The sequence below is a fragment of the Sorex fumeus genome, unplaced genomic scaffold (assembly GCF_029834395.1).
Source record: "Sorex fumeus unplaced genomic scaffold, SorFum_2.1 ptg000061l, whole genome shotgun sequence".
NCBI lineage: Eukaryota > Metazoa > Chordata > Mammalia > Eulipotyphla > Soricidae > Sorex > Sorex fumeus.
Genome location: NW_026606118.1, coordinates 35,788,652 through 36,077,009, shown reverse-complemented (window position 1 = coordinate 36,077,009; position 288,358 = coordinate 35,788,652). Strand labels below are relative to the sequence as shown.

At 38.5% G+C, this 288,358-nt stretch overlaps 2 protein-coding genes and 1 pseudogene across 6 annotated transcripts; 2 read left to right on the top strand and 1 right to left on the bottom strand.

Moving 5' to 3' along the window:
• The first annotated feature begins 45,162 nt into the window (after positions 1–45,162).
• Positions 45,163–46,004, top strand: LOC130034554 (40S ribosomal protein S3a-like; annotated as a pseudogene).
• Positions 46,005–71,033: 25,029 nt separating this feature from the next.
• L3MBTL3 (L3MBTL histone methyl-lysine binding protein 3) lies at positions 71,034–199,318 on the top strand. 5 transcript variants are annotated; one of them, XM_056126160.1, is made up of 22 exons: positions 71,078–71,136; positions 75,266–75,335; positions 96,801–96,917; positions 104,102–104,213; positions 106,053–106,212; positions 107,971–108,097; positions 109,958–110,042; positions 112,498–112,589; positions 114,502–114,606; positions 119,708–119,843; positions 122,299–122,390; positions 125,131–125,282; positions 134,182–134,258; positions 146,173–146,258; positions 147,625–147,735; positions 161,182–161,296; positions 161,527–161,629; positions 168,024–168,173; positions 180,784–180,863; positions 190,194–190,363; positions 190,561–190,623; positions 197,505–199,318. In XM_056126160.1, exons 3-22 carry the CDS (start codon positions 96,816–96,818, stop codon positions 197,646–197,648), a joined length of 2,262 nt encoding a protein of 753 aa, XP_055982135.1. In that variant the 5' UTR covers positions 71,078–71,136; positions 75,266–75,335; positions 96,801–96,815; the 3' UTR covers positions 197,649–199,318. The 5 variants fall into 5 exon arrangements, with proteins under 5 accessions (XP_055982137.1, XP_055982135.1, XP_055982136.1 ...); XM_056126161.1 differs by lacking the exon at positions 71,078–71,136 and adding an exon at positions 71,607–71,767; XM_056126159.1 differs by lacking the exon at positions 71,078–71,136 and adding an exon at positions 71,945–72,078.
• A 2,989-nt stretch (positions 199,319–202,307) lies between these two features.
• On the bottom strand, positions 202,308–253,623 carry SAMD3 (sterile alpha motif domain containing 3). The gene is made up of 10 exons (XM_056126322.1): positions 253,524–253,623; positions 252,660–252,851; positions 249,152–249,263; positions 225,030–225,215; positions 224,673–224,757; positions 220,479–220,646; positions 205,666–205,866; positions 203,246–203,417; positions 202,669–202,751; positions 202,308–202,571 (listed from the first exon to the last, which is right to left on the bottom strand). Exons 1-10 carry the CDS (start codon positions 253,621–253,623, stop codon positions 202,308–202,310), a joined length of 1,563 nt encoding a protein of 520 aa, XP_055982297.1.
• Between the last annotated feature and the right edge of the window lie 34,735 nt (positions 253,624–288,358).

The following is a 288,358-nucleotide window of genomic DNA, read 5'->3' as shown; positions in this document are numbered from 1 at the left end:
AGGCCCCTAGAATACTCAAATCAATAAAGAGAAAATGTAATACTAGCTACCTAGAATTTTAGTAAAGGAAGGAGCATTGGTATTATAATTTAATGATTTTAATAACAATACTACTATTGCTTAATTGTTTTAATGTTTAATAACATTAAATAGTTTAAGTTCCAGGTGAATGAAAAACTCTGTGAATTAATAATGTTGAAGGTTGTACTACAATGTGAATGCAATTAATATCATTGATCTGAATATTTACTACAGTAAATTCTTCTATGTAAATGTCTCTACTACATATAATATTTAATATATTTTTATTTATTTTCCATTTATATCTAAAATTATACATTTAAAAATTGTTTTTGCCTTTTGGGTCACACTCAGAGCTTGCTCCTGACTTTGTGCACAAAGATCACCCTAAGTGGGGCTCAAGAGATCATGTAGTGTGTGAGGGTTTTAACTTGGGGCTTCTGTATTCAAAGAAAATGCCCTAGCCTCATATATAAAAATTTAGGAAATATAATTATTCTCTCTGTACCTGCTTAATTTTATTATAAACTTAAAAATGCTCTATAAAATAAAGCCCATTTATAAAAAATATAATTAATTTAACCTTTTTTTGGTACAAAAGAAGGTAAATGAGGACCACAAAAGGTAAAATTATTTACACAAAGAAATGTTCTAAAACCTTTAATAGGAAAAAAGAATAAAGGAAACATATTTATGTAGCTACATAGTAGTCAAGGCCATACAAGATTGTTTCAAGAAGATAATGTCAGGTCCCTGATATGAATGGGAAAGATAATGAAATTAATCCATGTCTTTCTATTAATTTGAGTTCACTTTTAGGTATATCTCTCTTTTAAATATAGAGCTGGGGAAAAATTGATGTACAAAAGTGATACTCATTTAATGTATTTAATTTGATGAACTTGATTATAAGCATACACCATGGTAAAGGTAATAAATATATCAATTACCTGCAAAAATCCCCTCCCCTGTGTGTGTGTGTGTGTGTGTGTGTGTGTGTGTGTGTGTGTGGTGGTGGGGGTGAGGGATGAGGGGTGAGTGTTCAAAACAAAATATCTAACTGTCAAACAAAGTTGTTTTGTTTGGGTCTTTGGACCACATTCAGTGATGTTTGGGGGTTACTTGCTCTATTGCTCAGGGGTTGGGGTCTATGAAGTGCAAGGGATCGAACAGGTTAGCTATATACAAGGCATGTGTTTTAACCCCTATATTATCTCACATTTAATATTTACATTTTACATAAGCAGTACAATATTGGCAAGTATAGTTCCGGTGTGTTAAAGCATGTCAGTAGAACATATTCGCCTTTTATGGCTGAATCTTTAAACACCATAATACCAACTATCATTTGCTCCTTCCCCAAACTCTTGACTACTTTCTACTTTTGTGTTTCTATGAATTTGACTACTGCAGATACTTTGCATAAGTGGAATCACACATTTGTCCTCTGTAACTGGCTTGTTTCACTTGATATAATAATAGAATGGCTAGTAAAAAAAAAACACACAAATATAGCAAGTATTGGTGAGAGATTGTGGAGAAATTAGAATTATTCAACTGGCATAGGGACAGTATAATGTAATGTGCGCTGCAGCTATGGAAATATTATAGGTATTACTCAAGAAATTAAGTATAAATACAATATATAAATACAATATAAAATTTTATAATATATAAAAAACCTGAAAAACATCATGTTAGGTGAATCAGGTGTGACTGTATTAGTTCTCTGTGCAATCAATATGAAATCTTGACAGCACTGGACATGACAGTAGTCCAAGATCTACTGTCTGTATAAGCAGATCCTACTGGTTCTCAGCAAAAAAAAAAAAAAGAAAAGAAAAAATAGCACTATCCCTCCACGCTTCTTTTAAATCAATTCTGGATTTTTTCCTACCATTTTAGATGATCAACTCAACTTATTATAGGTAGTTAAGCAAAATATGCAGTGTAATATGATTTTTAAACTTTATTTAAAGTTTAGAAGTTGTCCCCAGCTCTAGCTTGGGTCTCTCAGTCAGAGTGACTTCCAATTTCCTGTCTTATTTCTTTTTCTTTCCTCGTAAGTCATTGGCCAGGAGTAAAGAAAGGCAAAAGTAAGGAGCCAGGAAGATCTAAGTGTACTGGTAGTGATGCAGTCTGCTCATAGTTTCTTGGTCTGGGTCAGGGGTAGTACTTACAGGGAATACTTGGGGAGTAAGCCCTAAGTACTCCCAGGAGTGGCCCAAATCAAACTAAACCAAAACAAAAAAGGTAATATCTATTACCTTTACCAATGTTAGTTCTTAATTCTGAGTCCATTCAGGTTGCTGTAACAAAGTATCACAGAATGAGTAATTTTTTTTAAAATTTATTTATTTATTTATTTTTTAATAGTGAGGCACCATGAGGTACAGTTGTAGACTTACACATTTTTGTGCTTGGGTTTCGATTATACAATGATCAAACACCCATCCCTCCACCAGTGCGCATTTCCCACCACCTCGGATCCCAGCATCCCCTCCTCCCCCAGCCCCTATCCCACCCTGCCTCTGTGGCAGGGCATTTCCCTCTCTCAGAATGAGTAATTCTTAAGTCTCAGAAAGGATTACCTACAATTTTGGAGTCTTAGGAAGTCCAAGATCAGTGTTCAACTCCATTACTAGATTTCAATTTCTTATAGCACATCCAGAATGGGAAAAAGGAAAGGAGTCTCTTTTATAAGGGAACTATCCCCTTCCTGAGGGTTCTACCACATAATCTAAGTACCTCCCCCAAATTCATATCTCCTAATACTATCATATTTGGCATTACGATTTGATAATTCTTTGATGGGTTAGTTTTCTGAATTTCTTGATTATTCTGCTAACTGAGATTTTCTCTATAGTCACCAGATGCAGGCAATCTCTCAAATTATGCAAACTGCATATAGTTTATCCCTTAGTCCCAAAACGTCACCCCAGATCTCTTCTAGGGAGTGCTATTAAGCCTGATTCACATAAATTTCACTCATCAAGAGCCATTGGTGAATCCCTGTTCACCATTGCTGTAAAAGCAACTGTTTCTTCTCTCAGTTACTCTGGGTTCTGTAGGTGAACATCTTCACTGGTTTTCACAGTCCTCAACTTCAGAAAGCATAGGTCAATTCTGTTTCTGGTATGGTTTAAGGCCAGGAAGCAATCACAAGTCGCACCTCTTGCCTTCAAAGTGTTATTGTGGACAATTTAAAGTATTCAACAATATGCCCTAAAGAAATTCTCTTCTTTCAGCATCAGTAAGCATGCCTCTAAAGAAAACAAATTTCAACTCTTTGAGGAGTGACTTATAGTGTTTCTTTAAAATACCAGAAATTTTGATTTAAAAAAAGACATGTGGCAAGGATGTGGTTAAAACAAAGAGAACTCTTGGAGTCAGAGATAGTTCAGCAGGTAGGACAGTGCCTTGCATGCAGCCAACTTAGGAACAATCACTGGCACCCCATATGGTCCCCTGAATAGTGTTCCTATATGCACAGTCAGTAGTAAGACCTAAGTACCCCCAGGAGTGACCCAAATGAAACCAAAACAAAAAAAATAAGGCGTCTCATTCACTATTGGTAGGAGTGGTTCAACTTCTGGGGAAACAGTAGGGAGATTTCTTTTTAAAAGGAAGATTGTAGCTCCCATACGACATAGCAATTTCTCTGCTTGGTATCTTCGCTCCAACTGTAAAATCATTAAAATATAAGCACACATATGTTCATTGCAGTGCTTATCACAAGGGTCAGGACATGGAACCAATTCAAATCTCTAACAATAAGTGAATGAATAAAGAAGTGTGGTATATATACACAATGGAATAGTATGCAACTACTCAGAAATCTTGTAGATCACTGCTGCCTGCTTGGAACTGGAGGGTATTATATTAAGCAAATTACATAAGGAGAAGGACAAACGATGGATGTTCTCACTTATCTGTGGTTATATAGATTAACAAGACATGAGAGTTGAAGGTATCAAATAAAGACAAACCCTTGGCCTTGAATGATACCTATGGGGACATAAGGAAGAAGGGGAGTGAGGGAGCAGTTGAGGAGGTACTGGAGGAAAGATAAGAACATTGGTTAAAGGTTTAGACATTTCAATGGTATAGAGGTGAGGTTATTTTTACATCAAAACCATAAGGCTCTTTAAACTTTGTAAGCATATGACCTAAGCTATAAAATTTAATTTTTAAAAAATGTGCTTGTAAAACTCCAAGAAAAAATAGACTTGTAGAGTAAAGTTGCAGGCTATAAAATCAATACCCAAAAGTCCATGGTTTTCCTATACGCAAACAATGAGAGAGAAGAAAGTGTCATGAAAAAAATTCCATTCACAATTGTGCCCCAGAAAATCAAGTACCTAGGAATCAGCTTAACTAAGGAAGTAAAGGACCTGTACAAAGAAAACTACAAATGCTACTTCAGGAAATAAAAGAGGACACGAGAAAACGAAAAGATATCCCCTGCCCATGGATTGGGAGAATTAACATAGTCAAAATGGCAATACTTCAAAAAGCATTGTACAAATTAAATGCGAACCCTATAAGTATACCCATGAAATTCTTCGAAGAAATGAAGCAAACACTCCTGAAATTCATATGGAACAATAAGCCCCCACGAATAGGAAAAGCAATTCTTGGGGAAAAGAAAATAGAAGGAATCAAACCCCCTAACTTCAAACTCTACTACAAAGCAGTAATAATTAAAACAGCATAGTACTGGAACAAAGGCAGAGCTGCAGACCAATGGAACAGGGTTGAATATACTGACATCTCCCCTCAAACATATGATCATCTAATCTTTGATAAAGGAACAAGAAATGTGAAGTGGAGTAAGGAAAACCTCTTTAACAAATTGTGCTGGTAAAACTGGACGGCTACATGCAAAAAATTGGGCTCAGATCTCTATCTAACATCATATACAAAAGTAAGATCAAAATGGATTAAAGACCTCAACTTCAGACTGGAATCCATAGGGTGCATTGAAAACAAAGTTGGCAAAACCCTCCATGACATTGAAGCTAATGGTATCTTCAAAGATGTCACGCCACTGGCCGAGCAAGTGAAAACAGAGATTGACAAACGGGACTATCTAAAACTAAGAAGTTTTTGCACCTCAAAAGAAATAAACACCAAAATACAAAGACAGTCTACAGAATGGGAAAGGATGTTCCCCCAGTACACATCTGACAAGGGGTTGATGTCAAGGATATATAAAGCACTGGTTGAACTCCACAAGAAGAAAACATCCAACCCCATCAAAAAATGGGGCGATGAAATGAACAGAAACTTTCTCAAAGAAGAAATCCGAATGGCAAATTGGCACATGAGAAAATGCTCTACATCATTAATAATCAGGGAGATGCAGATCAAAACCAAAATGAGATATCATCTCACACCACAGACACTGGCCCACATACAAAAGAACAAAAGCAAAAGGTGTTGGCATGGATGTGGCGAGAAAGGGACCCTCCTTCACTGCTGGTGGGAATGCTGACTGGCTCAGCCCTTTTGGAAAACAGTATGGATGATTCTCAAAAATTAGAAATTGAGCTCGCATTTGACCCAGCAATACCACTCCTGGCAATATATCCCATAGAGGCAAAAAAAGGTATAGTTGAAGTTACATCTGCACTTGTTTGTTCATTGCAGCACTCTTTACAATACCCAGAATCTGGAAAAAACCTGAGTGCCTGAGAACACATGACTGGTTAAAGAAACTTTGGTACATCTACACAATGGAGTACTATGTAGCTGTTAGGAAAGATGAAGTCATGAAATTTACACACAAGTGGTACTACATGGAAAGTATCATGCTAAGCGAAATGATTCAGAAAGAGAGGGATAGACATAGAAAGATTGCATTCATCTGGGGAACATAGAGTAACAACATAGGAGACTAACACCCAAGAATAGCCGAGATTAGTAACAGGAGGTTTACTCCATGGCTTGGAGGCCAGCCACACATGCTAGGGGAAAAGGCAGCTTAGATAGAGAAGGGAGCACCAAATAAAGGGTGTTGGGAGGATCCTCCCTGGATAGGAGATGCATACTGAAAGTAGACTATAGACCGAACATGATTGCCACCCATTCCCTCTTTTGCAAACCATAGCACCCAAAAGGAGAGAGAGAACAAAAGGGAATGCCCTGTCACAGAGGCAGGGTGGGATTGTTGGTGGGGTTGGGGGTGGGAGGGATACTAGGATCCGTGTGGTGGAAAATGGGCACTGATGGAGGGATGGGTATTTGATCATTGTATAATTGAAACCCAAGCACAAAAATTTATAAGTCTACAACTGTACCTCATGGTGTTTCACTAATAAAAATTTTTAAAAAATTTTCTTGTAAAGACCTGAATGTGGTCCATTATTGTTACTGTCTCCCAAAGACCCAAATTCAGGTTTCCCAAAGAGGAATCGAAAGAGCTATGCTTAGAGTACCACGCTTCACTCAAGTGAGAGAAGGAGTCCGGAGTTCCAACCTCTATTGACAATCGAAGTTCAGGGACACTGCGTCATTTGCCAAGGCATCAAAAGTCAGACGAGCTGGACACATAATATGATTTGAAGACGATTGCTGGACTAGAGTTGTTACTGCCTGGATTCCACGGGATGTCAAAAGATCATGTGATCAACCACCTACAGATGGTCTGACTTCTTTGTCAAGACCCTGAATGAACGGTTTGAGGGTCTTCGTGTTCCTGGAGCGAGCAGACGCCATTGGGCTACACAAGCACGCAGCAGGATGAATGGAGACGTTACTGGCACCTGCTCAAGCAAATTGATGTGTAACGGGATCACAAGTGATACAAGTAATACAAGCACTTGCAAAGAAGGACGGATGTGTGGGTGGGAGGGAACGTTGGACCATGGTGCAGTGACCAGGGCATTGATTGTGGGTTTGGAGATGGAATGTTGTATGCCTTAAACTTTATTGGTAATAGCCTTGTGAATCACGGTTCCCAGATAAAATTTTTTAAATAATAAATACAATTTAAGAGAATTTGGCAACCACTAGTTTGGTTTTGGTCTTTGTTACCTCACCAAAACTTACACTAAATAAACCAATAACATTAATAACCACAATACTATTAGCACCAGTTCAAGAAGTTAAATATTTGTACAAATTTGTAAAAAATATCTAAATGACAATATTTTACTTCTTGAACTGGTGCTAATAGTATTGCGGTTATGTATTAGGGAATGTATTTTAAAGTATATTACTACTATTGCCTACCTCCCCTCTCTTCCCATAGTTTTCCTAATTTAGTAAATGTCTGACAATTTTAAAAAGTAATAGGAGAATACTAATTATCTTGTTGCAAAAGAACAAAACGCAGAAACTTCTTTCTCTATAGCTTGACAAGTCATTCAAGAACTCTCTCCACTCTATGAGTAAGAACAAATGTTTTATTAGTAAATAGAAACATAAAACATAATTAAATCTTGCTTAACTGGAACAGTTTTGAATGAACCATTCTGCTAAATTGAATTTTCAGGTTAAGCAGCAACCCTTTTTCTGTTTCAGTATTTGTCATTAAGTATCTTCTTTTAAATTTCTAGCTGCCTTAAATTCTTTTTGTAACCAAGATATATACAAATGAAATAAAATTAAAATATTCCATTTTTGACTTTAATATAGATTATAGAAATAATATAATATTTGAGAAATTTTAAAACTACGAGATTATTCTTGTGAATCTGGCCTTATTCCTATTTCTGGTCTGTAGATATCCACAATGCATTGCATAGCAGCACAGTATGAAAGGGGAAACCTTGAAGTCTAGATGCTGCTTTTTTTTTTTATGTAGGAGTACTGCTATTTATTCAGCCACTGATTAGCTTATTGATTTGGGCATGAACTCCACCTTACTTTTTTTCCATCACTGTCACTGTCCTCCTGTTGTTCTTCGATTTGCTCGAGTGGGCCCAGTAACATCTCCATTGTGATACTTGTTGTTACTGTGTTTGCCATATCAAATACGTCACAGGTAGCTCGCTGGGCTTTGCCGTGCATGTGAGATACTCTCGGTAGCTTGCTGGGCTCTCGAGAGGGGTGGAGGAATCGAACCTGGCTCTGCTAGGCCAGACGCGTGCAAGTCAAATGCCATACCGATGTGCTATCATAATTTTATTTTTTTCTTCTTATATTTATTTATTGAATCACTGTGGGAAAAGTTAACAAAGTTTTCAGGTTTAAGTCTTGGTCATACAATGATCAAACACCTTTCCCTTCACCAGTATTTATTTCACTGGAGAACACAGAGAAGTCAATCAGAAATAGGTACCTGAGTCCTATACTCTAGGAAGACAACTGGCTTTGTAGACTGACACAGTAGTACATAAATATAATCATTTGTTCATTGTTTATTTTTCTTACCCTATTTCATGCAACTAGGCATTTTGTCAGGGAGGTGGAGTGATAGTCAGCTACAAGCCCCACCTGGGGATGATGCCAGTCATGGGTTTATAGCTTAGGTACAACTTATTGCACAAGTGCGTATAGTCGGGAAAAACTACACTGACAAGAATAAGCCTGGTTAGAGAAATACATAGAGTTAGAATTAAGTTGATTTAGAGAACTATAATCTTTGTTGCATATAGCACATGGACACTAAGATCCCATTGATCATTGTCTCTAAGTTCAAAAAACTTAAGATCCATGGTTGATTTAATTGACCACTGCATTCTCTAGCTTGGCACCTGAAAGAAAAAGAAAAAAGTCAAAACATATAAATCTTCATTAAATTCTGCTCTTACATGGTATTGATTATAAAACACAGATTTTCTAGTTTTAATTGCCCTAAAATGTTGGAAAGAGGTTCTACCTCAGAAGACTGTGAGAATTTAATATAAAAACAAATGGTCAATAAATAAAAAACTCCAAGATACACTGTAATCAGAATGACAAAAGTCAGAAATAAAAAGGAATATTGAAACCAGCATAATCAAAGGAACTTACATAGAAAGAAGCTTCCAGAAGATTTAAAACAGCTCTATCAAATGAGCCCCCACAGGCCAAAAGAGAATGGTGGAAAACAATGGGAAACAAAACAAAACAATAACCCTCAATAAAATGAACACCTCACTGAGAATATTTTATCCAGTTATATGATTTTAATAATAATTTCTATTGTAGTGCAATAGCTTTTAGATTTGATATAATTCCACTTGTTTATCTTTGCTCTCATTTACACTGTCAATGGCAGTGAGTCATTGAAAATACCTCTAGATTCAATGTCACAGGAGGTTCTGTCTATAATTTCATCAATATAGTTTATGGATTTAGATCTGATCTCCGTATCTCCCACTCACTGACTTTTATGTGGACTTTTGCAAATAGACTTTTGGACATAGTGTGAGATAAAGATCTGAGTTTATTTCTTTACTTGTGATTGACCAGTTTCCACAATATCATTTGTTGAAGAGGCTTTTCTTGTGCCACTTGATGCTTCTAGCCCCTTTATCAAAGATAAGCTGACTCTATACCTGAGGACATGACTCTGGACTCTCAATTCAGTAAAGGACAAGAAAAACTGCATAAACATACAGAACTTCTTTAAAATGATGGCGATAGATTCCTTTGTCTCAGTAGTTTCACTCAACATCAATGTCCTGAACTAACCAAACAAAATACACAGAGTGGCAAGATGGATCAGAAAACTGAAGCCAACTTTCTGCTACCTACAAGGGACATATCTGAATAAGGTGACACAAGCTCAAAGGCAAAGAATATAAAACAATCTTACAAGTAAAAATTCCCTTAAAAAAGAACAGGTAGTCAGCGAGAAAGGGACCCTCATCTACTGCTGGTGGGAATGCCGACTGGTTCAGGCCTTTTGGAAAACAGTATGGATGATTCTCCAAAAATTAGAAATTGAGCTCGCATTTGACCCAGCAATACCACTCCTGGCAATATATCCCAGAGAGGCAAAATAGTATAGTTGAAGTGACATCTGCACTTGTTTGTTCATTGCAGCACTCTTTACAATAGCCAGAATCTGGAAAAAACCTGAGTGCCCGAGAACAGATGACTGGTTAAAGAAACTTTGGTACATCTACACAATGGAGTACTATGTAACTATTAGGAAAGATGAAGTCATGAAATTTATATACAAGTGATTCTACATGGAAAGTATCATGCTAAGCAAAATGATTCAGAAAGAGAGGGACAGACATAGAAAGATTGCATTCATCTGGGGAACATAAAGTAACAAAATAGGAGACTAACACTCAAGAATAGCTGAGATAAGTACCAGGAGGTTCACTCCATGGCTTGGAGGCCAGCTGCACATGCTAGGGGAAAACGCAGCTCAGATAGAGAAGGGAGCACCAAATAAAGGGTGTTGGGAGTATCCTCCCAGGATGGGAGATGCATGCTGAAAGTAGACTATAGACCAAACATGATTGCCACTCAATGCCTCTTTTGAAAACCACAGCACCCAAAATGAGAGAGAGAACAAAAGGGAATGCCCTGCCTCAGAGGCAGGGTGGGATGAGGGAGGAATGAGGGGTGGGAGGGATACTGGGATCCGTGGTGGTGGAAAATGGGCACTGGTGGAGGGATGGGTACTCGAACACTGTATAATTGAAACCCAAGCACAAAATTTTGTAAGTCTACAACTGTACCTCATGGTGTTTCACTAATAAAAATTTTTTAATTAAATAAATAATAAAATTGTGGGGAAAAAAAGAACAGGTAGTCATACCTATATCAGACAACATATACTTTAAATTTAAAATAACTTCCAAGAAAAGGACTATATATACCACTATTCATTGCAACAGTCAGTACATTATCTAAGATTTGGCACTAACCTAAATGTCCAACAACATATCTGTGGATCATGAAGATGTGATATATATATATATATATATATATATATATATACACACACACAATGAAATACTATGCAGCTATAAGGAATGATGAAATCACAAAATTTACTGTAAGGTGGATGCAACTGAAATATATAATGTTAAATGAAATAATCCAGAAAAAAAAGGACAAACACAGGATGGTATCAGTTATATGTGACATTTATAGTTACTAGATGAGAAAATGCAGTGGTTTAGGTGGGGTGGGCAGATGCTTAGATCACCCTTCTCCCCAGAGTATAGGGAGGAGAAGGAAAGAAATAGAGTGAAGGGGAAAGGAAGAAGAATAGAGGAGAAACAACAGGGCCAAAGGCCAAGGAAACCCAGGTACATTGTGTTGGTGTTAAGTAATGATAGAGTATATAAACCACAGAATCAACAACACTGAAACTGTGAGATCCGAACTTTATTTTTTTTTATTTTAATGAATGAATCATAGTGAGATAGAATTACAGACTTACAGACTTTCATGATTGTGTTTCAGTCAAATAATGTTCAAGTACCCATCCCTCCACCAGTGCTCATTCCCCAACCCCAATGTTCCCAGTGTCCCTTCTCCCACCCCCACCCCTTCTCACCTCCTGCCTCTGTGGCAGGCACAATCACTTTTACTCTCTCTGTCCTTTTGGGTGTTATGGTTTACAATACAGGTAACAAGTAGCCATCTTGTTTGGTCCATAGTCTACTTTCAAGGTGCATCTACTATCCTGAGCGATCCCTCCAACCATCATTTATTTAGTGCTCCTCTCTCTATCCCAGCTACCTTTTCACCTAGCGCATAAGATTGGCTATCAAGCCATGGGGCAGTCTCCCTGACCCTTATTTTGATTGTCCTTAGGTGTTAGTCTCCTACTATGTTACTTTATATTCCACAAATGAGTGTAGTCCTTTTATATATCTGTCCCAGGAGACTTTAGCACTCCTCTATCATTGCAGTATAGATCAACCTAGAAAAACTCAACAAGAAACACTAGTCTTGAAGGAAGAAATGAAAGGGGGGGCCTAAAAAATAAAAATAAGGCCCTTCATTCCCCAAAGGTTGAGTACACATCGTTCTACAGTGCACACTCTCCAGGACAGGCCACATGCTGCATCACGGAACTTCTCTTCATACAATCAAGAAGCTTGTATGAAATCCTAGAAACTCTCTTCTTAGACCACGATGCTTTGAAGAGGGAAATTAATTACAATCAGAGTCAGGAAGAAGCACAAACACTTGGAAATTGAGCATAAATAAATAAATGCACATTTTTCTGAATTACAACAACACACGGAAAACCAAAACATGGATATACCTATTAAAATAAATCAAGGAAGACATAGAATAAGAAAGCAACATGTGGCTAAAGACAACAGAGAGGAGATTTAACCTACAGAACTGAGCTTACCTGAGCAAGGGATGGCTGGAACACTGGTGGAGTGGAATAGGCACACCAGTGGTTGGCGTGGTATTATCCCCAACTCTCAAAAATGGAAAAACAACTATTATTAATAGTATCATGACACATTCGTCACTGTCACAGTCCTCCTGTTGTTCATCGATTTGCTTGAGTGGGCCCAGTAATGTCTCCATTGTGAGACTTGTTACTGTGTTTGGCATATCAAATACCTCACGGGTAGTTTGCCAGACTTTTTCCATGTGGGAGAGATACTCTTGGTAGCCTCCCGGGCTCTACGAGAGGGGCGAAGGAAATCGATCCCGGGTCGACCGGGTCAGCCACTTGCAAGGCAAATGCCCTACCCTCTGAGCTATTGCTCCAGCCTGACATATCAGTAAAAAAAATAATGAATTCCATATTGGTGAATAACAGCTGCAGAATAGCTGCAAAAGAAGAAAGAGGAGAAAGCGTTATTTCAGTATTGCTCTGCATTATAAATTTAACCACTAAAATTATTTTTGATATACAACTAAAGAGGACTGGAGCAATAGCACAGCGATAGGGTTTTTGTCTTGAGCGCTGCCGACCAGGGCAACCCGAGCTCGATTCCTCCGCCCCTCCTGGAGAGCTCGGCAAACTTCTTGTATCTCACCCGCAGGACAAAGCCTGGCAAGCTCCCCGTGTCGTTTTTGGTATGCCAAACACAGTAACAACTAGTCTCACAATGGAGACGTTACTGGGCCCACTCGAGCAACTCCGTGAACAATGGGAGGACAGTGCTATAGTGCTACATACAACTAAAGAATGCAATTTGTGCAATTTATTTATTTATTTATTTTGATTTAGGGGCATACCTGGCAGTGCTCAAGATTTATTCCTGCCTCTGGACTTAAGGATCACTTCTGATGTCTCCAGAGACCATATAGGTGCCAGGGATCTAACCCAGGTCAGCTGCAAGACAAGTACCCTACCCTCAGTGCTACCATTCAAGTCCTGCAGTTTCTTTTGAATTTGAAAGAGAAGAAAGAAAAAAAGCAAGTGGTCTTTATGCAGAGCAGGTAAAGTTCCTCCCCGTGCCTCTGTACTTTTCCTTTGAAATTTTGAAGTGCTTGCTTTGTCTGTAGCAACTTCAAAGGCTTCACATTTAAAATCAGCTCTAATTTCTAAGAGCTTGAACTTGTTTATGTTTTCCTGATGTCTCCTAGAAACCAGGATTACTGCAGGCTAGGTGCAGAGGTGGACACAATATCAGAGATGACCATTTCCATGTGGGAATGGTTAGAGTCAGAAGTCTGCACGGTGCCTAACATTGGATCTCTACCTAGAAGCCATATTCTTTTCTGCTGGTGACTAAATCTTGAGAATCACAGGTATGAAGTAAACTAAACTCCGGTCAACTGTTAAAAGCAGAGGCAAATGTTTATCATTCATTCAACAATCGATAGCACAGCGGGTAGGGCGTCTGCCTTGCAGCCAACATGGCCGACCCGAGTTCGATTCCTCCGCCCCTCTCGGAGAGCCCGGCAAGCTACCGAGAATATTCGATATGCCAGACACAGTAACAACAAAGTCTCCAATGGAGACGTTACTGGGCCCGCTCGAGCAAATCGACGATCAACGGGAGGGCCTTTACTTTACTTTACTTTACTTTACTTTCCCATTACTCTTCAAATGATAAGAACAAAGCCAGTGAACGAAACATACAATTTTTTGCCCTTGTGTGCTCTAGTGAGAAACCAAAGCATGCTACATATAATGACTTAAAAGCATGCATTCTTTTGACATTTTTAGATTTCTAGCCATGGGGTCCACTTTATAGTCTCTGGCATCTCACAACCACAGTTGGCCAGGCAGCAATTGCAGGGTCATTCCTATGTGAACTTACTTATATTTGTTCATAGCTACAAACATGACTGAATTATGTGCATTTTTTATCCTGTACAAGTGGAGTTAAAAAAATTATCTAAAATGTCTTCAACAACGGTATCCTTAGATTCCTGAGAAATAAATATTATTGTGTGGATAGTGAGTCTCAGAGTAACAAAATATGATTTTGATTCTAATAAAAATAATATCATTTGAAAAATGGACATGATGGGGTTTTTTTGCTTTATAGATCATAAAAAGATACTAAAGGCCTATGAAGCTGTATTACATTTAATTAGTGAAATACTCTATAGAAAAACACTGCATTGAATACGAGTTGTGGAAAATATCAGAATATTAAGTTCTGGATTTAAAGTGTTAGATATAAATCATTGGATTTATTTTTCCTAAGGTTTGCTTTCGTGGGAAGATTATATAGTGTTTTTAAGCCAGGTCTAAATAAGTCTTAAGAAATAGGTTTTTTTTAATAAATATAAAAATTTTAAGTGATAAGAAAGATGTGAGTTTTATTTTTCAAAGTTCCTCTCTCTTGATGTGCACATAAAATAATGGCCCACGATTCAGCTGATAACATCTGGTAGCTGCAGAAATTCAGAGACTATATAATGCCAGTGCTAAGTGCCATAGAAAAAAATAAGGCAGATAAGGGGAGAGAAAGTAATGGTTAATTATGCTATTTGTGGGATATGGTTCAAGGAAGGCCTGAATACTACAGAGCCAAATTCTGGAAGAAGTGAGAGAGTAAATCAGGCAATTACCCAGGGAGAGCTCTTCCAAAAGGAAGGAACTACAAAAACTACAAAAACCCTCTGGAAAGAGCATGTATGAACAATCTGAGGAACTAAACAGAGTCAGTTGGAGCTAGAGCCAGGGACACTGAGGAACTGTGAATTCAGATAGGTAGTTATGGGTCTTATGGGTCCATTAAAGTCCTTGCGAATCACAGCAACGACCTTGGCTTTCAAGCCCAGTAAAGTGGAAAATCAGTGAGGACTTGATTTATTGCCTATGGAAGGACCTTACCCAGTAGTACTCTCAGTGCTGTGCTCCCAGCATTTCTGTGGTATGAGGGATAAAGTATGGGCCTCCCACTTTGCAAAATATGCTCAGTCCTTGAGTTATCTCACTTCTCACTGGTGGGATTTTTAACATTAACATTGAATGTTGCATAGAGAATAAATAGAAGACAAACTAAAGACTATTACAATAATCCCCGGGAGATATAATGAAAACTTATAATAAATATAATTTTAGTGATAGAGATAGTGATTTTATGTTAAGCACATTTAGGAAATTAAATCATAGGATTTGCTAGTGGTTATGTATGGGGATATGAGAGTGAAAAAAAAATCAGGGGTAGCTAAAGTTTTGGGACCTGTAGGCCTCATTCATGGTAGTAACCTTATGAAGTAGGTAAGAGTGAAGGGGGTTTAGAATCTGTGGAGGGCGCTGGGAGGATATTAATAGATTAAAAATCTTTGGATCCATTATGTTTAAGGATATAAATAAGAAAGAAAATAAAGTTATTCATTAGAATCTTAAGTAGAGAGTAGACTAAGAGTGTAGAAATCCACTTGATCAGAGTCTGGATGACATTTAGAGCCCCCAGACAGAATGAGAGAGAGAATAAAATACTAGAGAGGCAGAAAAAATGGTGATGAGAGGGTAAGACTCTAAAATACTTAGACAAAGAAAATGTGTTTGAGAAGATAAGACCAATTAGCTGTGTCACATGCTGCTGAAAAGTCAAATAAAATGAGACTTGAGAAATTGTCCATTGGCTAGTCATTATGGAGTTGAGAGATGACACGGACAAGAATGATTTCTGTATAAGGATGCACCACAATCTGACTAGAATATATTCAAGAGAATTTAAGTGATAGATGCTGAGTAAAACTGGAATGAAGAAAAAAGTGACATTTAGTGTAAGTGATTTTTGAGAGAGAAGAGAGAAATGTCTGAAGCTGGAGGAAGACATGAGGTCAACAGTTTTGTTGTATTTTCTTTCTGCTTTTTATACATTATGGGAATTAGAGCATTAAGTTGTGGTTGATTATATGAATGATTCATCCTTTAACTATTGGACAAAGAATGAAAAGAGAAATCCTGGAGACTAGGAAGAAGAAGCTTCTATTTATAAGAGCGGAACACAACATTATATAGTGCATATTATGTAAGTGGGGAACCTTAGATAAAAGCATACATAGTTCAACTATAGAGAAAAGTGATTATGGTCCAGACAGACAAAGGTAATATTGTGAGGTAATTCAAGGACTTATGGTTTTATATATCTTGCAAGCAAAGACACAGATTCATTTTGCTTACATATATCTTTCCAGGCAAGTTGGTATAATGAATAGCCTTGGAAGACCAGGCTGAGTGTCGCCTATTATAAAACATATGAACCCTGAGTCTCAGTGCTCAGTAACAATCTGTCACATGTTTAAGCATTGATCTGGTCTCATCTACAAAGTCCATTGGGCAAGGGGAACTAAGAGCAAATACTCAAATATTAATGCTTGCTATAAGTGGTAAACTTCTTTGTCTCACACCCACGAATCTTGTGCCTTATTCCAGCATTCATCACACTACAGTAACCAAACTTAAATAGTTTATAATAAGATAATATCTTAGACTATCTGCAGTCCTTGGTATATAATTTTATAAACTTGGTGACAGGGGCATGAGGATATTGCATTCTTGATGTAATATGAAGTAAAGAAATAAGCTAAAATGGAGAAAATATTTAAGTTTACAAAACAAGCAATAAAATGTGGAATAAATACCTTAGTTTATGAAGAGCTAAAAGAAATGTAATACTGACAACTCATATTGGAGTGACATATTCAAATAATTTGGGTTATAAAAAGTTCTCTCGCCACTTCAGCTACTGGAATGTAGAAAGAGAAAAGACAAAAAATTATATTTAACTAGGAATTAGTTACCTAACTAAAATTAAAATATTGAAGGAAGTTCTTGGTGGACTTGAAGAATTTTGGGTACAGATATACCATAGAATATGATTTGGGAAAAATGGGAGTTGTTTTATAGCAATATCCTTGAATTGGAAGCTTTAGAAGTGGTGATATTATAAATTATTTTGTCCCAATATGAATGCTAATATCACCAAAAATGATGATTAAAGTAGTGATAGAGAGAAAGGTAGTAAGTCAAGGTAAAAACCTCCAATGAATTATGGAAGTGTAGCAGATGGCATAATCTGATTGGATGGTTGCTAGCTTGCACATCAAATGTCTTCATAGGGATCAGAAAATCATCTTCAAAATGCATGCAGCATTGCTTTAAGTAGGGTTGACAAATGTTTTGTGACTTTATGAAATTTATAAACAACATCCTTCCTACAATCACAGTCCTTAAGAACACTCTTATGCATAATATTTTATTGCATGATTGTTTAAAATATAATGTTTTAATTTTTTTCATATTCATTTGTATAAAGCAATTGGATTCCTGCCAACCCCCCAAATGTCAATGGAATGGAAGGATGTAAACAAGATCAAATAGCTAAGAGTTGGGTACAAGAAAATAAACAATTATCATTTGCCAGGATTATGGAGAAAATTAGTCCTCAAGGTAGTTTGTTTAATGAAAGATAGACAATTTTGAGAAGAGTTCAAATATATAAAATATTTAACTATTGACAGACTAGAGGCATCAGAAGGCAGAATGACAAACGCCATTCAGAGTTAGTTTTTCAATGGACCATCTATGATTGAACACTAGTAAAGGGAAGTTAGCACTGGTGGTGGATTGGTATTGAGATATTGTATGCCTAAAACTCAACTATCAATAACTTTGCAAACCAGAATTTTTTAATTAGATAAAAAATATTAAAAAGAGAAAATGTTTCAGAGTATTGTCTTCAGACTTAATTGAACTTTTATATTCTGTGTGCTTATTTTATTATTTTGACATGCATTATACTTATGTTTTTATTTACATACTAGTTAATGATTCCATTTTTGGCCCTTAAGCTTAGTTTTAGATCTTTAAATCAGGAACTGGAGAGATATACAGCAGGTAGGGCACTTGCCTTGCATGCAGCCAACCCAGATTTGATCCCTAATACCACACATGGCCCCTAGCCCCCTTTAAGAGTTATCTCTGAGCACAAAACCAGGAGTAAATCCTAAGTACCATCAGGCATGACCAAAAACCAAAAATCTCTAAAACATTAAACAGATTACCTTTTCCCAATAAACTCTAATGAAAACAGTTCTATAAGTAAATCATTCTGTTCACTTTGCAAAACATAAGCATGTATATGTTATTTTTTATTTTAATATAAGCTACAAAAGTAGCTTACATTATAAACACTCTTACACTTGTCACTTAATATTTTTCACAGAAATCCATATAGGTTTATAGGGACCTTTGGCATTCTTTACAGTTTAACTGCACCATTGTATGAATGTATAATAGTTTATTCGACCAGGTTCCTACGTATGAATATCTGAGTCAGTTAAATATGTTCTAATTATAGACAATGTTTTAATAAATAAGATTTTGCCTAAGAATTTTTTAATGTAACTTTGGGATAAATTCCTAGAAGTGGCATTTCTATTTATGAACACATTTATTTTTTAAAGTCTTACATACAGTTATAAAGCTGTTCATGATTGGATTAAAGTCATATTATGTTCCAACACCCATGCCTTTTCCAGTGTCATTTCCCAATGCTAATGTCCCCAGTTTCCTTCCATCCCTATGCCCCCACCTTGTCTCTATGGTAGGCACTTTTCTTCTCCCCAGTCTCTCTCAATCTCTCTCCCTCTCTCTTTCTATTCTCTCTCCCCTCTCTCTATTTCTCTCTCTTTTTTGGGTTTTAAGGTTTGCAATACAGATACTGAAGGGTTATAACGTATATCCCTTTACCTACTTTAAACACTCGGTTCTTGCCCAGAGTGTACATTTCCAACCATTATTACTGAATTGTCATACGGGTTCCTTCTCTATCCTAACTGCTCTCCACCCCTAACCACTTGTGGTAGCTTCCAAACATTGACCACCTTTTAAAACACCAGTCCTCCTGTCCACTGTTTTCCCTAACCCCAGATATTAGTTTCATACAAAAAAATTCTTTTTTTTTTTAGCTATAGCTAAATTCACCTTTTAAAACACCACTATTTTCCGTTCCCATGGCAATATATGAGAGTAATAGGCCAACACTTTAGGAAAGTCCTTTCCTATTCCTTGAAAAGTCTAGTCTATCATTCAAAGAAGGTCAAGAAAGGAAATGAGGAGAGGTAGACATCTTGTCTTGGTCTCCAACAAAAAATCTCCCTTGGGAATAATGAGACATAAATGGAACTGATAAAGGGGTCACAAAGAGACTAATGTATTTGTTGAGTAAAATATAAATGTGGCATTTGAAATCTGTGGAAATGATACATATTTCAATGAATATTATTAACTAAGTGGTTAATCACTTGGGATAAAAAGCTTGTCAGATAATTTCAGCTTGTGCTATTCTGACGAATTCAGATCAAACGTGATAGAAATTACTAGAGAACCTTAATAAAATGGGAAAACATATCTTCCTAAAACTATAGAATATTTCTAGCCCTCACCTGGAAGAAAATATGAACTGTGATTGTTCTGGTGACTCAAGAATACCTTTGCCCTTGGAGCACTTTATGATCTTTGAAAGGTAAAGTTTACATTTGACAACGCATGAGGTAAAGTGAAATGAGATCATAGTCCATGTACATCCAAAATAAGAGCAATTCCTAAAATAAACTGTGACCCTTGATGGGCTACACCAGCAAGATAATGGTAAATTAGAAAATAAAGCAAAACTAATTCTGAAGTAAAATTAAAGTCAAGTTCAAAGTACTTGAGGTGATTTAATAAGTCCTAATTTGGCAGAATTCTCAAGTGCCAGACAGAGGGAAGAAGTGGCATACATACAGCTTTCAAATAATTTCCACAAATATTTTGCAAATACAATACCTAATATCTTCTAATTGGCAGAGGCTAGTAGAAAATAAAATTGTAACTGAGAACAAACAGAAATACCAAACAATAGAAACAGTTGTACAAAGACGTTGGTCATTAGAATGATTGAAATCTAAAATCACAGTGACAATTATGTTTAAAGACATTTAAAATATACAAGAATGTGATGGGGACGGAGAGATAGCACAGTGGATAAGGCTCTCGCCTTATGTTTGGTAGACCTGAGTTCCAACCTGAGCACTACATATGGTGTCCTTAGCACTGTCAGATATGATCTCTGAGTACAGTGGCAAGAATAGCCCGTGAGCACTTGTAGATGTGGCGCTATAACAAAACCAAATATATTGAAAGTACTTATAAATAATATATATAAAGTGAATAATTTTCTATGAATATAATGTTATAGAGATATTGCAGAATTAAAAAAATAGAATGTCTACAAAATTTTAAAAAGCAAAATTAAGGATTGGAGCAATAGTACAGCAAATAGGGTGCTCCCATCCTGGACACCATTATAGTCCCAAATCCCCATAAGGAGCAACCCCTCAGCACAAAGCCAGAAGAAATCCTGGTGCACACCAGGTATAGGCTAAATACACACACACACACACACACACGCACACACACAGATACACGATAAGATCATACAACAAAGAATATTACCGAAAGCAGAGCGACATTTAAAAATGATTAAAAAAAAGAAAGTTATAAAAATGTTCACAAATAATAAGTACTTATGTATACAATAAGCTTAGGGAATATTAAGTCAAGGGGTCTGGGGATAGCACAGGGTCAGGGACCAAGGTTTGATTCCCTGGAGTAGCTTTGCATCCTCAGGCGCTGGCATCAACCATCAGGCTCAGCTAGCCAAGTTTCATTGGAAGTGACCCCTGGGCTTTCAGAGCACTGCTTGGGAGCCTACCCTCCTCACCATCCTAGTAATTGATAAATTGATTAAAATCAGTAACAATAAGGCAGAATTGAACATCAAGTGAACAAACGTAACCTAACTTAGATAACACTATAATAAAAAGTAGTCTACACATTATTTTCTACTTTGTAAGAACTGCTTTCACCATAATAGATAATATGCTGACCAGCAAAATAAAGTTCCATATATTTAAATGAATTTTAATCATACACAGTATGTGAGAAAATGCTACAGTGTTAATAATTCAGCTATGTTAATAAAACCAACATATTGTTTATTTAAAATTTACAAAATGTTATGGGGCCAGGACAATAGTACAGTGGGTGCTGGTCTTGAACATGGCTGACCTAAGTTGAATTCCTGGCATCCTACATGGACAACTACCAGGAGTAATAGTAATCCCTGCATTCAGAGCCAGGAGTTATCCCTGGGCACAGCTGGGTGTGGCCCTAAATAAAAACCAAATTTACAAAGTGTTACTATAAATTGCATCTCAAAAGTTGAGCAAAATGAAAAAAAAAGAGATAATATGTTTCTTAATAGCAATGAAAATAAATTAGAAATCACTAACAGAAATGTGTGGGAAATTCCAATTATTCTAAGTTAAGCAATACAAAAGGGCTGGAGCGATAGCACAGCGGGTAGGGCGTTCGCCTTACAAGCGGCCAACATGGCCGACCCGAGTTCGATTCCTCCGCCCCTCTCGGAGAGCCCGGCAAGCTACCGAGAGTATTCGATATGCCAGACACAGTAACAACAAAGTCTCCAATGGAGACGTTACTGGGCCCGCTCGAGCAAATTGATGATCAACGGGAGGGCCTTTATTAAGCAATACAAATAATAACCCATGGTCAAAAAAATCACAAAAGAAATGTGACTATGTTTCACTCAATAAAAAAATATATATACATTTGTGTAGTGCAACTAAAGTGGTGCTTAGAAAAAGTGAAAAAAAATGGTCATGCTAGAAAAGGAGGGAGCTCCAAAATTAATTCTCTAAAACTTCCCCCTAGGAAACTAGAGTAAGGTGAGCTAAATAAATCAAAAATGAGTTTTCAGCAAATATAGAGCAACAATAAGAGCAAATGTCAAAGAAACAAAAAAAGGAGGACCAAATAATAAAGAGATTAGGTAAAGCAAAAGTTGGTCCTCTCAAGAGAGAAATTAATCTCCAAACTTCTATTTAGACTGAGTCAGAAAAAAAAGAGAAATCACAAGAGAAGTAAAAAGGCCACTATTGATACTAAACAACTAAAAAGATGCAGTTCTGCTCTTTTGTTACAACATAGATGAAAGTTGGGGTGATTATTATAAACAAAATAAGACAGAGATATAAATAACCCAAGTATGGGAGCTTACAATACACAACAAAAATACAGCTCTGTCAGTGGAAAATAGAGTGGTTACACAGGGAAAAGAATGAAAGGGTAAGAAGACATCAAGATCAGTTTCATAGTACAGTAAAACCTTGTGAGGTGTGTATGTTTGCCAGATGTGAAGATTTACTCCTGCAATATCGTAAGTCATTCGTAAATCAATAAAAATATTGTAAGTCAATAGTAAATCAGTATGAGTTTAAAAAAACCTAATGAAATATGGCAAATATTGGAGAAAAAAGAAACATCACTATGGATCCTATAGTCATTTTTAAAAATTGTAAGAAATCATTAGTAGCAACCATAGGATAATTAATTTGATAAATGAATACAATAGACAATTCCATGAAAGATGCAAAATATCAAAACATACTCGTGCAGAAATGCAAATTCTAAAAAGCTCTATAGTTGTTAAAGATATTAAACATATAATTAAAATTTTGCCCACATATAAACTCGGAGCCAGATGGTTTCACTTGAGAATTTTGTCAAACATTAAGAAGCAAATAATACACTCTTAGACTCATTCAAAAAAATAGAAGAGAACACATTCTATCTCATATTGAGTCCAGCATTCTCCTACTACAATAAAGACATTACTAAAAAAAGAAAACTATACAGATATTTCTAGTAAACAAAAAATCTTTAATAATACGTTGATATATTTGGAGCAGTAACACATAAAATAACAATATATCATGACAAATTTAAATTTTTCTAATATTTAAATTTGAGATTTGAAATTAATTTTCAAACTAGTCAAGATAACTTATCACTTATATGTTGCACAAGAAAAATGTCGTGTGATTATCTTCATTGATACAGAAAAATATTGACAAAATTAATGGCTGTTTTATCAAAAAATTATCTTGAAAAATCATAAATAAGAAAACTTAAAATCAGTAAAAGATTTTTTTAACAGTCTACAATAAATAATATGTATTCTACTGTAATATTGAATGTCTTCTTTCTATGTCAAGGGACAAGGCAAATTTGGACAATAGTTATTCAACACTATGATTACTTGGCAAGGGCAATAAGTGAAATATAGGCAATAATAAAAATATAGGCAAATGCAATAAAAACAAATTATAGAGTTGAAGTAGTCAATTCACAGATAAATTATTTTAGTACTTTTATGCATAAAATCTTAAAAAATTATGCAATATTTGAAATGATCATTTAATACAGCAATATTTCACACATACACACATGACGTATCACATGTATATATCAAAATATCAATAAATACACATATGATGTATCACATATATATATCAAAATATCTGTGAACTAAGATAAAAATTTTAAGGCCAAGTTTGTTTGTTGTTATTGTTTGGTGCACACCCAGTGTTGTTTAGGGCTCCTTGCTGGCTCTATGCTTAGGCTCACTCCCGTTGGTACTCTGAGCACTATATGCAGTCCTGGATATGAGACATGCAAGGCAAGAATCCTATTTGCTGTGCTTTCTCTCCAGCCCTGAAAAATAACTTTTATATAGAGTTTACCATGTCGTCCAAGCCATGGAATGATTAAGAGTATATCTAACATTATAATTTTAAAATCAATATAACTTTCATAAAATATTGTTAAAGGACCTAAATATGACAGGTAAACCATGTTATTAGCCTGGAAATCAAGTAATGGTAGCACGGTAATTCTCTACAAACTGATCAGTCCCGGTAAAGACTTCCAAGTTTATCGTTAAAAAGCGTTCGCGGGGCTAGAGCGATAGCATGGTGGGTAGGGCGTTTGCCTTGCACGCGACCAACCCGGGTTTGATTCCCAGAATCCCATGTGGTCCCCTGAGCCAGGAGTAATTCGTCAGTGCAGAGCTAGGAGTAATCCCTATGAATCGCAGGGTGTGACCCAAAAGGCAAAGAAACAAAAAGTTCAGTAAGTTAATTTTAAAATTTATACAGCGATACAAAGAACCTAGGATAGCTAAAAAGCATTTTGAAAAATAAATTACATAGCTTTAACATGACACTTTCTAGATTGAATAATAATCAAGATAGGAAGGAATCTGTATAAATGTATAAAGGATAAATATATACATTTTAGTGAAAGAGAACAGAATGCAGATGGATATTCATACATATTTGAATGCTCAATAATCTCCAAAGTAGATCTTTAAAGGTAGATCAATGAGGAAGTATATTTTATTCAAAAATGGCATAAGACACTGGAGAGATAGTAAGTGGGTAAGGCACATTCCAGCGGCCAATCAGGGTTTGTTCCTTGGCACCGTATGATTCCCTAAGCACCGGTAGAAATAATCCTTGAGAATAGCTGGGAAGAAGAAAGAGAAAGAAAGAAAGAAAGAAAGAAAGAAAGAAAGAAAGAAAGAAAGAAAGAAAGAAAGAAAGAAAGAAAGAAAGAAAGAAAGAAAGAAAGAAAGAGAGAGAGAGAAAGAGGGGGAGGGAGGGAGGGAGGGAGGGAGAAAGAGAAAGAGAGAAAGAAAGGCAGAGAACGAGAGAAAGAAAGAAAGAAAGAAAGAAAGAAAGAGAGAGAGAGGGAGGGAGGGAGAAAGAGAAAGAGAGAGAGAAAGAAAGGCAGAGAAAGAAAGGCAGAGAAAGAAAGAAAGAAGAAAGAAAGAAAGAAAGAAAGAAAGAAAGAAAGAAAGAAAGAAAGAAAGAAAGAAAGAAGGGGAAGGAAGGAAGGAAGGAAGGAAGGAAGGAAGGAAGGAAGGAAGGAAGGAAGGAAGGAAGGAAGGAAGGAAGGAGAAAGAAAGAAAGAGAGAAAGGGAGAAAGAATGAAAGGGAGAAAGGGAGAAACAGATAAAGCTAGGGAGGAAGGGAAGGAAGGAAGGAAGGACAGAAAAATTGAATACCCATGTGGAGGTAAAATGAAGTTTGATTCTTATCTTGCATCACATACAGAAATTAAATTTAAACAGATCATAGGAAAACCAAAAGCATAAAAGTCCTGAAGGAATGCATCAGTGAAACTCTTTATGATCTTGTAATAGTCAAAAATATTATTTATGAGAAACAAAATCCACTACCTATTTTTTTTAAAAAAAGAGCAATTTAGATTTATCAAAAATAAAACATTCTGGTGTTTAAATATCATTAAAATCAGTTCCAATTCTGCAAAGAAAATGCACATGCCCTAAAAACATACCCTTCTCATATTCATCATAATAATGAACTATTAAAAGTTAGAACTGAGTGCTTCGAAGGGTAAAAGAAAAGTGAAAACATCATAAAGCCAAATCATACTGAGAGAAAAGATTGGCACAGGGATAAGTTTACTGTGGTTGTTGAGGTGAATTTGCCGAAGTTATTGCTACTGTTGTTTTGAAGTTTTCTCAGGAGAGTCAAGTCATGAAATAGTGTGAGCAGCGACATTTCTCAGAGAAACTCACATTTTTCTTGGTAAAGAAAACATGGAAATTAGTCTAGGCAGGCTGGAGTGTGTCAAGGAATCTTGAAGATGATAGAATTAGAGTAAGGAATTACCTAATTTTGCTTATGAATCTACAAAGCCTCCACCAATCCGCAGAACCTTTTATGCATGGAATAGACCCAAAGCAGTACACCAAAACTTCAAATAAATAAACTGTGATTTAGGCAGCCACTCAAGAAACATAGAAAGAGGTTGCCATCTGAATCCAACTAGGTTAATTATCAGCTAAATCAACATTATCAATACAGCCAGTGAATTATAACAAGACCCATAATCTGATACTGCATGAGTCACAGTGTCCAGGATACAGTCCAAAATTACTTGCCATAAAAGTAATCAGGAAAATATGACCCATTCCTGGAAAAAAGACAGTCAAGAGATGCCAAATTCAAGATAGTCAAGACATCATAGTTATCAAACAAAGACTTCACTTTCAATGAGATAAAGATGAAAACACATGAAATGAGTAAGACAACATAGCAGTGGAGAGATATATTATGAAAATCTACCAAATAAAATGCTTTTGAATTACAACATACAGGAATACAAATTAAAATTTCATTGAACAGGCTCAATAGCCCAATATATATTACAACACAAAAGTTCACTCTTTCTTAAAATTAAATCAATATAAATGCTTTAATCTAAAAACAGAGAGAAAAAATGACTAAAATAAAGGTAGACTCTCAGGAACCTATAATATAATTTCAAAAAGTCTAATGTATACATAACTAAAATCCAAGAAGGAAAGCCATTTAAATAAATCATGGGTAAAAGTTTCTAAATTTTATAAAAGACGTATCAATAGGATCAAGAAGTTCCAAGAACTCCAAACAAGATAAAATCAAATAAAATAGTTCCTGAGCAATCATAATCATACTTTAAAAAGACTAAAAATTTATCTATTTGTTGGTTGTTTATTTTCTAACTGGCACTGTGGATGAATGCATCAAATGTGTGAGGAATGTTTTCTACCTCTGAGCTACATCCTTAGCCTTATAAAGATTTAATTTTTTTAATGTAAAAGTTGTCATGCTTTAACCAGTCATCTGTTCTCGGGGATGGGGGGGGGATGGGGGTGGGGGGGATACTGGGATCCGTGGTGGTGGGAAATGGGCACTGGTGGAGGGATGGGTATTTGATTATTGTGTGATTGAAAGCCAAGCACAAAAATTTGTAAGTCTACAACTGTACCTCATGGTGTCTCACTAATAAAAATTTTTAAAAAATGTTGTCATGCTGAGTGAAGTCAGTCAGAAAGAAGGGAATAGATATAGAACAATCTCTCTCATATTTGGGGGACTTCAAGATACACACCTAGGCATCAACAAAGACCCAAAGGCAATACAATAGGAGAACTCATGTACAAAATAGAGCTGAGGGGTGATCACAAGGGAAGGGCCTTGAGGTCTTTGGGACAAGGAAGGGGAACACTGTTGATAGCTGTGATGTTGGAATTATATGCATAAAAAAATCATTCCTAGCATTTTAAAGCACAGAATCTCAATAAAATATTATTAAAAAGTTGTCTTTTGAGAAAATAAAAAATTCATGCAAAATACAAGTGATGTGAATGACTACAGATTTATCATTAGGAGTCATGGAAGCAAAATGATGTAGAGCAATATTATGAAAGTGTTAAAATAAATAAAAAGTTAACCTATATATATCTATATATCTAATCAAAGCAAGACATTAGAAGTGCTATGTGAAAGTCAAGGCTTAGGTACAATAAAGATAATTTTATATAAAGAAAAACTAAAAGAATGTGCTATTAATATCCATGAACATCAAATAAAATATCTAGCTAGCTAGACAGAACATATGTATTGTCTACAACATAAAGGATGGTGGGTGGAGATCAAAGAAAGTTATGTTGTTGAAATTTTTCTATATTTTACATGAAGTTATTAGTATAGTATTAACTAAGTACTCTATGAAAGGTAATAGAGAACAATTGATAGATAGATTAGTAAAGAAAGAGAAAGGGGTACTCCCTAGATCAATTTCGAAAGTATATGCAAAAGTTAGCAGAGAAACTAAAACAGAATATTAAAAATATTAAAATAATAAATTTTTAAGCAGGAAAAAAGGGAACAGATGGACAAAAATAAGCAGAAAAAAACAAATAATGAACTGGCTTAGTAAACCCATTTATGTCAATAATTAAATGTTAATTAGAGGCTAACCACCCCCAATTAAAAGAAAAAGACATTGCCAGATTGGATGAAGAAAAGCTCAATTAGATGTTGCCTGTAAAGGACACATTTTAAATACAAAATGAAAGCAAATGAAAAAAAAAAAGCATGTTACACAAAGTTTAAGCATAGGATTTTAATGGTAATAGTAATATTTGGAAAATACTTTCAGGACAAATTTTATTACCAGAGATAAACAAAGATCATTAATAATGATGAAAGGGAAAATTGGTTAGAAAAAATTCAATGTGTCGGGGCTGGAGCAATAGCACAGCGGGTAGGGTGTTTGCCTTGCAAGCAGCCGACCTGGGTTCGATTCCCAGCATCCGATATGGTCCCCCAAGCACTGCCAGGAGTAATTCCTGAGTGCATGAGCCAGGAATAACCCCTGTGCATCACCGGGTGTGACCCAAAAAGAAAAAAAATTTCAATGTGCTTATTTATTGTATACAATAACACGAAATAAATGTATAGCACATAAGAAAAGTTATTATCATTCAATGTAATAGTACTGAGGAATAAAAAAGATATATATAAGAATAAACATAATGTTTACCATCATTATATATTAGAAAAATGCAAATCGAGGTAGAGTACTGCCACATGTACATACACTAGAATGACTACAGTAATAAAATTGACCATATCAAGCTTTGAGAAAAAAATAACACAACTGGATCCTTTATATTCACTGTCACTGTCCTCCCGTTCTTCATTGATTTGCTCGAGCGGGCCCAGTAACGTCTCCATTGGAGACATTTGTTGTTACTGTGTCTGGCATATCGAATACGCCACGGGGTGCTTGCCAGGCTCTGCCATGCGGGCGAGATACTCTTGGTAGCTTGCTGGGCTCTCCGAGAGGGGCAGAGGAATCGAACTAGGGTCAGCCATGTTGGGTGTGTGCAAGGCAAACGCCCTACCGCTGTGCTATCGCTCTAGCCCATCCTTTATATAAAACAGAACAACTACTTAGGAAAGCAGACAATTTATTTTAAAATTAAACATCTAGCCACTATATGACAAATCAGTTGTACTTATTATACTTTAAAACTTTAGTTAATCAAAATGTTTCAAAGCAGATGAATGGCTAAAAATTTTTAAAAGTTTTTTTGTTAATGTAGTATGACAGAGCAATGAAAATAAATAAATTTCTAATATGGTAACAACAAATCTATATGAGAATATGCAAACACAATGCTGAGTGAAAAGGCCAAATGTAAGAGAATATATGCCACATTATTCCATTAATATAAAACTTTAGAATAAGCGAAACTAATCTAGGTAAGCGACAGAAAGAGTGTTAAAGGGTGCTTACAGCCAAATAATAAGAAGCATTAAACCTATCAAGAATATAGCTCAGCTACAGAACACTTACCTTATCTGTGTGAGGTCCTGGGTTTGATCCCAGGAACTCAGGGAATAAAAGAAGATGAAGTGCTATTATTATATAAATATATATTTTTAGATGATGATTACATAGAAATGTACATTTGTCATACTCATTAAAATGTAAATTATGATAGATGCATTTTCACTTTTTGAATATTTTCCCCAATAAAATCTGAACAATTAAAAATTCATTAGAGGGGCTGGAGTGATAGCACAGAGGGTAGGGCATTTCCCTTGCACATAGCCAACCCGGGTTTGATTCCCAGCATCCCATATGGTCTCCTGAGCACAGCCAGTAGTAATTCCTGAGTGCAGAGCTAGTAGTAACCCCTGTGCATCACTGGGTGTGACCCAAAAAGAAAAAAAATTAGATTTTGATCCTTATGAATTCTAAGGTTTTTTAAATATATATATATATTTTTATATATAAAAGAAAAACTTAGTGAGGCCAGGTTTGTGGCTTAAGAGGTAAAATAAAAATATATGCAAAACTCTAAGTGTAATCCCGGACACTAAATAGTGCCAGGTACGTAGCAAGGCATAATATTTATGTCATTCCCCCTCCTTTGCCCCTGCTCAGTAACTTGAACACAGTAGTTGAAACAATTTATCACTTATTTAGAAATGACATCCAATTGGTAGATGAAAGCCTTTGCTCTATGACTTCAAATTTATATTTAAATCTATTTTATATTTATTTTATTATACAAATCTAGAAAATATTACTCATCCTTTGGGAGTTGCTTTCACCCGATATGTGAAATGGTGACAATACCTCTCGCTGGGCTTCCCAAAAAGAGTAATGTCAAGGTATATTAAGTGCCTGCATCACAAATCACAAATCACAAATCATCCTGTTATTCGTCGATTGCCTCGAGCAGGCCCCAGTAACATCTCCTTCATCCAGGCCCTGAGATTATACTCAAGGCTCTTTAGGAGAATGAGACCCATCACTGTTACTGGCATTTGGCATATTGGGTATGCCACGGGGAGTTTGCCAGACTCTGCCAAAATACAGAGAAAAATTAAAAGGAATGCTTGTTTCTGTTTTTAAGAATCAAAAGTCCTATATATCTTTAAAAACAAGCTGGATTTCAAATGTCCACCAAACCTGTGATTACACTCACATCTTTCATATTATGCATTTCTTTTGTGAATAATAAAATTGGTCACTATGTTTCTAAAATTAAAAAAAAAATAAGTGTTCATTTTTAAGTGATACTAAGTGATAATTTATCTTCTCCGAATCAGGCACTTTTTCTGACTGGGGATATTGTTTGCAGATAAGGAATATCTAAAAATATTTTAGTTTTGTGTGTGTGTGCAAGTGCTCGTGTATGAGTGCACATAAACATGCTGTGTAGAGAACTTAGGGCTGGAGCGACAGCACAGCGGGTAGGGCGTTTGCCTTGCACGCAGCCAACATGGCCAACCCGAGTTTGAATCCTCCGCCCCTCTCGGAGAGCCTGGCAAGCTACCGAGAGTATCTCGCCCACACGGCAGAGCCTGGCAAGCTCCCCGTGACGTATTCGATATGCCAGACACAGTAACAACAAAGTCTCCAATGGAGATGTTACTGGGCCCGCTCGAGCAAATCGACGAACAACGGGAGGGCCTTTACCTTACCTTACCTTAACAAAACCCTACAATTCCACTTCATTTCTGCTGAAACATAGGTTACATTATAGAAGGAAAATGATATTAGTATCCTGGTGTATAGCTCAACATATTTGAACTATGTCTTCTTCAACTAGAAGATATGTATGGAAAAGTATCTAACGTCTTACAGTAACTTTCAAAATAATGCATGTGTATATTAATTTCTCTCTAAAATTCTAGGCATATATTATTAATCTGTTGAAAAACAACAATTTGAATTCTAAGTTATCATCTCAGATAAAATTTATTCATTTACTCACTAAATATTTAATAAGCATCTAATATGTACGTTAATTTCAAGCAAAAAAGTAGTAACCAAAGCAATTGTAGTTACTGACTTTACAGAATTTACTAGAGAAGGAAGAAATTTACTTACTTTAAAGAAAAATAATTCTTTGATTCCTTAAAAGAATTACATTTCGGTGGGTTCAGTTAAAGAAACTTGAAATAACAAGTGGTATTTAATTTCAAGTAAAGATACCTGAAATATCAGTGGAACTGGCATGTAAGATAAATTTGGAAAATATCATCAGATGCATAGTATTTTAAACCAGAACAAAGAACATAGCCAATTTCAGAAGAATTATATGATGAGAAGAGAGATTGCAAGTCTAAATTTTCAGGAAAGTTTAGATTTAGAGATGAGCAATTAATAAAATTTCTAAGAAGATATGGGAAAGATAAAATGGAAATAGGTATGGGGTACTTATAAAAGCAACTGTAGTAAATGCAAATTTAGAGAAAGGAGAATCCACTGGACTTAGAATATCAAGTCATTGGTGCATTTGACTAAAACATATTAAAGGGCTGGTTAGTGCAAGATTGGAATGTGTTGAAAAGTAATAGAGTGTGAAAAGGTTGATATTATAAACAGAAAATACTTCATCAAAAAAAGGCTTTTTGTTCTTTGCTTTTAAATAAGATTAAGCCACAGCATAGTCAGCCAAGCTTTTCCAGGAGAATCCCTGAGCACTGAGTCGGAGGGACACTGGCACTGCTAGACATGGCCCATCATTGCATGTAGATTGATCTTCAGACTGAGCTCTCTGTGGCCTTCTGGGGACCGGCGTGGGCTGATTCTCCTTAACATCCAGAAGGTGCAGCAGTTCCCAACTCCACCCAACATCCCCCTGCATATAAAACAGCACAGCTCTGCAACCGAGTCTCATCAAATCACCAAGTCACCAAATCTTCCTAGCTCCACAGATTCATAGCTAAACGACACCTCTCAATTTCACAGTACTGACAACCTCATAGAAAGACAGAAAATTTGATGGGAAAGTTGTCTAGAAGCCCACCAAGCCGAATGGCTGAAAACAATAACACAGAAGGCTCAAACAGTACCAACCTGCTCAGTAAACCCTTACACAAGGACCACATTATGAGGTATGGCAATGACCACAAATGCATTTTTATTGATCGATCTTGTGATTATTCCATTTGCCCTTTTATGGGAACAAGCACGATGAAATAAATTTGTGCCTATTAAGGGGGCAGGTTTGGGGAGTGGGTGGGAAACTGGGGACATTAGTAAAGAGGAGGTCACACTAATGATGGGATTGGTGTTGGAACACTGAATGCCTGAAACAACCGTATTATGAACAATTTTGGGGGAAAAAGTATTTAATTTTTTTAATAATGAAATTGAATTAAAGATAGAGGTGAGGGGTCAGCAAAATAGTATCTGGAATAAATCTTCTAGCCTTGCACTCATTAAGCCCAGAGCAAAGCTGGGTGTGCCCCCCCCCCCCAAACAGAAACAAAACAGAGGAGAAAAAAAAAACAGAAAAGCTCAACAGGCTTTACATTTTACATGCTTTGTATGCAGGAGGCCTCTGTTCAATTCCAGGCACTGCATGGTCCCCTGAGCACTGCCAAGAGTGACTCCTAAATACTGAACTGGGAATAGATCGTGGCTATAAAATAAAAAATAAAAATAAAGAATAGATGTGATTCTTTTGTTTTTGATTTTAAGGTGGATGTATCAGAACTGAAGGGAGATTGAAGATGAACACAAGAGGAGAGAAGGGGAGAAGTAATGTAATCCAAAGGAGAATGGAAGGATGCATCCTTAACACTTCAAAGAGGCTAAAGCAGTAGAAGGACGGCAAAGATAAAGTTTTAGAGGGTAAGGGGGAAAAAGGGATAGCATGTAAGAAATGTAACAGTCAGACTAGGAAAGCAGGCTTCGTTTTACTAGCATAATCAAATTATACGTTTCTAGAAATAAATGTCTTCCTCTGCAAAGTGAGGGGAAAGTATTTATGTCTTAGATTGTTTTAACTAAAAAATTAATTTAGTTTATGTTTTTATATTTCCCATCAGACCAAGGGCCTCACACATGTAAGGCTTGTGCTTTACTGTTGGCCCATTTTGTGTAGTTTTTAAATGAGTTGATAGATATAGAAGCACTTAAAAATGTTCTGAACCACACTACGTACCATAGAGTTAATATTCTTCATTGTTGATGACAAAGCAGGTAGCATTTTATGATTTCTATTTTCTACAATAAAGGGGGGGGCTGGAGCGATAGCACAGCGAGTAGGGCGTTTGCCTTACATGCTGCCAACATGACTGACCCGTATTTGATTCCTCCATCCCTCTCAGAGAGTCCAGCAAGCTACCGAGAGTATCTCACCCTCACGGCAAAGCCTGGCAAGCTACCCGTGGCGTATTCGATATGCCAAACACAGTAACAACAAGTCTCATGATGGAGATGTTACTGGGTCCACTCAGACCGTGACCACAATAAAGGGGATAAAAATGGGAAAGGAAGGGAAGCTTACCTTTCCCAAACCCAAACTTTTGTAAACTAGAGGTGAGAAACTTTTTATATATTAAATTTCCAATGACTTAAGAACAATAACCCACTATTGGTGATGGTGAGTGTAAATGGCCAATTGTTTCATATCTGGTGAGAACGTAATATGTACATCCTCTTTAGGAGTATCTCGCCCACACGGCAGGGCCTGGCAAGCTACCCGTGATGTACTCGATATGCCAAACACAGTAACAACAAGTCTCATGATGGAGACGTTACTGGGCCCGCTTGAGCAACTTGATGAACAACAGGAGGACCGTGACCGTGACCGTGACTTTAGGAGGCAAGTTGGTCACATGGAACCACAGGATGGTCCAATGTCATGATTCCTCAGAGGAGCGATGTGTACCATACAGAGAACGTGGAAGTTCCTTCCTGGAAGAAGCTCATTACATTTGACTCCCTCCCCATATACCCCAATGCTGAAACTCCAGGGTCCTTCTTAGGGTTCCACTCAAATTAGCCGCAGACTCCTTTGTATGCTTTCCTATTTCTCTTTCCAGCAATTCAACTTTTTCACAAGTCTCCAGAAGTTCAGAAGGAGATGGTCACAGTCTTATTTCTTAGTAATTTCTTCCTCCTTTTTCTCCCCCCTTCCTCTCCAATATCTTACTAGGTTCAAGTTCTTCTCTATTGGGCTGAGAATTTCATCTCTTCCAAATTTCTAATTCCGAAGGCCCATAGTAAACTTCCCAAGGTGTTCAGGAGAGTACTCTAAGACTCAGAGCTCCTAAAAGGGGAATTATCAATAGTTTCACTCTTGCCTCAGCAATTCCACTTCTAGAACTAAGGAAACTATCAAATACTTCAGTTCAATATTATAGCTTCCAAAATATTTTAAAGAACTTACTCAACAGAAAGGGTTAATCAGTCAGGGTAGATGTTATACAATGGATGCTATACAATACTAAAATATAATTTTGAAAAGTGTTTACTTTTTAGGAAATAATTTACAACATGTACTTTAAAATATATGTTAACTACATATACATTAGTGGTGCCCACTCGAGCCAATCGATGAACAATGGGAAGACAGTGATACAGTGATACTGAAATAGAAAGAAAACTACAATCCCAAAGGGATAGACCTTATCACCCTTCCTATGAACACTTTAATAAAAAGTAATATATGCTTAAGGTTATCAAATTTAAACAATACAGAAAGTTATAAAGTGGAAAGTGGAGGGATTCATTTCCCTCTGTCTACCATCTTCTCCAAGTGAACAATTGCTTATTATACTTCCTAATTTGAAAAAGCATAAATCTGCATAAATTCACATCTATCTGTCTTTCATTTTACCAAAAAAGGGAGCATACAATTTACATTGTTTTACACTTTTGAAGTTTAGAGTTCTTTCAATATCAGAATATATGTAGATAAATAATTTACCATATACATGGCAGAAATAATATTTCACACTACTTTATCTTATCATTTTTGAAAACTCTGGTTTTCATATTCTCTTCCAAAACATGCTCCAAAGCCAATGGCCAATTTAGAATACTCCTTCATTTCTATTGTATCATTACTATCACTAAAATTTTCAATCTGAACTTTAAGGAAAGAAAAGCACAACCTAAAAATGTAAATAAATTCATTCAACTATGAGTTAATAAAAGCGTACTATTTGAATTTTAAAATTATGACATGGTATAAACAACTGACAAACATATTTTTTAAAGATAAAGAATAAATGAAAAAGAGAGTGAAATGTCATACTAAAATTAAAATGAAGAGCATGAAGGAAGAAATGACTTATCTGTGCTGGGATTAGGAAGCCCTTTAGCGGTAGGGGAGTCAGTTTATTTGGGATTTAAAAATCATAACAGCTACCATTTGTTGATACTTAGCATGTACCAAGCACTGTGCTGGTTTATTTAGAGCGCACTTTCTAATTTAGTATCCATAATCAGATGAGGCCAATGAGATTTTCATAGGCATTTTTAGAGATAAGAAAACAGCATTGGAGTGAGATGAATTGATCAACGTCACAGGGCTGCTGCTGTACACCTTCCCTTCCACGTACAGTTCATTTAATTCTCATAATGCTTCCATGAGGTAAGCATGTTATCGCCTCTTCTTCAGGTGATAAAAATACGATACGAAACGTATGCTATTTGTTCAAGGTCACTTGAAGATAGTGGCAGAACGGGACAACAAAGCAAGGCAATGTGACTGTGCCAGATTCTGATGCTGAGTGCTTGTGGGACTGAGTGGGATGTGGAAAGGGCAGTGGAGGAAGGGAGAGCAGCATGAACATGGCCAGTGTGAGGGTTGGCTTGAATGAGCTGGAGTCTGAAAGCACAGTGACCAGCAGGGATTTGTTCTCTGGGGACTGGACAAGGCCAGGGAAGAGTGAAAATATAATAACATGAATAGATCGGAGAAATGTTACAGGAGTAGAATAGAGAGGAGTTGGTGACTAATTGGATGCCTCAATCAAAGTCCTCTCAGCCTTTAACCTCCTGAAACTAAAGCATTTTACTTCTTTTCGTTACAGCTCCCAGGCAGCCTTTTATTCCTTTCCTTTTGATTATTTTAGAGGCCAATTTCAAGATGCTTCTGCGAGAATTGCGATCGTTCTTGCGCAATGTGGGCTTGAGAAAGGATGATGCTAATGAGCTTTGCAGTTCAAACAGCATTTCTCCATCCCTCAATAATATACCAATCATGGCATTAGGAGGGAAGCTATCAAGCAGGTTGCAAGAGAAAAAGCATCCTATAGTCCAATAGTTTCTAAGATGAATGAAGTGATATGTCTGATTGACATTTCCCCGTAACACTAGCCTCTCTTTCTGCAGCATTCAACACTGATTATTCCCTCCTTGAAATTCTTTCTGCTATTAACTTCTGCAATAATACTGTTGCTGATTTTCCTCCTACCTCTGACCTTCCTTTCCACCTCCCTTAAATAGTTTCTGTTCCCTTGCTTGTTCCTTACAGTTCCGAGTGCCCCCAGGCCTCTTCAGCTTTTTCAGTGCTCCTCTGTTTATCAAGAGCACAATTTCAAACAAATTTACTTAGAATCTGTCCACTGTCACTTCCCAAAATTAAGACCTTGAAATTTTATTTCACTTTTTATATTCAGAAGGCGATCACTACGCTTATCACATTCTTTGAAGTTTGACTGGAACTTATCTCTGAGAAGGTCAGGTGAGTCAAATTTACCCATCTCCTTATCTCTTCATAGACTTGGTGCTGCCTCTTTAGCCCTGATCTGGACTCTGTTCCTTGACTATATTGATGTACAGACCTTTGGCTATGCTTCTTTCTTAGTGTAACTATGTGTAAACACATTATTTGGCTCAATCCAGTTTATTATTATTATTGTTGTTATTATTTAAATGCTGAGGGTTTTTTTGGTTTTGTTTTGTTTGAGGGCCACACCTGGTGATGCCTGCGGATACTCTTGAATCTGCACCCAAGAATCTCTCCTGGAGGTACTCATGTGACAATATTGGATGCCAGGAATCAAATCCAAGTAAACCATGTGCAAGGCAAGTATGTTATTCACTGCACTATCTCTCAGCAACACCCCCCCCGACGCCCCCCCCCACACTCCAGTTATTCACCATTACCAAATTCAATTGCACATTAAAATCATCGAGAGATCTTTAAAATAAATAAAGATACTCAACCCTCACCCCAGACATGCTGATTTGATGAGAATATGGCAGAACTTGAACACAGGATGCTTATAAAGCTCATCACAGAATTCTAACTTACAGAAAAGTTAAGAACTTTCACTTTATCTTGGTTTCTCAAAGCTACATGCTGAAATACTTAAGGAGCTTCTTTTTTTAAAAAAATGCAGATTTCTGTGTTGTACCCTAGCTTTTAGAAGATGGGACCCAAAACCTTTCACTTCTTATAAGTTTCTAGGTAAAATGAATGTTGAGAATTACTTGACATGTATACAACTTAAATTAGATAATATTATCTTAGATACCCATTGTCTTTATTTTAGTCTTTAAAAGCATTGTAACATCCTTTGTGCTTCTGGGTCAGAGAGAGTATGTGTTCATGTATCTATACGTATAGATATATACATACATACATACACATATCTATAATCTCAGCTATTGGATGAGAGATCTCTACAAGATAGAGCACATGCTTGGCATGCAAGAGGTCCAGGATCAATCTCTAAGAACTCATGGTCCCTGAGCACAGAACCTAGAGTAGATCCATATTATATTTCAACCAAATTACTTCTAATAACCTAACTGATTTTTCCACCAATAATCCTCTTAGAACTTTTTTATGTTATTATTATTGTTTGAATGATTTTCTAAAATGCAATTCTGATTTTATTACTACTCTGCTTAAAAATTTGTAATGGCTCCATCTTGCCATTGGAGCAGGGATATACACTGGGATGAATTTGGAGATGTTGAGAAGTCCAGATAAAATCCAAACCTTTATTTTTGTCACACAAAAGTCACACGAATTTTGCCTTCAGCTTCATTTCCTGTCACTTTCATGTAAGTCTCCTGGTATCCAATTCTAGACCCACTGCTTCAGTTCCCTAGGAGTTCTGAGGAGCTCACAGACACTCCTATTCCGTTTGTCACTTAATTTTAATTTTATTATATTTGGTTTTTGTTGGGGCCCACATCCAGTGGTTCTCAGGGTTTGTCCTGGCTCTGAAATTAGGGATCACTCTTGGCAGGAGCTATGGGTTGTTTGCATGGTTAGCTGCATGCAAGGTAAGTGTCTTACATATTGTACTATCTCTTAGCCTTGCCATTGTCACTTAAGAAAGTCACTTGCTCAAGACTTTCTGAATAGACTTATGATTACGTCACAACTGTATTTTGCTGTTTGCCTGTGTCCTTCCATCTGACTCACTTGAACTTATCCCTCAGGATCCATTCACAGAGTGGAACTCCTTCAGTCTTTAGCACTACTCTTCCTTTTTCTTATACATATTTTTAAGGAGTGTGTTTGGGTCACATTCACCAGTGCTCAGGGCTCACTTTTGGCTCTGCTCAGAGATGACCCCTGGAGGTGCTCAGGGACCATGTGCAGTTCTGGTAATAAAAGATGGGTGGCTGTACTTATCCCTAGAACCATTTCTGTAACACCATTTGCCTACCCTTATTCCATTGTTTACCATTTTGTTGTCATTTTTTCAAAAATCTGGCTTGCCCACTGGAATGCAAATGGCTTAATAGTAAACAAAAAAATTTTCTTTTTATCCCCAGTTTTCAGCATAAAATTTAGCATAACAAATGTTCGTTGAATAATTTGCTAGAACATAAAAATGGGAGAGTCCATTATTAGTAAACAGGATTATGAAAAGCCAAGGCAAAATTAGCAACACAGTCAACAGCATTTTAATTTAAGGGCTGGTAGTTCCCTACCACCGATTTAAAACACAAGTAGATCGTCACAGAGAGAATCATAATGTAAATACATTAAGAGTCCGTTTTTAATTGCAAACAACAGACACTGACTCAGGCTGACTGAAACAGAAAAGAAATTTATTGAAAGGTTGCTCAGAAGCCCACAGAAATTCCAGGAAGACTAAAATGCCAGGGCTCTGAAAGCAGGCAGGAACAAAGGAAGGCTATGCAGCTAACACGACAGCCACAGCTACACAATGGCGGCCGCAGCTCTCCCACCTGTCTCCACCAACACAGGGCATGGATTCTGCCTTTGGCTTTGCTTCTAGCCACTGTTGCCGTGGTGGCTTCTGTCACAAAGTGAATTCTCCACTTTTCCTGTTTCACTGCTTCACTCACTCCAGATTCAGATCTCAGACTGGTTCCTATGACTAGACAAGGGTAGTTGTGTGTGTGTGTGTGTGTGTGTGTGTGTGTGTGTGTGTGTGTGCACGTGCATGCATGTGTGTGTGTGAGAGAGGACTGGGGCAAAGCACTCTGGCCTTCTCCCCATCATTGTCCATGTGGGACAAAGGCTCGTGGCAGGAATCTGATGTTAGCTGGTTTTCTTGAAAGATGTTTCTGATTCCTATAGCATTATAAAATAATAATAATAAAAAAATTAAGTAAAACCTTTTGCAATGGAAAGACAGAATAAATAATTTCCAGGGGCTCACAAAATTCTCTTGTGAATACACCTTAGGATTCTATTAGAAAATTTCTATGTAGAGAAACAACATTCCTCATATTCTATGACATACGCTCAACGAAGGAATGGGCCACTGAAATTGGTGGGCAGCAAAAAAAAAAAAAAAAACTGCAGCAGAGAGAGCAGGACACTTGTAGAATGAATGAGGTGCATGGGGAGAAAGCCAGAGGTTCCAGGACTGGGGAGATAGTGTAGTGGGTAAGGTGCTTGCCTTGTAGGCAACCAACCCGACTTCCATCCCTGGAGTTGGATATGGTTCCCTGAGTCCTGCCAGAAGCAATTACCAAGTGCTGAGCCGGGAGTTAATGCTGAACACTGTCCAGTGTGGACCAAACGAAAAAAACAAAGCTAGGTTCCAAAAATTGAATATAAAGAAAAGATAGAATTGGGTTCAAGGTTCATGTTGCAGAGTTAAAAGATTCATAGTTTCAAAATTAAGCAAGACTGAAAACAAGCACAAGTTCTGAATGATTGCCTCACCAGGGAATGTATTTAAGGTCAATCAACCAATAAAAAATTATTTCTTTGGTTTTTTATATAATTCCTTTTGTAAAAGCAATAAGTACTTCAAAATTTTTAAGTAATATTGAAAAAGTCAAAGAATAGAATTTGAATACTGACTTCAAATTCTGAAAGAAATAACAATTCTTGGAGAACTTCATATTTAACCATTTTTCTACACCTGTAGGTATATAGCAAACACATGTATATGAATAAAAGTACGTGGGCCTGAACTGACCCACTGCTTAAGCAGTCACCAGTCACAAAAATTGGAATAATTGAGTAAGTCAATTGGATGGACAGATGAATGAATAGGTGGATGGATGAATGGATGGATGGATAGATGGGTGGACTGATGGATGAACTTGTGTTCATATGTCAGATGATCTCTTTTTAGGGAGTTGGAAAGACAGGAAAGGAGTAAGCAGCTTGCTTTGCATGTAGCTGACCACAGTCCAATGCCTGACACTACATTTGGGTCCTAGAGCACAACCTAGAATAATCCTTGAACATAAAACCAGGCAGAAGCTCTGAGTGTGCCTCAACTTCCAGCCAAATAAGTAAATTATAATAAAATAAGTTATTGCATTCTTAATATAAAGTAATAAATCAATTTTAATTAATAGAGAAAATACTAAGCAATTGGTGGTCTTCAAATATTTCTTCATCACAAAGTAAACTGCTTCCTCATTTTCAAACTGCTCAAAGATTAAGAGGATAAAAGATAAAAGGTAAAGGCCCTCCCGTTGATCGTCGATTTGCTCGAGCGGGCCCAGTAACGTCTCCATTGGAGACTTTGTTGTTACTGTGTCTGGCATATCGAATACTCTCGGTAGCTTGCCGGGCTCTCCGAGAGGGGCGGAGGAATCGAACTCGGGTCGGCCATGTTGGCCGCTTGTAAGGCGAACGCCCTACCATTTTGATGAAATTGTGGGGTCTTTTTGTGTGGGAGGAGGTTGTTTGGGACACACCTGGAGGTTCTCAGGGCTTACTCCTGGTTCTGAGTTCAGAGATCATTCCTGGCCAAGTGCACAATAAGCATTTTAAACACTGTACCATCTCACCAACTCTCATAGACCCCGTAAATGTTTGGGTTTTAAAAATAATCCATTGTCTCACTGATTTGAATGATAAGAACTTGTTTCTCCTAGGCTTGCCTTTTCTCAATTATGTTCCTTGCCTTTCTCAATTTTGTCATATTCATGAGTTATTTTTATACTGTCAGAATCTCTAATAGCAATATTCAGCTCATATTTTCCAGTATCCTATCTATGAAAGTGCAGTTATAACTCACATATTCTATTGATACCAATAGTCCATGCCTTGGCTTTTAATATTTAGTCATTTTTAATCAGCAAGATTTTTATCAAGAAATATATATTTCTTTACAAGAAAATTTCAATGCATTATATTCTATGAGGTTTCTCTAGTTCAAGTATATTTGTTTTTATTTATAAAACACTACATGTGGAAAAAATATTCTTTGGTTCTCCCTTCTTTACTTCAAAACTTTTTTTCACATTTCTTTTTTGTCCCTGGCAATGAATGCTGCTAGGGGAAAATAGTGTGATCCAACCTTATTATTTTTTTCCTTTGTAGGTGATTTGTTTTTCTACCTCAATATTAGACTAATTCATTTTTATATTTTCAAGTTCAACAAGAAAATCAGAAGTTTCCCAGGGCTGAGGATTTGTTATTTTATTATTCCTATCACAATTTGATATGCTATTATTACTCTCATAATTTTTGGAAGTCCTGAGAAACAGTTTTTTAGAAACTTCTAAAATCAAAGGAGTATAAATGTTACAAGAAGAATGTCAGATGTATATTTGATTTTTGTCTTCTGTATCTACTGCCTTTGTTTTATGTTCCTTTTCATGTTCAGGCAAGTCCTATAACTTTGCTTGTGTAGCTTAAAGTGATTCCATGTTCACAAATAGTTGCTGGGAAGATGGTAATGAAAGGAAGTAACATAAAAAGAAATTATTGTTGAAAGGGTGATAGTGCTCTTGCTGGTAAGTCTTGCACAGAGCAAGTGTAGTATACCAAGTGTATTGTCAGGAAGATGAGTGTTGTTGGATTTTTCTCCCTTGCAAATATGGGATTTGCTGTAGATTGGTGCATAACTAATATGATGAAATAACTTGCACAGAATTTTCTTTCTACAATGGGTAGATGAAGTAGCTGGGAGTTCATAACTACAAAATACTTCTGCATAGCTTTCCCATGTAAAAATAATGTTTATTATTTTGGGGGTGCATCTGTTTTCACCAATATGATTTTGTACCTTAGAAAGAAATAGAAATGTAACCAATGATAAAATACAAGATCATATTATCCCAAGGGCTTTTGACAAGGGTGTTTGGGGGACAGCAGGGGTTGAAATAAATTATTCTTGATCCTCAGATCTTTTAGCTTGCCTATGCCCTATTGTCCAAATACAATATGGAGTTGGTATTTTTGATGTTAGTATGACAGAGGTGATTCAAGAAAATCATTTCAAAATAATTTAGTAGACTGCAGTAGCTATGCATAGCAGAGACATCAATTTGTGGGTATGCATCTCATATTAAGACATATCTAGTTAGTTTTGTTAAGAAATCTCTCTCCTGGTCCAAGGAGATAGCACAATAAGTTGGAATGCATGTCTTGCATGCTAAGATTTAAATATAATTCGTAACACTACATAGTCCCATGAGCACTTCCGCTAGCCGTTCCCCTAGCACTGTGCCAAGAGTAACCTTTGGATATGACTCCAAAACCAAAAAACAAGTAAACCAAAAAAAAAGTTGCCTCTTTTCTATGACTGGGCTGTGCTAACAGGGGGGCCTGGTCACTAACAAAATGCTTTGCTTATAATCATTATATGACTTCTCTTGGATTACCTTCCTTCCAACTCTGAAGATAAAAGATGTCACCACACTTACAACTGGACTATTTCTTGTCATGGGCTAGTATTGTACCTAGCAGAACAGTGTGTTGGTGATTGTTTGAGCTCTCTCTCTTTCTCTTTCTCTCTCTCTCTCTCTCTCTCTCATTCTACATCAAGGGAAAAAAATTAAATCTCTTCCTCTGATGCACACCAAGTTTTTAAGTCAGCCTGAAGGGCTGGAGCGATAGCACAGCAGTAGGGCGTTTGCCTTGCACGCAGCCAGTCAGGCCGAGCTGGGTTCTATTCCTCCGCTCTTCTCGAAGAGCCCAGCAAGCTACCGAGAGTATCTCGCCCGCATGGCAGAGCCTGGCAAGCTACCCGTGACGTACTCGATATGCCAAACACAGTAACAAGTCTCATGATGGGAACGTTACTGGGCCTGCTCGAGCAAATCGATGAACAATGGGAAGGACCATGACTGTGATCTTCCTGTGAACAACCTAACACTTTTACGTGAACCTTTCTCAGGATCCTACCTCTTAATTTAGTGTATTGCCTAAATGACTTTGGTTGTTGATAGCTCTTTCATTCTTACTTTGCAGTTAGCGTTGATCGGATCGACTTGCCCTGATGAAGAACAAGTCAGCTGAGAAAGTATCCTCTTTGGACCCAAATTCTATTCTCGGAGATATTAAAAAGTTTATTTAAACTTTTAAAAATTTCAAGTTAAAGACCCATACTATGTAATTATTCCCATAGGCACATTTTCTTTAGCCAACATAGTGTTTGCCTTTAGGGACTGCATGGTGTTAGAAACTTTTTCAGTTAGTGTTAAAAACTATTTTTCAGTTAGTTGCCTGCTTATTATAGGGAATTTCCCATAAAATACAACTTTCCATCTTTCTCTATAAATGATAAAACCGTGACAACAAGTACGCTTTTCCAGTGACAATGCTAGGTCCAACGTTACAAAGGAAAGCTGAGGAGTGGGTGTCTTCTTGACAGAACTTGTGCTCTCTAGCTCATCGGTTCCCCAGGGTCAAACTCCTGACATAGAGACCAGCTGTCAGTTCCCTTTGGAGTCACACCCAAACTTTCAATTTTCTCATGGGAGAGTTAATGAAAATGTGGCATATTTCCTCTGCTCCACTTCTTCCAGAAGTGAAGATAGGCAATATAAACTGAGACGACAAAGGATTTCTTCTTCTTGGCCTGCTTACTCATTGGTATTGTCTCTTGCGGGGGCTGCTGAGTTTATGGATGTTAATTTAGATGATCAAAAGGCAAGGTGGTATCTGTTAATTTAGATAATCCATATGCACGATGGCCAGATCATAGAAAAGGATAACTTCCTCCATGTGGCCAGCACTTGCCTTTGTCAGGCAGATTGATTGCTTAGAAGAGGAATAGGTCTATTGGACAGAGATTGGTCGTCCTTAATGGAGTGCAGTTAAATAAAGTTTTCTGATTTTCTTGCCTGTGTTTTATAGTTTTCCAGTTAGGAGGTTGATTTGCTGTTGCAGGTTCCCTGCTTACTCTCCATGCTTGAACTATGTTATTTAGCTGTATGTGTATAAACTTAGAATTCTAGTAAAAGCCTTGTGTGAATATAAGTGTCATATACTTTCCTTGGTCCAGAGCTCAAATCATCTCAAAATTCATCTCAAAATTCATCTTGTAATAATTAATTTATTCATTTGGCTCTAATTTTTTAAATTAAAAACTAAAAAAAAAAATAGCCCTTTTGGCTCTCCGAGCGGCACCATGGCGGTGGGCAAAAACGAGCATCTCACTAAAGGCGGCGGCAAAAAGGGAGCCAAGAAGAAAGTTGTTGATCCATTTTCTAAGAAAGAATGGTATAACGTGAAAGCACCCACAATGTTTAATATAAGAAATATTGGGCAAACGCTTGTCAGCAGAACCCAGGGAACCAAAATTGCATCCGATGGCCCCAAGGGTCATGTATTTGAAGTGAGTCTTGCTGATCTGCAGAACGATGAAATTGCTTTTAGGAAATTCAAGCTGATTACAGAGGATGTTCAGGGCAAAACTGCCTGACAAACATCCATGGCGTGGACCTCACCCATGACAAAATGTGCTCCATGGTCAAAAAATGGCAGACCATGATTGAGACTCATGTTGATGTCAAGACTACCGATGGTTATTTTCTTCGTCTATTCTGTGTTGGTTTCACTAAGAAGCGCAATAACCAAATTCGGAAGACCTCTTATGCTCAGCATCAGCAGGTTCGCCAGATTCGGAAGAAGACGATGGAGATCATGACTCAAGAGGTGCAGATAAATGACTTAAAAGAGGTGGTCAATAAATTGATTCCAGACAGCATTGGAAAAGACATAGAAAAGGCTTGCCAGTCTATTTACCCACTCCATGATGTCTTTGTTAGAAAAGTAAAAATGCTGAAGAAACCTAAGTTTGAATTGGGAAAACTCATGGAGCTTCATGGTGAAGGTAGCAGTTCTGGAAAAGCTACTGGAGATGAGACAGGCGCTAAAGTTGAACGGGCTGATGGGTATGAACCACCAGTCCAAGAATCTGTTTAAAATTCAGATGGTCATTGGTAACAGATAAAAGTTTTATTTCTGAAAAAAAAACTGAAAAATAAAATTAAAATATTTTTATTAAAAATAAACAAGTATAGTGAAATATCTTTTGCACACTTATGACCCAGCTATACAATATTTTTCTCTGAGCTTAGGATGGCCTCTATTTCGTTGTGGAATCGTCCACCGGGAGACTCCCATGTCCATCGTTTAGATTCTGCCTTCTGGAACTGTGAGTTACCATGAATGGTCTTGGTCGACATGATGAACTCAGACAGTCTCTCACCCTGTTCGTTCCATTCTAGGCCATGGGTCCCGATGTGAAGTTCTTCAGCTGATCTTCTCGGTCCTATCTTGGCATTAAAATCACCCACAATGATCTTGTAGAAGGTGTGGTCTTCTTTATAGAACTTCTCTAGCTCCATGTAGAACTTCTCGATTTCTCTTTCATCATAATGAGATGTTGGTGTGTAGACAACGAAGATAGAAACTGCAGGCAGTGAGCCACATCTATTCAAATGTAAACGTCCGATTCGGGTTGTTAGGCATTCGAATGAATCAATGCTCTTGGCCAAGTTTGTGTTGACAAGGACACCGACGCCTCCAACACCTCTTTTATCGCATGTTCCGAGGAACAATTCTTCTCCGGTGTCGAAAACGGCATGGTGAGATTCGTGCCTTCTTGTCTCGGTCAGACCAATGATGTCGTACTTGATCATTCGCGCTTGTACCATCAGGTCCTCGATGGATGCATCTGATGCTAGCGTACGTGCATTGAAAGTACAGACGATCATTTTTGTCTTCCTTCGTTGTGGCAGCCTTGAGATTTTGTCGGCCTCTCCTTTCTCATCCTTCTCAGTGCTGCCATGTCGGTGAAGCCTTCAGGGTCAGGTGAATGAGACCAGTTGTAGTTACTGGTTTTGGCATATCGAATATCGACGGTTTTGCCTGACTGATGTCGCTGTTGTCCCAAAATTTCGAACGGGATCGGACCACCGTCTCCTTCGTGCAAAATTCTACTTCACAGAGCGGGGAGAAAGGGCTGCAAAGTTCAAAAAGAGAACTCCCAGAATGACCACCAACTGGGAACTCTTTGGTACTATTGCGGCAACATGGGAAGATGCCCTTGTTGACAACATTGACGAGGAATACGATCGACTGGTTCAGCACCTCCATGAATGTGCGAGGAACGCCAAGAGAGAGATAGCCACAAAAAGTCGCCTATCTTTGAAAACTCTTGAGCTAATTCGCCAGCGTGGTTTGGCGCATGCCTCAGGCAACCGCAAGCTAACGTCCGAGCTTGCAAAGCAGTGCAGAGATGCGATCAAGGAAGACCTCAAAGAGAGAAGAGCAGAAGTACTGGTAGATGCGGCAGAAGCCGGGAAAAGTATTCGTAACGCCCGCCTGTCCTTCGCCAACTATAAGACCAAGATGACTGCCCTCCGACGTCCTGATGGATCCATCACATCCTCCAGAACGGCAATGGAGAAGATTATCCATGACTTCTACTCAAATCTCTTCGATAGCCATGTCCACTTGCCGACATACCAAATTCCACAGGATGGGTATGTCGTTCCCAACGTTCTCCCTTCCGAAATCCAACACGCCATTTCGTCGGTAAAGAAACAAACAGCACCCGGCCCAGACAAGGTCAGACCTGAACACCTGAAGAACCTGCCGTCAGTACTCATCAATACACTGGCTCGGCTCTTCACTCGCTACCTATCTGAATGCAAGGTTCCGTCCCAATGGAAAACCAGCAGGACCATACTACTGTTCAAGAAGGGAGACATCCATGACATTGGCAACTATCGCCCGATCTGCCTATTGTCTGTCATCTACAAGTTGTTCACTCGAGTCATCCTGAATAGGATTGGCAGAACACTAGATGAAGGACAACCATGCGAGCAAGCCGGGTTCCGCAAAGGATTCAGCACCATCGACCATATCCACACGATAACCAAGCTCATTGAGGTTTCTCGGGAGTTCAAGATGCCGCTCTGCTTAACGTTCATTGATTTAAAGAAGGCCTTTGATTCTGTTGAGACGGAAGCGGTCATTGAAGCCCTAGCCAATCAGGGCATTCAAGCCCAATACATCAGGATCCTCCGTGAGCTCTATTGCGGATTCACTACCAGGATCTCACCATTCTACAAAGAAGTGATCGTTGATGTCAAGAGAGGGGTGCGGCAGGGTGATACCATTTCACCGAAACTCTTCAGTGCCACCCTCGAGAACATCATGCGACGACTGGAATGGGAAGGAATGGGAGTGAAGATAGATGGTCGGCAACTACACCATCTCCGCTTTGCTGATGACATTGTTTTAATAACACCAAACATCAGCCAAGCGGCACAAATGCTGGCTGACTTTGACCGTGAGTGTGGAAAGGTAGGACTACAGCTGAATCTTACGAAGACAATGTTTATGAGAAACAGCCTTGTTCCTGACGCCCCATTCGCTCTCAATGGAGCGACCATCTCCGAATGCAACAGCTATGTGTACCTAGGTCGAGAGGTCAACATGAGAAATGACCTGGCACCCGAGCTGCGCAGGAGGAAGAGAGCGGCTTGGAACGCCTTCAAGAACGTCGAAGAAATAGCTAAGAGGACGAAGAACCTCCGGCTCCGGGCACATCTCTTTGATTCCACTGTTCTTCCTGCATTAACATATGCCTCAGAGACCTGGGCCCTACGCAAACAAGATGAGAACGCCATTCAGGTCTCCCAAAGAAGAATAGAAAGAGCTATGCTTGGAATATCACGTTTCACTCAAATGAGAGAACGAATCCGGAGTTCTGACATCCGTCGACGATCAAGGATCAGGGACGCTGTCTCATTTGCCAAGGTGTCGAAAATCAGATGGGCTGGTCACGTAATGAGATTTAAAGACGACCGTTGGACTAGAGCTGTTACTGATTGGATTCCACGGGATGTCAAAAGACCGCGTGGCCGCCCACCTACCAGATGGTCAGACTTCTTTGTCAAGATCATGAACGATCGGTTTGAGGCTCTTCATATTCCCAGAGCGAACAGATGCCATTGGGCTACACTAGCACGCGACAGGGACAAATGGAGACGTTACTGGCGCCCGCTCGAGCAAATCGACGACTAACGGGAAGTTAAGTGATTAAGTGATTAGACTATTGGATGGAGATGTTACTGGGCCCACTCGAGCAAATCGAGGAACAACGGGAGGATAGTGCTACAGTGCTAAAATACTTTAGAAGATTCTTGTTCATTTGTTTGGGGGCCACACCTGATGATAATCAGGGCTTACTCTTTGTGCTCAGGAATCACTCTTGGTGGATTTGGGGGACCATATGGGGTGCCTGGAATCAAACCTGGATGAACTGTGTGCAGGGAAGGCACCCTACCCCTGCATTAACATTCTGGTCCCTAGACACTTACGTGTTAATATTTTCAGTGTGACCCGTGGACACCTGAGGGTTTCCAAGATGCATCGAGAGGGTCTGTTATATCAAAATTACTTTCCTAATGATAATGAAATATCATCTGCCATGTTCACTGCTGGAACTGTCCCAGTGAAGCAAAAATAATAGTTGGATAGAATCACTGGCTCTTTGACACGGATCAAGACAGATACTCTATGTACACAAAGAGTCATTGTATTCTTCTCTGCCCCCTGTTGAGACATAAAAACTTTTTCTCCACTTAAATTTATCCTTGATAAAGCGACTGTCCAGGTTTATGAAATTGAGTACTATTTTATGTTCTGCTGATGCAAAATGAAGGGTAACAAGTTCTCAAATGATGTCATTTTTTTTCAACCTTCTTTTGTTATAAATTTGATGAGAAGAAAAAGAATCTGCACCAATGTTGAATGAAATGCTATTCAAGGACCTGATTTGGTGATACATGGTTTGGCTTTAGTAGACTTTGTAAGAACTTAGTGTGACAGTAAGTGAGAACTTGCTGCACTTTTGTAGCATAGCACCAGCTGTGTGCATACATGGCTATTGGAACTGCAAACCCAGCTAGCTGTGTGTTTTCATGAACACACATAGCAAAATGATTTCTACTGGAAAGGTAAAGGTAAAGGTAAAGGCCCTCCCGTTGATCGTCGATTTGCTCAAGCGGGCCCAGTAACGTCTCCATTGGAGACTTTGTTGTTACTGTGTCTGGCATATCGAATACTCTCGGTCGCTTGCCGGGCTCTCCGAAAGAATAAAATAAAAACTAAGGTTATTTACATAAGTGTTTGGAAAACATTTCCCTAAAAATGAACAAATATGTGATTATTACTTTAAGAAAACAAATGATATAGTTTGAAACCAGGAATTGTTATTACTGTATTTTTCTTCTTTTGTCTCAGAATTCATTTAGCTATTGTCTTTTTTTTTGATTGTGTGTGTATATTTCCATTCAAATTTTAGAATTGTTCATTCTATTTGCTTGAAAAATTTCACAGTATATTGATAGGGGTTGTATTGAATCTATAGGTTGCTTCAGGTAAGATGGTCATTTTAATAACATTTGTTCTTTTAGTCCACGAATGTATCACTCCCTTTTGTGAGACCCATTTTATTTTAGTGTATCTTTTACTTTTATCCTCATCAAAAGGTAGTTAAAGGATTTATATTATATATAATTAATGAAATATTGCATGGGCAGAGCTGGCAAGCTACCCCTGGCGTATTTGATATGCCAATTACAGTAACAATAACAGGTATCATTCCCCTGACCCTGAAAGAGTCTCCAATCGTTGGGAAAGATGAGTAAGGAGAGGCTGCTAAAATCTCAGGGCTGGGACAAATGGAGACGTTACTGGAGCCCACTCGAGTAAACTGGTGAACAATGGGATGACAGTGGTACAATGGTACAGTAATGAAATATTATTCTTCCATCAAATAATGAAATTGTGTCCTTTGGAGCAAAATGAATTAATCTTGAGGTGATTATTTTTACTGAGTGAAATATGCAAGCAAGTGAAAGACAAGTATAGGGTGTTTTCACTCATATATGAAATGTACATAACTAATGCAAAGAAACTGATAAAGAAAAAAAAGACAATGGCTAAACTAACTCCTGGACTTAGTGAAAATTATGATGGTCTCCCTGTAGAGGGAAAAGGGGTGGGTAGCTGGAAGGAATTTTTTTATTTTGGTGTTGCACTGTACTTTGGTAGTGGAAGTGGTGCTAATTGCATACATACAGAGGAATAAAGGCAGAAAGGTAAACCTATGAAATTGTATAATATCCCAAATCAATGAAAGTAAGTAAAAAAATTAGGGAAGGGGGTGGTAGCCATGTGTGGTTCTGCTTGGGGCTTACTTCTGGCTCTGCACTCAGGGATCACTCCTGGCAGACTTGAGGAAGCATATGAGGTGCTGGGGACCAAATCTGGGTTAGCCAGGTGAAAGGCAAGTGCCCCACCAGATGTACTATCACTACAACCCCCCACCCCAATTTTGTCTTTTTTTTTCTTTTTGGGTCACACCCAGCGATGCTCAGGGGCTACTCCTGGCTCTGCACTCAGGAATTACTCCTGGCTGTGCTTGGAGGATCATATGGGATAACAGGGATTGAACCTGGGTCAGCAGTGTGCAAGTCAAACACTCTACCTGCTGTACTATTGCTCAAGCCCCCCACCTTTAGATTTTAAATAAAAGGCAGTAAAATTGCAAAATTAAAAAAAAATATGCATCCCCTAATGTAAATTTAATAGCTTCCAATTTTCTTTATAATTTCTCTGGTGAAATTGGTGGTGATATAGCAAATTAAACTTCTAAAATATACTTTTTAAAGTGATATATGTGGACATTCAAAAGGATGGTATAATTCAGTAGACAAATATTTCATAAATGACTTATGCCTGGTGTTAAAATACCACGCATAGGCAAACAACTATTCAAAGTAGAAAGACAAACAGATTTTATCACAACAAAATATTAATAACTCTGCTAAAGCTTCAGGTACAACATTTCAAAAATGTAGTATCTAACGTAGATCTAATTCTAAGAAACTGCTATGTGTTGAGTTTCAGTACAATATCAAAAAATAATAGCTACAATTATTTGGAAAATGATTTAAACTACTCTACTACTTTTCACCCTCTTATCTATGTGATACCGTTTTTTCTTCAAATATATCCACCAGCACAACATATCACAACAGTACATTTAATGGAGAAGCACTGTAGTACTGTAGCACTATCCTCCCATTGTTCATCGATTTGCTCGAGCGGGCCCAGTAACATCTCCATTGTGAGACTTGTTGTTACTGTGTTTGGCATATCGAATACATCACAGGCAGCTTGCCAGACTTTGCCATGCGGATGAAATACTCTTGGTAGCTTGCCGGGCTCTCCGAGAGGGGTGGAGGAATCGAACCCGGCTTGGCTGGGTCAGTGGCTTGCAAGGCAAACTGCCTACCCGCTGTGCTATCGCTCCAGCAGTCCAGATGTCTGTTATTGAGCCAACATTCAATAAATTTTAAAATATATACTTCTTAACATTTTCATTTAGCAAACCCAGTTATTTTTGTAAATCTGTGTTATTTATATTAACGTATAATAGGCTCATTGTTGCTGTGATCTCACAGATGGGAAGGGTGAGGGAGCTCCCTGGGTCTCCTTTAGGAGAGTTCTTGTCAAGTCTGCTCTCAGAACTCGAGCAGCTCCCAAGTACACCAGATTGTGTGTATGTATATACTTCAATCTATAAATTTAGGGAGATACAAATAATCTATAGTGCATGTGTGTATGCATACATATATAGATGTATCTATTTGTATAATATGTTTAATAGTCTTCATTTTTGTAAAAAATATACTGTGCTCACTACTGACTCTGTATGTTGCTTTGTTAACATGTCTTTGAAACAATTCCAATTCAAAAGTATGGGTCTTCGGGAGCAGAGATCCTCTGCCCGTTTCCCCCAGTCTCCAGAGACCCAGGGGTTATGTCCATAAGTCACCTCCTGCTGGCACCAGATAATCTCGTCATCGGCCACCATCCAGATCACATGGCTACTTTTCCCAGAAGGGAGCAAAAGATGAGGCTCCGATAGCCATGTGACCAGTTTGTCTCACTTGGGGAGCCCCAGAGGGGGTCGGGTGAGAGCCCTCCCCACCCCAAGGAACCCAGCTCCTGCAGCCGAAAACCTCCACAGCCCAACCGCCACCATGCTCAAGGCCGCCCCCCAGAATCTCAGACCCAGCCGCACATATGAGTGTGAGGCTTTTGTGGCCATGCCACACATCATAAGACACTCTCCACTCATTCTCCATAATTACCACACCACATTTGATGGGGTTCTGATAGTAGGCAACAAATCATAGAGGGAAATATATATATGCATATATACATATTTTCAGATACTTATACCAAATCTCACATCATGCAAACTTTAACATGTTAGTGATATCCTATAGAATGTCTTAATGACTCCTGCCAAAATAGAATAATCTTTACACCGTTTCCTATATAATATACAATATATTTCCTATATAATAATCTTTACACTGTTTCCATTTTGTAAGCAGGTTCAGCAGTTCTTCATAAGAGACAATACAAAATATATTACTTCAGTTGTGTTTTGCTATAGGGATTGGGGCTTGGGATGGAAACATCTCAAATTTGGTGGTGGGAATGAGTAATGGTGGTGGGATTGGTGTTTGAATATTAAATTTAATAAAATATTGTGAACTAACTTATAAAATAAAAATGTTAAAAAGTATGGGTCTTTATGGTCATATATTATCCCCTTATAGTGGCTTACAATAATTTAAAATTTAGTCTGGAACTAGGGAGATAGCTTACAGGGGGTTAAGTGCTTGCCTTCACACAGACTACCTCAATTTGATCCCCAGCACTGCATATGGTCCCTGAGAGTCCTGCCAGGAGTCATTCCTAAGCAAAAGTCAGGTGTAAGTCATAAGCACTGAAGAACGTGGCCTTCAAATCTCCCAAAACTAAAAAATAAATTCTAGCTTCAAACTGATAACTTTTTAAAAGTTTTTTGGTTCTTGTCATTGATGCCACAGTGAGTTACCTTATATTTATGTCATGCCACATATGTATGGGAAATTCTGTGAAGCAGAAGTGAAAAAGAAAATCTTTGCTGGTGAAATTTAAATGGATTTGTGACTTTGAAATATACTGTAGAACTTATAGCTACATGACTTTTCAAAAAATAAAATCTGTCATAGCTTGATTAAAATAGACAGTATTCATATTACATGTAAGCTGTAATTGAGAACACAGTAGTCAAGTGCTTTGTACATACATATGTATGCATATGTAATTACATGTTTGGCAGCAAAAATTAGCTTAAAAATAAAAGTCAAGAAAGATGTAGAGTACATTATAATATTTAAGGTAAATGATTCATTGTTTATAAACCTAATCATTGCTGTTACCATTAACATAATTTGGGAGAAGTAATAACTTTTTGGCTATGATTTGGCATATAGTTGGAATGATTTGGCAGCTCTTACTGGAGGCCCTGAAGCAACTGGCACTCACTGCACCAGTGAACACAAGGTCTCAGCATTTTCAAATTCAAAGTTCATAGTGGCCAGTGGAGAAGATGGTGCTTGAAGCAGATTTTAGGGTCTGGGAAAGACGCAAACCAGTCAAAGAGAGTTGTAGACAAGAGAGAACTTATAGTAGAACATATATATATATATATGCTGTTCTATGTATATAACATATATATATACATGTTGTTCTAAATAAAGGATCGATAGCAGTTTGATTAAAATAAGCTGTCCCTTAGATGTTGCGCATTTCAGGTAAGTTCTTGTAGCTCATATTTATAAGTTGGCCAATAATAAAATGAGACATTTCTATGTGGGATAGATGGATTTTTTTCAATCATAACATTTTTTAAAACTGAAAATAAATTAAGCTTTCAGTTACCCCCTGCCTACCCTCAGATTATTATCACAATTCTTTTTGGGGTTACCTACTGATCCATTTTTCATTTCAAAGGCTATTTCATATTTCTTATTCTATTTTCATGTACTACTAAAATGTCTTTCCTTCCAGAAAACTTCAGAAGTTTGGTTCCTTTGACATATTTTCCTTAATATTCACGCAGCGGGTGGAGTGATAGCACAGTGGGTAGGACATTTGCCTTGCAGGTGGATGCAGGTTTGATTTCTCCGCCCCTCTAGAGAGCCCGGCAAGCTACCGAGAGTATCCCGCCCCCACAGAGCCTGGCAAGCTCCCCTTGGCATATATGATATGCCAAAAACAGTAACAAGTCTCCACAATGGAGACTTTACTGGTGCCCGCCCGAGCAAATCAATAAACAACAGGAGGACAGTGCCACAGTGCTACATTCTGGCAGCATTTTTTTACTTCACCTACCACAGCGTATATTACGATACATGTAATTTCATGTGTACTGACATCTCTACTTCATCCTGAGAATAGTAATGTATGTCTTGGTTAAATACTTCATTCTTAGAGCTTAGTTTTGTTCCTAAGCATATCAGAGGAACTCAGAAAATATTTGTTGAATTAATTAATAACTATAGTAATGAATATATATATATAAATGATTATGGCCTCTAGATAGTTAAGGATTTCTGTTTTAATGACCCAAATCTCCCAGCAACTACCTTAAGTAGCAACTACCTTAAGCAGAAATATCTGGGGCTTGAGCGATAGCATAGCAGGTAGGGTGTTTGCCTTGCATGCAGCCAAAAGGGGTTCAATTCCCAGAATATGGTCTCTTGAGCACCACCAGGAGTAATTCCTGAGTATATTAGCCAGGAGTAACCCCTGTGCATTGCTGGGTGTTACCAAAAAGCTGAAAAGAAAGAAAGAAAGAAAGAAAGAAAGAAAGAAAGAAAGAAAGAAAGAAAGAAAGAAGGGGAAAAATGTAGAAATATCTTCATGTCACTTATTTTATTGTTTCATTTAATGTATTTTGTAAAGCAATTATCACTAACATTTCTGGTGTGGACAAACTATGGCTGGATAGAATATAGAATGCCATTTTCTTATTTGCCATTTCTAACTTCTCTAGAAAGATTAGTGTTATCTGCCATGGTGTCCCTCAATGGCACTGGAGGCCTAAGAAACTAAACAAATTCTCCAAGCAGAAACAGGATAAATCCCATAAGGAAACTAGCAGTTAATGAAGTTATTATATATATGTATATATATGTATATGTGCTATCCTTCAAAAACATGGCTCAGATGGTGCCATTAAGTATGATACACTTTTTTCTATATGTTGACCAACATTGATTTCTTTATCAAAACTGCTTTACATTAACCAAAATAAAGCAGAATCTCAGTCGTACCTTTGGGTTCTTAAAGACCTTTGTATGTGTCAACTCACAACGAGCAAGAACCTAATGAGGGGCCACAAAGGGCTGGAGCTCAAGGAAGCCTCTGCTTATGCTCCCTGGCAACCTTCACTTTCTTTTTGGGGAGGGAATAGGAAGGAAGCTCTCCCAGGTTGAGCCAGTGTGATGGGGGTGCTCCAGAGACATTCCCATCAGTGGTATACTTATCTATGCTCCGAAAACCATATAAAGCTGAGGATCAATCAAGGATTGGCCATGTAGCAGGCATGCACCTTAGCCCCTGTAATATCTCTCTGGCTCCTACCATCATCAAACTTCCTATGAGACCAAGTCCTACGTAAATCCTGAGAGAAACACCTCAGTCTCACATTCCAGTGTGAAGCCATTAATCCCATTTCTGCACATTCTTTGTTTTTCCACACACGTGTATTGTTATGATTGATCTTGTGCCTTCCAATAGAAAATGAATTTCTTGAGGGTTCACCTTGAGTTTTCCTGAAAAAGAGGATGCTGTTTAGACATTTGTTTAAATGTCTAATAAAAAAGTTCCAGCCAGTACAAGAAGATGTGAATGATAAAAATAAGTTATTTCAAGAATATGATGACGATTTAAGACTAGTAATAGACCAGATTCAGATACTTCCATTAGCCGTTAGAATTATGCAGTCTTGGCTAGGAGTAGGGGATCTAGAGGAAGAGTTTGATTTTCCTAAATCTTAGTTTCATTCACATGTGAAATGGAAGTAATTTGGATGTAGTAAAAAGGTGATCACTAATAGAATTAGAGAATGGCTTGCGTGACTGGCTTATACTTAGAGTATAATGCCTCTCCTTGACTGGACGAAGGCACCTATGATGGAATTTTACTTCAGTGGCTGGAGTGTGTATTACGTAATAAAAGTGTAAAGGTCTGTCAGTGGCAATTAATTTTCTTAGTGACTTGCCTTTTGTTGAATCTAAAAGAGATTGTCTTGGGTAGGTCTGATCCCATCAGGTGAGCTCTTCAAAGGAAGGTCCCATGCTTTCTAGAAAAGACATTCTAAGTGAAAGAGATTCTCCTACTGAATTTAAAGAAGCAAAATTCCATAGGGATTGGGTCACCTGGCAAGAACTGTCAGAACTTCTGGTTGCTGAGAACAGGTACTTCCTATGAGACAAAAAAAAGAAAAAAAGAGTCCTTCAGCACATGGAGCTGAATCTTGTCAACAATTATGAGTGTAGAACAAGAACCTCAAGTCTCAGGTGAGATCTTAGACTTCACAGAGCTATGTCTGTGAAACCCAGAGCAGAAAACTCAGACTAGCAATCCCCAGAGCAATAACCCTGAGAAACAGCTCACAAAGGTGTGTTCTTTTCAGCAGCCATGTTTGCAGCAATTGGTTAGAAAGCTGTGGAAAACAGACACATTATCTAATTGGGAAACAGTTAATTCTGGCACAAAATTTGGTATGTCAAACAATTTAAAGAAACCTTTAGAATCAGGCTGGGGCAATCAGCATCAGGACAACTCTTAGGATATCATTTAGGAATTTGGGAAAACGTACTCAGAAAACTATATCACTGTGCCTTCTCATTTGCCCCACAAGCCAGGTCATTCTGAGGGAATTGATTTGGCTCCCTTCTCTCCTCATCCATTCAGGAAACTTTTGAACTTACAACCTTACCTCCACCTTACCTCCACTCTCACCCACCTCCGATAAATAAATAAAACAATCACACAATGAGGTAAAATGGGGTGCTATTAATGAAAGAACAAGAAAGGTATTTAGGCAGTCACAAACAACAAGAAGTTCACTTAGCTAACTCCTCACTGGGTGTCAAGAAGACATGAGATCATATAAATCAAGGGCTTAGAACAGTTCTTAATACCTAGTAATCCCTTAGTGCATTTTCACCATAGTTATTAAGTTCCAGGAGACCGAAACCTCATCTCTGTAGCAAAATAAGGAACTCTGCTCTCGAAGATGAAAGGAAATCCCATCTAGAGGGAAAAAAATCTTCCCTAGCACTCAAGAAAATAGGCTTAAGTGCTTGTTGTTACCTCAATGATTTATAATTAAAGGGTTATTAGAGGATACAAAGTTATAGAGTCCTAAGTGCAATTTGTGCTGATTATTGCCATGTAGTCAAAACCAGCGCAGCTTGGAGATGGTCTCCTTCAAACACCAGTGGCACATAGAGAAAGCTCACTACCTATTCCCACAAAATTCTAAGGGTAAATTCAACACTCTCATTGTAAAAATGTGGAACAGTGCCTAACCCCAAACACTCATGCTTAAGTCATGGAAATGAATCGAATTTTTAGAAAAAAAAGCATTCAGATATGTGAGGATACTGACAGTCGCCATCATTACAAACATATACTATTACATGACAATCATAAATATTGTCCACAGCAGCTGTGAGCACGTGGTATTCAGTGATGTAATAAGGTCTTGGAGGTGGAACTTTCCTTTGATCTTTGTCTTGGACAATGGACAGTGCTATGGTCAGTGTATAGGCATACACTTTTTGAAGAAGGGTAACTATAGGTTGCCATTTATTGCTTGGATGTCTAAATCTGTCTTTCATTCCACTCCCTCTACTCCATGAGTATTTATTGAACTCTTATGTGCAATGCAGTGTATTAAGTACTATGATAAGTTAAAAAATGAATAGTTAACTCAGCGCTCCTGACTCTAGGGTATTTTATTATATCAAAGGAGATACAAACATTTACAATAACAACTATTAAATTTCCAATATGACTACTTGGAATTTTTCACAACTGCAGGTAGAATTAAGGCATTTCTGCCCCTCTGAGCTAGTTAACACTTTATTCATTTACTGTTTATATTCCCAGTGTCTAGTTCCGTCCCTGGCGCTTCAGGTAAGTACAGATGAGTTTAAAATAATTAGTATAAAATGCACATATGTAACATTGATCATTTCATTCAATGGAGGTGGGGTGTTGGGGGCCAAACCATCTATGCTCAGGGTTTATTCCTGTTTCTGAGCTCAGGGATCACTCCCAGTGGGGACTTTAATCAATGCTGGGATCAAATCCTGGTCACCTGTATGCAAGGCCAGTGCTTTCCTGCTGTACTACCTGAGACCTCATTTTGTTCATTTTTTAAGAGAACAGTCCAGTGGCATTAAGTGCATTCACACTTTTGCAATACAATCAGAAGCATCCATCTGCATAAACTTTTTTCATCTTGCTTAAATGAAACTCTCTGCTGATTAGATTAAACAATAACTTCCTATCTCTTACTGCTCACCTCCCCATGCCTGGAAAAGATTACTTTTCTTCTCTGTAAAAATTTCCCCCTTTCTTCGTCTTTGCTGTTGTTGCAGTGATTAGGGGTCACAAACATCCTCGGCTGAGGTGCTGACCAGAGATCGCACTTCTAGTTCTGATGCTTTTAACCTGCTGGCTGGGGTTCACTCTTTAGTTGTAGTGTCTTTATACTCCTACAGTACTCCCAAGATAGCAGAGTTTCCAAGAACTCTCTTATGATTCTAGGAGTTTCAGATAGCGGAGACTCTAGGACCTTGCTTGGTACATGTGGGCAGTACTAGGAATAGAACGCTCAGCTTGATGTTTGCAAGGCAAGGGCTTGCAAAAAACCACTATGCATCCTCCAGCTCCTGTTTGTGAACTTGACATTTATAATTAAAGTGTTATTAGAGGATACAAAGTTATAGTACTCTATAACTTATAACTCATATAAGTGAATGCCCACAATTCCTTTTGGTTATTAGCTTATTTAGCTTAGCAAAATGTCCCAAAGATTCATCAATATTATATCATGCATCAGATTTGTTTCTTTTACAAGACTGAATAATATCCCATTGTAGGCATTTGCTCCATTTTGTTTGTTCATCTTTTGAGGAATATTTAAGCTACTTTCATCTCTTGCCTATTGTAAATATATACACAAATGTACAATTATCCAACTGAGTTAAAAATTTTGGTAGGTCTAGTAAGAGCAGAGAATGGACATTTCAGGCTTAGAAAAATAACATTCATTAAAAGAATCACTGTTCAATGGTTGAACTTGCTTAGTATGATGTACTATTGGTTTTGTGAAGAGTACTTGGAATGAGAAGGTGAATCTGTTCAAATGTTTGAAGTGTACCATACAAGGAGAGAAAAAAAAAAGTATTTCTAAATCTCTGGGAAATTATTTTGGGATTTAAGGCATAAAAGGAATATTACCAGTTATCTACTGGAAGAGGATAATTATAATTGCAAAAAATAAAAATAATAAAGAGATGATCCTGGCAAGAGACAAAGTAGGGCAGTAGCAAAGAAAAAAAAAGAACAGGCTAGGGGAGTGATGCTACAAATGTAGGGGCTCCAATAGGAGCTGTTGACCATTTGGGCACCAGGAAAAGTCCTAATTAAAACAGTAACTGAGTATAGTAATGACATTATAAACTGAGATAATGAATTAAGGAAAATAGAAAAGCAGAAAAAACATTATTTACTATTTATTAGGGTCTTATGTATAAAATATATTATAGCAGGCATTATCTAATTTAATCTGGATAACAAACCTAGTGAAATAGGGATTATTGGTCATGGAAGAAAACTCACTTTAGGTAGATTGTTACGTCTAATGTCTAGTTTAGTGGTGGAGTTAGGACTCTAATGCAATTTAACCCCAAATTTCAAGATCCTCCTCCAAACCCCCCTCAAACCACCCTGACATTCCAGTATTTTCAATCAAAAATAATATATATGTGGGTTCTTCTCCTAAGAATTTGGAAATTTATATTTTAAATGCTATAAAATGTTGATAGACAAAAAATACAATCTAGGAGCTATTTACAAAAAAAAAATGCTTTCAAATGATCCCTAGAGGAAAATGCAAGTTTACTCAGAAAAGAATGTAAAGAAAGTAAAGGAGGCCAGAACTTAATTCCAGAAACATTCTTAACAAAGGGAAAGAGAAAGAAGGACAAGCCTAAGAGACTAGAGAAAAACCAGAGGAGTGAATTGACAAAAAGTTTACATAAAAATAAATTTTCTGGGACCAGAAAGCACACTGGGTAAGGACTTTGCTTTGCACACGGCCTACCCACTTTCACTCCCCACTACCAATTATTGTCATGACCAGGCGTAATCCTGAGTACTGAGCCAGTGGTAAGTCCTGAGCACAGTTGGCTGTGTGCCATCCCTCCCCTCAGCCCCCTGACCCTCCCCCCCCCAAAAAAAATTGCATTTTCAAAGAAAGAATTGTTCTAGGCTATCACATGCTTTTATAAACATAAATAGAAAGGGAAAATAGTCACTAGATTTCATATTTAGGAAAGTATTGACAATTTACCATGAAAGAAAGCGTATGCAGCAATGTCTACAGATAGAAGAATAACTAGAATATAAGGAATGCATAGAAATTGCTTGCTCAAGCAGTTTGGCACCAAAGGTCAAAAGGGTAGTATGGGGATTAAGGTGCTTGCCTTATATCCTGCGAACTCCAGTTTAAATCCCTTGCATTACATATGGTCCTCCAAGCACTATCAGGGTGACTACTGAGCACAGAGTGAGAAATAGCCCCTGAGCACTGCATGATGAGACTGCCAAACCAAGTCTGACAGTAAAGGAAAAAGAAATCATGGTAATTTGAAGAGATACGAATCAATTTCTTTATGGGACCAGAGTGATAATACAGTGGGCAGGGGTACAAGGCCTATCTGAATTGAATCCCCACTGAGCCCTGCCAAGAGTGATCCGTCAGCACAGAACCAGGAAGTACCGAGTACCACTGAGTGTGACCCAAACCACTCCCCAAAAAATTAATTTATAATTTATTCATTAACATTGTACAGATATGAACAAGTTTGGGGTTGTAAAAAAATCACTGAAGAGTAATAAGCTGAACATTGAGAAATTATTTAAAGCTATATCATAGAAGATCAATGGACATGACAAAGAGCACATTAAGAGGGTAGCTTGGCACTGTAGCATTGTCCTCCCGTTGTTCATTGATTTGCTCTAGCAGGCACCAGTAATGTCTCCATTGTGAAAATTGTTATTACTATTTTTGGCATATTGAATACATCCCGGGGAGCTTGCCAGGCTCTGCCATGTGGGTGGGATACTCTCAGTAGTTTGTGGGGCACTTCGAGAGGAACGGAGGAATCAAACCTGAGTTTGCTGCATGCAGGCAAACTCCCTACCCGCTGTGCTATCGAGCTTAAAGAAGAAAAATTATTTTCCTCTGGACCATGGGGAGGAAAAGAGGTTTGAAAATTGAAGGGGAGAGCTGACTGCACTTGCACCAGGAAAGAGAGGAAACCTGTAATAAAATATTGAGGTGCAGCCAATTTTGACTGTGAAGCAAAGTCAACTTGAGTCAAATAATACCTCATCCAGTTGCCTAGCTTTCCTGGGGGCTTCTGTAACTTAGGGCTATTCTTAATGTATAGAGAAGCAAATGAGCTTGGATAGTGATCCAAACATTTCTTTTGGCCCAAAGAATTTCCAGTTTCCTGAAACTCCTGATTGGATTTGGGATTTTCCCATATTCCCTTAGCCTTTTCTAGACCCTCAACTAGTCTTAGTCTTGCTGCCTTCATAAATAGTCTGGGAGCTTTTAGTCATTTTACTCTTTATTGTCTACAAATTCGAAGGGAAGCACTGTAGCACTGTCCTCCCTTTGTTAATTGATTTGCTCAAGTGGGCACCAGTAACATCTCCATTCTGAGACTTGTTGTTACTGTTTTTGGCATAACAAATATGCCACAAGGAGCTTACCAGGCTTTGCCGAGCAGGTGGGATACTCTTAGTAGCTTGCCGGGCTCTTCAAGAGGGGATATGAAGGGTATACAAACAGAAACCCCCAACATGCTGATATAAAGAATGAACTACTTTCTTGAAATGGTTTTCATAGAAAAAGATTGGAAAATAATTGAGATATGGTAAAATGGTTCAATATTGAATTTCAAAATTTTATTCTTTAATTATTTTAAACCCATTGAGAAACCTGTTTAAAAACCTTTCTATTGATATCAGTTTCTGAAATAGAACCAAATGAAAGGCATAGCTAGTATCATTTAAAGTAACAGATTGTCTTTTTCTTGTACACTGACATTCCATTCAGCATTCCACATGAACAAAGTAATGTTCGTATTATTTTTTATGTATAGTTGTACCTACTGTATTTATGTGACAGATTCAATTCCAGATATGGGTATTAATGATTGGAAGTATGCCTCAGTTACCACCCCTATGAAAGATAACAAGGAGTGTTATAACAAATATTTCAGTTAAAAACCTGAAAAGGGTTTTGAAAATGTAAAAGTGTAATATAAATGCTAAATAAAGATAATATATTCTGAACAGCAGGCTTCTTTGAAATAGGGCCTACGAATTCCATTAGCACTCTCTGTTTACATTCGCTTAGATACTTTTAGGAGGGTGCCCATAAACTGGCCTGTGATAGGACACCTATGGCCTCATAATCAGTGGGAAAAGGGTAATTAAAAGAACAGGTGGAATAATTCACATAATGCTATTTATTTATGCAATTCAATAAATGCAAAGTGTGGGCAGGGAGAATTCAGGGGGCTAGGAGTACTAGAGGGAACAAAGCAGGCAGAAGTCCCAGCTCCCAAAGGTAAAGGTAAAGGTAAAGGCCCTCCCGTTGATCGTCGATTTGCTCGAGCGGGCCCAGTAACGTCTCCAATGGAGACTTTGTTGTTACTGTGTCTGGCATATCGAATACTCTCGGTAGCTTGCCGGGCTCTCCGAGAGGGGCGGAGGAATCGAACTCGGGTCGGCCATGTTGGCTGCGTGCAAGGCAAACGCCCTACCGCTGTGCTATCGCTCCCAAACTAACATTTATTGATTGCTAACCACGTGCCAAGGATTATTCTTCCATTAATCCATTAAATCCTCACAACAGCCTCATGAAACAAGAACTATTAATATTCCCATTTTACAGAACCTGGGCTAAGAGAAGGAGTTCGCATTAGTAGGTGAGCAGCGGGGCGGAGATTTGATCTGGTGTGAGAATTCCACTAATGAGAGCAAAGTGATTGGTAAGAATTAACTACATCGACTTTCAGCCTATATGCTCATTTTATCATGCTAAAAAGAATGTTATGCATATTACTACAGCTCAGATAATTTAGTCTATTTAATTTAAAGGCTAGAGTGATAGCACAGCAGGTAGGGCAGTTGCCTTGCACACAGCTGACCCGGTTTTGATTCCTCCGTCCCTCTCGGAGAGCCCGGCAAGTTACTGAGAGTATCCCTCCTGCATGACAGAGCCTGACAAGCTCCCCATGGTGTATTTGATATGCCAAAAATAGTAACAACAAGTCTCACTTCGTGTTCCTGGATCGAGCAGACGCCATTGGGCTACACTAGCACACAACAATGATGAATGGAGACGTTACTGATGCCCACTGGAGCAAGTCAATGAACAACAGGATGACAGTGCCACAGTGCAGTGCTACTTAATTAAAGATAGATTTTATTTCCCTTAAGGAATAGGAGGATAAAAAAAAATCTCTGTGTGATTGTTGTTATGGTGCCAGGGATCAAACCCAGGGCCTCACACTTGTGAGGCAAATGCTTTATCTCTGAACTATATCCCTAGTCCAGGAATGGGGAGGTGCGGAGTTTCTAGTGAAGACAGCAATGCTGGCCTTACAGACAGTTTTCATGGTGATCACAGAGTGACCAGGCTCTTCATGTGAAAAACAGCAGCGAGAATGAGAGGCCGTGCGGAATCCCACTCAGCTCTGACACCCTTATTTTCACTTTTATTGAGCCGGTTACTGCTGTCCTGTTCTGCCTTGTGGTTTCCATTAAACGTGCACTCTGTGGGTTGGGTTTTTTTTTTTTTTCTTTTTGGGTCACACCTGGCGATGCTCAGGGGTTACTCCTGGCTCATGCACTCAGGAATTACTCCTGGTGCTGCTCGGGGGACCATATGGGATGCTGGGAATCGAACCTGGGTCGACCATGTTGGCTGCATGCAAGGCAAACACCCTACCCGCTGTGCTATCGCTCCAGCCCCGCACTCTGCGTTTTTTTAAAAAAAATTAGAATAAAACTTTTGTGATTATATTTCAGTCATACAAAGATCGAGTACCCATCCCTCCACCAGTGCCCATTCTCTACCACCAATGTTTTCAGTATCTTTATGGCGACCCTCCATCCCCCTTGCCTACCCCCCCCCATCTCTGTGGCAGACACATTCCCTTTTACTATCTCTCTCCTTTTGGGTGTTATGGTTTGCAATACGGGTAGTAAGTGGCCGTCATGTTTGGTCTATAATCTACTTTCAGCACACATCTCCCATCTCGAGCGAACCTGTCTATCTCACAGTGATTCATTAAAAAAAATACATATATATACATATATAAGATTTTAAAATACCTATCAATTTTTTTTTAATCTCTAGTATCTCCATTTCATGTGAAGAAGAGTGGGAAAGTGACTGGCCCAATTCCTCACGTGTATTCATCTGAGAAAGTATTATGTGCTGACTTATAGGCCTTCTTTGCTCAGAGAAGTCTTTGGACTAAAAGACTACTGATGGACCAATAAGCTGTTGCCAGGTCATCAGGGAAAATAAAAAGAACATGAAATGAACTAGGTTTTAAGTTTATTAGGGTTTATTGTCACAGGCGTGTTATGACATCTGCCTTATCACCCTAATATTTAGTTATCAGATTTCTGACTTTAATCTTTAAATGAGGGTGTTCTGGAAAGTTACAAATTATCTTTTCCCCTCAAATTTAAAAATCACTTCATAGTCCTATATTATTCTACTCTTTACTATGTCAGTACTTTTTCTGTTTTTATCTTTGCATCTAAATGAAATGACAAATATTCACATCTATAGTGATGCTCTAAAAATGTGGGCTGGAGCAATAGCACAGAGGGTAGGGTGTTTGCCTTGCCGTGACTGACCTGGGTTCGATTCCTCCGAAGAGCCTGGCAAGCTACTGATAGTATCCCACCCACACGGCAGAGCCTGACAAGCTCCCCATGCGTATTTGATATGCCAAAATTTAAAGGCTGGAGTCTTATATAAGTCTCACAATGGAGACATTACTGGTGCCCGCTCAGCAAATTGATAAATAATGGGAAGACAGTGCCAAGTTCATTAAAAATGTGATGCACATTTGAATCTGTTTCTTTGAGGATTATACCCCTTTCCATTCACCCTGGTCATTTCAATTTTATTTCACTAAGAGCTTTGTGCTCGGAATTTAGGTAGATGTATCACCTAGAAGGTAGAAGATAGAAGGATAGCTAGGATCAAATTAAGAGTACCTATTTGGAAATATTGGTGCCATCTAGAACAATAAAAGAAAAATCAAACTCAGTTCTTACAAATATCAATAATAAGAATCTTGGCGAGATCAATGTTAACATTTTTTATACTTGGGAAAACATGGAGAACATAATTATGTAGACTTAAAAAAAATCAATAACTTCACTCATAACTTAAAAGTAAGTTAATACAGTACAAGGATGATTTCAATCATTGTTCATTTTGGAAACTTCTATGGAAAGATTCACTTTTACATTAAGAACTGTGACCAATAGAACATATTACAACAAGGGTGACTGAGGTTAGAGAAGCAGCTTGTGGCTATGAAACAGATCAAAACTAACTAGTCATTAGGGACTGGAACCCATGACCTTCATCTCATTAATACCAGTCTTAACCAATTGGATAAATTATAAACTGATAACATTCTGAGTTCTAGCAGATGGATTTTTCACTCCTCACTTAAAATTCCTTTCTTCATTTTGTACAGTTTGTGCTAAAATGTGATGATGTTCTTGTTAAGTGTGAAGGGACAAGGCTCTCAAAGAGACCTCAAAAATCAATTATTGTTTTCTTTGTCTAACCAGGGAGAGGATTGAAGCCCTGAAATGTGAGGTGACCTGCCTAATAGTTCCCTGTGGGTGGCAGCAGAACTAGATTAGAACTTCAATCCCCTAGAATTTACTCCTGGGCAATTGTAATTTGTGAGGGGCTGACTTTAGGGGGAGGTCAACCTTCCATTGTTCCAGAACAGGAGAAGAATCTTACCAGGGTGAGAGAAGCTTAGTGTATTTGAAAAGGGGAGCTTTGGTTTCTAGGTTGAAGTCTTTAGATAGTAGTGATTATAAGATGGAGTACAGAGAGAAAGAGAGAGAGAGAGAGAGAGAGAGAGAGAGAGAGAGAGAGAGAGAGAGAGAGAGAGAGACAGACAGAGAGAGACAGAGACAGAGAGAGAGAGACACAGAGAGAGACAAAGAGAGAAAAAGAGAAAGAGAGAGATAGAGAGACAGAGAGAGATTCTGAATGATCTTTGTCTGGAGGGGATGAAAAGTCTCAAAAAGTCTCTGAAGAATGATTACAGTGATTTATTAAAAATGTTAAGACAAATTCTCACAAAGAGTTTAATGAGTCCAGGATAATTCTATGTAATAATAGGGCTGGAGTAATAGCACAGTGGTAGGGCGTTTGCCTTACACGCAGCCAACATGGCCCACCTGAGTTCGATTCCTCCGCCCCTCTCGGAGAGCCTGGCAAGCTACTGAGAGTATCTCGCCCACATGACAGAGCCTGGCAAGCTCCCCATGACGTATTCGATATGCCAAACACAGTAACAACAAGTCTCATGATGGAGACGTTACTGGACCCGCTCGAGCAAATTGATGAACAACGGGAGGACCGTTTCTCAATATAATTTTAGCTTCAAAACAAGTAAGACCTCAAGTCATTTGGTGCTCATTTGGGCAAATCATAAATAAGAGCATGGCAAACTAAAGGAATGACTTAATCTTTTATCTGGGAATGTCAGGAAAGTACTAGATCTGTCCTGAAGGATTTAATAGGCTAAGTATGGTACAGCAGAACAGGGTGGGCTAGGAAAGGGAAGAGTGGTGGAAGATGATGAAATGAAGTGATGCTAGAAATAAAGGATTCCTCATGAGTTACTATCAGGGACTAAATGGTAGAAGGCTAAAAGAATAGCAAAGCTTCTAACATTTACCAAGTAGGGACCAGATAGGGAAAGGCCTTGTAAGTAGAAGTAGCTTATGTAACAATAACATAACATCATGGAGGTTCTTGGAGGTTCTTATACTGCATTCTGCCTCCGTCTCAGGTGATGTAAAAGGGAAAAAAAATGGCAGCAGCCTTCAAGGTCATTATTGCTACACATGAATACCTTCAAATTATTTACTATCCTGAAGCACATTTTGGGAACAATAGAGATGAAATCTTAGAAGTTTCACTGATGATCTCTGAAGGAGAAAGAAAATGTACTGTAGAGTGCCTCAAATTATCCTTAATTTTGTTTGTGGAGCTCACTAAGTGCATACATCCACACAAGCCTGGCTCTCCAAACCCTTGACCTTTGCTCGGATCACTTTCCCAGAAGAAAGGTGGAACCAAGCATCCGGGATGCTTGTCCTTCAAGAATCTGCTTAGCTATTACTATTACTTGGAAAGCCTCTCTTTATTGCCACAAGCGTTCTCCTGTTGTACTTGCTGCCTGCCTCCTACCAAGATGCATACTGCAAAGCAATGCCCAGTTCACTGAACTGTTTCTCTCACCAGACAGAATTCCTTATGGTCTACTTTTGATCACCTGTTATTTCCCAGCACTCTGCAGAATGTTTTGCCCGGGTAGGTTGTTAATATAAGTTTACAGACCATTGAACTAACATCTCTGAAAATACATGTGAAATAGAAATATCATCCAGAAATTATCTGGGAAGAATGAACCTAAAAAAAAAGGATCTTGAAGGTGGAATCTAAAATTAATCTTAGCTTTTTTGGGGTAAGTCCTTAGTTTTACACATAGCTCATGGCTCTTTTTTCGTCCTTCTGTAGCCAGCCTGTGGCCATTTCGCTGCTTATTATTCAAGGGCTAGTAAGAAATGGAGAGACGCTGAAATTCAGATCAGCTAATTAGTCTATTTGGGAGCAGCTTTGCAAAAGGTCGTGGATAGATGGGTGAATGAAATCAATAGTTAACTGGTGGTTAGTTATGAGACTCTATGTATGAGTGTTTCTCTGTTGAGGGCCATCTGGTGCCCCCTACTCCCCTGGGCCCCCAGGATATTTCAAAGGGGGTATAGGTGAAATCGGGTAAATACAGGAACCACAGCATGAGAGTAGAGGCCAACCTGTTGGCAGCAGGAGACAAGAGAGGTCCAAAGAGAGCCAGGATTGAGAGGGTTGAGAATCACTGCTCTATACCACTCAGCACGCCAGCCATCCCCATTTCACACCCCAAGGCAATCGATGCCCAACAAATAAATCAGAATTTTTATCACCTTAACCAACTTCTCATGTTGGTTCTTTTGGCCTTGAGTATGCATCAAGCCGCATGTTCTGATTTTTGGTTTGGTGAATTCTGTCATTATACTAGCAGAAGAAATAGGCCGGCGATCTGCTTCTCTAGGGTAATTTCATGGTCCTAAGTAAAGAATTTAACAGTTTATTTTCCGACACTGGTTTACGGAACACCCATAAGTGAAAAAATTCACTCAAGAATAATATTACTTACATTTTGGAGGAGGTTATTGAATACAGAATTTCCATCTGTGATATATTTAAATCCTGGGCCTCTGGCAGCAATTTTGGAAAAGTCACCCCCCCCCCCCACACACACACACAGACACACAGACACACACACATACACACACGTCTTAACCCTTTATTAAATGAAAATTGAATTATCTACCCTGAGGGGTGTGGCTCGGACCTCATCTCTCCAATGCTGAGAGAGCGCCAGGGTTACCCTAAGCACAAGGGCTCACGTGCAACGGTGCCCCCTCCCACTACAAACTCAGTTACTGACACGAAACTGTCGAGCCCAACTTCAGTGCCTTGAATCATTGTTTCAGTGCTTGTGTCTAGGAGAGTGGTGAGCGGCGGCCCAAAAGGAGGCCTGCAGTCAATAAGTGGAAAGCTGTCAATACCGAAATGCAATCCTCTCTCTTGATGTCTTTTTGACGCGCTAAGCGAGACAGGTTTCGCTATTTAGGAGCTCCCAGCCATCTCGACAGCCCGCGTGGAGGACCTTTCCTCGACGTGGTGGTTGGCAAGGCAGTTGTCGCACTGATTTCTAAGTTGATGTACTAATTCCAATATCTGGTACAACTGCGGCCTAACGTTTCAGCTGTCAATAAAAAAAAGAGCCACGCCAAGGAAACGGAAAGAATTCGCAAGTTCGACTGGCACGCTCCAATGGGCATTCTTCCCCCGCTAAAACGGGGGGTGGGGGTGGGGGGGCTGGTGAAGGAGGGGGAGGGTGAAGGAAGAGGTCGCACTCCGTTAAAATAGTCAAACTTTATTTCTTATTCCCCCCCTCCCCCTCTGACCTGTAGCATGCCTTTTAGCCCTGGGGGGTGGGGTGGGGTGGGGGTAGTGTGTGTGCGCGATCCTCAAGGCCCCTCTTCTATGGCCCAAAGGCATACAGGTTACAGCCCCGGGGAGGATTAGCTGCTCCTCTCCGGCTTCTAGCCTTTTGCCCAAAAAAAAAAAAAAAAAAAAAAAAAAAGTAAAGTGCAAAATAGACAAAGAAATCTAGAAGCTCGGCCGTCTTTCATATTGCTTTGTGACGGTTCCCGAGGCCGGTTCGGAGCCCGTGAGCTGGATACTGAAAAGATGCACCTGAAACAGTATCTGCGGGCAGCTGCCTGCGCCCGGCGGCTCCCTCGCTGCTCTCCAGCGGCGAAGGCGCAGCAGCAGTGAGGAGCGAGCGAGCCTCGGCGGCGGCGGCGGCGGCGGCGGCGGCGGCGGCGGCACCAGCGCAGTTTCCCCTCTCCCCAGCCTGACTCCACGCGCACATGCGCACTGCGCCCGCAGCCCTGGACCATTTGTCAGGACTACTCGTGAGACGGAGAAAAAAAAAAAGAGAGAAATTTGGGGGTAAGAAGCGGTCGATCGGCCCTAATCGCTAATGAATCTGCGGCTTTGCCCCCCCGCCGAAGCCATTCATTTATTTTCCTGGGGGAGGATGAAAGTTCAGGGACCTCAAGAGAGAGAGGAGAGAGAGAGAGAGGAGGAAGCGCACCTTCGTCTTGTGAAACAGATCTTGGGGAGGGAAAAGGACAGAAGGGGTTTTCTCCCCCACTTCGCTGCGCCTCTGGGAAAGAGGAGAAAACTTAATCCCGGGGAAAAAAAGTGGGCAAGTGACTCGGAAGGGGCTGGAAGGCGGGGGGGAGTCGCCGGGCATCTCACGCTCAAGTAGTGAGTGCGAGTGTGAAAGAGGAACAAAAGAGCGAGAAAAGAGAAAGGAAAAAATGGGGGGAGGAGAGACTTGTATTTTTTTTTTTCTCTTTGCGCGCACACGGGGAAGGGTGTGGGGGGCCGCGCGGAAGGGAGCCCGGGCGAGGCGGCCGCGTCGGGCTCTCGCCGGCGCGCAGGCGGCGGGATGCGTGTGGGCCCCCCCTCCCCCGCGCCCCCCGAGCTTGTCACTTTGGTCGCTTTTATGACACCGGGCGCGGGGTGGAGGAGCGCGGCGGCGGCAGCGGCGGCGGCCGGGCTCCGCGCCGCCGGGGTGCGTGCCCGGGGTGGGCGCCGCCGCCGCCGCCGCCGCCGCGGAGCCGCCGCCAGCCCGGGGCGGCCAGTTGCGGCGGCGGGCGAGGCGGGGGGCGCCGGCGGAGGCCCCCGTGGCGGGGGGTGGGGGGTGTCGGGTGGGGTGGTGGTGGGGGGGGAAAGGAGGCCGGGGCCGCGGATCGGTGCGGCGGGAGGCGCGAGCCCCGCGCGCCGCCCCTGCGGCCCCCTCCGCCCGTTGTGGCCTTTGTGCCGGGCGCGCACCGGAGAACGAGCGAGCGAGCGAGCGAGGCTGCGAGCGCGCGAGAAGTACAAGTACGGGAGACCGAGGCAGTGGGAAAAGAGGCCGGGCCACTTTCTCCCCGCTCTCTGGGGCTGCGGAGAATGGACTGGTTGAATGTGCAGGCGCGTCTCCCCACCCCCCCACCCCAACCTCCCCCCCCCCCCCGCCGGCGTGTGCAGCGAGAGTGTGTGTGTGTGTGTATGTGTGTGTGTGTGTGCGCGCGCGGCGGAAAGGCCTCCGCGACTCCCACCGCGCACACGCACACTCACACGCACGCACACACACACTCACACACGCACACACACACTCACACACACACACACGGGCCCGCGGCGGGGCTCGGCGGCCGAGAGTTTGCGTTCGCTTTCCACCCTCCCCCCCCCCGCCCGCCGCCGCCGCCGCCGCTGCCGCCGCCGCCGCCGCCTTCCCCCGCTGCGCGACCGACTGTGTGAGAATTTCCTATAGATCAAGCTCCCAATTTCCGCCATTTTGGGAAAGTTGCACAAAAATAAACCCCTCTCGGGTTTATTTTCTGCCGGCGGCAGGAAAGTGCTTCGGGAAGCGAAGGCGCGGCGCGGGCCCCGCCGCGGCCGTCCGCGCGAGGGGAGGGCGCGGGCCCGCGGGCCGGGCCGGGAGCCCGCGCCGTCGCGGCGGCGGCGGCGGCGGCGGCGGCAGCGGCAGCGGCGGCGGCAGCAGCGTTCGCCCCGCGCCGTGCCGTGCCGCGCCGCGCCGCGCTGGCCCGGGTGCGGGCGCGGGCGCGGGCGTGTGTATCGGGAGGCGGCGGCGGCGGCGGCGGCGGCAGCGGCGGCGGCGGCCGCGCCGGGGCGGCGGGCAAAGGGTGGCGGTGGAGGAGGCGCGGGGTTGCTTTTCCTGCAACTTGTTTACGCCGCCCTTATATTGGGGAGGCGGCGAGGGGGTCCGAGGCGGGGCCGGGGCCGCTGCCGCCGCCGATGCCGCTGCCGCCGCCCGCCTCGCGCCCGCGTGCGTGTGCCGTTCGCAAATAATGGCTTTTGCACACTCGCGTCCTGGGCCCGGCGGGCCGTTCTCGCGCCGCGGCCCGAGCGGTGTGTGTGTATGTGTGTGTGTGTGTGGGGGGGGGGGGTAAGGGTGGGGGGGGAAGTAGAGGCCGGCGGGGGTGGGGATCGGGAAGCGCAGGAGCCCAGGCATCCGCTGCGCGCCCCGCGAGCTGGTGTTCGGGGAAGGGGTGGGGAGTGGGGGGCGGTGGAGGGAGGAAAACTTGGGAGCCCGGGAGGAGACGGGAGCGGGACTGGGGGGTCCACGGTGGCGCGGGTTGGGGTGGGGGTGCAACTTTTGTGCTGGAGGTAAAAACTTTCATTGCCTTTCGCGGACCGGGGGGGGGGCGCGATAAAGGCCCGATGACCCCCCCCCCCACCTCCACCCCCACCCCTGCGTTCCCTAGTCCTGGCCGCTGCTCGGCCCACCGCGCCACCGTGAGAGAAAGTTTCAAAGCGGGCGGTTTCCTCTCCGCCCGGCCATCCCCGGGCTTGGGGTGTCTTGTCCGTCTGCGCTGGGAAGGGAGGGCGCGGGAGGGGGGAGGGGGGAGACAAGCTTCTCCGCGGGGTCGGCAACATTGGGGTTCGTACCCCACCCTTCCACGGGGAAAAGGAGGTAAAAGTCGTTTCGGCTTCCCTTCCTTCCCCCCTCGCTTCCTTTTCCTCCCCCTCCCCGCCGATTTTTTTAAGGGGCACCCCGAAAAAAAAACTGCAAAAAACGGAGTCTCTTTCCTTATGCAACTTCCTCGGGCGCTCTGAGCTTGGCCCTTCCCCCGCATCCCTTGCCCCGTTCTTTTCCCACCTCGGGTCCCCGACCAGAAAAAAAAATGCATCAGAGAGCATTCAAAGTGCACAGAAAACCAAAATAGATTTTTAATTGGTCTAAGTTTAAAGGAAAGGAAACTCAGATGAGAAATAAGAATTATGGGGTGTGTGTGTCTGTGTGTGTCTGTGTGGTGGTTGCGGGGTGCGGGGGGGGGGGGGCGGTGCAGAGGCCGGGGCGAGTGAGACGAATTTTAATTGTGATTTTCCTAGAGCGATTGTGTTATCTTTATTGGTTTGGGGAGCCCTAGAGTCTCTGTACTGGCTTAGCTCGGTCGCGTGGATTTTTGCGCAAGTTTTTAGAAAAACACTGACTCGAGTAGAGCATTTCTCCGGAAAGTTTCAAGTGCAGCAAAATAGCGAACGTGAAAACTGGCCAAGGGGAGACCTCTAGTGGTTAAAAGCATCTTTAAGTTCGGAAGGCCGAGAGCAAAGTTTGGCCTTTACTTGTAGCTACGCAGTCCCTTCAGACGTGGAAGTAATTAGAGGACCTAAGCGTGCAGCCAGAGGCTGGATGGATGCTGGTCAGAAATAGAAAGTTCAGTAAATCGCAGGGCGGCGGAGTCCTGAGGCCCGAACCCTGACTTCCATCCTTCTTTACTAATACGGAAAAAAAAAACACTTGGTTTTTATTATGAGATTTGACTTTGGTCACTGCCTGGATCAGAAACACTTGTTTCAAGTTCGTACATTTCTTGTAATTGTTGTTGTTCTTACCTGTACTCTTGGTCAGCTTTAAGTGGGTAGTCAACGGATAATTTCATTTTCAGTGTTAGTAAGCATATAAAATGCAGTCTGTGTTAAAACGGAAAAAAATAGAAAAGACCTTTGGTTGAACTTTTTCTTATTTTATGAGCAGGTTATTTTATTTTCTAATACATTTAGTTCCAGATTAGTAGTTTGTGCTACAGTTTTTATAGTCATAGAATACATTGTACTCTTGTTCTCAGAGAGTAAGTTTGTTTCACTAGCTGGAAACACTGTTCCTGAACCTGTGTCTAGTTTGTGATTCAAACGCTTAGCTATAGGGGCAAAAACTGAGTATATACTATCTGTTCTTTTGGCTGTGCTTGTTCTGTAAATTGTCATTAATTTTAAAAATGAAAGCTAGAGAAATTGAAGTTGAGTCCTTTGATCCCTATAAAACTCCCCCACTTTTCCTATGAGAGAGACATTATTGGAGAAATTTATGATGAGGATGAGCTGAGTGACAAATTAATTTTTACCCATCTAGAACTAGTTAAATTTGGAGTGACACTGTGTGAAATTGTTCAGTCAGTGATTCAAAATTCGGACTTATTAATTGTGAACTATAGATGTGAAGATTTCTTTTTATGACAATGCTTTGATTTTTTTACCTTTCCTCTTTTTAAACCAATGCTAGACCTCCAGGAGAAGTTTTGAGGGTAGACGGCAAATCCTAAGAGCACCAGAAAGTTCTTTCTTCACCGCTGGTAGGTTTGTTCAAATTGCTTTTACCTTGCAAATTTTAAAAGTCGTATTTGGGAACCAGGAAGGAGAGTATGAAATGAGTTTGGTAGGAAACTGCCATGTTATGGGTTTGCATAAAAATCTCATCTTGGAGAGCAAGTGTCCCAAGAAGGTGTGCTTACTGGGCTTTCACCCCCAACCTGACCATAGACTCAGAATTATGGCCTAAGGATCTAATTGTGGGACCTATGGTGCCTGATGGTCCTGGTGGCCTTCAGTGCCGTGCCCAGAGGTGCTAGCAGGGATCACATGGTGCTGGGAATCTAATCCTACCAAGACCCAAGTGCTGCACTATCTCCTGACTTGTGCGTGAAAGTCTTAATGCTAAGTGTTATTATAACTGGTAGGAAAAGTTATGGGATTAACCTGGATAATCTCTGGATTGGATCTCTTCCTACCATTTCACTTGCACTGATTTTATGCTAATATGAATATATCATTTTAGTCTTTGGAATTCATAATGTAGGGAACCCAAAGCAGCAATTGTACCTTACTATGTATTATATAGGTACACAGTGATAACATTTCTGGAACATTTCTTTAAGTGTCTCCATGGCCTAACAGTAAAATATTGGAGGCAAATTTTACAATGAGTGTTTCTGAAATAGTTAAGTAACAACTTCTATGGCTTAAAGGTTGACCTATGCCAAATGTTTGATAGGGTTGTGGGGAGTGTTCTACGTGTTTGCTGCAGGTTTGTCGACTCTTGAACATATCTAAGGAATCCAGCTGTTGTTCAAAAAGAGCTCTGGTAATTTAGAAGATGTTGATTTGTCTCAGTAATGCAGGACCTCCTTTCAAGGACTCGGTCATTCTCAGGCAGAGGGGCCTATAGCTCTGGGGCAGACCATCTTAAATAAATGTGTGCCAATTAAATTATACTATTTATACCCTGTTGGTTTTTCCTTCTCCCCACTTTCCCAATTAATCCTTCCCTTTGTTTACTGCTTCTTTTCATTTTCTTCCTTTGTTAAAGGGGTTACTAAGTTTTGTTTAAGTGAAAAACGAAAGTAATTAACCATACCTTTTGTGAGCAGGACTAATAATATTCACTGGACCACCATATATCCACGATAGGTGTGGTCTGGATTTCCAGATGAAATATTTACTAATAGAAAGATGGTGGTTAATATGAATTTATTTTTATTGTCTAATGTGGGTGGTCTTGAATAATGTAATTTTCAGAATAAATGATGTGGCCTGTGTGAAAAATGCAGCAGAGATAAGGTGTGGGAGGGGAAGTGGGGGGAAAAAAGGAAAATGGGGACAACTGGAGTTCAAGGCAGAGTAAAACATGTTTCCTAGAATGGTTAGTTTGTGATTAGATCTACAGAGCTACAGAGGGAAGACTGATTATCTTGTTTTATTTGGCAAGTACTTGTGGCTAGGGATGAAGTGTTAGAATCAGAAGACAATTTAGCCACTAAATATATCACCTTGCCTAAGGTACTTTTTCTATCTCAGCCTAGATTTTCCCATATAGAAAGTGGGTACAAGAGTGCTTACGTTGCTTCTTCTGTTAAAAGGATCAAACAAAGTAAAGTTTTATGAACTATTAAGAGTTATTCAGATGTTTTGAGTCACATTACCATTTTATCACTGCCAGGCTTTGGGAATATCAGGAGGTGCATTGTCTCAGGCATACCCAGTGATAATTCCAAGGTAAAATTGTTAGATTGGTTTCTAGTGTATATATTGTTGTTGAATTACAGTAATTACAGAGAGGGTTTTGAAAGTGAAAAATGTACTGTATTTTTCATGAGATTCCATGAGAGGAAAAACCATATTTTTATGTGGTAGTGAATGCAATTGACATTTATCTTAATCTAGTCACTTAATTTCCAGGAGTAAGTGAAACAAATACTTCAGATTTAAAATGATACTTGTGAAAATGGTAGGATGGTGAAAGTAAACGGATTGGTGTGAGGGGAATTCATATGCTGTAATTAATATTTTAGTTGCCTGAGTCTTCTGGGAAATGAGGATTAGAAAATAGGTAACTAGGGTAGTAAGAATTTAAACCCTAGGGGCCAGAAAATGGGTCCTGTAAATGGCTGTGGTCCATATAGGGCTTTTTTCATCCTATGTTCTGGACCCCTTTGCCACTTTATTCTAATTATGACCCTCTATTAAAGACCCTCTATTACCTAGGAAAAAAATTACAAGTATTATCTGTCATCATTTCAGTTTGATGGTACCAAACTTGACAAACTAAACCCTGACCAGTTGTATTTTTAGAACTAAAAATAGTAAAAAAATTAAAATCTCTCTTGTAGTTATTTAATCACTTCTAAATTATGAAAAATATAGAATTAAAAAAAGAAAGACCTCAGTAGTGAGGAAAGAATAAATATATATCTATTTTAGTTCCTGAGTAATTATACTTTATTTCTGAGACATGCAAACTTAAAGCTGGGCTATTTAAAATAGATAAAGGTATTCCCCCCACCCCAGCCGCTCCCACCACACGCGACATCTTCCAGCATAGAAATGACCCAGCTTCACAACTGACCTTCATCATTGAGAAGCCACCAGATGATTTCAGCCCCACAGCTTCGGGCGTGGGAAAGTTGCAGAGAAGCTCAATGAGTTAAAACAGTAACACAAAGGGCTCAACTAGCACCAACCAGCTAACTATATCCTTGGACAGTGACTTTATAACACCATCATCAGATGTAATAGTTACCACAATTACTCTGATTTTGAGGATAATTGTTGGTCATTTTATTTAACAAGTAATATGAAGTAACATGGTTTCCCACCCTTGGGCATGGGTCACAAATTGGGGATGTTGATGGAGGGAAGATCAGACTGGTGATTGAGCTGCTGCTGGAACATTGGATAAACAACTGCAATATGAATGACTTTTGTAAATCATGATATTATTTTTAAAAAGTAGATTCAGATAGAAGAGAACTTTCTCTCTGTGGTATACAGCGAGTTTACCACTGGTGTCTCAAACAAGGGTGCTGAGCGATCCATCCTGATCCGATACAGTTTCTAAGTGAACCCGTGTTTCTTGAGCTCTTACAGCATCTAATACTACAACACCTAGAAAGGTGGTTGCCCTTGAAGCATGCTGTGTACCATTGACCAGGAGTAGACCCAACTCTGAGCTCTGCAAACAGGAATAATAGGAATAGTTGAAGTTTATGCCAATAGAAATGAGTAGGGCTTCCAGCACTCTTGGGAGTTAGTGTGGCAGGAAATCAGAGTAACTGGATTAATTGATTCAGGACCACCCTATAGAATTGTATACACAAAGCGCAATTTATTACATCCCTTTTATAGTGCTTAGCTTTCAGAAATGAATAAGATGCTTTCTGCCCACTTTCAAGAAAAGCTTAAATTATATTATCCAGTGAAGAAGATGGGTTTGAGATGAATCTTTTCCTCCTTTGACAAATTATTCACAAAATGACTTTCAGGTGATCTATTCTACTCTTGTTCCTACTTGTTAGCATCAAGGGACATAGACTTCACAAGAACTTGGGGATAATGTATTTAAAACTAATGTTTATAAAAGTGTATATATACATGTGATGTATTAAAGTGTGAGGATTTGCTCTTCAATGGTACACCCTTAGGTTATCTTTTTTTTTGTTATTTATTTTGTTGATCCATCTGGATATGAGCCAATAGTAGAAGATTATGAATAGTTTATGTTGATTGCAGTAGCTGTGCAGCAAGTGACTAAAAGCAAAACACCAGGGAAAGGTTACCTTGAAATATAAATATGTTTGATTTACAAAGTCAAATTGGGGGCTCAAGAGATGGTCCAGGCGGAAGGTCTCTTACTTTACAGGTAATCAACCGTGGTTTGTTAATCTCCAGCATTACATCCAGTTCCCTTACCATTGCCAGGAGTGACTTCTGAGCATCACTGGGTGTGATCCTGTCTCTTCCTCCCACTTTCCAAATAACATCAAATTGGGAAAGACCTTTAGGAAATTAGACCTTTAGGAGATTTCTATTTAGGAGTCTGGTTTGAAGGAAAGAATCGGAACAGGAATTTTTAGGAGGAACTCAAACTTGAGCTATCTTGAAGTATTTCTGATGAACCTAGCTTCTTCCTCAGAAGGAAGGAATACTTATTTGGATGGCACTGGGAAAATTATGCATGATTATGTGAATAGTTAGATGCTCTTTGTATTATTTTTCAGTATTTTGTATTAGTCAACAAATATTTATAGAATATTTGTTTTGTCTACAATCTGTTGGGGAGTGTTTTACATATTTAACACTTAAAAGAGTTGAATGAATAAATATATTGGGGCTGTAAAGAAATAAAGAACAATCCATGAGCAATCCATGGTTATAATGTGTTCATAATCTAGTTTAGGATGTAATTACCACCAGCAGTGGTAATTAATGAAACAAAACCATGGTTCAGTCAGGAGGAAATTCTAGAGATAAATGAAGTAGTTACTTTGGTGTTATAACTGATGGTGTTATAACTGATGGTGTTATAACTTACTTTGGTGTTATAACTTACTTTGGTGTTATAACTGATGGTGTTATAACTGAGTCTGAAAATGTGTTTCTATGATAGAGAACTGGGAGGTAGAATGTCCTCTGTAAAACACTGAATTGTAATGTTAGTTGTCATTGTGTATTGAGTGCCTTCTGAATGTCAAGCATAAAAGCTAGGTGACTTATATTTATTCATTTAATGAAGTAAATGCTCATTGTCTTTGGTATGCTCAAGTACTATATTCTAGTCCCTGAATAAGGTATTTAATTCACACTACCTTTGATCATTATTATTTCTCTTTTAGAGCAAAATAGCGCTCAAATTCTTAGTAACTTATCTGTTCATAACTTACAATTTGAAGGGAGTGGATCAAGGGGAAAATATCCTCATTTATATTGTTTTTGTACATCTTTAAATTTCTGATTTTTCAAAATGTGAACTCCTAGACCATTTATAAGAAAACATTCTAATAGTGTATTTGCTTTTATATATTGGTTTAAAAAGATAAATAGTTTTAGACAAGTATAAAAAAAATGAGAGGAAAACTTTTTACTTTTCCTTTTTCCTTTTCTTAAACCAAGATTTGGAAAAAGACTAGTTAATCCAAAAGGATATACCTTTACTTATCTTATGAGCTTGAAATGATCACAGACTCAACAAAATATTACTCAGATTAGGTTTGGGAATTATTTATAAAAGGTTTTTATTCTTTGTAGGAAGACACCTGATGAAGCAACAGTTACTTTTTAAAAAATGTCTATCAATCATAAAAAAAAAAGAATGGGATGTATACTTCTGGAAATGAATTTGAACGATAGAATTTATTCAGAACCCAGGATTATAGAAGGGGAAAATTAAAATTAAAGATAAAGATAGTAGTGGAGAAAAGTTATCTGCAGTGGGATTTTAGAATACCAGAATCAAAATTAAAAAGAATAATGGAATATGATTAGATATACTTAACAATAACACTCAGTAGTAGTTCCTGTTACAGTGCTGTTAGGCTGTTTAGGCAAAAAAACAGTGTGCCCAGGTTTACAAAATGAAGTGCAATCTCTTTTAATTAATTCCATGCTTTTGTGTTCAAATGGAAGTTCTATATTATCTCTATTATATGAGTTCTGGTCCAACAAAGCAGGTAAAGGTAAAGGTAAAGGTAAAGGCCCTCCCGTTGATCGTCGATTTGCTCGAGCGGGCCCAGTAACGTCTCCATTGGAGACTTTGTTGTTACTGTGTCTGGCATATCGAATACTCTCGGTAGCTTGCCAGGCTCTCCGAGAGGGGAGGGGCGGAGGAATCGAACTCGGGTAGGCCATGTTGGCCGCTTGTAAGGCAAACGCCCTACCGCTGTGCTATCGCTCCAGCCCAACAAAGCAGAACATGGACTAATAGCGGAGAATAGCATTGCATGCCGGGGTACCCTCCTCCCAGTGACTCTGCGCTGGGTTAGTGGTGTTTGGAGCCCTTGATGCATGGTGGGGGGCATGCGCTGTCCTATCTCCACAGCCCTTATTTTTTTCTTTGTTAAAGCTCTGTTAAGTAGTTAAGTACCTCTTACATACTTTCCAAGACTGCACCATAGCTTTCTGATATTCGTAAGTCTGTGGAATTAAACTAGCTCATTTATTAGAACAATTTGAGTGGAATTGTTTAGACACCGAAATCAGTTGCTTGTTTTTTAAAATATCCATTAGATGAACCTGACCTGTGAATCAAAATTCCTAAGTGGTCAATCTGGGCCAGTTGTTAAATTATCTAAATAATTTACACCATTGGTTTGTGGTCTGATTTGGTGGATATGGGGCATAACTGTTCAGTCTGTTGATAAGGAGGTTAGCTACAAATGGTTATCAAGATAAGCTTGAAGACATGACTTCTGTGGGAGAAATAAAAATCTGGTCAAATCTAATTTATTATGCACAAAAGAGAACTCTAAATCTTTTCATTTTAGCTCTGTGTTCTATAAAAATATGAAGCAGAATAAAAAAAGAGGATACTACTTTTAGATAAAAATTATGAAGTGAAATAAAAAAGAACAAGATACTACTTTTAGTTTTCTTTTTAAATTTAAGTTCATGCATATTTTGCATAAGCATAGAAATATCTGTGTCAGAAAGGTTCTTATAATTTTTATGCCCTTGGAATCCCACTAATGGGTGTAAAATTTCTATTACTCTCCTTATGTAGTATGTTGAGAATACAATAGCTCTTTTAAGAATATTTTTTGCCTCAAATTAAGATGTTTCTAGTCTATACATAGAAATGAAAGCTTTCGTTTAAATAAAAGCATTTGACGAGAGTATATTAAATATGCCATAGGCCTGTTAACGTCTGTTAGTGATTTCATTTTTTACGTATGTATTTTTTTTTTCTACAAAGGCATTTTTCATTTTCTGTTCCTCCTTTAGAGGAAGTAAGTAGGTTAAGCCACAGATTCTCGAATAATTCATTCTTTTTAAGAGTCAGAGGAACAGGCAGGAAGTTGAGATTTTGTAAAGGTTGACTTTGGTGACTCGCCCTTTGCATGTAATCTCCATGACAGAAAAGGTAGAAAATTAGATAGGCCATTGCTCCATTACAGATAGCTAGAACTAAACTAGATTTATTTCTAATTAAAATATGAGAGTGGATGAAGGGGGACAGTTTTTGAGAAAATATGAGTAGAGACTTTTCTAATAACCGATTTCATATCTAAAGAAGCATGGGTTATTTGCCACTTGGTTTTCTAATCTTACAGGATAGGTGTAAACAGAAATCTCAGTGGTACTATGATTACAGTCTCATGTTAAGATGATCTCATTTTGCTTGACTTAAATCTATGAACTTGGGCCTTTGGGGCAAAATTTCACATCTTTCCACAGCCCATCTCAATTGTAGTATGTGTACGATTCAGAGTTCTTATCAGGCAGGGTGAGTAGAATATCAAAGCTGGTATCTGTCATGCTTGGTTTGAAAGGGAAAATTTTCTTTGTAGCAATATGTGTTGAGAGATGCTTCAAGTGTGAGTTTAGATTTTTCTCTTATCCTTACTGAATAAACCTATTTAAGAGGTTTGAATTTAACTTCTTTTGATGTGTTCTGCGCTGACACTTAAATAAGGAGAGTTTCTTGGAGTGGCAATGTTACGCTGCTGCCAAAGAGGTAAAGAAATGCTTAGTAGATTTGTTGCTAGAATTTTCACTGGAGAATAAGGTATACTGGACACATGAGGATCTTTGTCTAGTGCTTCCTTGCAGAAACAAGTCTGTTGAATACTTCCTTTCTCTTTCACTTGTTCATTTGATAACTCATGTTGATATCTATTATGGATATTTAAAAGGGATAAAGAAATACAGTCTCTTTCTCTAAACCTCCTATATGGAGATTATTGTGATAGTGTAATAATAAGTATCAGGACCAGGGTCTAGATTCTGTTTGCCTAGCTCCTCTTCTTGAATCTCATTTCCTTCCCTATTTTCCAACACTCTTACAAGAGAGACTCAGTGTAGTTACTCAAGTGGCCACCTCCCCCCATTTTTTTTTCTGGGAGGGAAGATTCGTAGCTGTCATTTTTCTTTATTCTACTGGCCACTTGCTACAGTTTCATGGTGCTTTCTACTGGAGTCTGTACTAGTTTGTTTTGAAGTAGTTTCTGGGACCATAGTTATGTCAGGAAGCTTTTATGCCCATTCAGCAAAAATGTCATAGTAAACCTACCATGACTTAGTCTTCAACAGTTACTCAGAGACCATGTCCTCCTTACCTTTCTGGCTGTATGCTTGTTTTGCTTTTTTTTTTTTAAGAGTTTAGATACTTGTGACACTTGTTACTGTGTTTGCCATATTGAATATATCACGGGTGGCTTGCCAGGCTTTGCCGTGCGGGCGAGATACTCTTGGTAGCTTGCCGGGCTCGCAGAGAGGGGTGGAGGAATTGAACCTGGGTTGGCCAGGTTGGCCACGTGCAAGGCAAACGCCCTACCTGCTATGCTATCGCTCCAGTAAGTGTCACAATGGAGATGTTACTTACTGGGCCCATTCGAGCAAATCAATAAACAACGGGAGGACAGTGACAGTGACAGTGAAGAGTTTGGAAATAGTTATTGACCACTTTCTTTGATTTTTAAATTACACTTGTGCAGGGGATCTTGGGGTCTCATCATTGTTTTCAAGCCCCCCAATTCCCCCCACCATCTTTAGTAATAAAATAGGACCTTATGGTCACAATGTGTTGCACACTTATTCTGCTTTTGCCCTGGTAACTTCAGATAACTGAGGGAAAGTGGACGGTGGAGAGCAGCCTGCTTTCTAGTCTTCAGAAGAGCTGTCGCAAGTCCCCGTATATAAAAAAACTCTGGCATGCACAATTAAAACAGTTTTCACTTTCCATGAAGTAGGTATTTCTGTTCTACTTTTCAGAGGAAGGAACTAAGGCTCAAAGTGAGATATGCAGTCCAGGATTATATCTCTAGGAAATTGTGAAGCCTGGATCCAAATGCAGATGCTCATATTCCAAAACTTTTGCTTTTCACCAGAGTTAGATTGTTGACTAACGCATTGGATTTAGGATGGTGGGCACTGCCTTTGGAAATTAAGTCTGTTTCTCAGTTTTCCTTTCTGTAAGACATTGCCAGTTGCAAGGGTCAAATTGGCTGGTTGGTGTCATTCCCTTAAAATGACAAAGAATGAATGAAAAATGCCTACCTTAAAAATGTCTGTATTCCTGTGATTAGACTTAATGTCTGTCTCATTACCCATGTGTCCTTTTATTGTCATGTGCCACATAATGATGCTTTAGTCAACAGCAGACCTAATATACAATGAGTTCTCAATAAGCTACACTATAAATCCTAGGTGTGTAATAGGTCATACTAAATTGTATAAGTTCATTTAACTCTTACGTTGTATAATGAAGAAACTGCCTCATGAATTTCTCAGAATGTGTGCTGTCATTAAACCACACAAGATATTTGTGGGCAGGCAAATTTTTTCCCATACAGACTGTGTACCTGTCTGATGTTGTGAAAGTAAAAAGGAAGTTATCAGAGAGTATGTTAAAAAAACAAGAAACAGGTAGAGTGATCATTTCCAACTATCATTATCATGTTGGCCCCTTCTTTATCCTAACTGCCCAGTGGTGAAAGTAGGTAAAGGGATATAGATGATTATCTTTCAGTCGTGTATCACAAACCATAAAGCCCAAAGCATGGTGGAGGGGGGAGGGGAGAGAGAGACAGAGAGATAGACAGAGAGAGACACAGAGAGAGAGACAGAGAGAGAGAGAGAGAGAGAGAGGAGGCCAACTGGGGCTCTGCTTTCTCTAGAGGCAGACTTGGGGCTGAAGGTGGGAGTGGAAGGAGGAAAACTCTGGACATTATCATTAGTGGTAGGAAATGTATACTGGTTAAAGGACAGGTGTTGAGATATTATATGACCAAAACTTAATCGTGAACAACGTTGTAACTGTGTATGTCATGCTGATTTAATAAAAAATAAATTAAAGTATGGGGTGAAAAAAAGAAAAAGCAGGTATAGTTTAGGACAGGGGTTGGTGGGGCGCACATCTTTTTTTCACTATTTCTTTCTCTGGACTGGATTTAGAGAATCATCCATCTCAAGGACATGTTGCCACCACTAGACACGCAAACTCAAACATATAGGTGCATGCTGAGAATTAGGTCAGAAGGAAGCATCGTAGTAATTGACTCGAGTCTAAAGATGAAAATTTTCCATGCTATAAATCACTACATGCACTCGTGTTTTTTCCTGAATTTATTTTCCATAGCTCTGCACTTTCCAAAGGAAGGTTCTGTAGGACTTGGTGTCCTGTGATGATAATCATGAGGCCAAGCGATGATGGGAAGCTCGGGCTTCCAACTCCCTTCACAATTCACTGCCCTGATGCTGGCTTGTGGCTCTCAAGCCTTAGGGTGGTGACTCTCTTTCACCTAAAACTGTTTGTCCTGAAACTTGAACTTAAAACTTGAGTGGTCTCCTAAAGATCAATTTTAAGGAGCCAGCCTTTGAGTAATGTTGCCCCTGCCTTTTTTTCTCTGGTCCTAAATGCCTTAAAAGTCTTGTCTAATTTGACATACGGTGTGGTATCAGATCAGTGTGGTGGTAGGAAGAGAGTGTGGTCTTCAGGTTCGTATCCACCTGCTCCCCACTGGGCAGGCATTTTTCCATACTTCAAAGGTAATCATTCTCTTAAAAAAGCTAGATGCAATTATCTGGAGCTATTTAAAAAATAAAAAGTTTTGGTATAATTATTAGCAATAAAATATCGATTTTTTTTTTGCCACGATCTTGCTTTTTGTTATATAGTTTTGCATGTGGTTTACCTCAGTGACACTGTTGAGGTAAAATAAAATGGTCGCCCAAACACCCGGGTCACTTTTGAGCATAGATCCTGGAACGCATTTGGGTATGGCCCACCTCCCCATCCCAAAATTTAAAAATGAAAGGGGGAAAAAAAGCCCTGCAACTTTTAAAGTCCTTGAGCCAACATTTATAAAGTTCAATGATTTTTAAATTTTTTGTTAACAGTTACTGTTATTGCTAATGTTAAATTAGCATGCAAATTAGAATAAAATGTTGATTTTTTTTAAACTGTGTGACAGGTACAGTGCTAAGACACAACGTGACTTAAACTTCACCATTGCTCAGTAATGGAAGCTATTGACCACATTTTCAAGATAAAGAAATTGAGACTATAAGAGATTAATTGGTCCTAAGTCACACAGTAGGAAATCATCAAACTTTGGAGAGTGAAAAGGGGAGCAAAAGACTAGTTAAGGGAAGGGTGAGGGATAGAAGAATGAACTCATAAGTGTAAGATACACTTGGAGGGCTGAGAGGGAGAGAATACAGTGGCTTAGGAGCATACTAAGCATGTTTCTGACTTGAGTTTGATCCCAGGCACCATATGGTGCCCCAAGCGTTGTCAGGTACAACCAGGGAAGCCCCTGAGCACTGCAGGGGTAATCCTGGTAATCCCCAGCCACTGCAGAGCCTAAGCAGCACTGCATCATTGGGCACTTGCATTGATCTGCTTGACCTTAAGAGTCAGGAATTGCTAGGAGGAGGCCAAGGGCCTTCTGAGCACCTCTTAGGAGATAAGTTTTGAGTATGATTCCTGAAGTAATTGACCTGCTCCTTTGGATGACAAGGAATACAGAGAAAGGGAGGGTCAAAGCAGATTCTATGTCATGTTAATAAAGTGTCTAGCAGTGAGGAGAGGCCTTTTAGATAATATTAACTAAAACACAACACTTAAGATTTAGGAATGCTGTCATAATGTGCCAAATACAGTATTTGGTTAGTGATGGTGATTTCCTTGGTGTAAATCCAAAGGCAGCCTCAGTAGACAGTATGAATAGCATAAAGGGGTAGTCCAACAACAAGATGTAAGATTCCCACAATGGAGGTTGGCTTTCCTCACTACTGTTACTATTTTTTATTGTCATTTTTGCTTGGAAACATGATGATTTTAGGCTTTATGTTCCTGACTTACTCTTTACAAAAGATATGTTGTCCTCTGAAATGGGTGTCTTTTGGGGAGAAGTAGGATTGGGCCACACAAGGCTTACTGCTAGCTTTGTGCTCACAATTCACTCCTATGGTGCTCAGGGAACCAAACCTGGCAAGCACCTTACCCGTTATGTTTTCTCTCCATCCCCACACTTGTGAGTCTTACATGAAAACAGGTACTGTTTTCTTAGTCCTGTGGTCTGACAGAATTTTAATTTGATTCTCAGATGCTGCATTGGAGATAATGTCTAACCTGCTTTTACAGGTATCACCAACAAAAAATACTCTGTTGCCTCTGATATAAAATACTAGTGTGGAAGAAAAAAGAAAACTAAAGCTATTAAGATCTTTCCTAATGGGCATTACCTTGCCATTCCTTTATGTTTTGAAAACGATGATTTGAGTATGAATAACCAGACTATCCTTGTTTTTGTTTTTAAAGTAATTTTCATTTAAGTGGTCAATTTATTTTTGTCTGGGTCTGGGAATTGAACCCAGCATAGTCTTAACACGTGGAAGGCTGGTGATTCTGCTACTAATCAACATCCCTCGTTCCTCTTAGTATTTTAAAAATTCTAACCTTATTTGTAGATTGAGACTTTTGTTCTGGCAAGGTCTGCTTTTCACTTTGTGCTTGAGCCTCTGAGATTGGTTCATTCTTGTTCAGGGGAATGATGGCTTTTCTTTATCTCAGTCCCTGGCCGGCTCTTCACCTTGAATCTGCTGCAGAACTCAGGCCCGAGAAGTCATCTCTGGCTCACTCTGCCCTACCATTTGATCCACTCATGGCAGATAGGAAAGATTATGAAGGACACACGAATCTTTCTCTCCAGTCAAAAGAAAGTTACAGTACATTCTTGACATTTGTGAGAGTGGTATCCCAAGATTATTGCGAATTCTCAACTTGAAATATTGTAGCACATAATTCCTTCCTTCAAATTACTAAAGTATAACTGAAAAATGTAAATGATCTCTCTAGACCCGAACTACTTATCTCACTTGATGAGCAATTTTTGTACTGTCTGGAGCACTTATTGAAACAAATTCACACATCGTTTCTACTTATTTCCTTTTGGAGCATTTGGTAGTTTTGTTCACACAATGTGTCTGAGTCATCATTGCATTTGACATTTCAGTCTTTAATATATCTGAAACTTCTATTTTGTGGCTAGGAGCAATCCCTTTCACAAACATTTCCATATTCCCCTCATTCTGTCATCAACAGAGTGCTATAATCAACTACCATTTAATTTTGCTTGTCTCATTTCTTAACAAAAATCAAAAGCAATTTTTAAAAAAAGTCTCTTTAGTTACAGTGGCCATAACCCTATGCACTATGACTCAGAGAATACCTTGTTCAGGCCAGGCAGTGTGTACCGGTCCCTCACTTCATAGCACTTGTGATTCAGAATCATATCTCTACAAAATGACAAATTGTTAAATGTCATGGAAACTTCAGATGTCACTCAAGGATGGTAGAAAATATAAATAGTGTGCAAATGCAGGGGACTGCTTATGTATTTCTAGTATGTAGGCTGTGGGGACATGACCCTGAACCCTACCTTTCTGCTTCTCATTCATCTGCAAGACCTCATTCATTTGTGTATGTAGTTAAATCCCTACTAGTTAAATGACCCAAGTAAGCTTTGGGTGTCTGAGTCTATAGCTTAAGTTGTTTTCAACAGTAGCAAGGTATTTTTATGGGAAGACAAACACTTTAATAACAGACAATTTTAAATAGATATAAAATTTTAAAACATGTTAATTTTTCTTTAAAACTATATTTAAATAATCCTACAGGTACAAAGGAGTGTAAAGAAAAAAAATTTTCCTCTGATTCACACTGTGTTTCTGGAAACTGTAGTTTTTACTTGAAAGTGTTGTCAGTTTCTGACAAATTATTGCAGACACATCTATATATGTATATATATATTTGTTATATGTTATACAATTATTTGAATACATATTTAAACATGTAAATATATATATTTTTATATTGGTTTTAGAAACAGCATAAAATTGTTACAATTTGAATAAAACAAGAGAAGAAATTGCATATAATGCTGTATATGATGAATGTGTAATGTTTATGCACAATATTTATACTTTGTATAAAATTATAGTAGTGGAGATATATTGGAACTCTTAACAGAATCTAAAGAACTTTGAAAGATCTTATATCCCACTTTATGGATATATAATTGTCCTATATTGATGTACTATTTGGTCATTTCTCATATTAGAAACAGACTTTCAGTCTTTTAACATTTCATATTATTTTCTTCTATACATAATGAAACTATTTAAGTCTGAAATTAGAGAATCAATTCATGACAACCTTCAAAAAAATTCTTTGGATTTATTATGCACAATCATTGTATGAGGTCTTCTGCTAAACCATATTCTCACACATAAATTTTGGATTCCAGTATAATTTACCAATTCTATCATTAATGTTAACTGGTAGATTGGAGCTTCCATAGGGTTTTATTTACATGAGAGGAGGTCCATTCTATAGGTATAAAATGGCAAGGGAGAGTCATGTTGCCTAGCTTTGATTTGGAGGTAAGCAGTGGTGATGCAGGAAAGAGACAGTAGGTAATTTTGAGGACTGTGTTATATGATCTTTATTCTTTTCTCCTGCCCTTTTTCTTGGAGGTTTAGAGATAGACTATTGAAAGTAAAAGCCAAAGTAACAGTTTCACTAAAGAAGAGTATTGGGAGTATAATACATTTTGTACTGATGCCAGAGTAAGAGGCTCTTATCTTCAGGAATGTGGTCAATTCCATGATGAAATATCCACAGTAGACATTGGTCAGCATACATTGGGCATTATATTATTGACTTGAGCTGTTGTTAGTTATGACATCATTGTTAGTAGAAATAAAATGCTGCATTGGTGCATTTGCTGGATATCTGAACCACAAGTTTCCCTTTGTATATCAGCAGTGGCTGGAGACCATTGGGAGAGATTAGAAAGAAAATAGTTTTTAACTGATAGCATAGAGGGTCTATCCTGTGGTTCATTTCATCTTTTTTAAATCTCTTTTATTTATGTATTTTTAGGACTGATCATTTTCAGTATAGATAATTTTTAAGTAGATATTTCCTCAAGATATTTTAGCATCTTTAGTTTGATGTTTGAGATGGAATTTTTCTAAAGAATAAAAAGTGCTATTTGTGACTTGTGAATAACTCTATGAACTACCTGGTTTTTATCATGCGTGAAATGCAATTTATGAGTAGAGTTAAGGAATATTTCCAGGTGATAACTGAAGGAACCAAAACAAGATGCATTTCTAATTACTAAAACATGCTTGATTCTTAGTTTGTTGAAGTGGAAAAATTTTGTATATTTGTATACAAGATTTGTGGAGGACAAAAATAAGGCAGGAAGACTTATGGTATCATATAAATGGTTTTGTTAAAATAATATCAGTTGTTGACTGTTGTTCTTAATTGAGAGTTGGTGGAAAAAAACACCCAGTCTTTTAGACTTCTTGTAATAGTGAAAGTAGCTAGTAGCTTCAGTATTAGATAATGGGAAAGATAAAATGATAAATATTTTTGTGTTTTCATATTTCACACTGCACATACATAAATCTCAAAATGGAAGTGGACTGATGGAACAATGGAAATGGAATAAGTTTTTATAAATTTTAGGCTTATTGGCAGTATATCATTCAGTTTCTACATGCATACATGTACATACGTAACTATAGCTTTACCAGTATTTTGTGTAGTCAAAAATATTCTAAGTATTTTTTAAACACTGGAAATTTGTTACAAGCTTTATATAGTGTTAACTTTTAGTGTCTTCTTACTTTCTACTACTTCTCATTTCTATCTCATTTCTATTTCATACCTAACAATACAGGATAGAATTTTCCTGTATTTATGGTTTTAAGACAGGAAAAGACTGCAGATTGTGTTATATATGTAGCTTAGTAACATTTTATTAATCATTTTTTTATTAAAAGAACACATTTATACATTTATGTATACAATATTACATAAAGTGGTAACTCTGACCCTAGTAAACTGGTTTTGAATTTGCTGTGTTCTAAGGCATAATGCATGGAAAAGTGAGTTTAACTTAAGTTCTTAGATAAAACTCTTGAGGAAAAACAGAATGGTTGAGGAACATTTCCCAGGCTAAAATCAGACTGATCTGGCTCCAAATCTTGTCAGTGCCACCCGTGTAGTCCTGGGTGAATTATTAAAGCTTTCTGAAAATCATTTTTCTTTAGAGGAATAATAAAACATACATATTTATAAGAAACAAGTAAGCGAACTAATATGTAAAAATTGAAGCTTTGAACCCTTTCCTGGAGGAAGGTGCAATTAAAGAATAAACTAAAAATATATGTTAAATATGAGACTTAATTCCTGACAAATTGTATACAGAATTATATAGAAAGACTGTAAAGCTTTTTATTTTAAAGGATCATTTTCCATAGGGGATAAACCAGATAAAATTTACTAGCAGTGAATAGCAGTTTCTTTTCACCCCTTTCCCATCAACTCTGGTGGTTTCTTTTTAGTCTTTTTGATACCTGTCATTTCACTGGTGTGATATGATTCATTTAGATCTGAATTTTTATGATATTGTGATAAAAACTTTTTCATATAAGCATGACCATCTGTATATCTCTTGTTTATTTGTTCTTGGGCCACACCTGATGATGCTCAGGCTTACTCCTTGCTCTGCACTCAGGGATCACTCTTTTTTTTTTTTTTACTTTGAATTTTATTTTGTTTTATTTTATTTTATTTTATTTTTTAAAAAAATTTTTATTAGTGAAACACCATGAGGTGCAGTTGTAGACTTACAAATTTTTATGCTTGGGTTTCAGTTATACAATGATCTAGTACCCATCTCTCCACCAGCGCCCTTTCTCCACCACCACTAATCCCAGTATCCCTCCCATCCCCCCAATCCCCCCCATCCCACCCTGCCTCTGTGGCAGGGCATTTCCTTTTGTTCTCTCTCTCCTTTTGGGTGCTGTGGTTTGCGAGGAATTGAGTGGCAATCATGTTCGGTCTATAATCTACTTTCAGCATGCATCTCCCATCCTGGGCGGATCTTTCCAACACCCTTTATTTGGTGCTCCCTTTTCTATCTGAGCTGCCTTTTCCCCTAGCGTGTGCGGCAGAGGACAGACATAGAAAGATTGCATTCATTAGGGGAACAAAAAGTAACAAAATAGGAGACTAACACCCAAGAATAGTCGACATAAGTATCAGGAGGTTTATTTCATGGCTTGGAGCTCAGGGATCACTCTTGGCAGGCTCAGGTGACTGTATGTGATGCTGAGGTTTGAACCCAAGTAGCCATATGTAAGGCAAATGCCCTACACACTGTACTATTCTCTGGCTCCTCCCTTTCAGAAGTGTCAGTTTACCTCCTCTTCACATTTTTTAAATGGATTGTTGGTTACTTTATTATTGCTCTTTAGGAGAATTTTATATATACATCGTGTGTGTGTGTGTGTGTGTGTGTGTGTGTGTATTATATACTTGAAACTCTCCTTTCTCTGTTATATTGTGTGCATATATCTTCCATTCCATAGGATGTCTTCTTTGATTTGAGTTTCTTTTTCCATAGAAAATGATTTTAATTTGACGCAGTCCCATTTGTTTATTGCCAATAGAATTTTATCTTCAAAAATGCATTTGATGTCTAGTTCCTGGAGTATTTGCTGACATTCCTCAGTATATTTTATTAATTCTGCCTTGATGTTAAGGTCTTTGATTCACCTTGAATGAACTTTTGTGAATGGTGTGCAATATGGGTCAATTTTTTTTATTTGTCATGTGGGAATCAAATTTTCTCAACACCATTTATTAAATAAACTTTTCTTTTATGCACCCAGCTCCCTTGTGATTGACTAGCAGCCTGTTGACCTGACAGTTTGTCTCTAGACTCTCAATTTAAATCAGTTGATCAGATAATCAGTCTCTATTCTACTACCATTATGTTTTGATTACTATAGTTTTGTAACATGATTTAAAGTAGGGAAATTCAATACCTTACAACTTCTTTTTTCTTCGAATGACTTTAGTTGTTAGAGTTATTTTATGATTCCATACAACTTTTATTTGTGATATTTTTAATTTTTAAGACTGTCATTGGAATTTTGTTGGAGATTGCAGTGAATCTGTATAATTCTATCGGTAGGGTGATCATGTAGTAGGATTACATTTAGTTTCCATTATCATATCAGAAGCAAATAGCTACTCTTTTCTTATTTCTTTATTTTTCTTGCTTACCTGCCATGACCATTTGTTAAAGGTTGCAAATATTGATATTTGACAATGTTGGACTTAACAGTTATGAATATGAAATTTTTTGCATGTCTTATTGTTGTTTTCCATTTTTTTATGAGTAAGTTATAGTTTCTTTTTTACTTTGTTTAAAGTCTGTGATTTACAAAGCTGTTCACGATGCTATTTGTTACAGGTATTTGTTACTCAACCGCCAATCTCACCACCACTTTGACCTTCCATCCACCATTGTCCTCATTTTCCCAACCACCCTTCAAGCCTGCCTCCATAGGAGAAAAATTAATTATTTTATTTTGCTTGTTACCACTAAATATCTAATGGAATTTAAAAAAATATACTTTAGTAAAAGAAAGTTTTCTGTTTCTTTTTTTGGGGGGGGTCACACCCAGCCATGCTCAGGGGTTACTCCTGGCTTTGCACTCAGGAATTACTCCTGGCAGTGCTTGGGGGACCATATGGAAATATGGGATACCAGGGATCGAACCCGGGTCAGCTGCGTGCAAGGCAAACACCCTACCCGCTTGCTATCGCTCTGGCCCTAGTAAAAGAAAATTTGTGAAAATTGTTTTACCTCACCATGGAAACATTAAGTCCTTGTGTGAGAGTTTACTAACCTGTTGCTGCTAGTTGAGCCTTCTGTGTTAATGTTTTTGTTAACTGAGCTTAGTTGGATTCTATGTCACCTTCCCATTGAGTCTGGTGTGCTCCTATTGGGCTGTTAGTATTTTAGAGTTTGGAGCTCCAGAAAATCCAGAATCTCTAACTGGGTAGTGAGCTTACATGACAGTGGGGGTGGCTTCCAGGGCTTCTAGAAGTATGGAATATTGACGGGAGATTGCCCACACCTACTCTGAGAAGGTCTGGAATTTTCAGCCCCCAAAACCCGGTGTACCTGAAATTTTTGACAGTTTGGCATCTTTATGTTGCTCAGTTGTGAGGCGGTGGAGTCTGACTGTATGCTTGGTTGCAACTCTTCCATGGCTTCAGTTAGCCTGTTCCCCTCCTGAGGTCACCCTGAAGGTTTTAGCTAGGGAACTGTATCTATAAAATTTTTGTGGCTATTTGATCTCTTTCGAGATTTAATCTTGAGTCTCTGGAGCAGGGCCCATAGATGAGCTTACATGGCAGTGGTGGTGGAATCAATTTATAGTTTCTAAGGTGTATATCTATTATATTTCTTCTTATGTTGACTCCTAGGTATTTGATGTTTTTGGAAACACTTTTAGTCTTTTTTAGCTAGTCCTCTTAAAGTTCGCTAATCATATATAGAAGTGGAACACTTTTTATTTTGTTTAATATCCTGTGACTTCACTGGTTTATTAATCATAAGAGTTTTTTGCTTTTTGGTTCACACCCAGCGAGGCTCGGGGGTTACTCCTGGCTCATGCACTCAGGAATTACTCCTGGCAATACTCGGGGGACCATATGGGATGCTGGGAATTGAACCCAGGTCAGGAGCTTGCAAGGCAAATGCCCAACCTGCTGTGACTTAAGAGATTTTTAATGGAATCTTTAGGATCATCATAGTATTATTGTGTCATATGAAAATAAGGATTTGACCTTCTTTTCCAATTTATATCTCTTTTGGTTCATTTTTTTTGCCTAATTTCTGTATTTATCTGCAATATAATACACTGTTATACTCATTTAATGAGGATTGTAAATACTAATGTTTTGGGTTATCATTGCTTCTTCATTGGGAAGGATTCTTTCAAGGGGGAAACACTTCCTTCTGCTAGTGATATTCAACCTACGCAGGGTAGTAAGATGATTTCCTTGAATCCTCAAGAGGTGAAGAGTGAGGTATTTTTGGTTGGTTGGTTTTGAAAGGCAGTATGAATGCATGAATTTAAGCTTACTTTTGATTTGTTTCAGTTCATTGCAACTAGTAGCCTAACATTGGTCAGCAGAGCCTCTTTAGGTTGGTTGTGTCTTTGGTAGTTTCTTTGCTTTTTGTTTGACAAGATTTCTCAGGCTCATCTTTTACTTTTCCTCTGAGTGAACAGGTATTATCACGTTCTCTAGGAAAACATCAGAGAAGTTGCCTCTAGAGACCAGAGTCTAGGTTTTCCATTATTGTTGGTTGGTGGCTGTTTTCTAAATTTTGTCAGTGGCCATGGCTAGGGGGAATATTTTTTAAAAGATAAAATACAGCATGAATTCATTCTGATACTCCACTTAAACTTTGAACCATACTCTTTTCATTCCTTATCTATATTAACATAAATATTGTTTTTTTTAACTAAGTCTATAGACAGCAGTTTCAGAATAATGGTAACATCATCACCACCAATTATATGATTATGAAAGAAGTTTTCTTTGTAATAAAAAAAAAGATATCAGTTTAGTTTACTAAATTGCTTGTGTTAGCATAGCCTTATTATTGGTGTTTGCTGTATATTTTGCTATTGTTTTACTATTTCCCAGAACACCAAACTGGCAGATATTTCAATGGAATTAAATCAGTTTACTGAAGAATCAGTCATAATGCATTTGTTCTGATAGAACCAGTTTATTTGACATATTTAGCATAGATGACAATCTATAATGGACTAAATCTTCTTGTTCTTTTTTATGATGTAAGTGGCCTTTTGTGTTTATTTACATTTTATATTCTATCCCTTGTCCATATTTACTACTTTTCAAGTAACTTAGACCAGGAAAACAGACTCAGCAAGAAATTCTATCCATATGGCATCATGATTTTCTTTTAAAGTACTCGTGCTATGGAATACTAAATTCTTTATCTATTTAAGAAGAGCAGTTTCAGAGATACTTTCTGTTTAACTTAGAAGTCTTATGACTACTTTTACTCCATGGATTGAACTAGAAAAATATGTCAATGATATTTTAAGTAGTTGTCTCTAAATCTGTGGATATGGAATTTGGGATCAAGAAAATACGTACTTATGGAGAAAATGAACCTGCTGTTACTACTGAGTGATAGTGCAGTGGTTAGGGCATTTGTTTTGCACACAGCCAGCCTGGGTTTGATACAGGCCAGCACCTTCCTATGTTCCCCTGAGCTCTCCAGGAGTGAGCCCTAAGTGCAGAGCCAGGAGTCAGCCCTGAGTACCATGGGGTATGACCAAAAAAAAAAAAAACCTGAGTTTGTATGTATAATACTTAATGTTATATATGTTTATTTCTTTTCCAGATTAAAAATCAAATCATGACTGAATCTGCATCTAGCGCAAGTGGCCAAGAGTTTGATGTGTTCAGTGTTATGGACTGGAAAGATGGAGTTGGTACATTGCCAGGAAGTGACTTAAAGGTAAGTTATCTTTATCACATAAATTGCATATGCACATATTTTGGGATAGATATGAATACATGAATTAGAAACCTTAAATATAATCTAAAACATATAAATATAAATATTTTACCTGATGCTTACACCTGTACTGAGAATTCTCAAGACACTTTGAAATGCTGATGGGTTGACAGAAGTCTTTCACACTGGGGTAACAGACTAAGGAATATTCCTGCCATATGTGTCGTTTTTGCAGAAACTGATTTATGGCTTCAAAGAGAATCATCTTGGTATTGACTGTGTTCATATTGGCCAATAAATGTATGAATAAGAAAATTAGAAGCATTAGCTTTCATTTTGTAATAATAAATTTTATAAGTTCATGGAATTGCTCTCCTCCCTGTGCCCTAGTTTTACATTTAAAAGCTGAATAGATATCCTTTTTTTTTCTCTTCAGACTATAAAAAAGTAGATAAATGCCAAAAACATGTTACAGGATTTATAGCACAGTGGTAGAGCATTTGCCTTGCCTGCGGCCAACTCGGCCGACCAAGGTTCGATTCCTCCATCCCTCTCAGAGAGCCAGGAGAGCTACTGAAAGTATCTTGCCCGCACGGCAAAGCCTGGCAAGCTCCCTGTGACATATTCTTTATGCCAAACACAGTAATAGGTCTCACAATGGAGGCATTACTGGACCCGCTCGAGCAAATCGATGAACAACGGGAGGACAGTGCTAGAGTGCTACAGCCACATGCCTTCCAGTCATGTCCCACTGTAGCTCTAGAGGCTTCCTGAGCAGTCATTGTGACCCAGGAGGCCCCGAGGAATTGCTGAGTGTGGCCTTGGAGTACCCCAACACTGCTAGGGTGACATTCTCAGGTCCCTGTATCCCCTGAACACAACTCTTAGGAGCATCCCCCTCTGCACCCACCCAAAAAACAAAACTAAACCAAACTGGATAATGTTAAAATACTGACTTAGGAGTTGGGGTTGTGCTCGGTGGTTAAGTGCATGCCTTGCCTGCAGGAGACCTTGGATTGAAATTCCCCTGCCCTGCAAACAAATCAAAACAGAACTGAATTTTGAGCTAGACTCTTCAATATTCTGAACTGATTTATACTGCTAATTTGTTGTTGGCTTTAAAATGTATTCATTTGTTCAGAAGCTCGTCTTTCTTGTAAATGATTGTGCGTGTATGGATGAGAACTCTTCAGAAACCAGTGGTCTGGGGCTACACCAATAGTACAGTGGGAAGGGCACTTAACCCTGCTTGCGACTGACCTGGGTTTGATCCCTAGCAATCTGTATTGTCCCTGAGCCGGCTAGGAGCAATCTCTGAGTGCAGAGCCAGGAGTTAAGCTCTGAGCACCATTGGATATGCCCCCCTCCCCCCAAACCAAAACAAAATAAAAATAAAAGAAAAAACAACAAAAACCGAGAAAGCAGGGCTCTTGTCTACCCCTTTTATGTACTCATGCTGACCTATTTCCACTTGACCCTCTGAACCTACTCTAGGATCAGATCTGCCCCATGAAATGGGCTTGTGCAAGCAGGCATCTGGGAAATCAACCACCCCCACCCTTCAGTAGTCAATTACATTTTCTCTGATCCTATCTCTGGGACCTTGAACCTGTCTAAGGCCCTTTAGACTTTGTGTTTGCACTAGGTCACTCAGGTGCTTGAACCTTTCCCTATTCATTACTTGGTTTGCTTCTCTACTGCAAGTGTTTTCTGCTGTCTTGGGCAGAAAATTCCTACCATTTTTTTTTTTTTTTGCTTGTGGATTTAACACATCTAAGTGCATTAGCTAAGCCACTCAGTTTTATCCTCACTGGTGAGATTTGGACATTCTGCTCATCATTGGAACTAATGCTTGACAGTATAGCTGGTTAGGTTTAACTGGGTGGTAATGTGTCAGTTTATCTCAGTTTAGCTTAGTAAAAATTTTGCAGCAAGTTTTAGTGAAATCTGGAGAGGACGTTTGGTTTTGAGTTTCAGTTCTTTGTGATGTTGGCCATGTCAGTCTCCTAGGGCACATTCCTCTTCATCAAATTAAAGAATTTTATAACGACTGGGGTGTAATGTCTGATCTTCTTCGATGTTCCTCTGGATGAGAATGCTGATTTTCACCTTGGTTGGGGGAGTGGGGCAGTCTTATTTCAGGTCTTATTCTAGGCTCTGTGGCCAGGGATAACCTGGCCATGCTCAGAGGGCCATATGGTCTGTCAGGGATTGAACCGAGGCAAGTCATGAGCATGGCAAATGCTCTAACTGCTATACTATCTCTCTGACTCTAAGTGCTGAAATTTGAGAGAAAGAAAAACATTTTTTAAACTTGTAACATGAGCCATGTATTAGCTATATGAACTTTATCAACATGTTTAAACTCGTGTTTATTTTAGAATCTTTATCTGTAAAATGGTACCTGTAGGATTTATGCAGAAATGGTCATGAGGATTGAAAAAATAATCCAACAGTGAACTCACTGTATTTTTTTCTGGCTTTGTGATATCTTTCGTGATCTCCCTGTTTTTGGTTCTATTTTTATTTTGTTTTGGGGATACACAGGGCGATGCTTAGGGCTTAGTCCTGGCTCTGTACTCAGGGATTACACCTGGCAGGGTTTGGAGGACCATGTGAGTCTTTTTATATAATATTTTAAATGCACATAGCAGTGATTCAGTTAGTTTTTTTTCTTTTTTTTTTGTGTTTGTGCTATCAAACCTTTTTTTTTTTTAATATGGGCTATAGGTTTGTGGGTTTCTTAGTAAGCAGTATGTTACCAAATACAACCTGCTAACATTAATGCAGTTAATACTGCTGTACACAAATGTCAACTCCTATTACGGGTATAGATATTTCTGTTTTGGGAAAAAACCAAAACAACTCTGTAATAGCCTCATGAGTGCTCACCGGTCAAGTTATATCATTTTGTTTTGTTTTGTCTAAAATCCTTTAGCAGTTTCCATGTCTTTTGTGGTAAAGTTCCAAGCCTTTGAACAATAGTCTGTTTTGGTGATCTGAGCCGTCCTTTTCTTTCTGGAGTCATCTTGTTTTCTTACTCATTGTCAGACCATTTCCTTTCCAACCCATGCTGCTCCTTGACTTCTTGAGTTCTCTTTGCTGTTTCCTATTGCTGGATTCCTTCTTTCCCTTTCCACGCTGGGCTCACTACCTCTTACAGCAGGAAGAATTGAGAACTCAATCACCAGTGATCTTTTCACCTGCATCTTTTTACATGATTTTTTTAATGCAACCTTTTTGACTTAGTTTTTACTACTATTGTCAATTTACAAATGGAGAACAGGCTTAGAGAAGGTATTTTCTCAAGGTCAGGCAGTTAATTTGGGGCAGAAATTGGTCTGAAAACTGGACTTTTCTGATGTTGATATGAAATTTCTTATCACACCAGTTCTATAATCTAAAGAGAGAAAGCATTTTCATATCAAAACAAATGTAAAAAATGTTATAACAATTTAAAAAGCATTATGAATTCAGTTGGAGGGAGTAAGGTGGATTTGAAGAGCCGGTGTTACTTGGGTTTCAAGTGCCTGAAAATACTTGGACTCTCAGTTACTAATTTGATGGAGGATAGAGATGGGAGGAAGAAAAGACAAGGGCTTTTGAAAGAGTCACTAGCATAAAAAAATACAGTAACAAGAGAAAAACAAGAACGTGTCTGTGGCCCTCTTGAAAATATTGTAGTCATTAATAATACATTTTTGCCTTGGAAACTTCACTAATTTGTTCCCTAAAAAATGCAAATTAATATTCGTAGATTAATATCTCAGGGCCAACCTTGAACATAGGCAGGCAACTAAATAGGTTGGAAAGGTTGTTTTCTACTTACTGAAAACAGCATTGTTGCTGTTTTCCCTGTCCCTAAGCAATTTCCCTACCAAAATTTCTAATGATACGAAATTGATCATAGATCTAAAATTGGGTCATAAGGATATTGTTTTTTTGGAGTCCTTCAGGAAAATACAGAAACACCCCTGAGAGTGATAGTATCTAATCAAGTACAAATAGTTGCCATTTAATCAAGAACAAAATGAAATATCATCAATGCAGAAATACAACAGGAGAATTCACTGAGTTCTTAGTGCATGCTTTTGTTTTCCCTTGATTATTGGACAGTTTACCTGTCAAACGCCTTTTGTCATTTATTTTTTTGTTGTTGGTTTTTTGGAGCCATACCTAGTGATTCTCAGGGGTTACTCCTGCGTCTGTGATGAAGAATCTCTTTTGGCAGTGCTTGGGGGGATCATATGGGATACTAGGGATTGAACCCATGTTGGCCTCTTTATGAAATCTCTTAAGTTCTATTGGTAAGTAGAAAACAAATTTCAGTATTGAAAGTAACAAAACAAATATGATAACCTTGGCTGTATATTTTTATGGCCTATTATTAAAAGAAGGAAAATAGGCAAAGGATCCTTGTCTATGCAAGAAAAACAGAGATGGAATCACTTATAAGGTAGCACAAGCTGAGTCAAACAAGCAAATACAACCTTGCACTACCCTATGTCATTGTTTTCTCACATTATTTTCAGGTTGACCTAGATTTAACGAAAGGTATAATGTCAGTTTCTTATTTGATTTGTTTAATTAATTGCTTTGTGAAGTTTATATTTGCTTAGTTATAGAGAGGAGTCATTTGATACATTTTTTTATACTACTCTAGCTCAGAAAAATATTTAAAAATATAGAAATGAAAATGTGGTTGTATTGTTTTTGTGGGTTCCAAAACAATTCATGAAAGCATCATCAATTGATTGTTATATTCAGTAAACAAAATATTTGGAACTAAGTCAATGTGGAGTTCCAGTTGTAGAAGTTAGTAATATTAACTAGTAGCTCATGTTGTCTCACATTTTCTGTAATAGTGATATAATATATCTAAATTGAGATGTTAGGGAAAAATAGACACACATACAACACAAACATACATATGTATATATATGATATAGTACTTAAAAATGCTGTGAATTTAATTTTTCTTTTTTGGGGGGTGTGAGGTGCTGGTTTTTGAGTCTGCACCTGAAAGTGCTCTGTCTCAGTCCTCTGCGCTGCTTCTGGAAGTGCTCCTCTGTCAGGGATGGGGGTAGGCATGCAGTGCTGGGGATCAGGCCTCCTTCATGCAGAGCATGCAGTTCTAACCCTTTAAGCTATCTCCCTGGCCCCTGAGGTTAATTTTCAAGATAAAGAAACTGGTTAGAGTAGATGTTCTTTACTTTTCCCAGAGAATATTATGAAACCTTAAACCCTATTCCTGGGAAAGTATCTTTGCTCATACCACAATTTTACATATATTTCATAGGATTTGTCTACTCCAAACATCCAGCCATGGATCTCTGAATTACAGCAGTTAACTGTGCACCCAAGTACCATTGTGTCTTTGTATGGTTCCTGGCAGTACATATTAGGGAAAGGAAAAGGGACTGTTTCTGGGATTGAATGTTGCATTGTGGGAATATTGCATTTAACTTGGAAGGTATTTCAACCTAAAGTTTATACATATCATGGGCTTGAATGTTTATTTGAAAAACCCACTTTTTTTTTCATTTGGAATGAAAGGTGTTATTCAGTTTTTCAGCAAGTTGGAAACTTAAGGAGGCTTTGTATTTAATGAAAATGCTTGCTTCGCTTTCTCATATTTTGTGTTTGTCAAATAGGTGTAAATGTCAACATAAAATAAAACTATAGTTATTTTATATCTGTTTTTTAAAAAATTTTATACAGAATTGACCTCCTATTATGTTCTTTAATGTCATTAATTGTCACAATAGCTGTGTTTTCTACTCTTGCCCAGTAGATGGTACTATCAGCTTTATTATGAAATATATTGATTTCAGAGTTGATCATTAATTTTTTTCCTAAAAAGTGAAGTTATTTTTAGCTTTTTTTCCTTCCAGTTTAATTTTCCACTGCCTAGACTGGTATTTTTAAGTGAACACACTAGGTATAGCAAACACATGTTAACTGAACTCATATCTGAAAATTGTAGAAGGGAGAAGATATTTTTCACTTTCCTTGACTATTTCAACTCTCTAGGTCTGGAAGACATTTAATAGTTTATGTTCTGTATACAGGAAATTTTTAAGGTGCTGCTTTCACCTATTGAAAAATTTTAATACTCCCCCCCCCCCCAAAAAGGTTTTCCTGACTTAAGTCTGGATCTGACTTGGTAAAACAAATAATTCTGTTTGGATGATAACCAAATATATCTTTTATATTGGAAAATAGAAGGTATTTTATATACTGTCTGTATGCTTTTATTTGTGAGAGATTCAAGTAAAAAGTTGCACACATTTCAATTTTGAACTTATTATTAGCTGTTCATCATCTGTATCATTAATGTTCTGTTTTATGGAAAGAAAAGGAATACTGAAAGTTTGAACTTCATGAATATGAAAGTGAACCTAGCTGTTTTGAAGAGGACAGGGCCCTTCAAAGAGGTAGAGGTTATCTTCCGTGCACATGGTAGGCCAGGCTGGTATAGAAGCATTTTATTTGTTGCATGCCTTCATGTATGAGGAAATTTTTAATACTTGAAGTAAAAATATCTGTGAAATCACAAGGCCCAGCTCCTCAGTGATAAGTTGGTAGCCTGGAGCTAGTACTAGTAGACTTGTTCCGATTGCCTAGATAACACTTGTTGTTTTGGAGGGCAAGAGGTGAATATAATGGAGAATCTTGAAGAGCCATAACTGGAAATCATGTGACTCTTTAGCCCTTTTCATTCAAATCATGAAAAATAAAGTCATAAATTTTCAGGTCATTTTTAGAACAGAGGTAGTGCTTCTCTTTGAACTAGGGATCTTAGGTAAGCTAAGTTGATTCCTGAGAAAACAGTGACTTTCTTCTCACTAATGTTGATATTTAAATAAGCAGTAACATAAAATAAAAATTTAAAAACCCACAGCAAAAATTCATCTTTGAAGTTACAGGTAATGTAAGAATCCTGTTCTACAGGACAGTACAGGATTGGTTGTTTATAGTCTAAATTTTTTGTTCTAATGCCTCTTTCCTGAATTCCAAAGTTAGTCAAATGCAAAGCGCACTGATGGAAACATTCATCTAGGTTTTATTATTTTTCTTACTATTAGAGCTGTTGATTTGATTCAAGACTTCACATGTTCACATTAAATGATTATTGTTCTGAGCACATTACTGAGTTTTGACTCTCTTTCCCTTCTTATTAGTTTCGGGTAAATGAGTTTGGAGCCCTGGAAGTTATTACAGATGAAAGCGAAATGGAAAATGTTAAAAAAGCAACAGCTACCACAACTTGGATGGTGCCAACTGCTCAAGAAGGTAAGAAAATACCATGATTATCTGCATTGCAATTTCTTTCTTTGCAGAGTTTTAAAATGAGAGTATTTAATGTGTTTTAATAGGTGGAACTTTTGAAAATCCTGGGTGATCTTTGTGTCCCATGTTCTTAGGCAAATTTTCACAGTGAAACTGATGTAGAAGTAGCTTTTGTAATTTAAAATAACTGTAAACTGTCTTCTTTCCCATTGAGAGATCTGTAATAGTACAAGGTTAATTGGAACTTAACAATTCAGTCCATGTTGTAATAGCCTACCCAGGTGATTTAGTCAAAAGCCTGACACTTTTTCTCATCTACTCCAATGGTTGTTAACTAACACCTATATGCTGATGACTCCTAAATCTATTATCTCCAGCCCCGACCTCTCCCCCGAGCTCCAGGCCCGTATTTCCACCTGCCTACTGGACATCTCCACCTGGATGTCCCTCAGGTACCTCAAACTCCACATGTCTGAAATGCAGTTCATTTTCTATATCTTTCTCCCCTCACTCCCAAATCTGCTCTTCCTTCTTTAACCCATATTCCAGTCAATGGTTTCATCCTCCACTAAGTGGACAAGAAAGACATCTAGGAGTCATCCTGAATTTGTTCTCTCCCAATCCCAAGAACCTGTGACTTAATCCTATTGGCTTTTGTTTCTTGAACATGTTTTAGATCTGGCATTTTCTTCCTGTTAATCTATCACTGCCTGTCCTTGACCAGCTCATTTAAACTGTTGCATTAATCTAAGGAATTATTCTCCTTCTAATTTCTATATGCTGAGGTCAGAGGAACTTACGTAGATTGGCTTGTCTGACACTTTGCTGATTTCTTTTTGTCTTTTTAGCAGAACATACAAAGACCTGGGTGATCTGCACCCATGCTTGCTTTATCTCACTGCACTGTTTTGTTCTTTGTATGTAGTTGCCTGTCTTTCATCGCTGGCAGCTCAGAATATACATATAATTCTCCCAGAAACACATCGCGAGGCTTTCTTTCCTTTGCCCATGCTGTTGCTCTGGCAGAGATGCCAATTCTCTCTTATCCTGTTGGTAAATTCCTCTTTTGCCTTAAAGACCTTGTTAAAAATTTTATCAGAAAATCCTTTTCTGTTCTAACCCTGAATAGAGTGAACCACTTTTTCCTCTTACTACTACTTCTGGAACTTGTTCATGCTTCAGTAATTGCATGTGTCACATTTTAAAATAAATACTGGTTTTCTTGCCTGTCTGTCTTCTAGATTATTAGCTCTCTTGGGCAAGGTCTAAACTGTCTTTATCAGTATCTAGTGTAAATTGGTTCCTAATAAATGTTTGCTGAGTGAATGATTAGCCTAATGATTCAGATGAAAGAAAATGTGAGTTCCTCAATAATTTGGATAGCGATGATTAAGGAGATCTGCCAAGTTAAAAATAAAATAGATGTAGTTTAATCAATTCAGTAAACCAAAATTATTCATCAAAAAGTTATAAATATGAAGTAACTTTGATAATCCTTTTAACATTTTGTCAAATATAGACATAGAAATAGTAAGTAATGAATTTTTATTTGCTTTACTTTAAACTATAGAAGAAGCCTGGTACAAGCCTTCACATTTTTTCGAGTTTTTTGTTTTGTTTTGTTTTTTCCTGTTACTTAAGTGATTCCAGGAATTCCTTGAAGCCCATCCTCTTGTCCATCCCGAGCACTATTGTTTGATCATTCATTCAACAAACATTATTCCTTTATTTTGCTAACAATAGATTAAAAATTTGCTAACAAAATTACTAGAAGAAAAATTTTATCATGTTCAGAATATTTCTGTTGCAGTTTTATAACTTTATCTTCTTTTCATCTTTTAGTCTTTTCAGAGAAGACTGGGATGCCTTTCAGGTTGAAGGATCCAGTGAAAGTAGAAGGGCTTCAATTCTGTGAGAACTGTTGTCAGTATGGCAATGTAGATGAGTGTCTTACTGGAGGAAACTATTGCAACCAGAATTGTGCTCGACATAACAAAGACAAGTAGGTTTTGCCCTCTTCCGTCTGTAAAATGGGTTTTAGAGTCCAAGATCACAGTGCTTAAGAATACAGAAGCTTTGTGTTCTCTGATGTCTGTCACCTGTTCATGTTTTTCATCCCACTTAACTGTCTAGCAAATACATGGACCCTAATCCTGTTAGGGAACTTTGTGGATTGGGCATGTCCAGTCTAAGATGTACTTGTACTGCATATATCCTACCTGCAATGCAATTTTTTTTTTTTACTTAGTTGTTTATTTAATCAGATTGTTTTCTATTAGTACGTAGTTTTCTCTGGATTTTTACACAAATTTTAATGACACCGATGTTTGTGGAAATGCTTCTGTTTATATCTGGGAGTGTTCTTAGGCAGTTATGCTAAAAAAAAATGGGAAAAACATTCTCAGTGATTGGGAATCAGCTGAAGGAAGAAGGTATAATGAATTTTTCTTGTTGCTGATCTCAGGACAGAATGAGAATTATGAAATGGACATAAGTTCTTACAGGGCTCTGTGCCATTTGGGTGCTATCTGACTAAATTTAACATACCCTGCACAAGTTTATTTGCATATAATTGTATGTGGTGGGTACCTGTCACTGTCACTGTCCTTTTGTTGTTCATTGATTTGCTCGAGCGGGCCCAGTAACGTCTCCATGTGACACTTATTACTGTGTTTGGCATATCGAATACGTCACGGATAGCTTGCCAGGCTTTGCTGTGCCCGTGCGGGCGAGATACACTTGGTAGCTTGCTGGGCTCTCCAAGAGGGGTGGAGGCATCGAACTTGGGTTGGCCATGTAGACTGGGTGCAAATACCTATGACTTTTTATTTTGGGATTTTGGAGCCACACCCAGCTGGGGTCAGACTCTGTGTGTAGGATCACTCCTCAGGAGTCTAGGGGAATCATATGCAGTGCAGGTTCCCCATATCAAGTCCTGTAGACTACATGCAAAACAGGCACCCTACCTACTATACTATTTCTCTAACCCAACATTTGTGGAATTATGAAATCCCATAAAAAATACAGAAATTTACCATGTATTTGAATCAGCATACGTTTCAGAATTATTTTTCCCCCAAATAATATTTTACAAAGTTTTGGTTGGTCTTTTTCAGTGGGTTTATCTTTATCACTGTTAAAATTCTTGCTTTAAAACCTCCCTGAAATACAAAATATTTATATTGTCCTATTGCTAGTATGGGTGACAGACTGAAAGACAAATTGTCTGAAAATTGCTAGAATCTCTTTTGCTACAGCCTTGTTATCTTGTTAAATTAACCTTATAGTCTTATTTCTGGACTGGAGCAATAGCAGAGTGGGTAGGGCATTTGCCTTGCACATGTACGACCTGGGTTTGATTCCTCTACCCCTCTCGGAGAGCCTGGCAAGCTCCGAGAGTATCTTGCTCTCATAGCAAAGCCTGGCAAGCTCCCCGTGCCATATTCGATATGGCAAAAAGAGTAACAAGTTTAAAAATTTGTTGTGAGGCATTACTGGTGCCCGCTCGAGCGAATCGATGAACAACGGGAGGACAGTACTAGAGTGCAACAGTCTTATTTCTATCTTCTGCCTTGGCAGTATCATATCTGACAATGGTTTAGAGTGATCTTAAGATATTTTAATGCCTATACATGTCTTCTGGTGGTTAAATATTTTTCATCTAAAAGGCGATTTGAAAATAATTTTATATGATAATCAACATGTAGATATTTAATAGGTATTGTTTCCTGTGACTATTTTGGGTTTATAAACATAACAGAGACCAGAAGGAAGATAGGGACATAGAAGACAATGAAGAAGAAGATCTCAAGTGCAGTCGGAAGAAAAAACCAAAATTATCTCTGAAGGCTGACTCCAAGGATGATGAAGAGAAAGATGATGAAATGGTTAGTGCCTCATATGCAACTGCTAGAGAGCACAGAGATGTCTATTCAGTGAGTAGTACCCTGCACAAATACACTTATTCTTGAGAGACGAATCAGTTACCTACCGATACTCTCTGTGTTTCACTATCCTCTTAAAACAGAAACAAAAATAAAGAGCAAAAGAGGACAGAAACAAAAATAAAGTACTCCATGGGATGAAGGAAGACTGTCCTGGAGCTTATGGCTAGAGTAAGAGGGGCAACAAAAAAACCTCAGTTTTGCAAGTGGGTCTTAAATTCCTCTCAAAAGCAAAATGCTAGCCATGTTTCAATCACTTGCAGACAGATCTCATAAGACAGTGTGAGTGTGGTATGCAGAAAATGACAGATAAGTATCAGAGTGTATTTGAAGAAAACCAACAAAAATGTATGCTAATTAAAACATAAATATCTTAACCTCTAAAGAGCATAGTGATTATTTTATGTGAAACAACAGTTTGGAGGTCTTGAATATTTTCTTTAACATCAGTATTGAGTGATGATTATTTGCTATTTTAGAATCTGGGAGTCCAGGGATGAGTAACATTATAAGACAAGTAGCTCTTCTCAGGGACATTACATTCTTGTTAAGGGTCATAAAATAAACAGGAGAAACATCAGCTTGTAAATGTGATTCTGAGAATTATAATAGGATATTGAATGGGCTGACTCAGTTGTGTTGTCAGGGCGACCTCCCTAAGAAAGTGACCTTGACAGTGCGATCTGAATAAGAAAAATGAATCACTTGTAAAATTGGGAGTAATGAGCCCTCTAGGCAGGGGAACTGCTAGAGAATAGTCCAGAAGGTTGGAGCATTTGTAGCATATCTTGTTTACAGAGTTATTTTCTGAGCTTTAGAGGTTTGGGAGAATGGAATAAGCTGAAGCTAAAGAAGTGCTTTTAATAATCCAGGTCATTTTAAGGCTTTATGAAAGCAAGAGGAATGAAATTTTATTTTAAGTGTGATGGAAAACCAGTAGGAAGATAATGGCAAGGGAAATACTTTGATATGTCTTGATGTTTTGAAATGTCTACTCTAGTTTTGATGCGTTGGGGTGAAAATGGAAACAGAGGAACCAATTAGGGGCTTATGAAAATGGACTAGAAAATAGAGTGCTGTCCACCATAGAAGTTAATGGATTTGGGTAAATTGTTAGACAGATGGTGTCCAGTATATGTCATGAAAAGCAGAAAGAATAAGTGATATCTCTTAGAATTTTGGCCAACCAGCGTTCTGGCTTTGACAGATTTGACTGATTTGACTGGACAGTCATGCCAATTACAGAGAATGGGAAGGGAGGAGCACAAAATTTAGAGTCCTGAGACCTTCTGATCATGGCATGCTTATTAGATATTCACAGGAAGATACCCCAGAGCAGTTGCATGCATTAGTGTGGTCAGGGCCGAAGATGTGGACTGATGATTTTTGATATACTGAGGTTTGTGACCAAGGGAGATGGTCTCGGTAAAAGTAGAAGGGACTGTGAATGGCGACATCATCAGCAATGGCCTGAGAAAGACGAACCGGTAAGGTGTGCGGAAAGCCAGAACTGAGTGGTCAAATAAGGAACTAAGAGAAGAAAGTGGTTGAAGGAGTCAGGAGTGGTATCTGTGCTATTTCCAGGGTGTAATTCTTGGAAACTTTCTTGTTTTGTGATGACCTCAGGCCAAAAGCAACACAGTTCTCAAGTGACCTATATTCTCACTTTCCTTAAAAGTAATGAAGTGAAATTGAAGAAAAGTATCAAAAAATACTTTAATGACAGCTGACCTTTCATTGCTGCCAATTTCATGAATGTAGGGGGAAAAAAACCAGCATCATGATTTCCCATTCTTTTCCTAGGAGAACAAACAAGATGGAAGAATCCTGAGAGGTTCTCAGAGAACCCGAAGGAAAAGACGGGCTGATTCGGCTGTGTTAAAGCAGGGTAAGTTGATGGAAAAAAGGTTTTAGTTCTGACTTTATTAAACTTAAAGTACTTCACACAAGTAGACATTTTAGTCTTAATTGTAACACACACTTTGCCAGTTAAAACATTGCTTTGAGGTTTTCTTTTGATTAAAGATTTTCAACAGAACTAAGGGCTTTGAAAAAGTAGAATAGGGAAAAATGGAAAGTAATGACTTTTGAGTAATATCAGAGCAGACATGTGAACATTTTATATATCCACCATGTTTTCTTCTACTTCTTCCTTTTCAGCAAAATACCGTCCATTTTTAATAGAGGTTTATAATTAACAATTAAGTAAATATAAATTATAAACCTCTATTTTATTTTAGATTTTTGATGTTTCCTTTTAAACACCATCCCAGTGTCTGCTACCTTTTCTTTTCCTTTGTTTTATTTATTGATTTATTGATTTATTTATATATTTAGCTCTACTGCTGATTGTACTCAGGAAATCATATTTGTTTGGGGGATTGAACTAGGGCCAGAGGTGTGCAAGGCAAGCACCTTACTCTCTCTAATACTTTTCTGGTACCTCTTTTTCTTCCTTGTTCGTTGTTTTTAAATTTTTGTTTTTTTAAAATGTTTGTTCTTGTTGTCAGAGGTTCTCTGTTCTTTCCATAATACTTTAGCTCCATGTGGAGCCCTGGTTTTGGACTGTCCTTTAATACTTGACTGAATGAACTTGCTTCCTCATTCAACAGGAACTTAAAAAGGTCAAGCCCTTAGAGGCCTTGGTGACTCTTGTGGTCTTTCTTTCTTGACTGTGCACATCTGCCTAGCCCGTCCCTCTTCCTAAGTGCAAAGTCACTGCACTTTCATACGATTCCTCTCTGACTCCAGTCTCCTTGCCTACAATTCAGAGCATGAACTTGTCCTTCCTCTTCACTGCCCTTCCCCCTTTAGTGCTAGAATGCGTTCTCACTTGCTCATCTCTTAATTTCTCAGAAAGTATTTCTCCTTGCCTCAGACACGCAGCCTAGCTTCACATGTCTGGGGCAAGATGACCTTCTTTTTTCATTACTGAGATTCGAGGGAATGTTTGTCAGTTGCTCTCTCCTTTTTGCCTCAAAACTCTCATTATTTAGCCTGTCTCTCCTTTACCCTTCCTTTCTACACTGAGGGCCTTATTCCTCAGGCAGACATTTAATGGTCCCCAATTATCAATTTTTTTTTCACTTCATGTACTGCTTTTTTTTTTAAATGAAAGTTAGCAGGTTATTTCTTTTTATGAGGGCAAGGGTGCATATCTGGTAGTGCTTGGGGCTACTCTTAGCTTTGTTTTTTGGACGTCTCTCCTGGTGTTGTTCAGGGCACCATAAAGGCGTGAGATCAAACTGGGATCAACCACATGCCTTGCAAGTGTCTCACCCCCTGGACTGTTTCTCACACCCACAAGTTACATATTAATTGGTTCGGATCTCATCTCCAAAATACTTTTGTCCCATATTCACTACCTGTCACACTATTATACTTTCCTTTTATTTCTACTATTTGTGAAATTAATCCCCCACAATTGATAGTCACGGTCAGGGCCCTCCCGTTGTTCATCGATTTGCTTGAGCGGGCCCAGTAACGTCTCCATTGGAGACTTTGTTGTTACTGGGTTTGGCATATCGAATACGTCACGGGGAGCTTGCCAGGCTCTGCCGTGCGGGCGAGATACTCTCCATAGCTTGCCGGGCTCTCCGAGAGGGGCGGAGGAATCGAACTCGAGACGGCCATGTTGGCTGCGTGCAAGGCAAACGCCTTTCCGCTGTGCTATCGCTCCAGCCCACAATTGATAGTAACCAACTTTAAATGTTTAGCCACCAGTCTCAATATTTGTCCCTGCTACGTTGACGTTTTCCTCCCTCCTCAGGGTTAGCCATCCCCCAGCCTTTCTATACACTGACCTTTTATGACCTTAACTTCTGAGACTTTCACAGAAAGTTCTCAAGCATCCCAGTTTCTAGCAGCTCTCTGGAGCCTGCATGATAATGTTCTGTCTTGGCTTTCTGCTGTGTCGTCTTCATCTGCTCTCTTCTGCTTCTTTCTTCAGCCCTAATGACTTACATTTATTCTTTTCAATTGTGTTTTAGGCACCATGATGTACAGTATTGATAACGGCAGAGTTCCATGCATCAAACATTCCATCACCACACCCTCTCCCAGAGCCTCGTCTTCCGTCCACTACTGCCCCAGTGACCCAGCTCCCCTTCTACTCCCACACCACCCCCCATGTTGGGATAGGATTTTTACTCAGTAACTTAAGTATAAATCATAGCTCACTTCCATTTGTTTGGAAGAGGAGCCAGGAAAAGAAACTGAGAATTACCAGCAATGAAAATAAAAAGAGTTAGGTGCAGTAGTACTAAAGAAAGCGAGGATTTAGTATATATATCCTGTTGATTAGACTTGGAAATGTTATCATTTTAGTTATACTTGATTTTCAGGTTTACCGCCTAAAGGAAAGAAATCTTGGTGCTGGGCATCCTACCTGGAAGAGGAAAAAGCTGTGGCAGTACCAGCAAAACTGTTCAAGGAGGTATGGGTCCTTCTAGAAATCACTGCTCAGAAAAGCTAAGGAACTGGAATTAGTAGTGTTATGGTTTCTATTATCTGTTAAGAAAAAGTAGCTTGGAGTGAATTACTCAAGGATGCTGTTTTCCATGTGTGTATGTATGTGGTGGGTTACTGTAGTTGGTTAGCATTAATGAATGTGCAGTATCACACCTTCTCACGGTGGGTACACACCAGCGTGGGCATGCACCTTTCATAGCATTTACTGAACTTGTACTCAGTAATTTTAAGAGAAAAACTAGGTGATAAAATGTGCATGAAATTTCATGGCAATATTATGGCTGTGAGAGTATAAAAGAGAATTGCTGTATTTTACATATTACAGCGAAGATCTAAAAGTGGGTTATTAATACAATAAAAATACTTTATTGTAAATGCTTTAAAATCAATTGAAATTATAGGCGGTAAATGCACTTCTAAGTAAGAGATACGATATTGACTCAGGGCTAAACAGCTTCTGTAAAGGTTCAGATAGCAAATATTTTAGACTTTGTGAGGCGTTTGGTCTTGGTTGTAATAATTCAACTCCAGCTGCCATAGGGAATATATAAATGAATGGATATGGCTATATTACAGTAAAATTTCATTTATAAAAACTGGTTGTGGGTTGCCTATAACCCATAAATGTGGTTTGCCTTACCCCTGGTTTAAATTTTTTAATTATATTTTGTCATAATATGTTTAATTCTGCCATTGATCCTTTTTGTACATGTATTGATACAGGAAATGTTTAAAAGTAATAAACAGTAACTGCTGGGATGATAGCATCTACATTAATAATCAGTTCCATGCCAGGGGTTTGGCTTAAGTGATACATATAGACCTTGCATGTGTAAGACTCTGGGTTTGATTCCCTTACACCGTATGACCTATTACACCGCGGTGACTCCCTCCCTCCTCCCGCCCCTAAACCTCCCCACCCCCACCCTAACACTGCAGGTATGGCCCGAGACTCCTGAGTGCTGTCTGTAGTCTTCACAACATTATAAAAAGGAATATATTCAAATGTAATAGCAACTACATACAAACTTGCTATATATATTTTCTGTAACTTTGGTCCTTTCAAAATAGACTTTTTTCACATTTTTTTAAAAGATTGACTGTGTGTATATGTGACATATATTGGCATGCGTGCATGATATGTATGCATGCATAGGTGATAATAAAAAGCAGTTTAAATTATTTTGAACAAGGGGCCAGGGATATAATACAGCAGATAGGGCTTTTGCCTTGCATGTGGCTGACTTGGGTTCAAACAATCCCTGGCATCACATATGGTGCCTGGAGCCTGCCAAGAATGATTGTAAGCTATGAGCACTGCTGAAAGTGGCGCAAAAAAACAAAACAAAAAAGTATAATGGAACAAGTACAAAATGAAATATGATCTATACTATTTATTTTATCTTTCGCTATAGAAATGTTTTAGTGAATGACCATATTCATTCAACATGTTGCAAATGTGTTGGCTATATGTATTGAGTAAGTTCCTCTAATTAGAATTGCCGAGTCAAAAAGTGTTCCTTTTTTAATGAGGTATATTAGCCTTACCCCTTGAGGGTTATATGTGTGCCTCCTCTCCTTGAACCTTGCAAGCCAGCCTGATAGTTGGTAACTATTTAATGTAATTTTCCTTTGAATACTGTTTATGGGTGAGGTGGAGTATTTTTTTTCAAATACCTAATTTTCTGTTCTGTGACCTGTTTTATAGCCTTTGTACATTTTTCCATTGGATTACTTGGTGTCCTTTGCTGTTGTGATCTTAGAAATATTTATATATTGACTTAAACTGGCTAAATATTTTAAGCATGGCAGTTTTTAACACTTTCAACCAGGCTTTCAGAACATAATTCCTAAACTGATCTTATTTTGCATTTTAGTATCAGTCATTCCCATATAACAAAAATGGATTTAAAGTTGGCATGAAATTAGAAGGTGTGGACCCAGAGCATCAGTCTGTGTACTGTGTCCTCACTGTTGCTGAGGTAAGCTTTGCCCTCTCTTTACTTTTAAAATAAAATATCGATTTGGGAATTTTAATGAGAAGAGGTGTTGTTTGTTGAGTTCTTTTACTTCACTCCAGGTTTGGTACTTAGTGGTGTATATAGTATGTAGTTTTTTTATGAACCCTATGTGGGTCATATTTTTTAGTGTCTGTTCTTTTGATGAAGGAACTGAGGATCAGAGAGGTTTAATATTGTGCATAAGACCAACTAATTTTAGGTGGTAGGGACAGATTTTCATCTCAGTGCTGATTTCATTTAGGTATTGCTATGGTGCCTAAGGAATATATTGATAACATGTTAATAGAATATCTTCAAAAATTTTCAAGAAAAATTTGTAACTCGTGTGTGTGTGTATGTATATGTGTGTGTGTATATATATATACATATGTATATATATATACCCATATATATAATAATCCAATGTTTTATTGAGAGATTGCTTGAAATTTAGTTTTCTTTCTTGTTTCTCCTTATAATGAGCTAGTAATGTGTATTTTAAAGTTTTTCTTCCAGAAGAGACATATTACCTTATTTGATTTTACTTACCAAGTATTCTTCGGACTTGGTAAAGACTTTCTAATTAATAGGCTTTTAAAAAGCTACTGAACACAGTACATTTTTATAGTTGGATGAGGGGAACCTAATCTTTAATAATATGCAGTGACATACCATATCATGGTCCAGATGCTAAGCTTTTTGTGTTCTGCCTCTTCGCTTATACTAGTTCTCAAAAAAAGCAGTTGAGCTTAGTGTTCCATTTTCCAGATGCCACAACTAAGACAAAGAAAGCTAAAGTAACTTAGAGCTTGTGATGTAACATGTAGTGAAAGGAAATGGCTGCATTCTTTTACTGGTATCAGAAACCTGGTGTGGTTTCTTTTTTTGCAGATTGTATGTGGAGGGTAAGTATTCTGTCACTGTACAACTAAGAGATGATGTATGTCTATTGGTCCTTGGAGTGTTTACCAACCTCCTTTCATTGAAAAGGGAAGACTCAGAGCTTCTTAGTAGATAATGTTGATTGTCCTTTGTAGTGTATTCCCTCCAAATGTTTTTAAATTATGTAATTTAAAATTTGTCTAATTATGTACATATTTGTCCATTTTATAAATAATGGGCTTCTACTCTGAAAGTTTTCTTGAGGTTTTATCTTCTGCATTAAAATATATATGGAACGTTTTAACACCATATAGTATTGTGTTTCATTGAATTGCTCCCATATTGATAAGCATCTGAGTAGTTTTCACTTTGTCATTAATGCAAACAGTGCCATTATGAGCAGAGCATCCTTCTAGTCCTGTTTTGTTTTACATGTGTAAGTATGTCAGTAGGAGCCAGCCCCTTAGGATTATCAGGGTGGAAGTTGTGAATATTTAAAATTTTATGGATGCTACTGCTTAGGACTTTAGAACTTTACCAGTTTTCACTTGCAAGAGAGTCTTTTCTTTTTCCTTTTGCTACTTGTTATTTATTTATTCATTCATTTATTTGTGAGGGTGTTTTTTTTTGTTTTTTTTTGGGGGGGGGCAATGGGAAGAAACTGAACAGTGTTTAAATTCTGAAGAAGATACTAGAAGGCAAAGCTTGGAAAGCTCAGAGAGTAGCTAAGAGTCATGAGAAGATGGGAAGAGAAGGGAACCAGAGTCTAAGAGGAAGTGCAACCTTAGGGAGAAGGAATCTCTTCTTGTGTTCCAGCGGGAAGGAGAGGGAAAGGATGGTTGGGTATGGTGGGCACAGGTAGATTCGCCAGTTTAGAGGCAGACAATTGCAGGAATTTCTTTGCATAGGTCTTTGGCTGAGAATGTGGATGGGAGATAGGGAGATTTAGAGCTAAATGAGAGGGAGGAGGTTTTGAAAAGAATTTTTTTTATCAATTAAAATGGAAACTGGACAGGGCTGTCTAGAGGAAAAGAGTGGAACAAGAAGCTCTGCATTCAGAACTCATTGTTCACAGTAGTTTATTCTTAAAGAATAAGCAATGAAACTTTGCTTGTAAACTAGGGAGAAATAAGGTTAGGTTCCTGTGGACCTCTGGTCATACCAGTTTCATCAACCGATCCACACAGAAGCTTGGTTTATATGTTTCAGTGAAGATATTAAAAGGTATCTGTTGTAATTCCCTTGCATAGAACTCAGCAGCACCATAACATCATACTGGATGCACTTTCACACACATACCTTCTCCATAAGGCAAACGGCAGACTTTATTGCAGTGAGGTCACTAGCCAGCCCTGTAACACCCCTGGGTGTGTGTGTGTGTGTGTGTGTGTGTGTGTGTGTGTGTGTGTGTGTGTGTGTGTGGTGGGGGGATTTAAGGTAGGCAAATCCCCAGGAAAAAGCACAGCTGTTGGAAATGTGGCACCAAATAGATTATGCAAAGCACACTTAGAGTGTAAGATGTAAAAGAGGAAGGCAGAGCATTGCCTCGTGTGACACCAGCTGAGACCTTGCACGATGATGGGTGACTCGGATATTTCAACACTCTGTGGCATATGGATGTCCCCCAAACTACCAGTGTTATTTTGGTGTCACAAATACCAAAGCTGTGAATAATGACGAAGAGCCATCTGCCATTCTTTCCCTCAGCACCACCCTGTAGACCAGGGCTAGATGTTGACGAGGTGGATAGTTGGGATGATGGAGTTTGGCTGGGCAGATGTTTTGTGAAGGACACCATGGTAGCAATTTTTAAATGTTGGCAAGAATGTATTTTACATGGTTTGTGAGGTGGATGTTTTATATAAAGGGGATAAATAGTTCTGATACTGGAGAATTTACTGAAATTGAGGGAGAAGTACATGGTGAATAATTGAGTTAGAAAATTGGAGTAGGAGCATGTCTTCATAAATTTAGTAGCTGAGTCTGTGTTGTTTCTGATCATGAAACAAGTGGAGAGGAAATGCAGGGAGCAGAGGAGCCAGGCTGTTGGGTAAGTCATCTGTGTGTATGGATGGTGGAAGACCAGAGAGGAGTGGAGTAAGCGGGGCTTAGTAAGTGGTGAGTGAGAGGGGATGTGTGAGAGGCTCATTTGCATGGGGGGAAGGGTGCAGCCAGGTGGCTGGGGCCTGAGAAGAGCAGTGGAGAAGAGTGAGTAATGACAAATGACAAAGAGTGAGTATTGGCCCAAAGACAGTAACACCTCACCAACCTTGGAGGCTGAAGAGTGGGAGAAGGAGGAGCCTGCACTCAAAGGAATGCTAAAAAGGGAAGAGCAGGCATGTCACCAAGCAAGGTTGAGGCTGTGGAGATGCCTTGCCACAGAGAAGGGTGGAGGGGTTCCAGAGGGCAAGAGAAATAGTAGGGATTAAAAAGGGGCAGGAATTCAGAGCAAGATGGTCCTGAAATGCCTAAACACAGCATGCTTCCTACGTGCAAGGACAAGAGGTTGCTGGGTGGCCTGCCATCTCTTAGACTTGTAAGAGAAGCAGCCCCAAGGTCTTTCTTGGCATGGGGTAGATGTGCAGTACACGACTAACCTCCTAATCTTCTTGAAAGAGTGGATATGCGGGATCCTGGTCTTGCTCTGTTGATGGACTCTAATGTCCCTGGGGTTTTAGCTTATCTGTAAATGTTATATATGTAATACATCAACATACTACAATTGAAAAATGCTAATATGGAAAATGTAAAAATTCATTAGCCCTTCTTACGTCTTTCTCACTTCACAGAGGAAATCACTAATATTTAACATGTATCTCCAGACTTTTTTAACTATGTGTGTGTGAATATATGTGTATATATATATATATGGATATGTGAGTATATGTATATATTTGGATATGTGAGTATGTATTCATGTGATTATGTAAATAAATATAATACATACAAATTTCAATATAATACATACAAATGGATTATCAGGTAGCACAAACATATACAATTCAATAAGACATAGACTTGTGCATACATGATTTTCCTCATAACTGGACTGATCCTGTATAGTTTATTCTGCTGCTTGAGTTTTAGCAGCAAGTTTAGCGACCCTCCCCTGAGAGTAATTGTGCAGCTGCATGTTGGAGGGATTGTGCTGGTTCATGCCCTGCCAGTGCTCTGCACTCTCAAGAGTCTGGTTTGTATTTCTGCAGGGCAGAGCTCCTGAGTGGTTAGGAAGCTATGCGGGCTTCCACATGCAGATATTCCATGTGAATGCATCTGCTTGTTGCTGGTGTAAGGGACATAGAAGGACAGAATTCCTCTCTATGTGCCCACGGCAGAGCAGTGACCCCATGGAAGCCCCAACAGATCCTTGCTGATCTTAAACTCTAAGACTCAGAATTTCCTCAGGTAGAGCCCTGTAGACAGATGTAGGGCCTCAGCATTCAGCTTGGGTGATAAAGAATGAGCTTTTACAGGTGACTTAGAAACCCTTTCTCACCTGAGTCTGAATTGGGGAGGCATTTCTCTCTCGGTTCTCTGAGAGCAGTATCAGTGGCTTCTCTCTGTGCTTATAGTAACCTTGCTGTGGTGTGTTACTTCCCAGTGTTATGAGCTGGACAGAACTGGGCACCAACGTCCAGGTAGTGCATAGCTAGGCATGCTCCCCGGTTCTGTGTTTGCTCAGTAACTGGCTGCTTTCCTGCCCACTGGTATTTATTTATTTGCTTTGGGGGCCACACTCAGCTATGCTCAGTACTTCTAGAGGCTCCATGATCAGGAATCATTCCTGATAGGGCTCAGGGGACCACAAGAGATGTTGGGGATTGAACCGTGTAGGCAATGTACAAGGCAAATGCCCTCCCTGCTCCACCTTGGTCCCTTCTGCCTGCTTTGGTAACTTGTGCTAGTTCAAGAGACAGATCAGAAAGAAGACCTGAGAGTAGTTGGAAAGACTGTTCTGTAGTTCACGTTCTTGTGCTTCTAAGATGACTTTGGGATATTGCCAGGATAGCACAGACAGTGGCTTCCCAATACATTGTATAGAGTGTCATAGTCTTGCTTTTCTGCTCTTTGATCACTAGTTTTTGTTGCTCTTTATGAGAGGGCTTTGGTAATGTACATTAGCCCATTTTTGATGTTCATATTGCATTTTGCATATCTATAACACTTTTTTCCATTGGTCAGCCTGTTTTATCTATTTCAGGTTTGTGGATATAGAATCAAGCTGCACTTTGATGGCTATCCAGACTGCTATGACTTCTGGGTAAATGCAGATGCTCTGGATATTCACCCAGTTGGCTGGTGTGAGAAAACTGGCCATAAACTCCATCCTCCCAAAGGTATTGCAACTTTCAGTTTTATATTTTAAGTTCTGTAAACACTTCCATATTAATTTGTAATTTTTAATAATTCAGATTTTGTGATAAAAATTCAAGTTTTTATTTGTAATAATAAACATCAAAATTGGAAAAAGTTGAAAAGTGGAACTTAGCAATAGAAAAAATCTTGTGCATGATAATGAAAATATTAAAGTGAAACATTTAATAAGTACACTCCAACTTAGTAACTATCTTTGTGCTTGCTTGCATATAAAGTCACATTTTCATGGTATGTAATTTTGGCTCTAGATTTTAGCTAAGATTCCTATGATATGTACATTCTTGAAAAAACAATTTAGAAAAATAAGTTCTTCCATGTTTATATAGTGAGTTTGTTTACTTATATTCAGCATATAGAAAGCCTTAAAAATTTCAATTTTTTATCGAGCTTGTAGATCTTAATGTTTCAGGGATTGGAAAGGTGACTATAATATTATAGTTGGTTAGTTGAAGTAATAGCTTTTAAGTTGTGCTCTTATTATTGAGTTGTTTATAAAGCTCATGATTATATAAAGAGGAAGAGGTAACACTTTTACATCCATCTCTGATGTATTTAATATCTTATTCCTTTTTTTCATCTATTAAATTTAGTATTCTAACTTGGCTGGAGCGATAGCACAGCGGGTAGGGCGTTTACCTTGCATGCGGCCGAACCGGCCAACCGGAGTTCGATTCCTCCATCCCTCTCGGAGAGCCCGGCAAGCTACCGAGAGTATCTTGCCCGCACGGCAAAGCCTGGCAAGCTACTCGTGATGTATTCGATATGCCAAACACAGTAACAACAAGTCTCACAATGTTACTGGGCCCGCTTGAGCAAATCAATGAACAATGGGAGAACAGTGCTATGGTGCTATTCTTTACTTGAAATCAGAGTTTTGTGTTACTAGTTTAATTTTTTTTTTCTATTTTTTATTCCTTTTCTGGGCCACATCTGGTGGTGCTCAAAGTTTACTCCTGAATCTGTACCCAGGGATCACTCTTGCCAGTAACTTGGGAGATCATATAGGGTACTGGAGATTGAATTTGGCTTGGTCATGTGCAAGGCAAATGCTAAACCAGCTGTACTATCTCTCTACCCCCATGACTGAAGGTTTGAACAGAAACACTTAGAGAAAACGAGATTGAAAAAGAAAATGTGTAAATCTTCATATAAGATTACTTTTTGTAATTTTGGTGGTGAATTTTTAACTTCATGCTGCCTTCTAGACCTTGTAGAAGTAGAAGAGAGCACATTAGCAGATAAAATGTTCAGTTTATTTATTTTCTTCTACTTTTTTTGTTTGTTTGTTTGGGGGACACACCTGACAATGCTCAGCGGCTACTCTTGGCTCAGCACTCAGATATTACCAAATGGTACTCAAGCGACCATTTGGGATAGAAAATGGTAGAAAATCAAACCCATTTGGGTGTGCACAAGGCAAGGGCCTTACCTGCTGTACTATCTCTCCAACCCCTCAACTTATTTATTAAGAAAATGTTTGCTTTATCAAATTGTAATTATTAAGTCAATTGCATTTCTAGTATTGGGTACTGGAGAGATAATACAGTGAGTAAACTCCTTGCCTTGCATGCAGCTGACCAGGTTCAGTTCTCAGCATCTCTGATGGTTCCATAAGCACCACCAGGAGTGATTCCTAAATGCAGAGCCAGGAATAACCTTTGAGCATTGCCAGTGTGTCCCACTCCCACCAAAAAAAAAATTTACGTTTCTCGTGTTCTATTTACCAACATGCTTATTTCATAAGTTTTGAATTGTCTTCCTTGTGATGATAGGAAAAAATATATTGTTAGTAAATTTTTTTTCCTGAAAAGTTAGTCTCCTAGGGATGAAACTATAGTACAGTGGGTGAGACACTTTTACACATGGACAACCAAAGTTCAATCCTTGGCATCCCATCCCCTGAGCTCTGCTAGGATTAATTCTTGAGCCAGAACCAAGAGTAAACCCAGAGCACTGCCAGGTGTGTTCCCTCCCTCAAAAAACCAACCAACTGCTGCCGCCTCCCCCCCCCCCCCGCCCCCTCCCTACCACCCAAATGAAAGTTAGTGTTCCGAAATAGAATAGGTGAAGAAGAAGGAATTTGACTCCTTTAACTCAGTCTACTCCTGAGGAATTCTACCAACATACTGAAAGAGATCTCTGTTAATGAAAAGAAGTGCACCTGAATGTAATATATAGCTACTTCTTGTTCTTTATTTCTGCTACTTTTAATTTAGAATAAGGGGTGAAAAGGCAGTTTGTTGGAAATAATTACAGCTTGTATGTGGAAGTTGTTAGGAAATAGGAGTTTAAATTTGTGTATTAAAAGATCACTGATTGGTTGACTTTGCCATGTTGGAGTTATAAAGTGGGAATGGAAGGTTATGCAAAATATTTTGGAATTTGACCTAGTCTGTTTATGTGTGCTTACTCTAGGATATAAAGAAGAAGAATTTAATTGGCAGACGTATCTTAAGACTTGTAAAGCTCAAGCTGCTCCCAAGTCACTATTTGAAAATCAGAATATAGTAAGTACATCCAAAATACTTTTCCTTTTAAAGGAAGTGGCTTTTGAGAGTTTCATAGCATAAATTACAAGTAATAACAAAAATAGCTGCTGTAAATTTTACTGCCTTAGTAAATAGAATACTCTTACTGTAATTAATCTTTAAAAGTAACTTAAAATCTTCATAAATACCTATATTTTTCACTATTTCATACCTTTTTTTTTGAGGGGGAGGAGGTAGAAGATAACAATATAGGACAAAACCCAAGTATATTTTTCAGCTAAGGTGCCTATTGAGATCATCTGGGATATTTTGTTTCTAGTGTCTTCTATTTAGAAGTGTTGTTGAAATGGGATTCACTTAGTGAGATGAATGTAACCATCTTTAGATTTATGTGCTAGAGACTGATTTGCTTTCACTTCAGTTTCTAGCTTCCCTTTGCAGTAAAGCAGACAGAAGCAAAGTATGATTATTTGCGTATTTTCTACTTCCTGACCTGTGTTCCTACTTTCTATTACATGTTTCTCTGTTGCCATCTCTGCAGAGGACATGATATGTTAGATTCTTCTCCCCTGCCCAAGTTTTAATCTAATTGAAATGAACGGAGAGCAAGCAGGGGGAAAACTAGTGCCATTTTTATAGCTTTATGAGGGCTGGATATGACCAAAAGAGAGCTGCTTGGTTCTAAGCCCTAGAATTAAAGGATTCACTGTTCCTTCTTACCATGTTGCCCTAGCCCAGGAGCACTGAATCAGGGCAGATCTAATCTCCAGAGGGGCTGAGGACCATCATATAGAATCTCTACTCTGTATAGGTTCTCTGTATATCTTCTCTCTCGAGTAGTGAATATTCCATCCAAATTTCAGTCAGAATAGTGACTGAGAGCATGGCGAGCAGACAGTAATGTTTCACTAATGGGATTCTTTTCAAATGGAATAAATATTAGAAATGTAGAAAAACCTTTTTATACAATTCAAATCCTCTCCATTTGGGAAATGATGCTAATCAGTTGTTTTGAGGGCATTAGTTTAATGATGGAGACATCTTTGTTTATATTGCACATAAGGTGGGTTAAATTAGAGAAGTGTATTTGTGCAGGGGAGGGGCTTAATAATGGACCCTAGGCCCCATATTGCTAGGTTTAAATATCTTAATTGAAAGGATAGGTAAATTGCTGATATGAAAAGACTGTCTAGTATTTCTGGTCTGGCAAGGGGAGGAGAATGACATGTGGAACCTGCGCTGGTCTACTGTGAGTTCTCTGGATTTCCTAATCTTGCCTTTGTTTTTGCTTGATGAATTCAGCAGGAGCTTTGATTAACTGCCTTGAGCCATCTTCTTAAATTCTGTGCATTACTAGAAAACGGTTTGATCACGGACTATGTGAGAGCTAGAACCCATTAATTTTTCTGTTTCATGATTCCTTGACCTTAAAATACTGACATGTTTATGATCAGAACTGATAATTTCAGGAGTTAAATGTACAATAAAGATTTCCATGTAACATTTGTATTTCTTTCAGTTCAGGCTAGGTTTCATTCTGATTTCTTTCTGTCTATATTTTACTTTTTGTCATGATCGTTTTATTTTGTAGTAAAAGAAAAAGGTTAGTCATGTTTTACATAGTGATTAAAATAGTACCTGTATACTTTCAGTCTGGTGAACTGGTAATCTTCTGCGTATGATTTATTTCCCCTCACGATTATTATAAGCGGGTCAGAGAAATAGCACAGGAGATACAGTGCTTGTCTTGCTAGCAGCTGATTGTCATCTACCCACCACTTTGTGGTACTACACACAGTACACCCAAAATAACAAGAGTTGCTCCTGAGCACAGAGCCAAGAATAGAAATAGCCCCTCGGCACTGCCCAGTGTGATCCTAAAAATGTGATCTCATTTTTACTGCCTATCACACTATTAGTGAACTTATTATTGTCTTAGTGGCATATTCCAGATGGCTAATATTCTGTGGCTCTCCTTTCATTAAAAAATATTTTGAGTACCTATATGTATTGAGTTAATTCATTTGGTGTTGTTAATAGTATCTGTAGTTTTAAGTAAAAGTCATCATAATTTGCAGTTTCAATTTCATTGCATGAAAATGACCTACTTTCAGTAGAGTATTCTTTAGAGAGATCTTTTAAGAAGTGGGAGTGAATTTGTACTCTTACGCATTTTAACTTATTAAATGACTATTTTATGTGAAATAATGTTCATTGTTTAAGTTTATTATAAAAGGAAAAGGATTTATTCACTATATAGTTATAAATAGTGGATAAAACTTGAATAAGTTTTATAGTAGTAGTATTCGTATAACCAAGCTGCCAAATCACTTGTTGAAATGAGTTATAAGGTTGTGGGGTGTTTTAATTTTGAGATACAGATTGTAAACTATGTTAGCAGCAGGGCTTCTTTTTCTTTTGGGGCCACGCACAGCAATGCTCAGGGCTTTCTCCAGGCTCTGGGCTCAGGGATCACTCCTGGCAGACTCAGGGTACCATCTGTGGTACATGTGATGTAATCTGGGTCAGCCATGTGCAAGGCAAGTACTGTACCAGCTGGACTATATCTCAAGCCCAAAAGAATTGTTCTTATTGTGGCTTGTTGGAAAACTGCTCAGCTGTGAAAACTTGTATAGGGCTTGTAAATTCTGTAAATAAAACCCAGGGATGACAGGTTTGCTAGGAGGAGGTGCAGACAGGGTGCAGGTCTTTCTGTTAAGTGTGTGCTTATCTCCAATTAAATCTGTATACTTTGTAGACAGTGATTCCATCCGGCTTTCGAGTTGGAATGAAGCTTGAAGCTGTAGACAAAAAGAATCCTGCATTCATCTGTGTTGCTACGGTAACAGATATGGTGGACAATCGTTTCCTCGTGCATTTTGACAACTGGGATGAGAGCTATGACTATTGGTGAGACATTTCCATTGCTGTCCTCCTTAGCTAATGTTTTTTTGTTTGTTTTTACTAAAAGACCAAGTATATATAGTAGTAATGCTTAATTTATAATTTAAAAATAGCATTGTTTTGCTACTCTTTCCCTATTTCAGTAATTTTTTTTTTTTTGGAGTGGGGTGGGAGATGCTCACGTTCAAGTGGTGCTCAAGAGGCAACAACCCCTCTCTGTGATTTTCAGCCCAGCTGCTATGATTCTGAGGGAGTTACCCACAGGTGGCCCTGTGTTGGGGGACTCCAGAGCTACACTTAGTGATGCTTGGGAGATCATTTACTGCGGGGATCAGACTGGGGTCAGTGTGTGCCTTCACCCCTATACTGTCTCATCAGTATGTGTTTTAGCCCCTATACTATATCTGCGGTCCTCCCCCGCCCCCATTTCAGATTTTTCATTTTTTTACATGCTCCATATGGCACATATTCTACATAACATCCTTAACTCTGCTTTGTGCTTTGTATCATAATGAACTTCCTGCGGTGGAAGTGCAGTTTCCATAGACACACTCCCAGTATGTGCTCCAAGGTGAGTGCGTGCACAGACTCAACGCTTTTCCTCTTTGATGCATTTGACAAATTCAATCTCTGCTTCCTGTTTTCATGCCCAGTCACTAATATTTTTTATTTGCAGTAGCTGAATGAAAGCACATTATTAGAGGTTCCTATTGTTTTATCACAGTTTACATAACTTGGTTACAATATTATTAACTTTTTTAGTTACAGTGTACAAGTTTATGCATCACCCATGTGCCCACACCCCTGCACCACTGTCTTCCCCATCCCTGAGACGTTGTTTCAGGGCACCCGGGCAATTCTTAGAGTGTTGCTCCCACTCTGAGGTTGGTGGGAACCTTGAGGTGCTAGGGATTGCATTTGGACCTTGAGCAAGAAATTTGGACCTGAGCAAGAAATGTGCTCAGCCCTCTGAGCTGCCTTCCCATCCCAGGGATACTATTTTTCAATCCTTAAACACACTTCTTCATATATACCATGTAAAGTAGTAGGAACAACATATTATAAAATTGTGTAATTCTTCATCTTTTTCCTCTTGTAACTTTTATCACAAAACTCAGTTGTCTGTCCTATTGATAATTTCAGTCTAGATTTGTTGGCCAACTCTTCATTGTGTTGTTTTCCATATCCATTTACTCATTATATTGCCTGTTAATTGATGATTATTTTATTTAAAATTATTTGTATCAATCTCAGGCAAGAAAATTGATGAGGAAACTGTAATTTAAAATGCTCTGTCCCTGGGGCTAGAGCGATAATACAACAGGTAGGACGTTTGCCTTGCACGGGGCCTATTCAGGTTTGATTCCCAGCATCCCATATGGTCCCTTGAGCACTACTACGAGTAATTCCTGAGTACAAAGCCAGGAGTAGCCCCTATGCATTGCTGGGTATGACCCAAAAAGCAAAAGAATAAAAATAGGAAAGTGCTCTGTCCTGAAGAGAAACAGCTCACTATCCTTTTGGGTTTGATATCCTATGATGTTATCCTTTAGTGCTGATGCAAATGACCAGGATCCAGATCTTTAATTAATAAATGATACACTAAATCAATTAACTGGAACTTGTTAAAACAATAGAAAATTCACTGTTTTTAAATTACTGATTCACCTACTCACTTTTTTTAGCTTTAAACAAAATGAGAGAATAAGTTATATTTGTGGTCTTAAGAGTCTTGTAGCATTCTGAAAGTGTCGGTTCTTGCTTTATTGATATATGTATTTTTGTTGTTGTTTTGGGGCCACACCTGGGAATGTTCAGGGCTCACCCTGGGCTCTACATTCAAGACTCACTCCTGTGGGCACTGGGGACCGTGTGGGGTGCCAGGGATGCCACCCAGGTCAGCCACATGTAAGGCAAGGACCTACCCACTGTACTAACTCTGCAGCCCCAATAGGCATTTTTGTTTGTTGTTTGTTTGTTTGTTTTTTGCTTTTTGGGTCACACCCAGCGATGCACAGGGGTTACTCCTGGCTCATGCACTCAGGCATTACTCCTGGCAGTGCTCGGGGGACCATATGGTATGCTGGGAATCAAACCCAGGTTGACCACATGCAAGGCAAAAGCCCTACCCGCTGTGCTATCGCTCCAGCCCCAGCCAACAGTCATTTTTGTTTGATAACAAGTGCCTGGGAAATTGGAAGACCATAGGATCTTCTAATGTATTTTTCATTGTATTTTCTTTGTATAGGAGCCACATCCAGGAATGTTGTGGGGCCAGCTGTGCCGTTCCTGGCAGTGCCTTGTTTGGGGGGTGGGGGCTACTGGGAAGGTTGGTGGGCATGCAGAGATGAGAATTGAACCACCAGCATGGCCGTGCTAGACAGGTGCTCTTTCACGTGAGCTTTCTCCCGGCCTGTTGCTCTGCTTTAGAAGAAGAGAGAAAAAAATGTTTTCTTTTTTTTTTTTTTTGAGTTCTGGTTTTGTGCTTTTATGAGTACAAACTAATTATATTTAGGATGATATTTACTTTGAAGATTTTGCTTGCTTGTCTGACTATTGACATGAAATCGTATTTGTTAATCGTCAGCAAAAAGAATACAGTGTGTTCTCTTCCACAGTATGCAATTAAGGCACATTGAAAGTTGCTTAAGAGCCCTGGCATCTCTCCAGCTTTATTAATATTATGTTCTTTGATCTTTGAATTTTGGAATTATTTTTATCTGATAACTTACTAAGGTATATAATTGAGGTTACAAATTGGATTGCTTTTCCAAATTTAAAAGAGATTGGAAGAGAACATTTTTTTTCTTTAAATTAGTAATTTTATCTCTTTTTACCTTAGTGAAGATTTGAAATCGTTCTTTATGTACATATATATATAATTATTTATACATGAGTATATACTTATATATATTAGTGAACACACATTTATACATTTGTGGTACTGAGTGTTTAGTTGCAGTGAAACATTCCTTCCTTCCAAAGAGGATCACTGTGAAAAATGTATGTGGGGATGAGGTTTTGTTTTTAAAGTAAAAATTGCTTTACCTCTGAGGGTTTTTTCTTTTTTTTTTTTTTGCTTTTTTGGATCACACCTGGAAATGCACAGGGGTTACTCCTGGGGCTGCACTCAGGAATTACCCCTGGCGGTGCTCAGGGGACCAAATGGGATGCTGGGAATCAAACCCAGGTCGGCCGCATGCAAGGCAAACGCCCTACCCGTTGTGCTATTGCTCCAGCCTCCTACCTCAGATTTTTTACTGTTTGATTTGTTGTAGATGGTAGCTCTTAATTTTATCCCTCTAACAGTTATTACACTGAGGAATAATCCTTAATATTACAGGCACTCAGCACTAGGTAAGACTTTAGAAGTTGTGGGGAAGAATGGAAAATGCAGGGCAGCCACAGAGCTCCAAGGCATGGTGCCCCAGGCAGTGCTCGAAGGGCAGTGTGCAGCCTGAGGGCTCTGCCCTGGTGGAACACAGGAGGAGTCTCGACTCTGTGCCCCCAGGCACTGGGAAGGGAACTCCTTAAAAATGCTGTTTTCTGTAACTTTGTCTTTTGAGAACTAGAAAAGCATGACCACAGGACTTGGCCTGGTGATGTGAGGTTGCAACCCCATCCATCTCAGGAGTCCCAGTCAGGGCAAAATATCCAGTCAGGGCAAAAAAATTCAACAGACAGTTTGAGGATAAGAGAGAAACATTACACTAGTCCATTAGAGCAAATAGAGCAAATGTAGGGCTGGGATTTTCTCTGAATGTACTAAAAACCTATATATATATATATATATATATATATATATTCATTTGTTTGGGTGCCACACCCGGTGGTGCTCAGGGCTTACCCCTGGCTGTGCCCACAGGGGTCACTCTGGGGTCAGGGAACTGGACTGGATGGGGTACCAAGGATTGAAGGCGAAAAGCAAGGCAAGCATCTTACCCTCTGTACTATCTTTCTGACCCCTGTAAGCCTATTTTTAAAGAGAAAAAACTTTTTAACATAGAGAGTCATAGTAATTTTTTGTGTTTCCCCAAACTAAAATTGAGGCATCTATAGTGTTTTCAGTTTCTTAGAACAGTGTCAAAGCTAAGAGACTTGTTGTGCCATTAAATTGGGGCACATCGAACTGTTGGATTACAGAGATGAAAAGAGAAGACCTATGTAGTCCTAAACTTCAAGGGAGAGAAAAACACAAACACCTCTCTTTGGGCTGCAGGGAATATGATTAATGGTTAATTATTAGTAGCACCTAATCACTGTCTTGTTGGCACACCCAGTGAAGGGTTGACTCACTCATTGCAGGGTTCTGAGCTTCCATCTCTGTCTCTGTCTCTGTCCTCCCGTTGTTCATCGATTTGCTCGAGCGGGCCCAGTAAAGTCTCCATTGGAGACTTTGTTGTTACTGTGTTTGGCATATCGAATACATCACGGGTAGCTTGCCAGGCTCTGCCGTGCAGGCGAGATACTCTTGGTGGCTTGCCAGGCTCTCCGAGAGGGGCGGAGGAATCGAACTCGGGTTGACCGTGTTGGCTGCATGCAAGGCAAACGTCCAACCACTGTGCTATTGCTCCAGCCCTGAGCTTCCATAAGTACAGTGAAAGTGAGCTGAAACAGGATGATAGGAGTCAGTACTTACCGACAAGGATGGGCTGTTTCTAGCCAGGGAAAAATGCTTGAGCTTAGGACCAAAGATGTAAACAAAAACGTTTGGGGAATGGCCTTAGTCTGTCAGTATGTGACTTAACTCTTCTAAGCCTTAGTTGTCCCCTTTGCAAAAGACATTGGCAATTATACTTATCTTGTTAAGATGTTTGGAGAAAGCAGTTTGCAGTAAGTTAAAAAGATTGAGACCTTAAAGAAAGAGATTTTGCCCTAAAAGAAGTGGGCTATTGCTCAAGGGAAAATCTGTGTTGATGCAAGGTTTTCTTAGAGAATTTTGAACTTGGTTTGGGCCTACAGGGTGCTTGGCGCTTTTTTCAGGGTGGAGAAAGATGTGAAGCCTTTAAGAAGGGCTAACTTTGGCAAGGATTAAGATCTCATTTCTCAGCGAAAAGAAAATTAAGGGGAAAAGTCAGATTTTATACTAGGGCAAAGAGAGGGCATGTCCCTTGTCTTTTTCAAGTCACAATGTTAGTACAAATCAGTTTTTCTCAGTTTGAAGCAAGTAATATTGAAAAATAAGAAGCTGAATATTGAAAAATAAGAAACTAAATAAGAAGCTACCTTATGTAAGAGATGGAGTTGGAAATGAATTTGGAATGAAAAAGTGAAATAGATTACTCAACCCAATGATGATTGGGGAGGATTTAGTACTAAAAAATGTACCGAGTACTTACTTGGAGAACTGGAGACCTCAAGGAGATTATATACGATGGGAGCAAAAATAATAGTCATCAAGGTCTGGAATTGGCAAGTGGATGAGGACCATGGTCCTGTATTTCTTTTAGTAATTGAAGCCATTATAGCTTGAAATAAAAACAGAACTCCTTAAGAGTCTTGAAAAGTTCTTATTTGACTCTGCCTTGATCTGAGGAGCTCAATGTGTGTGCGTTCATTTTGCTTAACTTTTGGCTGTGATTGATAAAACCAGGGTGTCTTTCTTCTAATTTAGAGAAATCACTTAACCTCTGTATCTCCATAAAGTTAGGTTCTGGAAGTCCATTCACTTTATGTTGTAAACATGAGTTCTTTGTGGGTTGTTTCTCGCCTGACCTTTTGAAATCTAACAGTCTAGGTCTTTTGAATTTTTAAAAGGAGAACTTTGATTTTTTTTACAAACACACAAAAGTCTTTTCTTTGGGATATAAATATATATATATATATATATATTTATATAAATATATCCCAAATAAAGGAAGGAAATATCTAGCGATTCATGATTTGCCAAATTTTTCACCATTACTCTTTCTTGATTATGTTTCCTTTTGTTACATTTCTGCATTTGAACACTAGATGGGACTAAGATGACTTGTTCTACAATAGTAGCAGAAAATATTTCACAGCCTTGTAACTTTTGAATAAATCACTGTTGGTTTATTGAGAATATAAGTAAAACAAAAAATAGGCTACTCTTATTTTTATAATTTAATTGGATTGTTTGTTTAAGTGGTAACTTGATCAATAATTTGATGATATAAAACCTTATGTAAGATTCAGGTAGTACAGAGCTAAATAATGCCTTTATCTTCTCCTTATTTGTAATTTATAGAGAAATCTAGTAAGATCATGAGTTAGTAACAGCTAATGTTCATAATTTAATCATCATAAGTTTGGTATATTTTTGATAAAAAGTACTTGATACTTGTATTAGATAGGGAAGGAAAATGATCAGTGTTTCACATATTTTTTTTTTAATAAGCAAAAATGGGTTGAGGTCATTAGGAATAGCTATCAGATACAAGTGTCCCTAAAGTAATCACAAGTTAATAATAATAAAGAAAATGAAGAAAGGGGATGTTCTATATATAAATTTAATGGTATTTTCTATTAAAATCTGAGAAAAAACATCCCTACACTGGGTTACATCCATTTCTTTGTGTTGCTCTTGAGTGCTATTCTCTTGGAAATGTCAATTTAGAAAGTAATGACTAGCATGTTAGTCTCATTTAGTTAGAACATTTCTAAGATATTTGTTTGTTTTTCACTACATAAAGACCCTTCTCTTCCAGAATCTCCAGCCACCATTACCCTCCTGGTTTTCAGCTTCACATTTTCCCATGGAAAGGGTTTTGTTGCGATTTCCTGATCTTTTAGGATGTTCTCAGTGGATCTGGGAACAGCAAGACTGACTTCCTTGTCACCCTTGAGAGTTTAAACCAATGTTTCGCAGCCATTTTCTGACATGGTTTATTTCTAACCAGGTTGCCCTTTCTGTGCCCCATTCCTTTCCTTCCCTTGTGTTAGTCCCTTAGTCTTGTGCTGTGTGACCTCTTGTTTATACAGTTTTCACCAGTGCCCCCCTTGGAATATCCTGGAAGTCCATTATTTCCAAAGTAGATGTGCCTCACAACCCAACCCCATGCTGAACTGATCTAGGGGGATGGTAGTAGCCTCCCATGCAAATGGGATATTTTATGTTTGCTTAAAGATTGTAGGTTCCTGGTGGGTGTTGAGTAGAAAGGAGACGGTAAAAAAAATAAATTTGGGAGCCTCTGTTTAGGCCAACATCGCTCAAACTTACCTACAGAAGAACACCAGTGTGTGCATGATGTGTATATATTAACCCACCAAAGCAGTGTTAAATATCATAGTTATATATCTTTAGGAGGTGTTAGATTAAACACTTTGAAACTGTCTATAGTATGACTTTATTCTAATGATGTGCTTTGGATATCTCTGAGAGGGAGTATATTTTGAACATGGGTCCTGAGATATTTTAATAAAGATTGTTACACTTTTTGTCTTTGGCAGGGCTCAGGGTACCATATCAGGTGCTGTTATCCTACCCTCTGTACTATGTCTCTAGCCTCCCTTTTATCACCCTTTTACTTTATTTGAAAACCATGGTTTACAAAGTTTTTCACGATGATTTGTTACAGGCATTCAATATTCTAACACCAATCTTATCACCACCCTCCCTTCACCATTTTCTCCATTTTTCCAACCTGCCCCCATAGGAGACCCACAATAATTTGTTTTTTATGTTTATTTCCATTAAATGTCTAACATAATGTTCAAAAATCTTATTTTTGTAGAAAAAAATCATGTTGGGGACATTAAGTCATTATCTGAGGTTTTACTAAGCTGTTGTTGGAAGATAAGCCTTCTGGGTTAATGTTTTTCTTAGTTGATATTCATTGACTTCTGTGGTATATCCTGTTCAATCTGGTGTGATTCTGCTGGAATGTCAGAGTTACAACATATGGCACAGCCAAGAATATGACTGCATGCTTCAGAAAATCAAGAATGATTAACTGGGTATGGCTGCCAGGTCTTCTAAAAGTACAGGGAGATGGGGGAGGTTGCCCACCACAACTCCAACAACACCTGAAGTTTTTAGCCACAAAGACCCGGGTACCTGGAGTTTTTTGGCAGATTAAGTTCTCTGTGGCACTCAGTCCTGGGGTGGTGGGGTCCAGTCAGAGGCATAACAGCAGCTTTGAGGTTGTGGGAGTGGCTGCTAAGGCTTTTGTTTGGCTGAACTTTCTCTGAGATTGGCCCAGAGGTCTCACCCGAAGCCCTTGTATTTTAAAAGACATTCTAAACTTCAATATTTTTTAAGTAATGCAGAGACTATGTATATCTCACTCCACTTTAGCTAAACATTTATGTTTATATATATATTTGTGTATATGTAAACATATACACCTGACTCCTTGAACAATATATAATATATATTAATATATATTGTTTATAATATATAATAATATATTAATATATATTGTTTATAATATATAGTAATATATATTATTAACAATATCTTATATATAATATAATATATATTGTTCAAGGAGCCAGGTGGTGGAATTGAACTAGAGTTGACCACATTAAGACAAGCACTTAATCTACTGTACTATCTCTTCCACACTGGAATAACTACTATAAAATATCATATTATGCTATTACTCTGCCTAAAGTCTAGTACATGATGGTCTGGAAAGCATTTTACTTTTACTGGTATTTGAGGATTTGATCACTTGACATCCCATTACTCATTGATTTGCTGAAGCAGGTGCCAGTAACGACTCTATTCGTCCGTGTCGCGTGCTAGTGTAGACCAATGGGGTCTGCTTGTTCTAGGAACACAAAGAGCCTCAAACCAATCATTCAGGGTCTTGACAAATAAATATGACCATCTCGTAGGTGGGCGGCCACGTGATCTTTTGACATCCCATGGAATCCAGGCGGTAATTTGAGGATTTATTGTTATTAATTGCAATTTTCTAATTTATATAACCTACAGGTGTGAAGCAACTAGTCCACACATTCATCCTGTTGGGTGGTGTAAAGAACATAGAAGAACTCTTATAACTCCTCCAGGTTTGTGTTCTTGTGAATCTCATATTATTTACAATTATTGGGAGTCAACAATCCTTTTATGTAGAGGGCCAGCTAGTAAATATTTTTTAGCCTATGGACTGTATTCTCTCTACTGAAACTATTTAGTGTTGTCTGTATTGCAACTATTTAATCCATTTATTACCACAAAAATGGCCAAAACTGATAGGTAAATGAATGTGTTGTAATAAGATTTTATTTGCAAAAACTGGCAGGTAGCCAGCAGGTGGGTGTTGCTGGCCACTGACATTCCTCCAAGTATAAAAGCACTGATATAGTAGGGATCGCAAGTTCTCTCTTCTTTGAAAAAAAAGTACATTTTAAAAGAAAAAAATTGTATTCAAAGATTTTTTTTCTCAAGTTGAAATGTCTAATCTCTATATTAATATACTTTTCATTGGTGGTGGAGGGGAAACATGAACACTTAGCAGTGCTCAGGAGTTACTCTTGGCTCTGCACTTAGGAATTACTGTGATGTGCTCAAGGGACCATTTGGGAAGCCATGGATTGAAAATGACTACATTAATTTTTCCCTTGTGATTCCTGATAATCGTAACATTATTTTGCACCTTTATATAGCAGTCCCTCTCTGTTCTCAGAAGTTTTTAGGTACCAGTTATTTGAGTTTGGCCACAAAGCTCTGTTGTTATTCTCCATATTTTATATCCTTTTACTTTATGTTCTAAAGAACAGATTCTGTGGCTTCATAACATCAGGACAGGGTTTTTAAGCACATGATGGCTTAAAGTGCCATGGCTGATGCTGGTAGGAAGAGACAGTTCCCAGGTAACACAAAGCAGCACTGTGCTATAGGTAGGCGTTTGTGGATGCTTGTCAAAAGGGAAGAATAACCTGCTCCTCGTTTCTAGGAATTGTTTTGGGAATGTAACTTGCACCATGTAAGCAGAAGGACATAAACACCCCGTATGAAGCTTCTCATGCTTACTTCATTTCATTCTAACTGGGGAAGAATGAAATTCTTCTCATTCTGACTGAGTTCAATCTAACTCCAGCTGGGGACTGGAGAGCTAGTACGGTGGGTAGGGTGTTCACCTTGCGTGCAGTGGACTTGGCCTCAATCACTGACATCCCATATGGTTCCCTGAGCACCACCAGGAGTGATCCTTGAGTGCAAAGCCAGGAGTAATCTCTGAGCATTGTGAGGTTTGCCCCCAAAACAAAATATAACAAACAAAAAAACTCTAAAAGTTGGTATCATTTTCAGGCTTGTCCCCAGTTCTTTGATGCAGTTGCTTAGTTAATTCTTGATCATTTACTCACTCAGCTCAAACAATTCCCATGAGGTTAAGGCACTTTGTGAACTTTCTCAGTTGACAAGGGGAAAATCTAATCCTTTACTGATTTACAGAGCTGTTTAAAGGTAAAAAAAAATAGGTAAACTATATTGTTTTAAAAAATGCTATTAATCGGCACAGCAAGGTGGCTTAGTGATTGAAAGCAGACCAGGCCTGTGTGAAACCCTGGGGTTTAGTCCCTGGCACACCACCAAAGTGAAAAACAGCTTGAAAATAACTTATTCATGGTTTCATGACCCAAGTGTACCTCTTCCTGGAAGATTACTCTGCTTGAACCCTCCTGTGTCTCGTGGCTTACATATTAATAGCTGATAAATGTTGATCACATAGTTATGTGTTTTCTACTATTACCCTCTAAATTTCTGTGAGGATTCTTTCAGCTCTCCTAATTTGAAGTAAATCCTCCCCTGACCCCCATTGCTGTTTGTGGTCACAGTCAGGGATCTGGTAAATACTGAACCCATGAACAATAATTTCTGCCTATGTTTGCAGTGAGTGAGTCACCCTGGGAAGCAGTGATGTTCAAGGTACTATTGTTGGCTTTATATGAGAAGCGAAAGACCGTATCATCTCTTTCCTTTCCTGGATAAAATTCAGGAAAAAATCCTGGATATAATACACAAGGGAAAAATACATAGATTTTTGTAAATATGAAAACACATAATTTATTGCTAAAATGGACCAAACACAACTGTGTCATTATCCCTAAAATTGGTTAAAATACTAAGTTAATATTATCTGTTGTGTGTAATGAAGAGACTTTTTTGTATATCCTATGTTGATGTTACTTTACTTTATGGCTCTATAACAGAAAATAGAGTTCCCATTCTCTGGGCCTTTTTCTCTAAGGACAGATTTCTGACTGCTTCTGATCTACCTGAGAGGAAGGGACCCTAATCACCCAAGTCCCTCAGGCAGGCGCCCTTCTGCACTCCAGGCTCCAGTTGCCTCAAACCCAGTTCCCTGAGAAGCCTTCTGCCTGCCCCCTCTGGGTGTCCTCCCTAAACTTGTAGCATACTTTCTTGCTTTTAGAATGATTTTATTTTTAACTGTCCCACTACATATGCCATATTTTCCCACTACATATGCCATAGGAACCATAAGCTACCTTCTTAGATGGAAACTTCTCTAGTTTAGCTCAGCCACTAGAAACACAGTAGCCAATAACTCATAAGCCTATCTTAACTCACACTGCATATCAAGTAGAATAGTAACAGTGAACGTGAAGGACTAAACCACACTTGTCACAATGGTAAAGCAACGCAAAAGCCCACCAAACTTTCTTATTGAAGAGTCTAGCCCAGATGACACCAACAGTACTATAGTGTTAGACAACCTCTCTGACAAGGAATTCAGAAGGGAGCTACTTAGGATGCTTAGGGAACTAAAAGAAACAATGGAAAGCAATGCCAATGGAAGACAGGACGATTTGAAGGCAGAAATGAGGAAAATGCAGTCGGAAATGTCAGACCTGAAAAATCTCGTAGGCGAATTGAGAAACTCAGTGGAAGGCCTCAGCAGCAGAGTAAGAGCTGCTGAGAACAGACTCAGTGAGCTCAAAGATGAAGTTCAGAGACTCCAGAAAAGAGCAGAAAATGGAAAAGAGACTCACAATTCGGGAACAGATGGCAAGAGAAGATTGTGATGAAGCCAAGAGGGGTAACATAAGAATTATTGGAGTCCCAGAGGTACAGGAAGAAAACCTTGAAGAAGAAACTGTCAAAGACATCATTGCTACAACGTATCCAGAGCTGAAGAAAACTTGTGACCACATTCAGAAGGCCTGAAGGGTACCAGCTAGAAGAAATCCGAATAAAAATACCCCAAGACACATTGTGATCAAAATGACCAAAACCTTAGACAGACAAAATTCTGAAAGCAGCAAGATCGAAGAAAGAAATCTCTTACAAAGGAGCATCCTTAAAATTCACAGCTGATTTTTCTGATGAAACCCTCATGGCCCGAAAACAGTGGTGGGACATAGTGAAAAAACTCAATGAAATAAATGCCTCACCAAAAATACTTTACCCAGCGAGACTCTCACCCATAATAGAAGGAACAACACACAGTTTCACAGACAAACAACAGCTCAGGAACTTCATAGACTCAAAACCATGGTTACAAGAACAACTAAATGGGCTACTTTAAGGCAAGAAAAACCCCTCAAATACACCAAATTTCAACAGAACAATGGGACAAAATCCCATAACAATAATCTCTCTCAATGTCAATGGGCTAAACGCACCAATTAAAAAACATAGAGTGGCAGGATGGATTAGAAAATTGAACCCAATATTCTGCTGCCTGCAAGAAACACATCTCAATAGTCAAAGCAAACACAGACTCAAAGTCAAAGGCTGGAAAACAATCCTACAGGCAAACAGCTCCCATAAAAAAGCTGGGGTAGCCATACTAATATCAGACCACATCGATTTCAGAGTGAAGAAGGTCATAAGAGACAGTGAAGGCCATTTCTTATTGATCAAAGGATCTGTACAACAGGAAGAACTTAAAATAATAAATGTATATGCATAGCACAGCGGTAGGGCATTCGCCTTACAAGCGGCCAACATGGCCGACCCGAGTTCGATTCCTCCGCCCCTCTCAGAGAGCCCGGCAAGCGACCGAGAGTATTCGATATTCCAGACACAGTAACAACAAAGTCTCCAATGGAGACGTTACTGGTCCTGCTTGAGTATATGCACCTAATGAGAGACCAGCAAAGTACTTAAAACAACTACTCATAGATTTGGAAAAAGACATCAATAGCAACACAATGCTAGTGGGAGACTTCAACACCGCTTTGTCACCTCTGGATAGATCAACTAGACTCAAGCATAGCAAGGACATACTTCATCTGAGGGAAAGAATGGAAGAAAGGGACTTAGTAGATATATACAGGACACTTCATCCACAAAAATCTGAATACACATTCTTCTCAAGCGTACATGGAACATTCTCCAAGATAGACCACATGCTGAGCCACAAAACATGCCTCCATAAAATTAAGAAGATAGAAATTGTACCAACAATCTTCTCAGACCATAATGCGCTGAAATTAGAAGTAAATTACACAGAAAAACAGAAAACTAAATCAAACACCTGGAAATTAAAATGTGTGCTATTGAACAACGAGTGGATTAGACAGGAAATCAAAGAGGAAATCAAAAGATTCCTAGAAACGAATGAAAATGAGAACACGAGTTACCAAAACTTATGGGACACAGCAAAAGCTGTGTTAAGAGGAAAGTTTATAGCTCTACAAGCATTCCTCAGGAAGGAGGAGCGAGCACACATACTTAACCTAACCTCACAGCTTAAGAGCTTGGAGAAGGACCAAAAAAAGGAGCACAACCCGAACAGGAGAAAGGAAATAATAAAACTCAGAGCAGAGATTAACGAGATGGAAACCCAAAAAACAGTCCGAAAGATCAATGAAACCAAGAGCTGGTTCTTTGAGAAAATTAACAAGATCGATAAGCCTCTAGCAAAACTCACAAAGAAAGGGAGAGAGAAAACCCTAATAAACCGAATCAGAAATGAAAAGGGGGTCATCACAACAGAAACTACAGAAATTCAAAGGATCCTCAGGGAGTACTTTGAGAAGCTTTATGCCACGGAACATCAAAACCTCGAGGAAATGGATAAATTCCTAGACTCCTACAGATTCCCAAGGCTGAACCAAGAAGACTTGGAATACCGGAACAGACCTATCACTATCAAGGAAATTGAAATGGTAATAAAAAGTCTCCTCAAGCACAAAAGCCCTGGCCCGGATGGATTCACTAGTGAATTCTTCCAAATCTTTAAAGAAGACTTACTCCCAATCCTCTTTAAGCTTTTCCACGAAATTGAAATATCAAAAACACTTCCGAATAGTTTCTACAAAGCGAATATCACACTGATACCAAAAGCAGACAGAGATACCACAAAGAAAGAGAATTACAGGCCTATATCCCTGATGAACACAGATGCAAAGATCCTCAACAAACTACTAGCAAATAGAACCCAACTACTCATCAAAAAGATCATACACCATGACCAAGTAGGATTCATCCCAGGGATGCAAGGATGGTTTAACATTTGGAAATCAATCAACATAATCCATCATATCAACAAAAGAAAAGATAAAAAGCATATGACTATATCAATAGATGCAGAGAAAGCATTTGACAAGATCCAGCACCCCTTTATGATGAAAACCCTAGCCAAAATGGATATAGAGGGGACCTTCCTCAACATAATTAAAGCCATCTACCACAAGCCTACAGCAAGCATCATCCTCAATGGGGAAAAACTGAGAGCCTTCCCTCTAAGATCAGGGATGAGACAAGGATGCCCACTATCTCCACTGCTGTTCAATATAGTACTGGAAGTACTTGCAATAGCAATTAGGCAAGAAAAAGATATTAAGGGCATTCAGGTAGGAAAGGAAGAAATCAAGCTCTCACTATTCGCAGATGATATGATGATACTCTTAGAGAACCCAATAACCTCCACCAAAAAACTCCTAGAAACAATAGATTCATATAGTAAAGTTGCAGGCTATAAAATGAATACCCAAAAGTCCATGGCTTTCCTATACGCAAACAATGAGAGAGAAGAAAGCAACATGAAAAAAACAATCCCATTCACAATTGTGCCCCAGAAAATCAAGTACCTAGGAATCAGCTTAACTAAGGAAGTAAAGGACCTGTACAAAGAAAACTACAAAACCCTACTTCAGGAAATAAAAGAGGACATGAGGAAATGGAAAGATATCCCCTGCTCATGGGTCGGGAGAATTAACATTGTCAAAATGGCAATACTACCGAAAGCATTGTATAAATTCAATGCAATCCCTATAAGGATACCCATGACATTCTTCAAAGAAATGGAGCAAACACTCCTGAAATTTATATGGAACAATAAGCCCCCACGAATAGCTAAAGCAATTCTTGGGAAAAAGAAAATGGGAGGAATCAACCTCCCTAACTTCAAACTCTAATACAAAGCAGTAATAATTAAAACAGCATGGTACTGGAACAAAGGCAGAACTGCAGATCAATGGAACAGGGTTGAATACACTTGCATCTCCCCTCAATCATATGATCATCTAATCTTTGATAAAGGTGCAAGTAAAGTGAAGTGGAGTAAGGAAAGCCTCTTTAACAAATTGTGCTGGCATCACTGGAAGGCTACATGCAAAAAAATGGGCTCAGAACTCTGCCTAACACCGTGTACAAAAGTAAGATCAAAATGGATTAAAGACCTCAACATCAGACCAGAAACCATAGGGTACATTGAAGACAAAGTTGGCAGAACCCTCCATGACATTGAAGCTAATGGTATCTTCAAAGATGCCACGCCACTGGCCGAGTAAGTGAAAACAGAGATAGATAAATGGGACTATCTTAAACTAAGAAGCTTCTGCACCTCGAAAGAAACAGTGACCAAAATACAAAGACAGTCTACAGAATGGGAAAGGATATTCACCGAATACACATCTGACAAGGGGTTGATATCCAGGTACAAAATACTGGTTAAACTCCACAAGAAGAAAACATCCAACCCCATCCAAAAATGGGGCAATGAAATGAACAGAAACTTTCTCAAAGAAGAAATCCGAATGGCAAAAAAGCACATGAGAAAATGCTCTACATCATTAATCATTAGTGAGATGCAGATCAAAACCACAATGAGATACCATCTCACACCTCAGAGACTGGCCCACATTCAAAAGAACAAAAGCAACCGATGCTGGCGCGGATGTGGCGAGAAAGGGACACTCCTTCACTCTTGGTGGGAATGTCGACTGGTTCAGCCCTTCTGGAAAACAGTATGGACGATTCTCAAAAAATTAGAAATTGAGCTCCCATTTGACCCAGCAATACCACTCCTGGGAATATATCCCAGAGAGGCAAAAATGTATAGTCGAAGTGACATCTGCACTTGTTTGTTCATTGCAGCACTCTTTACAATAGCCAGAAACTGGAAGAAACCTGAATGCCCAAGAACAGATGACTGGTTAAAGAAACTTTGGTACATCTACACAATGGAGTACTATGTAGCTGTTAGAAAAGATGAAGTCATGAAATTTACATACAAGTGGTACAACATGGAAAGTATCATGCTAAGCGAAATGAGTCAGAAAGAGAGGGATAGACATAGAAAGATTGCATTCATCTGGGGGATATAAAGTAACAAAGTATGAGATTAATACCCAAGAATAGCTGAGATCAGCACCAGGAGTATTACTCCATAACTTAGAGACCAGCCGGGTATTCTAGGGGAAAGGGCAGTTCAGATAGAGAAGGGAGCACCAAATAAAGGGTGTTTGGAGGATCCTCCCAGGAGGGGAGATGCATGTTGAAAGTAGACTATGGACTGAACATGTTTGCCACTCAATGCCTCTTTTGCAGCCACAACACCCAAAAGGAGAGAGAGAACAGAACACAGGGGATTGCCTGCCACAGAGGCAGGGGGGATGGTGGGATGGGGGTGGGGGGGATATTATCCATGGTGGTGGAAAATGGGCACTGGTGGAGGGATGGGTATCTGATCATTGTATAATCGAAACCCAAGCACAAAAAATAGTAAATCTACAACTGTACCTCATGGTGTTCCACTAATTAAAAAATAAAAATAAAATAGTGTAGCAATCATCTGTACTATTTGCACAGAGATCCGTACACCTTTGTCATTTGTATTAGGGATGTCATTTATAACAAAAGGATCAAGCTTTTCACTTGTTGTCCTGCCCCTCTTATTTCCTTCTGGGGTCTTGAAATTATTGACCTATAGATGCATTATGAAGATTATAGATTTGTTCCTTTGTGTGATGTTGCTTAATTTAGTTCTGCTTGGCCTTTGCTGATAATTAAACTCATGTTACTTAATTTGGGTAGGACTGTCACAGGAACAATACTGTATTTTCTTTGTGTCTTTGTAGGTGACACATGATATCAATTTGTCTTATCACTGGTTAATTTTTTCAACTGTAATTTATCAAAATGGTATTTGATACCCTCCTCCAACTAAGCAGTCATTTCTTTTTTTCTGTAGAAGTTATTTTGTGGGGAGTCGCTTTGAGAGTGTGCAACTGTCATGTACTTCATCCCCATGTCTCACTAGTTTGAGCATCTGTTTATATTTCTAGTGTAAATTATTATTTTTCTGACAGTTGCTAAAAGGTATTTTCATTCTGTCATTCATTGTTCATAATTAGTTGATGTTTTGCCGTCAGGGATATCTTATCTTCTCTTCCCGTTTATTCATTTTCTTGATGTAAACATGGCCTTGGGACAGCAATGTTGTCATCTATGAGACATAGTTTGTTGCTAGAATTTTTAATTTTTGTATGGCATTATCTGGGGTCATGCCAGGATGCGGTGCGCCGTCTCCATGACCACGTCCCCTAACCATGCCACCAGACTCTGTGCCAGGATGTTTTCAGTTAGGGCGCCTCAGAGTGGGGTGGGTAACAGCCTTCTCTACCCCAAAGGATCCAGCTCCAGCAGCTGACCTCCTCCACTACCCAACTGCTGCCACGCTCCAGGCCACTTAGGCCACTTTTCAGACCGTGCAGCCACAAGGGTCACATCATAAGACACTTATGACACATCATAAGACACTTCCTACCCATTTTCCATAATTACTACATCATATTGATGGGGTTCAGACAGTAGACAACAAATTATAGAGAGAAATATATATATATATATATATATATATATATATATATATAGTATAGTATTACATCAATCTAAAGTTTCTAGATCACGGTCACGGTCACAGTCCTCCCATTATTCATCGATATGCTCGAGCGGGCCCAGTAACATCTCCATCGTGAGACTTGTTGTTACTGTGTTTGGCATATCAAATACGTCACGGGTAGCTTGCCAGGCTTTGCCGTGCGGGCGAGATACTCTCGGATATTTAGTATATATCTGTATATATACTATATGTGTATGTATATATATGTATATGATATATATGTGTATATATATGTGTGTATATATATGTGTGTGTCTATATATATATATATACATATATATATACATATATATATAGTGCTCCGAGAACCCGGCAAGCTACTGAGAGTATTCCACTCATATGGGCAGAGCCTGGCAAGCTCCCCATGGCCAAAACAGTAACAATAATAGGCCTTATTCCCCTGACCCTGAAAGAGCCTCCAATTTTTGGGAAAGACAAGTAATTAGAGGCTGCTAAAATCTCAGGGCTGGGAGGAATAGAGATGTTACTGGCGCCCACTCGAGTAAATTGACAAAGGATGGGATGACAGTGATACAGTGATATAGTATTCTCAAGTTTGGCCAGTGGGAACATTATGAAGCTGGTATTTAAGTTATTTGGTGAAGTTGTAATACAGCTGGGCTTATTTTACACTTTTCTTGACCCAACCCCCAAATCAGTTATTTCTCCCAGAGTCCATGACTGTTTTAGAGAGGAAGATATTTAACAACTAAAATCTGGGCCCAAGATGAGCCTATCGCTGCTGGGATTTCAGTAAACTCAGAAATTTGTATTTATTTCTTTATTTATACATACTGAAAACCATGAATTTATATTATTAGCTTCAGTTCGGATTTTACATCATCAAGTCCATTCTATATTTGTTGTTTTATAACCTCTTCAGTAAATGAGAAGCCTGGCTTCTGCTTCAGATTTTCTACTGCACTTTATATACCCAGTTACCTACCCAGCACATGCCCACCTAATGAGTTTTGTACTCTGGAGGAAACAAAATAAGGAAAGGAAGGATGAAAATGTTTGTTTAATGGTTGGGCCTAGAACATGGGCCTGATAGTATCTAATAAATGGGAGAAAGGACCAGGAACTAACATTAGGTCAGAACCCCTGCCCATGTGTGCCAAGTTTGCCTACTTGGCAACCACCCAGTCTTGAAAGACCATAATCAATAGTTCACAAACTACTCTAGGCACCATCTAATCTCATCAATGGCCAAGATCCACAGACTCTGAAATAAAGCTCTCAGAAGAGAGCAACATAGAATGTCCTGACCCTGCTCCAGGCTGTCTTCACCCTGGCCACTTGGAGGGGGACAGGCTGAGTTTCCCTCCCCACCCCTGCAGAGTCCAGGCAGTCAGAAATCTCCTGAATCCAACCATATCCATGCTCAAGGCCACTCTGCACAGGTTCGGATGAGCCTCACCTATGAGGGAACCTGCAAAAAAATCCAGGTATTTGGGACCCGTGACTGATATCTCCAAGCCTGCTCGGAACGGGTCTGGGCCTCCTCCCCTCAGCTCCCCAGTTTTCCAGTGTCTTGGTAGTCACACAACAAACTGCCTCTGGTGCCATATAATCTCATCAACGGTCAAAACCCAGAGACTATAAAATAAAGCTCATGGAAGAGTGTTACATAGAACAACCTGGAGCATGAGGCCAAATTCACGGCCGCACGACCTCTTATGCTCTAGCCCACTGACGTGCCAAAAAGTAGCACACATTTGTTTGGGTATATCTGCTTGCAATCTCTTACACAAGGACTTACGTAAATGGCTTCAGGATGAAATATAGCAATCTTCACAAACTTTCCTCTTATGGTGGTGGGAAGGTGCACGATGTTGGGATTGGTGTTTGAATATTAACTGTAGTCAACTACAACTTCTTAAAAATAAAATAAAAAGAAAAAAATTTAAAAAAAAAGAAAATGTTTGTTTAAACGTTCTATTAATACTTGCTCTTGATTTTTTTAATAAGCAAAGAAGCTTTTCTTGTTTTTTGACTCAATAATATGATATATATGCGATATTTCGCACATATCTGCCTCATTTTTTTTAAATGCTTTCTACTTTATGTGTATTAAACATGTTTTTGTGTTTTCTACATTGTTTGGTTATTTAACAGGTTTTATATTTAACTTTATTTATGCAATGTCAGGGATCGAACTCAAGACCTTTAGCATACAAGGCAAATTCTGTACCAATGAGCTAATTTTCTGACCTTCATATTTAATGTTTTCACATTTATAACAATGATTCTTTATCTTTATACATGTGTAAGATATTCCTAGACTAGTAGAAGTAAAGTTGTTAAAGGGTATTTATGTCTGCATGTATCTTTTTCTAGACTATCTTTACCTACTAATATAAATTATACAGAAATGTATGAAGTTTTAATTTAAAAATTGATCAGGATTAGAGCAAGTTTATTATAAATGGTTCTAAATGTGTAGCTGGATTAAAATTGTTGCATATAATATCAACATAATTTTCTAGATTATACTGATGGCAAATCTCATTATTTTTATAGGTCTCATTATTTTTATAATGGTACTTACCAATATTTTGGTTAAGCCTGATAGAATTTCTTTTTTTTTTTTTTTTTAGTTTTTATTAGTGAAACACCATGAGGTACAGTTGTAGATTTACAAATTTTTGTGCTTGGGTTTCGATTATACAATGATCAAATACCCATCCCTCCACCAGTGCCCATTTTCCACCACCATGGATGATATCCCTCCCACCCCCATCCCTCCCATCCCACCCTGCCTCTGTGGCAGGGCATTCATTCCCTTTTGTTCTCTCTGATAGAATTTGTTTTAATTTTCTTAGGTTATCCAAATGTGAAGCATTTTTCTTGGGATAAATACTTAGAAGAAACCAATTCTTTACCTGCTCCTGCAAGAGCTTTCAAAGTGGTAAGATAATTTACATTTTGATGAATTTTTTGTGATAGTAAAAGTTTATACGTTGAAATTTGAAAGCAAAAGAGAAAAGAGAATTGGTGAACTAGAATAGGAATGGGAGAAAAAAAGGAAATAAATATTTAAAAAAATTTTTTTGCTATTTTAAAATTCAAGATTTTTCTAAGATTTTCATAGCTTTCATCAAAAAGATTATTTTTATTTGGACTTCAAAGTGTGTTTGGACATTAGTTCTGAGTTGATGTATTATGGGTTGTGATCTTATAGCAAACCAGTTTTCTCAGATCAGTATTCTTACAAAACAAAACAGGACAGGACATAAATTTATAAGGGAAATTATATTTGCTAATTAATTTAGAGCTGTTTATGGCAAGTCAGAATTTTCTTTTTTTTATTTAATTGTATGAAAAAGCATGTTTAAATATCAAAGCACCAGATCAACTTATAGCTCAGAATCATTGCCTACATACAATTTAAGCAAGCCTTCTTTTTTGGGCAAAATAGAACTGTATTTTATTTCCCATGAATCTGAGGGAAAATATTAGTTACAGCATTTTCATTTTTTTGTTTCAAATTTTGAAAAGATTTAATTTATCAAAATTTTATTTTTTATATATGTATATTTTTTATTTATTTGTTGAATCACCATGAGAACAGTAACAAAGCCTTTCAGTTCAAGTTTTGGTTGGTCATACAATGATCAAACTCCTGTCCCTTCACCAGTGCACATTTTCCACCACTAAGGCATTTTCATTATTTTTACTTATTTGTATGCTCTGTGGGCAAAACTGGCTGTACTCAAGCCTTACTTCCAGTGCTGCACTCAGGGATCAGTGCTTAGTGGTCCTTATGGGGTGCCAAGGATCAAACCTGGGACTTGCAAGTTCAGAGGACTGTCCATCCACCCCCCTGATTTTATATTTTTAAGAGATATATAGTTTTTGGTCTCATTACTATTTCTAATCTGTCTAAGTTATCTCTACCATTTTAATGTCTCTTTTCTATTTTTGAAAATAATTTTCATGCTTGTTGGTTTTTTTCAAAGATACCTCCAAATAATCAGAAAAAATAAGTCTTGTCTTCTCATGACTAATGAAATAACCACAACATTTTAAATTGCGTCTTCAGAGAGTTCACTTTCTGTTTATTCATATATAGTTACTGGCACTGTTTCAGTTGTCTACAGACTTGTAATTTAGGATTATGGTTTTAGATAGAGAAGATGAAATCCAAAGCCAGTCTAAGAATTTGAGAGTTTGAAAGCTGTTTCTTTCGCTCATTTAAAAAAAAAAATGCTTCTTTGTGACATAACCCCCCTACTTCTTTAAAATCACAAGGCATAATTTTTTTCTTATGGTAGAAACCTCCACATGGATTTCAGAAAAAAATGAAGCTCGAGGTCATAGACAAAAGAAATCCCATGTTTATTAGAGTAGCAACAGTTACAGAAACAGATGATCATCGAATAAAGGTAAGTGTTTTCTTTGGTAGATTTTTTTCATCTTCTGTTATAAGACATTTTGAAGTCAGCCTCTACTAGTGAAGTTCTGTAATTAGTAAAATCTAAGATAATATGAATTCTTTTACTGTACCTTTATAAGTCAACATTCATTCAGCTTTTTCCTTTATTCTGTGCAAATTTCTCTTTAATTATATCTGCTAAATTGTGTTATATTGTATTTAGTATTTCTCTAAACACATTCAGACTACTGTAACACTGAATCTGGTTAAACCTCATACAAGACCTTCGTGCCTCAAAAGTTGTATAGATATTCTTCTGAAAATAATCATCAATTCTTCAGCAGTGCTCTTTTTTAAAAAAAAAGTTAGATCAATATTTTAAATTTTTAAATTTTATTATTATTTTATTTGTTTTGGGGGGAACACCAAGCATTTCTCAGGGCTTACTCCTGGCTCTACACTTGAACATCACTTCTGGCCATACTCGGGAGACCATATGGATTGTAAGGGAACCACTCTGCTGTATGCAAGATAAGTGCCTTCTCCAGTGTACTCACTCTCTGGCCCCAGATGAAGGCCTTTTAGAAAAATATTCTGTCTTTTAATATAGATGGGTGAAGAGAAACAATTTTACAAATAATGTCAGACTTTATTTAGATTTGGATTAACAAAAATCAAGTATGTCTTATAAGCACATCTTTAGGAAGGTGAATGAATGTATTAAGATCTAAAGGGCAGTAAATACCAGGTAAGGAAGTAGAACTTCTGTGTTTTTCTGTTCTCAGCGTTAACTTCACTCTCAAGTCAGAGTATAAATTCTACATCACAAGATTATTAAGAATTTCTGTAAGCAATAATGATAGTTAAAACAGCAAGAAGACGATAGATTTATATGGTGAGACAGTGTTCTGTCATTATTTGATACATGTGCTAACAATCATATGTATGAGATTTATTTCATTATTTATTTGGTCAATGAAGCTGATTCTCAAAAAGATCAAATAAATTACCCGATCTTAAGCAGAGGTAGATTCAGTCACAGTTCTAAGCTGTTTAACCCATTTATATTATGGGAAACTTAATTGTATTTGATCAGCCTCTAATGAGATAATATGTAATATTTATTATATATAAGAGAATTAAAGTAACACAGACAATCTGTACAAGTGCAGTCTTTCTATAAAATAGGCACTTTAATATCCATCAGTTTTTTAAAAACATTACATAGTTCTATAGCATCTTAGAAGATTTGTAATAAAAAATGAGGTGCTGGAGAGATAATACAGCAGGTAGGACATTTGTCTTGCATATGGCTTCCCCAGGTTCAGTCACCAGCATTCCAGATGATCCCTCAAGCACCACCAGGAGTAATTCCTGAGTACAGAGCCAAAAATTACATCTGAGCATCTCCAGGTGTGCCTCCCAAAGAAACAAATTTATAATAACGCAAGTCTGATATTAACCATCTTTTAAGTCCAGTGTTTTTGTTGATAATGTAAATGATAAACCTATCAGTGTTTTAGAGTTGGAAATATTTTTAAAAATAATGTGGGCTAGCAAATAATTATAGAATTAAGCAATATTTTAATTGTTTTAATTTAATATGAAGAATTTTTTCAAGTGCCAGAATAGTAAGAATTAAAAAGCAAACCAACCTGGTTTGATTTGGGTGCATGAAAACATCTTTCTTCTTAACAGAAGAGAGGAACGTAAAGTGACTCAGCCTTTCTGCAGAACATTGAAGAGATAGGTATCTGGAATGTTTACCCTTTAATTAAGAATTTCACTCCAAGGGATTTGTGTAAAGGAAATTACTAAAGACAATATGCAAAGATGAAAACTGCAAGAAAGACAGAGCGATGCTCTTAATACTGGGAGCAACCACAATCTGAGAGGGTGAAATAGATTATATATCCCCATGTTGTCAACACTAAATATTTTAGAAGAACATTTACTATTAGCAAGTGAAATAAATGATGGGTCTCATACTCCTAACCCTGAAAGAGCCTTGAATGTGGCACTTTTTAGAGTCTCAGGGCTAGGACGAAGGAGACGTTACTGGTGCCTGCTCGAGGCAATCGACGAACAACAGGATGATCGTGATCGTGATATAATCTACTTTATTATTTAGTGGAATATGTACATAAGGAGTTTTAGAAATAGTTATACCAAAATAATGACAGTACTGATCTCAGGGAGCTTGTTTCAGGAACATATATTACTTTAATGTCAAACAAAACAAACACTGTCTTCCTGTTGTTCATCGATTTGCTTGAGCAAGCACAGTAACGTTTCCATTTTTTGAGACTTGTTACTGCGTTTGGCATATTGAAATCGTCATGGGTAGCTTGCCAGGCTTTGCCGTGCGGGCGAGATACTCTCGGTAGCTTGCCGGGTTCTCCAAGAGGGGTGGAGAAATCGAACCTGGCTCAGCTGGCATTACTTTAATAATTAAAAAAAATAGATTAATGTTTCATATTATTTTGGAGAAAATTTTGCCCCATCATCAGGTGATGAGAAAATTTTAACTAGAATCCAACTCTTAGTACTCCCACCTAAATTTTCTTTGCAGTGAAATGCTCTGGTCATTTATTAACACCTCCAAAATAGCTGACTCAGAGATTTATAGGTACCAATAATCTTTTATTTTATAATTATTGGTATGAATTTCATAAGCAAAGGTTAGCACTGTAGCACTGTCCTCCCGTTGTTCATCGATTTTCTCGAGCGGGCCCAGTAACGTCTCCTTTGTGAGACTTTGTTGTTACTGTGTTTGGCATATCAAATACGTCATGGGTAGCTTGCCAGGCTTTGCCATGCAGGCGAGATACTCTCGGTAGCTTGCCGGGCTCTCCGAGAGGGGCAGAGGCATTCAACTTCAGTTGTCTTGTGCAAGGCAAATGCCATACCCGCTGTGCTATCACTCCAGCCTAAGTAAAGGTTAAAACTGGACAATTATCAGTGTGTTTATGAATCTTCAGATGGTCAGCGAACAGGTAACAATGACTTTAGGGATCCGTCAGCATCTTTTGAGAACATAAAAGGTGTCAGCAAGAAAAGTTTTCTAATAATATGGGAACTAATAGGATAGGGACCTCTTGTTTTCATTGATGAAGCAGAATATATATGCTAAGTTATTAATTCAACTAAATATTTCAGGTTTATTGGATAGAATCAACTCAGATTAGATTCAGTAATTTTTTTAAATTTACGTAATATATTTTATATCTTGAGCTACCACAGTTAAGAAATTCTTAGATTTTTATCTGTTTTATTAGATGATATTGAGGTAAAAAAATAAACAGAGTGTATATATATATATATATATATTTTTACATAGGAGTACTGCTATTTATTCAGCCACTGATTAGACTGGTGGAATTGGGCATGAATTATACCTTTTTTTTCATTTTTTATAATTTTATTTATTAAATCATCGTGAGAGCAGTTACAGAGTTTTCGGGTTTAAGTCTCAGTCATACAATTAAACACCTGTAGCTTTACCAGTGCCCATTGTCCACCACCAAAAACCCCAGCATACCCCTATCTCACACCCTCCCCCTACCTGTGGGGCAGATGATTTCCACATTACGCTCTCTCTTTACTTTGATTACATTCAATATTTTGACACCAGACGCACCATAATTATTAGGGATTTTACCTTAACATTCAGATCTGCCGAAAAGTCAACATTAGACAGTTTCTTTTCTATTACTGGTTATGGATAACATATGATGTTGTGCAACTGCAGTATTGGCCGCATGATTTTGAAGTTCCGAAATTTTAACAATTAAATCTAGAGGTATTTTTGCCAAAACCTGCTGGGTTCCGAGATTTGTTTCTGAGTCTCTGAGATCATGGCCATTACGCAGCTTGATCAGGAACCAGAAAGGCCGTTCGTGGGCGGCGACTTGGGGTCTCATTGGGACCGGGAGGAAAGTGCCAGCTCCACCTCCATTCCGTGAGGCCCCGCATGTCTTGTCACTGAGGGCCCAAACCTAACTGTCCAGTGGCCTCTGGAAGATTGCAGCCACCAAACCACCAATGGGGAGTAGGTGGAGGGACAGCATGCTTTCCCCCCGGGGTGTCCCAGCAACAGTAACCTACTGCAGAGTTCGGACGCATTTCTGCCAAATGCTGCTGTGTTCTGAGATTTGTTTCTGAGTCTCTGGGATCATGGCTGTTAAGCAGCTTGATCAGGAGCCAGAGAGGCTCTTTGTGGACGGCAACTTGGGGTCTTACTGGGACAGGGAGGAAAGGGCCGGCTCCACTCACATCCCATGAGGCCCTGCATGTCTCATCTCTGTGGGCCCAAACCTGACTGTCCAGTGGCCAGTGGAGGATGGTGGCCAGGGGGAACAGGCCACCAGGGGGAACAGGCCAAGGCATGAAACTTATTCCCACTTGGGGTGGCCCAGCGCTGGTAACCTACTGCAAAGACCAGATGCATTTCTGCCAAAAGCCATTGGGTTTTGAGATATGTTTCTGTCTATGGGATCATGGCGGTTAAGCAGTTCGATCAGGAACCAGAGAGGCCATGCCCCCAATTAATATAGCTGAGCCCAAGGTGGTTTGTGTTTGTGTCTCTCACATACCGAACTTTTGACCGTTTACTTTTTTGGTAAACTTTGCCCCAAGTTTTTGGGGTCTGGCTAAAGGCACAGCAGCAATTTTGGGGTATCTGGAAGTCTGAAGGCACCATCAGGCTGCTGATGCACTCGCATCACAGGTGCAGATTGACCTGCTGCCAGCACCATTCCCCTATATTTTGATTTTTAAATTTTCTCTTACCAGCTTTTTACAAATTTTTAAAAAATCTGACATGTCTTTTGCTTGGAAGTTTAAGTATGCTTTTAAGACACTTCTATCAGTGTCTTTCCCCTCATACCCAACACAACAATCACCTATTCTGAAGCAGGTGGTGCCACTCAGCCTTATATTGAACTTTCAGCTTTCATCCTGAGATCACTTTGTTGGAAGACTGCATTGACTTTCACTTTTTCTGAATCTCATACTTGCATTCACGTACCTACTAAGACACATCATTTTCCAAGAAATCATGTATTTTCATACGTGTATATTTTGACTCTTGCTTATCTTAACATGTCAATATATCATTCGTTTAAACTGTGACTTGGAGAGAATTTCATGTAGAGAACCATTTCCCTTTATAAAGTAAATGTGTTGTTTGACAGATTTTTTTCAAACCAGGAGTTACTATTTTGGACATTTAAGACCATTTAGTGCCTTTTCTCTTTACAAACTTCCTTTCCTCTGAAAATTCCACCACTGTCCATGATGTTTTTGTATTTTTGATAATATATCTTGGTGTGAGAATCTTTTTTCATTTATCGGACAGGGTCCTCATACTTTTTCATGAACCAGTTTTGTATTTAATTTGTCAATTTCACATCCTATGAATTCTTGTACTGTTCTTTTAGAACTTTTCTCCTGGGGTGGGCTTCTAAGTAATGCTGAGGGATGGCAGCAGGGGTCAAGGCATGGGATGCAGCTTAGACAGTATAGTGTTGGGGCCACCAGGGATACATCTAGTAGTGCTTGAGGTACTATGAGTGCTGGTGATCGAAATTCTCTGAAATTTCTGAGTCAGGCATGTGCCCTAGCCCTTCAGGCTATCTTCTTGGTTGTTCTTCTATTGCATAGATGTCTTATTCTTCTCCATTCTCTTTCTAGAATTCCTACCTCTGTATTAAACCTCTTAAATTTATCCCCTGCAGTTAATATTTTCATTCTGTTGTGCTCTGAGTTTTAACGTTCTACTTGCTTGGAGAAATATCTGTCTAATCTCTTTCCCAGGTCTTAATGGCTTTTTATTTACAATGATTATTTTATACTTTCCTTATTTTGGCTAAGAAGTGTCTGTTCTCTTTTCCAAATCTTATTTACTTTGGTACATTTTAATTTTTTTCAGTTTTTTTAATTGGTTCCTCTTTTATTTCCAGAAACCATATTTTTTTCCTTATCTAAAAATACTAGTAGCAGTTTTGATTAATTGTGTGTGTTTATTTCCTCTAAATTTCTCTTCGCTTAATTTAGTTTGATCTCTCTTTCCATGGGGCTTTCCTCAAATGTCAGCTTCTTAAATAGCTCTTCACATTAAGGAAAAGGCACTGAAAATTGGCTGGTTTTCCTAGGTGGGATTTATTGACTAATAGGCTTCACTGCGGGATAAGAGAGCAAGGAGCCAGCTTTTTCACAAGGAAATAATTCCATTTGTTGGCATGTGGATCTTTTCTCTGATGCTTTTCAATTTCTGCCAGTTTCCTCCCTGGAAAAGGATGAAGCTCCTGGCTACTATGTTGACTATGCAAACTCTTACCTAAACCTTCAGGCTTTCCATCCAGCCCTTCACCACAGCACCTCTGGAGTTTTACTTCTTTCGAAAGTGAACCTTTGTAGTTCTGCAGCCGTGATGACTCTGCAGATATTTTGATGGGTGGAAGATCCCACTGAGGGTTCTCACCACTCTCTCTTCCAACACTGAGCTGGTTCTGCCATTTGTCAAACCCTCCTGCTTCCCTTCCCCCTGCATCCAGATTTAGTTCTTCATGGGTTCTGCAGACACGAGCTAGCTGGCTCTGCTGTGCTGCCATGAACAACTGGGTTTCTGCCCTCCACTAGGAGGTCAGCTGCATTTGCCCACCGTACCAGCATTGCCATTTTTCATCTCTCAGTTGCTTTTATCCCTTTTCAAAGATGTAGCTTTAATCTCAGAAAAGAGAAAGAAGCCCCTGGGTTTAAAATGTGCTTTAATGAATTTTCTTTCACTTGAATAGAAAGGCTAACTAAATTAATTTTTCTTTGTTTGGCCACACCCAGCAAGGGTCAGAGCTTACTCCTAGCTCTGTGATTGGGGATCACTCCAGGCAGGGTACAAGGGGACCGTATGTGGAGCCAGGGAATGAATCCAAGACCATCACATGTAAAGCAAGGTAGCATTTTGCCTGCATTACTGTCTCTCTGGCCTCCCAAGTCATACTTAAAAAATAATGCAATATTTTTGGCTGCAGAGGTAGCTCAATTGACTGACTATATGCTTGACATGTGAGAGGATCTCGTTTGATCACAGATTTGGGAAAAATTCCTAAGTACCACCAACTCTATACCACACTCCAACAAAGAGAGAAAAAAAAATTAGACTTTCCAAAATCTTCATACCAGTAGGGAAAACCAGTAGGAGAGAGCGGTGACACCGTAGCACTGTAGCACTGTCCTCCCTTTGTTCATCGATTTGCTCAAGTGGGCACCAATAACGTCTCCATTGTGAGACTTGTTACTGTTTTTGGCATATCAAATATACCATGGCGAGCTAGCCAGGCTCTGCCACGTGGGCAGGATACTCTCGGTAGCTTGCCAGGCTCTTCGACAAGGACAGAGGAATCAAATGGTATATTTTGTATTTTTTAATTGTTTTATTATAGTTTAGATGATATCCCTCCAACACAGTAGTCTGTTTTCTTTAGAATGTAACTTGAAGTTATTGCCAAATTGCTTTTATATTTTTTGTATTATGTGTACCATTTCTGTTATAAATATTTTTATTCTTTGTTTCTGTGGATTTTTAAAAAGTACTTTGTTCAATGTTTAGGTATGTTATTCTCTAGTTGCGCTTTATATGAGATACTTATTTGATTTCATCTCAAAATTATTTCTAGTTAGAGTAAAAACCATCACTTAACATTACTAGTGTATCTAACATTTTATTTAAAACCTATTAATATGTCAGGGACTAAAGTAATAAAAGTCATAAGAGATGAAATGAAGCTGTACATCATAATTAAACTTATCTTATCTTGGCTTCCAGAGTGAAAATATCTTTTAGGGTAACTACTAATCCCTGCATGTTATTAATTCTTCCATAATTTTCTATGTATCATTTAAAACTGCACTTGCTGCTTGTTAGAGATAATTTTGTTATTTCAGTTCATGATCTAAACCAAGTTTTACCTTGAAATTTAACGTTAAACCTGCTAAAAATTTTCAGATTTTCAGCAACCTAATTAATAGGTGGTACTAGATTAATCCACATTGTATCTAAAGTCTGTTCATCTTAGATAGATAACTGATTATTCTTAAATTGAATGTCTGTTCTAATTAAAACTTACAAAATTGGTCTCAACAGATGTAATCGTATTACATCATATGTAATAGATGTAACAGATATAACAAATGTAATAGTATGAAATCAATTTTATTACATATATATAAGGAAAATTTTAAAAGAACCCATTTTTTAAATTTTTAGTGAAACACCATGAGGTACAGTTGTAGATTTACAATTTTTTGTGCTTGGGTTTCAATTATACAATGATCAGATACCCATCCCTCCACCAGTGCCCATTTTCCACCACCATGGATAATATCCCCCCCACCCCCATCCCTCCCATCTCACCCTGCCTCTGTGGCAGGGCAATCCCTTGTGTTCTCTCTCTCCTTTTGGGTGTTGTGGTCTGCAAAAGAGGCATTGAGTGGCAAACATGTTCAGTCCATAGTCTACTTTCAACATGCAACTCCCCTCCTGGGAGGATCCTCCAAACACCCTTTATTTGGTGCTCCCTTCTCTCTCTGAGCTGCCCTTTCCCCTAGAATGCCCGGCTGGCCTCTAAGCTATGGAGTAATTCTCCTGGTGTTGATCTCAGCTATTCTTAGATATTAATCTCATATTTTGTTTAAAATAACCCATTTTATGATCTCAAGATTTTCAGAAACTATTGCTGTATAATTTAAGCTGTGTAATACACTATTTAGCATTCTTCTGTCAGTTCTGAGTGTATTCCATAGAACTTAGAACTTTAACATAGAATATTTTTCTGTGGTGTGGACGAGTAGCACACTGCTTAAAGCACCTGCCAGACAAGTATGTCATCATGAGTTCAGATCCTGTGCCTTGTCCATGCTGAGCGCTGTCCAGCACCTGTCACTACAGGTATATAAGAGCACCATGAAAGGTGTATTGACTTTTTATGTGTGTGTCTCAGCCAGGTAGAACAACTTGAGGTGAACACAAGTGTACACACCAGAGTGAGCATTCCAACCATAGTTTATGAGCCTTAGTTATGCGTGTGCTTATGTACAAGCTTCATACTACAAGAGACCAAACCTTGGCGAGCACTGAGGCCAAGAGTGGAAGCCTGATATGTAACCCCTGAGGCACTGTAGCACTGTTGTCCCGTTGTTCATCGATTTGCTCGAGCAGGCACCAGTAACGTCTCCATTGTGAGACTGGTTGTTACTGTTTTTGGCATATCGAATATGCCACAGGGAGCTTGCCAGGCTCAGCCCTGCAGGCAGGATACTCTCAATAGCTTGCCAGGCTTCTTCTCGAACGTGGATCAGCTATGTGCAAGGCAAACACGCTACCCACTGTGCTATTGCTTCAGCCCATGCTCCAGCTGGATGAATATATAACCCCTAGTGAGCTAAGATGTGTTAGTACCACAACCATACAAGTGAGCCACTCCCCCCCCCAAAAAAAAAGAAATATGTTTAAAAAAAAACAGTAGTTTGTATTATCATTTGAAACAAAATAGGGAGAGGGAAGAGGAAAAATGTTTGTCTAGAATCTAAAAACCATATCTAATGAGTATAAAATGTCTTTGGCCACCTCTTTTTTCCCCCTAACTTCTCTTCAGTATTCACAGGTAATCTTTTATATCTAGGACATAGAACATTTACTTGTGAGGTTTAAGTTTGTATTCTATCAGAAGATGTTGTCAGTTTTGTTATTACATAAAACATATGGAACATGAGTTATGAGAACATTGATTTTAGTGTACAGAAAATGAAATTCAGAAAAAGCATGACCAGCTTTAGCATTTTTTAATAAAATATTGTAACACGTGCTTAGTTGAGAATTTGAATACACTTTCCATAACATTGAATTATGGCAGTAATAGCATAATTACTGTTTTCAGAAAACAGAAATTCCCTTAGAAATGCAACATAGGAATTTTTTGTATAATTTGAGAAATTACGAAAGCAGCAAATCTGTGAAGAAATGTATTATTTATTTTTACAAAGTAATTTGTTTTCCAGTACCTAAACAAAATTAAGAAAAAGAATAAAAAGTAATAAAATTTAAAAAAGAAAACAAAAATATCATTCTTATATAAAAAATGAACATTTTTATCAAAAGAAAGCAAAGATGACTTTGAATTCAATAAGTTTCTTTAAGTGCTACTTTTAAATTTAGTGCATGTGAATGGTGAGAAATTCTATTTTGGATCCATGAATTTTAGCTTGGTTACATCTCTTAATAGTTTGATCTTTTTTTCTTTTTTCTTTTCATTTTTTTCAATATCATCTAATATTTCCACTCTTTGTTTTGGTTTATTTTTTTAAAAATAGTAAAATATTTCTTCCTGATTCAGTATTTGCTGAGTTTTTCTTCCTGAGTGAGTTTTTTGGTGAGTTGTGATTTTGGGATCATTTTGGGATCATTTTGGGATCATTTGATATTTAAGCTTGAGAAGATGGATTCATTGCAAAGAGCCTTACTTTGAACCTACCTCTATATAGTTTAACAATTTGGTACTACTGTGTCATAAAAATATTTCTTTTCAAAAAAATCATATTAGGATGGAGAAATTGTTTTATAAACAACTCATTCAAGTCATCAAGTCAAACTAATGTATTTTAAGTGTTCATTGTTATTTCCAAATAACTACAGAAATATCTCACCAATTAATATTCCTACCATTGGTCCTTGAGAACATTCATTTATTCTCATACTGATGAGTATATGAATCACCAGAAATCAATACTTTTTGCAGGTTGAAAGCAAAATTGAATCTTTGATTGTGGCTTTTAATTGTAAATAAATTAATTTTAATTGTAGCTTTTTAAATTGTAAATAAAGGTATCTTTACTTGTATACTCTTCAGATATTTTCTTAAAATTCATTTATATAATAATGGAATATTATGCAGCTATAAGAAATGATGAAACCATGAAATTTGCTGCAACATGGATGGACCTGGAAAATATTATGTTAAATGAAGTAACCCAGAAGAAGGATAAACATAGGATGATATCACATATATGTGGTTTTTAAAGTAACTGGATAAGAAAGTGGGGTGGTTTAAGCAGGGATTCCTAGATCACACTTGGTCCCAAAGTATAGGGAGGAGAAGGAAAGACATTGAGTAGAGGGTGGAAAAAGAAATAAATGAGAAGAAACAGAAGGTTTCTTTAAAGGTCAAGGTATATTTGCGGTGTTAAGGAATGATAGACTTAAATATCTAAACCACAGAGCCAGCAACACTGAAATCATGAGTAGCAAACTTCAGTAGCCAAACTTAGAAAGGTGCCTGTCAAGATGGCTGGTTAGGGGTAGGCAGGTGGGAGAGGAAACCCAGGAACACTGGTGGAGGGCAGTTGACACTGGTGGTGGGATCAGTGTTAGAGCATTTCACTGTCTAAAAGCCACCTGTGAATAACTCCGTAACTCTTGGTATCACAGTAGCACTATCCTCCCGTTGTTCATCGATTTGCTCGATTGGACACCAGTAACATCTCCACTGTGAGACTTGTTGTTACTGTTTTTTTGCATATCGAATATGCCACAGGGAGCTTGCCAGGCTCTGCCGTGCGGGTGGGATACTCTCGGTAGCTTTCCAGGCTTTCCGAGAGGGACGAAGGAATCAAACCGGGGTCAGCCACGTGCAAGACAAATGCCCTACCCGCTGTGCTATTGCTCCAGCCCTGTAACTCTTGGTACTTGAATAAAATTGAGGGGAAAATGTTTAAATAATTTGCATAAATTTTATATTTTCTATTTGATTTTTTTTATCCTGATACATATTTATAAGTTAAAGAATAGAGTGGCATTGTCATGTGTGATGACAGATAGTTTTAAAATTTTTTTCATTTAAAAATTTGAACTTTTAAAAAATTTGTTTCTTGTTGGCTTTCTGTTGTGCTCATGGTAATTGCCACTATGAAGTTTTCAGAGATTTTTGGAGTTTAATTGATCAGTCCTACTGGCTTTTGAGTTTTGTGTCTTGTTTACAGTGTCCATTCCAAGAGTATAAATACATTTACTCATTCTTCTAGAACTGTCATCAGTCAGTTTTTAATGTTTGAAAATTTTATCTATCTGGCATCTATTCTCTGTAAGGAATAAGAGATTCTGTGTCTTCTGTTTGTTTTGAGCCATATCTGCTGTGGCTCAGAGCATACTGCTGGGTTCAGGAGTGACTACTGGAGATTCTCAGGGGACCTTATGTTGTGCCAGGATTCGAACTAGGGTTGGCTGGATGCAGGATAAGTAAGTCCTTAACAACCCTGTTTCACTGTCTGGCCTGAAGATTAATCATGGACTTTTAAGAAAAAATTTCCCTGGAAATTTTTAGTAGAAATTCTTACATAGTACTTCAGTATATCATTTTATGCAGAAAGGTGTTTTAACAACCATAAGTGCATATATCTGAAACATTTTTGATAATTCCACTTGTTACTTTGTTGAAACAACCTTTATAAAGTAAATTATTTTGTTCCTGATAAGAGAACAGACTTGGGGGAATGGGAAGGAAACTGGTCACACTGGTGGTGGGATAGTGTCGCAACACTGGATGCCTGAAACAACTATATTATGAACAACAATCACAGTGTTTAAACTTCTAAACAATAAAAATATATATTGGATATAAATATAAAAATCTTGCATTTTCATAATAGCAACCTATCAAAAGTTTGGATATTATTTTATGTAGTTAAGGAAAAATGCAGAAATATAGGAAAACTTTGGCTTAATTTTCCTAAAATATAGTAAGTTATCACATCCACAACATTAAAAAGAAAAGAGAGGTATGTGTCTGATCTTAGATGATATGTCTGGAAGATCATCTGCTGGTCTTCTTTAAAGAATGCTGCACCCCCCACTCTATAGACCCTCTTTGAAAGACATCCTGATTGTTTGGGAAAAACAATGGGAAAAAAATCTTAAAAATGCATATGATGGATATTTTATAAATTGAGAATATTTAAGTAGGGCATTACATTTTTAAAAAACAGTATTAGATGAATTTCCGGGGATTTGACCTTTATTTGAAAGATTTTCCTGTTGCTCTGTTCCTTACTAGTTTCCTTCACTTCATTGATTTATTCATTACTTTGTTTATATTTGCTGTGTGTTTTGATTAATCATATGAAGACTTATCTGTGCCGCTTTTTATAGTATTATGAGAAACACATACTACATCTCTAGAAATATTTCCCCAGAAGTACCTTTGGTCAGACATTTGTGAATGGTTTGATAATATCTTGAAATTAGTTTAAAAGTGCTTTCTTTTCTCTTACTGTGAAGAAATTGCAAAAAAAATTATTTGGTACTCTAAAAGTAAAAAGGGAATGAAAATGATTACTCTGGGTAGAACTTTTACCTGAGAAATTTTAGTGAGCTGTACTTAGCTGTAAATTTTCTTTTGTTTTCTAGGTTCATTTTGATGGTTGGAATAGTTGCTATGATTACTGGATAGATGCAGATTCTCCGGATATTCACCCTGTAGGCTGGTGTTCAAAAACTGGGCATCCACTTCAGCCTCCTTTAAGTAAGAGACCCAAAGATTAAAAATCTTAACATTTTCTTGTATATCAAGTTTGATGTTTTCTTTGGTTTTCTTGATGAAAAACCAGGGCGGGAGGTTAGAGTATTTTTTTCATCTCTATTCTGGTCCAGACATTTGACACTGACACATTTGACTTTCATAACTTTAAAATTGAAGCACTTTACCTGTTTTTTTCTTTCTTTTAAATTTTCCTTTTTCTTTTTTTTAAATAGGTCCTCTAGAGTTAATGGAAACATCAGAGCACAGTGGATGCTCAACCCCAGGATGTAAAGGGGTTGGCCACTTTAAAAGAGCAAGACACCTGGGCCCCCACAAGTAAGTCCTGCTGCCACTAACATGTCCCACATATGTGGAGGGCTCCTGTGTATTATGTACCAGATAATGTCTTCTCCGTGTCTTGAAAAATGTCATTTCATTCTATGTTGTTCCATTATAACAGTGATAAGGGGAAAAATGTGACTCCTACCAGGATACCTGACTGGAGTTTCCATGGTCCCCCATGTTGGCCATGTCTTTGTGGGTTTTCTCTGGAGACCCAGTTTCCTGCCGTATCCAGAGATGTATTACATGTGCATGTTGTTTCACACGCATGGCTCCATGGTTTCAGTCTGAGTGTACCTTCTCTGCCACCCCAAAAAGTAATCACAGACTGCCTTCCCAGAACCGCAGTTTTCACTGGAATTGTGAAAGTTGTACATAATTTAAATAAAATGGATGATAACAATGTGTGTCCTGTTTAGGGAGGTTCTGACTTGATGCCCTGTGACTTTGCTCACCTGTAACTCAGAATTGGAATTAACGGGCTGGAAAATGAATTCTTGTTTAAGATTACAAGTGTTTTAGGTCGTTACTGGGAAAATTGGTGATTTTATGACCTTAGGAGTGTTTCTTGATATCATTTTGCCTGTGGTGTAATTGGTGTTGTTAAATACCGTATCACTTAAAGTTTCAGATTCCAAGAACAGTTATCAACAGCCAAAAGGCTCATTGTAAGCTAAAAGATTTGAACTGATTTTAAATTCAATCCATAGGAAATGTGGTTACCGTGGTGATCCTGTAGAAATTAAAGTGTATGTCAGCCTTTCTCAGAGCTGACATGGCATTCTCAGTTTAAAACAGATTTACTCTGGCTAGTTGGCGCTTTTGGTTGTTGTGACCTGACTTATTTTATAGGTAGTTTCTGAAATAGTCATTTGGGTAGTCCTTAATCGTGAGGAAAAAGGATGAAAATATTTGGTAATTAATTTGAAGAATTTAATAAAGGTGAAATTATTATGAGTTTAGTAGTAGTGATGATACAAAGCACAAATATACTCCAACATGAGAATTATATTTCTCTTAATCCCTGTTACTTTAAAAACAAAGCATAATTCTGCATTTGAAATGTAATTTATTGTCCAAGTGACTTGGTTTGCCTTTTAAACAATTGAAAATATATCCAATAGATTTAACTGAGTCCCTTTGCTTTGTTTTGTTGTCTTGTATTTGGGAGGGGGTCTCCCAAGCAATGCTGGGGGGTCACCAGACCCTCCCTGGAATCCCTTTGCTTTGTTTTGTTGTCTTGTATTTGGGGGGTCTCCCAAGCAATGCTGGGGGGTCACCAGAGCCCTCCCTGGCAGTGATAAGGAAGTTTGGCAATGCCAGTGATTGAATTTGGGATTGAACTTGCTCATACCAGCTCTTGGAGCTGTCTTTTCTACCTATAACCAAGGTGGTTTTGTGTTCAGGGGTCACTCCTGGCAGAGCTCTGGGAACCGTATGTAGTGCCAGAAGTGGAACCTGTGTTAGTTAGGTACAAGGCAAGCACCCTACCCACTTTACTATCTGTCTGGTCCCTTAACTGATTTTTATTTATTTATTTTTTTTAAAAATAAGGTATCTGTGTGAGCACAAGTTAAAAACAGTACTTTGTTGTAAGTGTTCTAGCTGCTGTTTAACTGGATTGCATAGTAACAAAAATGATTCCTCCTTTATCTAGTTTGTACAGGTTCTAAATTTTCGTTATTTAAAATGTCTGAAGATTGCTCTACCTGCTTTAATTAAGACTTAATAGGAATTATAAATTGGCTGGGATGTTTTTATCTGGATATAGTTTCTTCCACCCTCCATTTCTGCAGCTTATCTTTCTTAAGCAGCACTCCTCCCTCATTATGAAATTTGGTATGTTCCAGAGAGAAAAGTCAAGATACAGGCAGGATGATTCCATTTACAGATACACCTCAAAAATCCTTTTCATTGTTTATGAGACAGCAAACCAAAAGTAAAAAAGTAATTTAAATCGAGTTATAACAGTGCGTACATGAAACTTGAATAATGTTAAAATGCAATTATTTCAGAAAAAAATAATTTTTTGAAAGAAAACTATTGGGAGCTAGTAAGGTAGCATAAAGGGCTGGACCATGGTTTGCATAAGGTAGGCTTGGGTCAACCCATGGTCCTGCACAGTTCCCCCAGAACACTACTGGTTGTGTCTGAGCAACCATGTAGCCAGAAAATTTTAAAAAAGAAAAAGAACTACTGGGTATATGGCTTAGAGCAGCAACCTTGCCCAGCCCATGGCCTGGGTTCCATCTCTAGTTTTGCCACAGATAGTCAGCACTGCGCCAATGGCTCTACTTGTGCCTGGTGGCTTTGCTATCTGCAGGTCCCCAGTCCCACTGCAGACGAGTGATACAAGCTCCACCAGGAAAGTTTGGGGTGCTCGGTAGGCCCCACAGCTCAGTACCTAACAACCACAGCCCGGCATTTGTGTGGTCCACAGGATGGGCGGGGGAAAAATGCCCTATCTCAGAAGTTCTTCAAATTGAAGAGTGAAGACAGCTAAGTTATTTTTCAGACATTAACATTATCTAATAAGCATCAGAAACAGTTCCTTGGTATGCTAAATTTCCATTACATATTCATGATCCCCATCTTCCAACAAATATTTTTTAATGTTTTTCTTTGCAGTCATAACATATTTTTGGAGCAACTGTATTTCTCTAATTGCTTGGCATGTCTTAGATAACCCTCTAAGGTACAGCTATCATGTTCCCCCAGGTTGTGATGAGGCCGACTGTGGCACCCAGAGCATAGCTGGCACCAGAAAGCGCAGGGGTTCACACTGTCCATCCCTGCCTTATCTGTTCCCTCACAGCTCCATGAAGCAGTCACAGACCAGGGCCAGAACAATAGTACAGCAGACTGGGTGCTTCTTTACACGCAGCTGACCCAGGTTTGATCCTCAGCATCTCATGGGTCCCCTGAGCATAGCCAGGGCTGATTTCTGAGTGCGGAGCCAGGAATTACCCCTGAGAATTGCTAGGAGTGGTCTAGCCAACCAACCAACCAACCAACAACAGTCAAGGACCAGCCTTCTAAAACTATGGACTAATCTTCAGGCTGTACATGACTGAAATAAAAATGGAAGACACAGACTAGCAACTCAAAGTTGATACACAGCCCTTTTGGTGATAAACACTGAGACAAGTGTTAGACTTAGTGTTTTTTCCCAAATTATGAAGGTAAACAATCCCTCTGTCCCCTTAACTTTTCTCTTTTGATGCAGATGTGATGCGTAGGGTTAGGTAGCATACAGGTGTGGGTGTGGAGCTCACACATTTTTTGTTGTGATGATGCTGAGGGGGCCTCGGCAGGTTGCAATCACCCTCTCTACTTGTGCTAGCACATACTCTGGTTGTAGTGCTCACTGGAGCTTGCTACAATACTTACACACATGGTTTTCAGGGACTAAACTTTGGTCAGAAGTGCTCACACATCACTCTAATTGAGGTGTTCACTGGGAGTCACATGTTTTCATATCCTCTGGGATGCAGTGTGGCTAGAAATTGCTTGAGGCACCAGGAATCACAAATACAGAGCTACCAGTATCATATGCTACATAAGTGGGCATAACCGGGAATTGAACATACGTCCTCCAGCTTTTAAAGCTCCTTAGCCACTGAGCTAACTCTGACTCCCCAAAACAAAGACAACTTTTAATAGGTGGATGCCAACATTATATTCTAAGGATACATTTGGGAATTTGAGGTTTTGATTTTACTATTCTACTCAGCTAGGGGCTGGAGCATAGTGGGTAGAGTGTTTGGTTCGTTTGAATAGACCCAAGTTCAATTCCTCGGCCCCTCTCAGAGAGCCCAACAAGCTACTGAGAGTATTTCGCCAGCACGGCAAAGCCGGGCATATTTGACAAGCCAAACACAGTAACGACAAGTCTCACAATAGTGATGTTACTGGGCCCGCTCAAGCAAATCAATGAACAATGGGAGGACAGTGCTAAAGTGCTTATAGGAAGAAACCCATCTTACAGCAGCACCTGTAGTCTCCTTTCCAGGGGTATTAGTGGGATAGAAGAGCTTTGTTTCTCAGAGCATTGGAGACAGCCCATCCCTACCTACCTGATGACACTGGACCCCCTTTTCAACAGGACCCCCTTTTTCTGAATTTACCCATGGACCTCTGATGGTTTCTCAGCTGGAAAAAATTATTTTATGGAGTTTCAGAGATAATCTTTGGAGAACTTTTTCAGAGCTGAAGTGTTGGGATTTAATCAGTTTTTGTGAATAATACTAGTAGATTTAAAAAAAAACAATAAGAAGTAGACTTAAAAAGACGTGCATTGGGACTGGAGCAATAGCACAGTGGGTAAGGCATTTGCCTTGCACGCAGCTGACCCGGGTTCAATTCTCAGCATCACATATGGTCCCCTGAGCACTACCAGGAGTAATTCCTGAGTGCATGAGCCAGGAGTAACCCCTGTGCATCGCCAGGTGTGACCCAAAAAAGAAAAAAAAGTGCATCAGTGAGGAGTGGTTTCATTTCCTTACCTGTATGCCTGTACGTAACCTCTGCAGAATTGGTTACGTACAGGCATACAGGTACGTAACATACTAGAGCCTCGAGGTGGAAGGATACAGTTCAGAGAACTGTTGGATAGTGTTAGCTCCTGCCCTAGTCCAACCTTCCTTTCTTTTCAGTTCTTTCCTCTAGCTTTTCTTAATCTCCCTGACAGTGCTGCCCTATTTACAACATTCCAAACTCTTTATCTAGCAGGATATTAATCCTTAACAGGCAAAGCCTGTTTTCCATTTCATTAGTAGATTTGTGGAATAGCTGCTGTATCATGGATATTCTTTGAAAGGTTCATTTCACTGGCACTTATTTTTGTCCTTGCTGAGAATGCCGTGTTTAGAGAAACATAATGAGAAAAATTCTCTTTGGATTAATTTATTGAGAAATTACATAAATCAAAACATGCATTATTTGCTTAGATAACAAGGAAAGTTGCTTTTTTAGCAAGAATAATCAGTTTTACAAACACATAAGCAAAAGCCTGTGTATTGACTTAGCCTGTTTCTGACTTCTCTGAAAAAATTTAAATAGTAATTTTAATCTGACAAATGTTAAAATGAGAGCACATGTCTCAACAATTTAAAAATACAATTTTCTAAATCCTAAATTATAAATAATATCTCTATGAAGTAGATATGGATATGGTATTTTATAGTGCTGTTCATCTGTTGATGAGTACCTGGATTGTTTCCAGATCTTGGCTATGAAAAGACTGCAAATATTTTTTTTCCAAATAATATTTTTGTGTACCTGGGTTAGATGCCAAGAAGTAAGATTGCTAGATCATATGGAAACTCCATTCTTAATTTTGTGAGAAGTCTGCACAGCATATTTTATATATACTGAACCAACAATTGTTCCACCATTAGTGAATGAACATTCCTTTTTCTCTGGGACGTATTATATAGAGCTGTATCAGGCTTACTTGGGAGCATTCTGAAATTCTTTTCCTTATCCCCGATGAATCGACATGATTCTCTTTGGCATGGAAGGTAGTCATACACTCTTTGAGAAAATTCCCTGTATCAAAATTAAAATTCCCACTTTCTCCTAAACTGAGGAAAATAACATGTAAGATGCTAATATAAATTAAGTAATGACAAGCCTATTTCCAGAGTTATGGAGGTATCTTTAAAACAGAGGCAAGATAGGTAGTTAGTTGAAGGGATTGATTATATATTCAGGACTGGCAACACGAGTTTACACATTTGTTCTGGAGACTGGAGAACTGAGACTCAGACACAGGAATATATCCGACATTGTTGAATTAACAATTAGTGACCTGCTGTTTCTTTATTTGTAACAAGAAGTGGAGCCTGAGAGATAACCCAATGGGACAGGCATGAGTTAGATTGGGTCCAAGTTGGCCTCAGGTTCCTTTTCATAACAAGGACAGATTAGCTACACATTGCAGTAGGTATTTTCTGTGATATCAAACATACACAGAGGAATTTGGGGACAGTCACCTGGAGAACTTCCACTAAAGGCAGCAACTGTTATGGGGGAGCTAAAATAGCTTGTAACAGCTCTGAGCACAGAGGGTCACATAAGGAAACTGATCTACTGTAACTGTCCATCCTGTCTGTCTGCCCACTGTCCCCCTTTGTCCCACATCCATCACCAGTTTCTCTTTTTGATACTGTCCCCAGATGCTGTCCAGAGGGCAAGTACAAATCTGGTGTATGACATACTTTATTTTAGAATATATTAAATATATTTCACACAGTATTTAGTCACATATATACAAAGTATATGTAATATCCATGTATAATTGTATACTTTATGTTATGTGGCCTGTGATTTTAATTGGAAGGAAATTGGCTCTAATAGGAATGTCCTTTTTCTTTTACTCTTTTAGTGCTGCCAACTGTCCTTATTCAGAAATCAATTTGAATAAAGACCGCATTTTCCCAGACCGCTTAAGTGGGGAGATGCCTCCAGCCAGTCCATCATTTCCAAGAAATAAAAGGACAGATACAAATGAAGTCTCTTCATCTCCTGAAATCAGGTATTTAAAGAGATAGCATTAGTATTGTTTAGAAACACTTTGAAGTTGTTTTGTCTTTTTTCTCTTACGTGTTCGTATTTGATATGCCAAACACTGTAACAAGTCTCACAGTGTTACTGGGCCCACTCGAGCAAATTGATGAACAACGGGAGGACAGTGACAGTGACATGTTCTGTGTTTTATAGTTTTTTGTCTTATACATTATTGAAATGTACCTTATTTTTGAGAAATGGTAGTGGAAATCAGTACCTGGATTTGGTTTGGTTTGGTTTTTAATTAGACAGAGATATAAAAACATGTCCAAATCAGGTTGAATTAGTAAATTCTTGTTCATCTTTAACTTGAATTTTCTGGTGTTAAAAGTTTAGAAATTTCAAATTCATATTTTGGAGAAATTATTAGGCAATATTTTGTAGAGTTATCCTTTATAAGATAGGTTGTAGATTCGTTGTGAAGAAATCTCTTCTTTTTAGTGTCTGTTACCTGTCAATTTTGAATCAGTGAATTCTGACCTGCCTTAATTTACGCTCAGTTAAATTAAAACTTTTATTTGCATTACAGTTAAATATTTTCCAGTGGTAAGGCTTGTTCTTCAGAGCCACATTAATAAGCATTATATTAGTTATGGTTTTAAGGAGTTGGTTTGATTATCTCTTATCTTCTTGGTAAGAAGTTACTATTTGGTCTTATGCATTTATTGTCTTATTTTATGCATGTTTATAGAAGTAAACAGAGATTTAGCTTATTAGTTACTTAATATAATCAAGGACTACATGAGGAAGACCATCCAAATGACAAGTATATTTTTAAGGTGAAGAATTTTTATTTAAATTACATGGTTACATAGTGTTAGCATTTATGATTTTGATGCATACAGTTACTGCACCGCCCACCACCAAATGTCCAGGGCACTCCACCACTAACCTTATGTTTCTTATAGTCCATGAGGTGACATTTTTTACCAAGATTTTTCTCCCCTTTAAGTATTCACTTAAGTATTTTAAAGAAACTAAATGACATGATATTCCAACTTAGATTTCATCATGCATACTTGAGATCCTCCCAGCATTTTTCAAAGCCAAAAAAAAAAAGATAGATGTACCTATTTATTTTGTTTGGGGATAATACCTGGCAGTGCTTGGAGTAGTTCAATGTTTGGGAGACCATGTAGTGCTGAGGATAGAACCCAGGGCTCCAACACACAAAGGATGTAGTCTTGCCCTTTGAGCATTCTCTCTGGAGCTCGTAAATTTTTAAAAATTGGTTTTATTTTTTTTCCTTTGCCTGGAAGTTAGTAGTTTTCATAATACCCCAAACATCACATGGAATCTTAGCTAAAAAATATATGAGTCACATCATGGAATAAAAACAGAGCAAATGTTAAAAAATGTAAAAGAAATGATTAACAAGTACAGATATCTTATTACTTGAGGATAGTTGACTTAAGGTTGAAATAACAGAAGTTTGACATCTTTGCAGTGAGTCTGTAGAAGCTTTTTTTTTAATTTTAAAAGTAAATAAGGTGCTTGAGAGATAGAGGTTAAGGCACTTACCTTGGATCTTGCCAACTTCCATTGGAATCCCCGGCACCATATATGATCCCCTGAGCAACCATCAGGGGGTCTGTCATATCACCATGACACCATCAGGCATGACCCCCCAAAGCCAAATAAAATAAATAATATAAAGCACTTTGTGCTTTTTTTAAAAATCTAGATATAAAAATGACATATTATGCTGTGAAGTGTTCTTAAAACAGTAATTAATAAATAGCAAATTTTAAGTAAGTGTAGATTTTATTAGTGTTGAAAGAGAAATAGGTTACTTGTTTTAGGATACTTCTATTACACTGAAGGAGAAAAGAAAGTCTGACCCATGTTTTAGATATTCTTTAAATGAATAATTTTAGGTAAATTTTACAGCATAATTGTAAAAAATCATTTTATATAATCATTGTTCCAGTGGGTGAACACTCCTACTCTGGTTTAATCCACTTTTCTTTGCAGTATTCTTAACAATTTGCTGAACTTGTTTGTCAGACATTCTCATTTTGAAAAAATGCACTAAGAAATAGCAAGAGATTTTTTTTGTACCCGCAGGAGCAGACCCTGTGACAAAGATTAGGTTGTTCATGGTTTATTTACCTGGGAGGTGTGGGAGGAAGGGACAGTGAGGGAAAGGCAGCTACAAAGGCTCTATTGTCACACTGTTAGCATCGTGGACAGTGAAAACAATTCAGCAGGAAATGCTTTGGGAGTCTACAACATGCTCATCTTTGGGTCTTCTGTGGAAGGTACCAGGGAGATGAGCTGTTTGAATTCTGATTCTTTTGGTCATAGAGGGACATGGCTAGGGATGGAAAGCCATGAATTCTCAGCTCACCATTCATGCTGCACAGCAGGTAAAGCAGGATCTAGGTAGTGAGTCGCCAGGCAGTGGTGGAACAGGTGCCAGCAGTTGTATTCACCACTATCTATGACGAATTCTCAAGTATGCTACCATTTCTTTTGCTCCAGAAACTGACTTAGCAGAATAAATTAACATCCCTAAAAGCCTTTCATCTAGAAAAGCATTACACCCCCTAGAAGCATTATTTTAAGAGCCCGATTACAGGCCCCTTAAGTAGGATAGACCTAGCCAAAGTGGAAGCTCCCAAACTTGGTTTTACATCAGATTTTCCTTGGCAAATCTTTAAAATTTAATTTAGTTTTGAGGTCTAACCCAGTCCACCAGAATCTTCCAAATTTTTAAGATAAATGAATAAATAATAGCCTCCCTACTTGAAATGTCTGGTGACATCTCATTACTCTTGGAATTATGTGGTCTACCAATTCCTCTGGTCCCTTGTGTTATCTGGCACCTGCCTAACTCTGTAGCTTTATCTTGACCAGGTGTTGGGGGAGGGGGGGCGCTGGTGGTGCTCATGGACCTCACATTGGCTCTCTGGTCAGGGGCCACATTTAGTTCTGTGCTCAGGAGTCACACTTGGTGACATTCAGGGTACCATAGATAGCTGGTATTCTTAGCCACTGAAGCTTGGGTGTAGCCAAATGCAAGGCAAGTGCCTTAATATCTGTACCATCTCCTTGGTTCTGGTGGGGTTATTTTTAAGCTTAATGTTCAACTCCACTAGTCCTCATACATCCCAGTCACTCTACCTAGAACCTTCATCCCTACCATCTCACAGCTCATTTCTTTATTTTGAGCTTCAGAAAGGTTTTTTCTGATCCTGCCATCTGCCATTCAAGACTTGCCTTACTTCATTTATTATATATTGTTTATATAATAGCCCAGTACTATTGAAAGTTTTGTGTGTTTCTTCCAAAGCATATACTTTGATGACAATATCCATAAAAGCAGATCTTAAATATTCGCTGAGACAGCTTTGAGACTGAGCATCCTACCTGGTATACAGTGAGGATACAAGATGACCTTGAATTATCCTACAAAAGAAAAATAACAATTTCACAATCTGAAATTCAACAGCTTTCTAATCTCCTGTTTCTTCCAGGGATACTCAGTTGTGTAAGATTCTACATCAGCTATATAAGTGATGATAATTAAACGATGATATAAATCCTCCAAATATATGCCTGCACTCTGATAATTAGGGAATTGTTTCCTCAACTATTGTTTAACTTCCAGGCTCACATAGAGGAATGATACCATAAAAATGACACAATGTATGGTACAATAGTAAAGTGGATGAGCTGAAAGGACCGCAGGATCAGTATGTCAGAGCACTTGTTTCTAAGAACTCAGGGCATCCTAGCTGAGAAGTTTCTGTTCCATGTTAAAGTGAACCTTGAGCCCTTTTGCAGGTGTTTGAATTTTTGAGTTTGTTTCCCACAGACACTTGTAAATGAAATGGTAAGGTTATGAGCAAAGTCCTGTTGCCTATTTCAGTAGAAATACGAGTGTGCATATCTGTCCTTGTCCATTTATTAATCAGAAGCCTAAGAGTGTTTGTGCGGTACCTAGTCTTTTCTTTGAGAGATTTCCTCACTTGGGAGAGTGGTAGCTCTACCTGCCCTTCACAGTACTTTGGAATCAAGATAGTGAGGCAGGGACTTTACCAATTGAGGACTAGGAATTTAAATCTGTGTCTGTAACTAAGTGAAAAAAATACACATATATCGTACTGAACTTAATAAAAGCATGATCTCACACATTTTGCATCAGAATAACCAGGTCCTTGTTAAAGGGCAGCTTTCATTCAGTTCTAGGGATGCAGGGTTTATCCTAGTATACTTTTAATAAGCACCTTTTTATGATGGATGCACCTTATCTGTACCAGACTTTAAGACTCACTTTGAATGCACAGACTTTTCTATGGAGTAATAATTTACAATATATTGCCAATTGAAGAACATTGGACATATCCACCACATAGTTTTTTTTTGTGATGAAATCTGTTCTACAGCTGCTTGCAATTTTGTTTCTAAATTAGGTATACTGTCTCTGTTAAAAATCACTGTTTCATGCTTCCATGTCATTAAGCATGCTTTGACATAACCACAAGAACACAATAAAACATCTTCAAAATACCTGCCAAATGTATGTATTATCTTTTTTAAAAAGTAAGGATTTCCCCCCAATTTTTTCAATACAAACACCATTGTATTGATGATAGTATCCATAAAAGCAGATAACAAATATTCTCTGAGACAACTTTGTGACTGAGCAGCTTACGTGTTGAACAGTGAGGATACTAAATGACCTTGAATTAGCCTTCAGAAGAGAAATATCAATTTCATAATCTAAAATGTAGCATCTTTCTCATCTCCTGTTTGTTACAGTAATATGTCTACATCCAAAGTTATTCATAATATAATTGTTGTGGGCTTTCAATGTTCCATAACCAACCCACAACCTAAGTGACTTCCCTCCAACATTGTCCATATTTTCCCAACCACCCCTCAAGCCTACCCCGTCAGTAGGCACACAGTAATATGTTTGATACTGTTTGTTAAAATCAAATGGCTAAAGGAGTTATCAAAAATACTTCATTAAAAGAAAATTTGTGAAAATAGTCATATCTTACCACAGGTTTGGTAAGTTCTTGTCTGAGAATTTACTAAGCCATTCATTGCTAGTTACACGTTCTATGTCGTTGGACTTCTGTATATTGTTTTTGTTTGTTGGGTTTAGTGGGCTTCTATATTACTTTTCCATCAGTAGGTGCACTCCTACTGGAATTTCAGTACTGTGAAGTTTGGAGTTGTCATGGCCATGTGTCCAGAAACTTCAGGATCTGGAGAACTGGGATGAGTTGACATAGTGGTGGCTGTGGGAAAGGCTCGTGATTGCCGGGACATCTGGAATTATTGGGGGTTGGGGAAGACCTCTACCCCACTCTGAGATGATTGCAGGGTTCTCAGCCCAACATTAAAGTACCTGATGTCTCTGTGGAGATTCTTAGTGGCCTAGTGGCTGCAGTGAAACACAAGTATAGATAATCAGCCTGTTCCCCCTCCCAAGGGAGCCCCAAGAGGTTTCAGCTTTGAGACCAGTATGTCCATGAATTTAAGGTGCTTGGCTTGCATCTCCTCAGAGACTTAGTTTGTGAATTTGAAGAGCAGGCACAGTGCGTGAGTCAACATAGCAATGTCTTTTGGTCAAAAAATAAAACTTTTTGTTTGGTTTGCTTTTGTTTGATTTTGGTTCTATCCTTAGGAGTCCATGTAGTACCCAGGATTTAAACAAGGTTAGCAACATGCAAGGCAAGCTCCTCGTTCTCTCCCTCTCTCTGTCTCTCTTTCAGTCTCTCTCTCTCTCTCTCTCTCTCTCTCTCTCTCTCTCTCTCTCTCTCTCTCTCTCTCTCCTACACATGGTTTTGTTATATCTCAGGGCAAATGCCCACAATTAACTCACATACAATAAAAAAAATTAGTTTTCTCATTTCTTTGTAGGTTGTCAGAATGTCATTACAAATTGTAAGACATGTCTCCACTCTGAGAGTTAACATAAATCGTTTACAAAAATCACAGCCACCAATGTGATGTATATTTTTAGGATATGCCAAATTTTGTTGATCATATGAAAAGTCAGTATGTATTCTGGGGAGGTCTCTTACACAAGTGGGCAAACAAGCTAGCCTAAAATTTGAAACGATAAGTGTATTTAAACCTGTTTACTTTGAAAAACTGTACCATCAAGTAGAATTAATTCAGACTCAAAGCTCTAAAGATTACACAATTCACATGATAAATTTTGGGATTTTTTGTTTTGATTTCTCTCTGCAGTTTTCTTGGACTGAGGACTTGATGTTGACAAATGGATAAAATCATTTCAGTGACAAGTTTCTCCAGCTATTGTAAAGTCCCTCACTCTTTCTGCCAGAGGCCAATTAGGAGCAGAGGAAGTTTTTGAATACTGCAACTCTTAATAATCTGAGTCCAGCCTATGAAGCTGTTTGATGTGTTTCAGAGAAAAGCTCAGTTTTAGTTAAAACATTCACAGTTCTGATGCCAACTGCTGTGACACAGAGACAGCCATTCAGAGTGTGAAGAGAGGGTACCTTATTATCTTTGCATGAAGCTGTAGGGGCAGTGTTGCATCGGTCTTATTGGTCTTATTTTATCTTCTCAAATAGCACTACTTCCTGACTCATGAGACTCTTACAGGAAGTGGGAGGGCGCTCACTTTTATTCTCTGTTCTACAATAAGAAGAGGCAGACAGGTATGTGTGTGTGTAACATGGTAGGGAGCTGAGTCTTGAACTCATCAGTGTAGAGATGCAGTGCATATATGCATATATCACCAAGCCAATGAAAACAACAGAACGAAAAGCATGAGACCCAAACCACAATACCCAAATTTTAAAATGTGCCTGTCAAGCTGGCAGGCTGAGATCTGGGAGGGAATCTGGGCACACTGGTGGAGAGAAGTTGACACTGGTGATAAGGATTGGTAGAACATGTAACATTATATCCCTAAAACTCAATTATAAATAACTTTATAAATCATAGTACCTTAATTAAAAACAAAACAAACAAAAACCCCACATTTTTGTTTTAAATACATAGTCTTTTAGAAGATTTAATCTTCATTCCCAGAATCTCACCATACTCGCTAGGGCTTTCATTTCATAAGAGGATTGATTCACTAATTGCTGCTTAAGTTTTTCCTGAGGGTTTTTCTTTGATATCTTGATCTTAAACACTGTACTATTGCATTATATTCATTTTCTTCACATTCATTCCTTGTGCTGAATTACAATTTAATAGGCTTATTAATCAAAACATTTTTAATCATTAGGCAAGCAGTAAACCATGCTTACTTTTCCTGAGCCATGAAAATACAGTTAAATAAAACTGTTGCTAATGTATTGTCTCTAATGTAATTTAAAAATCCTTGAATAAAAGACATAAAAGTTTGAATCCTACTGGTTTTATTTGCCACCTTTCCTGAATCCCTTTGAAGGGAGTGCCCTCTTTGTCCTGACATTATTCAGGCACAGCCTATTTATATATAAAAAGTTGCATTTTGAGATCATTTAAATGCTTTAAAAATTTAAATTCAATGCCTCTTTTACAGTTTTTCTAACAGTGAGATTTTTTTTTTTTTAACCAGCGAGTGGCCTCTGGCCAGATTTTTTTTTAAATTTTTATTTTTTATTAGTGAATCACCATGGGGTACAGTTACAGACTTACAAACTTTCGTGCTTGTGTTTCAGTCATACAGTGATTGAGTACTCATCCCTCTACCAGTGCCCATTCTCTGCCACCAATGATCCCAGTGTCCCTCCTTCCACGCCCACCCCACACCCCACACCCCACCCGGCCTCTGAGGCAGGGCATTCCCTTTTGTTCTCTCTTTCCTTTTGGGTGTTGTAGTTTGCACTAGAGGCAATGAGTGGCCAGAATTTTCCTTAAAAGCTGGGAGCATGCAAAGAGTCATCTTTCAGCGTTCAAAAGAAGAAAGCCTTATGCTTTTTACAGCTGTCAGTATATTCATGGTGTACCCCCTTGTTACTGGGGGACAGCTGTTACTTTTCAGCTTTAATAAGGCCCTATGAGACTAGAATAAGCTAAGCAGTTCTGGAAAATGAAGGCCAGCGCTATTTTAGAGTCTAGCCAAACTCATACCAGATTGAGAAATATGATTAAAATCCCTGAACTGAAGCAAAATAATTTGTTCTTTCATATTTTTTTTATATTATTGTTAACAAACTGGGACTGGTTGAAATGTAATTGGTTGGGGATTGTTTTTAAACAAACAAACTTGGGAAAATGCAAGTGTTTTCATTTAAATGCCATCCTGTTATTATGTATTTACTCTTCTAATGTTTGTTTTACTAATATTTACCTCAAAGCATAATTAGAGTAAGATAGTAAGACATCTAAAGCATGGCATATAATTATAGAGAAAGGGAGAATGCTGACTCACAAAGAATACATTTTTCCATTTGAGTGGATTCCACTGTCTTAATTAAAAGCCTAGAGAGTATTCCTTACTAAGATGTTTTTATTATGGTGGTATTTCTATTAAAGTGAAAGAAGGGTTTCACTGAGTTGGTTCCTGAGAATGCTAAAGTCCCCAGGGATAGCAACATATTCCAATCAGCTTTCTAGGTGCTTTCATATTATACTAGTACATTTTAGCCTCATAATACCCTTTATTTGGAGGTAGCTGTCTCCATTCAATCCAGACAGCTGGACAGACTTGGCATTCCGGTTGTAACCTATACTCCTACCATTATTTTAAAAGCTGTTTTAATACTTGAAAATAGGTGTCAGTAGATGATTTAATCCAAAAAGAAATTTCTAGGGTAATAGTGACTATTTAAGATACTCCTATCCAGACTCTACAGTGCACGTACAGATCACTTTTTGATTTCTCAAAATGCCTGTATAAATAAATGGATTTATTACCCTTATTTTACCAATGATCCAGCTGAGAATTAGGAAAGTTAGTAACTTGCTCAAGGTCCTGTAGAAATAATAAATAGAAGATCTGAATTTTTTCTTGCAGGTGTGGGACAAGATGTTGAGCTTCTCTCAGATGTATTCAGGGCTTACTCCTTGCTCTGTACTTATGGGTCATCCTTGACAGGTTTTCTGGGGGATGGATGTGATGCCAGGCATTAAACATTGGTTAGTTGTATGGAAGACAAACAATCTACCTGCTATTCTGTCCTCCAGCCCCTAGTACTGAACTTTGAACTGGGTCTCTTCACACCCAGAAACCATATGTGTGAATACTACTGCTGGAATACTTTTCCCAGATTACCATTCACTGCTCTTATCCCCAATTACCTTTTGCTTGTACCCCCTTCCACATAAATGATGGTTAAGAAATGATGAAGTTTTTATTAAAGCAAAATTGTAGCATTAAGAGGCTGGAGCAATAATATAGCAAAAAGGGATTTGCCTTGCACATGGCTTACCTAGGTTCAACCCCCGGCATTCCATATGGTTTCCTAAATATTGACAGGAGTGCTTCTGAAATACAGAGTCAGGATCAAACTCCTTATCGTCTCCTGATGTGGACCAAACAAGAACATTGAAGCATTAAAATTGAACAAAATGATATTTCTGGTTGTTACTTTAAAAAAATCTGTCAAGAAGAAAACCTAGAACTAAAGTATTCTAAAGTATTCCAAAATTTTGATATTGTAAATATAATCTTATTTTCTCTTTGATTGTAAGACTGAAGTAGAAAAACATTTTGCTTGAGAAGAATTTCATTTTAACATACAGAAATTCTTCACACAGTATTTAATCAATAAAAATTAGCATGATGAAAATCTATAGTACAGAGAAATGTTGTTTGCTCACGCGAGAAGACAATTTTTACTCATAATCATAGTATTAATGGACCTCTATGTTCATTCCTGACTTTATAAATAAAATGCCATTTAAGGGCCAAAGAGATAGAACAGTGGGTAAGTGTGCTTACCTTGTACATGGGCAACCCAAGTTTGATCCATGACACTGCAGATAGTCCCCACTCTGTCAGGAGTGATCACTGAGTGTAGAACCAGTAATAAGCCCTGAGAATGTTTCTGTTTAGCCCCAAAATTAAAAAATATATATATTGAAAACCTTATGATAGAGATAAAACTTGCCCTGTAACATTTTGTTAGATTGTATCACGTTCTTGAAAATTACAAGATAAAAACTAAAATTGTGGATTTTTTTTGTTAAGAAATCCTAGTGCTATACTGCAAAGTTGGGCTTTTACTGCTTTTTTAAAAAACTTTCAGTGGATATAATAATCATAGAATTTCTTTTAAACAGTTGTTATTATTTAGACATAAAAAATAGACATAAAAAAGAACTTAGCTGGGTTTTGCTTTAGAGTATAATTTATTTATAAAATGTTTGATTTTTTATTGTAATTAACCGCTTTGGCATTTCTGAATGTGCTTGATTATAATTCTGATCATTATATTACCTCTATTCATAAAACTTGTTATAATAGATTGTTCAGATTGATCCCTTCTTCTCTCCCTCACTCTAGCCGGTGTCAACAACTTGTAGGACCACTATTGGCTCGGCCACTTGTAATTTTAAGAAATTTTGAGTCAGTTCATTAATCAAAAAAAATTATTATACATCTCATGAAGACTTCATTTGAATATTTATGTTTATATATTCCTGTATTTGTATGGGCTCACTGAATATCATGTCATGAGTTAAAATCAGGGGAAAATTAAGCTTGCATTTATAGAGAAGTTAACTTAGGTAAATGATTTTAATTTTGTAGTTCCCAAGAGTAATATAGTGCTATTTTTATAGAGAGGGCAAAATTTTGTATTATTTCTTCAGCTAATATATCCTCAAATTATTAGTGAGTTTCATTTACTTATTTTTGCCGTAACTCCATTTCCCCACTTTCTAAGTAAGCTTTTCTATAGCCACTTGGTTTTTTTGATTTATTTGGAGGGGGTAGGGAGTTATATTCTTACATAATAGGAATCCCCTCCATTCTCAGATAAGTGAAGTTCTTCAGCAAATGTGATATTGTTTATGGTACAAACGAAGGTAGGTTCTGAGATTAACATGAGATTTTGCATGAGTCACCATCACTGTACCTACCAATAGTGTTTTTGTAGTTATAACCATAAAAATTCTTTCAAATAATATATTTGCATTATTCTGAAAATAATGTCTCCAGTTTCCCTCCCACCCCTTCAAGCCAACCCCCACCCCAGCCTGCCTCTATGGCAGGTACCTCTCTTCTCTGTTTCTCTTTTTCTCTCTCCTTTTCGGCATTCTGGTTTGTGATACAGATGCTGAAAGGATATCATCTATATCCTTTACCTGCTTTCAACATTCACTTCTTATCCAGAGTCATTTCAGCTTGTATTGTCATAACAGACCCTACCCTCCTCTATCATAACTACCCTCCATCTCCCACACTATTGATCATCATTGACCAGTCCTCCTGGCCCATAGATGTACATAGAAGATGTACCATAGTTTCTTTATCCATACATCTGTTCTCAGGCACTCAGGTTGTTTCCAGATTCTGGCTATTGTGAGTAGTGCTGCAATGAATATAGAAGTGCAGATGGTGTTTCTGCTCTATGTATTTGGGCCCCCAGGGTGTATTCCCAGAAGTGGTATAGCTGGTTCGAATGGGAGCTCAGTTTCTAGTTTTTTGAGAAATGTTCATATTGTTTTCCATAAAGGCTGGACTAGCTGGCATTCCCACCAGCAATGAATGAGAGTCCCTTTTTCCCTGCAACCATGCCAGATGTTGTTCTTGTTCATTTGTATGTGTGCCAGTCTGACCAACACTATTCTTAACTTTAAAATCTCCTACCAGAACTGTCACTGTCACTGTTCTCCCGTTGTTCATTGATTTGCTCGAGTGGGCCCAGTAACGTCTCCATTGTGAGACTTGTTGTTACTGTGTTTGGCATATCAAATACATCACAGGTAGCTTGCCAGGCTTTATCGTGCGGGCGAGATACTCTTGGTAGCTTGCTGGGCTCTCCGAGAGGGGTGGAAGAATTGAATCCTGGTCAGCCGTGTTCAAGGCAAACACCCTACCTGCTGTGCTATCGCTCCAGCCCCTACCAGAACAGTCAATAAAAATTATGAGCAAAATGGATTATTTTGATATTAAGGTAAGGTAAGGTAAAGGCCCTCCCGTTGTTCATCGATTTGCTCGAGCAGGCCCAGTAATGTCTCCATCGTGAGACTTTGTTGTTACTGTGTCTGGCATATCGAATACGTCACGGGGAGCTTGCCAGGCCCTGCCATGCAGGCGGGATACTCTCGGTAGCTTGCTGGGCTCTCTGAGAGGGGCGGAGGAATCGAACTCGGCTCGGCCATGTTGGCTGCGTGCAAGGCAAATGCCCTACTGCTGTGCTATCGCTCCAGCCCTACTGATAATTTTGATAATTAGGATAATTTTGATATTATTCTACTGATAATTTTGATATTATCAGTAGGAATTTCTCAGTAAAACTTCAAATATTTTTGAACATTTCTCCTAATATTTTCATGTTAACTTTTGTAAAAGTTCAAATCCTTTCTAATGTTTTCATGTTAACTTTTGTTTTTGAAGTAAGAAAACAGTTTCTAAAATGCAGTTATGAATTATTTTTTAAACTCTTGTAAATATTGAAGCATCTTTTTTTTTATCCCCACAGAGAACCGCATACTGATGATGTCAAAGAAGAATTTGAAGAGAGATCAGAAAATGAAATGAGGACATCACATGAAGCCAGAGGTAGCATAATAAGTCCCTGTTATTGATAGAGATTACTATTAATATTTAATAATTAAAACATAGCTAAATTCACTATATTAAATACAAGCCTTCTATAATTGGTTGTTTCTTATTACAGGCAATAAAAGTTTGTTATAAGGATAGATGAGGTATAATTCTTAATGAAAATGATTCATTTGTGATTTTATTGCCTTTTACATGGTAGAGAATTTTGGATATGAAGTTCAGTAGGATTAGAAACATTTTTATTTGATTCACTTTTATTGGGCTGGAGCGATAGCACAGCGGGTAGGGCGTCTGCCTTGCACGCAGCAACATGGCCGACCCGAGTTCAATTCCTCCGCCCCTCTCGGAGAGCCTGGCAAGCTACCGAGAGTATTCGATATGCCAGACACAGTAACAACAAAGTCTCCAATGGAGACGTTACTGGGCCCGCTCGAGCAAATCGATGATCAACGGGAGGGCCTTTCTTACTTACTTACTTTTATTTGGTTCATTAGCTTGTTTCTTATGTTTAAAATTCATCTCAGGATGTATGTTGAAATACAAATAGGATTAATAGATACCCAAAATGGGAGGAAAATCACTCAAATAAACATTTTAAGTTGCAATGGAGAACATGAATATTCTTTCATCTTTGCTAAAAAAGATATTACAGTGCATTAAATTAAGCAATGAAGTTACAGTGACTAAGTATATTCAGTGCACATATTCAATTTAATACGTTATATTTTATTCACACAGTTCACACAAACCTGTGAATTTTTTTCGTGAGAAAAGATTTGCCTTATTATGATTTTAATGATTGTCCCAGGGAACTTTGTGTTCCATGTGCATGTTTGACTTATATTTTTATATAAGGTTTTGCAAATTCCACCTAATAACTGTTTGCTTGTAATGACTTATTCTGTAAGTGGTGCTTTGATTTCCATATCTGATTTTCATAAAGCAGTAATTATGATTCAGTTACATTCACTGCTATCTTCAGTATCTTTTACAGTGTTTAATTCAGTATCGTAAAGCAACACTGCAGGTGAGTAGGGTAGAAAGCCCTGCACTGCTCCCTGCTGATCCGGTGATCTTGGGCATTTCACTGAATATGTAGCTTATAGATCTAGCTCGAGGAATAATTATGACAACGTCCTCAAAGAGTTGTCATGGGAATTACATTTAAGCACTTAATTTACGAAAAATTTTGTCATCAGCCTTTTTTTGGGTCTTAGACAAAGGCTCCAGTTTTTCTTAGTGAGCAGTGGTTTAGCAAAGCCGTTAAAAGCACAGCTTTCATTTCCTTCTTGTCTCAGTTCCCCTACTTATTAGTTGTGTGGTTAGCTCTGGGCAAAGTTTTGGGTTTTTACTAACTTCATTTTTATTTATTTAGGGGTTTTTTTTTTTTGGTGGGGTGGCGATAGTAGGTTTGTGTACTTAGTGGTATTCAGGGCTTACTCCTGGCTCTGTGCTCAGGGATCTCTGACGGTGGTGCTCAGGGGGACCATATGTGGTGCTGGGGACCTAATCTGGGTCAGTTGTATTTGAGAAAAGGACCCTGCCTGCTCTTCTAGCTCTTGGGCGCTCTGGACATAAGTTTTAACCTCACTGTGATTTGAAGGTCACAGAACCAACTTCAACTGCCTCCTGTATACAGTTGATTTGGCACTAGAATGTGCATGACTGAATTCTCCTGAGGCCTGATGTCATCATCAGGTCATCACTTGCTGACACATTAGCTGCTCGGAAGAGGAGGGGCATGGTAGTAGTAGCAGTACTAGTAACAGTTATTTTATGAAATAAGTGTCTAATGAATGGAATTTTTGAATCATGAAGTTCAGAGAGATGGTAATATCTTCTAGACTGCAGACTTTTTAAAAAAGATTAATAATTTGATGAATTTTAATCTCTTAACATCATAGTGTACTTAACTTCTAATTTTAATTATTGGCCTTATTTGGTAATTTTTTTCCCCTGAAAAATCATCTATTTAATGGAGAAATTCTAGGTTTGTAAAAAATGGAAGAGGGGCTGGAGAGATAATATAGCTGGTAGGGCATTTGCCTTGTACATTGCCCACCTTGGTTAGATCCCTGTCACCCCATAGGGGCCCCAAAAGCCTTCCAGGAGCAGACACTGATCTCAGAGCTAGAAATAGACCCAGAGTATTGCTGGACATGCCCTTCCCCCAAAAAAACTCCACAAATAATTTTTTTGAAAGAAATATTGCTGGGATTCCTATATGACTTAGAATTTTTTTGGTTGTACAAGTCAGTTATTTTTATTTTCTTACATATAAAGTCTATACTTTAATATATATATTTTTACATAGTTTTATTTTTAATTATTAAAAGAAAGATTATAAAATAAGTTTTAAATTTTGTACACGTTTCAAAATGAGTCTACCCTGTGAATATCCTATTTCATCTCAAATTTAGCAACTCTTTTTTTCTGCAACAATTCATATAAAATTTTTCTTATCCATTCTGAATTTGTGGTTGTAAGCTTTTATTTAACTTTCTTAATAGTTTTATATTTTTCTTATCTTCTCTAACTTTTATGTAGACTCATTTCATATGGAAAATATCTCTGTACTTCTTGACTTCATTGGTAGTTTATTAGTTGTCTTTAGTTGGACTCTGTGAGCCTTCAGTTTCAGACAGTTTGGTCCTGAAAGCTTCTGTATTTCAGTAGTATGTGGTCTCTCACTCCTAGTCAGTGGATAGATACCCTCAGTTTTTTCAGCTCTGCCTTTCAGTTCTCAGTAGAGTCATAACCTTAGATTGGACTCTCAGGAAGCAAGTTGAGAGTATGTGGAAGAGATTTTGTTGTTAGATGATCTTGGGAATAGTAGCCATGAGAGAGTGAGAGATGTAACACTGGACTAAAAGAGAAGTTGATGTAGTTACAACATAGGTCTCATTCCATCCTTTGAGCTCCAGATGGGCCTTCAGTTCCCTGCATTCAGGCAGTGAATGGTAATTTGTGCTCTGCTCTGGCCAGTTCTTTTATGTTTATTGTGGGGGCACTGTGCACTTGGGCAAGGAAGTTCCTACTAGCTTAGGACGATTCTTGGAGGAGTCCGCTCTTACCCATCAGTCAAGTTAAAAGGTTGAATGTCTGAATCCTAGTTAGACTGTTTCCTGTGTATATGGGGCTAGGCATCAAACCCAGGACCTTACACAAGCAAGACCTGCCATCCGTCTGCCATTACTCTGCCCAAGCCATGCATAATTCCAACCCTGAATGTCTTAGTTCTGAAGGGTGTTTGGAGTGGCACCACCACAGTGTGCACTGTGATAAACAATATATTTAGCCTGTTGTTTTGTCTTTGATTTTTCCCTTAGGTAAAAGTAAAACGATTGTGAAAAACTAACCAAAGCGTCTTTCACATATGTGGGTTGCAGTTGGACTAGTTCAGAGTCTGTTGAACTCAAAAATTTTTACTTCTAAATTGAATTTCCTTTCATTATTTTGCCTGATCTAGCATGAATTTTCTTGATTTTTTTTCCACTCAGTTTTTTTCTAAATACAGAAAATGTTTTTCACATAAAATTTGATTATTACATTTTCTCTATTTGTTCTCAGTTTTTATTGGTAATACCTGTTATTCTTGAATTAGATCCAAAGGATAATACTCGAAATATTTATGTTGGCAGACAGTGTTGTCAAGCTATTTAGAGCAAGTACTGGCCGGGGCTGGAGCAGAGACTCAGAGACTCCTGTCAGGACTTTCACTGTTTTGCTGCTTGCTACATATCAGGAACAGTTGATTTTTTTATCAGCCATTATGGATGCTGTTTAATATTTTAACAACTCACACATTTTCTTATGTTCTAAACATATTCCACAGGTTAAAATAGCTTAGCTTCTTTCTCTGTCAGTTCTGTTTACCACTTTTAACATGAATTTTAACTATTCAAGCATGAAAATATCATGATTGCCACTCAATGCCTCTTTTGCAGACCACAACACCCAAAAGGAGAGAGAAAACAAAAGGGAATGCCCTGCCACAGAGGCAGGGTGGGATGGGGGGGGTGGGGGTGGGAGGGATACTGGGATCCATGGTGGTGGAAAATGGGCACTGGTGGAGGGATGGGTATTTGATCATTGTATAATTGAAACCCAAGCACAAAAATTTGTAAGTCTACAGCTGTACCTCATGGTGTTTCACTAATAAAAATATAAAAAAAATTTAAAAACTATATATATATATATTATATATTTAACCACAACTAGCTGAAGACTAGTTGTATATCTTCAGCTAGTTGTGGTTAAATATATTGTTGATATTCAGAAAAAAGTTAAAAAATTACGGGATGTATTAAATCATAAACACTTCTTAGAAGGAGGACATAGAATGGAGATTAAAGAGCACATTTTGGGGGCCTCTATGGCCACACCTGGTAGTGCCCAGAGGTTACAAGGACTGGGCCCAGTAAAACTTAGAGGACTTAAGTCAGTCCCTGCTACCACATGATCCCCAAACAGGGAAAGTAGGTTAGTCTCTGGTACCACATGGTCCCCAAACACAGAACCTGGGTCAATCCCTGGTACTACATGGCCTCCAAGCATTACTTGATGCAGCCCCAGAGGCCCCTTGAACATTCTCAGGTGTGGCCCTGGACACTCCAAGCACTGACCAGGTAGTGTGGTAACCCTGAGTAACCCAAGCAGTATCACATCCTCAGGCTCTTACATTGAATCATCCCCGGTTGACCAATTATAGCAATGGTTCACCCATGTCTCCTGAACACTGCTTGGGAGCCCTGCCCCTCTCCCACCCTAGAAAAAGCACACAGACATATCTCAACTCTGGATGTAGGTTTACTGCATTGATAGTGGAGACTATTAACTTTATTCTGCCTGATTTGTGATATGTGAGGCATGCAGTCTGGCTCAGAGCTAACAACTCAATTACTGTTTTTTATGATCTTCTTCTACAGTTCCAGGATGATTCTGTCATCTCGTTAGTTAATTCAGTGAAACTGAGTTACTCTCATGAGCACCTGCTTGATCATTAAGTCACAGCCCAAGGTTGAACTCCAGACCTAGACATAGAAATGTGGCTAGATTGACATCACTTTATCTAATCCTCTCTTCTTAAACTCATTCTATTCCTACCAGAGACTGGCAAAAATTTAGATCTGTGACTTTGTGGGATCAGGACAATGTAGAATGGTAGAAATGGGAAAGAACTATTTCCTTATTCTTGCTGACCTGTAATGCCCAAAAGGGAGGGAAGGAGGGAGGGAGGGAGGGAGGGAGGGAGGGAGGGGGAGGAGAGAGAGAGAGAGAGAGAGAGAGACTGGTGGAGGGATGGTTGTTGGAACACTGTGTGACTGAAATCCAATCATGAACAACTCTGTGATGCTTTAAATAAGTAATTTTTTTAAAAAAGAAAAAGAAACATTGAGAAGGAAGTACAAAGAACTTCCTACATCCTGTCTTCCCTTGTACAAAATTTCCCCTGTTACTTACATTTAGAGTGATACATTCATTACAACTGCTAAACCAATATCTGAAAAAACAAAGGTTCCTTTTCCGGCCACATGCCACATGAGTTCGGGTGCCTACAATTCCATGTTCACATTAGAAATACCCTTCTTTTCATGGCTTTGAGTTTTCTATAGTTTCTTATGCTACTAGTTTCCTTTTTTAGTTTTATTTTGTTCTGTAGTAGTCATTTCCCCTGTATCCTCCTAAAATCATGAAATTCTTCTGTGAGTAAAAGGTTCTCCCCTCCAATATGTTGCAGAACTCTTATCAGAAGCTTTATTATTATATTTTTAGTCTTTCACCTTTGGAGTCCAGACACATTTCCCCAAGTCTTTTATGAAGAATGTTTACCCTGGGCATTGCCACCGGTTCCTGTTAGAATGTCTTTTAAAGCTGATCCTCAGGAGCAAATGGATGCACCATATTTTTTAACCTAGTAGTAACTCAGCAGTGTGTTCATTTTCAGTTCTATTCTCCGGTGACAGAAACAATCCTTTCCAGAGCTAGTCATACTGGAGCCTGGATGTAAGTGATGGATGGAAAGCTCCTTAGAATTTAAGCTCTATTTGGACTAGAACAGACCAAAGGCTGGCCTAAGTTTCTTTATAATGCCACTCTAATTAATACTGCCGTTATATATAAACACTTATTAGGCCCTTGAAAAATGCTTTAGATTCTTGGATCAAATTGATCTAAAAAATAAAATCTTCTTAGAAGGAAATCTCCCATAGGTTATTTCTTTAATTTTTTTGTAATTTTTGTATTTTTTTGTAATTATTCATATACAACTTAATTCCATATGGTATTATTAGTATTGGTAATAACCAAAGCTTATTACAACCCAAACATACAATGAGAGCAGGTGAATAGCCACATGAAACATTGTAGGTGATGTTTACAAACGTGCGGTTGAAAAAAGAGATGCCAGATAGCAGCATCTTTGCTTAAGTACAGTTCATTCAGAAGCAGCGTAAAATATCTGTGGTGCCAGAGGTAGGGAAGTCGTTAGCCTTGCTGGAAGGAGTGTGATTAGAAAGAGCTCTACATATACTGCTATTTTGTATTCTGTTGATCTAATGCCCATTATGTGAGTGTTCCCCCAAACTCCTTTCAACTGTCCACATTCATGATTTCTGTAGCTTTCTGTAAATCTTATTCTTCAAAGGGGGGGGGGGTGTCTTTATGTTATTGATGTACAAAGTTGCTGCATACCAGAAAAAATGTCTTAAGACTGCATTAAAGATAGAATTTTGGTGAAATTAATGTTGCTGTAACATAACAGCTAACGTGCAAAGAAAGAGTAACTATGCAACTGGTACGTTCTTTCTGTGAGGCTTGTTTCCAGATCAAAATTTACAGGATGTTAAGAAGTCAATTATTGACAAATTCTCGAGTCCCAGTGAAATTAAGTCATTTTCTTAAAATCACTATATTAGAAGGGTAGCCCAAAACTATGCCACCAGACTCTGTGCCTGGCTGTTCTCACTCGGGGCACCCTAGAGGGAAGCCGGGTGAGAGCCTTCCCTGCCCCAAGGGACCCAGCCCTGGCAGCCGACCTCCACTACCCAACCACCGCCATGCTCCAGACCACTTTCCACACTCTAGGGCCGAGTCTCACACATGAGTGAACATATTTCTGGACACATCATAAGATACTCCCTACCCATTTTCCATAATTACCACACCATATTTGATGGGGTTCAGACAGTAGGCAACAAATCATAGAGGGAAACATATATATAACATATATACATACATATATATATATATATATATATATATATATATATATATAGGGGTTGGAGCGATAGCACAACGGTAGGGCGTTTGCCTTGCACGCAGCCAACATGGCTGACCCGAGTTCGATTCCTCCGCCCCTCTCGGAGAGCCCGGCAAGCTACCGAGAGTATCTCGCCCTCACGGCAGAGCCTGGCAAGCTCCCCGTGATGTATTCGATATGCCAAACACAGTAACAACAAAGTCTCCAATGGAGACGTTACTGGGCCCGCTCGAGCAAATCGATGATCAACGGGAGGGCCTTTTTAATGTTATTCAAAAATATTTAAGAAATTTTTTATGGCCTTGAATATTTTTATTAGATATGTTTTGACATATCTTATTTTTAAGTTGTATCTCAAATGATGGGCTGGAGCGATAGCACAGCGGTAGGGCGTTCGCCTTACAAGCGGCCAACATGGCCGACCCGAGTTCAATTCCTCCACCCCTCTTGGAGAGCCCGGCAAGCTACCGAGAGTATCTCGCCCTCACGGCAGAGCCTGGCAAGCTCCCCGTGACGTATTCGATATGCCAAACACAGTAACAACAAAGTCTCCAATGGAGACGTTACTGGGTCCGCTCGAGCAAATCGATGATCAACGGGAGGGCCTTCTGGAGAGCCTGGCAAGCTACTAAGAGTATCTCAACTGCACGGCAGAGCCCTGCAAGCTACCCATGGCGTATTTGATATGCCAAAAAGCCAAAAGCAGTAACAATAACGGGTCTCATTCCCCTGACCCTGAAAGAACCTCCAATATAGCAATGTTGAGAAAGACTAGTAAGGAGAGGCTGCTAAAATCTCAGGTTGGGATAAATGGAGATGTTACTGGCGCCTGATCAAGAAAATCGGTGAATAACATAACAGGATGACAGTGACAGTGACAGAAGGGCAGCAGCAAAGTAAATTTCCATTCAAAAGACCTAGCAAATAAGTAGTTTGTGGTTTTAATTTTGATCTATACAAATTAAAAATGATAGGCATTTGCATTTCAATTTCTTCCTTAATTGTGTAACCTCTTACAAATCAGTGGACTGTTAGAAGAAGAAGAAAGAATTAACAAACCAAAGCAGAGATAAATGGAGAGAACAGGAATGGTAACTTCAGGGTTAACATAGTGACTTGCTTGAACAAACTATTGACTGCTACTTTTTTTTTTTGAATTTGCTTTTTGGGTCATACCCTGTGATGCACAGGGGTCACTCCTGGCTCTACACTCAGGAGTCACCCCTAGCGGTGCTCAGGGGACCATGTGGGATGCTAGGAATCGAACCCAGGTTGGCCGCATGCAAAGCAAACGCCCTACCCGCTGTGCTATCGCCCCAGCCCCTGACTGCTACTTTTGAGGAATTCAAAATTAAAGAGAAAATTTTCTAAGTGTAGAGTTACTTTTCTTACTAAAGCTCTGAAGCATATTTCTTTCATCAGAATTTGTCTAGAGTCAGCATTGAATGACATAATGTAATGAACACTCACTTGTTAATGTTGCAAGCAATGTAAGTTGAATATATCAACTTTTAGTAAAGACAAACAGACTGTATTGAGATAGTTGCTCGCAATCAGGTAGGCAGCCAATAGGTTCATCAGCAAAATGATGTATTCAAAAATAGCAGAAAGCAATAGGATACGTGATATGTGCTTTTAGGGCAAAATAGAAACGCACTTCCCCAGAACAACACACACACACACACACACACACACACACACACACACACACACACACACACACACACATTCTCTTACATGGATTTGGATTTCAGAGGAGTTGTTGTCAACACTGTTAGATTGATGTGTAGTGGCTTCTCATTACTGACTGTGGTGTTCTGTCATTTGCTGAGCTGTTCCTGGCTAAAAAGGGAGTACAACCACCCCGCCCCAGCCATTGCAGATGCAAGGCATGTCTCATCTGGTTAAATTCTCTAGTGTACTCTCAATTTCATCTCAATAAGATCTTCTATTACTTTTCATAAGTGAACAGAACATTGAAGGGAGCCAACCGCTTTGATGCATTTGACCCAGCACTGTTTGGAGCTACTTTTCAGTGGTGATTATTTGTCTTACTTAACCAGGTGCCCGGGAAGAACCTGGAGTACAGCAGGCACAGCGTCGTTCGGCTGTCTTTCTCTCCTTCAAGTCCCCAATTCCATGTTTGCCCTTGCGCTGGGAACAGCAGAGCAAACTTCTTCCAACTGTGGCTGGAATCCCTGCCAGCAAAGTTTCCAAATGGAGCACAGATGAGGTAAGTTGTTTGTTTGTTTCCCTTTGCCAGGAACCATATACAGTTTTGGCCTAAGGATTGCACAAAACAAATGGTGTAGGATAGGGTGTTTTTCTAAAAGAGAAGTTGTCTTGAAAAAAAACAACTAAAACATAACTACCTGTAATGTTTAAGATTTGTATTTTTATCAATGGAGAATTCACTACTGTTTTTGACAGGTTTCTGAATTCATCCAGAGCTTACCTGGCTGTGAAGAACACGGAAAAGTATTTAAAGATGAAGTAAGTATTACATTCAATTGTAGTATACTTTAATATGATCAAAGTTTTGAATGTAGCAAATAGAGAAAATTTTCCAGTTGACAAGGTAATAGAGAATGACAAATAGACACAAAGTTGTCTTAACAATTTGAATGAATGAGTTGTGTAAAGAAAAAAATCTTGTATGTCTCATACTATGGTTTGGTTTGGTTTTGTTTTTAAATCTTATGAGTGTAATCATTCTGTCTGTGGTTGGGAGCTTGCCACAAGTTGGGAGGAGAAGAAGGCAGTTGTGATAGAGAAGAGACCACTATGACAGTGATAGTTGGAAATGATCACACTGGACAAGGCTTGAGTGCTGTTAGGTAATGGGATATACATGGTAACCTTTCAGTACCAGTATTGCAAGCTGTAGTGCCCAAAAGGGGAAAGAGAGAGAGGGAGGGAGAGGGGGGAGAGAGAGAGAGAGAGAGAGAGAGAGAGAGAGAGAGAGAGAGAGAGAGAGAGAGAGAGTTCCTGCCTTAGGAGGGGGAGGGGGAGAGGTGGTGGGAGGGAAACTGGGGACATTGGTGGTGGGACATGTATACTGGTGAAGGGATGGATATTGAAACATTGTATGACTAAAACCCAGTCATGAACAACTTTGTATTGTGTATCTCATAATGATTCAATTTTTAAAAAGGGAATAAAAATTTATTTTTAAATCTTGTATATTTTTGAATGCATAGGGAATGCTTGTAAATACCTTATAAGACCCCCCACAGTAATAGTACTAGACTTATTTTTAAACCTGCAAAAACAGAAACCTTAATAGCATGCATTTAAATACTTTCTTGCACATAAAGAGCAATATTGTATTTTTAGTAAAGCAAAATTAGTTCCCATTTTATTTTAAAACTTCATTTTAACACAAAGATTAATTTTATCTGATGCTTATAATAATATTACCAATACTGCTAGAATAATTTTAGATTTTATACATATCTTAGTTATTTTTATACCTGATATTATTACAATCAGCTTTTGAAAGATTATTTTATTATTTGCGTTTAGCTACGATCTAAGGAATGGTTAATAATGGCATCACAAATAATGAGCATTAGGTCAAAAAGAAAAAAAATCTTTAAAACTAAACCAGAAGTAATGCTAATCAAGTAGAACAGGAGACACTTTACAAGAAATCTCTAAAAAATAAGCCACTTGCCTGGCAGATTCTCTAAGCAGAGCAATCAATTATCACTCTGATCTTGGCTGGAAAAAATAATCTCAGAAGGTTTATTCCAGCATCTGCTGTCTATAGCTATATATGTATAGATATACCTGTTTGCCCCTATTTTCAGCCTCAGCCTCTTTAAGAATAGCACTGTTCCAATTAAGAGACTGTCAGGACAGCTACGAACCCCAGCCTCTGGGCTTGAGAGCTACAAGATTATTAGATATCATTATTAGGTTTTTTGTTTTGTTTGGGGGTCACACCTGGCTCTTTACTCTGCGCTCAAGGATCACTCTTGACTGGGCTCTGGGATATGTTGTTATGATGATCGGACCTGGGTTGGCCACTAGCAAGGCAAAAGCCTTACCTACTGTACTATCTCTCTGGCCCCTATTATGTTATAATGAATGTCTGAGGATCCGATTTTTCGGCAGTGTTTTTTTTTTAATCTATATTATTTCAGAAATTTTTTTATCATTTAAATTGATCTTTAGCACTTATTCAGATGTTCAGTTTCTCTCCTTAAACACCTCTTTGTTAATCTTCAAGCCCTAAACAGACCTATATCTCTTCACAGAGCAGTTACTTTTACATTGTAAGAATCATGTAGGTACCATCTTTGCAAATGAGAGAACAATTTAAAAATAAATTTGTACTGTATCTTTTTTTATAAAATATATGTTATGGGAAATGCATATATATTTGCTGTATTATTTGGTTTCAATAAGAGTTGAGTTCAAATTCCAATAGTCTTAATATTTTTCTTTAATGAGCCTCTTTTGTCCATGGCCTGTTTTCTTTGGGCATACCTCCCAGGCACCAGATAGCCTCAAATAGATCCTTCTTGTGAGGAGAAGACTGAATCTTCTAAGTATACACAATTCATTCACATAGCCATGCAGTCATCCTATAATATTATATTTCACAGGAAGAGCATCCTATGTATATGCATTACATCTTGTAATGGGTTGGTGGTGAGAAGGTTGGCTTAGAGATAATACGATAATCCTTGCTCTGAGGTGTCTCACTATTTCAGCAGATATATTGTTTCTGAGTCATAACCAGAAACAGTAGAACAAATCTTAACTATTTTATTCATATCTGCATAGTACATTTTATCAAAAGTTTTAGGATGGACTATGATTTGAAGTCAGTGTTCATTGTTAACTTTTCTCTTACACACTTTTGACCTTTGAAAATCCTATTTGGGAGGGCTTTAAGATAAGGTTACCCTCCAACAACACTGAAATTCTGGGACCCAAACTTCGATAACCAAGCTTTAAAATGGTGCCTGTCAAGATGACAGGCTGGGGATGAGGGGGGGCCTTGAGGGAGGTAATCTGGGACCACTAGTGGAGGGAAGTTGACACTGATCGGAATTGGTGATAACATTGTATATCTAAAACCCAACTATTTGTAAATCACAGTGCTTTAATAAAAGTTACAATAATATTTTTCTTTAAAGGCGACTCTCTAGTGCATATGCTGCCCTAGACCATGTGTTTCTTGCGCCCATATGGCCGAGCATATGTAGCACCTGAGCACATGTGTTGCCTGCATCTCCCCTCTTGAGATGTTTACTTTTCATGCTTTTGTGTCTGATGCTAGAATATGTGTAGGGGCTCTCTCCATCCTTAGAGAAGCCCACATTCTCTCTTGAGCACGTTACTCTCTTTTACCCTGTCTCCTTCCAAACCTTAAAACCCTCCAAATAAAATCTGTTTTACTTCAAAAAAAAAAAGGGACTCTCTGTCCTACCACTACCACACTGAGCTAAGCCACCGTCCTCTCCCACCTGGACTCATGCGTAACCTCCCGTTTCGCTAATTCTGTTTTGACTCCCCTACCATAGGCTCCCATCATAACCAGGATGATCCGGCTGAAGCGTATGACAGTCCAGTCACCACTTCATTCAGATCATTCTACTCTATGTTCAAAAGAGAAAGATCCTCGTGGGGTCTGCAAATCTGAGCCATTGCCCCACTCTCATTACCACGTTCATTGTCAGACTTGGTTGACTTGCCCCTTGCTTTCACTATTGCACACACCATCCTCTTTGGTGTTCCTCGGATTGTTTGTACACACTCTTAATTCTTTCCTGTCTCAAATGCTCTTCTCTAGATGTCTGGGTAGCTTATTCCTTCTGCTCATGTGCCACCTTCTCGTTTAGTCCTACCCTCGTTGTCCTATGTGAAACATTTGCCTCCCCCTCCATCTTCATCCCTGTCCCAATTGCCCACTCAGCCCCCAATCAGCCTTTTGTGTGTCTTTGTGCATGTGGTAGCACTAATCTTTCAGAATTAATTAGTAATTATTTGATTTAATTTGCTTGTTGGGTTTTTTTGTTTTATTTATTATTTTTACGTATAGTCTGTCTCTTACTTCTAGAATATAAACTCTATAGGGATTTTTAGTGTGTTCTCTTTTTTTTTTTTGCTTGATTTTGTTTTATGATTTTCTTTTTTATTGTCATCCCAGACCTATGAAAAGTATCTGAGACTGTAATAGCTATTAGGATGAGTGTGTTTATACTGATACACTCTGGAAAAGACATTTTGATAAAGATCATGTCACTGATTTGATGAGTGAAAGCATCAGAAAAGAACTAAGTGAAAAGTAGAAAGGGTCATGCAAAAAATTTTAAAAAATGCCCCTGAATTTCAAATTAATTATCTTCCAAACTTGGGGCTTCAGCAAGATGTTGAATCTTTAGAGTTAAATTAGTTCCTATGTATGACAAAAAGAAAGCACATGAAAAATAAATTCTGTAATTCATCACAACGATCCCAATTCTTAGAAAGTAATTTCTTAAATTCACTGCCTCCAGAGTGAGGCTTGATCTTGTGGCCACACATCCAGGCCTTTGTATGATCTGCTGTATGCCACTGGTCTCCAGAGGTGGTTTTTTCTTTCTTGGGTAACATTAAAACTTGTAATATGCCAATACTTATCTTTTTCATATTGCTCCCAACTTTTAAATCACAGCCACACTTTTCTCTGATTGTCCCTTTTCATTGGTCATCTGGCATGGCAACCTAAAATATCTCAGCAGGATAGTTAATAAGTCCCAAGGTTATAATAAAGCATTCCATCTTTACAGTACATTCTGGGGACCTATTTATTCTGTTAGCTGATGTTTTCTTCACTGATTTGGAAGATGTCTGTCAGGCCATTCAAATTAAATGTTAGTAAATAAGCCTCTTGTTTTGCCTGGCTTTATAACTTAACAGAAACAGATTGTGACTAGAGTAAATGTTTTTCCCCAAAACAAGACAACACTTATGCACTAATCTGATCTTCTATCTGGAATTTAAATTGAAATGGTATTCCTTTTGGTTCTCGACAGCAAGATGCTTGTTGCCTAAATTGATAAAATAATTTTTTTACAAAATTATTACTTCAAGTTATATAAGAATATTCCACTTTTCTTCTGAGATACAGAGGGCACACTGGACTGCATTCAGGGCTTCCACCTACCTCTGGACCCAGGGATCCTTCCTGGCAATGCAGAAGTATCAGGGATCTAACCTGGGTGGGCCATGTGCGTCTCTCCAGCCCCAGAAGTTTATAATTCTTACTGATTCAACATATAGGCACTTTAAATCTGCAGGTGTTTACTTTTCGGGGGTGGGGGGGAAGCTGTTACATTTAGAAATAATTGATTTAATCAGCATCTATTTAAGCTAATTCTTTATGAGTTTATTCTAATATACTCATCCAGACCTGCTGTAGTAGAGTAACAGACTGTTCGAAGGTAGACAGCAGAGATATATTCTTGCCCAATTCTGGAATTCTAATGAAAATCAGAAAAGGGACGCACCCCTAGTCTAAGTAGACTTCATTTTTACTAACTACGTCTGCAAGATATTGTGTCTTGATAAGGTCTCTGTCTGGATTTATTTGAGGTGTGGGCTAAACCCAAGTAATAATTTTGTAAAAAAAAAATTGGGGAAGGATACAGTTCAACCTATTAGCTACATTGTTGTCTGTGAGGTAGAGAACAAAAGTATCAAAGGAAGAAAAACACAGAAAATAATGAAATGATTTTTATTTTTAAGATTGTAGATCTACCCAAGAGCTGAAAATCATACAAAGGACTACTCTTGGGTAGAGCCACAATCTTAAAAATTAAGAATAAACCCATAATTATTATCACAGAGTTGTATCTTACACCTTGAAAATATGCTATTCTATAGAAGCAGACTTTGTTTCAAAGGAGTCTTAGAGAATGTTTTTTTTAAATAGTAGAGAAAAAATAACAGCTTACAGTTCCTAATGTCAGTTATATGTTTGTCCAGCTATACTATCTTGTTTTTTAACTTTTATTTTTATGATGTACACAATGATTTATTACAGTAAGTATCCCAACACCAATCCCACCACCATTATATCTTCCCACCGCCATTATTTTCAGTTTTCCCAGCCACCACCAAGCCTGCTCCAATAGCAGACCCTAAATATTTTATGTTGCTTGTCCTAAGAATAATTTGCTAAAGTGAACAAAAGAGATTTCCGTAGAAGAAAGTGTGTGAAGATTGTTGTATCTCAACCTGGAGCCATTAAGCCCTTGTATTAGAGATTACTAACATGTTCTTACAGCCTTGTGTATTAATATTTTTTTAATTGAGATTGGTTGTCTTCTACTTTATATCCCATTCTGTGTGATGTGCTACTCCTGGTATATTAGTGGTGTAGAGTTTGAGATAGATAGTATCAGATAGTACAGATAGTATATAACTCCAAAAATAAGGGTGATACAGCTAGAGTTAAATTTTTGAATGGATGATAACTCTGGGGTCTGGAAGTATCTCTGCAACTTATTGATCTCTTTCAAGATTTATTTATGTCTCTGGATCATGGCCAGTTAATGAGCTTATTTGGCACAAGAGGCAGTTCATGGGTGTGAGACTATCAGAAGAACAGGGAAATGGTGGAAGGTGTCCCATCTCTGACTGCATGAGAGCCTGGAGATTTTGGTCACAAAACCTGCATACTTGAGTTTTTCAACAGAATCTTTTGATAATGACTTAATTTCTTCTGTATATGAAAAGAAATCGTGACCACTCTAAAAAGCCACTCGTTTTAATTATAATAAACTAATTTTCAAAAGTGTTAGCTTATAGCTAACATTTCTTAGTCTTATTTCTAACTCTATATCCTGGCATATAGAAATAGTTGAGATACCCTGGATTCATCCAAATTCTTGATTCAGCACCTAAATCAGAATAATCACATGAGTATACAGGTACCTTTACTTTCCTCCGAACTGATTTTTCAGAGGAATTAGAAATCAATACTTTGCTCCCAGCTCACTCTGGGATATGTTGATATATATAAGAAACGTCCCTTAATCAGAAAATGTTATTTGAACACATGAAGTTCTACCTATGCCATTTTATTGTTGTTGTGTAGAAGACAGCTGATTTGGAGTAGGAGTAGAGTTGAGGGTCACATATGACAGTATGTAAGGCTTGTCTCTGCTGAGGAATCACTTTTGCTAGTCCTTGGAGGACCCTATACAGTGCCTGAGATCTAACTGGGGTCAGCTGTGTGCAAAGCAAGTACCTATCCCCCCCCCCCCCATATTATCTCTCTGGACTCAACAACTGATTGCTTAACCTTGAATTTGTGTTACAGTATTTCTTCCAATTTATTTACAAATATTTGTCTTTTTCTACCCCCATTTTAGCAAATTGATGGTGAAGCATTTCTGCTTATGACCCAAACAGACATTGTTAAAATTATGAGCATTAAGCTGGGCCCTGCACTCAAAATTTTCAATTCTATCCTGATGTTCAAAGCTGCAGAGAAGAACTCACACAATGAACTTTGAAGATGGTGAATATTGAATACCATCAGCTTTCTGCTTTAAAGCTCATATTTTATTCAAAGCACAAGGACAGTTAAAACTCCTAAGTGAGAAGTCTCCAAAACTCAAAAGAACAATGCCATTGGATTATTTATATTCCTCAAGAGACAATATATATGAATTCTTATGAAAGTGCTTGAGCTTTTAACCAGGTACTGTCTAACAACAGTCATCTTTTGGTTCTGTTCACTGAGCTGAATTTATCTTTGTAAATCTTTTTGAGGCTGGGGGAGGGAGAAGGGGGACTTCATTATTTATGGGTAAGGGGGGGCTGAGTAAGAACTTTTGGCATTTTGTAAACATTGTTGAATTCTCTTTCATGTACACTGTTTCTTTTTCAATACTTTCAGGAATCTTTTGATATAATCAAATTTCAACTTAAACCAAATTAGTGAAAACCTGGCTCACTTTAGCCAGTGGGACTGTTATCTGTATTGTTAATTCTGTGCCATATTTTGAATTGCAACATTATGCTAAGTATAACTTTGCAAGTCATGATATTGCCTAACTGCTTGTCATAATTTGTTGGGGCTGATGAGTTGTAAAATTTTCTTTAAAATCAGTGTTTTTACTTTTGCACGCATTATGAAATGTTAAATTACTTTTCACCAGCATCTTTACTATAATTACCAAAAAAAATGTATATAAACAATGGAATTGAAAAATAAAGTATATAAACATGAATAAATTAGGTGATGTATTTGAAAGGCATCAATCTCATACATTGTGGTGCCCTGTGTGTTACAGGAATCCAGTGCTATCAAAGGAATATGCAGTTATGTTGGGGGTGGGGGGGCAGTGTTTTGTAAGGACTGTGAACTATTTATGAGATTACCTTGGGCTTCTCTCTAGTTGTCCTGGGAGGTAACTGGTGCTTTTCAGAGATGAAGAGCTCATTCTGTAGATTGAAACACTAATCTGTAAGAGCTCTGCCTCACATCTTGTAGTGTCCTCCAAACCCAAAGCTTTTCTTCAGGGTTGGCTGAAGAGAGAGTGTATAGATTTTACTGCAAGAGCAAGGTGTGAGGAAGCAATGCCAGTTAACACAAAGATTCTAAATGCTCTAAATCAGGGAGGCGATATCCCAAAGCAATTATTCAAGAACCTCTGTTTTGGAAAAATTCTTTAATCTGTAGAGCAGTTCGCCTCAGTAAGCAAGCATACAGATGCACTTTAAATGAAAACTCTTGATTACCTGCAGACTGATAGCTGGTAGTGTTTCTTTTGCAAGAATGTATTTCCAACACAGACTTATTTTATCAGCCTTTGGATGTAATCTTTAATTCCAGGGTTGGACATTTATTCAAGGTGATTCTATTTTAAAAGTAGAAAGTAAGTTGTAGCATGCTGTCTGAATTCTGGGGAAAGTTCCATCGCGTTCTTTAGTTGTTATTTTTCCTGATGTAAGACTTCCTTTGATGACCCACACTGGAAGTCTATAGCAATCCTTTGCATTTGTCATAATTCAAGGGAAAACAGGGTCAGTGATTTTTGCAGTGTCCCGTTCATTTCTTTGCATGAATCTGCTTAAACAAGTTTTACATTGTTGATTTCCCCCCTTTTTATGTTCTGTTCAGAATTTGTACATTCAAGTTGCACTTGTTATATCGACATGAAATAAAATCTTAATTGCAGATATGTTTTTACACATGTATGGTTTTTAACAAAGCTTATTAAATAGGAGGGGCTGAATGCAAAACATAAGAGCATTAGCTCAAGTGAAATGAATGTTGGATTCCTAATTGTTTGTCAAGCAGTCCCAGATTATGTGAATTAAAAATTATGGTTCTTCCTAGGTTTTGGAAGATTCACACCTATTGCGAATTTTTCATTTGTGGTTTAAAACATTGTTCACAACAAAAGAAACTTTGAGATCTTACTGCATACATATGCTCTTTCTAAAAAAGCAAAGCATTAACCATCCTTAAATTGGAAGAGTGCACCGCAGAAGAAGAAACTTTTCCACAGAGCACTCCTGAAATACGAAAGGCTAGCTCAGTTTTAACAGAAGTGAAGCTGTGGAGACAAGGGAGGTCCCTGAAATGAGAGAAATGAGCTTGAGGATTAAATAAAGGGGAGAGAATGGGATTGTGGAATTTGTTACAACCCTTCCATCTCAAGACATTTAAAACAGTTCCGAACACTACACAAGCCAAATGAGACCAGTTTGCAGTTTGAAATATGGTCCCAGGCTGCCATTTTGCAATCTTTAGATTCAATGGATTCAGTTTCCAAAGAAAACAGGTCATGATAGTCAAACAACATTGGCTATTTACCAAGTGACAAGGCCATGCTTGGCATCGGAAAGAGATAACATGTACCACCAGGGTGGCTCAGATAATCCCAGGGCAAAGCAGCATTGCATCTTCAGCTGTCCCACTGAGCTACTGACCCAGTTGACCAAAAATAACTAGGAGGGCCCCCAAGGTCTCCTGAGCACCTCTTGGGTGACCTCTATCCTTCCCCTACCCTACCCCCCCCAAAAAAAACATTTAAGCATATGTGACTCTGCCCTTATGGTCAGCTCATATCTTTGTCATGTTTGGATCCAAAATTCACTGTAGTTTCCCAACAGGTTGGCCCCCATATCTCTGGCTCTCCCTCAGGGATCAAAGATAGGCGTCATTCAACTTCAGACCTACAGAACTGAGTATCTCCTAAGGAATCTTTAAGAACTGGGTAAATTTACTGAAAAAAAATAAATGAGACAGACTATAAAACTTTAAAATGGGACATGGTCTCCCTCTGCTGCTGCAGAATCTAGGCAAATCAATAGAACAGATAGTACTGAATAATGACAAACCCTTGCCATTGGAATACAAAACTACAAAACGGGGGATTGAGAGGGCAAGAAGACCAGAAGAACAGTGGAAGGTGAAGGGTCATGGGGCACTTGGCTGGCGACTGGGTTTAGTAATTTTGTAAACTTTAGCACTATTATAGTTACTTAAATGTTAACAATTTTTGTATCAAAACAGGTGGCATTAATAAAGGGAAATCTGCAAGGACCTAACAGCATATTCTAGTGGAAGAGAAGAAATGGAAGCCAAAATAGGGACTATTTTCTACAACACTGATAATGTGTATCATTTATTTTGTTGTTCATTCTTTTTTTATGGCAGGAGGGTGCAGGGGCTCCCAGCAATACTCAGAAGGTGCAGGGGCCATTCCACTGATTCTCAGCCAGCCTGGTTGGCAGTTTGACTCAAGGGCCTGTGATGCAATGTTGCATGGGCCCTGGAGTTCTGCGGACAACTGGTCCATCCAGGCAGTGCTGTGGGCCTCCAGAGCCATACCCTGTAGTTCTTGGTGGACCTTGTGGTGCCAGAGATCAAACTCAGGTTGAAGATGTGACTAAGCACTATACTATCTCCTGGCTTCTAAATTTTAAATTGAGTTTAATGAAATATTCCTGGAAATGCTTCTCACACTGTGATGCAGTTATTAACACACATATATGTCTTTGCCTTGTCCAAATCCAACCAGTTCTGCAAAATGGGTGGGTAACACTGGTGATAAAAGGAAGCATCTTCCAACAATAGCACTGCAGTTTTCCCTTGAGAAATCCTTGAAAAAACATAGTAAGAACACATTGAACCTTATCCCACCAAAAAGTCCTTGTGCAACTGTTTTGAAAAGAACAAGAGAATGACGGCATGGGATGCTGGGCTGGATCAGGAACCAGAGCAAGACACACATGAGAATGTAGATAGTAGGTCTCAGAAAGCAAAAAAAAAAAAAAAAAAAAAAACCAGGGACATTGTACATATCAAACCAACCTTAACAGCAGCAACATTCAAAGACACGGTGAGAGAAAACTGGAAACAGCTTCAAAGGAAGGTAGCAGTGGAAAACAAAAGAGGTCACAGTTAACTGAGTCGATGAAGTGGGCCAATGTGGGGAAACAGAATGAAGCAGCCCTTTTTGACAAGATAGAACAGTGGGAAATCGAAGTACTGAGTACCAGATAGGTCAGCTAGAAAGAGAAAACTTGGGGGAGGTTTGCACCTTCTTAACATGTTCCCACTTAGATTTTTTTTTTAACAACATTGAGATCAAAAAGGGTCACACTCGTGTAGAGGGTAGACAATAAGTTTTTCAAAGGTGGGTATATTAAGTGTAAGATTGTGCTGAAAAATAGAGCAGATCAAACATATAGTAAGAGGCAATGCAACTTTAAAAATGTAAGCCCATGAAATTTCTTCGTAGGGGCTGGAGAGAATTTAGAGCAGGGCACTTGCCTTGCACACTGTTGATCTGGGTTTGATCCCCAACATGAATGTTCAGGGATGATCTCTGAGTACACAAGCCAGGAGTAAGCCCTGAGCACCAGCAGATGTGACCCCGGAGCCAAAAATATAAGACCATGGAATCTCTTGGAAGCCAAACCAAAATAACCATCTCTAATTAAATGGAATTTTATTATAGAATTCCACAAAGAATGTAAATATTCACGTATTCAAGATGAAAGTCACTGAAATTTGTCACATTTTTGAGGCAAGATGGTTTTCTAAGCTTTATCCCTACTACCATCTAACATTAAAACCTAATTTTTATAAAGTTTCAGCTGTCTCAGAAATCAATTCTGGTACAGATCTGTCCCTGTTACTAAGTGACTGGGTGTTAAAATCCTACTTCCTTTCCTTTCACAGAAGATAAATATGGGCTGTGCATATCAAAAATCAGCGTCTCTAGAAAGTTGAGGGTGTGACACAGTCTTTGTGGACACTCAATTTCAAAGACATGGAAGGCTGCTACAAGAGCAGCCAAGGCAGTAACACAGTCATCCACTTTCGTGAGCCGCTCTTTTTCTAAATACAAAGAAAATTCACAGACAGCAATGTTGAAAGGATTTTTAACTTCTAATACTGGTGTGGATACTTGTACCTGGGAAAAAATGAAAATATTTATTAAATGTTAGACCCCCATCCTGTTTTTAAGTCATTGTGTAAAATATCAAACCAATCACTGATAAACTGCTTACCTTCTTATTGACAATGACAAAAAGGCTGGAATCATCGCCAAAAGCATCAGGTAAGAGTAAACATGTGGCTGTCATCTTCATATCTGTCAAAGCAAACATGCTTACAGACAGTGCAAATAAGCTTTTACCACTCTCAGCAAGCCAGTTTTGAAATATCTGGATATAAAAAGAAATATTACCTTCTACAGAAAACAAACTAGACATCTTAGTTTTTCCCAATCAACTTTTACTGGCATCCTCTCTGATGGACATTCAAAACGTCATGTTCTGTCCTCCAACTCACTGCCAGGATAGATTGTGAACTCTGCCCATTAGTCAGGATAATTTCATTGCCATTTGGTTAGTGATTTGTACTATGTAACAAGTGACTAGTTCCTTAAAGAGAATCAAGTCTTGCTTTTGAACTCTAACTCAGCTCTTAATATTTAAACATCTCAATTCCTATGTGAAATTTTCTTTTTCTTTCCCCGTGAATTGTTTCATGGATTTTATTTACTAAAAAAAAAAACAGAACTTTTCTAATTAGCCTGAGTTGCACAGGATTGAGACTTGATTGCCCTAACCCAGGTTTACTAACGTTTCAACATGTCTTCATCTGTTTGCTCTTTCATTCTTTCTTGTAATGCAATATTGATCGGATTATCCACCACTGAAAAAGAAGTCAGTATATTTTCTGAATAGGATTCCAAGATGTGCTTTGTTTTCTGATAAATATCTGTTCTTGTAATGAATTGAAATTCTCTAAACATCTGGGGGGGAAAGCAGAAGATCACAAGAAAAAAAGTAATGTAGTTATGGCACAGAATTATTCATAATCAAGTTTTTAAATTATATTCTTATAAAAATTTTGGGAAAAATTTACTATATCATTATTTACAATTCTGAAGAATTCTAGGAAATTAGCTCTAAGCACCTATATGTATATAGGTGTATCACCATCTTCACAATGAAGAAAAAATTTAACCCAAATATGAAATGAAAAATAAATACAGTAAAGGAACAACAAATGGTAAAAGTCATTAGAATTGAAGAGTTTGTCTATGAAACAGCTTACATGAGGATGTTGGATGGGTCTTTGGGACATTGGCAGAGGGAAAGTAGACTCTAGTGGTGGTTGTGTTGGAATAATCTACATGAACAGTACGATTAACAGTATTATAAATTAACAGTATTATAAATCGTAGCAAAAAATGATTGTAAAATATGACAGAAAATTAATGTTACCATAGAAAAGTAGTCACAAGTTTGAGAGGAGTTAGTTGTGGCCTCTGGTCCCCTCTGAAAGCTGCTTAGGAGGCCTTCAGATTAAAAATACATATATGTATATATACACATATATGTAGCACTGCAGCACTGTCCTCCCGTTGTTCATCAATTTGCTCTAGCGGGCACCAGTAACGTCTCCATTGTGAGACTTGTTGTTATTGGTTTTGGTATATCGAATACGCCACGGGGAGCTTGCCAGGCTCTGCCATGCTGTGCAGGTGAGATACTCTCGATAGTTTGCTGGGCTCTCCGAGAGGGATGGAGGAATCAAACCCATGTCGGCCGCTTACAACGCAAACACCCAACCCATTGTGCCATGTATATAAAATATGTATATATATGTATATATATAATATATGTATATATATGTGTATATTAATGTAGAGGAAACAGAATTTTTCTTTGCTTTGTTTTAATTTTTGTACTTTGTGTTGGGGGTGGGTGGGCCATACCTGGCAGTACTGAGGGAGCCATATCCAGTGCTGAGGATAGAACCAGGGTCAGCTGCAAGGAGAGCACCTTAACCTCCCATACTGTTTCTCCAGGGCCCCCCACTTAAAAAATGAAATGTGGACTAGATAATTTAGCAGACTTAGTTTCTAAGAAGTGTCAGAAGATTATAAAAGTAGGAAAGCTTGGGGTAAATGGGAAAGATTAAAAAATGGAGACAGCAAATGTCTAAATCCATAGGACTCAAACTTTGGATGTCAAGTGACGTTTCTAGAATAGATGCCTTATTTGGCTATGTTCCAGGATCTTACATTCTGTAGGTAACCTGCATTGTTATTTTTGACAGTGCCCTGTCACTGTCTGTCACTGTCCTCCTGTTGTTCATCGATTTTGCTCGAGTAGGCCCAGTAATGTCTCCATTTTGAGACTTGTTACTGTGTTTGGCGTATCGAATACGTCACAGGTAGCGTGCCAGGCTTTGCCGTGTGGGCGATATACTCTCGGTAGCTTGCCGGGCTCTTTGAGAGGGGTGGAGGAATCGAACCCGGCTCAGCCAGGCTGAGCACACAAGGCAAATGCACTACCGCTGTGCTCCAGCCCCTTCACAGTACCCATCTATTGTTATTAGAAGAAAACTGTTTGGATTTTAGGAAGCAAATCTTGTTAAAAAAAAAATGAAACAACATATACTAAAAAGAAAAAAAACAACTTAGAGACTTTTAGAGACAGAAATAAATGGTGTAAAATAATATAAGCCCAGGAAATTTGACTGTTACTGAAAATAAAATCAATGCATCACTGAAAACCCCTTTCCTCAAAATCACCTTTCATCCTGCCTCCCAAAATCTTCCCTCAGCACCTATACCCAACATTTCTTTTTGACACAGCATCATTAAACTGTTATTCATTACACTCAGAAATCAATGGCATCATTGCCTTCCCCCAAATTCTGGAATGAACAGTTACACATTAGTCACTGGGGACCATCTGACTGGTTTTGATAGATCATAAATATGAACATTAGTTCAAGTTAAGAAAGGTGGAGCATTTCATGTGGCCAGAGTAGTGGTTCCCCAGTCCCCACAAGGGGTACACTAACAGGGACTTCTAATTCAGGGCAGTTATCAGAATCCACTTCTGGAAATACTTAATAAAAGTCCTGGCTATAGTTTCTGGGGCCTCATAGCCTCACACTGATGCATTGGCCCGTTCCCACTTCAAGAGCAAAGAGAAGAATCTTGTGGGGCACTCTGCTCAGAGTACTATAAGGGAAGAAAATACCTGTGAAGGGCACTTCAAGAAAGGAAACATTTTCAGAATGTCCTTCAGAGGTGTTCTGCTGTTGATCAGCTTTCTTCTTATTTCCAAAGTCTGCCTCATTCTCTCATCAATTTCTCTCCAGTTCTTTTCTGTTTTCTCATATTCTTGCTGGAACCAATTAATATGCTCATTCACCTCAGAATCTAAACAAACACCTTCTTCCTGAAAGATATTTCAGTATATCAATATGACTTATGTTTCGAGTGGCAGTTTAACAGATGAGGTCAACATAGGCCTATATAATATAGAGTGCACTGTGTATACCTGTGTGTGTTTCTGTGTGTGTGTGTGTGGTGTGTGTGTTGTGTGTGTGTGTGTGTGTACATCACTGTCACTGTCACTGTCCTCCTGCTGTTCATCAATTTACTCAAACAGGCCTAGTAATATTGTGAAACTTGTTACTGTGTTTGGCATATCGGATACGTCATGGGGAGCTTGCCAGGCTTTGCCGTGTAGGCAAGATACTTTCGGTAGCTTGCCGGGCTCTCCGAGAGAGGTGGAGGAATCAAACTTGGGGCAGTCAACCAGCAGAGTGCAAGGCAAACACCCTACCTGCTGTGTACATACACATCAAAAAAATTAAAAAACAGAAGATGAGCATTATTGTATATAATTATACTTGGTCTTGAACATGGTTAAAAGTAGACAGTCATTAATATTATCAACACACTGAACAAATTAGAGAATGACTCTATTGACTAATAATCTGTTTTGTTGGGATATCTATGAAATATTTTCTACAGTCCTTTCTAGGTGAAACACTCGATTATTCAGAATGTTCACACTTAACAAGAATGTCGTTTTTGTCTACCAATTTAAATTTGCAAGAAAAATACCCTTTAAAATAATAAATTTTGGTCTAATTTGATATCACTGAACCACACCAGGCTATGCTCTTGTCTCTGTGTTCAGGGGTCACCCCTGTGGAGCCCAAGGAACCATACGCCGTGCAGAGAATTGAACTGGAATTAATTGCATGAAATTAACCCTTTTTCTATCTTTCCTGCTCCCAACTAATAACATTTTAAATAAAGAGTATGTTATTGAGCAATAGCACAGCGGGTAGAGCATCTGCCTTGCACACAGCCAACCCGGTCGACCCGGGTTGGATTCCTTCGCCCCTCTCGGAAAGCCTGGCAAGCTACCGAGAGTATTATCTCACCCTCACGGCAAAGTCCGGCAAGCTACCCATGACATATTCGATATGCCAAACACAGTAACAACAAAAGCTCACAATGGAGACGTTACTGGGCCCACTCGAGAAAATTGATGAACAAGGGGAGGACAGTGACAGTGACAGTTATTGTTTATATATATTTTTTCATTTTAAATATCCTTTTATAGCAAAAGCACTATATCATGTAATCCTAATTCAAAATAGGAGCTGTGGGTATGTTGTGATGTTTCAGATTTTCATTGATATCCACATGCATAGGGGTGGCTAAGATATACTTAGAATTCTTATTTAATATTCTTATTTAAAAACCTAAGAAAAATCTTAAGGAGGTAAGAACACAATTTGAATTGAAAAACCAGCAGTGAGGACATTTAGCTAATCTCCACTTGAAATTAACAAGTTGATAAATCGTCTGACAAGAAAGTGACCAAGTATTACCTGTGATAGATAAAGCAAACCAAAAGCCCAAAGCATCCCCAGCAAGTCTTTCACAGGCCGATCAGGCCACCCACTATCTATGGACAGGGATGGCTAACAAGATGTAAACCAAGACAACAGACTTGAAAACTATAACTGCTCAAACAAAACTAGAAAAGTTTTTACAGTATTACATAATTTTCATTTTAAAAAATGAAAGAAAAATGCTAAAATGAGAGCATTAGAGGTAAATTGTATTAAAATTTCAAACAATGTCCCAAATCTATGCATATTCTGGGAATCATAAAAACAAAGAAATGCTATCTAATGTGTTTATGAACACTGTGTAAATTTTATTTCTGAACTTAAAAGAGAGCATAAGAGGAAAATGACAGGTCACAGTTATTTGTGAATAAAGGTGGGTGCATTAGGAATAGGGAACTGGACTTTCCCCATTGGTACATTTCTGCTTTAACAGTGTCTGCAGTTCAAATTAGTAAGGAATTGATAGTAAATGACAATGAAGTATGACTGATTTACCCACTACAATTCACATACTTGGGCTAGAGAGAGAACCCAAGAGGCTGAGCACATGCAGAGCATGTTTGGTGTGCAGGAGAGTCTGGCTTTATGCCAAACACCACATGGTCCCAGGAGTGCCATCAAAGGTGACCCCAAAGCAGAGTCAAAGTAACCCCCTACCACCAACTGGTATGCCCCTCAAATCCCAAAACCTCCTAAAAATGATTCAGACTAATTAAAAAAGCAAAGTCTGAAGAAAAGACATAGCTTCCTGTTAGTTTCTTATTCATCTTTGTGCTGAGATACTAGCCAGACAAGTATGGTAAGAAAGATAAATAAAAGTATGCAACTTTGAAAGAACAAAATGGTTATGAATCATACATAATGTAATTAAGAGAAAACCCTAAATGGTCTTACCTTAATTTAATAAAATTAGGGAATTTTATAGACCTGAATTTAAGATAACCACCACACAGATATACTACCAGTGAGAACCTGAAAGTTTTTAATAATAATTGTAGCAAAAACTAAAAATACCTAGTAGTGAAATAAGTAAAATGTGCTAAACCTTTATGAAAAAAATTAAAAAATTATTAGAAAATATTAATTAAAACTATAAATGCATAGACCACAAAATTCACCATAAGAAATATTCTTGATTATAACAAAGTCATCTTGCAACAGAGGTACAGATTAATCATATTTATATCAAAACTTAAATTACTAAAAATTAAAAATGCTTTGACACAGTTTTTCTAGAATTGCAAATTTTTTAAAAAATCTACATGAAATGTAAAAATCCTCATAAACACTAAAACACATCTCAAATATCATACTTTGGTAGTTAAAAATTTATCAAGCTATTTTACAACTATGTAAATAAGGAAAATTGGTATTCGCACAGAGATTGATAACCTTGTTAGTGGAATACAATAGAGAAATTTCTAGATAAAAAGTTATAGAAACAATAGATATCTCTGGGAGAACTGTTTTATAAAAGTGACAAGAATTTTTTTTTCTGTATAAAAATAAAAAGGTAAGGTAAAGGCCCTCCCGTTGATCATCGATTTGCTCGAGTGGGCCCAGTAACGTCTCCATTGTGAGACTTTGTTGTTACTGTCAAACCATATAATTTAAACCTTATGTAACAAAAACTCTACATGGTTTAAGAACTTAAATGTTAAAGGAAGAAATGGAGGGCCATAGTGATATATGTGTGCAGCAGGTAAGGTGTTTGCCTTGTAAGCAGCTGATTAGGTACTGCATATACCCCCTAAGAACCATCAAGAATGATCATTGAGAACAGATTTATGCATGAGTTCAAGCACAGGCAGATGTGTCCACACACCCCCACAGGATGGCCTGGCGGTGGTAGTGGTAGTGTGGGGGAAGGAGTAACTTACCTTTAAGGGGGAAAATGTTATTAACTTTCTTTTACTAAAGCACTGACAGTTTATAATTGCTTATATTGACATTTATGGACTATTCGGCATGTGACATCCAAAACCACACCCAATTTATGAAGTGTCAAGGAAAATAGAGTACTTCTACTTGATGGAACTAATAGAATTTTGGGCTGTATCCCAAGTTGAAGTTCCTTATTAGTAGGAACCATGCGGGTTCCGGGGCCGAGATCTCCAAGCCTACTCGGATTGGAGTCGAGCATCCTCCACCCAGATCCTCCAAATTCCAGTAGGCGGGGGTCACACCCACCACCTGGCCCCCTGGCGCTGTGTAATCCCATCAACGGCCAAGACTCAGAGATTATAAAATCCAGCTCCCAGAACCGCACGGCCGCATTTGCGGCCGCGCGACATCTTATCAAGACATCTTTTTATGACATCTTATTATCTCATTCCTACTTTGGACAAACTTGCAGGCTATCGAATGTAGCCTGCCCACAGGGTAGAGTCTGGCAAACTCCCTGTGGCGTACCAAATATGCCAAATACCAGTAACATCGATGGGTCTCATTCTCCTAAAGAGCCTTGAATATAATCTCAGGGCTAGGATGAAAGAGACGTTACTGGGGCCTGCTCGAGGCAATCGACGAATAACAGGATGATGAATGAATGAATGAATTAGTAGGAATAACTGGCTAATGCAGAATTTTAGTTTCTCGCCTGATGAATAATTTATTTATTATTAGAACTGGAAGGAACTTAAAATCATTTGGTCCATGCCTCTCACTTTATAGAGGAGAGTATTGGAACTCTCACAGGGAAAGCAACTTTCCCAAGCATAGAGATGCTCAGGATGGAAGTTGTTGTAGCTCCCCATTTCACTAAAGAAATGGATAGCCTTGCTCAAAAGACCAGATTCTTGGCACAGTACAATATAATGTGAACACTTGTGGATGAGAAATATCTGAACCTTACTGCTGTGTTGACAGGGAGGAGGATATGCTCAAAAAAAGTATGCATGAGGCAGGGAACTGATCTCTCTGGCCAAGGGATGCATTCATTTAAGGGAGGTATAGGCAGTGTGAACAAGAATTGCAACTTTAAATGAATCAATATAAATTATCCAGGCCATTAACTCAAGTTGGATCCAAACTGGAGAGATTATTCCATGCCTCCCTTCATCACACCAGAACAGGTAACAGTTGACTTTCTGTCTCAACACCACCGTGGCTGGCAGCTCATCAACTTTTCCCCTAAGCTGACACTGGAATGGAAGGGCAATTGATTTTAAAATAAATTCCAAAATAGATTTTAACAAAAAGTGGTGACTGCTTTTTAAAATTATAAAACATAACACCAACACGGTTTAAAATGTGCTGCTTGCAGGTAACTTAACCCTCCTTTCCTCAGAGATCAATAAAATTCACTTTAACTTACAGTGGACATAATTTTTTTTTGCTTCAAATCTCACCAGTAAGTTTGCAAGAAAGTATCCTGTTAATGAAAACAAAAGTTTTTACAAGCACATATTTGCAAACTCTCTTAAAGGTACCATGTCAGGGTCTTCCATTTAGGATTTATTGCCCAGAGCCCTGAACAACAAAGAAATCTTCATCTTCCCTGCTAACCACTACGTCTCTTACAGTATCCTCTCAATTACCCTCTCACCTTCTTATCTGAGTTACTCAGTATTAAAACAACTAGTGCATGTGGTTAACAAGTATTTGGAAGTGTTAGTCAAAAACTGAGATGTGTAAGACTGAATTTCAAAGACTAGATATGCAATATATACATATACATATATATAAAACACACACCTCATTTACAATTTTTCATAATGAATACATACGCAAATGGTAATATGAATATTTGGAGCTAAATAAAATATATCATTAATGTTGTAATTCCACCTGTTTCTCCTTACTAAATATCACTATTGGGAAAATTAAAATTACATGTGTGGTTCAAATTATTCACTTGGGCAAAAATGTGTTAGATGCTAGGGTTTTCCCTTATAACAAATTCAAATCATCCCTGTTTTTTAATTATATTGTCATCAAAGTGGCTTTAGAAATGATGCATCCCTATGTACTTGAATAGTGTCTTTGCTTAACATTCAGCCATGTGTCTCAATCAGCAGGGATACTGCTACAACTTTGCCCCATGTTTCCAAGTGCACAGCTGACTTGTAAAACCTCACAGTATTTGTAAATTTGCCACCTGCTGATGGCAGTAATTGCATTATATCCAGAATGCAATTAGCTGTCAGTGTTTTTCTTGGGCCTCTGCTGTCTTGTTCAGTTTTGCACCATTAGAGAAACATCTGTAAAAAAACTACTAAGATGATTCCTACTTATGTAATAAATCATAATGTGTCAGGTACTGTAAGAAGCAAACAGTAAGTGCTATAAAAAATTCTAAAAAACTTAGGAGCTAGTCTTAGCAGTGACTATATAAGCAGGTTTTCATAATTTTACATTTTCTCCCTCCCTTCCCTTCCCATCTTCTTCCTTGCTTCCATCCTTCCTTCCTTCACACAACAAACACAGTAAACAATGCATTGTAAATATATAGCAGCAGTGTTTTTAATGCTGCTGTAATTAAATTAGTATTGCTTCTAACTAGAACGTTGCAAATTATAAGATGCTATAATATCCAGGGCAACCATTAAGAAAATAACTGAAGGAGGACATGGAAATAGTTCAACATTCCGGAGTGAATGTCACAGGGACCTGAGTTCTGTTTCCAACACTGAATGGTCTCCTGATGTCACTTAGTCTGAGGAATACTTCATCACCCCAGGTCTAAACATTGAGTTATCTGACCAACTGGACACATTGCAGATAGTGACCTAGGAACCCCTCTAAGCATAAGAACCCCCCATTACCCCCCCAAAAACATAAAAAATGAAAATGTATACTCAAATAATAACAAAAGAAATTAGGCACATTAGAAAACATCTATTAACATGAAAGAAGATAATAATTATGGGAAAATATCATATGAAATAAATAGGTGATGTAAAGAACAAATTACTAAATAGCAGGCACAAATTCTACCTTATAAGTAATTACTATAAGTAATAATAAATAACTGACAGAATGCATTTTATTTTTTTCAGAATATACATTTTAAATAATCAACTATATGTTATATATAACAGATACACTTTTCATTAGAAGACACAACTAGGTTGAAAATAAAAAATGGGAAGAGAGATACTAGGCAAACAGGAATTAAAGACATGAAAAATGATACTGATATCCTTTTCCAGAAAAAAAGGATGCTATTTTATATTGGGAAGAGGGTTAATCTATCAAGAAGATATGACAGTTATCAATACAAAAATTTAACAAAAGAATTTGTTAAATCATGTTTCAAGCGCTGATGGAGTGAAGAAACTGACAATCCAACTGAATTTGGAGATTTTCATGTTTTATTTTCAATAATGCTTATAACCACTAAAAATGATCAAGTAGGAACCAAAAGACTGTAACAACCTGTACTACAGGAAAATACAATGTGAATTTGAATATAACAAGCTGAATATAACAGAGGAATTACTATTTGTCTACAGGGAAATCCAAAACTACAGTCCTTGGTCCAGTTCTTCCACTTGAATTTGGCACGTTTATTCTAAAATCCTGTATTCTTTGAGAGGAAAATGTTATTAATGACTCCTATGGAGTGGCTCTCGAGAAAAGGGCCACCTGATCTTCGCTTTAGTTCACAAAATGGGAACTCTTCCCTAAGGTACTTACTTGACCCAGGACATCTTCCACTGCTTGCAAAGTTTCTCTAAACTAATTTCTAAATGATTCTAAGTGATAAAATCACCATATCACCATCATCCCGTTGATCATCAAATTACTCGAGCCGGCGCCAGTAATGTCTCTATTTCTCCCAGCCCTGAGATTTCAGCATTATGTCTCTTTATCTGAAACTGCTTCTAGTAATAAATATTGGTGTGCAGCCAACAGAAGCACATTCCTACAGTGGGCCCACCAGTTTGCATGAAAAAGAAAACAGAGTGCATACTGTTTATGTGTGCTCATGCCCTTGGATAGCACGTCAGGGTTACCCTTATGGGTGTCCCCATTTCAAGGAACAGACTGGGCAGCTCTTCAGGAGCTCATAAACCTTTATAAGAAAATATTTTTTTCTTCAAACATCTCTATTGCTAGATCCAATGAAAATGAATGGCCTGGTATTTCTAAGTCCATAAGAGAGCCTAGATACAATAAATCCTTTTCTGTTAACTAAACTAAAGTTGAGACCAGTGCTTATTCCAAATAGCAATCAAACGAGTCAAAACTTTTAACTCCTTCCAAGAGAGTTAGATATACAGAAGAAGGGCTTCACCAGGTCGGATCGGTTTATGTGGGTGACTCCCTCTACAGGGACCCTAAGTAAAAAAGCTTCATTATGTTGGGAACAAAATTGGCCATGAACTTCCAAATATTATACCTGTTCCCTAGACATAGGGTGGCTCCAGCCCTTCAAGTCCTACAAGCCACTCACTTATTTGCAACAGATTGGACAGGAAGGACAGGAATTAGATGGCCAGCACCAATGGACTGGTTGTGTGGACGGACCCTGTGGTCCTGGTTTTCCCCACAGCTTGTATTGACAAATGCACTTTAGGCTTTGCCTGAATGCAGGGAAGACACGCATTTGCTCCATCCCCATGAACCTGCCAGTTACTGGCAAATGGTCCATGGCTGAATTAGGTCAGTTTTTCACTGGTATGATCATTTGAGCTTTTTCTTTGCCCCACAAATAGGAATTAGAATATGTTGTTGAGCATAATGAGATCCTGACTAAGTACATGCAAAAAGCACTGAGTGACACCCATGGCATTTCTCATTAATTCAGAAATGTCTCAAATGAGAAAGGCTATCCTTGAAAAACCAAATGGCCTTAGATATACTCACTGCCACTCAGGGAGGAACTTGTGCTGTCATAAAGATTGCTGCGTGTCCAGACTATACTGCAAACATGTCTAACTTTCTATATATGAAAGCACAGATACAATTTTTTGAGGAGTCCTCTCCAAGATTATGGGATTGGATCAATTCCTGGTTTGGAGAAGGAGGACATGGTTAAAGAAATTATTTCTTTTTACTTTCATCATCATAGGAATTTTTATACTTCCATCTGGGAGGAGCATCCTGAGCATCTGGAGGGTGGCGGATGAGATTATCTGGTGCCGGCATGGTGTGACTTATGGGTGTGATTCCTGAGTCACCAGAGACTGGGGAATGCAGGCAGAGGATCTCTGTTCCAGGGTCCTGTTGAGTCCATAAATGAGTCCATAAAACGAGGCTCCCAGAACCATGCCACCGGACTCCACACCAGGCTGTAAGGCGGGTGAGAGCCCTCCCCGCCTCAAGGGACCCAGGCCTGGCAGCCGACCTCCACTACCCAACCACTACCATGCTCCAGGCTACTTTCCAGACTGCAGGGCCATAAAGTGGCCGCACAACACATTATAAGACACTTTCTACCCATTTTCCACTATTACTACACCATATCTGATGGGGTCCAGACAGTAGGCAACAAATCGTAGAGAAAAATTTATAAATATATGCCTCTCGGAGAGCCCGGCAAGCTACTGAGAGTATTCCGCCCTGATGGGCAGAGTCTGGCAAGCTCCCCAAGGCGTATTCAATATGCCATATACAGTAACGACAACAGGTCTCATTCCCCTGACCCTGAAAGTGATAAAAAAATTAAGTAATAAAATCGAATGTGGTTATGGTATAAAATCAACTGAATAGATCAATGCCATAAGAGATTATGCCCAAAGTATACCCAAGTCTATTTGGGAACTTATATGAAATAATGGTTATACCATAAAAGGAACAATATGTTGCTATGTGTGAGAAAGTGACTAAATACATGGAGAATTTATTTAATAACCATACAAAGGTAATTCTAGATGAGTTAAAAATTATAACTCATTTGAAAGTCTATGACATGGGGAAGAGTGCTTCCTAGAAATTAATAAGAAAAAGTTGCCAACTCACTAAAATTTGGGCACTAGATCTAAAGAACTAATTTTCTAGAATAAAAAAGCTCAAAGAGCTAATGAACATGCGAAGAGATGTTCAGATTAATTATCTAGGGAAGTCACAACAAAAATGAGATTACACTTTATTCTTATGTGACTTGGCAAATTTTAACAGACTGGATGATGCCAAAGGTCAATAGAGATAAAGAATATGTTTTGTTGGGTAAGTGAAACAAAGAATCCTTCTGAAGGGCCACTGGGAAAATTAAGTGTATGTATGATTCTGCCCCATTCACCATCCCACTTCTGCGTGTACATCTCAAAGAAATTACTTAAAGGTTTTTTTGTATAAAAATACTATAATTCATATATTTATGAGGGGCTTGGGGGAGAAATGAGCCACATTCAATGGTAACACTGTAGCACTGTCCTCCCATTGTTCATCAATTTGCTCCAGCGGGCACAAGTAACATCTCCATTGTGAGACTTGTTGTTACTGTCTCGAATATGGCATGGGGAGATTGCCAGGCTCTGCCGTGTGGGCAGGATACTCTCAGTAGCTTGCGGGGCTCTCTGAAAGGAATGGAGGACTCGAACCTGGGTCGGCCTGTACAAGGCAAACGCCCTACCTGCTATCCCTGGTTCTGTCTTCAGGTATCATTCCTGGTCATACACAAGCGTCTCAACCTCTATGAAAACATCTGTGCCCCATCCCTCAAATACTAGAATTTAAAACTGGTTTTCAACTGGAGGTCATATGGCCCTCCTATGGTAACCAATATTTCAAAGGGACTGTAGCTGAAAATCACATAAATACAGGGGAAAAGTGGCGGGGGGGTACAGCACAATATTAGAAGGATAAGCAGTAGACCAGAGGGATACTGAAAGAAAATAAAGGACATGGTTGGGAGAAAGTTGAAAAATGCTGGCATGAAATATACATACCAAGCTGATTGAAGGAGATAGCTAGACATAGAATGGCTTTTCCCATATGTGGGATATAAAGAAACATGGTAAGAGACTAACCTTTGGCCAAAAATTATCAAATCAGAGAACTGGTCTACAGAACTGAGATTAACAAGAATCAGGAGTGAGAGATGGCTGTGAGACAATAGTGGAGGGAAGCTGATCCTGGTGGAGGATGGGTATCGGAACATTTTATGCATGAAAGCTTTATATTAACAGTATTTTCGATTCCTCCGCCCCTCTCGGAGAGCCCGGCAAGCTACCGAGAGTATCTCGCCCGCACGGCACAGCCTGGCAAGCTCCCCGTGACATATTCGATATGCCAGACACAGTAACAACAAAGTCTCCAATGGAGACGTTACTGGGCCCGCTCGAGCAAATCGACGAACAACGGGAGGGCCTTTACCTTTATTTTAAATCATATTACTTAATTTTAAAAAATAGTTTACTACACTATTAATGTATTTTTATGTAATTCTCTTTATTTTGTGGCCACACAATATTGCAGTACTCAGGGGACTATATGCAGTGCTAACGTTGGCCACCTACAAGGCCTAATCCACTGTATTATCATCTTTCCAGCCCCCTATAGGTTTTGAAACCACTTTTTCCCACATTTAAACAGCAAAATGCTACCAACACTTTATAATAAAAAGACTCTGTTAAGTTTATGGTTTTGATAATCTAATTATTTTTAGCACTGCACTGTTCATCGATTTGCTCTAGCGGGCCCAGTAACGTCTCCATTGTGAGACTTATTGTTACTGTTTTTGGCATATCGAATACACGATAGGCAGCTTGCCAGGCTCTGCCAAGAGGGAGGGATACTCTCAGTAGCTTGCCGGGCTTTCAGAGAGGGATGGAGGAATTGAACCCGGGTCGAACACGTGCAAGGCAAACGCCCTACCCCCGAGGGGCTCTCACTTCTGGCGCCAAGCGCCTGGCCACTGCCAGTCCCGTGCGTCGTGCTCCAGGGACAGTGCCAGGTGGGGAGTTTGACTGGAGCGGTACACCTGTCAAACGGTAACAAAGGTGTGCTAAGGCGAGCTCAGGGAGGACAGAAAACTCCCATGGAGCAGAAGGGCAAAAGCTATCAAAGGACAATTAAGCAAAAGAAACCAATTTATCAATGCATGTGTCTACAAGTCATTTGCACCTAAAACTGAAAATAAGAGAGCACAGAAGCACAGCCGTTGTATTTAGCTGCACAATCAGTGCAAGTTCAATGAGATTGATTTTTAAACATTGCAAAAAAGGAATTATGTCCAAGAGTTTTGTAGGATTTGACTTGTGAATGTAGCTGGGATTCTGACAAATACAACACACATAGTGGTAAATCTTTTGAGCAGTGGAACATGAGGAACCCAAGTATACTGACTCTAAGCAGGCACCTTAGCACCACTCATGTTTATTGGCATTTGCAGTGTGGTTGTTTGCTAAACTGACCTAAGAGGCATTAGCAAAAAAAAAAATAAATAAATAAATAAAATAGGTGGGCTACATTCACAAATTCTTCAACTTACAGAGTTATATATCGGAGTTCCTATGACATGACTAAGAAACTCAGCTTCCTTCAGTGGGACAATTACAAACTACATAAAATTCTTTATTAAGTTTAACTCTGGTTGTTGTCAGGCATTTCTGGTAAACAAAGGTAGAACAGAAGTTTGATATCCATGCCTGTGGGTTACCTTTCTCCATGAAACCATTAGACTGCAGACTACTTAACCCCTACTATAAGAGTATTAAAATAACTTTGTAGCTTCAGTGTCATGGGGGTCTCTGCCTACATTTTCCTCAATGTACCTTATGAATTTTGGCTGGAGTTATAGCACAGCAGGTAGGGCATTTGCCTTGCACGCGGCCAACCGGGTTCGATTACTTTGTCCCTCTCGGAGAGCCCGGCAAGCTACTGAGAGTATCCTGCCCACTTGGCAAAGCCTGGCAAGCTCCCTGTGATGTATTCAATATGCCAAACACAGTAACAAGTCTCACAATGGAGACGTTACTAGTGTCTGCTAGTGCAAATCAACGAACAACAGTAGTGCTACAGTACTACCTTATGAACACAGGTCTGATATTATAATCTTTATTAAATATAATTGTAATCTGATATTTTAATCTTTAATCCATTTTGATCTGAATTTTGTGCCTGGTATTACAAAGATGTCTGAGTTCCTTTTTTCTTTGCATGTAGGCCCCCAGTTTTCCCAGCACCACTTCTTGAAGATGCTTTCCTTGTTTCACTTCATATTACTTGCTCATTTATCAAAGATTAAATGATCATATATTTGAGTGTCTTTGTCAGGATATTCAACTTTGTTTCATTGGTAGGCAGGTCTATCTTTTTTCAAATACCATACTGTTTTAAATACTACTGCTTTGGAGTAGTTTGAAACTGGGGGAGGTAATGTGTCTCATCTCCTTTTTTTTCCAAGGATTGTTTTTGCTCTTAGAGTGGATTTATTGTTCCATATGAATATCAGGAGTGTTTGATCTGTTTCTTTGAAAAGTGTCATGGGTATTCTATTGGGACAGCATTGAATCTGTATAATGATTTGGGGAATATAGCCATTTGGACAATGTTTATCCTCCCAATTCATGAGCAGAGGATCCATATGCATATCCTCATGTCCTCTTTTATTTTATCTTCAAAGATGAAACACCACTGACCAAAGAAATTAAAGCAAAAATAAACAAATGAGACTATGTTAAACTAAGAAGCTTCTACACCTCAAAAGAAACAGTGACCAAGATAAAAAGATAGCCCACAGAACGGGAAAAATTATTTACTCAATATTCACCTGGTAAGGGGTTAATATTAAAGACTTATAAGGCACTGATAGAACTTAACAAGAAAAAAAAATCCAACCCCATCAAAAACTGGGGAGAAGAAATGAGCAAAAACTTCCTCAAAGAAAAAAATACAAATGGCCAGAACGCAAATGAAAAAAAAATGTTCTACATCACTAATCATCAGGGAGATACTAATCAAAACTACACTGAGATGTCATCTCACACCACAAAGACTGGCACACATCAAAAAGGACAAGAACAACCAGTGCTCTTGGGACTCCCCTTCATTGTTGATTGGAATACTGACTGGTCTAGCCCTTTTCAGAAAACAATACAGACATTCCTCAAAAAACTAGAATTTGAACTTCCAAATGACCTAGCAGTACAATTTCTGGGAATATATGCTGGAAGTCCTGAAACACACAGCATAAGTGCCATCTGAACTTTTATGTTCACTGCAGCACTATTCAAAATAACTAGAATCTGGAAAACAACCTGAGTACACAAGAACAGACTGAATAAAGAAACTATGATATACCTACACAATGAAATATTATGCAGCCACCAAGAAAAACGAAGTCATGAAATTTTCTTATAAGTGGAAGGACATGGAGAGTATCATGCTGATTGAAATGAGTCAGATATAGAATAATTACATTCACTTGTGAGATATTTTTAAAAGGACCATAGTATGAGTCTGATATCCAAGGAGAGTAGAAACAAGAGCCAAGAGGACTGGTCCACTGTTGGAAGCTTGCCACAAATAAAAGGGGATCAGTGAGGATAGAGAAGGCACCACTATAACAAAGATAGTTTGAAATGATCACTCAGGACAAGAATTGAGTGCTGAAAGGTAAAGAGATGTACAGATAACCTGTCAGTACCTATATTGCAAACTGTAATGCCCAGAAGAGAAGAGCAAAGAGCAGTGAGCAGTGAGCAGAGAGAGGGAGGGAGGGGAGAGGGAGTATCTGCCATAGAGGCAAGCTGGGGCAGGGGTAGGGGATGGGGGTGTTGGCAGGAGAGAAACTGGGAACATTACAGTGTGGTGGAAAATGTACAGTGGTGAAGAGATGGGTATTGGAACATCCTATTACTGAAACCCAATCATGAACAACTTTGTAACTGTGTATTTCACAGTGATTCAATGAAAATAAAATCAAATAAATATTTTTGTAGGATTCCGCCAAAAACAGCACAAGATGAATTTTTAGAATAAGATGAAGAGAAATTCTTGAAAGTTATAGGGCATAAAATTTTTGAAAGTGATGAAAGAATATAGATGTTCTACAAATTTGTCAAACCATGTTTAAAATTCCTTTTCTGAAAATATTGTCATTTACATATGACATCAAGACATTTTCTTGATTTCTAACCACATGTCAAATTTTCATATTGGTGTCTTATTTTGTTTTACTATTAATAAATGCTATGATTTATTGTTTCTTATGTTGTCAGAATAATTAAATATATGATCTTACTTTTATCTGGACAATTTTAATTTCATCAACTCTTCTGTCAGCAAGAGATTTCCTTGTCTGACCTCTTCGATGTCCAAATTTACACTTATTTCTCATCACTTGCTCGTCATCTTCTATGGGTCTTCGGACATACTTAAAGCGATCTTTGAGGGCTCGTTTCCATAAAAACTGTGTAAATTAGCAAAAAAGAACAGGATAGCACATCATTAAGAAGATTGGAATTATTTTCTCTAAATAACAAAATCTTTTTTCACATCTTAGTAAATAAACTATCATTCTATGTATACTTATAACAATATTTTTATAAGGCTATGAAACCCAATGACTAAACTATAATAATAGAAACAGAAATTTTAAAACTTTATCAATATCATATTGCTATTTACTAAGTATACTGGCTCTTGAATATAGATTTTCTAATTCTATAAACTGGATTATTTCTACCATACTCTGCTGTCTCTGCAATACTTTCTACTTTTTTGTGGATCTGAGAAAAGGACTGATACTAGTTTATACATTAGGAAATTGATGCATTTTCTTTCATTTTTCTCTGTCATCCTATGAAAACCATTTTGGTCAAAGGTGTGGGTATTTGTTCCCCAAATAGTTGTGAAGAATGAATGCTCAAGTGGTCCAAAGAAAAGGAGAAGAAACCAAGCCTTTTTAGCCAGAGAGTCCCTAGTCTGAGCCACAAAATAGTGTGGTAAGTCATCTGGTGACTCTGGTTATATTTTTTGAGCTCTCTTTCTTCATAGTGCATGGGTATGTAGCACTAGTACATAGTATAATTTGAGAACAAATTGCACAAGTTCCTGATCCAATGTGTCATTGCCTTCACGACATCTTTGTAGGCTATCAAATGGCCCAAGAGGTTTTTTTTTCCAAGAGTTTTTTAAAACTTAAATGAAATATATTTATAAAATGAAGTGTGGTTCATAAAACCTTTCAATAGTACTGATGTAGATTTCTGGAGGTCAAAGGTAGAGATGGGGAGCGGGGAGGTTCAGCCCTGACTAAGCCTGCCTGGTGTTTCAGTCAGGGATACTTTGTCAGCTCCCAGAAGCTTACAAGTTTAGATTCTGCCCTTAGTGCTTTACAATAGCACTAACGGGAGATAGTATATTTTTCTTAGCCTTGAAATATAAAGTAGTACAGAGACTTCTCTCATGTTTTCTATAGCTCTCAAGTTCTAAACCTTCTGGAGGAGGTATAATAGTAATCAACTGCAAGGACATTTTTAAATTGCTGATTTCTTCTTCCTGGTCGCTCCCTTTGTTCCTTATTAGCAGCTAAAAGACAAATCAAATAAAGTTATCACATACGAACTCAATCAAGCATCTCAAGTGTCTGCTTCAGAGCTGGAACCGTGCACTCTTTACACAGATGCTTCATAAAAAATATGTTTTGTTGAATAATGATTTCCCTTCTCCATTGTTTTCCAATTAGAGAAAATGGTTACAGCCCTTCTCTAATGAGTCCAAAATAAAATCTAGCTCTGAAATAAAAATCTAGTTCTGAAATGGAATGTCTTCTGATTTGAGATGTGAGATCTAAGGTATTAACCACGTAATTTTGTCCAACGTTTATACCCAAATGTATTCATTAGGAAACATTCAGGCAAACTCAACATACCCAGTGACTAGAATAGACTTGTCCAAAAAAGGACATACTGGACAAACACAGAAAGCACAAAGACTGTCTTATACCAAAGGAAATTAAAGGGACATGTTAACCCAATTATGATGCATAATCCTTCATTAAGTTTCACAGGAAAAAGATCTGGGAAATTTTTAAAGAATTGAAGAAAAATTAATATAGAATACATATACTCTCACACAATTATTGTTCTTTCTGTTCTGTTTTAAAATGGTATTGTGCTTACAGAAGAGTTTTTTTGCCCTTACAAGATACATGCTGGAACATTTCGGAATGTTGTTTGCTACTTGTTTTTTTCAAATCCTTGTCCAAAATAAACAAATCATCTTGAGAGAGAGAATCAAGTGCACCAAATGTTAATGCTGACTAAACAGAGATCAGTAAATCTTCACAATCAGAGATTTGCCCTTCTCTTGTAGTACTTTCACAAGTTCTAAAGCACAGACATCAGTGATGCTTACAAAGTTTTGGAGGTTACTCCTACCTAGTGAGAACCATAGATGCTGCTAAACATTCTTACAATGCATAGGGTAACTCCCACAAACCATGATTTATCCTGCCCCAATCATAAGAACTGTTGAGATGAAGATGTAGGTGAGAATAATATGACTGTCTACCATAGAATCTTTCAATGTTTTTGCAGTTTTGAACATTTTCATAATGAAAACTTTTCATAATGAAAAATACTATCCAAAGAACAAATCTATTTCTTCTTCCCTCCCCCTCTCTCTTTTTCTCTTTCTCCCCTCCCCACCTTATATGTAGAGCTAATGTTCAATAGAAGTACATCACACAGCGTTGCAGAGAGAATTTAGGTAAATTTAGGTAAACCTCTATCCAAGCATAGGCTCTCCCTCATTTTCTATGTAAACTAACACAGTACCCTCATCAGCCCACTCTCTCCCTCTCTCCATCTCTCACTTTCTCTCTCTCTCTCTCTTCCCACCCTCCCCTGTCTTTAAGGTAATGCAGTCAGCCAGGCACAGACAAGGACAAAATACACACAAAGATCAAAGTCAGCCTTTTCAGTACCTCCTACATTCTCACTTTCATAATCATGAAACAAAAGGTCAACAAGTAATTGGATTATATTTCTTTCCTCATAAATGTACAAAGAGTCTCTGAAAAGAATCTGTAATTCCTTCGGTTACTTCTAGGAAGGAAAATTGGGTAACTGGATAACACAGGTAGGAGGAACTTTCCATTTTATATGCTTTTATACCTTTGAATTTTGAGCTACATAAATTTGTGTTAAAATTAAAAAATAAAATAATTAAAATGAAAAATATTGGTTTGGAGAAAAAGTATAGTGGGTAGGTAGGATACTTGTCTTGTACACAGCCTACCTGGGTTTGTTCCCTGGCACCACATATGGTTCCCTTAGCCTGCCAGGAGTAATCCCTCAGCACTGTTTTTTATATATAAAACAAAAAGGAAGGAAGGAAGGAAGGAAGGAAGGAAGGAAGGAAGGAAGGAAGGGAGGGAGGGAGGGAGGGAGGGAGGGAGGAAGGAAGGAAGGAAGGAAGGAGAGAAAGGAAGGAAGGGAGGAAGGAAGGAAGGAAGGAAAGAAGGAAGGAAGGAAGGAAGGGAGGGAGGGAGGAAGGGAGGGAGGGAGGAAGGAAGGAGAGAAAGGAAGGAAGGAAGGAAAGAAGGAAAGAAGGAAGGAAGGAAGGAAGGAAGGAAGGAAGGAAGGAAGGAGAAAAAGAAAGAAAAAGAAAGGAAGGAAGGAAGACAGAAAGAAAGGAAAGAAAGAAAGAAAGAAAGAGAGAAAGAGAGAGAAAGAAAGAAGAAAGAAAGAAAGAAAGAAAGAAAGAAGAAGAAAGGAAGGAAGGAAGGAAAGAAAGAAAGAAAGAAAGAAAGAAAGAAAGAAAGAAAGAAAGAAAGAAAGAAAGAAAGAACACCCATCTATCTCCACACATAACAAAATTGATCAATTGGCAAGGATATTCTGAAGGTTGAAAGAATTTTCTTCAAATTAGTTTTGTCACTCATACCAATATTATTATCACTTTTGGGATTAGGATTATTTGTTTGAAACAAATGTTCTCTGATGGGGGATCCTCATAATGAGGAAAGCTATGCGTGTGATTGGTGAATATGAGAAATATAGGAAATCTCTCTACCTTTTTTCTCAATCTAGGGCCAGAGAGACAGTACAGAGAATAGGCATTTGCCTTGCATGTGCTCAATCCCCATTCAATATCCAGCACAAATATAGCTCCCTGAGCACTACCAGGAATGATCCCTGAGCACAAATCTAGGAGTAAGCCATGGGCTCAGCCCGGCCTGACTTGGCCCCCAGATACAAAAGATAAACCTAAAAAGCCTTTCAACTTAGCTGCAAAGAGCTGCTCTAAATTAGTCTATTATAAAGCAAAACAAAGAACTCAGAAATAGAGAATGTTTGCAAGAGAAAGTCCTGAAACAGAAAAGTAAGCAGGAAGGTGAATGAGGGACCAAAGTAGTAGACAATATGAGGTTATCATTTCAAGATGGGCTAAGATAAGATGAACAGAGAGCTGCCATGTGATCACTTACAAAGCCACAGCCATCCTCATCCAGGAAAGGGTAGGTCTGGAGAAGGGCATTTATCACATCGTTGTACTGCTGAGTGGTGGGATACCTGTTTAGAACAAGAATATTTTTCACTTCAAGCAGTCCATGTTCACCCCTGTGAAATGAATCTGAATGACACTCACTTTCTGGATGATAGCGTAATCATTCACTTTTACCTTTGGAATTTTATGTGCAGTTACGTGAGTTTTTATAAAATGTTCAGACTTTTGACCAGTATGTCACCCAAAATCTGAAGAGAGCTGGATCCATGTAAATTTGAGCGTGTTCTGAAAACAAATTTTATTCTAACACAACATATCTGCCCCTATTATTACTCACAATGAGCCTTCCAGATATTTTGTCATGTCAGCCTGGAGAAACTCAATAATCCTTATCCTCATACTGTGATCAGGACACTTCTGTTCTGTTAACATGCATCTGACATCATAGGGAAACTCTGGTAAAACATAGGACTTAGTCCACGGGAGCACTTTATTTCTTGTAAAAACATGTTTCACATTCCTTCTGTTAAATAAAAGCATAGGGTGAAATTCTATTATAACTCATGCAGCAAATTTGTTTTCTACATCCTGAAATGTATGACATAACCACTTTCCTAAGACATAAACTTGTGGAAGTTATTAATCCATCTTTCATACATTCATACATCATTCCTACATTAATCTATCGGCAACATTTTGATGGATCATTGGGTAGTTGTTTTCATTTCTTTTACACACACACACACACATATACATGTACATGCATGCACTCAAGAGCATGTACATGTACCATAACAAATACTTGAGTTATGATAGGAGGAGTTTTGTAGTTATTTATACCATATAGAGTGAACCAAAATTTGGAAGGGCATTTATTTGGAAATTTTAAAGAGCCAATATATAACCTATAGCTCAAAATTGACAAGATATTAAACTAAAAGCGACTAAGTTGCAAACCAACAAAGCAAATGAGGCATATGATTGCCTTAGCATTCGATGTAACTTATTTTAATTATTTTTTACTGCTGCTGTTTATAATAAAATACAGGCTCTGCTAAAACTTGGTTGGGTCTTTGGCTATTTTAACAAGATAAACTTAGTTCCCAAGATAAAAATAAGTCTCAGAAATTCAAATTCAATTCTAATAGTCTACAAAAGGCTATAGGAAAGTATACTTAAAGAAAATACCTGTGGCTGGAGATGGAAATGGAGATTGATTGCAAAAGGATATGAGTTTTTTAAAAGATGAAGACATGCTCAAAGATGGATTCTATTGATATTTGTATACCCATAATAACTTGCCAAAACTGAGTTGTATACTTTAAACAAATAAATTTTAAAGTAGCTTAACCACAATAATTTCTTATAAAATTACGAGAATAATTTAAAACCTTAAACTCATTAAATATGTGAAACGATTTTATAGTAGAATCCCCAAAAATTTATTCAGAGGCACTAGATAGGTTTAAATACTTTTGAGTAGTAGAATAGACTGGAATGGACATGGGGTTAAAGTCAAGTCAAATTAGAGAACGAAAATGAAACTATTTCCTAAATGAGTCTAAGGAGGAGAATTTTCTTGCAATCATAAAATCCTTAGTAGTCCCAAGTAAAATTTAGATGAATCTTAAGAGTGTCTCTTTTTTAATTTTAGGTCATACTTTATAAGAATTCATGAGATGTAGTGAAACATGGGATGCAAAAAATTGTTCTCTTGTTTGTAATTCTCTTTTCTTTCTTTTCTTCTTTTGGATTTTGAGTCACACTTTGCTGTACTCAAGGATCTCTTCCAGGATACTCAAGGGAATATCAGGTATCATGAATAAAACACAGAATCTCACAAATAAAAGGAAACTACATTTTTCCCTTTCTTGTATTTAGCAGTTAATAATTTTGTGAGAATATGCCCTGGCTAAAGTAAGCATGCCATAATTTAATACTGTTTCAATAAAGCATTATCAAATTCTTATATGATGACTGTGATTCTGTCCAAATTATTTTTCAGCATGTGTCTCTCATTTTATTTATTCATTATTATTTAACCTTCACTGGGGGTTCTACCAGACATTAGTTACTGTTCTTCAATCCCTATTTCCTTTCCCATTCTATTCTAGGGTTTTTTTTCCCTGCCTAATTTCTCCCTTACTGATTCAAAGGATATAAATGAATGTCAAGTTTTGCTCTTTGTGTTTTGTGCTTTTCCAGGATTTTTTAAAGGTGACCTAACAGTAAAGGTATTAAACTTGAATTAAGAACAACATTTACCATCTATATCCCTTCCCCCAATAAGTTTTTCATAGTTTGTTTGTTTCTTAGTTTTGGGGCCACACCTAGTGGTGCTTGGATGACTACATACAGTGCTGGAAATTGAATTCGAGTAGACCAGGTGCAAGGCAAGTGTCCTACCCATCCTACTATCTCTCCTGCCCATCTCCTGAGGAGTTAATTGCATGGTCACCTTCAGTTTCTGAGCTTGTCAATTCTTTTTTAGTACCACATAATAAGTGACTTCAATAGTTCAAAGCTTTACAGTAGGACCTAGTATAACATTTACTTTCTTGTTTGACATACTTTTGCTCCATGTGTCTCTTCTTTTCAACATCAGACTAAAAGCTACGTAGTATATTAATTTTATTAAGTGTCCATAATGAAGATAGACATAAGTAGGCATTATCAAAGCCAATTATTTCATCTTGTTCTTAAAAGTAATTTGATAAAATCAGTTGAATTTATTTTCATTTCTTCTTTATACTTAAACAATCTAACACAGCATTCATAAAGTAAATAGAATGCAAGCTATGCCAAATAATACACATCCAAACAAGATTACACAGAAAAAGTACACAACAAAAATTTAAAACATAAAGGAAACAGATTAGGCAAACAAGGATTTTTTTATACAAAATATTTGTGTTAGATTAAAAAGTCTTGACTGTTAAGTTTATGAAGATTGTTTATGACACCTTGACTGTGGTAGAGTTGCACAGAAAAAACACAAATCATCCAAGAGGAGGTGCAAGAATTTCTTTCTAAAAATCTCAAAATATAAAGATACTAATATTCTTGTTTATACTTCAAAATTAGTGTTCTTATCAAAATTATTACCATCGCAATACAACAAATCTCCAATCCAGTGCTTCTCATTTCTGCAAAATCAACTAGGAAGCTTTTAAAAATGTTAATGTTTATGATTTATCTAATCCATGAATAACTGAATCAGTTTATTGTGCAAAATGGTGAACTGATGTTCAATATAGTGATAATAAAATTGAAAAGTGATAAAGTTAAGCTGATACATTTGATAGCAACTACTAATTGCTAAATAAATATGTGAAAAAGGAGATCATGACAAAATTCATTGACTCTAAAACTTTTTCTAACATTAATATGAATGAAAAATCATCTAATTCTGCTCTGAAGAGTAGACATTATGTTCTGAGGAGGCTCACCAAAATTAAGAAAGGTGTTTTATTAAAAACAGACCCAGTTGAGTATCAGTTGTATTAGGCAAATTATCTGTGCAGAGAAGTAGAACCTAAGCAGAGAGCAGGAGAAACAGAAATATTTACATGCAGGTAGGAAGTTGTTTTATATCTAATTATGTAATATTTCTTAGCAGTTAGCAAATATGACATTTGTTGACAGAATAAATATGGTAAACTGAAAGATATATTTGTCTAATTCATCTTTCTCTTAGGAATATTTTGAACACTTCAGAGGTTTCTTATAGCATTTACTATGCTGGTAATCCAACTCATTATTTATGCTTCAAATATGTCCACCTTCTCGCTGTAATCCTTCTTTTCCTAACCTTTTGGCCCTTAATCTCTTCTTAATCACTTTACTAAAACTGTTCCCTCTAAAATCAATAATGATGCCCTACTTTATAATCCAGGACCTTCAACAATGGCCTTTTCTAGACCTTTAGTATAGAGTTAGCATTATTGACCACTTCTTCAGAGTTCTCTTTTTATTCTTATTTTTTTAACACAACTCTTCTGCCATCTATATGACAATTTATTTATTTGCTGACTTATTTCTTTTTTGCCTCCTGCAAGAGTTTAAACATGACTTGGTCCTTGCCCCTTAATTCTTTGTATTGATCTATGCTTCTTTGTCCCAGAATTTATCCATACTCATGATTTCAGCTGTGAGTTCTGTATTAAAAGATTTGAAATTTATCATAGTACTTTTGCTTTTCTATGCACAATCTAAAATCATTTAGTAGTATTTATCTTATGCTTAACATGTCTAAAATAGTTAATAATTCTTTGATTTTTTTGCTTTTTGTATCACACCCGATGATACACGGGGTTACTCCTGGCTCTACACTCAGGAATTACTCCTGGCAGTGCTCAAGGAACCATATGGGATGCTGGGAATCAATTCTGGGTCATCCGCATGCAAGGCAAATGCCCTACTCACTGTGCTATTGCTCCAGCCCCAATGTTTTGATTTTTTTAAAAGCAGGATTCCATTTGCTCTAACATATTGGTCACACTCTGAAATATCGGTACTCAGTAAGTGTATTGAGAGACAGGTTTGGACAGAAATAAGAGCTTTAATAAGTTCTTGGGGTTCAGGTACTGATATGATAAGAGTAGTGCTTTATAAGAAGAGATACGTTAAGAACTTGATCTCTTTCTCACTCTTTAAGGATACACCGAAAAAGGAGACTGTCTGTGTCTGTAAGCTATAGGAAGTATGTTCTCAATGAAAACCAAACTAATTGGTAACTTGATTTTAAATCTCCCACTCTCTGTATCTGTGAGAAATCATTTAGACTACAGTCTATGGTGGTAGTTGGTATATTATGGTGGCCTAAACTGAACCATAATATAACCCATAAAGGGATATACATGAAAATGTTTCAGTACCTGCATTGTAAACCATAATGTCAGGAGAGAGAGAGAAAAACAGAGAGAAAGAGACAGAGAGAGAAACAGAAAGAAAGAGACAGAGAGAGGGGAGAGAGACAGAGATAATGACAGAAACAGAGAAACAGAGAGACAGAGGAGAGAGAGAGAGAGAGAGAGAGAGAGAGAGAGAGAGAGAGAGGGAGAGAGAGAGAGAAGTCCCTGCCTTAGAAGCAGACTGGGTTTATGGTGAAACCCCTTGCCAAAATGGGTATAGAAGGGATTTTCCTCAATATAATTAAAGCCATCTACCACAAGCCTACAGCAAGCATCCTCCTCAATGGGGAAAAATTGAAAGCCTAAGTTATCCCTCTAAGATCAGGGACAATAAAAGGATGCCCACTCTCTCTACTGCTGTTCAATATAGTACTGGAAGTACTTGCAACAGTGGTTAGGCAAGAAAAAGATATTAAGAGAATTCAGGTAGGAAAGGAAAAAATCAAGCTGTCACTATTCGCAGATGATATGATACTATACTTAGAGAACCCTAAAACCTCTACCAAGAAACTCCTAGAAACAATAGACTTGTATAGTAAACTAGCAGGCTATAAAATCAATACCCAAAAGTCCATAGCTTTCCTATACGCAAATAGTGAAAGAGAAAAAGTGACATGAAAAAAACAATCCCATTCACAATTGTGCCCCAGAAAATCAAGTACCTAGGAATCAGCTTAACTAAGGAAGTAAAGGACCTGTACAAAGAACGCTACTTCAGGAAATAAAAGAGGACACGAAATGGAAAGATATCCCCTACTCATGGATCAGGAGAATTAATATTGTCAAAATGGCAATACGTCCCAAAGCATTGTACAAATTCAATGTGATCCCTATCACGATACCCATGACATTCTCCAAAGAAATGGAGCAAACACTCCTGAAATTCATACGGAACAATAAGCCCCCACGAATAGGTAAAGCAATTCTTGGGGAAAAAAATGGGAGGAATCAACCTCCCTTACTTCAAACTCTACTACAAAGAAGTAATAATTAGAACAGTATGGTACTGGAACAAAGGCAGAGCTGCAGACCAATGGATCAGAGTTGAATACACTGACATCATCTCCCAAACATATGATCATCTAATCTTTGACAAGAGAGCAAGAAATGTGAAGTGGAGCAAAGAAAGCCTCTTTAATTGTGCTGGCAAAACTGGATGGCTACATGCAAAAAAAAAATGGGAGGGATCCTGGATCGGTGGTGGTGGAAAATGGGCACTGGTGGAGGGATGGGTACTCAAACATTGTATAATTGAAACTCAAGCACAAAAATTTGTAAGTTTACAACTGTACCTCATGGTGTTTCACTAATAAAAATTTTTTAAAAAGACTGGGGGGAAGTGGTGGGAGAAAAACTGGGAACACTGGTGGTAGAAAATGTACATGGTGAAGGGATGGGTGCGAGAACATTGTATGACGGAAACCCAGTCATGATCAACTTCATAAGTATCTCACAGTCAATTTTTAAGAAGTGTTCAGTTTGAGAATTGGTAATTTGCATGAATCAATAATCTGAAAGACAGAATCAAGAATCTCCACATTGCAACTTTGACAAGATTTAATTTAAATTTCAAAATACATACCAAAAAATAGAAAATAAAAGTGTGGCCCCTTTATTAAGAGTAAAGGCAATTTATGACATAATGTTGAGATGATTAATACTAGCAAAGATTATAAAGTGGCCATCATGCTCAGTGGCAAAGGAAAATAGGTACTAGAAAATTTAAATTATAGTAAGATGTTTTTGAAAAACAAACAATTATTAAAGAAAATGGGGCAAGAGAGATCTAACATGGGTTAAGGTACCTGGATTGCATGAAGTCAAGCCTGGGTTTGATGTCCCACACTGTATACAATCCCCTGAGCACAGAACCAGGGATAGGCCCAGAGCACCAGTGGGTGGTAGCACAAACCCACCCCTAAAAAACAAAATGCTCATAAAAGGGGTCAGAGAGATAGAACAGAAGGTAATGCAGTTGTCTTGCAGATGGCAGACCCCAGTTCAATCGCAAGAACCATAAAATTTTCTCTCAGTATGACCAGGAATGATCCCCGATCACAGAGCAAGTAGTAGTCCTGAGTACTGCAGGATGATCCCACACACACAAAAGAGAAAATTACAAAATTTGACATTTAAAAAATAGTAGATGATATTAACAACAGAATGAAGGTTACAAACTAGGTTCAATGAACTTAAAGACAGAGAAATCGAAACAATTTCACATAAAAATAAGAAATCGAATTTTAAAGATAAATAAGTTAATGACTTATTTTTTTAAATTCTGAGTTTTCCCTCCTCTTTGTCATACCTATTTTATATAAACACTGATTTCATCATGGCTGTTAGTGAAGGGGCTGAGTGCGCTGAGGTATAACCTGGCAAAGGGCAGAGAAAAATACACACATTCAGAGGAAAAAGGAAAAGAGAAATGTATTTAGCATTATTTCCCAGTCTAGTGTAGTCACCACCAAAGACTGAGGCCCCACCCTCCCACCTTCACCCCCACAAACACCTGCCCCCACCTCTACCCAAGGTTCCATTTACAATTATGCAGAATCCCCCAGCTGGGATAGTTTGCACTGGGAACTTATAGCTCGGATGGGACAGAGTTAGATATGACAAGGTGATATGGTACACAGACATGTCAGGATGATGTTGTCTAGATATATAGTAGAGTGATATTGCAATGAACCAAAGTGGAAATGGGTATCAGGCTTCCCTTGACAGAGTGATTGAGTGACAAGTAAAAGTGGGAACAAGAATCAGCCTTCCTTCGCAAGTAGAGCTAGTCAATGAGTTTACAAATTATTCCTCCAGGCAAGACAAAAAAGCCCCGGGTCTCAACAGGAAACACTATTCTTTCTGATACAGTAACAAGCCCCAGAGAAGGAGTAACTTAAATTTTGGGCTCAGGGCTTTTGCACTGATTGAATGATAACAGCAAACTGTGCCACTCAGGAAGATAATTTGAATTCTGGTCTGGGGAATTACCTACAATGTAATTTAAAAGTACTTTCTTGGGGTCAGAAATGTGATTTAGTCATAGTACACATGCCTGCTATGTGTGAAGTTCTAGGTTGGGTCTTCTATACAGTTTAAATAAATTAGTGCATAAGTAAATAGTAAAATCTCTCTGCAGTTTTCTTGCATCCTAGTTTTCTATATATTATTCATTTTTGAATTGAGAGAGTATCCCTGATAATTGGAAATCAGGGAGGAGAATCAATAAGAAAACACTCTGGAGAGAAAACAAGATTTCTCTAATACCACACGAAGCTAGAAAAACATTGTCAATGGACAGTTGCTATTGCTATTCAACTACTATTGTCTTGATCACATACAAAATATTGATGAACCCTAGGAGTTTCATAGCTGCTGTCATTCTTAGAAGCATTTTACTGAAAAGAATCATGGAGTGGTTGTCTATCTTTGCAGCTACATCTGAAGTCTACATGGAGATGAACTCTGAGGTTTTGTGACCTGCTATCAGTACATCACATATTAGAAAATTTCAGCCCAATATTCCAAAATCCACCACTGCTACTTTCTATCTACTAAAGAATGTCAAATGCGATTTCAGTTTTTATAAGATTGGCAGGATCATGCAGGAATCATGGAAATTTAACATCAACTCTAAGAGTCTCATAGTTGAAGACCATGTACACAGGAGAACAGAAATTTCAAAATCAATTCTTGACCTTCTAAATGTGTGGCTTTGTATCATTTATCATGTAAACTTGACTCTTCCTCCAATATTACCGAACTAATAATATTTTTATTTCCCAATAGCATAAACCATATATTGAGTGGCATGCTGGTTTAGGATTCTTCAATACCTAATAAATCAGACAGTGTGCAGTGAAAATTGTAGTCAGGTCACTGAGATTGAGTATTAATTTTTAATCACTTTGACCAAGACCACTTTAGTATATCTTACCTTGACAGTAGAGTTACTAATTCCTATTTCTTTTGGCAGCTCTGAGTCAGACCTACTTTTTACTTATCAGTTCTTCATATTCCTGGGACATTCCAGGGAGAAAAAAATAACTATGATTTATTAGCACATGTAAGCATTTAAAAATGTATTTTGCTGTTTTGTTTTTCTTTTGCAGTAAAACTTCATTTGAAGCTATTGAATGCCATCAATTATTTTATCCCCATGAAAATGAATAAATTAGTTTTCAAAGAACACAAATTCTCAAAACTTTCAGTGTTTCTTTTTGTCTTTATTTTGGGTGGCAACTTCTGGTGGTTCTCAGGGCTTACTTCCTGTTTCTCCTCTTAGGGATCACTGGTGGAGTTTGGGGATAATATGAGATACTGGACTTTGATCCAGGGTCAGTCATGTGTAAGGCAAGTTCCCTAACTGTTGGATTATCTCTCAGTTTCCAGTTTTAGAATCAATTTTATTGATTCTCATATTTAAGGAAGAAAATTTCATTCTCCCTTTATTCACCTCCACAAAGCAGCTAATAGAATTTACACATCCTGTGAGAAAAAGTAAAAGTGGTTATATGTAACTTCTTAACATTCCAATTTTGGATTCAGTCTTAATACTAATTGGATTATTAATGAAGTCCAATTCTGTGTGATGTCTTTTAAAAACTGTTATGTTAGTCAGGCATTGTGATTTATTCATGGTTAGATTTCAGTTACACAGTTTTCCAACAATTATTCCATCAGGAGTGTCAGCTTCCCTCCACCAATGTTTCCGGTTTCCTTCTTGACCTCAATCTGCCTCCTCCACAGTCACCATTATGTGGGAGGATTTGGCCACACCTGGCCATACTTATGAGTTACACCTGTTTCTGCACTCAGCCATTGCTCCGGTGGTGCTTGAGGGACCGTATGGAATGCTGGGGATTGAGCACAGGATTGGCTGCATATAGAGTAAGCACCCTATCTGCTGTACTATCTCTTCAGCACCCTTGACAGGCGCATATTTAAGTTTGATCATTATAATTTAGATCTCATGCTTTCAGTTTTGTTGGTTCTGTGGCTCAGATATAGCACTGTAGCACTGTAGCACTGTCCTCCCGTTCATCGATTTGCTCGAGCGGGTACCAGTAACGTCTCACAACAAATTGTGAGACTTGTTGTTACTGTTTTTGGCATATCAAATATGTCACGGGTAGCTTTCCAGGCTTTGCCATGCAGACGAGATACTCTCAGTAGCTTGCCGGGCTCTCCGAGAGGGGCGGAGGAACTGAACCCAGGTCGGCCGCGTACAAGGCAAAGGCCCTACCTGCTGTGCTATGGATGCAGCCCGTGGCTCAGATATACAGTTAAATATCTCCTTTTAACTACCAATGTGTCCGAGGTCTCTGACCTCAGACCTTGTTACCTTTAATCGACCTCTTCTTACTTTCCCTCTTCAGTTTCTTTCCTTCCATACCCTCAGAGCTATAGTCTAGATTTTAGGGTAATCTATGTTGGTGTCATATTATCAACTATCTTCCATTGTATTTCTCAGGAACATCCAAAAATAAAAGCTTCACCAAGTCTGCAGGACACACTCTATGTGTCAGCAGTTGTTGTTCTCACTCATAATGTCTTACATTTTCTTCATTTTGCTGGTCTACATGGAAAGCTTCATTCCTTCAGCACTCTTCCTTCTCTGAATTCCCCTCATGGCTTCCCTGGTCCCATGGGGACTTCATTTTTCCTAAGCTTCTTATCCATTTTGGTTTTCTTACTGTCCTTGTTGAGTGGAAAAGTTTATCATAGAACACTGCAGAAAAGTTTAGGAATGTTTGAAAGGGATACAAAATATTTAATATAACATCTATAATCTATAAGTACAAAGTCTTTAGTTATGAAAAGTTTTTGCACATAATTATCTTTTTCGAGAAAACTGTTCTTTTTATTTTTTTTATTTTTTTAAAAGCATCCCACCCAGGATAAAGAAACCATTAGGCAGCAAGGCCTCAAGCAAACATGCAAGTGAAAGAAGTGGCAGGGTTGAAGTTTGAGGTATGAAAGCCAGTGGGGCAGAAATGCAGAAAGGCAGATCTGGGAATGAGACAGAGTCCTGGACACACAAAGGATCTATAAGAATCAGACTGTCAGGGGGTTAAGAGACAGCAACAAAGGGTGAGAGTCTCCCAGGTTCCATTCCTGGCCCCAAATGGTCCCTAGAGTACCATCATGAGCAACCCCTGAGCACCCCAAACCAAAATTTTGTTGATTTGTGGCATTTTAGTTACCTCATCCAGACACTTTCCTAAACTTCAGAGCACACATGACCCATCTCTCCAAAGGTGCCCACTTAGAGGACTCTGATGTTTTTCTAGTCTTTCAAAGGTATATTAGTTTCTGGTCTTCAGGGAGAAATGAAGCACCTTTTGCCTCTTTTGCTGTGCTATGCAAAAGAAGCTCTGCAGCCCTGCGACCTGTTCTTCATATCCGGAGTTGTATTTCCCTCCTTAGAAAGAGGAAACAGTCACAAATACTGTACCAGTTTTCAGGAATTGAACAGAAATATTGCTACCTGCAAGGTCAATTTGGAGAACTTGTTTTCATTTCATTGTTCTCCATATCCAAGCCTTTGCACATTAAGAGATTTTGCACATTAACAATGGGTCGTTGGAATCCTGCCAGAGAGATTCTTGAGCTCAGAGGTAGGAGGAAGCCCTGAACATTGTCAGATAGGGCCCAAACACTGAACAAAACCAGTGAATGATACAGACTGGGATGTCCAATTTCATAGTACCATCTCTGAAACCAAACTAACCACAACATCGAAAAGCTTAAACATTTTTGAACAAAGAAGAAGAAAGACGCTACAGAAACTGAGGCATCTATTTAAAAATGCTGTTAGGCCAAGATGTCTCTTGTACAGCAAGCAGGGCACTTGCCTTGCACACAGTAGACAGGTTCAATCCCCAGCACCCAACATTGCCCCCCAATCCCAATAAGAGTAATTCCTGAGTGCAGAGCCAAGTGTAAGCCTTAGGACAGCCAGATATGCAACCCTCATGCTCCAAAAACACTTGTTATCTTAAACTAAGATATCAGGGACATAATAATATGTATTGACAAAACAGGAACCAAATATTACCAAATACAAGTTAAGTATAAATGTTCCTTCTGTATCAATTTTTCCAGTACTTGGGGAATTACCTGTCTTATTTTAAGGCAAGACTTGCCCCTACTAAGAAAACAACATGAATAAGAAGTTTTAAAAAACCCAATAGGGAGACATATGCCAATAAGCAAGGCTGAGATGCCCCCTCTGAAACTAGGAAACATTGTCTCTGAAAGGGAAACATGAACTTTGAAAAAGATGCTGTTTTGTTGCTGGAACTCACGGTACCCACCACTAATACAGAGAATGTTCACTTCACATTCTTAGCATTTCCATGTTTGTTTGCCTTTAATCTACATTTTGTAGCTCTAGGCTTTCACGTATCTGCCATTTAATCTATCAGATTTCCAGCAGAATTTAATTTCTGAAATTCTTATCTGAATGCATAATCAAATATGGAAAAGATACAGATATGAAGATGGCATTAAGCAGTGCACTCTTTTTTTTTTCTTTTATTAGTGAAACACCATGAGGTACAGCTGTAGACTTACACATTTTTGTGCTTGGGTTTCAATTATACAATGATCAAATACCCATCCCTCCACCAGTGCCCATTTTCCACCACCATGGATCCCAGTATCCCTCCCACACCCATCCCCCCCATCCCACCCTGCCTCTGTGGCAGGGCATTCCCTTTTGTTCTCTCTCTTTTTGGGTGTTGTGGTCAAGCAGTGTACTCTTGAGAAGAGACAGGCACTTTAAACCCTTTGTCCTGGCTGGCATGGCCAACTCCAAGGATCAAGGAACCGTTGGAGTCCTGACTAATTAGAAAAACAGCAGACTAGGTGGAGACTAGTGGGGACCTGCCTTGCATCAATGAGGCCCCACGTTTTCCTCCTAACTCCATATGACCTCTAAGTGATTCCAGTATGTCCATCCCAAATAAAATTTTTAAGAGATAATAAGTAAGAAAAAGGTTTTGTAGACTTTCGTTTCGTAATTCTTCTGTGTATTGATAGAAATGCAAAGATACAGAAATTTTTAGCCCTCATATTTCATATTAATACTTACTAACAAGATAGTATCATAGCAGATCTTATAACTATCATGTCCAAGTCCTTTTTCTTTTTTATTTCTCACTCATATGTAAGAAAAAAATAACGAAGCTACTTTACATATTTGTTATTATGAAATTATGTGATTTCTGTCAGTAGTGCTCCAGAGCACAAGGGTTAGACCCAGAGGGGCCCTGGGGCCTTGGCACTACCTGGTAATGCTCAAAAGGCCATATGGTGCCATGGACAGAACTAGGATCAAAGGCCACATGTGCCCCTAATCCCTATGTTATCTCTATGATCCAAGAAATTGTATTTCTGGGGCCAGAGTGATGGTACAACAGGTGGCACCCCATATGGTCCCCTGAGCATGGCTAAGAATGATCTCTGAGCAAAGAGTCAGGAGTAAGCTCTGAGCATCACCAAAAAATCAAAAATGATTTAAAAAAAATAGAAATAATGTTCCTGAGCTGTTATTCAAGCTGATTTCTATTGAGAAGCCCTTTAACAGATTCAACTTTTTAAACCCAGTGGGCTGGAGCAATCGCACAGTGGGTAGGGCATTTGCCTTGCATGAGGCCCACCTGGGTTAGATTCCTCCATCCCTCTCGGATTGCCTGACAAGCTACCAATAGTATGCCGCCCGCACAGCAGAGCCTGGCAAGCTCCCCGTGGCATATTTGATATGCCAAAAACAGTAACAACAAGTATCATAACGAAGATGTTACTGGTGCCTGCTTGAGCAAATCGATGAACAACGGGAGGACAGGGCTACAGTGCTATTTTTCTGAGTCACTGTGAGATACACAGTTATAGAGCTCTTCATGATCAAGCTTCAGTCATGCAAGGATCCAACACACATACCTCCACTAGTGTCCATTTTTCATCACCAATGACTTCAGTTTCCCTCTCACCACTACCACCTCCGAACCCTTCCCCACCTCCCTGTCCCCCAGCCTGCCTTTATGGTTCTGTGGTGGGCATTTTCCTTCTCTCCCTTTCTTTCTCTCTCTCCCTTTCTCAGAGAAATGTGTTGTTTTTTTTTTCTTTTTTGTTTCTTTTTGGGTCACACCTGGCGATGCACAGGGGTTACTCCTGGCTCTGCACTCAGGAGTTACTCCTGGCGGTGCTCAGGGGACCATATGGGATGCTGGGAATCGAACCCGGGTTGGCCGCGTGCAAGGCAAACGCCCTACGCGCTGTGCTATCTCTCCAGCCCTGAGAAATGAATTTTTTAATCTAGCCATTCTATGGTTATTTGCTAAAGGAGCTTTGATTAATAGGATTTGTATATTGGAATTTTTAAAGTTACATAAATAATTCTAAAGTATAATGTCAGCATGGATATCAGACTTATTTTTGGTGCCTCAGAAACTGGACAAATAATCAGAAAGGAGATAAGAGAAAGATTAAAACGTATGTATTAATAACAAAAATACCTCCTGCACACATGGTGGGCGGATGTAAAAAAATGAATAACAATATGGGCTAAGTGTTGTTTTTTGCAATGTGGTAAACACAGAGGACTTTGGAAAAAAGGAATAGAAGCAATTAGGAATGTTAGTGAAAAGATTCAGTAAATGAAAGTATAAGAATTCAAATTCTGCCCTTTCTTGGGTGATCCCATTGGGTGAGATATTTTATGTATCTTTCAAAGATAACTTTCCTCCTGCCTTCCAGGCAGCCTCCCAGCACACTGACTTTTGGGGGAATATTTCTGTTCCCCCTTTGACGATGAAAGTCAAAAACTACTGCTATAGATTTGGAGTTGACTGTTCCTTTTAAATTGCATATTATGTTTTGATATTCGATATGCCAGACACAGTAACAACAAAGTCTCCAATGGAGACGTTACTGGGCCCGCTCGAGCAAATCGACGATCAACGGGAGGGCCTTTACCTTTACCTTATTATGTTTTGAAATCGACTTATGATTGGTTTATAATACCATCAAACTTCATATATTTGTATAAGATTTACCAAACTTGGGCAGGAGATAAGGCGCCTGTCTGTCAGCTCATTGCCTAGTTTGATCTCCAGTACCATATATAGTCCCCTGAGCACCAGCAATGGGCACTCCTGAGTAAAGAGTTCACAATAATCCCTGAGCACCTCAAGGTGTGGCCCCAAGACACACTCCCACCCCAAAAAAGGAATCACCACACTGGGAGTTGAGAGTTCATCATTTGTTGTTCAGTGATTTTGAGAATAAAATGAAAAAAATGAGGGAGGAAGAAAACTCATCCAAGATGATTATGGCCCAAGCAAACTATATGAAAATTTAAAAACAAAGACAGTTGTAATGGGCATGAAAAAAAGTATTTAATTATAAAATTAGTAGCACTTATTGTTAGGAAAGAAAGGAGAAGGGAGATTCTACCGAGGTGGTAAGCTTTTCCTATATTTCTGATATATATATATATACATATATATATAACACCTATATTGGTGGTGTTATCATTCAAAATGAGAAAATAAAGAAGACAATGATGTAAAGAAAAAGTCCAAGCATTTATGACAAAAGCACTGTAGCACTGTAACACTGTCATCCCGTTGTTCATCAATTCGCTCGAGCAGGCACCAGTAGTGTCTCCACTGTGACAAATGAGGAATTTGCCAGGCTCTGCCGTGCAGGCAGGATACTCTCAGTAGCTTGCCGGGCTCTCCGAGAGGGAGGAGGAATCAAACCCTGGTCGACAGGTGCAAGGTAAACACGCTACCCACTGTGCTATCACTCCAGCCTGACTCAGAAAAATAAAAATTAAAAATTAAAACCATTTCCCACAGTTCTTACGGCTGGATGTCAACATTTTCATAGTTCATAAGGCGTCATTGTTTTCCTGGGTTCTGACACGAGAGAGAGCTCCGTCAGTGTCTCTTCTAAAGTCATAATTCCTATTCATAAAGGACCACATGGTCTATTAAATTGACCCCTTCCAAATACCATCACTTTGGAATTTAGGGCTTCAGCCTTTGTGGTTTGGAGGAACACAAGCATTCAGTTTATGGTACATCCCTGAAATTCTCATTGGTTTAGGTTTGCTATTTAAAGGGTAGTACAAATCCTAGAATAATATTGGTGGTGGGTTATTTTCAGCATCCACTACCTGAAAGTTTATTAAAAAGAATGAATCTCAGATCCTTCTATCCCTGCCCACCTAAATAAGAATCTGAATTTTAATAAGACTTATTGGGAGTTTGAGAAGCACTGATTTGGGCTGGTAATTTATATTTTCATTCAACAAAATGAATTTTATGTATCCATTGAGTTAAGAAGCAACGACTGCTAACAGACATAGCTAAATCAGTTCACACTTTCATCTAATTTTCAGAAACTCTGTTTTCTCTGCCTCAATAGCTCACATGTCAAAATATCCAGAACAAAAATCTCTTGGGCTGTTTCAGGTATTTTTATCTCTATCCACATGGTTCACTTTTTATGGAATGTGTGTGTTCTCTCCGGCACCATTTTCCTTCAGATAATTGCTAACCGTCTTTCAAAATTCTTCAGTTTTTGTGAAGATTTTCCCTAAAGGCCATCCTTACACTCACTTCCTTGGAAAACTTATTTCTCTTCTTCCCTCCTGTGCTATTTCTGTATCCACGTGTATTTCTATTTCTGAAAATTTTCTCAATATTGTACCTAGTGGCTTACATATCTCTGTCTTATAGATTGAGTTTCTCTAGGCAGGGACTAAAATTCCTGCCCTCCCTTTCTCTAACTCTAAAAAAAACTTCTAGTCCATGTTATATATTCAGTGGAGTTTTGAACAAAAGGCGGGAAAACAGATTAAAAATTAAGCTAACTTTATTTATTTTTTATTTTTTGTAATTTTATTTATTGAATCACCGTGAGAGCAGTTACAAAGTTTTCGGGTTTAAGTCTCAGTCATACAATGAAACACCCATACCCTCATCAGTGCCCATTCTCCACCCCCCCCCCAAAATTCCAGTATACCCCCATCCCTAACTCTCCCCTTACCTGTGGAGCAGATGATTTCCACATTACTCTCTCTCTACTTTGATTATATTTAATATTTTGACACCAGACCCACCATTATTATTTGGGATTTTACCCCAACACCCAGATCTGCTGAAAAGGCAACAGTAGACAATTTGTTTTCTATTGCTGGCTATGAATAACATATGATGTCACATGGCTGTGTGATTTTGAAGCTCCAAAATTTTAACACTTACATCTGGAGGGATTTCTGCCAAAACCTGTTGGGTTCCAAGATTTGTTCCTGAGTCTCTGGGATCGTGGCCATTAAGCAGCTTGATCAGGAGCCAGAAAGGCCATTCATGGGCGGTGACTTGGGGTCTCATTGGGACAGGGAGGAAAGGGCCGGTTCCACCCTCATCCCGTTGAGGTCCTGCATGTTTCATCACTGAGGGCCCAAATCTGACTGTCCAATGACCTCTGAAGGATGGCGGCCACTGAGACTCCTAGGGGGATCAGGCAAAGGGAAAACACCCTTTCCGCCCTGGGGTGGCCCGGCAACAGTAACCTACTGCAGGGATGGGACGCATTTCTGCCAAAAGCCACTGGGTTTCAAGATTTGTTTCTGAGTCTCTGGGATTATGGCCATTAAGCGGCTTGATCAGGAGCCAGAGAGGCCGTTCGTGGGCAGTGACTCGGGGTCTCATTGGGACGGGGAAGAAAAGGCCGGCTCCACCCCCATCCCATGCAGCCCCAAGTGTCTCATCACTGTGGGCCCAAATCTGACTGTCCAGTGTCCTCTGGAGGATGACGGCCACTGGGCTGTCAGGGGGAACAGGCCAAGGCAGGAAACTTATTCCCACCTGGGTTGGCCCAGTGCCAGTAACCTACTGCAGGGACCGGATACATTTCTGCCAAAAGCCACTGGGTTTCGAGATTTGTTTCTGAGTCTCTGGGATCATGGCCATTAAGCAGTTCGATCAGGAACCAGAGAGGCCATGCCTCCAATTATATAGCTGAGCCAGAGGTGGTTTGTGGGTGTGTCTCCCTCATACTTAACTTTTGGCCATTTACTTTCTTAGCAAACTTTGCCCTAGTTTTTGGGGTCTGGCCAAAGGCACAACAGCATTTTTAGGGTATCTAAATCAGCTAATTTTAGATCTCTTTGAAAAAATGTACTTATTAAGCTTAATGCAAATGGACAAGAGTTAAAGGATTATTTCTCAGGGGGTATGGTGCCGCCAGCAGGTCAATCTGTATCTGTGAGGTGAGTGCATAAGCAGCCTGATGGCGCCTTCAGACTTCCAGATGCTCCAAAATTTCTGCTGTGCCTTTGGCCAGACCCCCAAAAATTGGGGCAAAGTTTACCAAGAAAGTAAACAGCCAAAAGTTAGGTATGTGGGAAACACACCCACAAACCACCTCCGGCTCAGCTATATAATTGGAGGCAAGGCCTCTTTGGTTCCTGATTGAACTGCTTAATGGCCATGATCCCAGAGACTCAGAAACAAATCTCGGAACCCAGTGGCTTTAGGTAGAATGCATCCGGTCCCTGCAGTAGGCTACTGGTGCTGGGCCAACCCAGGTGGGAATAGGTTTCGTGCCTTGGCCTATTCCCCTGGCGGCCCAGTGACGAGACACACAGGGCCTCACGGGATGGGGGTGGAGCCGGGCTTGTCCTCCCCACCCCAACGAGACCCAAAGTCATCGCCCACGAATGGCCTCTCTGGATCCTGATCAAGCTGCTTAACGGCCAAGATCCCAGAGACTCAGAAACAAATCTCAAAACCCAGTGGCTTTTGGCAGAAATGCGTCCGGACCCCACACAGGTTACTGTCGCCGGGCCACCCCAGGGGGGAAAGGGTGCTGTCCCTCCGCCTGTTTCCTTCTGGCAGCTCGGTGGCTGTCATCCTCCAGAGACCATTGAACAGTCAGGCTTGGGCCCGCAGTGACGAAACTTGTTGGGCCTCACAGGATGGGCGGGGGGGGGGGGGGGAGGGAGCTGGGCCTGTCCTCCCCACCCCAACGAGACCCCAAGTCGTCACCCACAAATGGCCTCTCTGGCTCCTGATCAAACTGCTTAACAGCCTTGATACCAGAGACTCAGAAACAAATCTCGAGACCCAGTGGCTTTTGGCAGAAATGCATCTGGACCCCGCAGTAGGCTACTGTCACCGGGCCACCCCAGGGGGGAAAGGGTGCTATCCCTCTGCCTGTTTCCTTCTGACAGCTCGGTGGCCGTCATCCTCCAGAGGCCACTGGACAGTCAGGCTTGGGCCCGCAGTGACAAAACTTGTTGGGCCTCACGGGATGGGGTGAAGCCGGGCCTGTCCTCCCCACCCCAACGAGACCCCAAATCATCGCCCACAAACGGCCTCTCTGGCTCCCCATCAAGCTGTTCAACGGCCATGATCCCAGAGACTCAGGAGCAGATCTCGAAACCCAGTGGCTTTTGGCAGAAATCCCTCCAGATTTAAGTGTTAAAACTTCGGAATTTTAAAACCACATGGCCCTACTGTAGCCACGCAACATCATATGTTATTCATAACCAGCAATAGAACACAAATTGTCTATTGTTGCCTTTTTAGCAGATCTGAGTGTTGGGGTAAAATCTCAAATAATAATGGTGGGTCTGGTGTCAAAATATTGAATGTGATCAAAGTAGAGAGAGAGTAATGTGGAAATCATTTGCCCCACAGGTAGGGGGAGGGTGTGGGATGGGGGTATACTGGGGTTTTTGGTGGTGGAGAATGGTCACTGGTGAAGGTATGGGTGTTTCATTGTATGACCGAGACTTAGACCCAAAAGCTTTGTAACTGCTCTCATGGTGATTCAATAAATAAAATTATAAAAAATGAAAACAAAAAGATTTATCAGTCAGGTCATTCGAATTTACCCTGATTCTACAATTTCTGAAATGGAAATTTCATAAATTCCCACAGGAATATTTCATAAAGGAAATTTATATTCTACTTAGATATTTAGCCCAATATTCCTCACTCCAATTGGGTACCTTCTCAAACATCACCTGGTCAAATTTTCATCTGAAATAGAGCCATCGGCATACCACTCAGTTGAAGTTTCCTTTCTTTTCTTTGTATTAATGGTTTTTATTACACTTAAAATTCATGACATAATGCACAGTTCATATTTTTCTTCCTCAATATAATGCACTAAACTCTGGAGATGGAGCTTGGTTTGCTTTGCTCACTACTGCTCACTACTCAAATGCTTCCAATAATGCCTGACACAATAAGAATTCACTACCTATTTATATATAGCATAAAAAGAATAGTAACTTAAGCATGACATACTTAAATGTCTTCTAAGAATGTACCAACTTTGCATGGACTTTTGGCTCTGGGTACTCTCCATACCCATGGGAGGGGAAAGAGTGGTAGCCTGCATTTCTTTCTAAAGAATCGAAATTATTCCACTGACCAGGCCATCAACAGCTATGTGTGACAACCCATCACTAAACTGTTCTGCAATGCCCCTTTCAGTAGTGATTGATTTTCTTGGCTCTGGTTCTAAAAACTCTTTCTCCTCACTAATTGCCCATGTTTGTGATAGGCTTTATTTCTACTGTGTTTTCCTAATAGACCTGATATTGAAGGATTTCTAGTAGGACTGAAATATATCTTTATCTGGCGAGGACTCTGAGCTCTGGAAGATGTACAAACACTGCTGCCACCTGTACTCCCTGGCACAAACCCAGCCACTTCCAGTTTGCAGCCATTTGAAAACACTAAGACCAGAATGCTGTGGGTGGCTTATGATAATGTCTTGGTAATTGTTATAATAATTTTAAAAGTATCTACCCTTTATGAGCTCCTACTATTTGTCAGGCCCCAGAATTTTTTTTTTTAAACAACTCATTCTATTTCATTCTATTATTTATTTTACTTAGGTTAGTTTATGTCTAGGAAAGTAATATAACTTACTCAAGCTCTCCTGCCTTTTAGAGAGCAGAATTAGGTTTTAAAATAAAAACTAAAAAATATTACTTTTAAGATTTTCATTTATTTTTAACACGAGGGGAAATAGCGTGATTAACATGTCAAGTGTAGAAGCAACAATTTATATAATCACTGGAAGTTAAAAACTATCAATAGCTGTCTTGTTTTTATCTGAATATAAATCAGTAGCAATATTTATTTCACATATTTCTATTTTATGTTTTCCTTTGGTATTTTACTGAGATTACCTTCTCAAGTACTCACTCAAAATTTTAGGATGGCTTCAAGTAGAAACTTGCATGTTTGCATGGCCATAAACTAGAAGATGTTCATGATCCAGACACATCAAAAAAACATATTGACTACTTGCTTATCCTGCCTCTCCAGATTTACAGGTCTTGTCATTAGCTGCCATAGGTTGCTGGCCAAATACTTCTGCATCCTTCTCTTCCACCTCATCTACTTTATATAGCTGGAATTAAATTTCTATGCATAACAATGATGGAAGAGATCAAGGTACCACATTTCAGTCCAGCCTTCTCCAGGGCACTTTCATTTTCAAGTGTGGTTCAATTACTTCATTCTCAATTTGGTTTAATTAAAGTGAGATGACAGCAAATGCCTAATACATCTTTCCCTCATGTAGCGAACATATATTGACCACCCACTCTGTGTGGGACACTGTAAAGCAGAATCAACTAGTCCTGGCCCCCAACCTCACCTCCTACCCCCAGACTTCTGGGCCTATAAAGGATACAGATGTATAGGAAGTGAAAATGATAATCACACATCTAACTGGAACTTGTACAGATGAGTTAAATCTTTCTACATTCTACAAGATTAGCCCAACCATAAAACAATAATCATTAATATAAGTTTTAAACATGCATAAAGCCATGACTAATTTATAATTATGCCCAAAGGCAGAAAATATATCTATACACATTTATTTGAAGTTCAAGCCAACAATTTTTAAAGTAACATTTAGTAAATCTTTACCGATTAATATGATTCAGTGCCTTATTAAGTACTGAAAAGGAAGTGAACTGTTTCAAATAGTGTAAATGAAAATAAGAATAGCATTGCAAAGACAAAAGTATCCAAAGGATTGCCAACATATGTTTTGAAGATGAAATCTGAAAACCTTGCAAGAAGAAAAGGCATGGAGAGCTGGAAGGATACTAGACCAGGTAAGATGCGTGCCTTGCATGTAGCCAACCTGGGTTTACTCTCTGAGCAACTCCAGGAGTGACCCCTCAGCACAGAGGCAGGAATGAGTCTGAACACAGCCATAAATAAATACTTTCCTACATAAAACAGAGAATGTTAGGGTTGGAGAGACAAAACAGCAGATCAGCCATTTGCCTTGTTAATGTCCAACCGGGGTTTAATCCCTGACATTAAATATGGTCTCCTTGGGCGCAGCAAGAGTCGTCCCTGAGCACAGTGACAAGAATAAGCCCTGAATATCTCTGGGTGTGGCACAAATATCCTTCCCCTGTAAAAAAATGGAAAGGTATGGAAGTGATTCAGCACAGAGTAAAAGTTATCTCTTAAAAAAGAAAACAGTGGTGCTAGAGCAATAGCACAGCAGGTAGGGCGTTTGCCTTGCATGCGGCAATCTGGGTTTGATTACCAGCATCCCATATGGTCCCCGGAGCACCACCAGGAGGAATTCCTGAATGCATGAACCACGAGTAACCTCTGAGCATCACCAGGTGTTACCCAAAAAGAAAAAAAAAACAGTGTGTCAGTCTTGCTGTTTCCTAGGGATGCAGAATTCATCCAGTGACACAAGCTAGAGACTCTTCAAAAACCAATATTAGGTGAGTGCCGTACCTTTAGAGCCTTTACTGATTTATTTTGTTTCAGTTTTGAGACCCTACCCAGCTGTGCTCAGGGCTTACTCCTGGCTCTGTGCTCCAGGAACACTCCATATGGGAGATCAAACCTGCCTCGACCTCGTGCCAGGCAAGAACCTTTCTCTCTGTATTATTTCTCCAGTCCCAATTTTCAAATTTTTCATACTATTCAAATATTTACCTTGTCCCACAAAAATACATCAATTTTTGTTGAATTATATGTCCTCACTTCAATTTTATAAATTCCATTGAGCCTCTGTGTGCCAGAAATTGTGTCAACTGCAGTTTGCAATAAAAAAGAAAAAAGGCCTGGCCTTTGTCCCTAAGGTGATTCTAGTCTAATGGGAGATGACAGACTTTAAAGACATTGATTTCTTTAACCTAGTTTTTCAGGTGAATTAAGAGATATGCAGAAGATACAGCACAGAAGAAAAGACTCTGGAATACCAGTAGACGCTCTTCCAGTTGAGGAAGTTTTAAATGTAAGCACAATCAGGGAGTTAGGGAAAGAATCAGCCTGAGATAAGCTAAAGACCTTTAAGAAACACCCAGGGAATGAATGATGTCCTGGCAGAAGGGCAGTTGAAAGAGACCAAACATAGCTCCAAAAATTTTAACTCAAATGGATGATGCAACCACTGTTTGAAGTAGGACTTGGAGAGAGTCTTCTTTCCCCAATCTGTCTTACCCCAATCTGTCTGGGTAGGGACAGAGAAAAAAAATTGTTTAAAACAGATATCCTTGCTTTTTCTTATTTCTCTTTCCTATACAGTTGATTGTTCAGAAAAGGGATCCGATCTTTTGGGGACTGTTTGTTTCCTTTTCTACCCACTGAACCGAGCAACACTGAATCTAACCCATCATCAGGGAAGACCTGAGCTGTTTTCTTTTCTGTTTCATTTCTTTTCTGTTGGTTTTGTTTTGGGCCAAATCCGGCGATGTTTAAGATTTACTTCTGGCTCTGTGCTCAGGGATCACTTCTGATGGGCTCTGAGATGATGCCAAGGATTGAGCGTGGTTTGGCCACATGCAAGCAAATGTCCTACCTGCTGGACTCTCGTTCTGGCCTGGAACCTGTTTTTGAGGAGAATTTTCTTTGAAGCCACGCAATAGGAAGGCAATGAAATGCCAGCCAGCATGCGGAAGCAGAGGCTGTGATAATAGGCTATATCTGCACTCTCAGGAAGAAACCAGGTGAGGCAAACTAAACAGCAGACAGACAGAGGTGGCCAGCACATGGCTTCTGAGAGCAGGTGTAATGATGTCCTCTAGAACCAGTTTCTTCATGTCTTTGTGATCAGGTATCATAATCACTTGATAAAAAAAACATTCCCTTCAGGCAAACAAAAGTTTTCACTCAGGGTGCTGCAGAGATAGTACAGAGAATAAGGTACCCTCCAAGACCCACCGAAAGAGATCCATGAGTGCAGGGCCAGGAGTAAGCCTAGAGTACCACCGAGTATGGCCCAAAGACAAACAGACTGAAAGTTTCTAGTCAGGAATATATTTAAACACACAAAATCTCATAGAAAATAAAAACCAACATTTTTCTTGATTGTCCCTAAACTTGGCCCTCCCGTTGATCGTCGATTTGCTCGAGCAGGCCCAGTAACGTCTCCATTGGAGACTTTGTTGTTACTGTGTCTGGCATATCGAATACTCTCGGTAGCTTGCCGGGCTCTCCGAGAGGGGCGGCAGACTCACCTCTGTTTCAGCACTCGTTGATCAATTAATCCATTGTCTGGGTTTTTACCTGGATAAGAAAATGGCATCTGCTCTTCAGGGCTGACTGGACTTGAAGGGTGTTGATCCCTGTGACAAAGGAGGAGTAGATGAAGAGCTATTGAACAGAATCCATCACCTCTGATCTCATTATGAAATGCCAACCGGTCTGAGGAGGAAACAGAGGAGGACGCAAGTTCCGAGGGTAGGGTGAAACACTACTACGAGCAGTCTACCTCCAGCATGAGCCACTGAGTGCGATGACAAGACTGTTTCAGTTCTTAGTTATGGCTCTAGTGTGTCTCTTAGAGTGGACACAGGCCATAATACGACTCATAGGTTCTCATTCATTCGTTCAAGCTGGAAGCAGACAGACTTGTCACAGTAAATTTTCACCCATCAGTCTTGCTTGTTTCTAGAAGGTATGAACTTATACTTTCACTTATGAAGTCATAGTGACTATAAAAGAATTTGGGCCAGGAAGATAGCTCAAGGGTCTGAGAACATGCTTTGCATATAGGAGGACTAGGTTTGATCACTGGCAATTGAATGATTCCCTGAAAACCACTGGGAATTTCCCCTGAGCACAGAGCCAAAAGGAAATCCCAAGCACTGCCAGGTGTGTCTCCCAAAGCTATAAATAAATAAATAAATAAATAAATAATCTTTAGTGGTAACTTTTCTTTTTTGGGGTAGGTGGGAAGAACTTGAACCCAACAGTACTTACTTGACAAAATGAAATGGTTCATTAAGTTCCTTCTTCACTCTTCACATTCTGAGAGATATTTTAATCTGTGAAATTACATTCTACTCATTCCCTTCCTTTCTGGGTGCAGCAATGGAAGTCCAGGAGGCAACACAAATTGGTTACTACCACAAGCTACTCCAGTGAAATGCTTAGAGTTGACCTCAGTTTTCCTTATTTTCCACCCAGTGATTTCTTTTTCTACAACTCTAATAAAAATAACAATCAAAAAGCAACTGAAGATGCTATTATGCTATGATTTAGTATGAGTAGCGTGCCAAGTAGTCTGTTTGGATAAGGCCTACAAATCCTTTAAAAATAACATAGCAGACAAACATTCCTTGTTAAATAAAATTTTCACTCAAGTTGTAACTCAATTACACCATTTAGAGTGTTTTAAAAAATATTTAAAAGGTCTATAGCACCATATATTCTAACTAGTTAATTTTAAACTGAAACAAAGAAAGGTCAAGGAAAAATCAGAGTGGATGATGAGTACTAATTTAAGGTATCAAAATTAGTTTTGATACCTAACTTCAGGATTCTTTTATACTATACCAAGCTTGAGTACTTTCTGATAGTGTTAAAATAGTTTATTCTCATTCCTCTTTGTATTGTTTCCCCCTTAGACAATAAGCAAAGAAACACACAACCAGCAAACTCACTTGCTGGTTTATACACCAGCATACTTTCACCTAAATAAAAATACCTTTTCTTCTTCCTTCTTTTTTCTTCCATCTTTCCTTCCCTTCCCTTCCCTTCCCTTCCCTTCCCTTCCCTTCCCTTCCCTTCCCTTCCCTTCCCTTCCCTTCCCTTCCCTTCCCTTCCCTTCCCTTCTCTTCCCTCTCTCCCTGTCTTTCTTTTCTTTCTTTCTTGTCTTCTGACATTCTGTCTTTCTTTCATTCTTTCTTTCCATGGGGGCCCTTACCCACAGGTTCTGGGGAGCTGGTGGTTGCTCTGGGTATTAACAGTGGGTAGAGTGAATGCTCCACACAGGAATCCCTGGACAGCTAGTGTTTCAAAGCTTTACTACATTTTGAAACACTTACTTTAAATAATGTTTTAAGATTTATAACAAGATGATTTCAATTTAGAAAAATAAAAAGAGGTTTTTCTCACAGATCATGATAATCCTAATATCAGTGTGAATTAACTTAGGTACTGTGTGACTTTTCATAATCAATAGATAGAGAATGAGGCATGCCAAGGTTTATAATCAGTCTAAGACAGTGGTAGAACCAGAATAAAACCCAGATTTTCTGGCAGCCCAGCTAAAGTTCACTCACTAGGGAACAATACAAAGTGATTTGCGATGGGAATAGGTTGACTGTTTTCTTCCAGGCTGAACCTCCGGCAATAACAGAGTTCCAGTCAACTCAAGGGAGCTTCCAGCTCAAAAGTCCTACTCATCACAGAATGCTAGGAAATTCTTTAGGCTCTCATTAAACTTCAGAAGCTCCCTTTATTGGAAAGGATTTAAAGAATGTCATGAGAACTTCATCAGAAGTCAACATACTGAAGAACCTGTTTTTAATTAGATATGTCAAAAACAACGCTAAGGAGAAATCCTTCAAATAAATTAGGTGCTAAAATCTCAAATCCAGAGTTGGAGCAGCAATACAGAGGGAAGGGCACTTGGACTGCACAAAGCTGAGCCAGGCTCAATCCCCAGCACCCAACAGGGTCCCCCAAGAATGCCAGGTGTGATTCCTGAGCACAGAGCCAGGAGTAAGGCCTGAGTATGATGTAGCTTAACAACGAACAAACAAAAAAACTCAAGTCCAAGTATGGACCATGCCCTAGAGATTATATGTACTAAATATCCAAACCTTATAAAATAATATTACTCAAACCAGATCTAACATTGTACTGCTTCTTAAAGAGAAACATTTTATTACAGATATAATCTGAGAAAATGAAAACTAAAGCATGAAATAAATATTTTAAGTGCCATAATCTCATTTCAAACATAGTAAATAATTGGTATTCAGCATTATTTAATCTTACAGTTTTTGTATTGTTCTGAATATGGAAAAATCAAGTCAGAATTCATGAAACGCTCTTGGGGCATAGATTGTAAAGAGAAAAATATTTATATCATAATTTCTATAATAATTCCCCTTTATTGTAGAAGTCAAAGATAAAACTACAAGCAAATAAATAAAAAGCATCTTCAAACTTCAAAGTCACCACTAATTTTTCTTTATGATTTTTGTGGGGTGCTAATCTATCTAGCCTTCAGTATGTCAAGAATGCTCTTTAGAAGTCAGAAAGTTCAGTGGCAAGACTTTAGCAAATTCCATATGAAAGTCTCTAGAGAGAATATAAACCAATTGCTATCTGGAATATTTGGAAAATAAATAAAAGTACTCATAGTTTTAGGAGAAGCAAGGAAGCTGCCAATGATGCCTTTCCGGACCTAGATTTTAAGCCTTAAACCACAGGTGTCTATTTCTAGCTGTATTACAGGTACCTTTTAACTGCTTATTAAAGATATGTTTGTGTTAGACTCTGAATTCCCTAACAACTAGAGTCAGAGTTTAAAAAGTGATATCTTTTAAAGCTGTATGTTAATTCATACAATTTTGCAAAGTATGTTCTCCACTGCAGATATCAAAAATAAGAGCACACAATCTAACTAGAAATGACTACAGCTTCCAAAGTGATTCAACCCCCTAATGTTATATTACAGCCATAATCCAAAAAGCACAAAAATTTTTTAAAAGGCCATTTATGAAGAGACTTACTCAGGAGTTGCTTCTGTTTGTGTGACTAAAGCTATTTTTCTAGAGCTTCCAAGGGACTTGGGTTCTTGACTTTTCTGCTTGTATTTTTTAATTAAGTCCATCAGAATGGCCTGGTGCCCAATTTTCTTTACCAGTTGCTGAACCATTCGATCATTAAGTGCTAAAAGAGCAGCCCCATTTACTTCTTCCTCTGAAAGAAAAGAAAGGAAAAAGTGTTTATGGCTACCTAGTAAAGCATTGTAAAACACAGGATGCTCAGAGCCTGTGAATTATTTCTGGTGTTAAGAGTATTTTCTAAATTTGTCCCATGCAGTTAACAAATTATCTGTATTGTGAGGAAAAAAAAGGAGCTCTGATTACATAATTCCAAATTATGCAAATTATGCTTGCCCCAAAGAAAGAACCAGAACATGTTGTCATAATAGTACGTTTTTACTTTATTAATACCTCCCCACAATGCTCTTTTGATTCTCTCTGACAGGTATTGTCAGAGATTGAGAAAAAAAATCTCAGAAAATCATTCTTTGCACTTCCCAGGTGATGTTCAGTATCTGCAAACCTCACAAAACGCAAAAACCCAGGCCGTATTACTAAAGGGCAAGCATAGTACCAAACACATATAAAATATGCATTTTAAGTAACTCTTAAGCTTATACTATGTCAATCCTCTGAACTGCTGTATTGTCCCATGGATGCTAGGTTAACTGCAAAGTCTGCAACACTCAGTAAAGAAATAAAATTCCCCAAGGTACCAACTCCATGTCCACATTCACATGCATCAGCAGAAAAGTCATTTTCAATACAGACAGACACTCCATATCTCCACTGCCTAATTAACATTTTGGAAGTGTAAACAACTCACCTTGAAACCTATGAACTAGCTCTTCTAAGTTTTTCTCCACCAACCAACTGCAGACCTGATCAACTGACCACGTTTCCATTGCTGTATCTTGTCTATACATCTGGAGAATAAAAGGTCAGAGGAGTAATCTTCAGTTTTCTTTTCTGTTTTCTGTTCTTCTATTAGTATTATTAGTTTATTTTCAGACAGTTCTCTAATCTCTATTCTCTCCTTTATTAGATTCTTAGATGCTCAAGACAGAGCGCCTTTAAAATGACTTTTCTCAATATTCATCTGAAAGTTGCCAATAAAAAAAAAAACACTCTTTCTGAAATTGAGACTGTTTTGAAGCTCTTTCTTAGAATTATTTTTCTAATTTCTACACCTCCTACTTTTTTTTCCACAGGCGTCCCTCAGCTTTACTAACAGACTGCCTGGGACCCAGAGTCTTACAATGGTACCCAATCCTATACCATTAACACCCCAGGTTGCTTCACAAAGAAAAGAAAGGTGTGAAATTCACCACCACCAGGCTCATCAGGAAGTGGTTGACATTTACAAAAGGGGTGGGCAGGAGAGGAAAAAAGACCGATCAGATAAAAGCCTGATAGAGATACTTTGTAAACCAAGACTCAGTTAACCCTTTCTTGCTCCCCATTTGGGCAAGAGATCTTAACTGCAAGTATTGCTTGGGTTTAGCAAGAACAGGAAGAACCAAATTTCTCTGGAAAATCTCAGTGTTTTCCTTCATCCCTTTCAATACTCTTATATACCCTATTCATCTCTAGAAATTCATCAAATATTATTGTCAGTACAAGATAGCAAGGGAGAACTAGCATACTGATTGAAAACACTTTTAAACTTATTTGGGCAGATTCGAGGAGGAAAATAAACATGATACTCATCATATAAACAAATGAAGTATATACAGAATTTGCAAAATAAATTCTTTAACCATTATATTTGTATGCCACCATTTTATAACCACATGGAAAACATAACAAATATACTAATTTTAATACATTTTTCCATTCCCCTTAGCACATCCCTTTTTTATGATTCTTTTAAAAAAGCTTCCAATAATTTTAAACTGAAATAAAAGAAGCTAGAAAAACTTAAAACATTTTTTTTCATTTTATTGAATCACCGTGAGATAGTTATAAGCTTTCATGTTTGGGTTACAATCACACAATGATCAAACACCCATCCCTCCATCAGTGCACATTCCCCACCACCAATATCCCCGGTATACCCCCCCTTCCAATCCTCCCCTGCCTCCATGGCAGACATGATTCCCCATACTCTCTCTCTACTTTTGGGCATTATGGTTTGCAATACAGACGCTGAGAGGTTATCATGTTTAACCATTTAAAAAAAAAACACTTAAATATTTTAGCATTAGTTTGACTTCTCTGTCTAAATATTATACATTTACTCATCTAAAAAGGTGCTTATCTTCTGTGAAGTCCGAGTTTAACCTGCTTTTAAAGAAATCGTATCATAAAGAATGACAAAAATTTTCATCAGCTCATGTAGTCATGCTTCATTTTCTAAAAGTTTCAAAAACATTACTGTATTCTTTCTTCTTTTGAATGTGTTTATTAGAACAAATCACCTTCTCGAACATTATATTTAGAATGTGGAAATGTTTACATTTTATACTTGAAAATTTAAAAGATAACAGCCTTCAAAGATCACTAACTTGAAAACAAGTACACTTCAAAGTAATAAGCCACATTCTCATAAGTATTCACATATACCAAGTTGCAAAATCAAAAACAAGGGTTAAATAGAGACTGTCTTTCTGAATTATAGCAGTGGATTTAATTTGCTACGACAACAGTAGCCACAGAGCTCCTCCCCTAGGCTAAGCAGCCATGGCAGGGTGTGAAAAGTCATTATTTGCGAGACTTTGGTGTAAATTAAAAATCACACCTTCCTGTCACACTTCAGACTTCCTTGTGAAGAAGAGGACTTAGAAAAAAGTAGGAAAGAAAGAGAGGGAAAAAAAACTGATTCTCTAAATTCCAAGATAAATAGGAATGCAGAGAAGAAGATTCTTCAATGCAGCCATCAATTGATAAAAAGAAATTTGAAAATAAAGTGAGCAGTTGGAGACCTCATATTTTTCAATCTTCAGAATTTATCTCAATTCTACTCTCCAGGAAAAAAAAAACACTTATCAAGTTATAACTCACGCAAACATGATAACTTAAAAACAGTTTAATGTCTATCCCTTTGTTTTGTATTAGAACATAAAGTTGAAATATCCCTTAGGCAAAGTAACATCTTTAAGAAATCAACTTCCTCTTAGATAAATAATGCAAATATTATTTATGGTTTTCCACACCATAAAGAAATAAATGATAAGTTAATGAGAGAAGGAAGAACCACTAGTTTCAGAGCATCAAAGAGATTTTAAAATGTGTTTGAAACTATAAGCTTTACTACTAAATATTTTAAAATAAAATAATAGAACAGCAAATATAATTAATAATAACACTATGTATGAAAAATACACACAGAAATATATTGTTTGATTAAGCTTTTCTACAATACAATTCTTGTTAAATCCTAATGAATCTCATCTAATTAGGGCCAGAATGAGACAAGACTTTAATACATAAGGGCAGTTTTTCTTTATAAATTTGTTAAAAATTTAAAGGAATATAATAGCACAAATTGATATAAGTGTGGTTTATTATATTAACAAGCAATGTAGCATATAACAATATCAACCACAAACACTTTTTAAATACAAATGTGAATATGTATGTCATTTCTCTTTGGGCTTGTATTTTTGTTTTTATTTTCCAGAGTCCAAAAGCAGAGATTCAAAAGACTTTATAAGCTTTACAAGTAGCATGTGCTGTTTCCTGGACAATGCCTCAGATTGCTCTGAGAAAAACATTTCCTTCAATAGATCTACATAAAGCAGTGAAACATTTAACAAAAATCAAATTCTGCTGTTGAAAAAGTAGGAAAGTGCAAAATAGGGATGTGATTACAACATGGAGCAATGGTAGGGCAGTTCTGCTGCATAGTAGCCATGCTATTCATTGAAGTAATGCCATCACTGCACTCCACTGGAGCAAAGCATCTCAACCATTTTGGGCCAACCATCACTCGACCAGATGAAATGGAAACCAGAAGAGTGAAGTAAAATACCATGCTTACCATAGTTCTTCAAAGAATTTACTGGTTTGACAATCCAGAGCTAAGTTAAGCATGAAAGACTTAAGTAGTTAGAAACCATATCAAAAAGATAAAGCATATTCATAAGCAAAGTGTGAAGTAGAGTGAATTACGACTGCTTCTGGAAAAAGCACTGTGGGCTGGATTTTCCCACAGATTCCAGGAAATGAATAGATTTTTATTTGAAATTTGAATGAAAAAGAGTTTTGACAATAAGCCAGAGGAAATAGAATCAATAGAAAGAATGAAAAGTAAAAAAACAGTAATAAATGAACCATGTTTTGGGAATTGCAAGTGAATTGCTTGCATTGGCCATCACATTATAGGGAACAGAAATTGGCATCTGAAGGGGCACTAGAGAGCTTGGAATACTGAATGCAGTATTCTACAGCAAAATTTATAATGTACTTTGGTCTAGAAAAATCATTGAATTGAGAGTATACATATTAGAACAATTTCTTAGCAACTGGGCTAGATAAATGACAGGTGTATTTTCTTGACGTAGATTATGTACAAGAAGGAAGGAGTTACATTTTCTCCTTTATTTTAGAAACATGGGCATGTATATCAGTCTTTCAAAGAAATGTGAAACATAAAACTTGAAAAAAATACAAGGGCAAAGGAAGTCAGAAATTCATACCTAGCAGACACAAACCAAATGAAATACACCAGAAAGCATGGTCAATAACATTAATCTGGATCATGTAAAATTGCCCCTTTTTTGTCATATTATCTCCGTTTAACAGATGAAAAATCTCACATTTAACAGAAGTAACTCACATATGGCCCTAAGACTTGTAAGGGAGTGAATGGATTTCAAGCCTAATCTATACAACTATAGGGCTGGAGCGATAGCACAGCGGGTAGGGCGTTCGCCTTACAAGCGGCCAACATGGCCGACCCGAGTTCGATTCCTCCGCCCCTCTCGGAGAGCCCGGCAAGCTACCGAGAGTATTCGATATGCCAGACACAGTAACAACAAAGTCTCCAATGGAGACGTTACTGGGCCCGCTCGAGCAAATACAACTTTAACGGCTACAAATATAATTTAAAAAAACATCAAAATATGACCACATTTTGACTTCCAAATAACACTTTAAAGAATTTACCCTAATACCATAATAGAAACAAACACAAAAATGTGTGTTATATCAATAGTGTTGGATGGAGTAAGATTCCAGCAAGACAAATTGATTAATGAATTGTAGAAATTTATATTTAAAACAGAATACTATTAGTTGCAGCAGACCTGACTAGAGTTCAGGTTTTTAGGGATGGTGAATAATTATAGCATGCTGGCCACCTGATGCCTTCAGCATTATAGCAATTTATTGCGTGTCTAAGTACTTCTCTGCAGGTTGACTCCTTTAATGGGATCAGCAGAATCATTTCTCCTTTAATAGGCTCAGCAGTAGTCCAACAATAATAACCACTACAGTCTTAACAGTAACCACAATTGATCCACACCAAACGCACACAGTAATCTGAGCATAAGTAGTAGAGTACGGCTCCCACACTTTAGTTGCTTCTGCTGATTGGTTATGCCATATTCATGGGAGTGACCAATAGATATTGTATATAAAAAAGGACCAATTGGAGTTCTTGATTATTTAATCCCTCCCTCTCATTTCCTGCCCAATTCTATGTAGTGGTTAAAAATTATGTTTTAGAATGATTGCATGGAGTTTAAAGGAATGATTTTAAAAATATATTTTTAAAAGTATGATAGAACAGAACAAAAATGTATACGCAGTATACACACACACACACACACACACACATATACACATACACACAAACCCAAAACTGGGAAAGTATTGCACAAATGTACGATTCTGTCGTTTTAGTGGAATTGGTGTATTTCATTCCAATTTGTACTCTTAACTTTTGGGGGAGAACACCCAGCAATGCTTGGGGTCACTTCCTGTTCAGTGCTCAGATATTATTCTTGGTGGTACTCAGGTGATCACACAGTGTCAGGTTCACACCTTTAACATGTAGAACATGTACTCAACCTTTTTAGCTGTTTCCCTGGGCCTCAAATCCCTTTAAGTAAAAGAATTTTACTGTTATTGTGAGGAAAGTTAGAATTTTTATTTATTTGTTTGGTTTGGAGGCTACACCTGGAGATATTCAAGGGTTGCTCCTGGCTCCGAATTCAAGAATCAGTTCTGTCAAGGATCAAACCTGGGTCAACCAATTGCAAGGCAAGCCCCCTATCTACTGTACTGTTGCTCTGGCCCAGAAAGTTAGAATTGTTAAAGACAAAAGGCAAAAAGGGACATTTATACCTTATTGTTGAGGAGACTTTAATACATCTGTTCTATCCCAGAAGATATAAAGAGACTACCAGCCAAATACAGCTCATGAAAATTAATTTGATTCCTTGAATTCACTTCTAAAATGAAAATGTTCAGGGACCAGTGTATAGAATAGTATAGGAGTAAGATGTTTGCCTTGCCCTTGCACACAGCCAACTGTGATTCCCAGCAGTACCTATGGTTCCTGAGCACCACCAGGAGTAAACCCTGAGCCAGGTAAACCCTGAACACCACCAAATATGGACCAAACCTTCCCTCAACCACCCTCCCACCAATTTCACTGGAACTGTAGCCTTTCATGTGTGAATTCCTGGGTTTGATGTCTGGCATCACAAAGTCAAATAAATAAAAAATTTCAAATCTAAATATTTGTTTTGAAAAACCAGAATTTCTAAATGCAACTGAAAAAAGCAAAATTCTTTAAAGAGTTGTCACCTCGAAAAAAAGAGCAAAACTCAGAAATACAACTCAAGATCTAAATAGGAAGTAGTTTCTTTCTAAAAAACAAAGTTTTGTTGTGAAACAGACTGCATTTCAGATCATGAATGCTTGTCAACTTTTTAAGAAAGAAGGTTTTAAGAAAGATGGTAAGGATACAATATTATGTCTTTGAATACGTTTTATTCTTCATTAATATTTTAGTTCCTAGGGAAGAATACCTGTCAGAGAAACATTTACTATACTTACCTTAAGAAAGATAAGGTAATACCTAGATAGAATTTCAGTGTTGAATCTAAAGTCAAAGACTCAAAACTGTGTTTTGAAAGATCTGGTTTATTCAGGCTTTTGTTTTTCTGGTAACTATATCTGTGGAGCAAAATTCATCAACTTTTATTGAACATAGACATGAGTTTAAGGTAATTTTCATTACATAGGTCAACAAATGCATGCCAGTATGGGTGAGAATTGATCATTTTATAGCTCTAAATAGTGTCAAAACTTATGTTATTAAGATATTCCAGTTATTAAACTGTTCCTTGAGAGTCTCTTATTTTTAGAGCCCATGATAGTTGATTTCTGCGTTCTTCTTCCTTGCTGTGAGGTTCAAACTGAGTCCTCTATTGCTTATGCTGAGTCACTACCTGATTTTGTAGACTCCTTCTGGAAGAAAAGAACATCAGTGGATCTCATTTTCTGTGACCATACACAGTGATGCTTACTGGTTCTGTTGCTCAGAGGTCACTCCTGGCAGTGCTGAGTGAAGCATATGTGGTGTCAGAGATTCAAACCAGGCATGTTTGCTACATGCAAGGAAAGAACTTTATTCTCTCCAGCCCACAGATATATCTTCTGGATAGAATATGACTCAAGCGCAGATAAAAGTTTAAAATCAAAAGAGACCTGGGATCCTATCATTTTCCCATAGAAGTGGAAAACCTAAGTGGCAAATATTTCTACTTTGGCCATCTTGGGTTGCTTTGAAGACATGCTGAGCTGCCCAAAGTTTATGGTAATATACTTTTTAAAATTTTTTAGTAAAAAATATTTAGTAAAAATTTATAGGAAAGAAGGTTTTTAAGAAAGATGGTAAGGATACAATATTATGACTTTGAATACGTTTTATTCTTCATTAATATTTTAGTTCCTAGGGAAAAATACCTGTTAGAGAAACATTTACTATTACACTTGAAAAGATGTGGCTCACTGCTGGCAGTTTCTATCTTTGTTGTCTATACACCAACATCCAATTATGATGAAGGAGAAATTGAGAAGTTATACATGGAGCTGGTGAAGTTCTATAAAGAAGACCACACCTTCTACAAATTCATTGTTGGTGATTTTAATGCCAAGATAGGACGGAGAAGATCAGGCGAAGAACTCCACATTGGGACCCATGGCCTAGAATGGAACAAACAGGGTAAGAGACTGTCTGAGTTGATCATGTCGACCAAGAATTGGTAACTCACAATTCCAGAAGGCCAAATTTAAATGTTACACATGGGAGTCTCCTGGTGGACAGTTCCACAACGAAATTGACCACATCATATTCAATCAATGGTCTTGCCTGACCTATGTCGCCGTTGTTCCAAAATTCCAAATGGGATTGGACCACCGTCTCCTTCCTGCAAAATTCTACTTCAAATAGCGAGGAGAAAGGGCGACAAAGTTTAAGAAGAGAACTCCCAGAACGAGCACCAACTGGGAGTTCTTTGGCACTATTGAGGCAACAAGGGAAGATGCCGTCATTGATAACATTGATGAGGAATACGATCGACTGGTTCAGCACCTCTATTATTGTGCGAAGAATGCCGAGAGAGATAGCCACAAAAAGACACTTGTCGTCTAAAACTCTCGAGATCATTCGCCAATGTGCTTGGTGCAATTCTCAGGCAACTGCAAGCTACCTTCCGAGCTTGCAAAGCAGTGCAGAGAAGCGATAAAGGAAGACCTCAAAGAGAGAAGAGCAGCCGTGCTGGCAGATGTGGTAGTTGCTGGGAAAAGCATTCGCAATGCCTGCCAGTCCTTCGCCAACTACAAGACCGAGATGACTGCCCTCTGACATCCTGATGTATCTATCACATCTTTCAGAAGGGCGATGGAGAAGATTATCCACGACTTCTACTCAGATATCTTTGATAGCCACGTTCACCTGCCCACATATCAAATTCCGCAGGATGGATATGTCGTTCAAAATGTTCTCCCTTCTGAAATCTGACACACAATTTCATCGGTAAAGAAGAAAACAGCACCCGGCCCACACAAGGTCAGACCCGAACACCTGAAGAACCTGCCATCAGTACTCATCAATACACTGGCTCAGCTCTTCACATGCTAACTGTCTGAATGCAAGGTTATGTCCCAATGGAAAACCAGCAGGTTTTCTACTTTACATCCACGACATTGGCAACTATTGTATGATCTGCCAGTTGTCTGTTGTCTACAAGCTGTTCACTCAAGTCATTCTGTATAGGATTGGCAGAACTCTAGATGAAGGAAAACCATGCGAGCAAGCCAGGTTCCACAAAGAATTCAGCACCATCAACCATATCCACATGATAACCAGTCTCACTAAGGTTTCTTGGGAGTTCAAGATGCTACTCTCTCTAACGTTCATTGTTCTAAAGAAGGCCTTTGATTCTGTTGAGATGGAAGCGGTCATCGAAGCCCTAGCCAAGCAGGGCAAACTGAATACATCAGGATCCTCCATGAGCTGTATTATTTATTTCACCACCAGGATCTCACCATTCTACAAGAAAGTGATCATCCATGTCAAGAGAAAGGTTTGGCAGGGTGATACCATTTCACGGAAACTCTTCAATGCCACCCTTGAGAGCATCACGTCACAACTGGAATGGGAACGAATGGGAGTGAAGATAGAGAGTCGGCAACTATACCACCTCCACTTTGCTGATGACATCGTTCTAATAACACCAAACATTAGCCAAGCAGCACAAATGCTGGCTGACTTTGACCATGAGTGTGGAAAGGTTGGACTACAGTTAAATCTCACGAAGACTATGTTCATGTGAAACAGTCTCGTTCCTGATGCTCCATTAGCTCTCAACAGAGCAAACATCTCCGAACGCAACAGTTATGTGTACCTAGGTCAAGAAGTCAACATGACAAATGACCTGGCAACTGAGTTGCACAGGAGGAAGAGAGTGGCTTGGAATGCCTTTAAGAGCGTCTAAGAAATAGCTAAGAGGACGAAGAAACTCCAGCTCCAGGCACATCTCTCTCTCTCTTTTTTGAAAATATAGGAGTACTGCTATTTATTCAGCCACTAATTAGCTGATTGAATTGTGCATGAACTCCACCTTACTTTTTTTTTTCATTTTTTATAATTTTATTTATTGAATCACCATGAGAGCAGTTACAAAGCTTTTGGGTTTAAGTCTCGGTCATACAAGGAAACATCCATACCTTCACCAGTGCCCATTCTCCATCCCCAACAACCCTTTATACCCCCATCCCACACCCTCCCCCTACCTGTGGGGCAGATGATTTCCACATTACTCTCTCTCTACTTTGATCACATTCAATATTTTGACACCAGACCCTCCATTATTATTTGAGATTTTACCCCAACACTCAGATCTGCTGAAAAGGCAACAGTAGACAATTTGTTTTCTATTGCTGGTTATGAATAACATATGATGTCGTGTGGCTGCAGTCGTGGCCACTCGATTTTGAAATTCCAAAATTTTAACACTTAAATCTGGAGGGATTTCTGCCAAAACCTGCTGGGTTCCGAGATTTGCTTCTGGGATCACGGCTATTAAGCAGCTTGATTAGGAACCAGAAAGGCCGTTCGTGGGTGATGACTTGGGGTCTCGTTGAGGTGGGGAGGACAGGACCGGCTCCACCCCCATCCCATGAGGCCCCAAATGTCTCGTCACTGCGGGCCCAAACCTGACTGTCCAATGGCCTCTGAAGGATGGCGGCCACTGAGCTGCCTGGGGTAAGCAGGTGGAGTGATAACACCCTTTCCTCCTTGGGGTGGCCTGGCAACAGTAGCCTACTGTGGGTTACGGATGCATTTCTGCCAAAAACCGCTGGAATTTGAGATTTATTTTAGTCTCTGGGATCATGGCCGTTAAGCAGCTTGATCAGGAGCCAGAGAGGCCGTTTGTGGACGATGACTTGGGGTCTCGTTGGGGTGGGGAGAACAGGACCGGCTCCACCCCCATCCTGTGAGGCCCAAAATGTCTCGTCACTGTGGGCCCAAACCTGACTGTCCAGTGGGCCCTGGAGGATGGCGGACACCAGGCTGCCAGGGGGAACAGGCGGAGTCACAAAACCCATTTCCACCTGGGTTAGCCCAGCACCAGTAACCTACTGAAGGGATTGGATGCATTTCTGCCAAAAGCCACTGGGTTTCGAGATTTATTTCTGAGTCTCTGGGATCATGGCCGTTAAGCAGTTCAATCAGGAACCAGAAAGGCCATGCCTCCAATATATAGCTGAGCTGGAGGTGGTTTGTGGGTGTATCTCCCACATACCTAACTTTTGGCCATTTACTTTCTTGGTAAACTTTGCCCTAAGTTTTTGGGATTTGGTCAAAGGCACAGCAGCAATTTTGGGGTATCTGGAAATCTGAAGGTGCCATCAGGCTGCTGATGCACTTGCCTCACAGGTGCAGATTGACCTGCTGGCAGCACCATACCCCCTCCGGGCACATCTCTTTGATTTCACTGTTCTTCCTGCATTAACATAGGCCTCAGAGACCTGGGCCCTATGAAAACAGGAGGAGAACTCTATTCAGGTCTTCCAAAGAGGAATTGAAAGAGCTATGCCTGGAGTATCACGTTTCATTCAAATGAGAGAAAGAATCCGGAGTTCTGACCTCCATCAACGATCAAGAATCAGGGACACTGTATTCTTTGCCAAGTGTTGACAATCAGATGGAGGGGACACGTAATGAGATTTCAAGATGACCACAGAACTAGAGCCATTACTGACTGGATTCTATGGGATGTCAAAAGATCGTGTGGCTGCCCACCTATGAGATGGTCAGACTGAATGCCCAAGAACAGATGACTGGTTAAAGAAACTTTGGTACATCTACACAATGGAGTACTATGTAGCTCTTAGAAAAGATGAAGTCATGAAATTTACATACAAGTGGTACAATATGGAAAGTATTATGCTAAGCGAAATGAGTCAGAAAGAGAGGGATAGACATAGAAAGATTGCATTCATCTGGGGGATATAAAGTAACAAAGTATGAGATTAATACCCAAGAATAGCTGAGATCAGCACCGGGAGGATTACTCCATAACTTAGAGGCCAGCCGGGTATCCTAGAGGAAAGGGCAGTTCAGATAGAGAAGGGAGCACCAAATAAAGGATGTTTGGAGGATCCTCCCAGGAGGGGAGATGCATGTCGAAAGTAGACTATGGACTGAACATGTTTGCCACTCAATGCCTCTTTTGCAGACCACAACACCCAAAAGGAGAGAGAGAACACAGGGGATTGCCCTGCCACAGAGACAGGGGGGATAGGGGGATGGGGGTGGGAGGGATATTATCCATGGTGGTGGAAAATGGGCACTGGTGGAGGGATGGGTGTCTGATCATTGTATAATTGAAACCAAAGCACAAAAAATTGTAAATCTACAACTGTAAAAAAAATAAAATAAAATAAAGGGAAAAAAAAGACTCTGAACGACTGGTTTGAGGCTGTTTGTGTTCCTAGAATGGGCAGACACCATTGGGCTACACCAGCACACTACAGGGGCGAATGGAGACGTTACTGGTGCCTGCTCGAGCTAATCAATAAGTAACAGGATGTCAAGTGATCAAGTGATAAATGTTTTAGGAATATCATGTTGCCACACCCACCAATATGGTGCCAATATCCCTCTACTACAGTCTTATAGAACCTTTCATCTTCCACCAATGTGGTGCCAATATCCCTCTACTACAGTCTTATAGAACCTTTCATCCTCTCCCCTACCCTTGGTGACTTCAGTTTTCAGGTAAGGTGTAAGGTGTAGGATAACATAGGTTTGTCCTTTCCGCCTTGCCACAGGGAGCTTAGGTTTATTGGGTTACTCCTATCACAGTGCTTTCATTCCTCTGTGTTTACTTGTAATCTCTTTCTTTGTGCTCTGCTTTCCCAACTGGTCAATTACCTGTATCTTCTAATCAGACTCTGTTAACTTGTAAATATTTCTTTTCTCTTCTCCTTAAGTCCTTTGCATAGTTAATTTAGAGCAATGTCCTTTTTGTATAAACACAGGAAGATAGTTAATGCTATACTTTTGTAACTTTGGAGTTAATTTACTCCAAATAATATTCACTCCTGGGCATCTGTTTTCTCAACTTAAGCCTCATTTGCCCTTACGTCCTAGCATGCCAGAAGCAGGGTCCCAATGACGGACTGTATGGACCCAGGGCAAGCTGTGAGCTACCCTGACATCAAAATGGGCCAGGCCAAACACCATAATAATTAAGTATAAGTTAAGAGCATGGTATGAGCAAATTCTGTCATGATCCAAAAAGTAACAACTAGATTAGGAACCTGCTAGGTTTAGGAAAGATTAATCTGGCCTGAGCACTATAGTTTGGGATCTATAGCAAGATGTTCCCAGGAGAGCCACCCTCCAAGTTTAATGTATCTCTTACTGTGTCCATACAAAAAGGACATTGCTCTGAATTAATTATGCAGAGGACATAATGAGAAGAGAAGAACAATATTTACAAGTTAACAGAGACTAATTAGGAGATACAGATGATTGACAGGTTGGGGAAGCAGAGCATAAAGAAAGAGGTTACAGATAAAGACAGACGAATGGGAGTGCCTTGGGAGCACTGTGCATGGGTGCAACCCAGTAAATCTAAGCTCCCTGTGGCAAGGCAGAAAGGACAAAGCAATGTTATCTACAATGTTATCAATGTTTCTCTTCCATGGACATCATCTACTCCTTCTTTGTTTTTTTATGTAAAATACATAAGCGATATCATCATCATGCCTCTCTCCTTCTGACTTAATGTCATATCTCCAGACACTTCTCCAAAGAACACATACCTAGTTGAATGAGATTGCATTTTTATAAGGCCCACCCAATAAAACAAGTAAAATGATAGTAGTTCCTAAAGCATTTCCATCCTACTAAAGATGAAAAGTCCTTGCATTATGTCATGGTTTCTTTTGGTCTTAGATTTTCTGTGTTAAGCAATGTAACATGAAGGTCCTGGAAGTTTTTTGATGAAATGTTCTAACAATGACAGATGAATAACTTGCTACATGAATACGCTTTGGAGAAATTATTTACAGGTTGTATATACAGGTATGTCTTTATTTATTTATTTATTTTTGAGTGGCTACACCTGGTGATGCTCAGGGGTTACCCCTGGTTCTGCATTCAGGAATCACTCCTGGCAGTGCTCAGGGGACCATATGGAACGCTGAGAATTTAACCCGGGTCATCAGCCCCAAACACAGGTATGTCTTAACCTAGAGTTGCACACTTCCAGATCCTGATCATATCTAACCTGTTGACTGGTTATATCTAACCTGTCGACAGTTGTTGAATCTTTCTCTTTGTTATAGATGGAGCACCTTTTCAGGGGTCCAGATAGTTCAAATAGTCGCATTACCATCATTCAATTAAACACATATATATGCATAAAAATCATACACACACACACACACACACACACACACACACTTTTTTTTAGGAGGGGGGCTGCATGCCACCATGTGAAAGAGTTTGAAAAAGAGTCACTTGTATTACTTGTCACTTGTCATCCCGTTGATCATTGATTTGCTCTATTAGGCGCCAGTAAAGACTTCATTCGTCCCTGTCATGTGCGAGTGTAGCCCAATGGCATCTGCTGGCTCCAGGAACACGAAGAGTCTCAAACTGTTTGTTCAGGGTTTTGATGAAGAAGTCTGACCATTTTGTAGGTGGGCAGCCACGCATCCTTTTGACATCCCATGGAATCTAGTCAGTAACAGCTCTAGTCCAGCCATTTCTTAATTACATTATGTGTGCGGCCCATCTGATTTTCAACGTCTTGGCAAATGAGACAGTGTTCCTGATTCTTGATTGGTGACAGAGGTCGGAATTCCAGATTCCTTCTCTCAGTTGAGTGAAATGTAATATTCCAAGCGTAGCTCTTTCAATTCCTCTTTGGGAGACCTGAATAGCATTCTCGTCCCGTTTTCATGAGGCCCAGGTGTTTGAAGCGTATGTTAGTGCAGGAAGAATGGTGGAGTCGAAAAGATGTGCCCAGAGCCAGAGATGTTTCATCCTTTTAACAACTTCATTGATGATCTTGAAGGCATTCCATGCCGCTCTCTTCCTCCTGTGAAGTTCTGGTGTCAAGTTGTTCCTCGTGTTGAGTTCTTGACCCAGGTACACATAGCTGCTACATTTGGAGATGTTTGTTCCATTGAGAGCAAATGGAACGTCAGGGACTAGTTAGTTTTTCATGAATGTTGTCTTAGTGAGATTCAGCTGCAGTTGGACCTTTCCACAGTCACGGTCGAAATCGGCCAGCATTTGCGCCGCTTGTCTAAAATTTGGTGTTATTAGAACAATTTCATCAGCAAAGCCAGGGTGGTGTAGTTGCCGATCATCTATCTTCACTCTAATTTCTTTCCATTCCAGTTGTTGCATGATGTTTTTGTGGGTGTCATTGAAGAGTTTCGGTGAAATGGTATCACCTTGACAAACCCCTTTCTTTATGTTGAGAAAGAGTCAGGATAGTCAAATTGCACTTGGGTGAACCCGAAGGTGACAGAATAATTAAAGTTTCATTTTCAGTTACTCTCAGAGAGAGCTTTAAAATTAGACTGGTACTTGTCTTCCACACCAGTTCAAGTTAACAAGAATTTTGGTAAGATAGATAGCAGACTTGAGTGGTTTGCTCAATGTTAAAAACATTTTTTCTAAGTGTTCCCAAGTTTTTAAATGCTTCCTCTATATTTACGTGGGTTATTCCATTCCCACTTTGTATCAATACTGAGAACTAGAGATATTAAGCAAGGCGAGAGGACAGACATTCAGAAATAAGGGCAGACTTTGCCCAGGAAAAGCATCCTCTTGAACAATATGCTTGCAACCAACTCAAGGAATATTCCCCTTGAGGCCTGCATGTGGAACATGGGAGCAGAGATTATTCAGCAGTTGCATTTCTATGTACATCCGGTTAATTCCCAAGGCCATATTTCTTCTTCCTCATGACCATACATTCCTGAAGTGGGCTCCAGATCATTGCTGTTGGGAAGGAACTGCAACAAGAATATCAGGATTGTTCCAGGTATTTGACTTGATTCCTAAACAAAAGCCTGGGCCTTGAAGGGAGTTTAGGTACTTCTTAGGCATAGAGTGTGTCTTGGTAAACTAAGAGATGGAGCATATCATGGAGGGTCCTCTGTTTTTCAGTGTCACCCCTGGGAAATGGCAACCCCCAAGATTACTATGATGTGCTGTGTGTCTGCACAGATGTGACCCCAAGAGGTCTGACCAAATTTTCTGGGCCCAAATATGAGTTTGTTGTAGATGTAACCTTGTGGACCCAAGAATAGTGTCAGAGCAATAGCAAATTTTAAAACTAGTTTTATGCTGAAATAACACTGATTTGTATCACATAGGCTTCAAGTATATGAGCTGATCAGTATATCATTAATTTGACATATTGATATATGTATTTTGATAACTGCCAAAAAAGTACTTTCCATTCGCCACATATAGTAGACATCTAGAGTCTGATATACCAAGTGATTTCTCTGTGTTTACCTCTATTTCCACAGTTTTTGGTAGAAAACTGTGTGTTCAATCTATAAAAAAATCAGATTCATTTTACTCCATCCTATACTGCACAATATCTCTCCACCACTTTAGCCACCTCACCCTGAGAGAAGTTTTCATTGACAACTAGAACCCATGCTGTCTAGGGAAGTTGGGAAGAAGAATAGTCTTATGAACAGACATAAAATTTGATACAAATATCCCTATGGCGTTTGGGACGATCAAACCACAAGACCACTCAGACTATGAAAGTTCCCAAGCAGGATCAAGTTTAGTTATGGTAGTAGAGTTTCTCCTGCCTTTCCTATTTCATTTTCACTTCTCTTTCTCTGTGTTTCTTCATACTCAAGTTCTCTTAAAGTCTGCTTTCTGAAAACCAAAATTAAAAGTGTTACCTGTTCCCGCCATACTGCAGTTGGAACAATTGAAGATTAAAAGATCTGAGAATATGCATTTTTAAGGATTCAAGTTTTAAAGTCAGGCCACTGTTATTTAAGTCTTGGCCTTTTTTCATCTGGTATATACAAGTTTAGGTAGATTATAGTTAATCTACCCTTGGAAACTCTTAGTTTCCCCTTTGTGAAAAAGGGAGCACATAACCGTAGCTGCTTATATAACTTAGGAAAAGCAACTAGCAAGTGTTGGCATATAAAATATTAGTTTGTTAATTTGGTACAGTGCTTTTGCTAAATAGGTCAACTTTGTTTATGAGTAATTAGAGTATCTTTCAAGGTCCTTCTCTAAAATATTGTCTTGAACAAAGATAAAGAAAGCATGTCACTGGCATGGTATAAATTTCGGCTCATTTACTGTTACACAGTTGAGGTTACTGTGCCAAAACTTTTAATAGATGTGCCTGGCTGGATGCTTCCAAAGAACTATGCAATGGGTTTGCCAAACCATAAAGTATGAGGGCACAGTTCTCCACAAAACTGTCCTGGATTCAGAACATGTTGCAAATTTTAGGGGGCCCTAGGACTGTATTGCTTTCTGATCTGCTAGTTACAAATAAAGTTTCCCACACAGCATTCCCACCAGCAGTGGATGTGAATTCCTATTTCACCGAATTCTCCATTCTAGCCAGATTTTTCCAACTATTTTTGACATGTGCCATTCTCACTGGTGTGTTTAGAGAGGAGAATAACAAAGAAGGAAGTATAAGAGGGGGAAGGGTGGGAAAAGAAAGAGAAGAAATGAGTGACAGACACCAGGGTTTCTGTTATACTGGTAATATGGGTGTGTGGTATAGTCACGTATCCAAAAAAGACTCAACAGTACTGAACATAGGAGCTCTAAGCCGCAACCACTGAAACTTTATAATGTGCCTGTCAAGTTTACAGTCAGAGATGGGGTAGGGCCTGGGTTGGGGAGGAAATATGAAAGCACTGTGGAGGGAAGTTGACTCTGGTGGTAGAATTGTTGTTGAAATATTATATGCCTAAAATTCAAATATCAGTAACTTATTTTTTTGCTTTTTGGGTCACACCCAACAATGCACTGGGGTTACTCCTGGCTCATGCACTCAGAAATTACTACTGGCAGTGCTTGGGTGACCACATGGAATGCTGGGAATCGAACCCGGTGACCGTGCGCAAGGCAAAAGCCCTACCTGCTGTGCTATCACTCCAGCTCCTTATCAGTAACTTTTAAATCACAGTTCTTTACTATAAAAATAAAAAACCTAAAGTTTCCCATTTGTATATTCAATAATTCATCAGAAAGACACACAAAACTTACCAAAAGTGCTATGCACACTATTCATTCCAATATAGCAAAAATAGCAAAAAGTCAAACTAGCTAAAAGAAAGAACGCTTTGAATGAAGTGTTGGGCGGGGGGTTCCCATATGCAAAATATCTATCATACTTGGGACGGTGGGTCTCTGCTGATGTACAAGTGTGACAGCAGAGTATTACCAACCAGGGGAGTTCACTCAGTCTTTGCTATCCAGAGTTTTATTGTGACTATCATGGTGTTGCTCTTGATTGAATCACAAAGACCTGGAAATGGAGAGCACAGGGCGGCTCATTTCAAGGGTTTAGAAGATTTCTCCCAAAAGACAAAGACCAGACAAATACTTTTTTTAAATCTTAGACATATAGGATTTGGAACTACAGTGATTCCGTGAGCTCCATAGTTATAGGAAGCCCAGGTAGAATATAATTGGTGAAACAGTGCCCCCATTTTATCCAATCACTCTGGATGCTTATGGTTCCAAAGCATTGAACGAAGAAGATTATCACAGTCCATTGATGTTCACAATCACAGAACTTCTCTTTAGTTCCCCCTGCAAAATATTTTGTTTGTTTGTTTGCCACATCAACTTTAGCTAAGTTGGCCCAGATGCAGGGCAGGGGAGCTGTGGGAATTTGTATTTATATTCCATAACACAATTTTCACTCAACACTATCTTCATCTAAAGAAAAAGCAGATAGACAAGTCAGGAACAAAAGGAACAGAAGAAGTAGAGAGACAGAGACAGAGAGAAAAAGAGGAAGAGAGAGAGAGAGAGAGAGAGAGAGAGAGAGAGAGAGAGAGAGAACCTGTCATAGAGGCAGGTTGGGAGGTGGGGGTGATGGTGATGAGAGGAAAACTGGGGACACTGGTGCTGGGAAATGTACATGGGTGGAGAGAGGGGTATTGGAACACAGTAAGACTGAAACTTAATCATGAACAGCTTTGTAGGGGTCTATCTCACAGTGATTCAATTGTCACTGTCACTGTCACTGTCACTGTCCTCCCATTGTTCATCGATTTGCTCAAGGGTGCCCAGTAACATTGTGAGACTTGTTGTTACTGTGTTTGGCAAAACAAATACATCACAGGTAGCTTGCCAGGTTCTACCATGCTGTGTGGGCAAGAAGTAGCTTGCCGGGCTCTCCGAGAGGGGTGGAGAAATTGAATGATTCAATAACAAAGAAAAATAGTAATAGTAATAGTAATAATAATAATAATAATAATAAAATTTAAAAAATAAAAAAGAAGTAGAGAGTAAAATAGACAGTATTCTCTTATTCTGACTTAAAAAATAATAAATACCTGCTATCAAACTGTTCATCTGCTTCTTAAATCAAACAGAAGCAATGGTTAAGAGGATGATTTGCCTCCATTTGTTATCTAGGGCTCAATTTCTGCATTTGGGGCTAGAAATCATATCAGCACAAACATTCTTAGCAGTGGCCTAATGTGGAGATGACACAGCAGTTTTGATTTGCATTGCTAGGATACAAGTCCCCAAATGGATTTGTCATTCTGAACAAAAGCTCTGATTATCAGGCAGACTTATCTCTCTGATTTGATGTTAATGATCATTGAAGACTTAAATTTCAAGTTCAAAATGGAAAACATTTGATTTAATTTTCAGATTAGAGAAGGCTTCCTACCATCCTCCCAAGCCATCCAGCAATCCAGTAAATGAGGTCATCAAGGGTTCTGAATTGAATGGAAGAATAAATGTCAAGCACCTTGTTGAGCTTCTATTTAACAGTAATTTAAGAGGTAAAAAAATCTCTTTAAAAAGCAAGGCTGACCGAGAGGTGACATTTGGTCTTTGGGGTTCATTGGTTTTTCTTTCTTAATCAGAACCCTGAAGTAGAATCACTTGATTTCTATCACCATGGTAGCTGGCTCACTGAATTGAAGATGAATTTAGTGCTCAAGATATACAAATCAACGTTATTTTTAAAATTAATTTTATGGAACATTACTCTTTAATATAAACTAATTGCTCCTGCTTTTAAGAGCAGATTACTTTCTTCTATAAAGTGGGTTTGGAGTCAGAAATGTGGTAGGGCATATGCCCTGCATGTGGAAGTCCTGGGATTCATTGCTAGCATTGCAAATGATAAAAATAATAATAAATTAAAATTAAAAGTAAGGTTTGTTCACAAAGTTATCATATTACTCTAAAACATGAATATTTTCATATTATTCTAAAATATAAACACAGCTCCATCTGTTCACAACTTTCTTTGGTAGTAATTTGATAGGTTTTAGAAACTAAATTTTCTTGTTTACTTATATTTACATAAAACTGTGTACCTCAAATTACATGTCTTTGAGAAAATAAGTTCATCAGGGGTTGTAAAATTATATTGACTTTAAAGCCACAGCTAATTAGATAGTGTTTCTAACTTTCTAATAAATCCATAGAGCAATACTTGAAATGACATGAATGATTCCTTTTTTTTGAAGTAATATTTACTATTTTAAATTAAAAACATATTCTCCCAGCTCTAAAAACTCAAAATTAACTTGAAAAGTAATATAAGACAGTTTCTCCCTATTTCTGTTCCATATATCAAATTTTCTCTCCTTGCTAGCAATCTATTTATTCTAAAACCATTTTATGATTTTATATGCAAATCTAATATAATGCAAATATATACTTATATTTTTCAAGCTGATAAAGAGTATAAGTTGCTGTTTTATGGGAAGTAAATTTCAAAATATTTTCCTATTATAACAGAATGCATCCTAATTCACTCCCACAGCTGTACCTTTGCTTTATGAGCCAATGTCTCAGTGATTCATATAGGTTATTACCAAACTCTTGCTAATACAGTTGCGGTGTACATTAGCATTGCATATGCCATTTCTTGTGTGTATATGAGTCTGTTGAATATATTCCCCAGAAAATGATTGGTAGATTAAAATTAAATGTGCTTGTCATTTTGCTAAAGATTTTGGTTTTCATTGACAAATTGATCTCCTATGATTTCATCTTTTTTGATAAATTCCATTAGCAAAGTGGGAGAATAGTTGCTCATCTCTGTCCCTCTTGACATTGAGTGTTGCCAAACTCTGGGAGTTTTGCCACTGTTTGCCAATGTTTTGCTACAATGCTTTGCCACTACACATTCATTTCTGTGGTGTGTAATGTTAATAATCATATGTTCAAATAACTTTAGACTCATTTTTGTGTGACGTTTGAAGTTTGGTTCTTCTCAACTAAGTTCAGAACAAGCCTTCCCAAGATGTGCTACTTTAATATGGAGATTATTCCAAACTAAAGTCATCAATTGCATCATTATCAAAGTAGCACCGTAGACTGTCCTCCCGTTTGCTCATCGATTTGCTTGAGCGGGCCCAGTAGCGTCTCCATTGTGAGACTTGTTGTTACTGTGTTTGGCATATCAAATACATCATGGGTAGCTTGCCAGACTTTGCGTTGTTGGCAAGATACTCTCCGTAGCTTGCCAGACTCTCTGAGAGGGGCGGAGGAATCGAACTCAGGTCGGCCAAACCAGTTGCGTGCAAGGCAAATGCTCTACCTGCTGTGCTATTGCTCCAGCCCATTATCAAAGTAGAATAATAATTTTGAATGTATTGTTATACCTTGTATAACTTTTTTTTCTTTAATTGAATCAAAGTGAGAACAGTTACAAAGCTTTCAGGTTTAAGTCTCGGTCATACAATGATCAAATACCCATCCCTTCATCAGTGCACATGTTCCACCACCAAGAACCCCAGTATACACCCCATCCCACCCCACCCCCTGTCTGTGTGGCAGATGACTTTCACTTTACTCTCTCTTTACTTTGATTATATTCGATTTTTCGACAGAAGACCCAATATTATTATTTGGAATTTTCCCCCAACAATCAGACCTGCCGAAAAGGCATCATTAGATAATTTGATTTCTATTGCTGATAATGACAAGCATATGATCACATGACCACAACAGTGGCCACACGATTTTAGATTTCTGGTATTTTGGTAATTAAGTCTGGAGGGATTTCTGCCAAAAGCCGCTGGGTTCCGAGATTGTTTTGTGTGCCTCTGGGATCATGGCTGTTCAGGAGCAGAGGAGACGTTTGTGGGCAACAGCTCGAGGTCTTGTCCAGGAGGGGAGAAGGGCCAGTTCTGTCCCTCATCCCAAGAGCCCCCGCATGCCCTGTCACTGCAAGCTCATACTATTCTTTTAATTTTTATTTGGAAACCCTGATTTATAATACAACGACAAAGTTTTATGCATCTAATATCCAATTTCATACCACCACCAGAGTAGAAACTTATCTACATGTAACCATGTCTTTTGTCAGAATTAAATCATAATTAGTTAGCAACCATCTTTCTTTCTTTCTTTCTTTCTTTCTTTCTTTCTTTCTTTCTTTCTTTCTTCCTTCCTTCCTTCCTTCCTTCCTTCCTTCCTTCCTTCCTTCCTTCCTTTCTTTCTTTCTTTCTTTCTTTCTTTCTTTCTTTCTTTCTTTCTACCACGCCCAGTAGTGTTTATAGTTTATCCCTGGCTCTGTGCACAGGGATCAATCTTGGCAGGCTGGGGAATGGTCATACAGGGTGTTGGAAATAGAACCCAGGCTGACCGCATGCAAGGTCCTACCCACTATTTTTGCTTTGACCTCATGTGATATTATTTTTGTCACTCAACTCAAATATTATTTAGTACGTTATTTTCACTAATATCTTTCACAAACTTATTCCAAGAGTTCACACTGAGTTTGAAAATAATAGTTTGATTTTCTACTAACTTTGAACATTATGCTGACTTTTAAATTTCATAGTGGCTTCTCCATTGATATAATTTTTATCTTAAATTTTTGTTTATAGATCTTAAAGTATATGGTCATTGTGAAATTGAACAGAAAATACCAAAAATTGATCAAAAAATAAGTAAATAAATTAGAAGAGTTTCCTCCTGAGTCATGTTTAAACCAGGGTTAAAATTATCCTTTAAGCTTTAGAAGATATTTAGAATCTAATCTACAGAATTAAGTCATAAGGAGAGACCGATAAAGAAGGACTTCCTCATATGTGGGACTTAAAGAAGCATAGTATGGGAATAACAAAACTTCAAAGACAACAAAAAACAAAAAATGAGTCTACAAAAGTGAGTTTACCAAACATGATGGGGGTTGGGGGAAGGAATGGAAGGGAAAGGACCCGAGACAGTAGTGGAGGGAAGTAGCAGTGTGGTAGAGGATTTTGGGATGGAATGTTATATGTATGAAACCATATTAACATTGGTAAATCATGATGCTTTAAATAAGAATATTTAATTTAAAAGTATTGTAACCATTTTACAATATTAAAAAATTAAAATAATTATGAATGTTAATTTTGTTAAAAATGTTTAAATTATGTAGTAGAGGCTATTTTTTTCTCAACTCACACTTAAGAATAACAGAAGTACAAGAATGACACTTATGGAGTAATTTATATAAACTGGGAATTTTGTAAAGTGATTTACAGGCATTCTTTTGATTTAGGCATCTGCATTATGACACACTCATTGTATTCGCTGTAGTTGAGATATAGACATATTAAAATTTAATTTAATAGTCAATAAACAATGTTGCTGATTTTCTAATTAAAGGAAAAACTTGGTACTCATTACCTAACAATTATAAAATTTTAATTATAGTTAAAAAATGTTCAAGACGAGTTGCATTTATTACAGATCTTAAATGAACAAAATAAATTTACTTGTTCAAATCTTTGTATGCAAATTATTTGTAATTTGTATTTAATTGCAAAACATTTTCACTAATTAATTTTTAAATAACGGCTACACTCAGAAGTGTTCTGGTAGGAGTCCAAAACCAGTCATGGCAAAGATTTGGCTATGCTGTGTGGTTCTCAGGGGTTACCAGGCGTCACTAGGGTCACATCCAAGGGGGTCATCAGTGCCAGGTATCAAACTCAGTGCTTTGCACATGCTTGACATGTGCTCTGCCACTTAAAATATCAACCCAACCCTAATCAATTCTTTAAAAAGTCATGTTAGAGAATTTCCAATTAAATATGATGAAATAATCTGGAATTCCATAAAATTGTCAGTGATAAGTTGATAAAGTAAAACTTTTTTCAGAACTATATATTGCTTATATAGGTATAAAAATTCAATATTATGAATAATTCCAAAGCTCATAAAAACAGTAAATGATAAAAATATTTAAAGAAATGGATAGAGAAATAGTACAGCTGGTAGGATGTTTGCCATGGGTACAGTCAACTGGAGTTCAATTCCCAGCATTCCATTAGGTCCCCAAAGTCCACCAGGCATGATCCTTGAGCACAGAGCAAGGGCTAAATCCTGAACACTGCCCAGTGTGGCCTGAAAACCAAAAGTTTTGGAGAGATAATATAGTGGGTAGGGCTTGCTCTTGTCTTGCACAACATTGACCCTGATGCAATTTCTAGCACACACATGATCCTCGAGCTCCACCAGGAACTGGTTCCAGAGTACAGAATCAGAAATCAGCCTGGAGCACTGTTGGCTGTTGATTAAAAACAAAACAAACAAAAACATTTAAATCTAAGAGGACAAAGAATGAATAAAAATAAATAACAGGGACCTAGAAATATAGTACACTTGCTAAAGTGTGACTAACCCCGGTTGCATCCACCCCAGGCACCATAAACAGTTCCTTGAACATTGTCAGGAGTCAGTTTTAAGCACAGAGCAAGGATAGCACAGCTGGTAGGGCGTTTGCACGTGGCCTATCCAGGTTCAATTCCTCTGTCCCTCTTGGAGAGCCCAGCAAGCTACCAAGAGTATCCTGCCTGCGAGGCAGAGCCTGGCAAGATCCCTGCCTCCTATTCGATATGCCAAAAACAGTAACAAATCTCACAATGGAGATGTTACTGGTGCCCACTTGAGCAAATCAATGAACAACGGGAGGACAGTGCTATTCCTGGTGCCCAGTAAAAGCAAAAAAACAGACAAACAAAACCTCATAATGGACACATGATACAACATTTGAAGGGTGAAAACAGGTCATGAGCATCAACTCCTTTGCAGAGAGAGACAAACATAACCAAAGTACCTACACTGTTTGTGTGTTAGGATGAGGAGCAGCAAAAATTCAGTTGCTTGAGTCTGCAGAAGAGAGCCATCTTTAGGAACTTGTGGAAGGCAGAAATGGGTGTGGAGCTAAAAGTTGGAGGTTAGTTGGCAAACTGTAAGTAGATGTTAGATCTCAGCTCTTTTTCCCCTCAAGCAGATTACAGCTGAGAAAGCAAGCAGGAAGTGATTAGCTTTAAAAATTATCCTAGAACTTAATGCAGAACCCGGCAGCTTGGAGCAGAAAAATGAACGGACTATGCGTTAATCCAGGCCATCATGTCTGTCCGGAGGAGAAAGGGTGTTGCCCCAGTCGCCCTTTCCTCCCTGGAAAGAAAGATGGCGTCCGCATGGGAGCCTTGTGGACAGCAGGTATGAGCCGGGGGTGTGGAGGCGACTAAAACCTCATGGGAAGGGGGCGTTTCGGTCCGCCCTTCACGCCCTACCGAGGCCACCAGTTGCCCCCCAGGAGCGGCTCTCCAGCACGGCCACGACTCCAGAGCACAGAAACCAATTTCTTAACTATCTGACTTTCAGTAGAAATACTTCCAGGGTCAATAAGTAAAATAGCAGAAATCCAAAACCAACATTTAATTCTTGAACCCAGCTGTAGAAAGCAAATCACTTCACAATGCTTTTTCAGCATGTCTGATTTGGGGGGAGGAGGGTAAACTCTAAATAATAGTGGTGAATCTTTTAATGAAACAATGAATCTAATCAAAGCAGATAGAGTGTTAACTAGAATTCATCTGCCTCACAGGGACTGGGAGGGGTGGAGGGTGGGGTCTTATTGGGGTTCTTCATGGTAAAAAATAAGTATTGGTAAAGGGAAATGTGTTTGATATTTGCATGACTGAGACCTAAACCTGAAAGCTTTGTAACCTTTCCCACAGTGATTCAATAAATAAATAAATTAAAAAAAAATTATCCTAGAAAGATGGCGGCCGCCAGGGAGCCTCGTGGACAGCATGTTTGAGCCGGGGGTCAGGGGCGGCAGGGACCTCATGGGAAGGGGGGCGTTCCGGTTCGTCCTTCATGCCCTACCGAGGTCACCAGTTACCCCCCATGAGCGGCTCTCTGGCACGGCCACGGCCCCAGAAGCACAAGGACTTAAAGCAGAAAACCAGCGATTTGGAGCAGAAAAGCGATTGGACTATGTGTTAAACTGCGCCATCATGCCTGCCTGGAGGGGAAAGGGTGTTGCCCCATTCGCCTTCTCCTCTCTGGAAAGAAAGATGGCGGCCGCCAGGGAGCCTCATGGACAGCAGGTTTGAGCCGGGGGTCGGGGGCGGCAGGGGCCTCATGGGAAGGGGGGCGTTTCGGTCTGTCCTTCACGCCCTACTGAGGTCACCAGTTGCCCTCCACAAGCGGCTCTCCGGCACGGCCACGACTCCAGAAACCAATCTCTTAACTATCTAACTTTTAATAGAAATACTTCCAGGGTTAATAAGTAAAATAGCAGAAATGCAAAACATCATATAATTCTTAATACCCAGCTGTAGAAAGCAAATCATTTCACAACGCTTTTTCAGCATGTCTGATTTGGGAGGGGAGGTCGTAAACTCTAAATAATAATGGTGCATCTTTTATCGAAACAATGAATCTAGTCAAAGTAGATAGAGTGTTAACTAGAACTCATCTGTCTCACAGGAATTGGGAGGGGTGGGAGGTGGGGTTCTATTGGGGTTCGCAGTTAAAAATAAGTATTGGTAAAGGGAAATGTGTTTGATATTTACATGACTGAGACCTAAACCTGAAAGCTCTGTAACTTTTCCCATAGTGATTCAATAAATAAATAAATTATAAAAAAAATTATCCTAAGTGGGGCTGGAGTGATAGCACAGCGGGTAGGGTGTTTGCCTTGCACGCGGCCGACGCAGGTTCGATTCCCAGCATCCCATATGGTCCCCTGAGCACTGCAAGGAGTAACTCCTGAGTTAAGAGCCAGAAGTAACCCCTGAGCATCACCGGGTGTGACCCAAAAAACAAAACAAAACAAAACCAAAAAACCTTATCCTAAGGATTACAGACGGTTTATGTTATAAAAACAGTACTTTTAACTTTTCTGTTTCACTGGATAAATGTATCAGTGTCGTGTCATTTAAATATAATCCTGTTATCTTTTGTGTATGCTTAAGTTTTGTAATTTCTGGGTTTTCTTTTTTCTCTTTTTTTGGTGAAGACATATCCAGGGCTTTCTCCTTACTTACTCTGTGTCAGGGATCACTCCTGGCAGGGCTCAGGGAAACATACCTGGTGCTATAAACTAAAGTTGGGTTGTACACATTCAAGACAAGTGCCTTACCCTCGATTCTAATCTCTGGCCCCAGGTTTTATAATTTCTTTAGAAGTAGACTATTTTGCAAAACTCATTCTCTTAAATAATTTGAATCGGCCCCATACAAGAAATTTACTTAGAGATGATTCAACCATTTATACTTCATTGTAATCAATAAATATTGTCTGATTTTCACCTAGTCCTACTAATAGTGGAAATCAAATGAACTCAGAATATAAAAAACACCAATAATATTTAGTACGACTTTATAATAATTATGACTAGCACGTTTCTACTAAATATAAATATACTACATTGATTTTTTTGAAAAAGTTTCTATCCTCAGCCATTCTATAATTTTGGATAGGAAGTATTGAGACTAAGAGCAGAAAGAATAAAATAAAACAATGTGTGCATACAACTCTGACAATAAATGCATCTCAGTTAAGGTTAACCTGCATCATCATCAAATTATATCTGAGTCTGTGTGCTTTTAGAAGGTGCTCTCCTGATCTGTTGTGCTCCGGAAACTCCTGAGTTTAATTCTTTCCTACCTTTCTCACCTGAGTGCTTCCAATGCTTTGAAAATATTTTGTTTTTTTGTTGACTGGTGGGCATATATTCCTCAGCTTTGTATGTATGACATTTTGAATTTGATCTTCAGTATTCAAAGGAAAAAGAAAAAGCTAATGTTTGATAATTTTTTTATTGATCTAAACTTTCAGTGGTCTTGAATCTATTCTCCAGCATCAAAAGGAAAAGGAAAAAAGACAAAGTTAGTATTTGGTAAGTTTTTTATTGATCTAAATTTTGAGTGATCTTGAATCTATTATTTTAACCCCAAAATGCAACCAAATAAATATATAAGAAGAGAGAAATAACATAGAGTTCTTTAAAAGGTGGATTTGTTTTATAATTTATGAAAAATTGGGGGGGATCTCCTAATTAGTGTTTAGATATCTGGAGGTCCCTCTGGCAAGCCTTGGCCTACCAGGCTGGTTGGTGGTTCAGCGCAAGGACCCAAGGATATAGAGCTACTCAGACCCTGGGAAACTGGAGATTACCTTCACCACGGTACTATCTCTCCCATCTTTGCTATTTAAAAATGATTCGTTGCTAAGCAATAAATATAGCATCTGTCATTATATACTGCCAGACACTTCACATGCAGAGGTCTTTATTTGTACTTTGCCCCAATTCTTTTAAGTAAATGTTACCATCTTTATTGTGTAAGCAAGGAAAGTGATGTGGTTAGTGGTGAATAATTTCTTAAATCAAATGTCTGAACTAAGATTTTATTTGGATTCCGAGGAGATATTTATCTCAAAAACTAAAGGCTACCTGAAAATCACTTATTCAGGTAGTAGTTCAAGTCAGTTTATTAGTTATGAAGATTGGATGATTTTAGCACAGCAGGTAAGGTGTTTGCCTTGCACGCAGCCGACAGGGTTGACCTGAATTCAATTCCTCTGCCCCTCTCGGAGAGCCTGGCAAGCTACCGAGAGTATCTCACCCTCACAGCAAAGCCTGGCAAGCTTCGATACATCAAATACAGTAAACACAGTAACAAGTCTTACAATGTTACTGGGCCCGGTCGAGCAAATTTGATGAACAACGGGAGGACAATGACAGTGACAGTGATATTTGTTAAGATGCTCATTGGAGAAAAAGCAATTAGAAGTGTTTAAAATGGTTTAGTTCATCACACAGTGATTCAATTGAAAAAATTAGAATACAATGTTTTCATGTATATTTATTTATAAGTCTTAAAAAGTAAAAAAAAATATTTCTATTGCTAAATTTATCAAATCATGAAAGCTAATTAGAATTAAATGTATAGAACATTTTAAATTTCTTACATCTTAAAATGCACTATATTCAAATATTTATATTCATATATAAAAATTGAGTTCTCAGCATTCTTAATATTTTGCAAGATTAATTTCATTCAGTTAAAAACAAATGCATAGAATAATCCAATATAAACCAACATTCTTAAAATCACTTAACTTTAACAGGATTAAATTGACAAGCTAAATAAACAATATGTATTAAAAATGGAAAAAATTTAGAGGATAATTGGGGTATTGTTTTATCAGTATTTCTTCTCTTTCTACAAAAGGGAACATATATGATATTTGGTAGCCGAGAGAGAGAGAGAGAGAGAGAGAGAGAGAGAGAGGAGAGAGAGAGAGAGACTGAGGTATTACAGTTAGTGATAGAAAAAGATGATGTCAGGCAGCCCATTCACTTTAGAAATGAAAAACTGCACACACTTATGTGGCCATAAGTGGTTTGTACTTTGAGACAGATTTTTTTCCCTTTGAACTTGTCTTCTTTTACATAAGGTAGACATTTGGGGCCTGCGCCTTGACTTGACAAAAGTATAGTATATCACCTTACACATTAATGTGAGTTCCCTGTATGACAAGCTAGCGGGAACCAGAGTGGGGACTGCATTCTTTTAATAGGAGGGGCTACACACAAATTCAGCTCCCCTGGGCACAAAGGTCTTAGAATAAATGTTGTATGGACTACTAAAAGCAAAAGATACCTTTTTAAATAAGTAGTCTAGCTTCAGACTTCCCTTACAAGTGTAAATAATAAAGAATCAAGTTCCCCTCTAAAATACAATTCAGTTCTGCTTGTGCGAACAGCAGTTATTGACCTTAGATTGCTTCTCCCTTGAGAAAATGGGAAAAGGAGTAAAATACAATATTTTAAACATAATATTGTGGACTTTGTTTTTGTAGTTTTGTGTATAAGTGAACCCTCCACACAATTTTATTATTAAATTAAACATGCAAACAAAATTTCTCCCTAGGTACAATTTTTTTTCTCTTGCTGATCTAAACTCTGTATTTTCATTCCCAAATCCAACTGCTTTCTTCATTATTCTCTAAACTACATGGAGTACCTTTTGTGACTGATCACATGGCTGCTGCAGAAAACTTGGGTAGCAAGCACTTGGTAAATAGTATCTCAAAGTCTCTCAACAAATTATCTATATTTTGAGAGGTTACCTGGATAATATCTGTATTCCTAAAAAATATGAACATGTAAGAAAAATGAGCAATCACAGATGTCTTTGGAATCAGAAAACAAAGCAAAGTCCTTGTAATAACTTTCATGAATTATTCTTGCATCAACATGGTAATCAATCCAAATTTATTTGTAATGAATTGATAGTAACAAGTTCTGTTAAGCATCTGGTTATGTCTGCAGTCCTCTTTCTCCTTCGGTAACATCACCTGAGCATTTTTTGCACTTTCTTTATCAATCACATTTCTACGCCGAACTGTCAATCAAGATGTTAAAGAATTCCCTGACTAGATATGATCACAGATATGAAGAATTTACCAGGCTTTGTCTGAAATTTGGATACTTACCAGAGTGACACAAAGCTCTAAAAAGTTGCAACTGATCTGATTTGTTGGCCCCCTGAAGTTTCTTCTAATTAAATGTCCCTCTGATTCAATTTGCCACAGGATACAATATTTTAAAAATAACTTTGTGGCCTTTTTCTATAGTTTTGTGTGTAAGTGAACCCTCCACACAATGTAATTATTAAATTAAACATGCAAAAAAATTCTCCCTAGGAACAATTTTTTTTAAAACTTTATATTTGCAATAATGGCTGAGAAGACAAGTATTAATTCTGTCCTGAGAAATACAATAGAAAATTAAAATGAGGGAAATAAATACAAAGGAAAATAAATTTTACTTTATATTTTTCAGTAATGAATAATTGCTATCTTTTAAAATAAGGTTAGAGGGAAATTATTATATTTAAGAAAACATATAGTCCTGGATCAAATCTAGTCTTTTGGAGTTTTATTTTCCTTTTTTTTTTTTGATACTTAGGTAAGTCTAGACATTCCCTCATGCTCTTAAAATTTCCAATGACTTCTACTTTCCACCAAATAAAGGAAAAATCATTAGGCTGTTACTCAAGCCTGTTTATAGCAGGACAAATAATAGTTTTGTAACATTCAGCTTTTAGTTATCCTAGTGTAGCCATACTGAATAAATTACTAATTTCCAGACACATCTTGTGCACTTGTAGAGAAAATAATTTTTGTTTGTCTTTGCATCACCTATAAAACTTAATGTGCTCCCTGAAGCATACTTCAATCAAGTTTTTGAAAGGAGAAATGCCAGAGAAAGGATGTATTGGTAGTTAAGATGTTCAGAACTAAGGGCATTTGTACTATGTCCACAAAGCTTTTTTGTTATTATTGTTATATATACACATTTTGAGGTAGCAATGGCTTTGCATTATTGTTTATGTTTCACGGGGACTTTTTCACATCTCTTGGTACTTGTTACACTGTTCCCACTACAAAGAGCTGAAATTTTCATTATAACAGCAACAGTCCATTGGTCCTCCCCACTCATTGTATACCTTCCCCTGTCTGCCTTTGGCAGTTTTATGGGGCCCCTTAATTCCGTAGGGTTCAAATTAGAGGGGTAGTTGTGGATTGGTTGTATTTGTTCCCTTGCTTTAGTTATTTATCATACACATCTGAGTGAGATATTTTGTCTTTCTCTTAATGCCTTCTTTTGCATAGTATGACACCCATTGTAAATCACAAGACTGTAAATTAAAGTTTTCAATTTTTTTTAGGATAGCTGAATAGTATTCCATCATGTATACTCCATCTTTATTTGTGTAGCTATTATTGGGCACACACGTGTTTTCCATATCCAAACTATTACAAGTAATACTGCAATGAATATACAATGTGTATATCCTTTCAAATATGTATTTTTCTATTCTTTGAATTGCTACCTAATAGGGGAATTTCTGAGTTGTGATAAACCTATTTTTAAGATATTATATTTTTCTATTCTTGGAAATATTTGTTATGTGTCATTTTTTAAAATTTAATAACTGTTAACTTTGGTGGCAAATTTACAGGAGTGTTAATGTTTATGATTTCATTTACAGTTTTCTGTATTTTTCCACCAAGAGTACCCAAGCTCCCATTAATACTTTTATATTACTCCCAATTCACTTTTCATTCACAACTACCCTTTGTTGCTAATCTGGTTTGTAATCTAGTGCCAGAGGTTTGCTATAATTTGACATTGCCTATTCTCCTGCTTTGATTCTCTATGTAGTCTAGGTAAGTGAGATCATCTAGAATTGCATCCTTCTCTCTATGACTTGCTTCACTTACCACTTACCATATCTTAGAGTTCCATTCAAGTAGCAATGTCACTGTCACTGTCACTGTCCTCCCGTTGTCCATCAATTTGCTCGAGCAGGCCCAGTAACGTCTCTGCTGTGAGAACTGTTACTGTGTTTGGCATATCAAATATGTCATGGGTAGCTTGCCAGGCTTTGCCTTGCGGGCGAGATACTCTCAGTAGCCTGCCCGGCTCTCCGAGAGGGGCGGCGATATCGAACTTGGGTCAGCCACTGCAAGATTTTACCTTTCCTTGTGACCACATAGTTATATTCATTAATATGCCTCTGTGTGTACATATATGTATGTGTGTTGCGTGCATGTGTGTGTGTGTGTGTACACATATATATCTCATAGCTTTTTTATCCATTAATCTGTTGCTTGACATTTAAGTTGTTAGCATATTCTGGCAATTCAATGAACGTGAGGATGCATGTGATTTCAAATGAATCATTTTCTGTTTGGATTGTAGATGCAAAAAAAGTGAATTACCAATTTCCAAAACAACTGAATCAATATACATTCCCACCAACAAAATACCTGAGTCCTTTTTCTCTACATCTTCTCCAACACTTTTTGTTTCTAGTTTTTATAACATAAGCCATTCTCTCATGTGTGCGGTGATATCTCCTTGTCATTTTTATATGCAGTTCCTTGATAACTGATAAAGTGCTTTTTTGTTTATTTGTGTATTTTTGGACCACATCCAGCTATGCTCAGGGCTTATCCATGACTCTGCCCTCAGGGATAAGAACAGGACAGAAATCTTGCAAGTTCAGGGGACTTAACTGTCAACAGCAGGCAAAACAAATACTTTACCTGATGTACTATCTCTCCAGCTCCAAAGAGCACTTTTTAAATGTGACAGTTTGCCAACCCTATATCTTCTTGAGTATTTATTTGTTTCTTATGAAAAATGTTAATAGGGTTGTTTTGTATTACAAAGTTTTATGAATTCTTCCCTAGTTGAATTATGACGTGAAAAATTTTCTTCTACTCACAAGGATGTCATTTCATTTTACTGTTATTTTATTCACTGTGCAAAGTTTAATAGTTTGATGTGGTTCCAATTATTTACATTTGCTTTGTTCCACTTGACATGGCGCTTTCTCAACGACATCATTATAGCTGATATCATAAAGCGTTTTGCCTATGTTTTTCTGTACACTTGATTTTAGGTCTTACAACCAAATCCAAATCCAGTCTGCCCCCGCGCCTGGCTGTCCCTCACCGGGGCCCGTTGGAGGGGAGCAGGTTGAGCTTTCCTCCCTGCCCCAACCAGGGCTCCGGCAGCCGAAGACCTCCAGGACCAGCCACCACCATGCTGAGACCACTCTCTGCACACCTGAAGGTACTGGCAGAGGGACAAATCCACGCGGGTTCCGGGGCCGAGATCTCCCAGCCTACTCGGACTGGAGTCGAGCATCCTCCACCCAGATCCTCCAAATTCCAGTAGGCGGGGGTCACACCCACCATCTGGCCCCCTGGCGCCGTGTAATCCCATCAACGGCCAAGACTCAGAGACTATAAAATCCAGCTCCTGGAACCGCTCGGCCGCAAATGCGGCTGCATGACATCTTATCAGGACATCTTTTATGACATCTTATCATCTCATTCCTACTTTGGACAAACTTGCAGGCTATCGAATGTAGCCTGCCCACAGGGCAGAGTCTGGCAAACTCCCCGTGGCGTACCAAATATGCCAAATACCAGTAACAATGATGGGTCTCATTCTCCTAAAGAGCCTTGAATATAGTCTCAGGGTTAGGATGAAAGAGACGTTACTGGGGCCTGCTCGAGGCAATCGACGAATAACAGGATGATGAAATGAATGAAATGAAACCAAATCCAATCCATGGTTTTAGTTAATTTTTTTGTATTTTTCTGAGTTAGTGGTCTAGTTATATTTTTTTACATATGGCTTTCTATCATTTTTCAAACACCCAATCTTTCTTTCTTATTTCTCTTTCAGATGACTTACTTTCCATTGATCACTTTGTATAAAGGGAGATGTCGCATGGCCACTTATGCGGCAGCGTGGTTTGGAAAGAATGTCCTGGTGCCCACTGGCAGGCTCATGGTCATCGGGGTTCCATCTGGAGAAGGCGGGATGCAGCACCTACCCCATCTGGGACCTCCCAGTCATATCGACTCTGTTTGGTACCTGGACCATTCTCCAGGAGCTGTGGGCCCCCCAGCCAGTTTTCTTCTTTGTTGCTGAAGCACCCAATTTTTCTAGCTTTCAGTTCTCCCATCACCATTTGTTGAAGACACTTTCCTTTCTCCATTGTTTGTGTGACTCCTTTGTCATAAAATAAGATGGATTAACTTCAGTAATAAGAGTTACTTAATTCAGGGACAGGGAGATAGTATAGGAAGTAAAGCATGTGTGCACCTACAGTGACTTTGGCCCTGGTTCAAATCTCTGGTACTACATATGGTCTCCTGAGCATCACCAGGGGTCATTTCTGTGCGCAGTCAGGAATAGTCTGTCAGCATGGAAGGGTATTATCCAAGCATGTCCCACCACAAAGAATTATTCATTTTTAATTAACTAAAAATATCTACATAGAAGAAATGCCTTTATCTCGTCCTTAAAGGTTCACTCCTCTTGAGAAAAATCGAGAATTTGCATATCAATCCAGTCAAGTCTTTGTTTAACAGAGCAGAAGAACAGAATCCTAATAAAATGTGTGGGCCATCTTTATGTATCATTGCTAGGGCTTATTTATTCTATTATTTTATGTGATCTCTGAGGAGCACTTCTGAAAGCTTACGGAATAAGGCAGAAAAGGGCAGGCCAATCTCTTATATGTTCTTGACTGAGAATTTTAGATAACATTATTACCTAGAGATAATCATGC

Coding starts and splice junctions, on each gene's coding strand:
- L3MBTL3 (XM_056126163.1), top strand. CDS start 96,816: ATGACTGAATCTGCATCTAGCGCAAGTGGCCAAGAGTTTGATGTGTTC. Junction 112,590..114,501: donor CAGCAAAACTGTTCAAGGAG/GTATGGGTCCTT, acceptor TTTGCATTTTAG/TATCAGTCATTCCCATATAA. Junction 122,391..125,130: donor TATTTGAAAATCAGAATATA/GTAAGTACATCC, acceptor TATACTTTGTAG/ACAGTGATTCCATCCGGCTT.
- SAMD3 (XM_056126322.1), bottom strand. CDS start 253,623: ATGTATAGACAAGATACAGCAATGGAAACGTGGTCAGTTGATCAGGTC. Junction 220,647..224,672: donor ATGAGGATGGCTGTGGCTTT/GTAAGTGATCAC, acceptor TAATTTACACAG/TTTTTATGGAAACGAGCCCT. Junction 202,572..202,668: donor TTGTCATTGTCAATAAGAAG/GTAAGCAGTTTA, acceptor ATTTTTTCCCAG/GTACAAGTATCCACACCAGT.